Source organism: Abramis brama, assembly GCF_963993115.1.
Source record: "Abramis brama genome assembly, chromosome: 7".
Lineage (NCBI taxonomy): Eukaryota > Metazoa > Chordata > Actinopteri > Cypriniformes > Leuciscidae > Abramis > Abramis brama.
The window spans coordinates 21840972-22129329 of NC_139969.1; the positions used below are offsets into that span (position 1 = coordinate 21840972).

The 288358-nt window shown below is 38.5% G+C and overlaps 4 protein-coding genes across 9 annotated transcripts in view; 1 reads left to right on the forward strand and 3 right to left on the reverse strand.

Annotated features, from left to right (window-relative positions):
- Nucleotides 1–3837: 3837 nt before the first annotated feature.
- Nucleotides 3838–42721, reverse strand: pld1a (phospholipase D1a). Of its 2 annotated transcripts, none has more exons than XM_084121044.1 (26): nt 42548–42721; nt 36289–36466; nt 30514–30683; nt 30290–30432; nt 26991–27102; nt 26139–26204; nt 25750–25808; nt 25191–25283; nt 24644–24796; nt 24400–24549; nt 24031–24114; nt 22768–22849; nt 18788–18898; nt 18517–18708; nt 18143–18338; nt 16186–16314; nt 15911–16029; nt 15624–15737; nt 15327–15437; nt 14660–14748; nt 12582–12695; nt 11191–11240; nt 10504–10638; nt 9314–9467; nt 9111–9228; nt 3838–5957 (listed from the first exon to the last, which is right to left on the reverse strand). In XM_084121044.1, exons 2-26 carry the CDS (start codon nt 36383–36385, stop codon nt 5733–5735), a joined length of 3066 nt encoding a protein of 1021 aa, XP_083977170.1. In that variant the 5' UTR covers nt 36386–36466; nt 42548–42721; the 3' UTR covers nt 3838–5732. The 2 variants fall into 2 exon arrangements, with proteins under 2 accessions (XP_083977170.1, XP_083977171.1); XM_084121045.1 differs by having other exon boundaries at nt 42552–42668.
- Nucleotides 42722–49767: 7046 nt separating this feature from the next.
- ghsra (growth hormone secretagogue receptor a) lies at nt 49768–55122 on the forward strand. Of its 2 annotated transcripts, XR_014607194.1 has the most exons (3): nt 49768–51615; nt 52675–53038; nt 54880–55122. XR_014607194.1 is itself a non-coding variant. In XM_084120503.1 (2 exons), the coding sequence occupies exons 1-2, from the start codon at nt 50838–50840 to the stop codon at nt 52977–52979; spliced, it is 1083 nt and encodes a 360-aa protein (XP_083976629.1). In that variant the 5' UTR covers nt 49770–50837; the 3' UTR covers nt 52980–53802. The 2 variants fall into 2 exon arrangements, 1 of the variants encoding a protein (XP_083976629.1); XM_084120503.1 differs by lacking the exon at nt 54880–55122 and having other exon boundaries at nt 49770–51615; nt 52675–53802.
- Nucleotides 55123–59797: 4675 nt separating this feature from the next.
- Nucleotides 59798–190782, reverse strand: fndc3ba (fibronectin type III domain containing 3Ba). Its single transcript, XM_084119642.1, has 26 exons — nt 190612–190782; nt 154699–154846; nt 152365–152440; nt 108428–108504; nt 105767–105998; nt 104515–104790; nt 91983–92047; nt 88165–88322; nt 86708–86767; nt 85536–85674; nt 82958–83011; nt 82281–82405; nt 80220–80394; nt 79835–79921; nt 77074–77212; nt 75798–75869; nt 75210–75328; nt 74119–74224; nt 73232–73404; nt 71785–71898; nt 71480–71629; nt 69928–70208; nt 66876–67091; nt 64300–64466; nt 64059–64186; nt 59798–60686 (listed from the first exon to the last, which is right to left on the reverse strand). The coding sequence occupies exons 2-26, from the start codon at nt 154816–154818 to the stop codon at nt 60375–60377; spliced, it is 3621 nt and encodes a 1206-aa protein (XP_083975768.1). The 5' UTR covers nt 154819–154846; nt 190612–190782; the 3' UTR covers nt 59798–60374.
- Nucleotides 190783–200685: 9903 nt separating this feature from the next.
- The window catches only part of ppp2r3a (protein phosphatase 2, regulatory subunit B'', alpha), a 92272-nt gene continuing 4599 nt past the window's right edge, over nt 200686–288358 (reverse strand). Inside the window, exons 1-15 of one of the 4 annotated variants that reach the window (XM_084120500.1) lie at nt 276241–276445; nt 271682–271745; nt 233744–236363; nt 209132–209398; nt 208501–208604; nt 208315–208417; nt 207723–207797; nt 205630–205716; nt 205364–205520; nt 205100–205148; nt 204920–205009; nt 203864–204039; nt 203332–203450; nt 203121–203227; nt 200686–202979 (exon numbers count right to left, since the gene is read on the reverse strand). In XM_084120500.1, the coding sequence (XP_083976626.1) occupies nt 202883–202979; nt 203121–203227; nt 203332–203450; nt 203864–204039; nt 204920–205009; nt 205100–205148; nt 205364–205520; nt 205630–205716; nt 207723–207797; nt 208315–208417; nt 208501–208604; nt 209132–209398; nt 233744–235873 (3561 nt within the window). In that variant the 5' untranslated portion in view covers nt 235874–236363; nt 271682–271745; nt 276241–276445 and the 3' untranslated portion in view covers nt 200686–202882. Of the gene's footprint in view, nt 202980–203120; nt 203228–203331; nt 203451–203863; nt 204040–204919; nt 205010–205099; nt 205149–205363; nt 205521–205629; nt 205717–207722; nt 207798–208314; nt 208418–208500; nt 208605–209131; nt 209399–210737; nt 211482–233743; nt 236364–271681; nt 271746–276240; nt 276446–288358 lie in introns of those variants that run through there. The other 3 variants (XM_084120499.1, XM_084120501.1, XM_084120502.1) reach the window with 3 other exon arrangements.

The following is a 288358-nucleotide window of genomic DNA, read 5'->3' on the forward strand; positions in this document are numbered from 1 at the left end:
TGATTTCAAAGAAATTGATGGCAAAATTTTGGAAGAAACCGTACAGCACCTTAAAACATCAACCTGCGCTCTTGACACACTTCCCACATCATTTTTCAAAAGTGTGTTAAACTGTTTAGAAGCAGATCTCCTAGAAGTGGTAAATGCCTCACTTCTCTCTGGGAGTTTTCCAAACTCCCTGAAAACTGCTGTTGTCAAGCCCCTCCTGAAAAAGAGCAATCTGGATAAGACCATATTAAGCAACTATAGACCGATCTCAAATCTTCCTTTCATAGGCAAGATCATTGAAAAAGTTGTCTTCAATCAGCTGAACAAATTCTTATGCTCGAATGGATACTTTGACAATTTTCAATCTGGTTTCCGACCGCACCACAGCACAGAGACAGCGCTCATAAAGATAATAAACGATATTCGCTTAAATACTGATTCAGGCAAAATATCAGTGCTGGTACTACTCGACCTCAGTGCTGCATTTGACACTGTCGATCATAACATACTTCTTGACAGGCTGGAAAACTGGGTGGGGCTTTCTGGGATAGTCCTAAAATGGTTCAGGTCATACTTAGATGGGAGAGGTTATTATGTGAGTATAGGAGACCATAAGTCTGAGTGGACATCCATGACATGCTTGAGTCCCTCAAGGCTCAATTCTTGCGCCACTCCTGTTTAACCTGTATATGCTCCCAATGAGCCAAATAATGAGAAAGAACCAAATTGCTTACCACAGCTATGCAGACGATACACAGCTCTACTTAGCCCTATCGCCTAACGATTACAGCCCCATTGACTGCCTGTGCCGATGCATTGACGAAGTCAACAGTTGGATGTGTCAAAACTTTCTTCAATTAAACAAAGACAAAACTGAAGTCATTGCGTTTGGAAACAAGGATGAAGTTCTCAAGGTGAATGCATACCTTCACTCTAGGGGTCAAACAACTAAACATCAAGTCAGGAATCTTGGTGTGACACTAGAGTCAGACCTTAGTTTCAGTAGTCATGTCAAAGCAATAACTAAATCAGCATACTATCATCTGAAAAATATTGCAAGAATTAGATGCTTTGTTTCCAGACAAGACTTAGAGAAACTTGTTCATGCTTTCATCACCAGCAGGGTGGATTATTGTAATGGACTCCTCACTGGCCTTCCCAAAAAGACCATAAGACAGTTGCAGCTCATACAGAACGCTGCTGCCAGGATTCTGAGCAGAACCAGAAAATATGAACACATCACACCAGTCCTCAGGTCTTTACACTGGCTCCCAGTTAAATTTAGGATTGATTTTAAAGTATTATTACTGGTATATAAATCATTCAATGGCCTAGGACCTCAATACATTGCAGATATGCTCACTGAATATAAACCCAGCAGATCACTTAGATCACTAGGATCATATCAGCTAGAAATACCAAGGGTTCACTCTAAGCATGGCGAGTCCGCTTTTAGCTATTATGCCAGCCGCAGCTGGAACCAGCTTCCAGAGGAGATCAGATGTGCTCCTACAGTAGTCACATTCAAATCCAGACTCAAAACACATCTGTTTAGCTATGCATTTAATGAATGAGCACTGTGCCAATGCTCGTCCGACTATCTGTACTGTACTGTACTGTATTTTATTTTTTATTTTTCTAAACTGTTTTAATTATTCTTATTTCTTTTTATTATTTTAATTTCTTCTATGTAAAGCACTTTGAATTGCCATTGTGTATGAAATGTGCTATATAAATAAACTTGCCTTGCCTTGCCTAAATTAGATGGTGATTAACAATAAACAGTAGAAAATCAGTCCAGTCTCCCCAGCTGTAAATGTCATTGGCTGTTAAAGTCTTGTGTTGCTTATAATAAATTGACATGTTGATAACACCTAATACTTCATAATGCTCTCAATTTCATGTCGATGCATACTGTATGCATTAGTGAGTGTGGTGGTGCTTATGGGGTGACGCTCTGGGATGGGTGAGTATGAGGCGGTATATTACAGTATACTCACTACAAAAAACTAGACTACACCACTGTGCACATCTAATTAATGGGCAAAGTTTTCCGACTTTTTTTCTTACCTTTCTTTCTTTGCCTATTCCACGAGTGGTAGGCTAAAATATTATTTTTCGTCACGTCATCCGCCCGATCCGCGGTTTATCCGCATCTCTTGTGTGTGTGTGTGTGTGTCTGTGAGTTGGCTCGGCCCTCCCTCATCGCGTGTATGATTGACAGGAACAGAATGTAAGGCTGATCAGACAGTCGAAATGAATGTGTGTGCTCCTTTAGGCCTATTATTATTATTTTGTTGTTGTTCTTTGAATTAGTCAATTATTTTAAATAAAATTAAAATTATTCATTATTTCATTATTACATGATTTAATTTCTATAGGCTAGTCTATATTTTTTTAGCAGACTGCTTTTTTTTTTTTTCCTGTCCTGGACTCGGTCTTGACTCGGACTCGAACCTCTTTGGACTCGGTCTTGACTTGGACTCGACTAGTCCTGGTCTTGACTTGTCTTGGACTCGACAAAGGTGGTCTTGACTACAGCCCTACCTGTAGATGTATTTGTTTAGCTGAGAGGAAAGATTAAGTAAAACCTGAGAGAAACCCTATAGCTAGTATGTTAGTTAAATTTAAATTAAATTAAATTTTTTTTTTACACCTTTTAAACAGTGTTATTCTAATAATGATGCTTTAGTTTACAAAAAATAAATCTGACTATAACTCCTTTAAAGCAGGAAAAATAACCACCAGCAGTCTGTTAAAACCATTCAGCAGAGGGGCCAGTCACACAGAACACTTTTTACATTTCAGTGTGCTAAAGACGACATTTTCCGGTGAAAATTCTTATGTTGGTCATACAAAAAGTAGAATCTGTGATTGCGAATGACAGTATCCACCAGCGCAGTGACTGACATTGGACATTGGATTCATCCGCGCTGTGCCATGCCGAGGCACAACCCACGCAAGTTGATAATTCCGCAAATAACTGCAATTGCAGATTTTGAACAGAGATGGCGACAAAGAGGAAAAACTGCGGACTGCAGCTTTAATTAGAAAGCTTTATATTGTATCACCTCAGACTTCAGTAGCAATACTGTATTTGTTTATATTATGAGAATGAGTAGTGCAAAAATGCATAATTATTAACATATGGACTTTGCATACTTGTAAACATCAATGCAAATTTGCCAGAGAATGATTTTCTCATTCCAAATTTTCTCATTTCAGAAGAAGACAATCTGTTTAATGAGCCATTTCACAATGCCAGAGAACTACAGTACACAGTAATTGAGACAATGATCCTGTTTTCAAATGACACATGTGGTTAGTGAGGCATGACAGCTCATGAGCGGATCGCTCTTGAAGAAACCAAACGCTCAAGGTCTGGATGTGTTGAGCAGCTGGAGGCTTTTAGACCATCAACGATAAGAAGCCATTAAGGTCACTGAGATAATCTATCAACTCTTTACACTCTTGATTTCAATACCTCCGAACATGATTCCACTCAGAGGATGTCATTAACATTGGCCACTCTCTATCAGGTGTCTCCTCCAATGAGGCACGTTTGGGGACAAGCCAGTGGCCAGATTTGCATTTAAATTGCTTCATAATGACCGTGTTTCAAGACTTCCAGGTTTGGGCACAGATCAGAGCCGGTTCCACTGCAATATGACAACGTTAAAACTAATGTTCACAAGGATACAACTCATATATTTAAACCTCTGTCCCAGCCGCTGGTGCCTAAAGGGCATGTTTTGATTGGATTTCGGTGTTAAAATGGAAAGAAAGACAACATTAGAATATGATTTAAGATCAGCTATTGCAGTAAAAGACCCCAAGGAAACCATTCTCAAAACTTTTTTCTTAAAAGAGTTTTCGGATTTATTTGCAACTTAAGTCCAAATTTCTGTACAAACGCATTATCGAAATGGAGCCAAGGGGTAAATACACCTTACTATCAAATTCACAATTAATATACCAAGAAACAACATGCCGGTAATGAAATGTGCTAGAAAAGGTGGCACATGAGTTGTTTCTCGCTGAGAAGTCCATGTTATTCATTCAGGCTTAGCTTTGCTGTGAGCAAAGATGCAGATGCAGCAAGCTTGAATCTTTAGAAATAGTGATACATGAAAGAGAGCAAACAACATTCTTATCTCTTTCATTTGAACAGATTTAGAAGTTATGATTAATAATTGAATTGCCAACATGAAACAAAATGGACCCCATTTGCTTTCTCAGTGCATATTCCAGCTATTATTGTGAACAATTCAGCTTAGCATTTTATATTTCACAGAAAAAAAAAATTATTTAGAAATTTTATTTTTTATACGTCACATTATGGCAGTAATATTGGCAGGCCTTAAATGTTGCAAATATTCACACACAACCTTTCAAAAGGAAGGGGTCAATAAGATTTTTATTTTTTATTAATGCTTGTATTCAGCAGGGATGCATTAAATTGATCAAGAGTGACAGTAAAGACACTTATAATGCTACAAAATGTTTTATTTCAAATAAACCTTTTTTTCTTAAAGCCTGAAAAAAGTATCATGGTTTCCACAAAAATATTAAGCAGCACAACTGTTTTCAGCATTGATAATTATAAGAAATGTTTCTTGAGCAGCAAATCAGCATATTAGTGAATGATTTATGAAGGATCATGTGACACTCTAGACTGTTTTGATAGTCATAGTATTGATGCTGAAAATTCAGCTTTGCCATCACAGGAAGTAATTGTTTTAAAATAGCAAACAATTTTAAATTGTAATAATTACAAAATATCACTGTTTGTACTATTTTTGATTCAATAAATTAAGCCTAGATGAGCATAAGAGATTTTAAAAAATCTTACCGACCCCAAACTTTGAAATTGTAGTGTATTCCCATACAGTACTCTTTGTTTGAAAGAAATTAAGAAAATAAAACTAAACATGAAAATACCAACAAAAAAAATTCTGCAATTAAGATTGGGTAATTGCAGAAAATGCCTGACCTGATTATATTCAAACACCAAGGGACAATGTGAAAAATGGCAACAAGTGCAACAAGGATTAGACGCCACACATCGATGTTTGGTGTCGAGAAGCAACAATTTCCCTCAGTTACTCAGCACTTTAATTCACAGACAGATTGTCTGGTCTCCCCAGAGTGCTGGCACTTAGACACGGGCAGTGAAGCTGGACAGTAAAAGCCTCTGCAGACTCGGCCTAAGAGCAGGTTCACCAGACAGAAAACACACATCACTGTTCTCAGTCTGTCATGGATGCGCTTCCACTGGGGACACCGTGCTCAAGAATGGGCCAGTGACAAAATTATTTCTGACAGGGCTTCCACTCTTGATTTTGCCCCTTCATTTTGAGTGGTGCCTCTACAAATGAGCCAGCTCTAACAATAAAAATCAAATGTACATTAGAATTATATTATTTATTTAAAAGCCCTTCTGTTTGGCATCTCAGAAAGGTGACTTTCATTTATACATTTTAGCAAAATCACTAGATAATAATCACTGTGCTTATAAAATATCATTATGTACATTTATAAAATTGATAAAAGATAGAAAAAATACGAAGCTGTCCATTTCTTCCATGACGAAGGACATATTAAGGCAGTTTGTCTTAATATCCTTTGCGCCTTCATATTGGTTGGTGTGGCGTTTCACAACCAAAGTTTCGTCTGCCACAGTGATTTGTTTCCCCTTCATGCTGGAAGCGGATTGTCTTTTCTGTGGTTCTGATTTGGTGCCATCAGGTCCAGATCTCAGTGGGCACCATGGCTTCTTTGGTGCCCACTGAGGGCATGAGGTTCTCCTCACAGAGGAAGTCCAGAGGGAACTGGACCAGGAAGCCCCTAATCTTCTTCAGCAGCTCCTGAGCTTTGACAGGCTCCTCTTTATCAAGACCTGGTTTGGACTGGAAACTCAAGAGCTCCTGTTTGTTTCTCACCAGACTGGATGGCAGACAGCGGAAAACCTGCAACGCCACATCAAAATTGTATTTTGATAAAATTGTAAGCACTGTATTCTTTTTTTTTTTTTATGTTCATGAAATGTTTTTCTTAGGCAAAAGTGGTCCAGCGTTGTTATTGTTAACTAAAACAATTAAAAACATTTGTTACCTGAAATAAAGCTGCAATTTTAAATAAAGTACTAAAATTACTCAAAGCTAAATATTAAAAAAAGAAAAAAAATGTAGGCAAATCTAGGTTACTGATGGTGATGGCATTGTAGAAATACAGAAATATTTGACAAATTAATTTATTCCACAAATAATAATAGGAGGTTATTATGATAAATCGAGCGGTTTGTACTAAACCTTTATATAAAATAAAAATACAATGATTTTTAAATAAAATAATTGTAAAAAGAAACTCAAAATAAATTAAAACACAATCATTAAGTGTGCTTGCTGAAAGCAGCACACTTATTGTTCTTCTTAAGTTTTCTTCTTCTTATTATTATTATTATTCCCGGGAGAAAGATTTTGGCCAGCTCCTGCGCCTAGGCCCTTTGAGACAGAGACACCGTGCCAACTTTAAAACGTACGGTCAGTACCGGTGTAAGTTGCTCGCGAAGATGACATCACGAGTCCATGTCGTTCGTCCGCAATATTGGATTGAACAGAAAGCAAAACTAAATTTTCACAGGTCACAAATTTGGTCCGAACTTCACGAAACTGGACGTACATGATCCTTGGACCAAGCCTCACAAAAGTTACTAGAAGGATTTTTGATTTTCGGAAGCGTTTGCCCGTCACAGCCAAACGAAATCAGCGGCGTAGTCGCCAAACAGGAAGTCGTCCATATCTCAGGAACTCTGTCACGTATCGAAACCAAACTTTGTACATGAACTCGGGACTCCAATGTGAGGATGCACAAGATCTGATTTTTTTATTTTTTTTTTTATTTTTTTTATTTCAGGCTAATTGACAAACCCATTTACCTATGTCTATGCAAAAGTTTCACCTCACACTTTTAATGTTAATGCATTTAGACAGTAGGTGGCACTGTTGTATTACATTTCACAGAGCTGCCAAGTCAGTGTATAGACTGCATTCGTTTTTATTAGGTTTGTCTTAATAAATGCAGGGCCTGAATTTCGTTTTTTGCATTTTTGCTAATTTAATCTTCATTTTAATATATACAGATTTGTATGCATGAATTGTGCATTTCCAGTTCTCAAAACAGTTAATAACAAAAATATTTATACAAAATACATCATGCTCTTCTTCGCTAACCGAACAAACAATTCATTGTCTGTGGCTGTGTTTGTGCGCACGGGGAGAGAAATGCGCAGTCACATGCTCAAACAATCAACAACGTCGCTCTAGAGGTGCGTTGTGGACTGCGAAGTGGACTTCACAGGGTTTTCCGCCATCTTAAGTGAGATTCCAATCCGAAGGGAGCCAACATGTTCAGTTCGAAGGGCACTGCGCACAGCATAGGGAATAAGGGAACATCGATACATCACTTCACAGGAAGTGGAGAGCGATGATCACCCAACTGTCATTTCGCGCACCACGTCATCACCAGTCAGAACGGTCATAACTAACGATTGAGGAGTTTACGTATGTGTGTAAGTATTCATACATTTCGCCATTGTTATACAAATGACAGTATTTTAACGGTTATTGTTGTGAATATTACATATACTACTTTTGATGATTATAATTTACCTCAGTGAATGCAGCCAGCTTAGCTAGTTTGTGAAGTAAAGTGATTTTATTTTAGGTAGTTGTAAAATAGTGCAATATAATTGTAAATATATAATATAATAATAAAAATTAAAATATGAATGTAGTCCTATATATATATTTATGTTATATCATAATCTGCGCGACCCCGTCGTTGACTTTCTTTGATGACGTTTGCAGGCCGTTTCAAATGAGCGGTTATTGTCAGTGAAGTCCACTTCAACTGATATACCGTGCTCAGGGAGTAGGGGAGCAGTGAACACTGCGTATGGACCCTGTCGAATGGAACGCACCTTAGATGTGTAAAAACAAGTGGAAAGCGCGAGCGTGCCGCTCTCTCCTTTCCACAAGCGCTTGCTGTCCCGTGGCGTCTGTCGTTGCTATGCAACCATGAACTGCGCTCTCCATGATGACAAGGAAGTATCAGCAAAAGATTAATTGATTTCTAGCCCTTGCATTAGCTTTACTACTAGATATATTTATGGAGATGAAAAATAATAAGGCGCCCTGTACAGCTATGATCAGCTGTTCGGCCGAGCATTCAATGTTTACGCTGCGAGCTGATCAGTTGGTTCGTTGCTGCCGCGCTCTATCACTCGCACACCATAAAGAGCAAATTGTTTTTTAATGTTTCAATTTCGTGATTAAAATGACATAATTTGGAAGCGGATAATTTCTTCACAAACAGCTCATTATGACTCAATGTTAGAATGCTGCACCTACACTCGATAGTGTGAATAAGATCAGCGCAACGCAGACCACTGCATTGACAGCGTGAAACATATGATCCGTCTACAGCCAGGGCTCAGCGGAAGACAGAAAATGCCGGTCCAGCGCTGATTGAGGAATTAAATTTGAAAATAAAAGACAGTTTGACATCTTTTTTCTCGCATCTCGCATTTTTTCTCGCATCTCGCATCTATTCCACTACCTGCTAACGTTAGTGCACTGCACCCGAGCAAGCACACTTTGCAGTTCCTCCGGAAATGCATTTTTCTAGTTTCTGACAGGGCTTCCACTCTTCATTTTTCAAAACTCTCCAAAACTCAATTTTATTTTATGGAATGGAAACCTTGCACCTTTAAGGAGCGAACTAAAGCTTTCTAATTGTATGGGTGAAACATTTGGTTGTGTGGCTGACGTGTGAGGTATTAACTCACATTGCCAGCCTACAATGGTGGCTCGGAATAAGAATCTCTCCTTCCATTGAGCCTCATTATTACTGGCCTGCCATGAGGCTGCCAAACAGCCAACTGAGTCTGAGAGTTTCAGTGGAGATTGAGTGCAATACCTCAATAATCTGACAAATGACCAAGCAACACCTCTAAATCATAATTCAAATGTTCCATGAAACAGGAAGATGGAAAGTAGCCATTATTAATTCCATTACATGCCCAGGACTGAGTGGAGAAAGACTCAAGGAATCACACACACCTTCTCGTAGATGGTGGCGTTCCGAGCCGAAATGCTCATCCAGACGTCTTTGTAGAATCCGTTACTGATGGGGTCACTGACATCAATGGTTGGATCAGTAAAGGCACCCAGAATGGTTCTGGTTTATGGAAAGACAAAGACTTTTAGCTGTGATTCAGTTGTGTTGGTAACACTAGGATGGTTAACTTTCCATCAGATCTTACTTGAAGCACTCCAGTCTGAGCTGCAGAGCAAACTTGCCAGCTTGGTACTCTTGACCATCCATCACTGATGCTGTTGTTTCAGAGTCCTCAAAAATCACAGCTACCTCGCTGTCCCTCTTCCCCAACATGCTGCGGTCATTGATGTTGGCAGAGCCTGTAAAAAATTTTTTTTTAAAAAATGTAAAATAGACAAGAAAAAGAATAAACAATAACTAGACTTTGCTTATGCTGATGACACTAAAAATAAAGCAGTTTAAAATAAAATAACAATAATAAATATATACAATTTTTAGTTTAATATTTGACAAAATTATTACAACAATTCCTGGTAAAACTATTCTGAGCTGTATCCTAAATTGCAATAACTATGAAGACACTATGTGCTCGACTGCGGGTTTGCTAAAAGGAATCGCACACGGATCATGACTCGCTTGATCGAACGTATCAAGACAAATAATAATCACAGGCAAGAAAACAAGATTTTTTTTAATACTCTGCGATTCAATTTGATTCATTGTTTTATACGTGATTGGATCTCGAGGCATTTAATTCAATAGCACACACATCTTCCACCTACAGAATCAGAGATAACTCAATTTCAGTATGTGGCTAAATGTTCCCGTCTGCCTCCTCCTGATCTATGGCTTTCCTCATTGGATTTCTTATATCTTCTGCAGAAATCTAAAGCTTTATCTAAAATGACAACTCGCTTATCTTTTATGAATTTCTTCCGCTCCTCATACAAAGTATTATTTGAACTTTCAGTCATGTAAGAAAACAGAGGCATGATGACAGGGCTTAGCTTAGCTCTGCCGAGCGAACGTCAATACTGCACATCTGGCAGTGCAGTCATGTGTAAAATACACAGACCACAATATTTTCCTCATTAAAACTCACTTCTTTTGGACACAAAAGTCTGTTGACCTCATTCCAAATTCATTATTTTAGGGAAATGACAAATGAGTGGACAAATGCGAAAACCAGCTATTTAGCTGCCAGAGTAATGATTACATGGGTCTCTCAAGCCTTACCATCTACACTTCAAAATCAAATTATGTACCACAGTGTTCCACAAGGGGGGAGTATAAGGCTCTAGCCATAAAGAAATTATGCACTTGCTCAGTGAGTTGCTCAACACTTGGAGAGAAAAACGCTAAATGTTTCAGCTAACTGTAATAATGTTAGCTTACCAATAATGACAGTGTTGTCATCAGCGATGAGCAGCTTGCTATGAACATAGATGAGTTCAGTCACAAGTCTGCCCTCCAGCTCCGCATGAGTCCTCAGACCACAAATCGAGATGTAGTTCATCCATTGGTCATCCACTGTGGGGGTGTAAAGAGAGAATCGGGTGAAATTCAGACTGTATAACACTGTACACTTGGATTGCCTCGGATACTATTATAAATATTTAAAAAAATGCATGCTTTATAGATTTTTGTTTTTGTTTTTCTCTATGCCGTCACTTGTTTTTGTTCTCTAATGTTGTATTTTTGTTGAAAAAGGCCCTACACAAAAAGGCTGACAGTTTTGCCATTTCAAATCTTAAGCAAGTCATAGAAATACTGGGTGTTCTATGAGTTTAGCACAACAGCTTCATAAATTTCCCCCCCAACTCAATATTGGCACAAGTCCTACTGCTGTCATCCTCTTACTGTATTTATGCAACCATTTGGCACATTTCGAAACATTTGTTCACTAGTCTTACATGTTGCACTGTTGTGGTAAACCACAGAAGAGAACTCCCTGCGACCACAGAGTCAGGTTCACATTAAACTATGTCACAATCACATCATCATATCACTCCTTCTCTAACATCCAACACACAGAAAGAGAAAAAGGAGATGGAGAAGAGCGATGGAAACAATCAGACTTACTTTCTTTCTTCAGTTGAGTGATTATGGAGAACTCTCCTCTGTTCATGGTCCTAAAAAAAAAAAAATAGACATTTAGGCCATGATTAGGTAGAGAACAAATGGTTTCTCAAATGTTATCGTAACATTATAGCAGCTCATTGTGTTCTCTCAATGACTTGACATTATTCTGCCGGTTACCATGGTATCTTCCAAAAACAAAGCTTATAAACCAGTAAGCCTGCCTTCCCATAAGAAACATGTAACAGAGAGCTGAAGCACATGTAAAAAAACCAAAAAAAACAACAACTGTAAATAAACCTTGCAGCAGTTTTCCATGTTTAATACGACTTAGAAACACTGCTTATTTCCATTTATTTTCCAGACGAGTGAAACGAGCATTTTACACTTGTCTGTGTCTTTTACGTGTGTAATGGAATGAATTGGTAAGCTGGCACTGGAAACAAAGGTTGCACTGTCTAACGCGGGTCATTATCCTCACATCAGCGCCATTTACAATTTTCTTTGACAAATGCCTCCTTTCATCCAAATGATATGCAGAGAGCGAGATTGGAAGGTTATCGTGAGATGAGGATGAATATGCCTGACTGCAGGATGAAAGCAGGTTTGTCTCGTAGATCAGTGCTTCCTCTCTGATATAGTTGAAAGAAGCTGTGAAGCCGTTTAGCGTGTTGTCAGACTCATTAAAGTTTAATCAGGGGAGGAGATGAGAAAATGTGTCAGTTCACTAAAGAAGCGTTAACTGCATCACTTGGAAACCAACTACTGCTGTGAACTTATGAATGACACTGCAGAAACTGAAACAGACAGTCAAGTCAGGCTCAGCGTGCATGACACATTTGGTTTTCAAGACAACATCAACCACATGTATTGCTGTAACTCTTAATAAATGTCCATCGTCCGAGAATGAAATTTTATTCAAAACAGAAAAGAAAAAAAACCACATTCTTTCATCAAAATGTAATTTAATAGTATTCTAGGCAGGGAAAATAATATTATAAAATTATAGTATAAGATGTTTCACATCTACATGATCTAATCAAATTCTGATGAAAACAATCAAGTCCCATCCTACATTACTTTTCTTTCTTCAACTATAAAACGCAACACAGTATGAAAATGAAATTTTCAGTTTACAAGTTTCATGTTGTCTTATAGTATAAATTGGAAAAAAAATACAATGTACTGTTCAAAAGTTAATGGACGGTAAAAAATTGTTTCTGTACCATAGATCAGATTCAACGTAGTTGTTTTTCGTCTATCCTTTCCAGATTTTTATGCTGTTATCTTTAATGTGTTTTGAATTTGGACACTGCCCAACATAATGTGATGTAACGTGTGTGTGACCTGTGCTGCCCTTTCTTTGCTCAAAGACACGTGCTGAGCAATCCTACCTGTAGTTGAAATGCATAACAGCCTGGAGTGCATTTCCTCCACCTGTGGTAATGTCTCCCTCAAATCCAGGCACCAGGGGAGTCACCACATACACACGGAACTTTTTATTCTCCCTGTGACAAATTGCAGCAAACATCAATCCCAATACACCCGTTTAAACGCACATATGCTTATTCTTAAATCATATACCCTCACTTCCATTGACATTAATGGTAAAACATCTTTTCCAACCCATTTCTCTTTAGCAGCATATCTTTGAGTTCAATCTGTGTGTTGTCTCCATAATTATACAGTCATTACGAATGGCTCCTCACATGCCAACACTGTTGCAGCACACACAACAGCGCAGTATTTCAGTATTGAGGGCGATGCCTGGAATGACTAAATGAAGAGTGGTGCGCTCACAGCCCGTGTCTGGCTCACATCAGTGCAGTGGCAGGTGCTAGCTTCTCATTAGCCGTCAGAGCGCATTAAAGACAGGCCTGTCACTGCAGCTGAGCCTGCATGCGTGACAGCAGCGGCGAGAGACTTGTGCCTCCTGTAAATCAGATATTTCTCAGGGAACAACAGTTGCCAGGACTCCATTAGCTTTGGAGAAGGTGGTACTTACTGATGATCTCACATGCTTTCATTGAAGAACATAAGCTTTGCTATACTAATATATCTGGGCAATATTGATATATACAGGAAAGATGGGTTTGCTTGCATGTGTTGATATGCATGTGTAGGGGTGTCAAGCACCTATTTTTAAGTGGGGCAAGACCACCTAACATGATAATCTGGTTATACAATTTTTAAGCCTGTAATGGGACCTAAAATTACATACACAATTCAGTTGCAGTTATAGTTGTTCTATTAACCCTTTTGCATCCTTAGGGACATTTTTGTCTTTTTTAGTTTTGTTTTTTTGATCACTTTGCCTGTGTTTATGCTAACTGCATAAAATTTGGCACAGGTGTGTATTTTTATTGGAATTTTACTATTTAACCCCCCCATTTCCTTTAAAAAATTTTTTTTTTTGTACTAGCTACACAAAATATCCGAATTGAAACCCATTAAAACTGCAATTTTTAATCCCAGGGCCATTTAACTATAAAATGATGCGATCTTTGTTAAGAGGCTTTCATTCTGTTGGCAAGGCTTCAAAATTGTCATTTTTACTATTTCTTACCAGATGGTGCCATTTTCTCAGGTTTGGCCTATAAAGAAAATACTTGCTTTATTCCTGTTTTCTGCTTCGGCATATTTTAGAGCTAATTGGATACATTATGCAGTGATAATTGTGTGGGTGTGTTGGTATGGATGTCAGAGTGTGGTTTGTATGCATGTAATAAAAAAAATGTGTGTGTGTTTGTAATATTCGAGAGAAAAAAAACTCTACTGCAAATAACAATTCCAACCACTATGTGCACCAGTGGAGTTTTGCTGGCATCCAATGGGGAAAATGTGGTAAAATCTTACTGAAAGCTAATTTTTTGAGTTATCAGCCTCAAATTTGGAACACAACTTTAGATTTATGGCTTTGATTTTTTAGCCATTTTAGAGTTCAACATGTTTCATAAAATATAAATTTTATATAAAATAATGTTCATAAATAATTTTCATGAACTTGAACCTATATAAACCTTATATACACTTTTTGGGGGTTTTTTTTTAATTAAAATGTCATTACCTTTAAAAAAAAATAACTAATTGCTTCTGGATATCACATCATTATTTTTGTTGTATTGAAACAATTTAAGCAAATGATCTGTAATTTTCTTAAAAGCATAAATCCATAGTTCAGTCAAACTGTCCCAATTGATTCTCCTAAAGCTATTGTAGTAGCCAATCCACCTGTAGAGATCTGCTAGGGGTCCTCTCTAATTTTCTTGCAGTGCCTTGATTCCATGTGCCATGCTAATACATGCTGAGTTGTCATGACTGAAGTAGGCCTATATGCTAAAATGTATACAACACTTTTTAGTTACAATTAATGTGCAAGATTATTACTTTTTTTAAAAACATAAACTCCACTGGTCCTGTGAATGGTGATGAATTACAATCAGTGTTAATGCTTTAGGATTCACACACTTACTTGTAAGCTCTGATAATTCGCTCAATAATGGCATCACCAATCTTGTTGTAAACATGTTTGTTATCGGCACAGCTGATGAAGAACTGGTTCTGAAACAGAACAAGAAAACAGGAACAATCAATCCAGTTTAACAGACATGTTACAGAGTCAGTCGTATAGTTGCATATTTAACTTCTGTTAGGCCGCGACTTGGACAAATAATGGCACATTTCTGTAATCACACAGCCTACATTATTTGTGTCATGAATTTAAGACAGTGGGCCTCCCCTCTGAAAAAACAGACTCCACTAATTGGTCATCATTTTGTCACTACTTTGCTTTGATTGCATAAACTGTGATGGTCTTTTAATAAATGAATAAAGAAACAAGTTATATATATATATTTTATTTTATTTTTTTTACTTTGCTTTGCTTTACTGAATGTGCCATAAACACAACTTTTTTTTACTCTATGAATATCCAAGACATGGTTCTTCTAGAATTTCCACTGAATCATTCTTGGTACCTCCCTTGATATGCTCTGATAACCGCTGCTGTATGCCATTCATCAATAATATGAAGCAACTGAAATGTCAACAGTGTTTTATAACATAACTACAATGGTTGTCAACACATTTGAAGCATATCAGTAAATGCTAACAGACAGCGTGAAAGGGAGATTGTGTACCTCAATGTAGATGAAGTGCTTGCTCTTGGCAATGACCTGAATATAGGCATTATGAATGGACTCCTCATGGTGCTTGATTCCCGCCGACCAGTCTGCTGCCGACCGCAGAACCTAAGAGACCATTTACATTTATGGGCAATTTTATGGCCATTTATGGCAAAGTTACTTAGTGTTCATTCAATGCATCCATTTTCTTTTTATCAGCAGGCATATGCATGTTCACTGGAAATCAAACCCATAATGTTCCTGGCGCCAATGCTCTAAAAGTTACATGTACAGCAAATGATGCTTTCTCACCTGGACTTTGGTCTGGACACAGTCGGGCACTTGGTACTTCAAATCATTGCATGTGCTGTGAGATTTGGGCAGTAGAAATGGGTAGGAGAGTGATCTGTACTTTGGCTTCATTATCTAAATAAGCAAAAAGTCTTTATTGTGACAGAACCGAATAATGCTTCATCAAATGTCAGAGCTTAAAGTTATATTGAAGAAGTTCACAAAGGGAATTCAGAAGCCTGTCAAGCATAAACAAAATTTAAATTGTGCAGGTCATGGCCTAAGCACAGGGGTGGTAAATCTCTCACCTTGGTGAAGTTCCAGCGTTGTATAAAGTGCCTGGCCACATCCCTGGCTGCTTTCCCATGCACCACTGAGGAGATGTCATGCCAGGGCATTCTGGGGGTTGTGTACCTGTCAATAAAATCTATAGTCGAGCACAGTGTTAAAAAGCAAGATCGTAAACATCTGAAATGCATTGAAAGAACTGCGTTTAATAACACAATTAACCTTGGATAACCCAGATTAATGATCAATGAAGTTGAGAAAACAAAAGCCGCCAGGCAGTAAACGTGTGGCTCACCATCAAAAGGCTTGTCTAGCTGAACCCAGTCTTTGTAGACGAAGTTGCAGTAGTCTTTTCCATGCCAGAAGCGTGTGTTTCCCATCAGCTCTCCCACTCCTGTCTGAAGACTGTGCACTGAGCCACTCTCTGCACATACAAGACATACAAAACTCATCAAAACACAAAAGATCTTTTGTAATAAATGACAGTTACTTTTAAATCGACTAATTTTACTCAGCTACAGTACAAAAAGGGTTGTTTTTTTCCATGAAGAGAGAAACCAAAGGCAAACTACACAAATAAACAAAATATGTAAGAGAATGAAGGCTAGAAAATAACTAGAAAATAATATAAATATAAATACAAAAGAGGTTAATATAAAAAATTGTGTCTGAATTTAAACAAAATAGTTCATAAAGAGTTTAAATATAGACAAAAATAATATTTTTTTATGCATTTAGGTTTAAAATAAAAGATTTTGATGCTTATATTTTTTTTATTAGTGTGGTCTCTTTTAAACCCTACTGTATAAGCTGAAATACGTACATGATGCAATTGAAACTGTTACTAAAACAGATTACTGTTACAGATCGGTTTATAAATAAATGACTGACATCTGATTAGACCAAACAAACATCAGATTACTGACACATTTGAGCCATTATTTTCCATGTCAAACATGCAAGACATTAAAATCCACTGCATGTGTGTTAATATTTTAGATTTACAGTAAAAGGATCACTCCATAATTTGAAACTGAATAATTGGTGGGAAACAAAGGATTGGTTATCTTAACGGCAAATGAATGTGACTTTGGTGTAAGAATCATTGACATGAAAATGAAATCTACCCCAAGGTCAAAGTAATTTCATTAAAGCATATCTCTGATGTCTAGTCTTAAGCCAGTCTCAAATACATTTAATCCTCTCTCTGACAGACTGCAAACCGATCTATACGCGTGTATTCTATGGCAGGGAGAACAAACTGAGAGAGCTAAACCAAGAAAGCGATGGGGCACTCACTCGAGCCAGGGCAGGGTGTCTAGAGCAACACCTACAGTATCAGCCAGAGAGGATAAGCATCACTGCACAACCAACAGACAGGGAAAATACAGAGACAAGAACCACAATGACTGACACTGACAAGTAACTGAATTTGGACCTTTTTGCATGATTTACTGATCCAGACAGTCTAGAGATATAACAAAATTTGGACACACACACACAGCCCAAAAAAAAGATATTTTGATTTATATAGGCAAGTATTGCATTGTTATATTATGTTTTATGTTTCTTGCATGCTAAATGTTTGGCAACAGTTCTTCTAACCCTAATTGATGGAGTGCGTAGCTTTTCATATCTTAAACAACCATGTATAAAGACACATCATGGCCATATTCCAGGATGAGAAATGCTCAAATTGTTGGGAGAAAGCATGAAGAATCACTTTCAAACATGAATTGGCACCACTGAATCCACACCTTAAATTCATTGAATATTTTTGGGATGTGCTGGAGTAGACTTTACAGAGTGCTTGACTCTTGCATTGTCAATACAAGATCTTGACCAAAAATGTATGCACCTCTTGATGGAAGTGACATCACAACATTTATTTCCATCAAGAGGTGCATACATTTTTTAAATTCAAACAGCAACTTTTTTTTCCTTTTCTTTTCGGACGTGTAGTGTATTATTATATGATGTACTTTTTCTTTGGTTCCAGAGTAATTAACTAGTTACATGGCATTTACAGCTCAGGTGACTGGTTAAAAAGGATTGGGAGTCCATTCCAGTCCAGTCCAATCCCATGTATTATAACTACTTTAAATGGAAAAAAATATGACCAGTACACAATGACAATTTTCATGTTTCAGTGAACTATCTCTCATTTTCTTGGTTGTTAAGGTCACAAAGGAATTAGTCATTAGCAGACTCGGAGAACATCACTGCAGGTTAGTCGCAGTAAAATATCTTACTGTTCGTGCTGTCAATGCTACTAATGCTGTCAGCATGGTGAAGGCCACGTTGGATGTGATGGTACAGGCTGAAACGTGTCTTGCGAGTGCGACCGATGCCTTTTAGTTTGGGCAGATCTACTGAGTCACCAACCATCGACCGTCTGCTGTTTCCACTGGTGGACACTTTTTTCCTGGGTGTGGATGAATTCAGTCCCTGAGTCCCAAAACAGACATAATTCCACTTCATTATAACTAGCAGAAACCTAATAACAGTCTTTCATTTCAAACTTCAAAGCCAAAAAAGTAAGTTAGGTGTGTCATCCATGGGTGTGGCACAAATAATGCAGCCAAAGAAAGCATGCTTGTATGGACATGATGATGCTGTCCCTAACCTGCTCTATGGCCTGAGCAACAGAACGTGTTACACTACCCACGTCTGTCAGTCGGTGCTCACAGTCATCCCAGCGGCCATACGCCAGGTCAATTCCCCCAACAAAAGCAACTGATTGGTCGATGACTACAATCTTCTCGTGGTGTGCCCATAAGTAGACAGAGGAGGACATGTGATCAGGGTGTCTCATCACCTTTAGGAGGGAGGAAGAGTTATAATCAATAAGATGTAATGAGATATGCAAAAGCAGATAAAAGTCACACACAGCTTACCTTTATGTTTGGGTGAAGGTGCATTAGTGTTCTTTTGCTGTATCCACTATTGATGCCGAGTGCCAGCTCCACTTCCTTATACAGCATAACAAAGATCCTCACTCCTTGTTGCTAAAAGTAAATAAATAAATAATTAAATAAAAAGTAAATTATAGGAGGACTTTAACTTACTGTTTTTGCTTAGTCAATAATATTTTCCCTTAAAACAAATCTTTGATCACCAAAATGGCATATTTAAATGTTTTTTCACGTGAATTTTTTTTTGAATGCCTTTAAATAGCTTGAATGTAACTCTACACACTTGCTTCATTTAGTATACACAGAGCCATGAATATGCAAATGAGCACCACCTCCACTCACTCAGACACATAACGGTAATTAATATGATTAGCCTTTTGTTTGACAGTTATCAAACAGCTAATAATGTGTTGCTAATGTTACACAAATCATGTTCTTCATCTCAGAATCAGACAGCTGCTTTCTAAAAATCAGCATCCTTACAAACGCTTTGAACAACTTAGTGGTGGTTGAGGAGATTCCCCCTCTCTATGTAAAGCGCTTTGAGTGCCGAGAAAAGTGCTATATAAATGTAATGAATTATTATTATTATAATTCTTATTATTAACTTAGAACGTCAGTGGAGAAAGGCACATGGTTCATCATAACATCGTAATGCGTATACAATCACATATATAATTCACCCGCTATATTGCCAAATGTACCCGTTTTTTTATACAAAAACATATACCGGGATAACCTGGCTTCTCTTGAGACTCCCTGCTTCATAGCAGTTAATGATATGCTAAAGCCCGCCCCCTCGTGACATGATTGGTTACAAGGTTGTTTGTGACGCAAGAAACACCGGCAATTTCAAACCACGTTTTTGAGACCATATTTTTTTCACTGCAGTTTTAAGGATCAAATACTCAGCAGGGCTCTACGCTAACTTTTTTCCCAAGGAGTACATGTGCTCCTAAATGAAAAAATTTAGGAGCACACAAAGAAATATAGGAGCACAGTGAAAAAAGTTGATTAAACTGCTCAATTCATATGGATTAGTTTTATGATCTTTTTATGAACGTTTTTCAAAGCATCAAAGTGGTAGTTGTGTAGGCTGTCAATGGAGGGAAAGAAATCTCTCAATTTCATCAAGAAGTTCTTCATTTGTGTTCCGAAGATGAGTGAAAGTCTTACGGGTTTGGAACGACATGATGAAGAGTAATAAATGACAGAATTTTCTATTTTGGGTGAACTAACGTTACCTGTTTAATAATTATGCAATTATTATTTTAACCTACTTCAAAATATATAAAAAGAATGAACACCTCAATAAAGTATAAAGTGCTAAAAACAAAACAAATGCCTGCTTGCTTTTTTCCTTTGCAGTACTTGCAGTAGCCTATACATAGTTCCCACAGGCCAATTAATGTCACGTGACCTCCCCGGAGACGCCATCTTTGAGGGCAAAAGCTGCTGTGTTTACAATGTTTTACCATACTGTCTATGAGTTTTACAAGGAAATTTCGAATATTTCTTTCCATTTATAATGTTACGAAAATCATGAAGAGACAAAGTGACAGAGATTATAAAGAGACTCTATTAACACAAGACAGAGAGAGGTACAATGCGAAAATTTCAGTCATAAATGGTGTGGATCCGTATGCGCTAACAAAGGAAGCACTGAGCACTGATTATGCAGCAGATACAGTATTATCATGTGTATCATTATCTGGTATTGGCTAGGAGTTTTAACACATGTGAGCAATTCCGAGCCTGGAAATATGTGCATGAATATGAATATACACGGTAATATACACGGTATGAAAATAAATAAAACTCGCGTGCAAATTAATTAATGTAATGCGGAACTACTTTATACGCGGGTTCTTTAGGGACATAATCTGAGATTGCCGTGCTGGAATGTGTGTGTGTGAGTGTGTGTGAGAGTGACAGAGTCGCGGGCGCGATCGAACAGTGGAAACAATGTTGTTTTTGTATGTTTTTAATATCTCGTCATTTTGTTCATAGAGGACATAATTCAAACTGCAAAGTGTTAACTTATATTTGTGTACACTCGCAATAAAAAACAACAAATTCTTGCGTGTTTTGAGGGAGTTTCTTTCCTGTTTATCCTCGCCAGCCATAACCTCCGTCGTTGTTCTGACAAAAGCTTAACGTTAGTCTTCTCACATTCATGAAGTCTAATGACGGGTATACTGTAAAATCCAAATTCAACTGAACCTCCGACACGATTTAAACATCCATTGACCCAGCAGGAGATCACCATTTTCACTTTTTATCACGAAATTAACTCGCTTCAGCTTCTTCTACTATTGTTCTGCCCACAGAAATGGCGCCGGGTCGGCAAATGCTAAAAAACTAAATTTAACTGAACCTCCGGCACGATTGGAACATCCATTGACCCAGCAGGAGATGACCATTTTCACTTTTTAATCACACAATTTCCGTTTCAGCTTCTTCTTCTCATGTTCTGCATTGTAAGAATGTTGTGTTCTGCCCTCAGAAATGGCGCCGGGTAGGCAAATGCCCGTATGTTGTGACGTCATGTGGGAACTATGTATATTAAGTTACATCAAAAATGAGTTTTTGTCGTCTTCCTGTCCTCAGTGTCGACTGTTTTGGTCGTAACTTCAGTTTATGCATTTGGTCTTTTGGTGGGACATAATTAAAATAAAATTTGGTTGGTTGTTAATAAATTTTGATACTCATTTGCAAGTAGGCCTATTGATAGTGTGCGGGAGTTCATTATTTAGTTTTTTTTGCACTTGGTCTTTTGAGATAATGACTATAGGCATCATACTGTGTTGCATATCTAGCTCACTAAGTGTTTACTTTACTTTTTTTATGGTGTAGTGGCCTGTTTACACCTGGTCACTGCATACGTTTTTACTGATCAAAACGAGTTCATGCGTTTTTACTGATCAAAACGATTCCATTTACACCTAACGTTAGTCACATTGTGCGTTTTCGCAAAACTAAATCGGATCTTCTATTCCCGCGTTATATGCAGATTTAATGTAGGCCTAGTTCACGTCACCAAAAGCAACAGATATGACCAGCATTTTATTGATCATCATAAGCTCATTTCAAAATCAGCGATAGGAGAGAGCGAAAGCAGCACTGGTAACCGTTAGCCTAATATCATTTCGTTTCTTTACTATTAATGAATATGATTGTGTGATGAGCGTCTACGACTTACTTTCACTTTAATTCGCGGCATTTAGCTTGATGAATGGATCGCTCATCTGTCGTGATGCGTGTTGCAGTAGCGTCATCATATCTGGCTATAACATGACATATAGCCAATAACACGCTCTCACACGTTTATTTTTAGCACTGTTAAACTATTTGACAACTGACTCTCTCACTTAAAATCCAGCAGTTCCCGCACATTCCCACACTATTTCAGTGATTGGCTCAATGGTTGCGAATCGTCGCTCCCATTTGAATAAAGTTAAGCGCGTCATCAAATGTTCACATCACGCAGTTGCGACCCCGTCCTCTTGCTTGCTTTCCATGTGAAATCAATGGTATGCTTCGCTTCATCGCGCTGTTGTCTTCAGTGTATTGAGAACAGCCCGTCACTCGCGCACTGTGCTCGTAAATTATTTTTCAAGTTCGCACATAACTATTTTTAGGCGCAAATGCGAGTGAATTACTCGCACTGTAGAGCCCTGCTCAGCAATGGTGCTGACATATGAATTTGCACATGGTTTGTCTTAAAACATATTAAAAACACTGAATAGACATATAAACAAAAATAAAATAAAAAACTTGATTTTCACCATAGGGGGTCTTTAAAGTAAATAAATAAGCTAATACATAAGTGAATAAGTAAATAAATAAATATAACCTTACTTTGAAACTGGAAACATATTTGTGTTGCATTTCACATACACGTTAAATTGTGAGCATGGCACCAGGGACAAATGCACCAGAGTAATGTCAAGAGGACTTACAGCCTTGCGTTTCAAAATGCAGTCGAGCCTCCAGCGATTTCCTTCCACCACAGGCCTCTTCAGAAAGATCTCAGGGCTCAGCCTGCACATTACAAACACAATCATAGTAGATACAACATACTGCAGCACAAGAACACCTACTTTAAAATCTACATGAAATCAAAATGGACACAGCTTACTTTTTTAATACACATTCCTGGTCTTACCGTGCACATCATTATTTATTTGATTTCTTAAATCATTCATTAAAAAAATATATAATTTAATTTAAAAAGTAAAATAATATGTCTTTAAAATATAATTGCTCTGCTGTTTAAGATACTGTACAACCAAGTGCCAAGGCGTCAAGTGTTTTAGGACGGGAATAGTCATTTAACTGCAAAGGGAATAGTTGTAATAGTCAAAGTCATAATTAATTGCAAACTCATATTTAGATTTGGCTCCATTTTTATAGTGAATGCCAATAAAATTGTTTTCATGCAGACTTAAATCAATGTTTAAATAGTTAACATTCTACATTTAAATAGGCAGCGATTTTTTATATAACCACCCGCTCCCTCACACACACAGAAGATCAGACCATTGAGTCTATTCCAGGAGTGATATTTTTTAAATAAGGAAGACTGAAACTCGACACCAGTAAAGTAAGAGATACCGGTCTTGCTGTATAACACACACCTCCCACTCTGAGCCCCTGATCCACTGCCACAAATTCTGCATGTGGGCACGTAATGTCTATAGTGACGCTACTGCAGAGCATTACCAAACAAAGAAAAATAAACAACATACCATTTTATATCAGATTAAGGAGTGCATTTGTCATTCATGGAAGATCATAATCAGTCCAGTCAATCTTTGACAGTTAACTGTGGCTCTTTTCTTGCATCCCCATTTCACACTAAACAAGAGTATCCTAGTTAACTATCCCAATTCAAACTTATACAAATAACTATGAAGGAGTTTAAAAAAAAATCCTCTGTCCATGATTTGTCTCACTTAAATGAGCATGGACTGCCAATGTGCCCCATTAAACAAATCCAAGTATGTCATGTGCTTTCTCCAATCACACACAACTACACAAACTATTTATAGGTTGATTTCCCAGAAAAATGCAAACACGGTGACTTTGTGAAATTATCAAAACACTGTTCTGTTCGTTGAAGCAATCTGTCCAGTCCGAGATAGCAACATTGGCTCAACAAATAGTGTGATCTGTCTGCCTGAACATGTTTTCTTCTAGAAGGATAAACAGTGAGTACATACCACCAGTCTGTAATGAAGATCTCCTCTTTAGCTTCCTCCAGCGCATTGGCAACATCCTCCATGTAGGTTTTGCCATTCACATACCTGGACAATTGAATTTCTTTTTCTTTAGTTGTCAGATTTCACAGAGTAGAGGGTCAAATAGAAAGCTAAACATGACATTGTTTTTGTCTTAAATGGAAAGTTCATTAAAAAAATCCTCATGACGTTAAAAAGCTGTATGACTGTTCAACTGTATAATAACATTAGACCCCATTGTCTTTCATTGCATGGATAATAAAAAAACTATTCTGACATACAGGTTTGAAACGACATGAGGGTGAGTAAATGATGTGTTTATTTTTGGGCAAACTCTTAGATTAAATATACCATTTAGAGGGTATGTTCTCCTCCTCCCTGGCAAAAGATCCGAAGCGATGGGACCTTAAAAAGGCCTTGCCATGTTTCCGGACAAAGTTTTCAATGGCCTGACCCCACCACCGTGCATGTCTGTAGTTATGAAATTTCAGAACTAGTTTCCTGCACAAGACACACAAACAAACAAACATAAATTGTCTACAAGCTGAGAGAGACATTTATAAGTTACATCAAATTTGAGATTAAGTGAACACACCTGGACAGGTTCTCAATGCTCACTCCATGCTTGGTCTCTGTCTGTTTGGAGTCCATTTTGATGCTGAACTCATTGTCCACCAGCAGGACAAATGAAATGGCACCAGTGTCTGGCTTCATGTACAGCAGAAAAGAGTCCTTCACAACAAGCCACCTAAACAGAGAGCACAAAAGATTTCATCATTAGACTCCATCGCAACCATAAGGTCAAACCTAACCTTAAGTATGCTTCTCTAAAGCATTATTATACTGAGAGCAGTGAAAGTCAGCGAGACAGTGTCAGTTTAATCAGAGAACGAAAGTAGCACGGTATCAGTGGGTGTGGGTGTGGGTGTGTGTGTGTGTGTGTGTGTGTGTGTGTGTGTGGGCGGGTGCCCGCTCTATCTTAATTGTGTATTTTCACAGATAACACTGCTTTTAAAGAGTGTCTCACAAATGTTAAAGCTCAAAGTGAAGAGCACAGCTTCACTGCATGAATGGATTTCATCTTCTCTTGTGATTTCCTTAAAGAATTCAGCAATAGTCTTTTTTGTTTTATGAGTAATTACCTCTTGGACCAGCGGTAGCAGACTTCATTGCGGCCACAGCAGTTCATGCCTGGTATACGGTGACCTCCTGACCTTTTATAAACAATGCCTTCTCTGAAAGATACAGGTTTGTATGAGCGAGTTAAAGGGTGAATATCATGAAATCCATTAAAAACTTTGTGTCATATTTCAGATACTAAATGAGATAATAGATGTTGCAAAAAATTAAACGTATTTTAGGAGCGTCACATATTTTTTCATGGTTACATTTGCATGACAAGCATGTCCACTCCCAAATTCTCATGACTTTTAGTATTTATGCATCATGGAAAAATTTGTGATTTGTCACGCATCCAGAAAAACATCCTGACACATTATGGTAATGTGTTGCACATTAAAGAATGTACGTGCTTAATTGAAACTACTGTCACAATGTAAAAATAAATCAATACAATAAATTCAGAAAGCCTAATTAAATAAAGTTTTGTTTACTTTATGTAATATATTTAAACATAAAATTAAAACATTGATCAGTGTGAGGCAATAATAAAACAGTAAAGCAAAAAGAGTGTGTCCTTACAAGCCTTTAGGGCCCAAGTCCTGAATGAAGGACAACTGGCTTATATCAATAAACTCCATCTGGAAAAGAGAAACAATTCTGCTTAAAACTAGTGAAACAGAGACGCAGCTTCAATTAAAAGAAGTTACACCAAATCCTCAGCTATATTGACCCTCGGAGGGTATTAAAGAGGAAGAGAGGGAATTTGAGAAGAGGGAGAGAGAGAATTCCGTATGTCCTTGATTAAAGCTGTTGGAATAGCACTGAGCTGAGAGAAAGAGCTGCGCATTAACACGCACAGGACACACAGGCTCCATCTGTAATATCGATCCTCACGCTGCTGCTTCATTAAAGATAACTCAACGCGAGTTCCATCAGGGCCTGAACTCTATAATCAAGTGTGAGCTTACGGTGGCATAGTATTTTCGGTACATTTCCATCCTCAGCAGCTTGTTTAGGTAGTCTTCCAGTTGTTTCTGCAAAAAGAAAAACACATTTGTTAGTTGGTTTTAAACGTTTAATTCTGTGGCACCAGTTCTGTACCATGATAGATAATAGTAAATCTCAGAAAGTAAAAATGGAATTCAAAGTTTCCTAAATATATTTTTTGGTGATGACATTTAAACCTGAAATATGAAATCTAGCTTTCAATTATTTTACCAATGTAAATGTACTTTAAATAATCTATATTACCAACATATAGCATAAGAATTACATAATGTGTCTTAATGTTATTAATGAAAGTAGTTATAAAATATTTATAATATATATAAGAATATATTTATATTGGGACCTATATGCTGATTTACAAGTGCTACTAAGCTGAACATCCTGCTTGTAAATATTAATTATGAAAGTGATGTTTGCCTAGTAAGCCTAATGTACTGGCTGAAAGAAAGAGCTGTACACTAATGAGCAGATTAATTATTTATTCATTAGTTTATTAGTAGAATGTCCTTAAATATCTACAAAGAAAAATGAACAGGAAATATACTTCAGAAACTCAGACCATTTAAAAAGTCAGCAATAGTGAGCTTTATTCAACAGCTGGACACTTAAGAATTTCATCAGTAGAATTTTATCACATGACTCACATTTATGATATGACAAGCAGAGTATTGTTATATATGCTCAGATACCATTAAATAATGTCAAGGATGTTGTGTGGGAGAGACCTGACCACAGACTCACACGCCTTGTGATGGTGCAGATTACATCATGTGATCAAGGGTTGGTGATGCAGTAAGCATGTAGTGACTCACCCTCCGACTAGACACTTGCTCCTCTCGTGCCAACTCATCTCTGCCTCCCCGAGGGAGTGCAGGCATCTGCCTCACCTCGCTCCTCTTTATGCTCTTCCTTCTCTCAGTATGGCTAAAAAAGAGATATCATAGTCAGAGAAAAACGAGGAATAACAATAGCAAAGAGTGAATGGTGAGAATGAGTAGCCATGAAATCTGAGAAAGGAGCTAAAGACAACAGGGGAGAACAGAAAGAAAAAGAAAAGAAATTAGATACTTAAAGAAAATCAACAGGAAAAAAATGAGTGTAGAGGAAGTGAGAATAATAGCTTCTATGAGAATGAGAAGAGTATTAACTGATCTGCTGGTATTAAGAGTCGTCTAGGGCCATTGAATCACAAGTGGTCATCTGAGACGCATTACTGCTTTTTCACAAGGAAGGGCTTTTTCACACGGCCGTTAGAATAAGGTAGAAGAAAATAGCTTGCTGATTTATAATCGTGATCCTGAGTGTAGCATTCTTATGACTTAAAATCTGAGGTAGTTAATTTGAGATACTTGGGATTTTAACTAAATTAAACTGGAAGGGAAATATTCTTTACAAATTGACATATTTTCACATTTATGTTATTAAATGCCATATTAACAATCAGTACATAAGCTGAAATAGACTTGAATTAAAGACACAAAGAGACTATATTTGATGCAAAAGTCGACAGCAACAATCTTAACTTTAAACATTATTTTTGCTGCTATGTAGCCCACCTATTAAAAAATAAAGTGTAGAGTGATAAAAAAATAGCCATATGTATACTACCATTCAAACGTGTGGGGTCTGTAAGATTTTTTGTAATGTTTATGAAAGAAGTCTGTCATGCTCACCGAGGCTGCATTTATTTTCTTAAAAAAAAAAAAAATTGAAATATTGTCAAATGTTATTAAAAATTTTAATAACTGTTTTCTATTTAAATATTTTTTTTAAAATGTAATTTATTCCTGTGATGGTAAAGCTGAATTTTCAGCATCATTACTCCAGTCTTTAGTGTCACATGATCCTTCAGAAATCATTCTAATGTTGATTTGCTGCTCAAGAAACATTTCTTATTATTCTCAATGTTGAAAACAGTTGTGCTGCTTAATATGTCCATGGGAAGTCTAAAACATATTTTTCAGTATTGTATTATAAAAGTCTTCACTGTCACTTTTAATCAATTTGACGCAACCATTACATCTGTGTAACAAAAATAGTAAAAAAAAAAAAAAGATATTGCATTTTATTAATTAAAGTAGGTAGGTTCATCAAAAATCATCAAAAGTTTCAAACACTTGTTTTTGCACAACTGATGATTGATAGAGTAATAATAATAATAATAATAATTTGTTACATTTATATAGCTCTTTTCTGGGTACTTAAAGCGCTTCACATATGGAAGGGGAGAATCTCCTCAACCACCACCAATGTGCAGCATCCACCTGGATGATCATAGACAGTATAAGAAATGGACACAACGACCCCATAGACTTCAACGGAGAGTTGGAGATAGGGATGTTAACCGATGACCGTTTGACCGATGGTTGACCGTATCAACGTTAACCGATCAAAGTTGTCGGTAGTCGGTTAAAAAAAAAGTGATCTCTAAATTATAGACAGTGGACTAAACGCTACTACAGTTAGTCATCTCATTCCAAGATCTTTTTGTGTGAAGTGAACAAATCCCTCACACTAAATTTTTCATAACTCGCCTGTTTGTACTTAATAAACCAATAAAAACATTTGGCGCGAGGTCACAGCGTTTGGGTTCGCGCGTTCACAAGGTTTGCGAAAAGTAAAGGCTATAGGCTAAAACACTCGAGGTTAGAGCCAGGGCAGACGACAGGTCTGAAGCATGAAGCGTGCAAAGAAAAGTATTGTGTGGGACCATTTCACCAAAAAGAATGACACAGATGTAAGTTGCAATCATCTTTCTTTATTATTGTTAGCACTACCTCAAACTAAAGCGGAGCTGTAATTCGGAGCTGTCATTTTCTTAAATCAGCCGCGGCAATGTTTCAAATGAACTTCTCTAATGCTAGACAAATGCCTTTATTTTCAACGCGATCACCTTGTACCCAAACCATTTCGAAACTAAGGAGCCATTTGTCCTCCGATTACATACAAGCTCCTCGGTGCCGCGTTTGCAGGACTCAAGTTTCGCGCTGTAGGGGATTTTTAAAAAGTGGCAGAGCGGCAGAGAGATGCGACAGAGTTGCAAAATTGCAGGCGCGGCTTGAAATGGCTGTTATTTCAAATAGCGTAGCATATTTTAAACTAATCGGTTAACCGGTTTCAACCGGCTAATGAGGCTCGGTGGTCGGTCAAGAAATTTTTTAGTTTTCGCCATCCCTAGTCGGAGACCAGTGAAGTCAATTAGAAGCACTCACTTCCTGATGGCTGAGCATACTGCTACTGCGCAGCCTCAAACTGAGCTTGACGACGTAAATGTGACATGAGCAACCTGTCTGACAGTTGTAAGTCTTCTAGTAGCTGTGCCAAGAGAAATCTGAATCATTCCCTTCCGAATCTTGCAGAGACGGAGAGCGTGAGTAGGAGCTGTCCATGAGCTAGGAGCAGGAGCAACTTAATTACTCTCTATGGGCTTCTTCCTTGACTTCATCGGACTTCATACCTCCACGTCCCCCCAATTGCCTGCGAGCTTCTCCTCCTGTCTTTACGGTAATTTCTCTACTGTGCGACAGAGAGTCGTGTGGTTATGACGCAATCGTTAGCCTAGTTTTACAAAAACGTCTTCTACGGGGCCATAGTGTAAGATAAAAGGTAATGGAGCCTTTTATATCGTGTTTCTTTAGAAATAAACAATGGACCAATGGAGTCTTTAAACGCCTCAGATGTAAAGTTATTCGCTGTCAAAGTGACGCCAAAATGAATGGGAGTCAATGGAATGCTAACAGCAGGTAATGGCTTGTTAGCCAATGGATGCCCCCATAGAAGGTACACTTTCCCGGTGCAAGATTACCCCCTTGTGGATGATGCAATGGCAGCCATATTGCACCAGAAGGCCCACCACACACCAGCTTATTGGTGGAGAGGAGACAGAGTGATGAAGCCAATCAGTACATATGGGGATGATTAGGAGGCCATGATGGACAGAGGCCAATGGGCTAATTTGGCCAGAATGCCGGGGTTACACCCCTACTCTTTTTCCAGAGGACATATAGGTGGAGTAGGTGGGGTAGGCCGTCTTTTATGTTGTCCAGTGTGTATGTAGCATTTACACTACAAATGCGTATTAATGAGTATATCTATAGGGCAGGGGTCTGACCTTCTGGTGGGCAGTGGGATCCTCATGAGGGTCTTGTATCGCAGAAGCTCTCTGTGCAGCTCCATGAAGTGCTTTTCTTTTCTCTTGACTATCCAGGTGAAGTTCCCATGTTTGAGCTCTATCTTAAACACCGCTGGCATTGCCTGTGGACACAACGGTGATGTGAGATCTGTGACATAGAACCTTTTAACTAGTTATAACCAGTCAAACTTATAACCACAGACCTTGGACACGCCTCTGTGTTTAGAGATTTTGAAGCGGTCTGGAGCCCTGGTGAAGCGTTCCACATCTAGGATCTTGGCAGTGATGGGGGCAGCGGTCAGGTAGACCTGCGCTTCTGTCTCTTTAAAGCCAACCGTCCTGTACACGGCAGAAAAAGGGATACAGGAAGCTCCTGTAGGAAAACAACAGTGCGGACTGAGGCATGCCTGCAGGGAATGTGAGCTCCAGTGTGTGTGTGTGTGTGTGTGCTGAATACTTCTTGTGACGTGCTACATCATGTTACACAGTTGTCCTCACATCCCTTTCTTTTACACACGTCACACATTGCCCAGATTTTTACACACGTCACACATTGCCCAGATCCCTGATTAGACAGACCTATTGTAACCCTTTTTTACTCCCTGTCTGAAATATTATTGGCAAAAGAACTTGTACTTATACTACTAAACTAAATAAATAGATGTATCCCACACACTTAGGGCTGGGTATCGTTCAAAATCTTTCGATCCGGTGCCATTTTTGATACCTCAGTTTCGATAGCGGTTCCTAACGATACTTTTTTCGATACCAATTTTATGAAATCCATTTTAACAAGATTACATAACACATTACCTCAGAAAATTTTGGTTTTATTTTTTCAGTTTGACTCATGCTCCTTAGCCAGTGCACAAAGGAACAAAAAATCTTATTTGAATATATTTCAAAATGTAATTTATTCCTGTGATGTCAAAGCTGAATTTTCAAAATCATTACTTCAGTGTCACATGATCCTTCAGAAATATGAAAACAGTTTGCTGCTTAATATTTTGGAAACTATGATACATTTTTTTTCATGATTCTTTGATGAATAAAAATGTCAAAAGAACAGCATTTATTTAAAAACGAAATATTTTGTAACATTACACATTTTAATGTCACTTTTGATAACTTTAATGCATCCTTACTGAAAAAAGATTCTGACTGACCAACACATTTTTGAACGGCTGTGTACACTCAGTAGGTTATTATTGCAATATAAACACTGTCAGAGTGATCAACAAGGTACCTCTTCATTTACCAGTCGAAGGCGAAGCAACTTTCTGCTATTATGTTTACTCCGTGGCTGTGCACTGTCAAGGTCTTCATCATATTTGTCGTGGTACCGGTCTTTGAAGCAATTATTTTACCGCAAATACTGCATCGCGCGCTGTTGGCATCGAGCCTGGAGAAATGTAGCCACACTTTTGATCGACTTTTCCACATCTTTAAGGTATTATGTGTGTGTGCTCGCATCTCATGAATATGTGCGCGGAGAGTTTGTGTGTGTGTGCTCGCGTCTCATTGAGTATGTGCGCGAGTTTTGTGTGTGTGCTCGCGTCTCATAAGTATACGCGTGGAGAGTTTGTGCGTGCGCGCGCGCGTCTCATACGAGTATGTGCGCGGAGAGTTCCGCGCTTCTCGTGTGTGTAGAGTTACGCAAACTCTACACATGTATGTGCGTGAGCGACTTTATGTGTGTCGTTCTGCATTTCATATGTATATGTTTGAGCACTGACGTTGACGAGTTAACCCCTTAGGTATCGAAATCTGGTACCGAACAACATGTCATTTTTCGATACTCGATAGTATTGAGGCAATTCGATCGGTACCTAAAAAGTATCGAAACTCGGTACCCAGCCCTACACACACTGATATAGCTTCAAAATAATTTTATTATTCTTCTTAATTTATTACAAAGTTTCATTCATGCGACCTTCATCAGGCATCGTTTTCAAACAGGAAGTTGAATAAACCCAATTTAAAATACAAAGCAGCCAACTGTAACGTTTTGGCTGATGAAGCAGACAGACAAAGCTTGATTCCAAACAATACAGCAAAGTTTTAATGTACACAAGCAGGTGAACAGGACGCATCTTGTGGACTTCACATCAGGACCAACAAGAAAATTACAATCAATAATAGCCAATCACATACCAGGACAGAAAAAGTCACAACCAACTTCAATGGATCAACAATCAAATACAATTAGCCAAAATACAAGCATTACACAATAGACCAACGCTACTTTTGCGTCATCGAAGGGTAACGCCCCTTTTTGGGGGAAAACAAACGGATTCCCCTAAGAACAGAACTCGCTCGCTCTAAACTTTGCAGAAGTTTCTTGATAGCAAAAATCGCACAAACATACACTCTCTTTGGACTATTCAGACATCTACCACTATCTCGTGGAATCACCAAGTAAGTAGCCTATTTTTTTTTTTTTGTCATTAACACACTCACAGTATAACAAACTAGACGATGAGGCCATGTCAAGAGGAGTTGGTGGTTTACTTGGATCATATTTCACTTGATTTAAGCTATTGACATAGTTTTGTTGTCGACTAGCTATAACTTACTAGTTAGAAAGAATTAACGTTAGCTCTCACTAGGCACGCTAAATGTGTATGGGACCTATGTATGGGGCATGTTTTTCATTGTCTCTACCCCACTTAAGGTACGGACTATTTATGTTTTTAGCATCTGACATGATTGTTCTGTACAGTGTTTGAGGGTTTCTTACTAGTATAGCTAGTCGACAACAAAACTGTCAATAGCTTAAATCAAGTGAAATATGATCCAAGTAAACCACCGACTCCTCTTGACATGGCCTCAATCGTCTAGTTTGTCATACTGTGAGTGTGTTAATGACAAAAAAAATAGGCTAACGTTACTTACTTGGTGATTCCACGAGATAGTGGTAGATGTCTGAATAATAGTCCATATTTGGCCACTGCGTGGGGTCATTAATCCAGTTTTCGACCATTTCAAAGGGACACCTCAGTAACTCCCTATCCAGTAGCTTCTTTAAATACCGCTCACGGTCCTCGGCCGGCAAAGAGAGTGTATGTTTGTGCGATTTTTGCTATCAAGAAACTTTGCAGGTCTAGAGCGAGCGAGTTCTGTTCTTAGGGGAATCCGTTTGTTTTCCCCCAAAAAGGGGCGTTACCCTTCGATGACGCAAAAGTAGCGTTGGTCTATACACACTATACTTCTATAACAGACCATCAACAACTAGCCTTCTAGTAGTATCTCCAATTACCCCTGTGAAACAGATAATAATACATAAAATGGATAAAAACCCTTTCGCACGTACGATCACACTGGTGTGATCAGTCTAGGCTGGTCCCTGGAGCATACGATCACACCAGTGTGATTAGAACGATCAGTGCATCACATGATCAACTGCTATATTCAAATGTGCTTTCAAATAGCAAGAGGTAGGCTCATGCTAAGTGTACTGCACGTGTTAATTGTATTATTTACATTGCAATACCCATAAATGGTAAGATGCACGTAAATTGTTGCGTCCAACATTGTTGAAATTTACAACTGTTACCTTACTTCGGTTTCTTTGCGGGGACACCGCCTTCACCTGCCATGTCTATCGGCTCGCTTTCGGGTTAAACTTTCCGCGACTGCGCATCTGGGTTATAGGTTGCCAGGCTGAGGTGACAAACGGGTTGAAAATGTATATGGTGTGTGGATTGTGTGAATATAATGCATTTAATACAAGATCTGGCAACTGTAGGGTGACCATATTCCAGGACATGTCCGGCCGGGATTTCGAGATCGCCCAAAATATCCGGGATACGGCTTTTGCTTTCTCGTCGCCATTCATTTTGTTTACATGCACACCTTTTGATTCAGTAGGACTGAATTAATTCCGATTGGTGAATCTGAATGTAGTGTTTACATGAACGCTAAACAAGTGATCGGTTGATGTGCGTTTTAGCATTGCTAAGAAAATTCCTGTGTTTTCGTCTCGATCGGGATCCATGTGAAGCAGAATGCATGACCTGCAAAGCTGGCACGTACGTGTCAGTGTCAAATAATGTAATAATGTAAACATAATGAATGGTGATTGTAGAACGAATCCCGGGCATTTTGGGCGATCTCGAAATTCTGGCCAGACATGTCCTGGTTAAACAGGACGTATGTTCACCCTAGGCAACTGGTCAACATTAGACAAACATATTGGTCTGATTATTCATAAAGGAGTTTGGGCCATGCAAATTACGGGAGTTTCCCGGGAGAAATAACAAACTGGGAGGGGTCCGGGAGATGGGGCTAAAAAACGGGAGAAACCCGAGTCGAAGTGCTCCCAGGTGCTATTCTGCCATACATTATAGTTATCCTTTTTACCCGCTTAGAAAAGCGCCAAGTTTTATTTTGTGTCACCATATTTGGTCGTGAAACTGTATTTAAATAGGGAAAACGTGGAGGTGTTTGGTCGCTTCTAACTTCATTTCTGTTTGGATCCTAATGAATGAACTGGGCTATGCTAAGTGCTATCAAAGTGTCGCCGCGCGCCAGAGCGATTGATTGCACACACTGAGACGAGAGAGGTAAGTTATGTATCAACTCGTCTTAGTTAAGGGAATAACATAGTTTAATATGAAAAAAACGGTGGAGTGTTCCTTTAAAGTTTACTCTATTCTTCTCCCAGTTCACCAGCCACTTATGGCGCTTTTCCACTGCATGGTACGGCTCGGTTCAGCTCGGTACGGTTCGACTCGGCGTGGAACGGTTCGGCTCGCTTCGCTTTTCCACTGCGTGGTACGACTCGACTCGGTACGGCACGGTTCGGTTCGCTTTAGCTCGGTTGCTTTTCCACTGCAGTTAGTACCACTTCAAAGTGGGTGGGACTGATCGTTATAGTTGCCGTCTCTACTGCCATGATATCATCATATTAAATGTGAATTTTTCATTCCGTGTTTCCCCATCCACTCCTCGGCAACCAACGAGAGGAACGTCTGCACCTCGTCCACTGACCACGATTCAGCCATTTCTTTTTTTGAAGTTTATACTCTTTTTTTTATTTTTAAAGCAAATACTTTTAAAACAGGCGCTACAGCGTGGCTGTTGTCTACTGGCTATTTAAATCTAGCGGGTTTAGGGTCTCGTGTCGTAAATACAATGACGCTGGTAGTGATGATTCTGTCTGACCAATCAGTGATCTGCAGTGTTTTCACGTCACATTTTAGTATCGGTACGGTACGCTTGGAACCTCAACAGAGGTGGTACCATTTAAAGCGAGCCGAAGCGAGCCGTACCGTACCGTACCATGCAGTGGAAATGCGCCATAAGTGAGCCGTACCGAACCGAGCCGTACCGTACCATGCAGTGGAAATGCGCCATAAGTGAGCCGTACCGAACCGAGCCGTACCGTACCATGCAGTGGAAATGCGCCATAAGTGAGCCGTACCGAACCGAGCCGTACCGTACCATGCAGTGGAAATGCGCCATAAGTGAGCCGTACCGAACCGAGCCGTACCGTACCATGCAGTGGAAAAGCGCCATTACTTTCATGTATTTCGGGAGAAGTGGATGAATTCACGTGTTGTAAATCCAACAGATCCGATCCTCTGAACTGCGGCACAAACTAACATGGCGGCGCCAATCGCGCATGCAGCTCAACTAACGCGATCGTTATAAACGTGTTTAAACAACAAAACACTTCCACTTGCATATATTTGACAATCGGAATATCAGATATTTCATGTCATAGCTAACAAATTTATGAATATTTTGAATAAAAAAGGAAAAATGACATAAAAGCAGATCATCCTTCATTCAGCGCTGTTCTTGCTTCGGTGTGTCACGTGACAAGCAATGATGCGTCACCATGGAAACCATAAAGTGACACATTCTAAATAACGGTCGCCTTGTTGAAAAACTCACGCTGGGGGGTCAGCCAGAATATTTTAAACTTACGTGTGAAAGGGTTAAATGTGTATGAAATAATAATAATCACTCACCTGAGGGGTTAAACTCAGAGTCCACCTCTTCAGGTTCATCCTCAGCATCTGAGAACCCCAGTTCCCTGGTGTCCAGGTTCTCCACAGCGTCACTCATGTCTGCTTTTATCCTATTGAGTTCCTTCTTATGGGCTCACTGAAGCATTCAGCACTCTTCAGCCTGAAGGGCCAGCATGGCCTGTTTGAACACACACACGTCCAATCAATAATACCCTAAAGATATGGTTCTCAACTACTGTAGAAAGGGAAAACAATAGCCTACTTAATATCCTCAAACAAACCAAAAAATTGTGCATAATTAGGATTGCAAACTGTTTAGCAACTTCTAAAAAGGAAGGAGAAGGAGAGACAGATTTTGCTGTCAATGTCAAAGTTGTGCATCCAACCAAACTCTAGTTTTGGATCAAACTCATCTGTGACTTTGTAGCTAGTAAAATTTGTTAGATTCCATCACAGACATGCACATGACACGTGTGACATGCACTCATTCTTGAAAATCATGAATATTAAATATCACTAGCAATGAAGATAAATTTGGTTTGTGCCAACAATAATTTGTTTTGTGTAGTGATTCTAGTGAATCATTGCCTGCCAAGTGCATAAAATACTGAAATTCAAGTTCGTATGATAAACAAATCCAGTACTGTGTTGTGTCACCACTTGATGTCCAATTTCAATTCTGGGACCTGAAGCAAAACCAGCTCTAATCTAATTACAATGAATTAGTTGGTATAGCAACCTATACCAAATGTCTTTATCATATTCTTTTTCATTCAGAAATTAACTACGTGTCATGTTTCCATTGTGCTTGGAACATTTGTGTAACATGATAATGTAATTTAATGTTCTTTAGTCATAAAGTCATAAAGTCTTTAGTCATAAAAACCTTTGTAATTATATTATATTATATTATACAGTACAGTCACAGTATTGTGACTGGTGTTGTGACAGTATCGGGTGGTGATGGCGCAGTGGATAAGACGCATGCCTTTGGTGTGAGAGACCCGGGTTCGAATCCACTGTGAGACACCAATGTGTCCCTGAGCAAGACACTTAACCCCTAGTTGCTCCAGAGGCGTGCGACCTCTGACATATAGCAATTGTAAGTCGCTTTGGATAAAAGCGTCAGCTAAATGAATAAATGTAAATGTATTGTATTGTTACAAAAATGTCTATTTAAAACAAGTGCTGTTCTTTTAAATGTTCTATTCCTCAAATAATCCTGAAAAAATGCATGATTTTTTTTAAGCAGTACAATTGTTTCAACATTGATAACAGTGAGAAATGTTTCTGGAGCACAAATCAGCATATTGACACTTAAAGGGTCACGACACCCCCCTCTTTCAGCTCAAGTCTAGCTCACAATCTTTTTGAAAAATGCAACTTAATTGGGCGTGGTGGCTGTGAGAAGAAGGCAGGGGAGTGGGTGTGGTGTGGCCATAGACTGTAAGGGTGTGGCACCACGGCAGGGGAGAGGGGGGACTGTCATCGCCAGTGGCCCATGCATGCATATCGACTGTCACTAAATCAGTGGTAACACGTGAGGAAATGCTAGATTTTTTTATAGCTGGCAAAGTTATAGTCTAATGAAATGCACTGATACCTTATAATTGTATTTAAAACATATAAATGCACATGTATGTATAATTATGTCATTATAAAATATATATTTGTTTATATACACACTATAAATGCATATTTGAAAATAAAAAAAGATTCGCTTAAAAAAAAAAACGTTCCGTACATAGCCTAGATCTACGCGCCCCCTAAACCCACATAATAAATATGGACAGTGACATAGAAATTTGCACAAATAAGCATACGTTCCATACAATTGAGGTATTATCGAAATATCTAAATTTTAATAACGAGTGATTATTTAACAAAAGGCAAGTAAAACGGTCAGGGTTACATTTTAGACACACACACACACACCTCTGAAGCGATAGAAAAGTCCTCGGGACCGCATCACTCGCAAGACGAAACTTGTATTGGTGTACAAGGTCGAAGTCCACCATTCTCCCGTTGAATGGTTGCTACACACACATTAGATGTGTCCGTGGTTGATGGCCAACCAGCCGCCCGCAGTCAGAGTCCAGCCCTGGCAGCATCGCGAGGAAAGATGCACTGGAACTTTTGCACCACGAAAACAAACGCGCGTCCCATCATTGCCTCTCTCATCTACTACGCGATATCATAGATTGACATGTCTGTCATTGGAAAGTTCCACGTGGTGTCATGAATAATTAATAGAAAGTGTCTTCTCATTGGATAAAAAACTCAGTCTCATTAATAATTATGAGACACCGATGAGTCATCAGAGTACTATAGTGCTCTGCCACGTCACAGCCAGTGACGTGGACACGATGAAGATTTTAAACCAGGAAGACGAAAATAGCTTATAAAAACTAAAATTTAACCATTTCCCCCCTACTATTAAATCTAACAGATGCTAACTTTGTCTTCAATGGTGTTCAACACACATACCTCTGTTAAAATCTCAGAAATTTTGGTTTAGGGTGTCGTGACCCTTTAAGACTGGAGTAATGGCTGCTGACAATTCAGCTTTGCAAGCACAGTAAATTACATTAAAAAAAAAATACTGATCCATTCTAACCATCCAAACCTTGACCTCCTAGTTTGCTAATTTCTATTTAAAACATTTCCTCTTTAGATCAGGCCAAAGGCCAGAGGTCAAATGTCTTCTCCTGTGGAGCATGGGGCCCCTTTAGTGAATATTATTCTAATAATACACACAAGATCAGATCAGATCAGTGTCATTCTCTCACAAAAACAGTTATTAAAAAGGAGGCCACATCCTGTTTTCTGTAATACCACTAGGAGCAAAACCAAGAATATTCCCCAAACGCCAAAACAGTTCAGGAAGTGATAATAGCTTTCAGAAATACAAAATCCAAGAAGCTGTTCACTGCTCATTCCTTTACATTTCCTTTAATATTATTCTGCCAGTTAGTAGTATGATTGAGAGGTTGAATATGAATTCAGATTTGAAGGTGACAGGATTGGTGACCCATCTGAAACTATAAATACAGTTAAACTATAGAGTGGGAGGTGAGATGATGCCACAACAGACTGATCATATGTCACTGAAGCCATTAAACAATCAGATAATCACAAAAAAAGTTTGATAATCACAGATGTGGGATCCTTTTTTTTTTTAAGCCTTTCACACAAAAAGTCAGCATTTGTTTTCTTACAAAAAAAAAAAAATTATTAGAGAAAATAAGAGGAAACACAGAGGGCTGCTCTCTTGATTTGTCTCAGAAAGACTATAGTTAATTCCTTTAGACTGCAGTAATTTTGCTGCCAAGCACACATTCTCTCTGTAACTACCCCACAAAACCTTCTATAATGGAACATTTTCTCCTCTCATTGGTTGGTTGCAGTGGTCTGCAGAGTACAGATACTAGCTGGTCTGTTCAGTCTGATCGCATAATGGCCATTTAAAATGTGTGGAAGAGAAATTATGTGTGCTAGAGACTCGAGAGAAGCTGAAACGTTTGAACTTCCCATTTTACATGAGACAAGTTTAACAGTGAGGTGTGGCTTTTTGGCAAATCTGAACTCGATATGACATCACCTTTTCCAGTCCAGCTACCTTTAGAAGCTTCTGTTTAACTCAGAGAAACAAACCCTTCAATCCTTCAATCCTTAGTAGACAAAAAGTCCTGAAATCCATTCACAAACAAAGAGACAACACTGGTATGTTTCAAATCATTCTTCGCTACAATGTCACTGCTCTCCGAAAATATATATATATCAATCTGGACTTTCTTTCAGTCAATGTGAAATTGGAAATCTATGTACTTTCTGAGTGTACGTTGACATTTTTGGTCTTCCTGTGAATGATTTGTCGCTGCAAATGGTTTCAAAGGGGGAAAAAAATTGTCTTTGTAATATCAAATCTAAATATAATAACTTCCTTTTTTCAGCTGACATAATTTTGGCTCTTCAGGTTATACAGTAGGCATTATTTTAGAATGCTCCAATTAAACTCACTCCGTCCCCATTCTGGTATATGAAACTCCAATTTTTCCTGATCAAATAAATTACAGCCATACATTTTACACATAAATACCACACATAAGAGTGGTAAAATAGACTCACCATTTTTTTTTTTGTCTATGGTGACCGTGTTTACTGTAAATCTACAGGACGGTCTAGCTAGTGGGTTGTCTAAACAATAGTGGTACAGGTAGAGAGGTTCCTAGTGGAAGAAAGGACTCATTCACTCTCTCTGTGTGTAGGTGAACATTTATGACTGTGCCGTATCTCATTCGTGTCTCTCACCTGTTCACTGACCTTTAGAGCCAGCTTTAAAGAGATGTGCACAGATCAGAGAGGGGCAGTGAATCAGCTTACTCCGTTGGTACAACATTGCATTTTTATGAGTCTTTAGATATCTTCTTCTAGCCCAACCCTTACAATCTCAGAATGGAGCATTCCTGAGTAAAGGGGCATATATTTACTGTTTCAAGATTTATATACACACGTGTGATTTAACAGACAAACATCTGTTCTGTGTGCTGTACGGCAGAGACAAAAGCTATAGGCTAATTCCTCATATGGCTGATGTGAACATTTAGGAAGCAAACTAAACCTAAAACATACTCAATTTAAAAGCAGCCAAACATACAATAACACTAAGCTATCATTTAAAACTGGGAATTTGAGAAATACAATTTACTTCTACCCAGGGAATAGTTTACCTTCAGTTTGCTCATCAAAATGCAATATGTTTGTCCAGCAGCTCTCTAAGAGACGTGTTATATTGAAGAGGAAACAAAATAAAAGCTCTGATCAAAAGAAAAACATTTGAACATATACGATCATTGGCTCTCTGCGGCTCTTAATAAACAAATCTTGATGTAAATTATCTAAATGAGGACATAGGCCATGCAGTGAACTGTAGAAAATAACTGCAGTACATTGAGAACTTTAAGTGCTCTATCTGTTAGACAAGCCAAGCTAATATAAAATAATAAACACTTTCAACAAGTGTCCCTCACTTTTATTTTCAGTATTTTGTCTTGATTGCCAAAAAAAATAATAGACATTTCTTAAAACAAGAAAAATGTTCTTGAAGCAATATTATATATTCGACACTGATACAGTATATTATACGCAGATATTATATAGTACTATTATATTTTGCGTACTAATCTACAGAAATACACAGATAATGATGGGAGAGGAAAAGTCAGTGAGAACGTTCTGTAGATGGGATATCAGCTGTTGCTTCCTGCCAACAAGTTCCTGCCCATTGTAATTCGACATGGGGACAAGGCTAACGGCTTTTGTGAGGAGAGCAAAAAAAATATTATGCAACCACATAGACCTTTATGAAAAACTGCTACAGACACTGGCGTCACTTGTGTGTGTTGGGGCACGCATGAGGCTAAATAATTGTGAACATGTGACATGAAGCCACAAACAAAAGTTATCCATTCATCTTTCATATTAGGATGGGCTGTGTCATCGAATTACAGTCTCCATGTAAGTTTCAGTTGTCCTTGCCAACATGATGTGCAGTTCAGCAGGACTGTTTCTCCTGTTTTTAGCCTGATTTTTATTACGATCTGTTTTCAGAGCAAATGCACTTCGCACCTGAAGGTAATTTATGACAGGACCAGCACTGTGTCTTTTTACACATGTTTGAGATAGCATAAAGTTCCCAGCAGCTCAGGGTCAGAAGTCTCTTGCATTGTGATTAATGAATGACAAGATTCAAATAGAAGAGATAAGTAAACAACAGACAGGGCCATTTAAAACAAAAGTCAATGAAAACAAAAATTAGCCAAACTGAGAAAGTGTCAGACTAAAGGGTGTAATGCATTTATAGTAAATTGAGTTAAAAGTGTACTATATTAAATTGTAGTGTATTGTATCCTTGCTCTTTAGCACAGTTGAAAAAAACAAGAGATTATTTTGGAGCCTGAGAAAATCCAAGTTGACTTTCCTCTCTCTTGTGCACTGGTCACACATTCCACCATGGATACAAAAGCCTCTCACACTGGGGTGAGACAGGAGTCAAGGCATATTGGTAACTTACCAGAAAGATTTTCACATATCACAGTTATACACACACACACACACACACACACACACACACACACTCATTCATAACCGTTGCTAGATATTTCCAAGTCGTCATTCCTTCTAACTCTTCAAGCTTAGCTGAAAAACAAGTTTGGAGCAGAGCATTGAGCAACAACAAACTGCACAAAGTTTCACTGACCTGCCTTGGTAGACGTGATTCCCACATGATAAATCAGCTGTGCTGTTTGACTCCTACAACAATGAAAGACTAACTCATAATTTCGCAGACAGCGTTAAGAGAGTATCTCTCTCCTTTTCTGTGACTCTACACAGAGACTAAACAAGAGGGCAGTGGAGAGATCAGTCATAGGCCAATGTCTTTGAACGGGGCGGGGCCTTTACTGGATTCTGAAGTGTCAGTCGCAATCGCTCAGCCAATCAAGTTCAGAAAGTCACAATATGCTCCTCCCCTCCACAGCTGTTTTATGCATATACTAACTGATATCTTCTCATAAAAAAGAAGAAATGTTTGTAGCTAATTGTACTGTGGTTTCTCACAGATATCAATGACAATGAAATCAGTGATTTCAAAAAAGAGCAAATAGAGACATTTTTCAAAAAAAAAAAAAAAAAATCTAAATATATAGTAGTAATCTCACATATCTCATAGTCACCTAGAGTTTTAGATGAGCTCTCAACAAAATGAAAAATGCTGGATTATTGTTTTAACCCAAATGCTGGGTTCAGCATGTTGGGTCATTTTATTGGGTTAGTTTTTAATATTGTTCCTGTAACTCAGCTGCTGTGTAATTTTTTTACTGTCAATACAAATGATGAACACCCTCGCATACCTAACCAGAGCTGGCCTGGGTCAATCGTAACCTAATGTTGGCTAGTCTGTACCAAACCAGTTAAAACTGGATACATTTGTCAACGGTCATTTTCAATTCAATTCGCGTTTATTTGTATAGCGCTTTTCACAATACATATCATCATTTAAATTTTCAAAGCAGCTTTACAGAAAGATTCAAGATAATTTTGTGTTCTGTTCTTAGAGAAAACTTCCTGAATGAAATCAAGTTTGTATTACATTGTATTCTATCATAATATTACTCTACAAATAGGAAAACAACTGTAGTCTCACATTTTACCTTTTTTGTTTATATGTAGGCCTACGTCACAGCTAATCTAAAACGCTAGGATCTCAAAGGACGCGCCGGCGCCACCATGGAAGTTTCACCACCCACCATCAAACGAATGCGCGACCAGGCATCGACGACATCGCTGTCATGTAACAAAGTTGCGCTGCGCTCCACTGACTACATTAAATGTAAAATAAAGCTGTTCTTTAATGTAACAAACATGAATATGAGATTGTCATTTAATGTAGTGGAACTGCCTGACAGGATATAGCTACACCTTAAGAAACATGTGTTTTTTACTATTCCCATACTGTGACAGCAGAAAAGATATGCCTACATTTTTTATTAAACATTGATGGAGCAACAGATTTTGTTTGAAAATATATCATAAAATTGGTCTATTTAAAAAAAAAAAATCTTACAAATGTATGAGGTGGCAAGTTGAGCCTTTTGCCATGTTGGGGTAAAAGTCCCAACTTGCCACCTCATACATTTGTATTTATACAAATATTTTAGCTAAAGTAATATGTTTGGAATAATATCTAATAAATACTTGTTCAAAAGTATTATATTTAGATTTTAGATTTTCAGATGTCCACTTGAGTGGACAGTATGCGTTTAGGGTTTTAACTAAAGATACTGTAACACAGCAATACTGTGTGTATTTAATAAACCTTGAATAAAATTATATAAATTCATGTAAAAACTATAAAATATATATTTTTAAAAAACTTTGCATATCTTTGATATCAGAACATGAGGACGTGATTCCATCATAGATCTCTACAACCTGTCAAGGTACAACTGTGGAAACTCAACTGAGATGCTCCCTTCAGTCTTCCAGAGTATGTCGATTTACCCTTATTAGCTGATAATTCTGATTAGGTTAAAGATGGACACATTTCTAACATAGATCTCCTCTGAGAAAACCTAGCAATCACATGTTTTTAATCTCATCTGAAATGAGCAGTGGTGGGGTAACGCATTAACACAAGTAACGTGCTTTACGTAATCAGATTACTTTTTTGATGTAAGGAGTAAAGTAATGCATTAAGGTACCATGCATTACATAATCAGATTACTTTTTGATGTTACGAGTAAAGTAACGCATCACAAGTAACATGCATTATGTAATCAGATTACTTTTTGATGTGAGGAGTAAAGGAACGCATAACAAGTAACATGCATTACGTAATCAGATTACTTTTTGATGTGAGGAGTAAAGTAACGCATCACAAGTAACATGCATTACGTAATCAGATTACTTTTTGATGTGAGGAGTAAAGTAACGCATTACAAGTAACATGCATTACGTAATCAGATTACTTTTTGATGTGAGGAGTAAAGTAACGCATTACAAGTAACATGCATTACGTAATCAGATGACTTTTTAATGCAAGGAGTAAAGTAACGCATTACAAGTAACGTGCATTACATAATCAGATTACTTTTTTGATGTTACAAATAAAGAAATGCATTAAAGTTACATACATTACATAATAAGATTACTTTTTGATGTTATTATGAGTAAAGTAGTGCATTACAAGTAGGATGCATTACATAATCAGATTACTTTTTGACAGAGGTGGACAACAACACAACACAAAGTACACAACTTCCTTACTTGAGTGAAAGTACAGATACTACTACTCCGTTACAAGTAAAAGTTGTAAAGACCAATTTTTACTTAAGTAAAAGTACAGAAGTAGGCCTACTCGTTTTTTAAAAGTACTTAAAGCCACACCGCGGACTTTGTGACCTAAAGAGTTGACGCATACGAGTTATTTTAAATGATTCCTCAGGCCAATATACAGCGTTTGACACTATTAATGCTCCGAGCGGGGCTGCCCTCTTGAAATACCGCCTATGTAAGTTTGGAGAAGACGGACCGTCGTTGGCCAGGTCATGTGACCTGGAGAACGTATCGCTTTACGGCCATCACGTGACCATAGGCTCTGATATACTCATGGAGCAGACTTTTGCGACAGTGCTGCGGCGCTTGTGGCCTCTAGGGGCGCTAGACTTGAAAGTTACAGGTCTAGCGCCCCTAGCGCCCGCAAAAGTTCCGCGGTGTGGCTTTAAGTATCAAAAGTAAAAAGTAAATGTCAATGCATTGTTTTATTATTGTTATATTGTTGTATGTAATACTTACAGTACCTTACACTCTAAAAAATGCTGGGTTGTTTTTTCAACCCAAATACTGGGTTGAGACTGTTGGGTAAGGATGCTGGGTTGATGTAACCCAATTTGGGTTGAAAATCATTCTTAATATGTAACCCAGCGGTGCTGGGTTGGGAACGCGGACGTGAAAGAGAGCACGCACGTCACGCAACAACAACGACACCAGTTGGAGAAGCCGCCATTTTCTTAGCGCCTTCAGGTGGAAGCAAATAAAAGAGAATCTCTGAATCTATGCCTGCCTACCCTCATATCAAATTTATTTCTAGAACACAGTTCCAGTATGGGATTGAATGTGAGATTGAATAAGTGCACTCAATAACGTCCACAATGGTTCCAGACGCCCAAATGGCTGTTCCCTCAAATAGTGCCCTATTTAGTCTCTATGAAAAGTCTCTGTGTTAGCCTTACTGTTCTCTATAAGCTAGTGTGCTCCTAAAAACAATGACAACATTTGCATTTAGAAGACCAAAGCCAACGATGAAAATGAAAATCAGGTTGATGTCAGAATCCAACATCAGATTGACGTTAATCTCCAAGGTTGGACAGACGTTGTATTGTGGTTGAAAATGAAAATTGGGTTGACGTCAGAAACCAACATCAGTCTGGTTCTGACGTCAACCCGACCAAAATCCAAAATCCAATCTTACTACTTTCTACTCAAGGACCTTGACAGAAATGTAGAGGAGTAAAAAGTACGATACTTGTAGTTCAAATGTAGTGAAGTTAAAGTAAAAGGTTTCCAGAAACAATAATACTCAAGTAAAGTACAGATATTCAAAAACTGTACTTAGGTACAGTACTCAAGTAAATGTACTTTGTTATTGTCCACCTCTGCTTTTTGATTATACTTTTTGAATTTAAAGAGTTCTTCCTTGCTAAATAAAAGTATTAATTTCTTAATTCACATTAACTTAATTTACAGCAATCGTAATTTACTGTAACAGCTGTGTAAACTCCTGTTTATGAGGTCTCATGCATGAGCTCTGACGTCGCTGGAGCTACAGTATGTTAAAATGACAAACATCATCCCTGAAACTTGGAGGTTCGAAATGCCAAACCAACTTATCTCTAGGCTGCTCAGCAGTCAGGGCCATAGTTTACCCTTGGAGCAGTTTGTTCTGCTCCTCAAACAAACTGCAAGCATTTTACTGAAGCCCTTCCTATCCAACAATCCATCTATTTTCCATGGTGAGGAGAGTTCCACTCCACTGTGTCTAAATGGATTAATCACTGAAGAACAAGAGCAAGACGCCACACTAAAGGACATTCCAGCGAATCTGATGCTCTGTGGCCGACAACAAAGACAGAGGAGAAGATAGACTTCTGAGCACCATAAATCATTTATATTTTCAATTTTCCGCCTTGTCTGATGCAGGACCTCTGGTCTATGGAGTCTGTAATAATTACCACGGCAGGGTGTGCCAGAGCGGCCATACCTTTGCTCAAATGGCAGGCAATGCCATTTATCACAGCCGCAAGCAAACATCTCTGTCTTTCTCTCACACACAAAACAATATCAGCTGAACCGCAGACCTTCAAGTGCGCAAGAGAGATGGGGAAGGAATATAAAGAGAGACAGATTAAAAGAAAAGTTACAGAGTTTAATGGCTTTGCATATCAGATAGTTTCATTAGTGTCACATGAGCTCATCTACTACTAACAACATTTACTCACAGGGAGCACACTAAATCTAAACCTCTTTGATAACAAACTCAGGGCCATCATACTGTAAGTCAAGTAGACCATTGTGGACAATAGAGGACTATAGTTCCACTATACAAAAAAATATATAGTTTTATAGTTTTTTTTTAAAGACTGTTTTTATAATGTGATATGTGATTTGATATTACACGCATATACATAATACTGAATCATATTTTTTACTGAATCTTAAATGATCAGAATAGTATTACAAATCACAATAGTATTACAAAAGTATTACATACAGCGCTCCTGCCCTCTAGTGGACAGTATTAAAAAAAACTATTTCTCTGCCCCTTTGAAACTTCATTCTAACCACGTATATGTGTGCATACAGGCAAGCAAGCATGGATCCTCATCCTGAAGAAAGGAGGTTTGCCTTCTCAGCCATTTGTGTTCCTCAAATCCTTTCTAAAGAGCAATAGGTAAATAAATAAAACCTGCTGTGTTTATACTGGCCTGAGCTCTACACTTCCTCTCAAGCTGATTGAGGATGTGTTGTTCCCATGTGCTATAAAGATTGTGTGTTTAATGTGATCACTAGATCACAGGGTGCAGTATTACTCCAAATGACAGCTTTTGATTGGGGAAGAAAACGCCAATCAAGACTTTGACCACACCACACCAAACCTTAAAGTAACAACATCACATAACATAACATAACATTACATCACATGTTGAAACACTAAGTTACACATGGCCTAAAAGCACAAACTACAAATAACAATGAATGATGAACAATGAAAGATGAACCTTGCATCTTTAATTTAACAAAAGAGGATAAAATGCTGAGTAAACATGGAAAAAGAAAGAAAGAAAGAAAGAAAGAAAGAAAGAAAGAAAGAAAGAAAGAAAGAAAGAAAGAAAGAAGGTTAGTTGACATTCTGCAGGTTCAGGTTAGTTGACATTCTGCAGGTTCAGGTTAGTTGACATTCTGCAGGTTCAGGTTAGTTGACATTCTGCAGGTTCAGGTTAGTTGACACTGATGATGGCAATTTACAGAAGGGCTCAATATCAGCAGCTCAGCCCTTTCCAGACATAAAACAGGTTAATGATCTATATCTTAATTCACATCTCCACAATATTCAGTCAACATCAAAATCTAATTTGCATGAGATGGATATTTGCTTTAAATTTGTCAAAGTGTACACGTCTTGCCAGCAGAAAACTTGTATGCAATGCTACTTTGCACATTAATTAAAACATTGGATAGGTCTGTCGTATTGCACGATTTTAATACGTGTAATAACATCTTGCTAGAGGTCTATATCCTAATCATTTGACCTGAAACAAAATGGATAGGACCAGCCCTACCATCCCCCAGGCTCAATAAAAAAAATAAAAAAAAAATCAGAATGAATATCTTTATCTTCTAAAGATCTATATTTATTAAAATCTAATATACACATATATATATTCTTTGATGAATAAAAAGTTAAAAAAGAACTGCATTTATTTAAAATAGAAATCTTTTGGAACAATATACACTACCGTTCAAACGTTTGGGGTCAGTAGTTTTTTTCCCCCTTTCTTTAATTGAAAGAAATGAATACTTTTAGTCAGCAAGGATATGTTAAATTGATAAAAAGTGGTGATAGTACAAAGTGATAGTAAAAAGTGATATTGTTAGAAAAGATTTCTATTTTGAATAAATGCAGTTCTTTTTTTACTTTTTATTCATTAATGAATCTTGAAAAAATATCACATGTTCCAAAACAATTATTAAGCAGCACAACTGTTTCCAACATTTATGAAAACTGAATATCAAATCAGCATATTAGAATGATTTCTGAAGGATCATGTGACACTGAAGCTGATGAGAAATTTTGCATCACAGAAATAAATTATTATTTCAACTATATTAAAACAGAAACCCATTATTTTAAATTGTAATATTTCACAATATTACTGTTCTTTCTGTATTTTTGACCAACTAATGCAGGCTTGATGAGCATAAGAGACTTCTCTCAAACATTAGAACAAGACTTCAAAAAACATTCAAAATAGTAATGTTTTAAAATAGTAATATCAATGTTTACATGTATTCAGTTGTCAGCAATGATGTAAAATATTTTTCATATTTGGAAAAAATACCATCAAACAGTAATGAAGTTATCAATAACATTAACTGATTAGACAAAACCTGTTTCATTTTGACTCGCTATATTTAGGTTTATATATAGCTTTAGCCACTGTAAATAGCCTGCTACGTTACACAGATTCTACACATATCGGACGAATCAGCTGAGAGAAAAGTTACACATCTCTGACGCAACAACGTAGCCTATCTCAGGGAAATAATTTTAGAAATCAACAAATCGTCTTTTCATGATAATCCTTTTTTCGAGACTGAGATAGGCCTATAGCTTTTAGTCAAGAGTATTTGAGCCTGTTATAGGTTCCAGCTGAAATGAACTTTACAAGAATGTGTTCCAATGCATTCTATCGTATCATCACACGATGGCACTGTTCAACAAGTATATCCATTCTCAACATGCTCGGTACTTTTTTTCCTTTTAAATAACGTGGATGTATATTTTCGATCCACTTCAGAAACGTTCTACCCGTTCTACCCGTTCAACGATGAATCAATGACATCAGTAATGAAAGAGTCCTTCAGCATTCACAGGTGACGCGCAGCGCGCCTCTCATCCTCGCGAGATGATTTCATCAATCCGACCCGACACTTATCTTTCTTCCTACACCTTAAATAGCTTCAAGACTAACGATTTGCTGTCCGATGTAGACAGATAACTTGGCAGAAAAAGCTGGATTGCCATCCTTAAATCCTCTGAGTTTTCCTATCAGTTGGAACCATTTTTAGATGTGGAACGGATGGAAAGAATGCGTCATGAGGACATTTACTGGACAACTACAAATCTGTAGAATACAACAGGGTGCGAAATAATGAATGACCTTCAGGGAAGTAGTAGACTTTTTAGAGGAAGTTCTGTCAGAGCGCATGTTCGCGCGCAACTAAAATTGCGCCTCTGAAAGTAAGTTAAACTATTGAAAAGACGTTTAAATAAAACAACAAATATATTTGTTAAATCTATATTAAAGTAATAATACAATTTTAGTCGTTTTCACGCGCGATACTGAACGAATGGCTCGAGCAGATTACTGTTGCTATGGTTACTTCCACAGGCTGACGCGACTTCTGTTCGCGAGCTTTTATTTAGCGCACTAATGTGACTTTTGTGGTTTCGGAAACGTTAGGAAACCCTGTTGAAACATATATGTACAGGAACATGTTTTGAAGACTTAGTTTGACTTATTTGATGGGGCTTGAAGCCGTAATTAGGGAGGTAGCCTACTCTCCGAAACCCCCATAATTCGGGTTGTATAAGTTCAATTATAAATGTTGGGCAGCCCTGAGCGCAGCACGATGGGGAGTCAGTGGGGAGACTGTCCTGCCCGAGCTCTCTCTCAGAGGAGGATCTAGACGCTCCATGATCTCTCAGCATGCCTGCCTGGACGAACCGGTCCAACTGTTCCTTCAACTGCAGTTGGGATGATAACGCGACGTACTGGGGCTTCGAGCCCCCGGTCACCATTTTCCCCATTCCAATGCTAACTGGGGTCACGGTTACCTGCGCCCTTTTCTTCTTTGTAGGTGTAACGGGGAATCTGATGACCATTTTGGTGGTGACCAAATACAAGGATATGCGAACCACCACTAACCTGTACCTGTGTAGCATGGCCTTTTCGGATTTACTCATTTTCCTCTGCATGCCTTTGGACTTGTACAGACTCTGGAAGTACCGACCTTGGAATTTCGGCAACATACTTTGTAAACTCTTTCAGTTTGTTAGCGAGTGTTGCACATACGCGACCATTCTGAACATCACCGCTCTCAGTGTGGAGAGATACTTTGCTATTTGTTTTCCTCTTAGGGCAAAGATAGTCGTGACCAAAGGTCGCGTGCGAGGGGTCATTTTGGTCCTCTGGATAGTATCCTTCTTTAGTGCAGGACCTGTATTTGTGCTCGTCGGGGTCGAGCATGAAAATGGGACAAACTCGTGGGAAACTAACGAATGCAAAGCGACGGAATATGCCATTAGGTCTGGGCTCTTAACCATCATGGTTTGGGTCTCCAGCGTCTTTTTCTTCTTGCCTGTGTTCTGCTTAACTGTTTTGTATAGTCTCATCGGGCGAAAGCTCTGGAAGAGAAAGAGGGAAACGATTGGAGAAAACGCTTCGAGTCGCGATAAAAGCAATAGACAGACAGTGAAAATGCTGGGTAAGTGCCCGGTTTCATCACAGTATATCATGTAACCGCGATTAGGTTGTTTATCATTTGCGCACTTTACGCACAAGCGCACCCATTACGCACGGGATGTGCTTGGCACAAAACAGCAGTACAATCCTGCATACACTAAAATGGTTTTGTCAGGGAACCTAAAAATGTACTTTATGTGGTAACACCTAATTTAAACGATCTTATTCAAGTAAAATGGCTCATCCATGTTGAAAAGGTGATTTTCAAATTTCAATCTAATTTATTTTAAGAATTAAAACATTTCTATCCGATCTGTATGAGTGATAATAGGCATATATGTTAAATGTAAGGAATAGATTTTATAAAGGTAACGTTGTGACAGTTTTTCGTTCATTTAGTCATGCAACCTAAAGGTCATTATTGAATAAAATAAAGGTAACTGGGTTGGCTAAAGTTGTGGCTTACACTTTATTTTAAGATTCCATACACGTTTAATTATACATTTAAGTACTGTATAATAATAATTAACTACATGTACTTACAATAGCTTTAGGGTTAGAATAGGGTGTGGTTTATGGTTAGTTGCATGTAATTATGCACAATTTAGTAAATTGTAACTACATCTAACGTGTAACAAAGACACTGTAAAATAAAGTGTTACCAAATTTTCCTTTAAGAACAACTCAAGAAAAATATAAGATTAAGTGATAAAAAGAGGAGACACTTGTTTTTTTTTTGTTTTTTTTTTGTTTAATGAAAATGCTCATCATTTTAATAAGGGGAGATGTAACAGGGTTGACACACAACTTAAAACATTGTCCACTAAAATGTGAAAAAACATGTTTTTGATACTTAAAAAAAACTGTGGAATAAAATTAACCACATTTATTCATTTCTACGTGCTTAGAATAACAGTAAAAACGTGAGCCTTTTTGTTATTGTTAACACATGATTAAGTTTGTGATTCATGGTTAGTTTTTTTTTCTTCTTCTTACTAATAATATTTGCTTTCTGCAACAAAGTGAGGAACAAGGTGCTATTTCAGTGTTCATTTACCTTCATTACCTCTCTCCCTAACAGCTGTGGTGGTGTTTGCCTTCGTGCTCTGCTGGCTTCCCTTTCACGTTGGACGCTACCTGATCTCCAAATCCACAGAGATGGGCTCTCCTGTCATGTCTGTCATCAGCCAGTACTGTAATCTCATCTCCTTTGTACTCTTTTACCTTAGTGCAGCAATCAACCCCATTCTGTACAACATCATGTCCAAGAAGTACAGGATGGCAGCTTGCAAACTTTTCGGACTGCGTAATAACCCACGAAGAAGCACATCAGTGGCCAAAGGAGAGAGTCCACCGTGCTGGACGGAATCCACTGCCAGCGTGTGACTCTCTTTACCATAAACAGCCATTTCAGACCTCATCTAATGCTGCCATCATTTTATAAGGTGATAGTCTCTTAATTAGACAAAAGATTTATATGAAGGTCTCATCAATTTCCAGACAGATCAGGGAGTATTTTAGAAAGATGTCGTTAACAGCCATTTGTCTATCCATGCAAAACATTTCATTAGATACCTTGATGTTTTATAATAAAATGATGCTTGTAAATAGAGAGAGAAAAATGGAGAGAAAAAGATAACTTCAGTTGCCTTAAATCTAAATGAAATCTGGAAGACAAGATGAGCACTGTAGATACAGCAGCATCCTCACGCGCCTGATGACAGGGACTGCAGAGGTGATGCCGTTCATTCGCCTCGTGCATCAATGCATGTCACGCTCTTTTAGCTAGTGTTGTCACTTTCTTCATGTGCGTGTTTTTATCAGGCTCCGCACCCGCCCTGAAGCAATACACAGAATTCAAAAGCTTTTGAGAAAAGTTCATTAAAACAAAGGTATATAAAACAGTCAAAATTGCATTGGTACATTTAAGTACTAGAACATCATAAAAAAGCTTGCTTTCTTCTCAGTGCTTCATGTGCTAAATGTATAAACTATTGTTACGGAATTACCCAATTGTTGAGAAGAGTTTCATTTAAAACCACTGCAATAACCGATGTGACAGTATATGCGTACGTTAACAAGTCCTCTTACATCCATTAATATCTGTTGTGGAAACTGCATGTGTCTTGTGTTCTAAAGCGATGTACAGTACATAAAATGGCATATTTGTACTTTGTAAAATATGTAAATATACCCATGTTTAATTGGACATCTGCTGTGTTGAAGGTTTTCTTTTGTAAGAACAATGACAGTATGACAAACGAATTATGATATATATGAATATACTATAACAATATATATTTTCTTTTTTTAATGGTTGTCCTGTAAGACTGAAATCTATTCATATCCTATTTGAGTAAATAGAAATATGGATGGATGGATGGATAAAACGACAGACAGATAGAACAACAGATAGAATCATAGACAGACAAATGGATTGATAGAACGACAGACAGATAGACAGAATGACAGATAGAATGACAGACAGATACACAGAACGATAGAATGATAGATAGATGGATAGATAAACAGAACAATAGACAGAATGATAGACAAGATTGATAGAATGACAAACAGGTAGACAGAACGATAGATAGATACAGTAGATAAGATAAGATAGATAAATTCAGGACTATGTGGTCATTTACATAACCCCAAAAATAGATGCAGCTGTCTATAATGGGCTTTAAATAAATAATAAGGGGAAATTGATGCAGTTAATTTGAGACACTCTTATTCCTCAGGATCAATGGTTTATCGGTTTCATGATATCTTGTTAGAAATCCTGCTTTCTTATGTCCACATGTGACCCTGGACCACAAAACCAGTCACATGGGTCAATTTTTTTAAATTGAGATTTATACATCATCTGATTAAGCTGAATAAATAAACTTCCCATTGATGTATGGTTTGTTAAGATAGGACAATATTTGGTCGAGATACAACTATTGAAAATCTGAAATCTGAGGGTGCAAAAAAATCGAAACATTGAGAAAATCGCCTTTAAAGTTGTCCATCAATTTTATGTTTGTGATTGTGCTGCCTTCACTCACAAAAATAAGTGTTTTATATCTTTACAGTAGGAAATTTACAAAATATCTAAATGGATCATGATCTTTACTTAACATCCTGATTTTTGGCATAAAGGAAAAATCGATCATTTTGACCCATACAATGTATTATTGGCTATTGCCACAATATACCCGTGCTACTTGTGACTGATTTTGTGATCCAGGGTCACACATGTAAAGTCTGACTGTTGGTGTTTTATTGATGTCAAATCAAGGTCAGAGTGCCCAGACTGCAGAGAAAGAGGATTACAGAGGAGAATGGTTTCATAAATCAGTCAGATCTCCTCATGGGGCAGAAGGTGACGCTGCAAAATGAGATTTTCCACCATTCACACATCCCACTTCTGCCTACCATAACCATAAAATGTATTAAAAAATAAAATACCACAGCCCTGATGGAGAGGGGGAGTGTAAACACTCTTCAAAGTGTCAATTACAGGTCGATTAAAAAAATTATACCTGGACAAAATGTTTGATGTTTTTTTTTATTTAATGTTTGACTTCTTCAACTAAAAGGCTTTATAAAAGTTTTAATTAGTGATTGCAATCAATGTCCACAAACATAACTAAATGTCTTCACCAGTGTTGGGGAAATGCATTAGTAACACAAGTCACCTTACAACACAATATCGGAGTTACTTTTCAAATAAGTAACGCAAGTTACTTTGTTTTCCCATTTGACTGACAGCTCTCCTGTCCCCACGATGAGAGAAATCATGAGCAAGATGCAGAAGTGTTGTGTGCGGTGTGTGAACATGACGGTTATTGTAGCTGTGAGCATTTACTCAACTCGCTTGCACAAAAACAGATTCCTCAAAATGAATAAAAAAGAGAAATGCAAACAGATTACACAAACCTGACATAACTGAATGTTAAATAACACAAATATAGCCTATTTTATTTAATCTCACTTTAACAAATGTCTTTTGTGCTGACCTTCGACGATCCAATTCAACCATACCAATAAGCAAAAATGACTGAAGTTAAACATCACATTTGTTTCATTTTTTTATTGAAGAAAGAGAACTTTCTTCTCCTGCGTCCTAATCTTTTGCGATGCAGAATGTCAGCACAGCTGAAAGGTTTGAGCTGTGGCCTCTACTGTACAGATGTGCAATTGCATTTCTTTCAGCATGAGGCTTTATTCATTTAAATTTGTCAAAAATAGAACTTTAGTTTTTTTCTTATTAAAAAAACAAAGAAGCAGGCCCAGCCCAGGTGAGAAAACGTAAAGCAAAAGTAGCGTAACACATTACCTTTCCATAAAAAATAACTAACACAATTAATTACTTTATTTAGAGATTAATGTAATATTGTAATGCATTACTTTTAAAAGTATCTTTCCCCAACACTGGTAGGTAACACTTCTCTAGGTCACTTCTTCTAGGTCCAACTCTAACTATTAACTAGTTGCGTATTAGCATGCATACTAGGATACTGTCTGTTTATTAGTACTTATAAAGAACATATTAATGCCTTATTTTGCATGACTTTATTATACATCCCTTAATCCTACCCTATACCTAAACTTAAATACTACCTAACTAACCATTAATAAGCAGTAATTAGGAGTTTACTGAGGGAAAAGACATAGTTGATTAGTTATTAGTGAGAATTGGACCCTAATCTAAAGTGTGACCAACTGGTCTTCACTTGGTAAGACAGTCACAGACAGACATCAGTTTAACTGGGCACACATAACTGTCTAGATGTAAGCTGCAAAAGCTTTGATAATACAAATGTAGTGTTACTTACTGGTCATGCCAATAAAGATGACAAAATGGAAAATCCAGACAGTGAAAGACAACTGACATTTTGCAGCTTTGAAGTGTCAAGCAATTACCACAAAAACACAGCAACAGAATGCAACGCGAACACAAAGACAGACTTGAAGCAAAAAATAGAAAGCAGACATCTGTCATTATTGGAAATGGAGAAAAATAAACGCCTTGTTTTTTAGGCATTCTGATGGTGTTTAAGTTACTCAGTATTGATTTTGGATTATTAATATTAATTATTCTTTATAAAGCAATTCATTTCATTCTACAACATGAATCTTTACACGGCTCAACCCTTCTTTATGAATGAGTAAATGCTTCAACAGGTTCATACGAGGTACGTTTGGTGGTGGATGAAATTGGACTAGCAGCTTCAATGAGCAACATCTTTCTACATCAGATACGTCAGCACAATTATAGAACAGCCTTTCAATAATTCCAATTTGGTGGGTTTTTGAGAATTAGGACATAATCTGAAGTTAGAAATGTAAAACAGCCGATACAGTGAAGATATTGTGCTTGATGATCAGTATTTGTACGTCAATATTCATGACATACTGCAATAGAAAAGAACTAGTGAGGGACACTTATGGCTTACTTCAGCCATAAGCTCTATGAATTATTAACGTCTCCAGTACAAAATACAATCGGTCAGAAAAAATTAAAACATTTATTGGGTATAAATATATTACATACACGCTACAGATACAGATAAGTCTTACATACATAGGGTAGTATTTGCAAAAATCTATACATTAACATTGATATGGCAGTTTCTTTTATATATATGCATATGAATTTGTCTAACATTTACAATACGAGAAAATTGTATGACTTTAAAAATTGTAGATCATGACAAGCCTGGAATGTTTTGTATATCTTTCCTTTTCTGTCTATTTTTTATTTTATTTTTTTAACTCTGAGGTAAAAATACACTGTTTTTTTTTTTTGTGGAAAATAGTTGAATACACTTACGGTTCTATACATTTCTCTGGGATGACAGAGCTGACCGATCTCCAAACCATCATTTTCAAATTAATTTTCATATTTAAAACAGAGCACAAACAAAACAGAGATAAAACGGAATAAAATACAATATAAAAATACAAAACTATACTTGGGCCACAAAACTGTTGTGTGTTCTTTTACCAATGAGAAAACAAACAAACAGAAAACAGAAAAATTTGGTTAGGACCAAACACTACTTCCATAATGGGCAAAAAAAACAAAAACAAAAACACTAACAATAAAAGGACCCCAATGTACTTTCAGACTTTTCACTAAATATGTTCAAGCCTGTGTGGGCCAGTTTAACAGACATTTCTTACGGCATGATACTCTCCATGTGAAAGCAATAGCAACATTGACTATGAAATACAGTTTTATCAAGATAAATCTAATAAAGATTAATGTTTCACTTTAAAAAGTGCTTCATTTCTGTTAGTTGTCATACTATATATCTATATATCTCTATATATAATTCCTTAGCAAAAATACTGGAATAAATTCACTATTGCGCTATGACATGTCTGGAAAATAAAAGGAAATGAGAAATGTCACTTGATTGTTTTGCTTTGAAATCACGGCATGATTTCACCTCTGAAGGATTATTCAAATAAATGGCACAATTTTTACCACTAAAAAAAAAGAAAAGAAAAAAAAAGTGTAGTCACAGATGAAGTTTACCTTAAACTTATGTTTTTCCTTTTCAAGAAATGATGTTCTAGTGTCACAAAGGAACCCTTTAAATAACCATAAAAAGCAACATAAAAGTGGACAAGCTTCTGCTTTGGCAAACAGTAAGATAACATAAGCGTCATAACAGTCTTTAGCAATGCCAAATGTAGGTATGTACTGTATGTCCCATTACACACTCACAAATAAAAAATAAACGGTTAAACATTTGCTATGGTTCTCTATGAAAAGACAACTAACTGGAGTTCGGCACTTTGTAATAGGAGATGAACAGACATTTGGTTATATATAAATGTTTCAGCATGGTACATGCTACATGTTCCCAATTAAAGAAAGACATAAACATAACCAGAATTATGAATGAAAGGAATGCTGGCCTTTATCGTTAATCTACAATACATAAAAAATAACTCGAAAAAAAAAAACATGCTACAAGAGAGAAAAAAAAAGAAAAAAAAAATAGTACATAACTACATCTCTTAATTTCTTGAAAAATAAATAAATGAAGATTGCACTTTAATTGCCATTTAAAGTACTGTATGCAATAGATAGTATAAATAACCCTAAAGAAAGATACCTTACTTTCCCATTAACTTTGGCAAAGGTATTCTGAGCTAGTAAACGATTTGCTTACGAACAACTGGAGCAAGGCACAGCTTAGGTGAGAAAACAGATCAAATAAATGCATTTCAGACTGCAGAGGCAGATACAACGGAATGACGCTACTGATGACCGCAATATCACAATCATTCGGCAACGTTTAGTGTTTCGCAGCACCCTCTCAGAAACATAGTATTTACTTCTTCACCTCTGAAAAATCCAGGTCCCTGAGGTACAATACAGGCTGTCAGTTTATTTCTCCCTTTTAGAAACCTAACCGGTTCTGCGCGTGTAATGTGGGAGAAACTCTTTGGATTGATGGGAACTGCTGGTTTGTACCTTTTACTTGGCTAAAGATGCACTGCAAGCACATCAGGCTGTTTTGGCATGAACATCAGGTGCAGCGGGTGGAGGAATTCACTGCTGTAACCTTGGTAAAAGCACCTTAGAACTGTGCAACTGGCTTTCACGGGTTCAAAGAAGATGAAACATTCAACGCGTTGACACAGGCCGCAGACGAAACACTAGGGGGCGAAGTCCTGGGGACGAACGCCATTCACAGAGCGAGGAAACTATTGTGACTCCAGCCGTCGGCTGGTCCACCACACAGAGCCCAGAATCAGTCTGAGAGGGCGACGTTAGCCTAGCCAAGTCATTCGGGGTGGGGGGGCCCGGAAGGCGAGAAGTAGCTCTGTGTCACTGCACCTTAGGACTAGATGGCGGAAACAGGGTGCGTGGTTGCAGAGGACGTCAAACTTCCCTTACCCTCGTCCGCCAACACTACTGACCACAGATAAAGCACCATAGATTGTGAATTGACACGCTCCAAATGAGAGATCTACTTCAAACTCATTGTTACTTATATTACAATAGCTCTATAGAATCTTATAGATTTATATTTGTATCTATATATATATATATTAGATAACTGATTCCATTCGTAGGAAATATAAACACACAATAGCAGCATCACTTAAACCACACTTGCTTTGGCAGCTTAATGCAGGGGGGCTTTACAACAGTCTTACTACGGTAACAGTTTTTTTTCGTGTTTCTGAGAAGGATGCGTACTGTGACGCACAAACAAAATGTGAAGATCATGTATATTAAAAATGGCACTGGGTGGACTGTGATTGTGGGTTTTACACCATGATAAAGCTATGATTCCAACAACTCGTATATGGCTGTGAAACAAATGCTGTGAAGCACACTTGGATAAAACAAAAAGGAAGGCCATGAACGTGGAGAAAATACCGATACATTTTCCACCCAACATATACGTACACTTAAAGGGATACAAAAAAAACGAAGCATGCAAAAACAGGCCGTCGCGCAACTCTTCGTAAGGCTTGATGATGTGGTTTTGCTTCCCCAAGAGTTTAGAGCAAAATCCACACGCTGTAAAAGAGCGAGTGACACAGTGATGCACAGGCAGGCTGGAAGGCATTAGAGAGAGAGAGAGAGAGAGAGAGAGAGAGAGAGAGAGAGAGGATAAAAGACAAGAAGAGAGCCTGTATAAAATTCTCAGCCTACAGTACGTCGCATCGGATGTATACTTTAAGTGTTCGTGCGTTACCCGAAACGTAAATGTTTTCTTTCTTGGCTGGCTGCTGGTTTGGCGTTGCTTTTTAATATCTTCACTTCATGAAGAAGTATTCCACCACAAAAGCGATGAGGAAGGATAGGGCCGCGAAAGCCCCGACTAAGACGGCCGCGAAGCGTTCGTCCGTGGCGAACATGCCGCTGGGCTTCAGGGTCTCGCTGGAGCTGGGCTCTCCAGGCAGCGCGAGCTCTGTACGCCGCAGTGTGAAGAGCGAGGATGGGCTGAGGGGTCCACACAGCTCCTGCGTGTTGTCCTGACACCGCCGACACACGTACACGCGGAAGCGATAGTCTGTGTTGTTTTGCAGGCCCGAGATCTGGAAGGTTGTGTCCTCTCCCTTATATAACTGAAAGAAAGAAAGTAAGTTTGTGAAAAATACAGATGTATATTCTCAAACTGCATAAAACTCACTGCAACCTCCAACTGGTCACCGTCAGGAACTGTTCAGGTTTACAGGTTCAATACAAGTTAAGTTTATTGCATTTGTAGCATAATGTTGATTATCACAGAAAATAATCTTAGTTACACATTTCATAATTTCAGAAAATTTAAGTTATCAATCAATATAATTATTATTAAATATATATAATTAACAATAATACTTAATTATTAATACTATTAAAAATACTAATAATTATTAAATAAAACATGTTATTGTTTTTAAATAATAAACAAAAATTTGCATTATTAAAATAAATATGAAGCTCATTTTTGTTAAAGCATGTACTTTTTAAAATAATAATTCTTTGTAATAATTATTATTAATGTATTTCATAATAATACTTTCATTAAATAATCAGTATTAATTCAAATAAATGTAAATGTTATTAAAAAAAAACAATAAAAAACAGTATAAACGTATGAATAACATTGAACGTTTGGATATAACTAGAGATTCTATCTATCAGGATAAAGTATAATTCACAAAAAGTAATATTAGGAAAAGGAGCTTTCAACATTTATTAAAGAACATAGGGAAGCCTTTCTATGTCAGTATGACAGATAGTGGTCAATATGGTGCATTCCTCACGTGAGCGAGAGTTTTCATATCCTGTAGCTTTTACAATGCCATTATATGCCACAAAAATATATAAGGTATGAAAGAGAGTCTAGATAAGAAACCTAAACTGAAAAGATGATTTTCACCAGGAAAACATATCCTCAAGCTACATGCATGATATGCTGATACTAACATGAAACATTCAAGAAACATTGAAGAAAGTCTGATTAAAATGCAGAATAGGTCATATGTGGCTGCTTTTGGTTGCCAAACAACAGCTGTTCAATTTTACTGGAAAGCCACCCACAATTTGTAACCTTCCTTACTCAGTGTTAAGATTATGGACACATTTTCATTTGTTGACACAAAGGAATGGAGAAACAATCACTACGTGCACATCCCGAGTTTCATGTCACCATGCAGCTCTAATAGCAGAGCAAAGCCATGAGCTAAATATTAAAACCTTCATTGTTTATTCCAGATGTGTGGCACGGCACGAGGCTGTACAAAAACTGGTCAGAGAGGACTAAACATTTGATTTCCAAGAGGAAATGTAGAAGTGCACACCAGACTTTTGAAAACACTAATGTCTCAAAGATATACATAAGCAATGCAAAAATACATTTGGAAACTGTCCCTCTCAGCAGTATAATGCATTGAAAAAGATAAACTTAATAGAAGTTGTTTCTGGCAACCCTTTTTGATAGCTAATATTTCATTTTTCCATTTGCAGGGAGGAATGAAACAGATGCCATTTGAGTTCAGAAGAGCATGAAAAACTGAGGCGGCGATGGCGTCCGTTAATTCGCGATGGCGAAAGTTGACAAAAACAAGCCAATTACTCATGAGCAGACAAAATAAAACTAATAGAACGAATAAAATCAAATACACATGAGTGCTGACATTTCATATAACAGCACAGGAAGATTTCACCATTTGCATCACTAAGCGTCTATGTTTTCAATTCAATACTAGATATAGGGTCAATATTGAATATTGTTCATGCTCATTTCCTCAATTTTTACATTTAGATTACTCTTTACATTATCTGTTGCTCAAATTAATCTATAAAATCACTAAAAAAAGGTAATAAAACTGTTAAATGGAATCTGTATCAAATCTCAAAACGAATATCCATACTGTACATTATAATGTGTTGATTCCTAAACTAACGTGTAGCATTTAAAACACAAGTGTTTTGTGTGTTTTTTAAATTTGATTTATTTTGAGTAAAAAAACAGTGCAGAATTTTATTATCGCCCATTTTTATAGGTTATCGCCCATAACATTAACACATTATAGGCCAAAATTGTAACTAGCTTTAAATGTCAAGATGTCTGTGCGTACATCATTTTAATTCAGTAATGTATAGTGAACATGCATTAGCCGTACAGTTAGCTGGGTGAAAATGATCTGAGATGTAGACGGGATTTGTGCTGGATCCCTGCTGTCTATAACTTTGACATGTTTTATATAGTGGAATAAGCTGGTGAAATTGAGATGCACACTAGTTGCTAGCCACCTTAGCACAGAGTTCACACAGAAACATCAGAACCAGAGCAAACAGAACATCTTCAGCCATTAAACTCTCACTTCTCTTTACAAGCAAACAACCCGCTCCTGAATCGCATCCATTTTAACAGCTGACAGGACAAGGCACACATTAGCACAGTAATAGGAACCATGCCAGCTACATTAGACAGTGCTCTCGGCCCTAGCAGAGAAATAAATGAGAGAAGGAAGGGATCTGATTGGCTTGCTCGGGTCATGACAGAAGCGGTCATGCAGAACTCCATGGAGAGACTTTGTGGCCTTCAGAGCCGCTCAATGCTCAGTGGATTTAGATTCACTAAGGCTGATCTACTAATGTGGCCATTAAATGTAAAATGACAGCGCATTTGTAACAGAATTGACACAAATATGTGCAGAGAATAATAATAATCCTCCCTCTGTGACAAACCAGGGACTCAAACACGACTATCACAAAAGGACAAACAGTTACACTATTACAATAGTCCAATTTAGGCATTCTACTAACTATAAGTACGTTTGCAAACTACATGTCGACTTACTCTGCTGTCTAAATGTGGGCTGTTGTTTCCTTCAATTGTATCAAGAATGATAGATGAGCTGGTTGTTAGTCACTATCAAGCCATCAGCGCCAGCCGCAGAATACTAATAGTCTTAGGCGGAGGACACAGACCTAACATTCTACTCCTATCTCAGACTCAGTCTGTGGGGATGACATATCCCATCACTTTCCCTTTGCTTGAATAACAATGCACTGCAAAGAGTAGCAAGAAACTTTTTACATTTGTCATAGTGTTGGTGTAAGTCATAGCGTTTGTCAAAGCTATGGAGATATTAATAAAAAAAAAAAAAAATGTCAAATTGAATAAATAAAAAATGCTGCAATACAAACTAAATGGATGTCTCAAGCTAAAAGCAATTATACAAAATAATCTAAAAAGGGCTATAAAATTGAATGTGCATTAACACATTTGTCTACTTTAATACAAAAATTCTCCCATCACAGTTTCATAAAAATAATATACCACCTACTTTTTATGCAAATGAGATGAGTAAAGAGAATGTGAAGATGCTTCTGTAGAAATGAACTGAATGTGTTAAAGTGTTACGATAAATTCTAGATGTCATGAGATAAATCACGATAGTCCTAACCTATAGACAATTCAGATTTGAAGAATGGAATCTCACCTGTTTGTATTCGGATTCTCGGGCCACCAGCACCTGTAGGATGTAGATGATGGGGTCTCCTCTCATTGGTGGAATGCTCTCCCAGCTGACCTCACACACATTCCCTTCCAACTGTACCACTTTGGGAGCTAAAGGATATACAAGTTTAGCTATATAAACAGCCAATAAGTATCCATCCAGTACATGAGCACATATGCGGCATGAAGCAATATGTTGATGTTATTGTACGAGGATACTTTACCCTTGAGAGCTGGAGGAACAGATTTGGTGGTATGGAAGGTGTGTATTTCAGAGAAAAGCCCTTCTCCTGCCTCGCTCACAGCTTGAATCCTGAGACAATAGCTGCTCGACTCGCTTAGTCTCTGTACCTTATACGTGTGGCTTGGGCCTCTGTAAATTGTGACAAACCTGAAACACACACATTTAATTAATTTGTAATTTACCAATTTACTTTGTATTATTCAAACGTTTGGGGTTGATAAGATTTTTTAAATGTTTTTAAAAAGTATCTTATGCTCACCAAGGCTGCATTTATTTGATAGAACATGCAGTAAAAAACAGTAAAATTGTGAAATAATGTTACAATTTTAAATAAATGTTTTCTAATATAATACATTTTAAAATGTAATTTATTCCTGTGATGGCAAAGGTGAATTTTCAGCATCATTACTCCAGTCTTCAAATCATGCTAATATGCCGATTTACTGCTCAAGAAACATTTCTTACTATCATCAATGCTGAAAACAGTTGTGGTGTTAATATTTTTGTGGAAATCGTGATACATTTAGTTTCAGGATACTTAAATGAATAGAAAGTTTAAAAAGAACAGCAATAATTTGAAACTTTTTTTTTTTTGTAACAATCTAAAAGTCTTTACTGTCAGTTTTGATCAATTTAATAAGTCCTTGCTGAAAAAAAGTATTACAATAAAATAAATAAATTAACATCCAAACAATTTATTTCATTAACTGCTTTGTGAATATTTTGCTGACAATTGTCACCAGTTTTAACAATGAGCTACATTTGTCTAAAATAAAAACAAAAATGTCAATAAAACCATAAAACAAAATGTTAAACAATGGCCTTTTATGGCCATTTGTGTATTTCTAAGACAAAAAGGACACAATGACATTATATACTAGCCCCAGACATTTAACATTTAATTGAACCTTTTTTGGTTTCAATTACAATAAATTAGGTGAAAATTTCTGGTATTGGCAGAGAGCTCTGGGTATCCTCATGCCATGTCCTGTCCTAGCACAACACCATCCGTCTAATGCACAAACACCTCAGGTCAAAACAGAGAACAAAGCAACAGCTGCTATTTAATGACTGCTTCCAGAGGTATTTTGCCAATGTCAAGATTCCTGCCAGCTTGACGTCGGACTAATTAGATCAAGGTAACAGACCAGTGACCTGCAGTTTATGCTTACTATTCTCATCGAAGCCTTTCAAACGCTCTTCTTCATGCTCTTTTCATCCAAGGCTGGTCTATTTTGGAATTCTACCAAGGACCCTAGGTTCTTTATGTGCATATGAAGGAATAGCACTAAACATCAATCTTGTGCAGATCCAGCTCCAACACGTGGTAACAGATCACCTTCTGAATTATAAAATAAAATCCAAAAGAAAGGATTTTTCAAAAGAAGATTGGTTCATAGAGAAGTGGTCTGATAATATCTGCTATTTTCCATTTGATGGATTGGATAGTACATCTGTGGTTACTATGGTAATCTGAACAGAAATAAAATGTGTAATAGCAGAAGGATTACGAGTCCATTTCGGAGCTGTGCTGAATCGAGGCTCTCCAGATTGCGCAGTTGGCATCTAATTTTGATTAAGCAGCTGAATCAATCATTGTTAACATAGCAAATATTAAAAAAAAAAAAAAAAAAAAAAAAAACACGTTTACCAAACTCTAATGCACACTGATGATGGCAATTGGATCTTAGGCCTTTAGTAAATACGCTTATCACTATAATTCGATCAGGACTAAGACACAAAGTCAAGGGGACATTATGCTACCAATTGATAGTCCTCGGTTTATGACTATGACGTTTCATTTTGCGACTTCCAGTCTCTGCACACAATAAGACACAATAAACAACTGAATGCCGGAAAAGCTCTCAGATTTCATTAAAAAGATCTTCATTTGCATACCGAAGATTAACGAAAATCTTATGGGTTTGGAACGACATGAGGGTGAGTAATTAATGACAATTTTCATTTTAGGGTGAACTATCCCTTTAAATGGTACTGTATATGTAAACCATATAAACTACCCTTGGTGCATTTTTGGTAAAGATAAATGCTTGTATCAGCTCTCCATTTGAAGCAAAACGGTTACTGGCTAAAGAGAATCATTAAAATAATTAGTAAATTAACCAGTCTAACACTAAAAGGATTTTTGACAGTGTTGGTTGGGGAATTCATTATATTTTATATTAAATGCCCATCTGTCAGGCCTGTTGCCCACTCACAAATACTGCCAACATGCCACTCTGCCAAGAAAAAACAATCAACAGTTACAATTAAATTAGGAAGTGAGCCAAACTGAAACTTGGGTAGGTTAAAAATCTAGTGACCTGACCAATCTACAGGTACATCTATAACAGTAAGGCCTAAAAACCTATAATATTTATCAGGAATATAACATCAGCACCAATTTCAAAAAAATTATATTGCTGCCATCTAATGACATTTCACCTTGACTAAATTACTTCAATGTACTCAAAAGTGTGCTCTCAAAATGAAATAAATTTTCCTTTTAGCGGTGCCTTTATTGCCATTTATGAGGTTTGATTGAAATGAACTGACCTCCTGTTCTTGTCCTCCATCTGCAAGTTGTAGACCATCTCTTCTCCAAGCAGGCTCTTGGCATTGCTGCTGTCTCCCCACTTGAGTTTGAGGCTCTGGGGTCCTGCAGCAGTGCACTCCAGTCGGGGAGGGACAGGTGGCAGTGGCCTGGTGCGGGCCAGCAGGGGAGGGCAGAGGGGACCGGCACCAATCTCATTCACTGCTTGAATCTGCAGACTGACAGCACAGAGAGTCTCATTTAAATCATGTACATCAGGTGATCTTTAGGGCCGGGCAATTTTACCTGTACAAACGGTGCAACGGTAGAAATACTGCTAGAGATACACCATTTAAATTTTTGCTGATATCAGTGAGCAGGACTTCCTCATGTTATGTAAAAGTAAATATTTTATCAAACAGACCACCAGGCATTATCACATGGTTATTTTTTGCCGAATTTCCTCCAAAAATAACTAGAGCTAATGTGTGAGTCACTAGACTACACTGATTAATGTGCATGTGTTAAACATTCCCCTCCATTTACAGCTGACATTCATGCAGTAGGCAGGCAGATGACACTCTCAAATGAGCAGCTTCATCTGAATATGCATGGATGGAGGGCAGGGGGTTTCAAAAGGTTAACAGATGTACCCTAGTTTTGCTGTTAACCATGTGTAACACTTCATGGCATTTCCATGGCACAACAAGCATACAAAATCTCCTATTGACACACTTTAATCAGTGCTTGAAGCGGTAGAAATTATATAAATAAAATTTCTTAGTTATTTCTAACTGACTGAATGCACCAAGGACGAAAGGGAAAAAATATACTTTGAGTCATAATACTAAACACAATATTAAAACTTGGCAGACTTCATGAACTGACTGTAGTAAAACCAAAATAATGTTTTAATTTCTCTGTAGCTTCACCTGACTCAAACTTGATATGAAATGAAATGCAGTCGATCTCTTCACACACTGCCACTGTGCCACATCTCGCTCACTTGAGGATGCAAATAACTACCTTAACTCTCCCCTTGCTAAGCTCAATCAAATTTATATTTGTCGGTTGAAAGTGCTTTGGGTAGGATCCCATCATTCAAGGATAATGCCCTGTCATGTTATTAAATCAAATGGAACCAAAATCAATTTCTAGGTTTAAAAAAGAAATTGGAGGGTTGGGGAGTCTGGATTGGACTCTCCCACAACACCGGACTGTTTGGTTGACATTTAACTGAAAACCAAACATACTTTAACCTTTCACAAGATTTCATTAGTCTGTACGCCCCTAATGACAAAAGACAATCGATCTAAGAGCGATCAAATGGCTGTACAGCCTGCTTCACACCAGTTCTGGCTCAAAAAACGGTTCTTGATTCACATACAGTGTGGTTCAATAGTCTTAACTGGAGATTCAAAAACTTATCTTCATTTTTAACCTGGAACTAAATTATGATGACATAAAACGTCTTCAACCCTCCTGGAGATCGACTGCCCTGCAAAGTTTATATCAGCTTGTGATTTTCAAGGGATCCTGAAGACCAGGAGCAGGGTTGAAGACCTCTGAATCAATGAGAATTAATATTTGAGATTCTATATTACTTGAGGTCACTGATCACTTAAGCAAATCTGTTTTAAGCAAAACATTACTACCTTAACCCATTTGTGTTAATACGAGGTATTAAATATACTAAACATTGCCATTTCGTCTGCTCATCCAAAGAAGCTGCGTTTCTCTGAGGTTACACTGCCATTAGGTCAGTCAGAACACTGGAGGAGATTACTGAGATAGCCTGGTATCAGATAATGAAATCTGTGAGTGGATGCCTGCCGTCGTTTTTTTTTTTTTTTTTAATACTCCATAAAGCAAATCAATGACTAAAAAAAAGAAGAATGATAACTGAGAGGAAGTCCAACAGCAGACAAATACAATATTATTGAGAATAAGCTTCATGACAACAAATTTAAGACACCTGGGGAAAAATGGTAATACTGTAACGAGACCTACACTACTGTTCAAAAGTTTGGGGTTGGTAAGATTTTTTAAATGTTTTTGAAAGAAGTCTCTTATTTGATAAAAAAAAAAATCAGTAATATTCTAAAATATTATTACAATTTAAAATACCTGTTTTCTATTTTCATATATTCTAAAATGTAAGCATCAATACTCCAGTCTTCAGTGTCACATGATCCTTCAGAAATTTGCTGATTTCTATCGTTTTCAATGTTGAAATACAAGATTCTTTGATTAATTGAAAGTTCCAATTAATTGGAAGTTTCAAACATTTATTTGAAATAGAAACCTTTTGAATCATTCCAAAAGTTATTATGGTCACACTTGATCAATTTAATGTGATCTTGCTGATTAAAAGTATTAATTTCTTTCTTAAAAAATCTTACTGACCCCAAACTTTTGAACAGTAGTATAAATTGAGAGGGAGTAGGCAGGAAGAAAAGCATTAAGTGGGAAGCAGGTGGACATACAGTCAAAATCTGCAGGACCCAGTGGGATGAAACTGAAAAAATAAAATAATAATCATCATCATCCCCACGCAGAGCTCTAATTTAAAGACTATAATCAAAGCTCTCAGACAAAAACATGGGTTGCATAAGCTGTCTGATGGAGACACTTCAATGTGCACGGTGGTGGCCTCATGCAGGGATAGATGTCCTGTTATGGACACCACTTCCTAGATACACACACAAAATCTGCCCTCCGGCCATCTTCTTTCATTAGCTACCGATTAGCATCATTAACACTCTGCTGTTTACCCACTGTCCTCCTGGGCAGGGGGAGGAAACATGCAGCGGGGTGACGTGGTTGTGGCGTCATGCTTCGCTGAAATGGACAACTTTGCTGAATGCAAATGAGACCCGAGATGAAGCGTAACTACTCCCAGCAGGACACAGATTTGGCTCAGAGGCAATCGGTAAGCTAAGCGGTTATTAGTAAAGACTGCTGTCCCATATCACAAAAGTGCTTATGCAAATCACCAGATAAATGTGATCTAGTGGAGAACCTGAAGGTGTCAGAATGGTTCATGGTTGTGTGTTTAATTGTGTATGTACACACCTGTATTCACTGTCAGGCTGTAGGTTCTGCAGCACATGGCAGGTGCTGGTGCCCATGCTGATGAGCTGATCTCCCAGTTTAAGAGTGTAGGACGTGATCTCCGCTCCATTGTTGCAGGGCTCGTCCCATTTCAAAGCCAGACATGTGGAAGGCGAGTAGATGCTGCTATCTGTGGCGTCGTGCTCAAGTACACACAACACTGAGACCGGGTCGGGAACGGTGGCAGGGGTCTGACAGCTTGTGTGCTCGCTGTACGGTCCTGCACCAGCTTGATTCGCCGCCTTTAAAGAAAGGGACAAGGTTTAACTTGCAGTATAATGTGCTTTTACTAATATATTTGTTTTAGGGCTGTCAATACATTTAATTGATATTTAATAATGTTAAAATTTAGCAGTTAAATGTTTTGAAATTTATTTAATTCAACATTATGACGTTTTATTCACTTCTGTGTGATTTCTAAAAAAAATACAGCAAATGATGACAAATTGCCAAACATAATTACACTTAGGCCTGGTATTTAGATTCCTTTCCCTAAAAATTATTGTATTAATCACAATTAAATAATTAAATCCACTGACAACCCTAATGTGATTTCTTGTGCAGTAAGAATAAATGTCACCTAAAAATGAAGAGTTATTCGTTTTATTCCGTTTCTGTACAGCATTTTGAGCTGCATGACAATATTTCCTAATAAATGAAAATGATTATAGTGATCATTATGCTGTTAATCTTCGCCATATAATATCATCTCGAAATGACTGTCACTAGCTCATTTATTTAAAGCATAATGACAAGAACCTTTTTACAGCCTCAGTGCGCAAGATGATAGAGTTAATGAAGCGGCAACTTTCCTTGTTCTTTTCAACTTTTCCTGTCATACTTTTACTACTCTAGTCATAATTAAATGGGCTAAAATAGCCAAGAACAAATGCCAAATATATTATGTATGGCACAAAAATCTTTCCAAAGTTAATCCAACTTTTCTAATTTTGGTTTGAGTCGTGAGGCTGCAGCAGAGCGTCACACCGCAGCCATGTAAAAGTAATAATAAAACCACATTGTGAGCCAATCAGTTTTTTTTTTTACTTTCCTACTCCTAAGGGCACTGCGCCTTATAGTAATAAAAGATATGGCCATATCATCCATTACAAATCAAGTAAAAATCACAGGACATTTCTAATACAATTAAATGGCATTATGAAAACGTAAGAAAGGTGCACTTTAGAGGCACTGTCTGTAAAACTGGCTCAACAAAACATTTCCCATCAGCAATAAATTGTTCCACACTGTAAAGCAGTGGTTCTCAATTCCAGTCCTCGTGACCCACTGCTCTGCACATTTTGTATGTCTCTCTTATCTGACACACTCAGTTCAGTTCATGGAGTCTCTCCTAATGAGCTGATGATCTGGTTCAGGTGTGTTAAATAAGGGAGACATACAAAATGTGCAGAGCAGTGGGTCACGAGGACTGGAATTGAGATCCACTGCTGTAAAGGAATTGTTGAACAATAAACATGGTGTAAATGAAAAGAACCCTTCAGTCCAGTAATACCTGTAGTCTGCAGTAGTAATGAGTAGCAGGTGTCAGGTCTGAGATCTCACACTGCGTGTCAGGGCCGCAGTAGATCAGCTCCATGGGCTCTTCCTCTCGGCCCCACTCCAGACGGTACTCAGAGATGTCGGCCCCTGAGCTCTCAGGACTCTGAAAGAGAGGAAGTGCATAAACAAATGATTGGCTGATTGTTTGTACTTCAGCTCATCTGACCATCAATACTGACAGTATTTCTTTGTTGAATGTGTTAAATGTATGATCTCTGTCCTATTATTGATGGGCCTGATTTAAAAATGATAAATTACCTCCCAGCTGACCAGCACACAGGTATTGGACAATAAGGTGAGGGATGGGGCCGCACATTGGCTGGGAGGACCAGCTGCGGTTGTTATTTCTGTTGGTTCAGAGAACTGCCCATACTGTGAGCAGAAGAAAAGAGAGAGAGAGAGAGAGAGAGAGAGAGAGAGAGAGAGAGAGAGAGAGAGAGAGAGAGAGAGAGAGAGAGAGAGAGAGAGAGAGAGAGAGAGAGAGAGAGAGAGAGAGAGAGAGAGAGAGAGAGAGAGAGAGAGAGAGAGAGAGAGAGAGAGAGAGAGAGAGAGAGAGAGAGAGAGATTTCTAGTAGTGCAAATTAATATTCAATACATGACATGAAATGTCTCATAGGTGTATTTCTATCAGGATACAATGTGAAAAACAAATAAAACACTTAAGACCGAGCCAATCTTGCATTACACCCTTGTGAAATCAAAGCATGTTTCCAGTACCGCAATCGGATACGAGACGCATCGATTCCTCACTTTTGGGAGTTAGCCTCACACAAACAATGAAAAGTAAACAGAGAAAATGATTAAATTCAGTCTTCTGGCTCTAGAGCTGACTCTGAATGCTGTATTAACACTCCTACAAAAGAAACAGGAAACTACTTAAATCGAACAAAGAAAAAGATAAAGAAAAAAAAAGACAGCCAGAGTTGATCTCTGCCTCCTTGAACACTGCTGGATTGAACATTGAGCATATTGAGAGAAGAATCAAGGAGAAATTCTTGACGTTGTATAGATATCTACAGTATGTAAGTCAACTTCAGCCATAAAAAAAAAAAAAAAAAAAATCATGCTTTGGTAAATCAGAATTATGAGATTAAAAACTCTAAAAGAGACCAAAAAGTCATAATTATTAGATTAAAAATGTTGAAATTCTGACAAATTAGAAACTTTGAAATACAAATATAGTACAATACAAAGTTTAAATTATGACATCAATTTGACAAGTGGAATTGACCAAAAATAGGTCATTATTGACTACTGTAAGTATTGCTTAATTTAGACTTCTTATCTCATAATTTCAACTTTTTGTCATAATTATGACGTCATTTATGACTTAAATCTCAATTTTGACTTTTTATCTCAATAATTATAACTTAGTATCTCACAATTTCAACTTTTTATGTCATAATTATAATTAAGACTGGTTCCTTTAATTCCAAATGGATTCAAATAATGATTGGCTGGTTTAGACGATTCATGCGATAAACAGAAGAACGAGGTGCTGTGATTAACTGAAAACTGAGCCTGAGGTGCATTATGGTAGGGATAGGACAGGATGGTTGTCTAACAACTGACTAGTCAATTAGTGCAGTCGATGAATTTATGTATGTTTTTTCAACAAAAAAAAGTTTTGCATTATTATTAGTGGCGGTGCTTCAGAAAACAAATGAAGAATCACAATTTGCTTATTGAATTGTTGAGCACTCACCCCTGCCTCGTTGGCGGCACGCAGGCGAAAGCTGTAGGTGGCGCCGGGGAGCAGACTGCCCACGGTGCACTCCAGATCAGAGCCGTGATAGACCTCGGTGGGCTCCGACTCTCCCTCCCTCATTTCCAAACTGTACTCATTCACCTCACATGCCCCCTCAGAGGAGGGACAGTCTGAGACGAGGGACAGAGACAAAGCACTTCAGTACCACAGAAATTACAGGTTCAATTCATATTTTATAACAAAAGTAAGGGGTTTAAGTTTTTCTAAGACAAAGCAGATTTGACCACTTCTTTACAACATCAAGCTTTACCAATCTTCACAATTTCAGTGTAAAGTTTCTTGTCCAAAAGCCTGAATCCAAAGTGTTCACTTAGAAAGTCTGGAATCAGCAGCTCCACAGACCCAGAACTTAGCTCGCTCCCGCTACGGCCTTTAGCTATGAATAGCCTTTAGCTATGAACTACCTACCGATAGTTCTTCATTTTTAATGATTCTAGTCTACTACTGGAAAATATGTGCACATATGTGATCTTATGCTGTTTCTGGATATGACAAAAGGGTTTAATTCTGTGGATTGCCACAGAGGGGCTTGGTGAAATGTAATTTCACATCATCACAAATAAATGTGAAACTGCAGAGATCTTGGGACAATGTAAATTACCAACTTAATAATGTTTCTTGATCCCGTAACTGATACAGCATTGTGTTAGTGTGGGTTTAATTCCCAAGGAAATTGTCCTAAAAATGTACCTTGAATACATTGTATGTTGCTTTGTATAAAAGCATAAATGTGAATATGAAATGGAGGCTAAGGAATGAAAAAAAAACTCTCAGAAGTGTGATGTATTGGAAGGACAGAGAGTTTACGTTTCATAGAATCTTACCCCACTGTAAGTGCACTTCTTTGTGCTTGGCTTTACCCACAATTCTGGCAGGCTGGCAACGTCCTGGAGCTACAGATAGTGTACGCACAGGCAGACTCTCAGAGCACTGCAGGGACACATGCATAACAATTAATATATATAACTGTAGCAAAAAGTATGTAATTTATACTTCCGTTCAAAAGTTTGAGGTCAGTACGATTTTTTTTTTAAAGAACGAAATGAATATTATTCAGAAAGGACACATTAAATTGACCAATAATAACAGTAAAGGCTTTTGTTGTTACAAAACAATGTCTATTTCAAAAAAATGCTGCAAAACATTGCACATTGTATTGCACATCACAGAATCCTGGAAAAAATATATTACGGTTTCCACAAAAATATTTTTTAATAACTGTTTTTAACATTGATAATAATAAGAAATGTTTCTTAAGCACTAAATCAGCATATTAGAATGATTTCTGAAGGATCATGTGACACTGAAGACTGGAGTATGCTGAAGACTGCAGCTTTGCCATCACAGGAATAAATGGACAGTTATTTATTTTTATTTTTTTTTATTAAATGACTACAGTCTTTATGGGCATAAGAGACTTCTCTCAAGAATATTAATCTCATCGACCTCAAACTTTTGTACAGTAGTGTATATAGTGCATTTTGGACTGAATTTCTACACAAATTGGTCATAAAATGTAATCCAATCTTTATTTTCAAAAGCCACAACATCAAACAAGCAATGATATATTTTGATTTCGTTTACTGCTAACACAGTTTGAAAATTTCTCCTGAACTTTGTGCACCACAGTTACATTAGAAAAGATTAATGGAGGTTAATTCTGTCAAAGGACGGTTATTAAAATCCATACTTTTCCCACTCAGCACTATGAATATTTAAATTGTGTGTTCAATAAACAGAAAAATGAATGAATAGTCTGTAATCGTCTGTTTCTCTATTATTGCGAATTAAAATCCACATACTTTTTTCCTACAAATGTACAGCTATAGTCTCTCATTCTTTCTAAATGCATTTCTTTCTGACGAGTCCATTTGGACAGATGTGGTGTACAGCTGTTGTAATATATTTGAGTTACCTGGCTGTGGCCGCCCGTGCTGATACTGCAGGTGCGCAGTCTGTACATTGTGCCGGGTTTCAAATCCTCACACTCACACTCTGTGGCAGGCCCGCTGTATGCAATGTCCCACTGATTGGCTACCGAATACAAGGTGTCAAAGAGATCAACATTTGCAGGGAAATTACTCAGTCAATCAGTCAGTTATCCATGTAAACCCTCAACTCTTCCCAAAGTTTAATAAATCCATGGCGAGATAAAACACATAGGATTCAATGAACATTCAAGCATTGCGTATTTTTGGCTATATGAAATTCCTTTTAGAGAAATAGAAGCTCTGATAGCACTAATGGAGTATCTGTGTAAGAATAGAAGTACAGATGGGACAGAGTGAGGACACAAGAAGATTAATTACGAAATTATCGTATGTTCTTCTAAAAAAAATGTTATGTGAAAAAGGAAAAAAAAGCTTTAAAAAAAAGACTGGATTTCTAAATACTTTTTAAATAAAATTGAGATATAATTAACCAAGGACAAAAACATACTTAAACATGCAGGCAGATGGTGAATGACAGTGAAGAACAAAATGATATATACATTAATACATACCATCAGAATTTCCTTCTGAAATCTCTAAGAGGTATTTTAAGATTTCTGAACCTCCGTTGTCTTGTGGAGGATCTGTAGTGTGACATACAGACTGGATATTATAAATATACACACATATATGGAGATGTGCTTACCATAAAATGCATACAAAAGTACCCAAACAACAGTGACTGACTACTAGCTGTTATTTAAGAGTACAATAGAGTACCGTACATAACAGATAAAGCAAGCAATATATACAATTATTTTAAATTTATTTTTCCTGAGATCCACTTAAAATGTTAGTAATGTTGTTTGCACCAAAAAAAACCCCCAAAAAAACTTTTTGGTAATTTACAGATACAGATAAAGATGCTGTTGTATGACTGAGCAAAAACTCTCAAAGTCTAAACTCTCTGAGTCTAAACTAAATTTTAGGCATTTGCCCTTTTGAAGTTTATTGCAGCTGTCAGAAATCTACCGTTTGGTTCATTACTGTGGGGAAATAAAATTGCGATTTATCACGCTGAGAGCACAATACAACCGCAGACCTAGTCCTACTCTCCTTTGCAAACAAAGAACTTAACTGGAAAGTGGCAGAACTCAAGCAGCGCATCACAAAGGAAGACATCAAAATGAGGCGTAGTGTGACTCACACATCAGATAGAGATGAAGCAATACCGGTTCTATTGTTGGTCCAAAATTGTGGAATACTCTATATCTCTAAGACTAGTATCCACAGAGTCTGTTTTTAAATCTAAGTAAAAAAACCTACATCTTTTCATAGGCTTGCAACTGTCCTTGAGTTTAATGTTGAATTTTTCTGATTGGTGTTTTTGATGTAAACTCCCTTTATCATTTGTTTTGCGGTCTTTATTGTTTTTTTTTAGATACAGCAAAATGTACAACTACTGTTGCTTTTATTGTGCTATATAAATAAAAGTTGATTGACTGATAGATAGATAGATAGATAGATAGATAGATAGATAGATAGATAGATAGATAGATAGATAGATAGATAGATAGATAGATAGATAGATAGATAGACAGATAGATAAAGGACATTACATTATATATATATTAACTTTATTTTTTAATATTAATATTAGATATTTCTTCTCAATTTCCAAGATTAAAGCTCAAGCTCATTTGAGACCCAAAGTTTGAGCTCAAATGCAAAACAGATTGCATTTGCCTACATACATAAATTTAATTTCCAATTTCCCTCACAGCCAGAAACCAATTCAGCAAATGCAACAACTCCAACTGAACATTTTTGTTGCACAAACAGCCATACCCCATTTGACACTGAAGCTGTAGGGTCTGATAGGGCCCTTGATGCAGGGTCTGGAGGGGGGTCCAGGTTTGTCTGGACTAGTGTTACACACCAGCACCTCACTGGGACTGCTTCTGCCCTCCAAGTTAGAGGCTATGAGCTGCAAGACACAAAAACAAGACAGAAGAGGCTTAATTCTGAACAGTAATGACTTTTTGCCACCTTTTTTTTGTCCAGTGAACATCATAGTTCTGATCGCTAAGAAAAGAGCAACTAGCTCAAGAACTCTTGTTGAATTTCAAAATTTGAGATATCATTAACTCATTCAAATCTTACTATGAGCAATGGACCCTTTTCACATTTCCAGGGTTCTCCGAAGTGGAAGTCATCATAGTATAGTAAACTTATATAGCAGTGAACGGGAGACGACAGCAAATATCACATCAAAGAAAAAAAATCTGTGATAGAGTTTCCACGACCAAAAAAGTGAAAAAAATATAGAGAGATCAATTGCTGACGTAGGTCAGAAGAGAGAAAGATGTCAAATTTGCTGTCACTCCCTCAGCCGTTGTATTTGAAATATCTTTTTTGTCATTTACTGACAAGGTAATATAGCACAATATATAGCGTTATAAATGTGTATTACATTTTTTAAAGATGAATGAAAAACTTTAGTAGATTTGAGATGTTGATAAATGCATCATCAGTCTGTGAAAAGGGTCTACGCCTACGAAATATGGCTACACTAAATCCCAATAAAAATTCTTTATAACTAGTCCAAAAATGGCAAATCCCAAATTATGCAAATTTCACTCTAGCCACTGGATTTTGATTGGTGTGAAATGTTTAGGAATTGAAATTTTATTAAAAAACATTATTTATTTATTTTTAATAGTTTTTATAAAAAATAAAATAAAATTAGTCACACAATTATTGTATTTTCATGATCGTCGTAATTTTCAAGTACTTAGGTACTTGAATACATCCATCATTTTAACATTGAAAAAAATGAAATGTGTAGGAAGGCAGTGAATCATTACAAAAGATTTACAAGTTTCGAAAAGTGGCAAATATGACATGCATTATGCATATCATCATATAAAATACTGAGAAATCTGACAGGTTTTTTTCTTTTTTTTTATTGATTTAGACTCATCTTCATGCACATAATATGTACGATTATCCCAAAATAGAAACCTTTACCAACAGCCTACTAAAGAGCTTCTGTACGCAAACAATTGATCACAAATGCAGAGGTAATGACATAAACCATCTACACACTCCCATTATTTTCACCTGCCGCTTTAATGGATGCCTTCACTTAAAAAAAGACAAAAACTCACACCCAAGAGGTGTGCGCACCATACAGAGGAATTACTATTAATTATGAAAGCACTTAAGCCAGACCCACTCACTGCATTAGAGCAGCATTTAACGTGGGCTGCAATTCACTCATAATTGGATAGGAGAGTTCTCTACATGAACGTGACAGAAGAAAATATTTGTGATGATAAAAAAAACAACAACTGTGGTATGAGTCAGTGGAGCACAGAGAAAGGTTAAAGCAATTTCTGCCACTGTAATTAACAATGTATGACTCTAGCCTTAATTTGTCAGGTGTCCCTGTAACACAAATACATAGTTACACACCCACACAGTAGAACAAAAACAAACAAAACACTGTGTGCCTGTGAAGAGCATGTGTCAAACACAGCTAATAATAAGTACAAAAGCGCTCGACCAAAACATGATGAGGTCACTACGGCTTGGCAATTAATATTTGACCAGTACTTCTGAGAAAACTTTATTCTCTTCAAAGTAGACAAATGCACCTCTTTGTTATTTTTGAGCATGTCAATATTGCAGCTTTGAAATCTCTTTAAGTCTCTTTAATATTTATTGAGGTTTCCTTTTGACAAAAAATCTTTCATTTCACACATCATACCAAATCAACAAGCTTTAAATATACTAAGTTTACATACTCTGTATATACAAAGATGATGCACTCGTATTACTCATATGGGAGAAAGTGCAACGTGCAATATGGCGGAATAAGTCCCGCCTTCTAAATAATGTTTTACTGCTATTTGATCATAAGAAACATACAGTTCATGTCAATGTTTTTTGCTGATATGAAATGTGTTATTTAATTGTGAGTTCGGCAAGCAGTTCTTGAGATTTTAGGATTCCCCCATTAGTCTTGGATGCCCGAAATAGCTGCCCGTAGGCTGCCGAGTGAACAGAATCTCCTTGAAAGGGACTTTGTCGCAGATTTTGACATTTATTCTCTATATTTTATGTCTTAACCAGGTGAGAGACAAAATTTGACTGCACTCCAAAACTGAAAATGCAACATTATTTGATTTTTAATTTTTAATGTGCACACATTTTGGATCATTGTGATTTCACTGTAGACCTGTTTGCATCGTTTTGTTATACTTGTGTATGACTCCTTGGCTTATTCTGAGCAGTGAAGCAGCTCAATTCCCAGCTCAATTGCTCTGGACATTTCACAGTTCCACAATGATTATGTGATCCAGCTTTGTCCCTCGGCACAAAAGGGACTCAACAGTATTACACAAAATAATTAATTTAAAAAATAAGCAATTTTTATGATTGTTGATTTTTTTTTTTTTTTTTTAAATGACGAGCATCCATCAGATTACAGCTAGGGGTGTGCGAACTTATGAACTTAACTTGAAACTTAACTCTGTTAATCACACACTGTAGTTATTTATGATATTGTGATAAGCTATAAGAAGACAAATATGCATTCACTCACCCTGAATTTATACTGTGTGCTTCTCTTCAGGCCCTCTACAGTACATGTCAAGTTTTCTCCAGTGTACTTTGGGTGAAACTCTGTTCCCTGCAGAAATGAGCACAAAAACAGTGAACTTACGTCACCATTTTACGCAAGTAGTGATGGGAATCCTAAAGATTCAGATTCCAAATAATGATTTGATAACGATAATAAGGACCGTTTCAAAGAAACAGTTGGAGGCCCCACTTGGTGGAACAATGCAAATGTCCAGGAAACAATGGAGTCAAACGTTATAAAAACTATTTGGTTCAAATAGTTTTTGAAAATTTCCAACACAACCAAATGCCATGGGGTTTAAGTATGGACTTGAGTGTGTGGTAGTCATGCCGTCTAAATGACGTACACTGTTCTCTTCCTGGATCTCCAGCTTGTATGTGACGAGCTCCTCTGCGGTACAGCCATCTGGCCGGCTCCACTCCAGCGTGATCCATGTGATGCCGGCACGCACCAGCCGAGGAGCGTGGGGCAAGTGGGGCAGACTTCCAGTCGTGTAGAAGACCACCTCAGGACTAAAGCCACTGACAAACAAGAGAGGAGACAGAAAATGATATATACACACACACTCATATAAATGAAGCTGTAAAACAGCCAGGAATGAGGGTTTTTCATTTTTTGTTTATCCTCCAGGAAGGACGTGTAAATGTGATTTGTATAAACTTCGCAAAAGCCTCAACATCTTATTGCAAAAGCTGTGTTCATTTGCATCCCTCACAGGGTTGACACTTTGATTGAGTTTATTTTTAAACATAGCTCCAATATGTATAACTTGCAGGCTGACGTAATTTGAATAGTTTTCCTCTTCTCTCAATAGCGGCCTTAAATCTAGTTTCTTCCAATTAACTGGTTGTGACAAGTTTACTAGAGCCCTCAGTATTTACTGTGTGAGAGTCTCTATAACTGCCACTGGGAAACAGGAGATGTTAAATGAGCTTCTTTCAGTTAAGGAAGTAATAAAAAAGATCCCTTTAGACTGGGTGAAAGGTGGTTTGCTGGAGGTGGAGTCTCATATTTCAGCAGTGTTGCTTCAGTCTCTGAATGCGTCTATGGTATTAATGTCAGGAGATGGAGGAGACGAGGGATGGTGCTGTATTCAAAGTGATGACCCTTAACATGTCTGCCCACTGGACCAAACATTACTTATTTTATAGATATTCTATAGTTTGGGCGGGGGGCATTGGCTGCCCCCAAAATCATGATTTTATTCTCTTTAAAAAAATGTCTATACATAAAATAAACAATATTATTCAATTAAATCAATATAAATTATTTTAAAATAATTTTTGTTTAAATATTTTTTCTATGTGTTAAAAAATATATATAGAGAGAGGGGGTAAAATGGAGAAATGAAGAAATATAGAGAACGAGAGGGGGAAAGAGAGAGAACGCTCCATTGGCTGTCTGTTCTTCTGCATCAAGGTGACTTTATGGCTCTCCTCCTCCATTATGACTTGAGGGATGGTGATAGGATCATATTACAGAGGGATAATGGGATTGTTTTGTCACACACAAAGAGTTTAATATGCATCCTGTACGACAACTCATATTTCCTTCTAATTCAACCTCAAATCATAGTTGGTCAAACAATGTTTGAATCTTTGCAATCTTCCCAACTTGCACATAATCCATAATAAATACTATAAAAGACTAAAGGTTAATGTGTTTTAGTGTGTAGTGGGAGTACGTAAACTGGAATTTAGCAAAAGTGTGTCTGTGTATGTTTTTAAGGGTGCTTTCACACTTTGTTTGATTTGCCTGGTCCGAACTAGAGTCCAATTGTTCCCCCCTCCCCCTGCACCCACTGGACTGTGTTCAAATTATATTATTTGGGTCTGAACCGAGTGGTACGTTTGCATCATTATAGCAATAGCCGTTTACCCTTGTTTCTTGGTAATAACGATATAAGAGAAGGTGGCAAAATTCTCACTTTTTGGGTTTTTGAGCCTGTGGTTTTGTTTTCAAAGTGTCAGCACATAACGGCATATGAGTCTATCTGCCGCAATATGTACTGCAAAAGTTCTAAAGAACACCAAGGCAAGCAAAAATGAGATAATCAGTCTCTGTGCTTGCAGTGCGTCAGTCAAGCATGTTAGGAAAGTGAGTAAGAACACACATAAACACACCGTTTTATCAAATCATACGTCATAAATAGCAGTTCACTTCCACAGTTTAGTACAATTGCTTTCATATCAGCAGCGAACTATACCAGAGTTCACATGAACCGTACCCCACACCATCATTTTTATGCGGACTTGGGGTATGGTTCACGGGTGCGTATATGATTTTGGAAAACAGCGTTCAAATCATCCAAACGAATCGAACTCTGACGTCAATCGAACCTGGGTGTGCTCCAAAAGTGCTAGTGTAAAAGCAACCTAAGTCCATGCATATGATTATGCAGTGATACCTCATTCCTATGTCGTTGCGTGCCGCCACCCGAAATGTGTAGGCCATAGCTGGACACAGATGAGTGAGTTTGTAGTGCCTTTGGCTTCCGAAGTAACATTCTCTGAAATTGTTGTTCTTTTTGCCCTAATAGAAAAAAGTAGAATAACACATACATTCAGTACATAACTAGTCACTGCATAAAATCACTGAAGCCATTCAGCTTCTCAAAACCACTGTAATCATGGCTGGAGTGAGAAATGTATGAGTGACAACAGTCTGCTGTGGTCTTTGATGAAAATGGGGACATCATTCAGATATGAATCTTTAAACAGAGTGAATGAACAGTGCTCATATCAAAGAGGCGTCATTAGTGCTGAACATGTTGAACTGCAATTCAACAAGGAGGCCCTTTTACCAAAAATCTAAAAAGAAACTGAATGCTAATGATAATAAAAAAAATAATAATAATAATTGTAAAGTCTTTCCTGTGCTCATATCAAAGACATTGCTCATACAGTGCTCATAACAGTGCTCATATCAAAGAGGCGTCATTAGTGCTGAACATGTTGAACTGCAATTCAACAAGGAGGCCCTTTTACCAAAAATCTAAAAAGAAACTGAATGCTAATGATAATAAAAAAAATTAAAAAAAATTGTAAAGTCTTTCCTGTGAACAAAATATATATATATTAATACCTCATCCCACTCTAAAAGGTAACTTGTGATTTTCGATCCATTATCAACTGGTGCCTAAGTGAGGAGAGAAATAAAAAGAAACAAATTAGAAGTACATAAAAAGAAGGAAATCTGGAAGAAAACCTTATTTCATAATAAAATAGGTTATGTAACAGGAAGCACTGTCTGTGTACTGGACCATGAAAATCTAAAAAGTAAGAAGTTTACCCAATCATTTAGTCACACTCATGTTTTTCCAAAACTCTTTTAAGTTTCTTTCTTATTCTGAACACATAAGAGACGGCAGAACGTTGATGCTTCTCTTTGTCGTACAATGAACAAGATTGGTGATTAGACAAGCTCTAAAAACGAGAAGAGAAAAAAAATATAAAAAAAATACGAACAACACTAAAACCATGTCTGTATGAGTTGTGTTATATACTCGCATGCAATCATGATGTAAAAATTGGTCTTAATAAATACACTATTACTTTCAAAAGTTTAGGGTCAGTAAAAAGATCAGAAGTGACATTAGAAACATTTATGTTGTTACAAAAGAATACGGTTTCAAATAAATACTGTTCTTTGTAGTTTTCAACTGTTTAAAACATTGAAAATAATAATAATAATAATAATAATAATAATAATAATAATAAATGCTTCGTGCACAGCAAATAAGCATATTAGAATGATTTCTGAAGGATCATGTGACACTGAAGACTGGAGTAATGATGTTCTAAATTAAGCTTTTCCATCACAGGAATAAATTACATTTTAAAATATATCAAAATAGAAAGCAGTTATTTTAAATTGTAATAATATTTTATAATATTGCTATTTTTACTATATTTTGATCATATAAATGTAGCCTTGCTGAGCACAAGAGACAGTGCACCTTCAGAAAACTTGAAATAGTGCATGAGTCATATGGGATATTTTACAGCGCTTTTTGCCATTTTTTGTGGCCACTGGTCACCATTCACTCTCATTGTATAGAAAAGGGCAGCGTGAACATCTTTCTTCTCCTCCTCATCCTCTTATGCTCCAGAGAAGAAAGTAAGTCATAAAGGTTTGGAACAACATGAGGGTCAGTAAATGATGGCAGAATTTTCATTTCTAGCTGAACTCTCTTTAATAATTCAGGATGATGGAACATCTCCTTTAAAGGGGTCATGAACTGAGAAATCAAAATTTTTCAAAGCTTTTGACATAAGAGGTCATCATACTGAGATGAGGAAGAGAGAAGAAGAATACAAGATGGATTACAAATAGCATTACCTTCCAAAGGATCCTAATGCTAGGAATGTGGTTATTTTTCTTAACAATGTGAATGTCTCAGTTGAGCATTATTTATTTGTATGCAGTACATTTCACTGAGGATTCTTTGGTAAATCAGTCACAATTTCGGTGCAGGCTTTGCAAACAGACTTTTACGATATGGACTCGACAGTAATGCCACAACATGTAAGTAACAGTGTTATTTTTAATGCCTGATCTGAACAGTGATTTCTGATATGTAATGATTCATGTACAGTCAGATGTCTTTTGTCTGTGTCAGTAAATCAAACCAGTGACTAAACAGTCAACTTCACATTATTTAAGCAGTTATTTAAACTGTGATCAAGTTATATACAGAAAGCGAACAAAAAACACTCCCTTTGCACTCGCTGGAGCTGTTAATCAAACAGCGCGAGTTTAACAGTGACTGAGTTCTGGACTCGTGGCAAAACTCCCATAATTATCAATTAATCTCTTATTTACGTTGTGTTTGCACTGTTAGTTATGATGAAAGCATTCGTTAGCGTGCAGAAATCGAGCTACAATTACGAGATCACATTCATGCGCTCAACATGTCTGTGATCGGCTACAATGCACATCACTGCAACCTTTCATGCCACGGTCTAAATATAATGCTTTAGATCTAAATATCAATGCTATAATCAACACTTTTCACAATTAGTTAACCTTGAGAGCTGTAATAGTAAAAACATGCTAAAAGTTTTCGAGAGAGTTAAACATGTAATACTTAGCCTTTTCATATACACAGATGTTAGCCAATCACAGTAGTGGGCGTTTACATTGAAAAAGGCGTTTTATTCCTTAAAAAGGAGCGTTCAAATCAGGGTAGGAAAAATGCCTTTTATTTCTAAATTATGACATTTTTGATGTAACAATCATACTAACATTATGAGTGCGCCACAGGAAACATAATAATAACACAATAAAACAATGCAGTTCATGACCCCTTTAAATCTACCAGACTCATTAGGCCTGAAATCTTTCTCATCTGTAATAAAACTTTACAAACTTTAAAGGTGCAGTCTGTAAGAATGACAGCTAGTGGTCGAAATAGGCACTGCAGTCCAAATTGAAAATATCAGAGATCGTTGTTTCCCCGAGTATGTGAACTTAATATGTTTGCAGATATTTAGGAAACATGCTTTGGTATTTTTATGCTTTAGAAGAGTAAAAAAAGTTACATACAGCACCTTTAAGCTTAAATGTACCTTCATTGAAGAATTAACAAAATTAGTCCTATATGTCTGATGCCTGGGAACAGATAACTTCCATACTAGTATGGGATAAACAGCAGTCTCACCTTCCACTGTAGGGTGAGCGTGCTCTTTGTGCGGTGGGATAGTTTAGGGGGCAGCGGGCAGTCTGGGGTACTGCTGTGGGTGGTGAAGGCCCCCACCTCAGAGCACGAACCCTTCACAGAATTGCACACAGCATTCACTCTGAGAAAGACAAACACAAACACATTTAGAAGACATAGTTCATTCAAAGTGATCTATACTACATTTAAAGCAGGAAGAGTGAGGGGGAAAATAACCTTTTTGTGTTATCCAAAGAAAAAACTTACAGTGAATTCGAGGTGTACATTTTATCAGTAATCAAACACATGACCTTCTAGCACCAGCTGTGCCTTTTTCAATGTATTTTCTGATTGAGTGCACATTGCTTTTACAATTCTATAGAAAATTGCTTTTTTTTTTTAAAGACACGCTAAAAAAGTCTTAAAGCACTTTACTTCAACTCATTGCTTATTCCTGTGCTGGAAAAGGTGGGACAAAATTAATCTGGCCACACGTGCCATTTCCCAACAGGTCGCTCAGCTTTATAAAGAGCAAAAAAATAATCACTCTTAGGGGCAAATGGAACATTCAGGGTCACATCTGACTGCAGAGACAGACAGTCTCCCACTTTCCCTTAATCAGAACATATATTCAGATACTAGTCCCACTGCTACCAGGGTTCAAAGGTCAACCGAAAACGCAACTGACAATTTCAATGCATTTTAATGAGGATCCAGACAAACTGACCCCCAGCACTGGATTCTCCATTAAGAAGAGCTCCTGGTGACAGAACAGACTAGCATTGCCTATCCCTGGCTGCAAAGATTACAGCAGATGTGGGCTTGAAAGGTTCTTTGAGGACCGGTACATGCATCATATTTAAGCTTGACCTTTCCAACGCTGTGATGCACAGCACTTTCGGCTCAATTAATAACAGGTAACAGGCAGACCATTAGAGGGACATTCAGGTAGAGCTGAGGTCATTAAACAAAAGTAGAAGTTAAAAAATATGACTTGTATTCCATTAACGTTAACTTCGATTACGTAAAAAAAGAAAACTGCAGATAACTGGATCTGATCATCAGAAATAGCATGAATTTCTGGGATAATGGACTCGAATAACAGTAATAGTTTAAACTACTCCAAGCACATGTTCTTGCACATGGCAAGAAATAAAGTTGAGAGCTGCACTTACCTTACGTGGTAGTCTGTTGCTGGTCTGAGATCTTTTAAATTGCATTCCAACTCCTCTCCACTGAAAACACACACACACACACACAATGGTTACTGACCTTAATGGATGCCAGCAACAGAATTGTGCTTTTCAAAGTGCAAAACTGACTTTCATTAAGAATGCTGTTCAGATATTATTTAGCACAACTGCTCAATTGTTTAGGGTTTCCTGCAACCATTTTTCCTGCTGATGCGACTATTTTGTGCAACTTCAAAATTGCCCCATTCTTTTAGATTATGTTCTGTCATTTTCTTTTAGTGTGTGGGAAATAAAAGCAAACACTCAAAAGTGGCCTGGAACAGCACTACCCAACTGTGAGGACAAATTGAATGGTGCTGCACAAACCAAATTTAAACGTAGCATGAGTATTTCATCCTACTTGAATACGAAACAATTCTATTACATAAACCTCTATGGGAACAGCAAATTATTTTAATATGAAAGTTGAAACCATATTAAACATCCATGACATTATAAACAGCACTGGTGAAGAAAACAGGAAAAATACCATAAGATCTTTTAATGTTTTTGAAAGAAGTCTTTTATGCTCACCAAAGTTGTTTATTTAATCAAAAATACAGTAAAAGAGTTATATTGTAAAATGCTATAACAATTCATAATAACCGTTTTTCTATTTTAATATATTTTAAAAGGTAATTTAATATTGTGATGGCATAGCTGAATTTTCAGTATCATTACTCCAGTCTTCAGTGTCATATGATTCTTCAGAAATCATATGTTGATTTGCTGCGCAAGATACATTTCTAATTATTATCAATGTTGAAAACAGTTGTGCTGCTTAATATTTTTGTGTAAACCTTGTCAAAAAAAATTTCAGTATTCTGTGATGAATAGAAAGATTATTTATTCAAATAATTTATTTGCATACATTTTTTATTGTTTTGGTAACAATGTAAAAGTCTTTACTTTCACTTTTTATCAGTTTAATGCATCTTTACAGAATAAAAGTATTTAAAGTTTCTTTAAAAAAGAAAAAAAATAATCATACTGAACCCAAACTACTTTTGAACGATAATAATACAATATAATATAATATAATATAATATAATATAATATAATATAATATAATATAATATTCCATATAAATTCCACCAGCACCACTGCTCTCATATGTTAGTCTGGAGTAATGCTTTGAGACTCATGCTTCAAACAGATGATGACAGGGTGTGAGAGGTCTGATTATCTTTCCTGTCTGCTCTCTGGATACTGAATCATACAAGTCCTGGTGAGAGAACAGGCTGCATCCAATAATTCTATCTGCTCGATGGATGATGTATTCATTTCTAACTTGCTCCCTTGTGGTGAACACTGTTAATTTATGAGAACATAAAGACTTCTCAAGGATTCTGAGCAGACTACACAGCTCCTCTGAGATTATATACTCCAGTCTATCTTACCTATAAATGACACGGTACTGGCCGTTACGACCTTTGTCTGAGAGAGTGACCTCATAGCTGCAGGTAAAGGGGTGTCCGTTACTGTGCCTGTCTCTGTTCTGGAGGCCTGCTGGTGGAGCCCAAGAGAGTCGAGCTGTCCGGGCCTGGATATTAAGAACCTGTGAAGCAAACACAGAACAAAGACCATCAACTGTAGAACTGGAAACAATATTATTAAGCATGTCAAGTGTCTTTGAATCTGTGGGTAGGTGATGCTCACAAGTAGATTTTTTATTTATTTTTAAACAGTGAACAAAGATAAAATGTGTAAATGTAAAGCAAGGTGTATATTTTAATTGTCATTACTGGTCATTATTTAAAAAAATTTTTAAAGAAAAAGCTTCTGTCATCATTTATTCCTTTTCATATTCCTACAAGTGCAAATATTCGATTTTGTCTCTCGATTAATATGAGCACAATACTGCAGGACATGCCACTATCAAAAACGACTTCATGTCAACCACCACTGTAATTCTAAGACTATAATCAGCTTTCAAATGTGCTGCAAAGAGCTCCAGTAAAGCAGCCAAATGCGATTTAAGACAAAATTGGAAGGAGCAAGTCATTTTGATAAGAGTTTGTGGGATTGTCATTTCATTATGAGGTTAGCATAACCCAACTTTGAAACTATTCATTTGCTAAACCTACCAGGATTATAGACTTGCAAATAAAAAAAAGGAGTATCAAGCAATAAACAAAAGAAAAAAACATGGCTAGGTAAGAAATGACTCACATGGACTTTAATGTGACAGTGCAATTAATGTTGTACAGACATAAAACAACAACAACAAAAACATTTCCTCAACCTTTAACCACAGACTTTATTTAATCCGTAACACAAAAATTGCTCTTTCAAAAACCCAACCTGGGAACAAATGGGTAATATTAATTACCTTCCGTTTTTAGGCCTGCAATCTGAACCACTCTATAGCTCTGCAAAAACAACTATTTATATGTCAAACACAGAAATGAAGGTATACACGTAAAGAGGCAGAGCGGCTATAACTCCTCCACTATAACAGGTCATTCAGTGTAACCCTGTGTATGAGGGTATAACGCTGACATGAATGAGCTGTAGATGTCCCGCTCTACCTTCAGTCAGGCAGAAGCAAATCTCTCAAACGCAATCTGTCCTGTGGCAAGAGTAACTGCAGGTGAAAGTATGTCTGTGGAAAAGCTATGGTTGTTGCTCTCGGATGTGCACAGCTAGGATTGCCACTGGCACTTCTGAAGCTACACCAATATGTTCTCAACAAAACCGGCTGCCATCAGACCCGGCTTTCTCACTGAGATACTGAAAAGCTCAGAGACCTATACCGGTCAATAGTTTGGGGTTTGTATGATTTTTTAAACGCTTTTTAAAAATGTTTGCTCACCAAGGCTGAATTTATTTGACCAAAACAAATAAGAGCTAAATTACAAATTAAAATAACTATTTTAAAATATAATTTATTACTGTGATGGCAAAGCTGAATATTCTCCAGTCGTCAGTGTCACATGATCCTTCAGAGATCATTCTAATATGCTGATTTGCTGCTCAAGAAACATGTCGTCTTCTGTTTGTTTGTTTTTTCAGACCTGCAATAAAAAGGTAACTAAGAAAAAAGAAAAAAAAAAAGAAAAAAAAAAGAAACATATGTCGTCTTATTATCAATGCTGAAAACAGTTAATGCTTGATATTTTTGTGGACATTTGATTCTTTGGTGAATAGAACAGCTTTTATATAAAATAAGTGTTTTTGGAACATTATAATTTATAATTGTCTTTACTGTCACTTTTGACCAATTTAAAGCATCCTTGGTGAATAAATAAAAAACTTACTGACCCCAAACTTTTGAAAGATAGTGTTTGTATGTATGCATGTATGTATTTTTATTAAAAAAGTGACTCATAGTTCAGAGTAAGGACATCAAACAGGAAGTGATGCTCTGTCTTTGCAAAACTTTTATACACTGTGGGGTAAAGTATGTTTAGGGTGCAGTGCCACCAACTGGTCAAAGTTGTACATTATGATTAAATCTGCTTTTTTTTAATAAAAACTACCATCAATATCTTAGTGCTGTATTTCTTTGGACCATGACTCAACCCTGGGCTGCATCAACTATAATGAGAAGTTGGAGTGCATGAAGTGGGAGAGAGCTTGTGACATTATTTGCCACTAAACTTCAGCAATACAAAGGATTTGGCCCCAGTCTGCAGTATCCAGTGCGTTTCTACTCTGTGACACTCTCAATTTTAGGTTCATGAAGAAACTGAACAAGAAAGGCAGCTCCATTAGAGGATGTTGCAGAGATGAGGATGAGGGCAAATTTAAGTCATTTACTTCCAAACTCGCACATCCTTCCAGATTGCCTCATCTTGGGACACAGATGTTTTCCACACTACCTGCCTGCACCCATCAGGCTATATTCCCTCTGTACTCCATGTTATACGCCAAATTTACTCCCAATTATGGAGCTGCAGGTATATTTTGCAAGTATACATATATCGTTCAAAACTGTGGGGTCAGTACGATTTTTCAATGTTTTTGAAAGAAGTCTCAAAAAGACTGCATTCATTTGATCAAAATTTGTAAAAACAGTACTATTGGGAATGTTATTAAAATTGAAAGTAACGTTTATATTTTAAAATGTAAATTTTTCCTGTGGTGACAAAGCTTTATTTTCTTTGTCACATGATCCATCAGAAATCATTCTAATATGCTGATTTGCTGCTCAAGAAACATTTCTTATTATTATCAATGTTGAAGACTGTTGTGCAATTGAATATGCTTTGTGGAAAGCATGATGTGTTTTCTTCAGGATTTTTTAATCAAAAAATTTTTACATTTTAAATTGCAGTATTTTAACTGTAGCTTTTGATTATTATTTTTTTGCTGAATAAAAGTATTAATTTCTTTTAAAAAACAAAACAACTTACTGATCCCAAATGTTTGAACGGTAGTGTATATAGTGTTATTTTTATGTTCTATAAACATTCTATAGTAGGAGAGGCAAAGTACTGCAGAACGTACAACTATTCAATGTCAAATGTCAGTTTTGTTAGAATGTAATATACAGACAGACAATACTGTAGTTTTCAGACACAGACAGATGCACGTTTGTTATTAAATATAATAATATAATAAAATATGATCTTTCAGTCAGCAGTGTTAACAAACTGATTTGAATTTATTTACTGCCTTAATGCCACTGATTTTATGATAATGAGGGATTAATTTTACGCTGAGGGAGTAAATGAGACAGCTGTTCAAATGTCACACACACACACTAACAAATACATGCAAACTAAAACACAAAACAGAACAGATGATTGATGACTATGGGTTAGTTTCACTTATGGATTATCACTTAAAGTGACAGGGTGTCCTTAGATAGTTCTGAACTAAACAACAGCAAGTGAACAGATGGGGAAAGAACAGAGCAAACACTGGTCAGAAAACATTGTTTTGATGGAAATGTTTACCTAGTCCTCAATTGCTTGACAGTGGAACATAAAAAAATAAATAGAAAAAAAATAAATAAATGCTGCCCCTGTGTGTCTGCAATTGGAACAGTTTGTAATTGTAAACAAATGTGAAAAGATCTTGGTGACTTTTGCTGAATGTCTCCTTATGACATATACATTTAATTAATAATGTCATGTCATGTTTTTATGCCCACTTGTATTTGCAGCCTGTACATTCTGTTGGCCATTAAAGGACATCATGTTTATCTGATAACATTAAAATCATTAGTATTTTTAATTTGTGAGGTTTTTAACTCATATTCCAGACCCACCTGTGGTTTTTCCATTCCCGAAAGAACATCCTGAACTCTCTTTGCTTCTGAATCATGATCTGCAGCTGGGAGAACGAAGAAGAGACAGAAAAATAAAAGGGTGTTATTCCGATATGAATCAGCAGAGGTCAGGCTTAAGTCAGAAACGGAGCAGGAGAAAAACATCAAGTGTTAAAGGGTTAAGTTCACCCAAAAATAAAGAACATTGTGTCATAATTTATTCACACTCATGTAGTTCCAAACCCAAATAACAACTTATTTATTTATTTTTTCACTTTTGGGTGAACTATTGCTGTAACCAATAATCATCTTTTCAGGTAATGGACTTCTCTGAAACAAAGAAATAAACACATTAGAGGAGAAAACAGAATTATGTTTGAAAATAGAATATAAATTTGAGAAAAATTCACCTTCTGTCAATACTTTTTGCACAACAAGGCATTGAAAAATATATATTTCATAACCGCAGACCCCACTGAAAGTGCGCTGGCACAGCGGACACATGATCTGTCGGAAGCTTGCATTTCTACGTCTCTCTACTGTACCACATCCATAACTCGTCTGCAACTCCCATGCCAATTTGAATTCTGCACGTGGAAAAAATGCTCAATTACCTCATGTTCCCAAGGCCGGATTAGCTCACTTAATCTACCAGATCATTAGCGACAGACAGTCTGACAGAATACCTTTAAATCTTTATTGGCCTGTGGCTACACACACATATACCCACAACTGCTCACTAACCCCTAATTTATCATTTCCACTGAAGAACCAAACAGACAGGATCCACATGAGCAGATTATTCTCTTCTGGGGAGTAACCTTTTGCTCGATTTCACTCTCTGGATGTTAGTGTTTGTAAATTAGTTTTTGTGCGTGTGGCCTCCCCTTGGTATCTTGGAATATATATATATATATATATATATATATATATATATATATATATATATATATATATATATATATATATATATATTTTAATATATTAGTCAAACCAAAAATTATTCAGACACCAGATATAATTCTTTACTAATGGGTGCAGGACACTATAGTTCACTTATGTAAGTGAGGATAGCAAAATAAAAAGTTAACTGTGACATATTACACCCAAAAATTCTTCATACAGTGGACTAATAGTGTTTTTTCTTTAATTGCTATGCAACCTTTTTACATCACAGACTGAACAAAATTAAGCATTACTTGGTAATTGGTTGACCTAAATTTGTATTATCTAATTGTGTACTTAAATTTAACAGCTGACAGCTATTCAACCTAATTCATTTGTGAGAAAGTCTAACAGAAGGATGGCCAGTGAAATATCAACTGATTTGATAACTCTTGTCTCTCTTTGAGTTCTTGTCATATTCTATTACCATTAAATGCATTTTGGTTTGACTGTATACCCACACACTGATAAAACATTATGACAATCATAATTAAAATGAAGACAAAAAACACATGCATAGTAAGTATCAGAAAATTGATACTTGCTGTCTTCATATTAATTATGATAGTACACAGAATAATGGCTATAATTTGTCCAGTCATAGAACCAATGAGATAAAATTTCCTATTTACAGTCAGAAACATTAACCCGAAGCTGAAAAAACACATTATTTGTCATCCAACCTAATCCACGACATGTCTATGATTGATGTGTGTATTTATTACTAGAGTAAAGCAAACTGGGAGTTCACAGCACCTCTGGGCCTTCATGAGTCATGGTAACAGTGATGTCATACACAAATCACCTTAACATGACCCCAGGAGGTAGGCACAGGAAGTGCAGGCTTCCCTGAGAGATGGAAACCTTACTAATGCTGTGTGTGTGTGTGTGTGTGTGTGTGTGTGTGTGTGTGTGTGTGTGTGTGTGTGTGTGTGTGACAAATTGAGTTATTACTGAAAAGTGATGAGTAATTGTGCATACATGGAAGAATATAAGGTGGCCTTGCTCTTGGCATAAATAGAGCGCTCATTTAAACCCACCCTAACACGAAAGATGGAGTCATAATTGTAGAGAGACAGTCTATATACTGTAGCAAGATTGGTGTTTTGTAACTTTTAGGGCCTGTTTACACACCTGGTCACTTCATGCGTTTTCTCTGATCAGATAGCCATCCAATTGTGAAAAGACCAGGTGCAAATGCCCTCCAAAATGCTTTCGAGAAAGATTTAAATCTGATCACTCAAACCACTTCAGGATGAAACTGGACAAGTGTAAATGCATCTGGTTGTTGAAACGACATGTAAATTTGACTCCTCCCAAGATATACATATATGTGTGAAAAAATAAACATGTAAGGGTGTATTGTAGGCTTTATGACATAGGGTGGGAATTGAAGATCGAATCTATATTTGTTTTGCGGAAACATGTTTATGTGGCCACGTATAACTGGAACAGGTTTGACAAATCAGATAACTATCTGATCAGTAAAAACACATGAAGTGACCAGGTATAAACAGGCCCTTAGTCCATATGTGTCAACTTTGAGATTATCAATATGCTAAAAGTTGACAAAATTAAGTTTCTTTGAAGATTTATCCCACACTACACAGATTTTTTTTTTGACCGATCTAATGTCTCCTGAATGAGAATGTTGCTCCCCCTAATACAACCTGCAAGTAGCAGCACATGGTGCATGGCTGTAACACAACCAATGCCCATTTATAAAAAAAGAAAAGAAAAAAGGAATAAATCCATTTAAAAATAGACGAGAATGTCGATATGTCCTAATGAAACTTCCTATTTCACAAGGGAATACATCAAGACTGGCCTCATACAGCAGTTTCATGGGGTCTGTAAGTCATCTATGCTGACTCAAACTAGCCATCAAGTCCACTTCCAGTGCGTCCATCCTCTCCTCTCCTTCCGCTTCCACACTCTGAGGAACCTCTTTCTATTGCTGCTTCCAAGCACAACACTTGACTTTCCAAAGCTTCATGTCCGTTTCTCACGCATGTCGTTTCCATAGGGAGCGGACGGTTGAGGCTAACTGCTCACTCTCTGTCTCGCCCTCCTGCCACGTTCTGAATAACCGCTGTTACACTATATATAAATGAAAATAAATAGAGGAAGTGAAGATGATAGAAGAAGAGGGAAAAAACAAACACCTCTCATTTTAAAAGTAGAGCTAAATTATATTCTGCATCATGCTAAAGAAGTTAATTTCCTTCTTTATTTCTTATGTCTTCTCTGGATATCTGGGGTGGAGAGGAGTTTCTGCCTTCAATTATCGGCCAAGGTCAAAGACGGGAGAACGGAAAAGGGGGGGGGATAAGGAATGTGAAAAAAGGGACTGAGTTGAAGTGAATATAACCGGCAACATAGAAGTGACAGAATGAGATGAAAGAGAATGTGATAGAGGGGAAAGAGAAACATTTGATCAAACCCTAACTATAAGTTGTAAACTTTGCTGTGTAGCGCCTGCTTGTTATGAAGAGTTGCTATATTCAGGCGTGCTATAATCAGCTTTTCAACTGTCGGACCAGCTATCCAGACATCTTGAACTCTCACTAAGTAACAAACAACCATAATACCCTAGCAACCAAATAGAAACATGCTAAAAACACTCTGAACACCTTACCAACTGGATAGCATCACCTAGGAACTGTATACATAGTTAATAAGCAAAGTCAAAGGTTTTAAAGGCTACGCTCTGAGTCATGAGAGAGCTCACACTTGACCCTACAACACTCTTTAAATCAATACGAAAATCTGTCTCTGGACTTCAGGAAGCATTTAAAAAAAAAGTTGATAGTGGTCTAGAGCTGCAGTGTGAGTGGAGTGTTTGGGTGTTTAGCTCTATGTGAATGAGTGTGCACGTGTATATAAAGAGGTGCTAGGTAAACATCCAAAACTGAATTTGCAGACTATTGGGGAAAAAAGTCTCCAAGAACACCCACAGAGCTGCAGACGCCAAACGGTCAGGCCAGTAACTACACCCACATGTCTGCGCGTGCGTTTGTGAATGTGTGCGAGTGCTGGAGCACTGTGGAGCCGCTACAGGCACTAAAAACAGGCTCACATCTTCTAGTTAGCATCCTGAATTAAGGCTAAAGATAGAGAAACTAGACTGCAACTATCAGGTGGCCTGATCAGTCAGACATAAACAAGTTTCACAGACCTAAATTCTGTTAGTGGGGTCGATTTGTTTGTTTGCTTTTAGATTAAAACCTCCTGGAATTTTTCATGCACTTCATCCAGAAAATAAAGAGTTCTTTTGTGGAGAGGCACGTACAATCTGCTAATTACTCCCCCCTGGTGGAGTGAGACGAAACAGCACATTCTTGATTAGTTACGGTTGTTAAACACATGCAGCCTACGGGGCCAGAGAGGTTCTGTGAGTCCATACAAAAATGTACAAAATGACAGAGCAATGCTTAGTCAACCAGAAAATCATCAGGAAAGACAAACTGAGGTTGTGGCTATACTAACAGATCGGAGTCAAGATGACTACAGCTAGGAAATCAAACTTGGCATGTTCTTTTTAAGCACTTTGTAACACACACTTCATTATATTAAAACAGATATTGCTTTTAAGGCACAACAGGAAAGAGTATATTGCCAGGTGATCAAATAAAACAAAGAAAAAAATGTCACTAATGACCGGTTGTGAGGGAGGAGGGAGTGTGGGAGTAAGAGTGAGAAAGAGTTGCAGGCTCCCAATCGTTCTCATCTCCGCATAGCACACATTCCATCTGCTCAACAGCTGGCTGTCTAATCCCTCTCTCACACAAACCTGTGCCTCCCTGAGAACCACTGCAACAGTGCACTCGCTCTCACACCCTCACAGACACAGCACAGCTGACACAGCCACTCGCGCTCAAGAGACATAAACATGAACAGACATTCTATCCATCCATCCCATCCATAATCTATCTATCACAGATAGATATCAATCTATAGACATCAGCGTACCTATCTGCGTGCCTGTCTGTCTATCTGTGCACACGTCTAAATAGTCTGTCAGTCAATCTGCATTCCTGTCTGTCTAGAGATCAAGAGTGCCGAGAAAAGTGAAAAGTCCTGAAAAGTGAAGCCAAAACATTTAGATTGCTGGATGCAGTATAGCTCATAAACCCCACCTTCTCATGTAATCGAATGAGACATGAGACAAACTAAACAATCAAATTACACTTCAAATAATTTCTGTCATTTTAGGTATTTTTTTATCACGCTGATGTAAATTCAAGAGTTCGTTTTTTAAATAAGTTTGGGTTTAGTTAGTTATTTGATGCTGTAAAAACGGGGGTTTGACGTCATGACTGACAGCTGAGATTGAAAGCTTCTCTGAATGAAGTTACTTTTACTTACTTTTTTCGGGATTTTCGGAAGGAGATTGGAGCTTTAACTTTAATTTCTACATTTCTGTTATTTCACACCGACATAATGAGTTGTTCTGCAGTAATCTGTACCAACCGATTCTACGGGAGTGAGGGCGGGACCTTGATATCACGGCTCCACTTCATGCTCACTACCACGCAGACTCAGCCTTCGAGTTCCCTATTGCGCAGATTCTGCCTTCGAGTTCACTACCGTGCACACTCAGCCTTCAAGTTCACTACCGCGCAGACTCAGCCTTCGAGTTCACTACCGCGCACACTCATCCTTCGAGTTCACTACCGCGCAGACTCAGCCTTCGAGTTCACTACCGCACACACTCAGCCTTCGAGTTCACTACCGCACACACTCAGCCTTCGAGTTCACTACCGCGCAGACTCAGCCTTCGAGTTCCCTATTGTGCAGACCCTGCCTTCGAGTTCACTACCGCGCACACTCAGCCTTCAAGTTCACTACCGCGCAGACTCAGCCTTCAAGTTCACTACCGCGCACACTCATCCTTCGAGTTCACTACCGCGCAGACTCATCCTTCGAGTTCACTACCGCACACACTCAGCCTTCAAGTTCACTACCGCGCAGACTCAGCCTTCGAGTTCACTACCGCGCACACTCATCCTTCGAGTTCACTACCGCGCACACTCAGCCTTCAAGTTCACTACCGCACAGACTCAGCCTTCGAGTTCACTACCGCGCAGACTCATCCTTCGAGTTCACTACCGCGCACACTCATCCTTCGAGTTCACTACCGCGCAGACTCAGCCTTCGAGTTCACTACCGCGCACACTCAGCCTTCAAGTTCACTACCGCGCAGACTCATCCTTCGAGTTCACTACCGCGCACACTCATCCTTCGAGTTCACTACCGCGCACACTCAGCCTTCAAGTTCACTACCGCGCACACTCAGCCTTCGAGTTCACTACCGCGCACACTCAGCCTTCGAGTTCACTACCGCGCAGACTCAGCCTTCAAGTTCACTACCGCGCAGACTCAGCCTTCAAGTTCACTACCACGCACACTCATCCTTCGAGTTCACTACCGCGCAGACTCAGCCTTCGAGTTCACTACCGCACACACTCAGCCTTCGAGTTCACTACCGCGCAGACTCAGCCTTCGAGTTCACTACCGCGCACACTCATCCTTCGAGTTCACTACCGCGCACACTCAGCCTTCAAGTTCACTACCGCGCAGACTCAGCCTTCGAGTTCACTACCGCGCACACTCATCCTTCGAGTTCACTACCGCGCACACTCATCCTTCGAGTTCACTACAGCGCAGACTCAGCCTTCGAGTTCACTACCGCGCACACTCAGCCTTCGAGTTCACTACCGCGCAGACTCATCCTTCGAGTTCACTACCGCGCACACTCATCCTTCGAGTTCACTACCGCGCACACTCAGCCTTCGAGTTCACTACGCGCACACTCAGCCTTCGAGTTCACTACCGCGCACACTCAGCCTTCGAGTTCACTACCGCGCAGACTCAGCCTTCGAGTTCACTACCGCACACACTCAGCCTTTGAGTTCCCTACCACGTAGACTCGGGCTCCAAGATGTCAGTGCAATATTTGGACATTGGTGGCTTCACTTTTCTACAATGGTAGAGAGTGAAGGTGTTTCGTCAATCTTTTTTAAAAGTCTATGGTCTAGAATCTAGACAGTCAATCTGCGTCTGTCTGTCTGTCTAAGTATACCTATCTGTTCTTGATAGTCTATCAGTCAGTTTATCTACAGTATTTGCATTTCAGTCTGTCAAAACCATACTGTAGAATTAAAATATTGATTTTAAACATCAGCAGTACACTGCCTCTTCCACTTGAAGGGGGTGGATTGGAATCCACTGCTGCTTCAATGTATATGTAATGAGTGATTATAATCAAGGTATTAATCAATATTTTTCCTTCTAAATATCAAATGAGTTGAATGACTTCTCTGGAGATTTTACTTTGTTATAGAAGTTACCAGTGTGATTACTGAAATGTTCTTTTCATGTATTCTTTAATGTCTGTATTTGATATTTGAATGCAGTAACATTGCTTGCCTATTTATCCCAGCTTCCAGAAATTAAATAGGGACTGGTTTTAGGGACTGGTTTTGTGTTTGAGAAAGGTCTTCAACATGTTAAAACACATAGGGGTCATTGAAGCCAATAGTTTAAGGGACCATTTCTTTGTTAAAGCCAGACTAAAATGTAGCCTTCCTTGAGAAAGAACGCATTATCTTGATGTTTTGAGACGAGACTCCTGTTTATAGTTAGAGCCTGGCCAAATCCAACCTTGGAAAAGATGTGTGTCGGTGTGTGTGTTAGTCTTATTGATTACAGGTTAAGGAACCACTGGCATTGTTGGAGATTGACTGAGTTGTTCGAGACAGCAACCCAAATCTGTGACCTGGAAGGTCACGACGTGCCTAGCTTCAGGGTCCGAGTGTCAGCGGTATAATCTATGGAGATATGCTTCTGTCTATCTGTATATGTGTGGAAAATTACTATGTTTATCAATTTCTTAGCCAATCAGAATCATTCAGCCTGTAAGCAATGACGTAGCTTAGACCTTGGAAATGGTATAACTGCTGTGATCTTTGTAACTGTAAGCAGGGCGGCCTACGAACTCCTGTATGAGTCTTGAAGCTGACTTCTGCTGATGAAACTGCAAACTATCTTTAGTAAAACTTTTCTTCAATTTTTTATAATTCTGACTCCAGGTCTTCTTTCAAACATCTGGTCCTTGGGTCCTAAACTGTTAACCGCTAACACACTATACATCATTTAGCAGACTAAACTGGTCAGCCTACCTTGGAGAGGTTGAAATGAGGACAAGACAGCTCAAGACGTTAGCATTGCCCATATCTCCTCTTTAATTTTCTACAAAAAGCGTACTGTATATGTGTGTAAACGTCTGATAAACTATTGTTTGCTTTCATTTTAGCCCCATCAGCAGAATGGATGCTTGTTTTTCAACAACTGCCAAGCTGGCATCAGTCTTTTGCCTTTAGTGTGCTAGCTCCATGTCTCTAGCTATCTCCAGAGGGACTCTCAGTGGCACTCGCTCACAGCAGAGATGCATGGCCTCCCTACTGCCAAGGGACACAAGGATACGCCAGCGCTTCCTGGAAGGGAACTGGAAAGAATGGAGAAAGTTGGCAGAGGCTAGATAGTAGGGATAGAGGGAAAAGGAGGGAGGCGGAGGGAACGAGACTGCTGAGAGCTGCAGAGCGACTGAACCGGGGTGACCTGCTCTGGATGCCCAGTGCCACAATCTCCACAGAGATTTTTGCGTTTACTTTGTGCCTCCTGAATGTGAATAAGAAGTATATGGAGCTGGGGAAAAAGAATACTAAATCTCATAATTTACATTACTCCAGCTTTTTATTTAGTCAGTAATTTGGACATTTTATATTACATATTAATGTCTCCAATGCGTTTGCTCTTTTATTTTTTTTTATTTTCATCATGTGTAACAGGGCTCAACAATAAGGATGACTCACTGACTTTGGTTTGGACCATGTGAGTTTTGGGTTAGTTGTCAAACTTGCCCATTTGAGTCACTGTTGCTTTGTCCCGGAATCTTGTATATCCATTTGAAAAAAATTATAATAATCTGTGTGTGTACATAATGGATTAATGATAAGTTTATTTGATTTGACTGGTACAGTAAAACTCCAGCTATCTCGGAGGTGTCTTAACAGGCAGGTTTTTTCAAAAGACACCACTAATAATCCTGCCACAGACAAACACTTCCATTGAAACAGACAGAGTTTGTGCATTGTGTTACTGTAAGAGCTGTAAGAAGTACTTCCCAGAAAAACACACACATGTTGATTTTGGCCCAGTTCTCAGTGCCTTCTATGGCAACTTCTTGAAAAGCAACCTACCCAGAATCGTAAGAATCTCTTGATAGGTGAGAGTTCTGGCATGCCAACTGTAAATGACAGAATAAGCACCGGCAGATAATAGAAAGGTCATGTTTAATTAGTTGAAGAGCTGGCATCCGGTTACTAGGTCTTGGCAGCCCTCGACCTTCTCATCTTATTCAGTTTCCCCAAGTTGCGTCACCCCTCATTGCTCAATCACATGCTGTTATCGAAGTGACCTTGGGGCATAACCTTTCTCAGTGTTGTGAAACAGTGAATGTGGGAAACTGTTACCATTGTGGCAAAGACACAAAGCCAAGATTAACTAACATCTGTTGCTTCTGGTCAATAATGACGGAGTGAAAGCACGTGGCTGGAGGAAATGCACAGTGCCAAAGAGGATCAGAAGTGAACATCTGTTTCTGCTTGAGTCCATGCAAACACACAAGGAGAACTGGAGATAGAGAGGAGTTAAGGTTGAAGTGCTGCAAGCCTGAGACTATGAGAAGGTTAATCTAGTGGCCAGTATTCCTCTGCACACAGGCTTAACCCCAGCCTAATCTAGGTAATGAAGGTGGAGCGCTAAAAAGCGCAAATATCCTTGCAGCTTAGGAACTAAGGAGCTGATGGGCCCCGGGATGTGGTTTCCTGCCTTATGTAATCGAGCTTCATGAGTGGAGGTGAGTGTGTTTGTGCCCATGGGGTGATCTGAGCAAAGACCATCCAGGCGAGGTGCTGAGAGAGAACAAGTCGAGTTGTTTTCACAGCTCCAGTCATGTCTGGTAGCCAGGCCTGGATCTTCAAGCTGCTATGCCAACAACGTATTTTCGACAGCTGGAATGTCTGCCCTTTTGTTGTCCGTCTCCTCTCACATTCCCTCCATTTCTCTTTTTTGTTCTTCTTTAGTCTTGAGAGTTTGATCATATTATTGCAGCTTCCTCTCAAAAAGAAAAAAAAATCTTAACCTGATCTCCGGCGTGATCTAGGGAGCCAAGTAGTCTGCATATGTGGTCATGATGATTTATGCCTAAGAGCAAGGCTGCAGTGAGGCCCAGATGGCCGTAGCCCTCAGTAAGTGACGTGAGCTAGAAGCCTCAAGTTTGTTTTCTATACTTCAACCATTCAGTCGACTCCACAGGGCTGCGGTATCTTGAGACTTGACCCTAGCGCCTTGCTTCTGGTGATCTCCACAAAACTCATCTGCTTGGCCTATGCTGAGTGCATTTAAGTGCATTTATGCTCGATAACTCAATAATGTTATGTAAGGTCTTTTGCATGCTTTAAAGGGATAGTTCACCCAAAAATAAGAAGTTGAGCATAATTTTCCAAAAAAAGAAATACATTTAGTCCTGGTTCACTTAATACAAAAGATACAAAACAAGCGTTTTTATGACGTATATTTTGCGACCGAACTTTTCGAACATCCAAAACAATGCTGTGTGCTGGGCAAAATGTGCTCCCTGTATGCGAGTACTGTACATGATGGTACATGATGGAGCTGACAAATCGTTAAGACCTTATAAAATGTGTAAAGGCCTCAAGGTCTTATCTGCTGGGAATTCTGCCAGTCAGCATTCGCCTTTGATTCTGAAGATACTCTAAGTGTGAGTAACAGATACACCATATGGATGTATAAGCACTTCCTTAGCTTGTTAACTGCGAAGGTCTATCGTGAGCTGATCAAAGGATGGGCGGCTTGCAGCAGACAAATGACATTTCCATGATGTCAGTGCGCAATGAGTCAAGTCTTACAACACCTGCGTATAATGCTAAATGTTCTGCCTTTAACATAATACACACACAGACAAATCATTGAATAGGGAATGTTTTTTTTTTTGAGGGCCAAAACTGCCTTTTTGGCAGATCAAAAAAATGAATGGGGTCATTCCTTTTGCCCCACTTGTCAGCACTTGCAAATGTCCATGCATTGACGAAACACCTGGGATCAGAGGCACATACATAATTTAAAGCTAAAACTTCAAGGACACTAAAGGCTGAGAACAAAAAAGAAAAAATTGGCAGAAGACAGTGCAGAAAAAAAAGCAATGACCTTCTGGAGTGCAGGCATGTGTTTAAATAATTTAAAACAGTTATGAATGTATGCTCTGAAAAATGTTTATATTAAGAAATGTTCTTGAGAGCAGAAAAACAGCATGTGAACACATCTTAAATGGAGCTCTTCTGCAATCGGCACTGCAGGGGGCCTGATAAGGCACATGTGGAATTGGTGAGGATCGGTGGCCATGCTCAAAGGACCCCTTCATTGGTAGAATGTGATTCCACAGGTATGTGGGCTGCCTTTCAGCAGAGGCCCAACCTGAGATACAAGGGCCACATTGTGGGTGCTGGAAAAATGATAGCACCTTGGCGATTCCCAGCTATGCAGTTTCCGCGGCATGACGACCCCCTTTACCTCTATTGATACACTTATCTCTCTTTTTTTTAAGAGGAGAGAGAAAAAGTTTGTGGATACACTGAGGGAAACATGCATTACAGATGTCTAATGGAAGCCGTGAAACATCAGAGGTTAAATATTCTAGCCATGTACAAGATGATTTAATGTAACCACAATAACATCTATAATGTCTTGTGTAAACGTTGCTGAGAATATTTGGCACAAAGCAGAACGTATCCATCTCCCTCTGCTCCGACTCTTAAAATTCCATGTAACTTATTTGCTTTGCATTATGAAAGAACAAGAGTTTACATTGATGTATTTTTTTATTAAATTAATAATATTAAAATAACATTTGTAAGTTTAATTTTTTTTATATATATATATATATATATATATATATTATTTTTTTATATTATTTATTGTATACACAAAAGTTTGGGGTCAGCTAAATATTTTATCAACAATACAGTAAAAACAGTAATACTGTGAAATATTATTACAATTCAAAATAACTGTTGTATATTTCAATATATTTTAAAATGCAATTTATTCTTGTGATGGCAAAGCTGAATATTCAGCCGCCATTACTTCAGTCTTCATTGTCACATGATCCTTCAGAAATTATTCTAATATGCTGATTTGGTGCTCAGGAAACATTTCTTATTATTATCATAAGAAATTTGCTTTATTTGCTTAATATTTTCATGGAAACTGTTGCATTTATTTTTTTCATGATTTTTTATTCTTTGATGAATAGAAAGTTCAAAAGGACTTTATAAATGTCTTTACGGTCAATTTCAATAAATTTTTCAATTATAAACAAAAAAATATTACTGATCGCAAACTTTCGAATGGTGCTGTACATAAATAAAAATATTATTTCCAAAAAAGCGAAGAGATGAACTTACAAATAGACCTGTTGACTAGACTACTGCAAAAAACTTACCTTGTAAGTCTGGCTCGCTGGATCTGGGGCTACTCCGAGCTCCACGGGTTGTTTTTTTAGCTCCGGGACTGCTTCCCCCTCCTCCACCACCCCCAAGATTTCCGTGGACCTTGCCGTAGCCATTGTACATGTTGTTGCAGCCCACATTGCTCTTATAGATGGAGGGAGGGCTGTTGAGACGATTCTGACGCTCCAGTCTGTCCTTCATCTTCTTTGGTTGCGGTTTGTATGGCTCATCCCGCCCAAGGTAGTTCATCCCGTACACAGGAATTATCTCTGCGCCAACAAAACAATCATTCAACCATGAAACTCCCATATAATTTAGGAATAGGAAAAATTATGGTGCGTTCCATTTGTCCTCGGAAATGGGACATTCCTAGTCCCCAGTAAGAACTTTTAACTGGAATGCCCTTCAAGTCAGAGTTGTAAATGGGAAACTCAACAACACTGACTTCAGAATTCAATATGGCTTCTCAGCATATCAACAGTAGTAATATAGTTTATTAGTACCTCTGTTTGTCTGTGTCTCAAACTGTGTCTGCACACAGTATTATGCAACCTCTATTTGTGGACATGATACTTTGGCTTTATCTGTGCAAAATACCACTTTTTTGTGTGTTTTTATTCCGAAAAAGCAAGGACAACAAAGGTTTGCATCCATCTTAGATTTCTGATTTTTGTACTGGATTGTGGTCAACTCAGGTGTGACATCATTCTCAGGTCCGACATAAATGGAATGCAGCATTACACTTACAAATACACTGACAAGTTACAGAGCCCCTAAGGGGATATGGTGATGGGGAAAAATATGAGATTGGAGGAAAAATTATATTTATACACTGAGTGCAAAGGTTTTGCGTGAGAGTGGAAAACTTTTGTGAGAAAACGCAAAGCACTGAAATATAATTTCCATCCCATTTCATTCTTTTTACAATCACATGTCTCTTTAAGGCAGGGGTTCTCAACTCAGCTCCAACCCTAATCAAACACTTGAAAAAGCTAATCAAGGTCTTCAGGATTACTAAAAGGTTATAGGCAGATCAGGGTTGGAGCTGAACTCTACAGGAAAGTGGACCTAGAGGGCCAGAGTTGAGAACCACTGCTTTAGGCGCTTCATAAGGTAACAAACAGCATTATTTTTTTTAGTGTTGGTCAAAAGCTTATCAGTTTTGGCAGTGGAACTGAAATATCATGATATTTCACTTGGTATCGTGACAATACCAGAATAAGCTGTGATCATATGCACTCCTACCTTCATTGTACATAGGCGGGATATGATGATGGTAGTACTGGTGGGGGGAAATGTCCCCAGGGCTGACGGGTGGGTAGAAGGCCGTGTGTGAGTTGGGAATAAAGGGTGGTGGGGCCATGTATGGAGGTAAGTGATGAGTTGGAGAGATGGCTGGAGAATAGCTGGGAGGATAGCATTCTGGAGACTGAGGGGTGACTACCACTCTCCGGACCCCTGTGTTGTCCTCCAGCACCTTTAGATGATAAACAAACAAGATTTTTTTTTTTTGTTAATGAATTTCCCAGAGCTGAAAATCAGATTTTTTAAATTCCCTGACATTTCCAACTTTTCAAGGACTGTGGTAAATTTAAAATATCATGCAATATCATGAAATATTAATAACAAGCATTATTATTTCATAATACTAAGTGTCAGGAAAATACTGCATTATATTGTGGAATCCTCTTCAATACTCTACTCCTTCTGTCTGACCTGCTGACCCAGAGAGTGTGTTTGCGTGTGTGTGTATATGACAGCCTGTTTGACAGGCCTATCAATAAGCAGACAGCAATGTCAAGAGTGATCAGCGAAGCTTAGATCAAGTTCAGGCTTGCTGTGCATTCAGATGTTGTGCACACGGTTTGAGACATTGTTTCATTATGCATGTCTATGAGAGACATCAGGCTGACTGTGGACGAGGAATGTGAGCTGAGAGTGGGTCAGTGTTATTTTACAAATGTCCTCATTAACATGTTGGTTCTTACAAAACAACTGTCCAGCCCCACTGCAGTAGGCAACTAGAAACACAATGATGGAGACAATATGGAGGAGAATGCAATGACACTGCCAGATGCAACAAGGTCATGGGTGACAATATGAGTGCTAAATATCAGAGGTTGTTATGATTTCATATTGCTCAACACAGGTGTTCTCAGCTGGCCCTCAAGTTTGGAGAGCTGTACTGTACAATAAAAATGAATTAGTCTGAAAAAGAAAAGCTGTGATTAAATGTCTGTCTAGTTTCTGGTCTCCTTTTGGTAGATGCCCACAGCTCTGACCGCGCTTCCCGCTCCTAGTTGGCACTGGGCTAAAATAAACACAGATACAATGACCTTTGGACAATTAGCAGATTCCTTCAACGGCCACAGGAGGGGTGAAGAGTCAGGCCCATTTAAACTAAGAGGGCATGATTTTTAAGTGGGTTTTAAGTTAGAAAAAAGATCCAAACTGACAATTCTTATTTTTTTATGGAATATCGCAATATTTATTATAAATGATTTATCCGTGCACATCTTTTTTTTGATCATCTTTTTTTTTCATCACATCTTTTTTTATGTGTCCTTGTAATAGTTAATCAAAATAACTTCCCCTCCCACTTGCAGAAACATCTCTTCTCTTTTCTGATGAAGTGTTTACTGTAATGTTTGTCCCTTTGGTCCTGTCTTATCTCACCTAGCCGACTAAGTGAGCCAGGATTGCCACTGGCACCCCCTCAAAAAGAAAATAGGTGCATGACTACTTTGTTTTCCTACTCAGAGTGCAGAGTACAGAAAAATTAGGAAACCCACTATAAGTAAACAGAAGCCTAATCTGTTTGTGTTCTAATCTGCCTTTCTTGCAAACAGCATCACCAGATAACAACCTTTACTCATCATTGGTTACAGGGTCAGGTGGGGAATATCTCCTCAACTTTGCTAGACTATCCATGACATTTCAACATGTATTTACTCTCTGCTTGGTGCTCCATGACATTCTAGCTGGCATTTGCATCTTTTACATTAGTGCCATGAGCAATTACCATTGTGCCCTTGAGGAATAATCTCCTTGTAATAAGCGCATCAATAGAAACACTGCGTGAAAGTCACGAAAACAAGACCACCTACAACCCATTTTTGATTCTTCTTAACATAGAGGTTAAGAACAACAGGTCTAAATAAATAATCTTGTGAATAAGGAAATCAACTTTTCTTAAATCGCAATCTATTCAAAGCAAATATTCTTAATAGTCCTTTCTAACACCAGCATAGAGTCAGAAATGGCGTTTGTCAGCTTGTGGATAGATGTTGAGGTGAGGTCTGTTGAACTATAAATGAAGACGTAATGTAACCACTAGGCTTCAGGCCCAGAGCCGTTGTCGTGCTGATTGTATCTCTCCAACTGCTACTGGTCAGGGGTCTGCTTTCATGTCTGGCCGATCATGAGCGAGATAAGAATTACGGTTTGGGGAGCTCATTCCAGATCAGCACTCGCTACATATTGATTACTCCTCTCATCTGTCAGAGTTTGGAACGATGACAGATTCTTGTATAATGTCTAATGGATCATAATAGAGAAGTAAGAACCCTGGAAAGACCACAGGTCTCATTTACAGAGGTAAGAGGATGGGAGGTGGTCGGTCCAGTCGGCATTATTGGATTTTTTTCTTTCCCAAAAATATGGAAGCTGTCCCACAAGCACACTTGCAAGCACATGCTCAAGTAACAACTAATTTATAATGTGTAGTGTCATTTAAAAAAGTATGGACTTGTGGCATGTTGTTCCTGGCTTCCATTGTGAGTCTATTAGGGTTTTCTTTATTCCTTCTTTTTAGATACTGAGGGAATAGTAAAAATAATAAAATACAATTATTCCCTTTCCAAAGACATATTAATTAATGATATTATCTTGAAATGTAGCACTCACCTGGGAGATGTAGCCAGGAGGTACATGAATGGGTGGGATGGATCCATTGGGTGACATCATCGGAACCTCTGCAGGCCCTGTGCACATAGAAGAAACAAATGGTCAAATATTCAAATTCACCTCAGTTTGTTATAAAGTATGCTAAACATTTCTATTTTACAAACACTTGAGGAAAAAAAGGTGTAAATAAGAAATGCACAACTTGATAAGTTGACATGGTTGGCTAAATTAATCTGTGAATAATTGTTGTTTTGGTCAGCTGTGTTGCTTTTGGTTAAAGAAATATTTATAAGTTTGGCATCTGATCAGCAGGCCCAGACTTCCTCAGAAAACTCCACAGAATTGAAATGAAAGTTAATTATTACATTCCGTGAATGTTCTGGCCATTGCGTGTTCAGTTATAAAATATTTTGGCTGAGCCGATCTATGCTTTTAGAGTGCAGCATTCTTAATTCCATTGAACACTTTCTACCATGTTTAAATCCAAAAATTTGCAGATTCTGAATGGGCCTGCTGATAAGCACCCAACAATGCACTGCTGAAAATGATTATAAATATAGATATCATTCCATCCTCACTGGCAACCAGCCTAACTACTAGATACCAACCAGCAAGGGATAGAACATACAAACAAACAAACAAAGCAAACAGGCCAATAAAGGCCACCCCCACTTTGCATGGCACAGAGGGCTGTGGGTGATGGAACTAGAGCAGTCCAGACAGAGCGTTGTGGAGGACTGGAAAGGACTCAAGCAACATGGAAACTGTCCCGTTGCTCTGAGTGCCTCTCATCAGGCCTGATTTACTGCACACTCATTCTCCAGATCCCTTGCTCACTTTGATTGTATGACTGATGGGATCACCGTTCATGTCAAGTCACCCACCTGTCTTTATACTTGCAACAAACAAGCCCAACTGTGAGACTTTACTCTAAATAAACATTCACTTTATTTGCTCAGAAACATTAACTAGGTTGATTTGTTTACACCCTAAAGGTGTTAAGATTGATAGAGAAGAAATGGATGGGGAAATGTATCATTTTAACAGCATAATGGAATTATAAAAATTATGATGTTTCCAAATATACTATACAGAGTCAGCAGTTTGAACTTAAAATTCTAGGATAAAAGCATCCACTATTTAGTCTAAAGTAAACTAGACACAAATCCCCATTAGCCATTTTTAGATTCACTGGAACAAATATATTCAAATCCAAGGCAAAACCAAATTGTGTTGTTGACTTTTCCACTGCGGTCTCTCTCTCTGCTCACAGTAGCGGAGGTCTGGCAAAAATCTGGTAAAGACATCGTCCCCCCCTCTGAGACAGCAGCAGTCAGCTCTGCAATGCTTTGGCCAGTATAAATCACGGGATGGACTGTAATGAATTCTACAGTTCATTCTTCATTAGCTGCCAAAGCCTGTTCACAACAACATTGCTAGTCACTACTATGTCATATCCTGAAGGAACATTCCAGAACTGCTCAACTGGAACGTTTTTCATAAAATAGGCACTAGAATAGGAGAGAAAGGAGGGATGAATCTTTCTCAGAAGTTGTTACACATGAACAATGTGAACATTTTCCCTCTTAACAATATAATGGGTGTAACACATTCAGATCTTTAAGCTGGAACTCATTTAGTAAAGCAGTGAGAAATCAGTGGATCAGTTCTTTGGATGTGCTAGAGACCTAGCCATACTCAGTCTTACAATAGAGTGCAACAGTTGTAGCCTGACGTCGTCATACTCAGATTCTAGTCAGAATATGACTCTGATACTGCTCCGTTGGGCTGTGATTAAGGGGCGAGTTTCAACCGAACCAGGAAAGAAAATTCCTCTGTACTCAATTGGATAGACCTACAACCAATCAGAGCAACTGAGTAAGTGACGTATGTTCTTCATTCATCTTTCCGATCGACAAATGCCTTGATTGCGGTTCTCTATTCCTCTTTTAAAATTGATGTGCTGTCGATATCTTCTATAACAGATGCGATGGCGGAATCTACACATCTCAATTCTACAGCGGCAGTCATCTTTGTTGTAAATGAATTCAACCCAAGCTCTTTGGTGACGTGGATGATTACGTTACTGTTCATCATCTGTCCATCATCGTATAAAGCCCGCCCTGATAATTTGATTGGTCCGAACAGCTCTGGTTCGAGCATAGTTGCTCCACAACGGATCAAGTCCAGACCGAACTTCCCGACCTCAAATGTTGTGGGCGGGGCTAAGTTCGGCTGGCATCCAGGCTACAACAGTTGGGTTTCGCAAGTAAAAATCACATTCAAGGAATTATAAGAATTGATAAAATCAAGGAATAATATTTTATATTTTTATATATATATATATATATATATATATATATATATATATATATATATATATATATATATATATATATATATATATATATATATATCAAATTAGTCTTTTAACCCTCTGGGCTTCTTCGTAAATGGGTCACACTTAGCTTCCTCCTGGTCAAAAACGGACAAAGCCTTAAAATTTAACTTTAGGGATAACCAATAAAAAATATTTTTGTTCTATAATATGATACTTTGCATTAATTATATCATTTTTATGAGCTATTTTTTCCATTAGAATTAATATATATATTTTTATTTTATATGTATTTTTATTTTTTTTCAATAAATTCAACATTTCACATCAAAATAGAGTGCAGGCCTAAAAAAAAAAAAAATTCAAGTGAGAAGAGCGCCATCTAGTGGCTTCAAAATATATAAATATGTGTCATGTCCTATAACCGCCTATAGGCTGCCTATAGCTTTTTTATTTATTTATTTTATTTATTTATTTTTATTCCCATTCGGAAAGAAAAAAATGAATTACTAAGCAACCACTGAATGGAACAACACAAATTATATATCATTTTAAAGCTTAGGATCTCAGCTTTCTACAGGATCTACATTTATTAACTCCTAACAAGTGCTGAGTAATCCCTCTAAAACCGAGTGTACTGCCAGCAGGCGCCACCTAGCTGCAAAAATATTCATTACCATATTTTTCAAAAATCTTGCCTTGATTAACACAAAGTTGATGTCATTTGAAAGCTTAGAGTCTGAACTTTACAGTGAATGTATCCACTTTGAAAAACTCTTAAGTATTGCTGAGTTATTTGCTGATAAATATAATTTTTTTTTTTCATAATCTATAAAATAATGTACTGCAATGTGTCAAAAACATCATACAGCTCATGAAACATTCACAGATCATTAAAAATGGCACTTCATTTTTTACACATATTATTACAATTAAAATGAGCCCAAAATTAACATAATCTATTGCTTTTATGACAAGATATTCTTCATGGAGAAAAAAATGCCCATGAGGGGGTGTCAAAGACTGTACAAAAAGGCTATCTCTTTTCCAAATGCTGTAACTTTTGATTCCTTTATCCAAAAATTATTATTTTTTTATCCAGATGCAGCTAACATGTAGGGGGACTTCACTAAAAAAGAATTTCCCTCCTACCTTATTTCCTTCCTGAGTTATTCCATGACAAATAAGAAAGATATGCAAAATCATAATAAAAATTATATATATATTTTTGTCTTTTATCAGCCGTTTCTCGGCAGGACAATGTCCAAATGTAATCTAATTTATATTTTCAAAAAATTTAAAAAGAGTTCTTTCAAATGATACCTACCTTTTGACTCTCCTTGCTACAGTTTTGGAGTTATGATTAAATCGTTTTTATATAGTTTGGAGCATAATTTGTTGTGTGTTTGTGTGTGTGTGTGTGTGTGGGGGGGGGGGGGTCATATTTGCACTCTTGATGTTTTAGAGTGTCACCCCTTTATTGCTGTGCACTTTTTTTCTGCACAGTGGCTGATTTGTAGTTTGTACCACCAAAAGTTTCTCTGAGTTTTCGTATTTTTTCGTATTTCCCATTAATTTCCTATGTCGGTCATTTTTGACCGGGAGGAAGCTAAGTGTGACTATTTTTTTTACGACCCTTTAACATATCCGAATCATGTCCATGATTTTTTTGTGTGTTCACATAGCTAATACAACAAAAGTTACCAAGTGTCATCCCATTCTGATTTCGGTCATTTTCGGACGAAGAAGCCCAGAGGGTTAAAACAGTAGCCTGACTGCAGCTAGCCACTTATCGCTAGTCGTTTGCAGCCAACTACATTTTTAAATGAGTAGAGATTAGAGAATGACTGTAGTTTAAAACCAGTAGTTTATAGTTTAGAAAGCTACAGTTTCAAAGTGTGAGATGATTTGAAGACTTGGTGAGGCAAAGCTAGTGAACATAATTAACACAAAAACTCACAAAGCAACAGGAGGGGTAAAGACTTTTTCAGAAGCTGTTTTTCCAGTAACAGCTAGACTCCAGCTGACATCAAAGGGCCTTTTTTGGTTAACTGGTGAGAACAGAGGAGGAGTCCTTACTGGAAGTGTGTGTGTGCACATGTAAGAGTGCTACACAACAGAGACCCTGTGTGAGTGGCCCGAGACAGTGACCTTGCTAGCAGAACAAATCCTTGTAGAACAAATTAGTCTGATGATAAACACAAACAGCTTGTCAGTCAGAGCAAAGTCGAATGAGTGGGTGTTTGCCAGTCAGGGTGTATGTGAGTAAATTAAAGTGTGCAAGTGGGTGGGTTTACAGTAGATGCAAGTTGTTTGTTTAACCATCTTTACTTAAATAGTACAAGAAATCAAGGTCTGTCCTGTGTACACCCACCCACATTAGTATTTACACAAACACAGCTGACACAAATGTACTAGGATCATCATAGTAAGTGAAATAACTAACTCAGCAGACAGGCAGGGAGAACTTTGGCTTTTTCAGAGTATTCTTGCTGATGTAAAGGAAACACATTTTGCGCTCAATCCAACTCTGTGTGGCGATCTTGAACATCTTGAACCAAGAAATAAATGATCTCTGTGAAAGTTGTAATAAATGATATTATTTTCTTTATTTGTAAGCCATGGCAAAGGAAAATTAGGCAAGTGGTCGTGGAAAAAAATATCAAGTAGTGCTGAGGAGGGTTTATTTCTCCAGGCTTGGCTATAAACCTTACCAGAAGTGGGAATGCCAAAACTGTCAAAAGATGAGATAGTCACCAATCGACATGAGAACCGTATGAGCTGTGGTGTCACCACAGAAAATCTATCACCATAAATGCATCACCACACAGACACACATAGCTATTAATAAAAAAGTACCAAGGAATTCTTTGAAGTACCTTGAAGTACCATGGTACAAGAATATACTTATCAAGTACTATGCTATTACCAATTTCACATAAAGGAAGATTGTTTCTGTGAGCATTTGACAACAGTGCATTCATCATACATTTTGTATTTTATACTCCTGACATGACATGGTCCTCTAGTACAGCCGGAATAATTTTTCTTTGCACTGGTGTGTCAGAAGCACAGACTGGAAACAGGAAGTATGTATAATATGAAGGACCTATACTCTGGAGAGTCCATGAGTGTCCGGCACATGACTATGCAGAGAGGAAGAGAAAGGCTCTATGTGAAATACATTATTCATCCCTTCTTTCTTCTACAGTTGAGCACGGGGAACACATGTGGGCCTAGGGGAGTCGGTACGCTTTAATGAAGCGTTCAGTTTGAGGCTGGAGCTGCCTGGAACCACGGTCAGGCCTGGTGGAGTGCGAGTTGGTGTGCATGCCGAGCACACAGAGGATACCTTTTCAGCCCTGCTCTCCCTGATGGCGTACTGTACATAGAGAGAGCACTCATGAGTCTACACTGAGCCCACACTGGCAGCTTTCTTTCAGCCACTCCACAGCAATGCAACAAAACTCATCTCCTCTCCAACATGAGTGTCCAGAAGCATGCCAAAGATCTGAACCATACTCTCTGTATATATTATCATAGCTAAAACATTCTGTGCCTTTGAAGCACACTCCATGTCAGAAGTACACTCCAGTGCTGGTCAAGTATTGCTTGCTTGAGCGGATGGATGAATGATGGTTGTCACATTAGGTTTTCATATGGGATCTTCAAAAGGATACAAGGACCCGTCAAACTGGCCTAAGTAACTATATAGGGCTTTTAATACGGCCCTTACACCAATGCAGCCTTGGGCCTTTCTTGCTAATTTCTAACAAAAAAATATTATGTTAAAGGGATAGTTCACCCAAAAATGAAAATCATCATTTACTCACCCTCAAGTTGTTCCAAACCTGTATGAGTTTCTTTGTTCTGCTGAACACAAAGGAAGATATTTGGAAGAATGTTTGTAATCAAACAGATCTCGGTCCCCATTGACTACCATAGTAGGAAAAAATATATACTATGGTAGTCAATGGGGACCGAGATCTGTTTGGTTACAAACATTCTTCCAAATATCTTCCTTTGTGTTCAGCAGAACAAAGAAACTCATACAGGTTTGGAACAACTTGAGGGTGAGTAAATGATGACAGAATTTTCATTTTTGGGTGAACTATCCCTTTAACAATGTGAAGCATTTGGAAAATCCAATTCATTCACTGTAAATTAATTTACTCTTTTTTTTTTTTTTTTTTTTTTTTTGGCTCAATAAACAACTGTAATGTTCTAATAACTATAAAATAAATATAAATCACCTGGTTTCATCTGATATGGTCCCTTACAAAAAACTATAAATAAATGTAAGCTAAGAAGAAAACAAATAAAAATAATATGTAATATAGAGAATCAATAAAAGACATCAAAAAGACATGCAAGACTGTAAATAGCTACTGAAAATAAATAAATAACTGATAAATAATTTTAAATTGTAATAAAATTTCACAATATTACGTTTTAACCATTTATTGATCAAATAAATACAGCCTTGGCAGACATAAGATACTACTTTCAAAAGCATAAAAAAAAAAAAAAAAAAACATATTCCAAACTTTTGACCGATAGTATCACATACCAGCAAATTTATCCACTGGGCAAGTAGCAAAAGGTCTTAAAGTATTGTACAATAACCTGTATAACCTGGATACTGTGCAGAAACAAATATGCTGTTTTTTTTCAAAACATGTATATCAGGATGGGACAATATTTTACAGACTGCATAAGGCAGGGATATGGGTACATAAAGCAGGTGATTTGAAATGTGATTAGAAATTCAAAGACGTCTTAATCTGGAAAGGAATGCCTTTAAAGGTAAGCCAATACATCATACCATCCAATTTATCGTGCCCGCTAGAGATGGGAACAGCAGAGTATCCTCATTCTAAAACAGATAACAATAACCCAACGTGACAAATCTACATTAATATGAGCAGCACTGGAAGGCTGCAGCACAGATAACAGTTTTCTAGGTTTCAAACGGGGTAACAGTGTCGTCTTGTAGCATTTCCAGAATACTGGAGTGGGCAGTGGCACTAAGCGTTGTCGTCTTCCAATCTCAGTGGCCAGCTCTCCTCTCTCTCCGCACAAGAGGCTCCATTCAGGGGCCCGCCACTGAGGCTCCCAGCACAGAGACAGCAATATGTTCCCAGTTGGCAAACAGACGTGTGTTTGGACAGTCTCTGTAGTTCTCTCCACTTAGCAAACACCAGCATTCCTGCAGCTCTGCAGCCAGCAGACACACACACACATAGCGCAACAAGAACCCAATGAGGCCAAGTCTAAGTCCCTCAGCCTGACCTCCATGGCAGCACCAGGCCCTTTTCTCCTGTCCTAAGGGGGCATCAGCATCAGGCCTTCACAGGACATTATGATCTGCTGGATGTATACCCTCAGACAAGCCTTTATCAATACATAGCCTAGGTCACGCTGCACACATGCATAGGGTACAACACTCCAATTTAAAATTATAGTTCAGCAAAAAAAAAAAAAAAAAAAAGTAGTCCTCACACAAGAACAGCTTGTAGGGGCTGTCAAGCTTCAAAAAGCACAAAAATATAAAAACACCTTAAAAGTGTGGTCCATATGAATGCGCTATATTCCAGTGTTCTAATGTCATTTACATTAGTGTTGTGAAGTTCACAGTAGATTTTGTTTGAGGAAAAGATCACAGGCTAGAGGTAAATATTACTGTTGTACTGACATTATAATATTCTGTAAAGTTACCACATTAAAAAGTTTGGGGTCACTAAGTTTGTTTTTATGTTTTCAAAGAAGTCTCTTATGTCCACAGATGCTGTATTTAGTTGCTCAAAAATACAGTAAAAACAGCAATATTGTGAAATAGTTTTACAATTTAAAATAATTGTTTTCCATTTTAATATTATTTTTAAATGTTATTTATTCATGTGGCATGATGGCAAAAACATTACTCCAGTCTTCAGTGACACATGATCCTTCAGAAATCCTTTTAATATGCTGATTTGCTGGTCAAGAAACATTTCTTATTATTATCAATGTTGAAAACAGTTGTGGTGTTAATATTTTTTGTTGAAAACATTATACTTTTTTCAGGATTCTTTAATGAATACAAAGTTGAAAAGAACAGCATTTATTTTAAATAGAAATCATTTATAACAATATAAAAGTCTTTACTGACACTTCTGACCAATAAAAGTATTAATTTTAAAGTAATTATACATTTCAGACATTCTACTTTCCAGTGATTTTCCAATGAAATCAAGACCTTGATTATAATTATTAAAATGTATATGCTTGTTTTATAGCAACATGGAACAATTCACTATGTATTGCAATATTTTAATTAATTCAGTCATACCAGACTATAATTAGACAGAGAGAGAGAGAGAGAGAGAAAGAGAGAGAGAGAGAGAGAGAGAGAGAGAGAGAGAGAGAGAGAGAGAGAGAGAGAGAGAGAGAGAGAGAGAGGGGAAAACTGTCAACTTTCTTCCTTATATCTGGAGTGAGAATATTTTCCATCCTAGACCTTCACCCAGCCAATAAAATCCTTGAACATTCATTATTTATTGAGTGAATGCATCAATTTTCCAACAATAAAGAGATTTGGTGGATATTTGTTTACTTTCACAGCAGCCCTGAGGACATCAATGTCATTTTATGACATTTCAATGGGCCCCTGTTGGAGGTAGAATGTATAAAACCATATTTGATTTGGCATAGAAAACACTGAAATTCCATCCACAGACATCCAGCCTAGTCAAGAGGCTGTAGAAATCCACGCAGGAGCACAGCCTATCCTAAACCATCCATCCCGCTAGGAGGAATTTGGGGCCTGAATTATGCTAGTATGTCACTCAGCAGGCCTAAATTAGTCAGAAATGTATCCCCCAGCCAGCAATATTTCAATCAATCAGTTGATGGGTCACTGCTAAATTCAGTCAGTCAGTGAGTATTATATTTGGTTAGTCAGTCAGTTAATCGGTCATCAGTGTATTCAGTCTTTCAGTAAGTCATCAGTGCTATATTTATAGTCAGTTAGTCAGACCAATGAGTCTATTATGCAGAAGATTCAAAGGGGTTTATGATGATGAGGAGAAGGCGAAAACCTTAAGAACCTCGCCCAAAAAAAACTGATATTTTAATCTTGGCATTTGACTTCCTAAAAAGCCAAATGACCTAATCTTAACGTGGAAGATCAATTTGAAGCGTGCCAATAACCACAAATAAGGTTAGCGCAGTCTGACAGTGTTTGTTATGATTGGATAAGAATTGAATGTGCTTGACCAACTACAATAGGCCAACAGTCACTGACAAGTTTTTATACAGCAGAGACCAATTAATGCAGTTTGTGTTCCAGTCTGGACATAACGTTTACACTTATTATGAGGGTGTAAGTGACAGACAATCTCATGTAATAATCATGTCTGATTATTAAACACATGTAGGTTCCCTGAGGCGTCTATGGAAAAAACATACATCCTTAAAATCTGACATATTGTCAATGAAAAACATATTTCAGATGGATTTGCAACATACGTGTGCTAACAGAGCAGGGTACAGTTTATCATGCTGCTTTGGTCGAGTTTTGCTGAGGCATGTTTAGCCTGACAGACAGATGAATGTCAGAGTTTAACGCTGGGTTCGCATGTCTGGATTATCGCAATTGCAAGATGTCAACTCGCAGATTGTACTCTGACCTGCTCACGCCCTTCTCTGAAACGATTTGTTCTATGGAAACATTCATTACACTAAAATGGATCCATGTGAAGCTTTGTTCTTGGCAGCAAAATACAGTACTATATCATATTAACGCACTTTTCTTTGTTCAACCAGAAAAGCGCCAAGGTTCCCAACAAACTTTAGTTGCTAACACTCCCGCTATTTGTTTTGAGCTAATGAATAAATACAATATAGCTTCCATACTTCCACAGTTCATATTGTCATCAAAATATTAATGTACTACTCAAAAACAGGTCATTTCAATAAATCCGACATGATGCACGTTAGCTTGTTTTCTTCGGCAGCAGAGTTGTTAGCAAAGCAGCTACGGTGGATGTAACTTGCTAAATATTCATATTACAGAGCCTATAGGGATTATATTGATTAGAGAGATTAGAGATCGACCAATGTGTTTTCATTAGGTTGTTCTAAAATTATTATTTGGTTTGCTAATGCTAAAAAAGTATGCATGAGACTGAATGTATTAGCATGATGTTGCTTTAATCAACGACATGCATTTGCTGTTGCACAATGCAGATGGAGAGCGTCAGACACGCTCACAGTGTCGTGTTTACTGCTGCGGTTGACTGTAAAGAGAGATGAAGACATGCTTCAGCACAGCTGCAGTCTGTAGGGAACATCCTCTCTCTCACACACACACACACATTAACACACACTTTTACTTACACCATCATTAGAAAACTCCATTCACATACCATATGGTGCTTTAAAAGCTGCTCATCTGTCACATTAGAGGAGTACAAATGTAGCCAGGCCCTTTAAGGAGAGAAATGGGCCCATAAAAGAGTGTGATTTAGAAGTCCAGTAAAGAGCTGCGCTCATCATCTCTTCCTGGAAGGATCTCGGACTCGATTCATCACCAGCTCCATTAGAATCTCATCAAGTGTATTATTAGACCAATTGATGAGTATCTGGTCCTAACTAAACTAAACTAAGCATGACTTGGGATTAGGCAGTGTCACTCAAACATTTTCCTAAGAGATTTCTGGAACCAATCAGAGCAATGTATAACAATATCCCAGTGTCTCTTGCAGATTCAGCTGGATTTGAAGCCTTATCTAACCAGGCTACTTTATGAAAACATGAGAGAAAGCGCAGGAACAAAAAACCTCTCATGATTTATAAATAAATTATGTGTTTTTGAGGTTTGGAGGCTTTATAACAAAAAATGAAGTAGCAAATAGGTTGAAACGGAGGTGAAAGCTGCACGGCCAGACTGCACACATAATGAATGGCAGACATGCGCACCGCCACAGGCAGGGCAGGGTTGAGACACAGACCGCATGGTATCAGTCACATCTGACTCTGCACGCCTAAGCTTGCTCAAGACACTTCCCTTCTTACAAACACTTAAAACATCAAACAAGCCCAAATAAAGAACAGATATATCAATCCACCAAATACAAAAGGGTTTGACCTTCGACCTAGAGGTCATGGGACGATATCACTTAACAACCCCAAGGCTTTTTTGTTACCTGTTAAAGTAAGGACATCCAGTCTGTCACAATCTATATGTGAGAATTTTATCAGGTGTGTCTGAAAAACAGAGACTGCACTAAAATTAGGGATGGGAGACGATGGTCAAATAGTTGGTTGTTGGATGAGAGATTTTGACCAGTTTATCTTTTTCTTTTTTTAATTTAGGAGCAGTACTTTAAGTAAATTTAGAGATGCCACTTCAGATGGGGTTTTAGTGTGCTGATGGTCTAAAAAGCGACATTTAGATCTGCAATACTAAAGGGGTTTTGACTCTATGCAAATCAGCAGTGATGTAATTTTGTTTGTATTTTGATGCGTCCTAACCATGATTCCAGCAATGCGACATAATTCAAGCAACAGGCCCTGCCGCTCATTGCTTGCGGTTGTGGCTAGTTAGGAACAAAAACTTAGGTTAGTATGAAAGCAATAGCTTTTATTGCTTGTCACTTTATCATTGCATCTGGTCTGGCGACGTTGTGATACAGCCAGATAAAGCAAACAAGTAACTAGTAACTTATAGTAACATAAATATTAAATCGTGATATGGCTTAGTGTGATTATCAAATCTCAAAGGCTGCGATTTAATCAACTTAAATAAATTTAGGCCCGGTTTCACAGACAGGGCTTAGATTAAGCCAGTATTAGGCCTTAGTTCAATTAGGCCATTTAAGTAGCTTTTAAAAATGTGCCTTAGAAAAAAAACATTACTGGTGTGCATCTTGAGACGGAATAATGGCACTGACATATTTTAAAATATGTCAGAGCAAGTTACTTTAAGCTAAAACAGCTCAAACATGCATTTTAGTCTGGAACTAGGCTTAAGCCTTGTCTGTGAAACCAGTGTCTCAGAGCAGCTCACTTATAATGTGCATTTGGGGATGCAACATGTGCTAACTATCTTCACAGACTTATAATGAGAAGTGCTAATAAAACAACTGTGGTCAATAGAGAAGCTTGAAGGTCACTCTGCAGTTTTCTGACAAAATAAAAGCTCAATGGTTTAACGTTTGAAAAATAAATTAAGCCAAACATATTAGTATTGTAATTTTACAGTTGCACTGCAAAATAAAATTATTATTATTATATTTTTATTATATACTCTGTAACACTTTACAATAAGGTTCATTAGTTAACCTGCATGTATATTAGTTAAACGTGCCTTTCGCGTTTTTACACTCAGTGGGACCGTGACGAATGCGAGGGGGAGATTACTCGCGACTGCCGGCAGATTTGAAATAATACGGCCACCGTAGGAGTTAAAACGCCCTCGGAATGGGAGGGGCTAGAAAGTAATATTCAGTTGGTAGTCATAAACAATTTCACCGCTGGATGGGAGAAAATCCTATACAGTGTAGCTTTAACAAAGATGAACAAATACTGTAACAAATGTATTGTTCATTGTTAGTTCATGTTAGTTAATACATTAACTAATGTTAACTAATGAACCTTATTGTAAAGTTTCACTTTTGCAGTGAAATATTACAATAGCAATTCTTCATTATTTTGTTTAATATTTTTATATATTATTATTATTTTTTCATATTTATATATAAATAACAAAAAAGTACAAATATTTCCCCGAATTGTGTAGGCCTAATACTTACTTACCAACACTACAGAGACAATAACAGATGTATGACAGGATCCCAGTGAACATTTAAACATTTAAAAGTCAACATAAACATGCCTACACCACAGTACATTTATAGGGCCATAATGAGATGACATACTCTCTGCCCCCTAGATATATATTCGTCAAATTTTCTTCTTCTCTAAGTTGTTCTCACTCAAACGCACACATGCCCTGCAGGAGAAGACGCTGAGCAGCTGCTTGCTCCTGCTTTGGAAACAGGCAAATTCTATGTTTCCTAAAAAGTTAACACTGTCAAACATGGCTCCCAGTCATGAAGAGTGTGTGCAGTGTGGGACGTGCGCTGGGTGTGCTCCTACACGTCTGTCCTTTTAAACTCTGGCAGCTCCAGCTGAATGCTGCACGTCTCCACCCAACTCAGTAGCCAAGTATCTAATACTCTAATGAGGACACTTATTATTCTCGCTTACATGTTTGCTAAAGCTTTTACTTGTATTTTTCTTGTTCATAAAATACTGTAAGACAAGCATCGCTTTGAGTGGAAATTAAGTAAACATTCTTTTAATGAAGCTCAAAAGAGACTCGCTTATGGTAAAGACAAATAGTTTTGCATAATGAAAATGTACACTTAATTTTATATTCTAGAAAACTGAACCAGGGAAATAGTCTGAAAACACAGTTTCTATTTTTTCCCCCATACTTATCCAGTCCTGGAAATCACTCAAATCAAATTCCATACTTTTCCAAACTGCGTACAAACCCTTTCACCCTCATGTCGTTCTCGCCTGGCAAGCATGTACGTTTGAATGTCCGTGTTTACTACAGTGTGTGCTGGTCAGTAAATCTATTCATCATACAAAGAGCTTGTGTCTCTTCAGAAGACTTTAATTAAACCACTCAATTGATTATTTCTACGAGACCTTTATGACCTTTTAAGTTTCAAGGGAATGGACTTGGAGGGACAGGAATCTCTCATAAAAAAATATCTTCATTTGTGTTTGGAAGATGAAGAAAAATCTGAGGGTCAGTATATGATTTTCAGACAGAATTTTCATATTTGGGTGAACTATACCTTATAAATACATTAACCTGAGTCTTGGATAAAACTAACTCTATATAGTGATTCATTTAGTTCACATCACAGATACATACCGTTGCATTTTATATCACATTATATCGATATAACGATATAATGTTACACCCACTGTCACTTAGCAATTTAATGCATGCTTGCTGGAAAAAAATTATTACTATCAAATAAAACTGGAATTTAGAATGGAAATTAAAACGACTAATATTAAATGGAGGAATGCAGCTTCAATGATGTCTGTCCATACCTGCCCGTATCCTCTACAACGACCTCATCAACACAGAACCCTGCCCCTACTAAAAAAGATGCCCCATCCTTGCCTCCACCCTATGAAAGAGCATATGCACACCCATCCTCACTCACAGGCAGGTCAAACAGCTGTAGAGGTATAAGGCCTCGTAAAGTTGAAACCTTGGGAGCATGTAAACCTTTGAAAGCACAGTGCCCTGAGGAGGACTTGTTCTCTCAGTGAGGCCCAACCCGGCTCTTCCCTGCCAGCTCAGTTTTCTCTTCCCCTTCCCCTGGGATCGCTCCCCTGTATAGTAGGCCTTTGTGGGAAAGGAAAGCCCCTGAACCGAGACTGATCCCCCCCTGAGAACACACGCCCCTCCTGACTTACTCGGGCTTTCTCTATATTTACATAGACAGTTCACGCTTTATTCCCCCAAAAACTGCTCCATGGAAGAAAAAAAAAGCAAAGCACGTGCACGTGGACAAAACAGTGATGTGTGCGCTAATGTGTTTTATGAATTGATGTTAAGTGAAATCATGAAATGATGGCCTCTTCACTGGGCATACAATATCACAGCAATGCAAAAAAATAAGTCTCCAAAGTTTTGACCACCAATTACAGTAGTCAACATTTGAAGTGGATAAAAAAAAAGTTCATCAAAGTTGTACTAAGACAAGAACGGGTATTGTTCAAAATTCATGTATAACTCTGATGAAAGGTTTTGATCCACTTCAAATGTTGACTACTGTACATATATCTGACCAATGCTAGCAGCAGCAACAACCTTATTCTGAATATTTTATGAATAATAATAATTTCTTGCATGAATAACTGCATTAACAACAGTTATTAATATAATAATATGTAACATTTACAATGTTACAAAATATTTCTGTTTCAAATAAATGCCGTTTTTATGAACTTTCTATTCATCAACACTGTAAAAAGTGATCAGTTGACTTAACTTCAAAAAAGTTAACAAAACCTGAAAAAAAGAAAACAAAACCTGTTTTAAACATAATAATAATAATGAGAAATGTTTCTTGAGCAAATCAGCATATTAGATGTTAGAGTAGGATCATGTGACACTAATATTTCATGATAACATTATTTTATCATCAAATAAATGCAGCCTTGGTGAGCATCAGAGACTCCTATAAAAAAAAAAAAAATTATATATATATATATATATATATATATATATATATATATATATATATATATATATTTATATATTTATTTATTTATTTATTTTTTCTTTTCTTTTTTTTTCTTACATACCTTCAAACTTTTGAACAAATGTGCTCGCTAAATACTGACATTGCCATCAGCTGTTGAAAAACCCATATCCATCAAGCACTAGTCAAAAGAGTAGAGTGTCGCTTATGAACTTTCCCCATTAAACGGATGTGTTGCTTGCTTGTCTCTGAAATGTTTCCTGAATGGTGTATATACATGCAGGTGCCTTGACAATACAGCTCTGTAAACCTACTAATCTTAAATCGCACGCGTGTACACTCCACGCTGTTTAGATGTTGTATGTGCGTGTGAAGGGTTTTGAGCCCAGAGACCCAGGATCTCTCTGGGATGCCTGTGTGAAGCTGGAGTCTGTGTATATTCCTGTCCATGAGCAGATGAGCAGGGAGGACCGAAAGAGAGAGGCCAGCACATGGGTGGTCCATCACCCTTCCAATACAACTCCAACACAACGTAAACCAACAGGACCTCCAGGGCCATGCTCGTCCTGCATCCATCAGCCTGGTAACATGCACCACACCAAAAGCGAAAGATCTCCCAGAGCGCGTTAGGGGTGATATATGGACCTCAGCAGGGCCACAGAGACACACACTTCATGTCCTGTAAACACTGCAGAAGCAGCAGGCAGTCCAGCTGAGGCAGACACCCAAATCAAGAGCAATTTACAGATTTATATCAACCGCCGGGAAAAACAGACACTCAGAGGGGAGAAACATTCATCTCTAGGAGCCTTAATATCTCTCACCCTCTATCTGTCTCTTAAACGACGCTCAGTGGCAACTCCCCGCTGAAAGGTCCAGCGTACACCAGCATGAATTTCCATGCTGCTCCAGACTTGTTAATGCTGGTCAAACGTGCTAAAGAATGAACATGTTGTTCAGCAGCTAAAATAAATTAAATAAAAAAAAATCGATTTTATAAATAATAAAAAGAAGTAGGTTTCTAGAGTGTGCTGTAATTAAATATATGAAATAAATATAGGGATGGGGTTCTATCATTAAATTATATAAATGCAAAACCTAATAATATAAAATATATACCCTAATTTGAACAATCACTTTCCACTGGCAGAGTATCAGTACATTTTGTAATTGATTTAAGGTGTAATGACCACTAATTGGACAAGTGGGTACAGTTGTCAGCCAATGAGAATCTAAAAATTGATTGATTAAGTAACGGAGGCTAACGGGGGGAGGGAGAGGGAGAGAGGGAGAGAGAGAGAGGGAGAGAGAGAGAGAGAGAGAGAGAGAGAGAGAGAGAGAGAGAGAGAGAGAGAGAGAGAGAGAGAGAGAGAGAGAGAGAGAGAGAGAGAGAGAGAGAGAGAGAGAGAGAGAGAGAGAGAGAGAGAGTCTGTGAGTCAGTCTGTGAGTCTCCCAACAGTGTTCGGCAGCAGGATCTCTACTAGTAGCAAATCTGTACGTTTATCTGCTCCAAGAACAGAGCCGTTATTACATCGCTAGTGAGAAATGTCTTGTAGCCTGTAAGTTGTTAAACTATTTTACTGATAAAAACAAGAGCAGCTCAGTCAGAGCAGCTCTACCAACACGTTTCTGTGTGAGTGTGTGTTCGTACTGTGTGTGTGTGTGCGTGTTTAAGTGGAGAGAGCGTGGGAGAAAGAGAGTATGTGCTTTTCATACATAATAAAAAATGATGTGTCATTTTTATCCTATTGTTTACTATATTTATTTGCTTGGTCAGTGTCATTGTGGGTTTTGGTTCTTATGCTGTTGTAATCTGTAAAGAACTTTGAACTAACTGAAATCATTTGGCGAAGTGATATTGGACTGTAATGCGGTCAAAACCTGCCTGGAACTACTTTAGCCATGCATTTCCCTGAAAATAATTGCACACCTTAGAACGTTCGTCAACCAATCATATTCAAGCATTCAACAGCCCCGTAGTATAATCTGAAATGATCCATAACTGAAACAATCTATCACTACTGTTGACCAGCTGATGATCTTTTCAGCAGTGCTGAAATACGTTTCTCTCACAACATCCTGTCAATCGCACCTTCTCCTTCCGAAAGACGTCCATGTGACCATCTCTCAGGGAGGCCCCATGTACGGATCGGATGTCTAATCCATCACTAGAGTTACATTTCCATGTCCTCTCCATGCCTGCAGTCCCAATCGGTCATCTTTCCCACAATAATTGCGTCTCAGAGCCTCTCCCCACAACAGAGAGTATGACATGCTGAGCTGTGTCATGTTCTCTGATGAAACTTGAGTGGGAGCTCTGGAAACCCACCTCTTTTTGTTGTCATTCTTTTAGGGTGGGGATAAAGATGCTTCTGAAAGGACAGACAAACCTAGTTATAATAAGAAAACAACAGCCTGAGAACTGCATGTGGATTTAACACTTGCATGAAGCCGCTCTCGCTCCCTCTCCTTTGCCAAAAAAAAAAAAAAACAGCACATGTGGTGACCACATTGAGAGGAAACGGCAAAGCTCCGGTGCGGTGGAGCTATATCACATCACTGGTGCTTTGTTGTGGGTGCTGACCTACATACAGGGGTACCGGAGAGAGGAAAACACCTTAGTCGCCATTAGGAGAGAGGAGAATGGTTCAAGTTGGGTCTAAACTGGTGCTCGACCTATCAGACACCACTTTTTAAACAAAATTGTATCTGTTATTGTGCCAGAACCGGAGCTTGTTTCCACGGTCTTGAAAGTCAAATGATGACATAACTGACTGTTACAAGACCACACATAAACACCACATTGTGGTCTTTGTTTACGAGTGTTATGAGCTTTTAGAGCCATTAGAAGCAACTTTTGAATATAGTTAGTAGTAATAGTAGTAGTACTTGCAGTAGTATTAAAAAAATTATTTTATAATAATGACATTTTCTGATTAATTTGAGCCTCAAGAATTAAGTAAATATTTTTTTGAGTGTGATATAAACATGCAGAACCGATCCAGATTGGGAACCTATTATTATTAGTTGCAGTAGTATTACAATTAGATAAAATATTTAATTATATGATCATAAAAAAAATGTCCCACAATTTGATTAATTAATTAATTAATTAATTATAGTGGGTGACTGAGACGGACAGAGAGAGGGAAGGAACGAAGTGGACATCAAAAGTGTGGTGAACAAGATGCAGATGTGTACTGTACTCAGGTCTGTTATTGTTGATAGCCTGTTGTTGCTGCTATTGCTTGCCAGCGGTATTCCATATGAGAACACCGTAAAAGAGAGAGGGAGAGCAGGAACTAACTGAGACAGGACGCACCACTGAAATAGCGGCTAGGCAGACAGAGTAAATCCTGATCCAGATTTACTGCTGCTCACAGCAACACAGACATACAAGCACAAAATGCACATCATCAACTGCCAACCCAATTTGGGTTTCTTGAATGTTTCTGGCAAAGCAGACATGAGTGATCTATAAATGTTTCCTCAAAGAAAGAGGAGAAGAAAAAAAACAAGCAGCAGCAGACAACTGGAGCAGGACTGAGTTCTGTTCACTCTCAGTGATACCGCCTGGTTTGTTGGTCCGTTGGGTCGGATTGCTTTCTCACCTCAACCAAACCGCCCCAGAGTTTGTTTTTAATTGGGCCGAGACCACCTTGTTCAAGCGATCTCGGAACGATTGTTTTGGTGTGGATCCGAGCGCGATTGTGTTGTTCATAAATGAACCGAACTAAAGGAGAGAAAACGCACCAGGTTCCGAAACAAATGCTCCAAACAAGCCAGGGGTGAAAATGGTGGACATACAGTAAAACGGCAAGAAGATTTTGATATGGAAAAAAAAAAAAAAAAGAAAAAGAAAAAATATTTGACTTTGAGATCTTGGCAAGTTTGAGACATCATTGAGAGCTCTTCTGATAACCTAATAGGGAGATAAAAGAACGCAGAAGCATTTTTCCTTAGGAAAAATATGAGCAAAGATCTTCAGCAAATGGAAGGACTATTGAGAAATGAAATGTGCCTTTTTGTCTACAGATAAACAAACCAGCCCTGAGCAGAGTTTTGGGTCACTGTGTTCCCTTTCCTTCTGATAAAGCCATCACAAAAGACCAAAAACCAAACAGGCTTTAGTTCAGTATTCTGAAGATGTGCTACAGTATATTGTGGCTCTGTGGTTCTGGACTGAACACTGAATTTGTCCTAGTTCCAGACGCTGCAAAAGTTCACCCTCACCTTCCCATTCCACTGATCAAACTCCCAGTCATCCGGTTCTGGTCCTGCGCTCAGACCTCTGGGACATTTGGTCACCGCCACTCTGGCTCTGTTATGCCTGGCCCTGCCGTTCATATCTGCATTAGCCTGCATCCAAACAATTCACACTGATCCATCTGGTACCTTAGTTTTAAAAAATATTTTCCTTAGAAATTTCAGGACAAAACATCTGAGAAAATGGTGGTACTTTAACAAAACAAACAGTAACTGTCCGTTCAAACCTCCTCAGCTATGAAAAATCAACATCTGAGCAATTACAATATTACTCTTGGAGAACACAATTTTCATATTAAAGCATTCGGAAGTATTTCTTTATGTAGATATGGCATCCTCCTTCAAACTTGTGATTGACATTCCTGAGCAAATGATCAGTGTTTGTCCATAATTACAGCTCATCTCTTCTCCAGCAGACCACATGGAGCTGAAGGGCTGTGAGAGAAGCTTTTAAGAGACTGAATAAGTGTGTCAGGAGTTGTCTCTGCTAAACGCTGTCTTTTTTATTTGTAACCACAGTTGCATGGCAACGGTTCATGCCCTTATCTTGTTCCGTCTCAGTCCGATAAGCTACTGTGACTCCGAGGTGGATGGAGGTGTTTTGTAATGGAGAGCGATTTCACAGCACTGAGAAAATCATGCGAGAGGATGGAGATGGATCCATAAAAACAGTCTAGAAATGAAGGGATGGAGGTAAGAACAAAAAAAAGAATGTGTTGGCTCAACAACAACAAAATTAACGCAACAGTTTGCATCAATCTTTCGGAGTAACGGCAACATTGAAAGAATTATGTTCAATCAACAAACTAAATTGATTTAGAGGAACTTAACATTTTGTAATATTTTGAAGTCCAACTTGATTTGTTGGACTGTAAACAATTAGTCTTAACTTTTTCAGTTAAAACCCACAGATTTCATAGCACATGCTAAATGTAACTTAGGGCCCTATCTTGCACCCAGCGCAATTGACTTTGTACACCGACGCATGTTTCATTCCTATTTTGCACCCGCGCAAAGCGCGCTTTTCCCTCCACAAAAGCACGTCGCTAAACTAGGGAATGAACTTGCGCTCCCTGGGTGGTTCAGCGCAAAAAAGGAGGCGTGTACCGGCGCAAACAATCCCTGGTGCTATTTTACTGTTCCATAAAACAATTGCGCCACTGGCCAGAAAAAACCTAGTCTAAAGTCAGTGGCGCGTCGCGCGTTGTTCATTATGCTATTTTAAGGGCGCATGCTTGACCATAATGTATAGCGTGCACAACGCGCATACACTTTGATTCTCTAATCTACACAGAAGCAGCAGTTTTCATTTTTGCAAATCATATTATTACAAACGATAGATAGATAGATAGATAGATAGATAGATAGATAGATAGATAGATAGATAGATAGATAGATAGATAGATAGATAATTTATTATAAAAGCATACATCTAGCTTACACATTTACCCACATTATTATATGCCTGTTTAATTTGGGTGTGTTTCTCCATCCCCAATGTCACTTCTCTCTCTTTTACGGCCGTGACGAGAGCGCTTCTCTCCCTTTTAGATTTGCGCCGGGCGCAAGAGCCATTTATCCCGCCGGGAAAATAGCAACAGCGCCGAGACCCGCCCACAAAGTTACTTGCGCTTTGCGCTTTGACACTGGCGTTTCAGATCGTTAAAATAGGGCCCTTAGTGTCAATGTAGTGTTTACCTTCATGTTGTCTATTCTTCAGCACAATGAGAGTCACAAAAACTTTAACATTATATACAGAAACTATTTTAAAATGTCAAACTTAACAGCATTATACACTAACAGGTCTTTCCTTTCACTAAAAAACAAATCAAATACTAACACTTAATTCCAACATTTATTTTCCTTATCCAGTCTTATAAAAAATCAATTAACGCAGATATTTGAAATTTAATTACTCACAATTTTACGTCAATGTAATGATCCACATTATAATGTCAACAGAACTAAAAAAGATAATGTTTGCATTATTTAGTTTAACTTGCAACATTTAAGTTGTGGTAACAGGTCTCATGAATTACTTTTTAGATGATAATTAAATTAAAAAAATTAGATTTAAAATAAAATAAAACAATTCAGATGCAGACACATAAGAAGAAATAAGATCTCTTCAATATCTCATTTCTTTCCATTTTGCTCTCTATTAATGCAGAAATTACAGTAAACAAAGAGAAAATAGAGACTTCCATAAGAATGGAGTAAAATTAACAATTAAATACAAATTAGATCTCATTATCAAAATTGTCTCTTGGGCAGCAATGATGGTAAATGGAGAGTAAATAGAAACTTTCATAGGAAAAAGAGGTAAAAATCAATCAATAAATGAACAAACAAACAACTGAGATCTCAATTGAGATTTTTAGAAAACAAGAAAAAGAAGAGCTAATTAAGACTTTCATAAGAAAAGGGGACAATAATAAAAAAAATAAAAAATCTTTAAAATAGTTTCTTCCAGGTTTCTTCTTACATTTGCTTTTCTTGCATCTCAGATTTGTCGTCTCTTGATATTCACAGTACAAATCAAGCTAGATATTTCTTAAATATTTATCATCAAATTCTTCAGCGACTTATCCAAGTTATCTAAGCTATGCCATCCACGTTGATCGAATAGTGTACAATACTGTACTCTTATACTGTAGGACAACAATCTAATATGTTTCCATTTTTATTTCTCCAAAGGAATTTTGAAGAAACATCTACAACAAACTTGACACTTCAATGGAACTCAAGTGTGAACATCATGAAGCCTTCTGTGAAATGTTCATATCCTCTGAGAATAATGAAAGGAGAGGAGGGGAAAACAATGCTGAGTCAAGATTTTTCTTCTGACCTCAATATTTATATTCTCACTTGATGGGGGAATAGGGTGCAGGGTGCAAATTGACTGTGTAAATGTGTTTCTGTGTAGTTATCAGGAGGAAATAGCCTTATCTGCCTCAGTAAACAATACATACATTTCCGAGAGGAAAGTTGTGGACTTCTTAACAGACATTTTCTAAGAACAGTCACAATAATTAGGAAGTGCTCCAGAGGTGCCTCCACAGTCTGAGGACCAAAAGGAAAAGCCATCACCTTGATGCCCATTCAAGTACGTTTGAACTTTGCAGAGGGTTTAGTAGGGCCAGTGGACATTGAGAAACAAAAGCACCGTGGAGCAGTGAGAGTTATTAGATGACCCTCCCGTGTTAGGCCCTATTTTTACTAACCTGACCTATTTCTGAGCCTGGAGGAGCTCCGGCGAGCCAGGGCTAACGTCATGTCTCCTGTGCCGGCAGGCCTGCCTTTGTTCCCCACTCACCCAGTTGAAGGGTGGAGAGTGGAAAGAGGCACACAAACAACAATCACATAGCTGCTAAAAGTAAATCAGCAAAATGACAGTGTGAGATGTGTGTGTATCCAGTGTCTGGGCTCTGAAGGAACCCAACACATCTGCTCTTTCACAGCTCTGGAGACTGAATGGAGGTCTCAGTTTAATATAAGTATCAACTTTGCCTCAGATGCTTCTTCTGCAACCCTGCTGGAAAATCCAGCTTAAGGTGGCAACTGTTTTGGAATAAGGCAGCTGGTTTATAGCAGGTCCAAGCTGGTCTTTAGTTTGCAGACTAGCTATTTCTAGCTAGCTTAAAAAAAACTATGCATTGTCATATGTTGTGTTTGAATAAAGATGTGCGACTAATATTTCACAAAAAACAAACAAAAACGTGGCAGAAAGGCATCATGTGTATACTGTTTACACATGCGTTGGTGCTGTTTTTCAATAGAAATACTTGGTATAGTTTGGTCTCTAACTGAATCAAATTTGCTTGTTGTATTTTTCTAATTGAGACATTTTCTACGATATTTGACAAGTCTATCTGTTATGTACGATGATTTGACATATCACAATTTCATTATCTGAGTTCTTTAAGCCTGCTCTGGTATTTTCATGATGATAAAGTATATTTATAATGCAGTGCTAATCGACATAGCCTTTATTAGTGTTGCACGGTGTACCGATACTTCAAAAGTATCGCGATACTCGGAAATTAAAAACGTCACGATACCTAAATTTATCAGTATCGATACTTAAAAAAAAAAAAAAAACGCCTCCCTATGTACGTCTGTGTTTTTTTCCTGACGCACGCAGCAAAGAACCTGTCGCTGTCAGTGTGACAAAACACTACAGCGAGATGGCTGCATGTGCGAGCACAAGTGGCCCACGACTCGTAGAAAAAGATGACGCGAGGAGTGACCTATGGAAGTACGTTGCCTACCTTGCTCTGTTGCACGGTGCACCGATACTTCAAAAGTAAATCGGAAATTAAAAACGTCACGATTCCTTAATTTATTAGTATCGATACTTCTAAGAATGACCATGTTCCAGATTTGTAAGGCCGGCGACACACTGGCTGCGTGTCGTGTCCGTTTTCATTTCGGCTCCCATGTTAACTGCCTGCGTGACACGCGTCTGGGCGCAGCTCGAGACGCGCGGAAAACGCGTGCATGCTAGAAATAGAACCGACGCCTATTTTTCACGCGACACGCAAGCGTGTTGGAAGCGTTTCCAGGCAAAATAGAATAGGAAAAGATGTTTCTATGTCATTTTGACACGAATACATATTAATAAATGACATTTTGATGTTTGAAAGTTTTGACATAAATACAATATAAATGTAATTAAAAAAAATATTATCGATTTTCAAATATTGCACCTCTCAATACAGAACGAATTATTCTGTAGCCTATTTTGCCGTCAACACTGCCGACATTGTCTTTGCTGCTATATATTTATGTTTAACATGAAGTATAGGCCTTCCACAACTCTCTCCCCACATGTCAAATATATCACCAATGAGGCTTATCATATGTTACCAATATTTTATACAATAAACATTGTTTAATATAATCGCTGTTCATATTTTTATTCAAAGTTCAGAATCAAGATAAAGCTCTTATGTTTCTTATGATAAATGAGATAATGCTGCTAAATTTATAAAAAATTTTACCTTGAATGTCATTGCTCTAATATATTTTTTATATTTTGATATTTCATATTTTGTTCAAATGTTTAATATATCTGCTGTTCATATGTTCATTTATTAGTGTGTTATATGATTAGAATGTTGTCCCGGTTTTAAAATAAAGCACAGCAATGATATTTGAGAGTGTTTCTCCCTTTTCAGGAAAAGTATCGGAAAAGTATCGAAATCGCAATACTTGACTTGGTATCGGTATCGAAACAATAATTTTGGTATCGTGACAACACTAGCCTTTATAGAATACTATGAAATAATATATTGTCTGCCTCATTCTATGATAAGAAGCCACATCAGCTCAGTTATTTCAAACACTTGATTGATGTTATGAAGTGAGTTTGGAGTAAAAACATGTTATTAAATGTTGTCTTTTGTTGGATAAGAGGTTCCTAAATGCTTCTGTTGCATGTTTGGAAAGATGTTTGACACGTGTTGCTTTTTCAAATGCACGTTATAAGCAACTCAAACTAGCAGTGCTTTTAGATGGAGCAGCATTTACTGCTGATCACAGAGCCGTGCTTCACTGACAAGCTACAAAAAAATAAAATAAATAAATAAATAAAATAATTTGCAGCCTTTGCGATTTCATTATCACACTAAGATCGGTTTAAGTGCGATTTAGGGTTAATTGTGATTAATCCTGCAGCCCTTTTAAAACAACTTATTTTGTGTTGGTTAAGCAAGTGGTTATGTAACACGATAACTTAGTAGTTTAATATTGTGTGTGTGAACAGATGTAGACACAAACACACACCTTTGGAAGGAGAGACTGGGAGATTTTAGGCATAGCATGATTTGTTTTAATTATGGCAAGGCATTTTGTTGCGGTCTATTAACCCTGAACCTGGTGACTCATTGTTCCCAGCAGCCACACACACACACACATTCACTCTCTCATATAGAGGTGTCACCACTGGGAGTGTGTAAACAGGCCTGTGGAAATGAAAAATAAGGCCGGAGAGCAGACGACTTCCTGTTTTAAAGTGAAAGTGAGGCTAGTCTACAATCTGGAGTTTATTGCTGAGGCCAAACCACACACACACACACACACACACACACACACTTTTCAACTGATGCTTACATCAACACCTGGATTAACTCATCCAGAGCTCAAGAACAGCTCAGCAACAAGGCTTTGGATCTCAGAAGTGATGTTTACACCTGCTATTAATCCAATCACAAATGCCCATCATTAAATACAGGTGTAAACACACTGACATAGCGAGTAAAAATGTCACATACGCATTTGAGACATATTAATACCAGACATAAACAACTCGTCTCGACCAGAGACGCATCTTAATTCCAGGTGAAAAACAGGCTTAATACTCTTTTCTCTCCTTGTGTTTGGCAGACCCTTTAAGAAACAAACTCAAGGCCTCTATCATCAAGTGGCAAAGAGAGGGAAAGAGCAGTTTCTCTTATAATTCTCTTCATCTATGTAATCATGACTCTGCACCCTTTCATCATTTAGAGTTTACATAAACATTCTTTTTCTTTCTTTGTTTAAAATTCTTTGTTGTTATTGGCTGTAGTCTCACCAACAAAGGTTTTCCGAAAGAGAGGAAAGAAAAAGAGAGTTGGCTTAGAACTAGAAGTAATTTATGTGAGTGTACACGTGTACACAGCAGGGATGCAGATCTTTATTTATTTATGTATTTATTTATTTTAATATCAAACCTGTGTCTAGTTAGGCAGATATAAAAAAGTTATTTTCCAATTAGAACAATATAATCCTTTTTTCCCCTAATGCCTATTTTTAGAAAATTACTAAACCTTTTATGTCTGAATTTAAACAAAACAGACAAGCTAATGTGGTCAACATTTCCAGTTGCTTTCCTTTCGTTCATTATATTTTGTAAGAATATTGCAGTTCAATGTTTCCACTGTGATTTTAAAGGCTTTGTCAAACATGACATTGATGACAACATGCTGTTCTATTCTATTTATTTTTACTTAAATTCTATTATGCATAACACCTGGACTCAGTAAGCGCCTGAAAGCTTTTTGTAATACCGTCATCCTTTACAGTCACGCCAATAATGCTTTGCTGATTCAGACACTCTTAGAGAAAGGAAAAAGAGGGCTGTAGAAAGAGGGAACTGTGTAAAAGGGATCGAATGCAGGTGTTACTGGGTGAGGGCAGTCATGCATCTGTCATAGAAAGAAATATATTTATACACACCCTCAGAAAATAACAGCAGCTCTCAACTTCACTAACAAAACAAGAAAATAAGGTAAAGCCAAGCAAAATGATAAAATAAAAATATTAAATAAAATGACTATGGTTGTATATAGAGAATGAACAAATTAGTCAAGAATGTTAGGGACCTTTAAAACAAATTTCACTTATTTTTGTGTGTGTATTGATGCTTTGGCAACACTATATATGCAAAACCATCCTATAAACCAAAATAAATGAGAGAAAGGAAGGAAGAGAGAGAGCATGAACAAGAATCTGAACTCTTTGACTCCTGGGATCAAGGAAGAGAGACAGACAGCGCATGTAAACAGCCTCTAACGACGAGCGACTCGCACCTCATTGCGATACACAAGACCCCGCTTTAACCTTTACCTGTGAGCTGACTTCCTGTAAACTGTTGGCAGCGCCTTCAAACCCTCGTTCACTGCGGCAAATATTTAACATACCAGAAAAAAAGATCAGGACAGGGTGAGCAGATAACAGCTAATAAAGTGAGCCCACGATAGCACAAAGTTTTACATACAACTCTTCATGAGTCAAAGAAAACAAAGCAAAGAACTTCACACCAAATCTCTCAAGCGGACGACAAATTCTTGAACTCAAGCGCCACTTTCGAACAGACCTAAACGTGGCAGACAGAAACCCATCCACTTTAATCTAGGTCAACCTGAGGAAGGTTTCCAGCATTGCAAGTCTCTGTTTTACTAACACATTCCCTGTGAGAGAGGGAGGACGGCTGCCACATCGTGCCCACCAATGGAGACAGGAAGAAAGAGAGAGCAATTTCATCTCTCTTCAATGTGTGTATGTATATTTCTTTTAAGCCAATACTCTACAATCACCATTGTCTGTCCTTGACAAGTTGAGTCCAGATAAATGGTTTTCCCTCTTTCCTTCCTTCCTTCCTCACTGCAGCCTTTCATCCCTCCTATCAAAGGGAGGTGGAAGGAAAATGGTCTATTCAAGCATTGGGAAGTCCATCTCTGTAGTAAAATGAAGTAAACCTGAGAAAAGCTAACAAGAAAATTTAACAGTTGACTTTTAAAAACTAGAATCGTTTAATAAAATGTAATTTTTAGCAAATCTCAAAATGAATATCCATTTTTAATATTGTAAAATATAATACTGTATTGAGGGGGAAAAAACACCTACAAATGAAATAATGTTTTTTTTAAAGAAATATTAGATTAAAATTTCAACGAAAATTTGAAATTTCATTTAAAAAAAAAATTGCGTTTTTGTCAAAGACTTGGATTCAGAACAATCATCAAAATAGGGGTTGTGGGTTCAACATTTCATTCGGTAATGTCAGGCAGTTTTGATTTATATGCTGTTTAATGTTTGATGATCAGTTATTTTACATGAATAAGCAATGTTTCTATCCCTTGTTTCTGCTTCTTCTTCGCCTGTGTTTTGATCCGGAGATTCTGTACTCTTTCAGAAGATACGTAATAGCGCCCCCTACCATATAACACTGAAAACATGAATTGCCAGAAAATTCCGTCAATGGGGGGGAAACAAAAGCTAATATTCAAAATATTAACAAATATAAATAATACTAAAATAACACTTGTGGAGGAGCCAGTGGGTATGAAAATCATAACCGTTGAGCCCTGTACAGGAACATGTCATGGTGACTAACCACCAGATGACTAGTTCATCATCTGAGCAGATCACTGCAGCTACACTTTAAAAGCCAAACTGTGTTTTTACAAGTCAAGTTCAGAGGAGAACACGCGTCAAAGTTGAAGAGGGAGCACTTGTTTAAAACGTCTTTCAAAGCATCCTTTGGGGATCATTTTAGCAAGTGTAATGTTTTTATAAGCTCATAACTCTGAGTAGGAGGATGAGGACTGGGGTGATGAGCGGGAGGAGGCCATGGCATGCATATGGGTGTGTGATGGCGTGTTTGGCAGCTTTGATGTGCTTCAAAGAGAAGCTACTCACGAGAACATGACTTCACCCTCATCTGCACATCTGTAAACATTACCTGCTCCACAGGTGTGAATGTGTGTGGCTCAGATGGTATACAGATGACTGGAGCATACAGCCAGCTCTTCAGGCCAGTATTGTACTACTCCACTGGCACTCTGCAAGATGTATGCTCTCTATAAACAACACACACTACGCCTCTCATTACCGGAAAGGGCTCCAGACTTGCAAGAATATAAAACTCAGTAACCTTCTATTCTAATGCTTGGAAACACACAGTCAAACAGTTGAAATGGTAGGATTATCAGCTCATTTCTTACACCTGCACTAGTGTTGAATGGCATGGACAGACAAATGAACCAAAACTATTTGTATATTTAAGGAGAAAACGTCAATTCTAGAAACGTAGATGGTTAACCAACTAATCAAACACCAGTTAACAATTTGAGTGATGGTATTGGTTAAATTGATATTATTTATTATTAACAAGAATGACAACTAACAATTACGAACAATAATAATAATATCATTATTATAATTATTATTGTTATTAGGATTATTTCTTATTAGAAAAAAAAAAAGATCATTGTTCACCAACTACGCACACCATTTAATAATTTGTTCAATACTGTTAAAATGTTGTACAAAAAAACTAATTAATTGAGCAAAATTGATGAGCTTATGTATAGAAACGTACACACGTGGAGGCATTAAGTCATACATTCGTCTTCCTATTAATCTGTTAAAGAAAATATGAAGCGGAAAACTAAAAAACACTGTGTGGGACAGTTAGCTATGTGAAGATGACATTACACGTCTTATGTCTCATGTAAAGAAAACGAATATAATCTATATTCGTGTCTAAATAAATTCAAAAAACTAAAATCGGTCGTTTAAAATGTTACAAGTGATACTTTAGAATGTACAGTATGAATAGAAAAATAGATAAATATCTAATATCAACTAATACAAATAAAGTCAAATTGCTAGAGGGACTAAAAGTGAAAGTGTATTGTGATCACGTACAACTGATATTCTGCTGCTTGCAGATGAAGCCCAGGGGGGATTGAGTGTAACTTCAAGCTGTAATCATGATTAATGATGCCACTTATGTTTTGAAAACTGCTGCTAAAGATCAATAAACGCAATCTGTAATAATTTTTTATTCTCCCCAAAATAATCAATAAAAGAACCATTAAGGTTCACTAAGAAACCGGATTCATTGAACCGAAAGGGTAACGATTCCCAATCCTACGGTCAGGAGAGGCACTGTAAACTAGTCTTATAAAGATCTATGTCTGGGATAGCGAGAACTGGACTGTGGGAAGGGAAGGCCAACTAGCGCTGTGTGTTTCAACAGCTGTGTTTACAGCAGCTGTCTCACTCTCATCGCCCCAGTTACACACCTGGAGCCAGTGATGACGTTTAAACATCACACACACATAAGCTGCATCCTCTCGGTGTCTCCTGTAAGTGTGTGCAGTAATGCCGGGTGTTCGGAGGCAGAGGACGCGGTCCTGAGATCATGTGACAGGAATGCAGGGGTTGAGACTACACCATGTCCTGCTCTGCCCTTCAGATAAGCTCTCTGAAAATAGTTCGCTCTCACACTTCTCCTCGTTAGTTCCCTTGGAGACTGTTCCTCCCCCAATATCCTGTAAACAAAACAAAACTACGGTGTCCAGGAAGGTTTTTGTCCATTTTGGCCTAGCTAACTGGCCTTTAAAAATGTAGCCAATAGTGAAAACGAGCTCAAGTGCTCTTGCAGCCAGAGAACTCTTGGTGTCTGATGCTGAAATAAAGCCAGAATGGCAGTGGACCAGTGGATTACTGCTTTCAATGCAGGCCTAACGACTAGCACATTTGCTTAATCTGTGGTGATAACGCAGGAACTGTGGGTTTGAATACGGCCTGCGTTGTTTACGTTCATTCTTGTGTAAAATGGAAACAAGAATACATCTGTGATAGAGACATTTCTCAAAATATCTTCTATAGAAAGAAAATCACACAGGTTTGGAACAACATGAGGATGAGTAAATTGTGACAGAATTTTTATTTTTGGGTGAACCATTACTTTAATTCAGCCCCTTTAAAGCTCTGATAGGTTCACAAACCAACTGCCATTGGTGCTCACGGCAGGACGTACAACAGATGCACTAAACCTGCACAACTTTCCCCAGACCCCTTCACAGAAATACTGCTACAACATCTCACTCTATCTGAAGGCAAATCGTATTGTAACCGTAACACTGGATAGATATTTTCATCTCGGCTGAGTGATTGCAATACTTATATGAAAGCTGAACTCCCATAAGCCCAAGTGCTGAAGAATCCGGCCCCTCGCATCAGAATGCAACATTTCGGCTGGAATAAATGAGCACCATGTGCTCTGCCGCTATCACTTCCTTCATCTTCCCACCTTCATCCTCTTCTCACCATGTGTAAAGCAGTTCAGCCCCAGGGATGCACGTCTGGCGAAGGGCTTTTGTGGAAACTCACACAAGCTCCTTATCCTTCAAATCTCAGAGAGTCATGCATCCAGCTCTGTTTCCCCCACAGCACCCTCACCTCACTCAGCCTTTTACATCAGCCAAGCCCCGCCAGCTCTCCGAACTCAGACATTTGTGAACGAACAGCAAAGAATCAGGCCAGGAGCTCCATCCAGCCATTCCTGAGCACCTAAAAAAAAGGATTCAAGCCTCAACGAGAAAACAGAAGAAAATGGTGGAGTATGTCTGTGTGAAAGAAGAAAGACATGAGAAAAACACAACTATGCTTTCCTCTTTCATCTCGACGCTGGTATGAAAGACGCCTGATTGACAGGCTTGTGATGGTGGATGCTACATTAGTCTCAAATTAGGGATAAGCAAAACAGAGTAGTAGTCTATGTAGCGGAATGATCTAATGGAACGCATTAAAATAAAAATTAAAATAAAATATTATGACTGACAGTATATAACGTCAATAACACCACACAAATTGCAGTTGACAGTGCTGAAGACTCAAGACCAAACGTGTGTGCAGCATATATATCCTGAGCCTGGCCTCATTAGGCTCAAGGTCTAGCTGAACTTTCTCTGAAAGGACAAAGGAAAGAATGCCTGAATGCCTTCCAGGCTTAAGAGTGAGGATAAGCCCATGCCTCCCATAGCTGAAATTCACAGTCTCTCATGGTGCTATCAGACTCAGGCCTCACATTCTTCTCCCTAATCTGCTATCTCTAGTCAGAAGAACCAGATAAAAGAAACAAACCCTTTAGCAAAGCAGAGCTTGCTGGAACATTCAATCTGTGACCATTTTATACTACTAAACTGAAAAGTATCAAAATCAGTTCCATTTTATTAAAAACTGACCATTTCAATATTTGTGTGTTTGCTAACTATGTTTTAATCTTGGAAGAATATTATATTATTATCTTAGAAACCCAGGTCAGACATCAGACTCTGGAATCAATTGTGTTTAGCCTTCTCATTTTGGGCATTTGTGTGGCACGCATGCAGAAAGTTTCAATTCAGTCAATGTCGCAATGCATTCTGGGATGACGAGGCTCCATTTCAGTTAGCAAGTACAGCTGAAAGACTACAGCTCGCCAGGGTTTAAAACTTTTAAAAAACTTTGGACACCTTTAAAAGATAATACAGACTTTTCCTCCCTTCATTTGAAAACTCCCTGGAAAGAAGACATAGGGATTCAGATTTCGCAGACTGATTGGGACAAATGCCTTTTATCTGTTTATTCATGTTCCATATATACAAGGCACCAACTTATTCAGTACAATTCCACTGCCTGGTATTCAAGGTATTACATAGACTTCACTATTCTAAAATAAAGCTCAGAAAATTCTATCCTTCTGTCTCCCCTATATGTGATAAGTGTAAAGCTGCCGACGGTACTCTGGCACATCTTTTTTGGTTCTGTGCTCAAATTCAGATTCTTTGGCTAGAAATTTTCAAGTTTTTTGCCAAGGTCTATAACTGTGTTTTACTTCCTGACCCAATGATAGCAATTCTTGGTTGGTCAGACTCACTGGAGTCTCTCATTCCAAAGGTACGATTACCTGTTCAATATGGTATGACTGTAGCTAAGAAAGCTATCCTGCTTTTGTGGAAGAAAAATACTACGCCCCTCTTTTCTGACTGGCTATCCGGACTCATTTCTACATTAGATAATGTAGTAACTGGAAAGAATTAGATACACCATTTTTGGGAATTCTGCAAAATTCGACAAAATGTGGGAACCAGTTTTTACTTTTTTGTCCAGCCACAAGGACTACTGATTGATTTATTATTTCTTTCAGATTTGTAACATTCACTTTTTGTAATTATTGTGATTATACTTTGTAAAAGAGGTTGGCCTTGTATATCGTCATCCTCCCCTTTTGTTTTATTTTTGTTTCATTTTGCACAGATTTTTGTTATATGAAGGGTGTCTTTGTCTGTTTTTGATGTTTGAAAACAATAATAATAAAAAAAAAAAAAAATTATTATATATATATATATATATATATATATATATATATATATATATATATATATATATATTTAAAAGCTTTGGACACTGACGCCTACTTTTATATTCCAGTATACTTATTTTTGCTATACTAAAAACAGCCATTCCTTTAACGCAAGACACGTATGCACACACACACATACACAGTGGTTATGAGGATGTTACTGACTCCAGCAACTAAGTTAATGGATTCCATTAACATGAGAGGAACCGTTAGGTTGGAGCCTGTGGCTCCTAGGGAACTATTAGAGGGGATATTTCAGGGTGGAGGCTGCATATGAACATGGTGTGTGCTATGCCTTGGGCATCCTCTTCTGTTTTATGTGCTTTTGGCCTCATTAAATGCAATAGTATTTGACATAAGGTATGTGTTGAAATTAGATGCATAAAAGACATTTCACTCTTCAATAGAGAACAGAGAGGTTCATATGAAGTGCTCAGCCACAGATCATCACAGACACACTGGGACAGTGTAAAGTGTGTAAACAGCTCTTGTTCTATTCTGACCTGCCCACATTCTATGGAGGATACAAGGAGATAATGTCCCACTCTCGAACCGCAGATTACCTTTAGCTGAAGAACTACAAGAGGAAGTCCTAAACCTAGAGGAAAAGCTCCTGCTGAGCTCTCGTCCTCTTTTACCATATCCACAAGGTGGGAGGTGGGAGCCTATAAAGCTGCTTAAAGGGATAGTTCACCTAAAAAGTCAATCGAAATCTCGCCTTCAACTGTGGCTCTAACAATAAAGTATTGCATGTTCAAAATATTGTGAACGCTCAAAAGAGAGCAAGGGTAAAAAGTGAGACATCACACTCAGTGTCTCAGGATAACTTTTAAGCTATAAGAAGCACTTCTGCACCACTAATATCACCGAAAGAAATTGCTAGAATAAAATTTAAAAAAGGTTTCCAAAAAACACTTGTCCTGTCAGCCACACAGTCTCAGCCTTTTCATGTCATTGGCTGAGCCAGGCTTGTCAGGATGCTCCAAATAGGGATGCACCGATATTTAAATAAAGGCCAATACTGATCATTATTTTTATGTTAAGGCTGATAAATGATAAATGGAAAATATTAAAGTTAAAAACAGTAAAGTTATATTTAAATAATAATAAATAAAAAAACGAATTCAGTTGATTTAGATGCTGCAGTGAATACAAGCATGACATTTTAATGCACTTTTTATGGCTGATACTGATAATAATTATTTTCACAATAAGGCTGCTAAATGGCCAATATTAAAATAAAACGTAAAAAACAAAATTATTAACATTTATTGAAAATAAAAATAAAATCAATTGATTTAGATGCTACAAGTGAATTTAGGCATCACAACATTAAAATGTAGCGTATGAAAAATACTATTTTTGAGATTTTGTTTAGATTACATTTAACAGTGTTATTAAGTTTTTAAAGATTATCTTTAACTAGGTATTAGATGAGAGCAAATGTAATCTAAATGTAAAAATAGGTAAAATGCACAAAAAGGATCCAATATTCACGAATACCGATAAATTAAAAGATATTGTAATAATAGCCAAATAACCGTTATTTCACCATGCACATTGAGCATCCCCAATATAAAAGTCATGCAGTACTCAATTTGTGCTAAATAACTCAATTTCTGAGGAAACAAAAACACGACGAGAATGAGCAGATTATGTGAGAATTTTCATTTTTGGGTGAACTGTCCCTTTAAACTGCCTGTCTCCACGCAGAAGACTCCACATCAGCAGAATGTTTCGGAGAGCAGTGTCTATGGTTGGCTCCGGCACAGACCACAGACTCCTCAGCTGGAGCAGAGCGGGACAGACATGGCACAGCACCACACCATCCATACTCAACTCATATACGCCACCAAGGAGGAACGAACGAGATCCAAATGAACCCTACTGATCAGTAATAAAGGCCTGTGGGACTTTTTTTTGTGAGAGTACAGCACAGACTGATAGCCACTGAAGCAGGAAGTAAATGAGATGGGGGGAGGTAGACAGAGAGGGAGAGGGATTTCAGCAGCCCTGATACAGCAGAGCCACGTCAGCAGGAAACAAAACTGCTGCCAGGTCGCACTCAAGCTGTCTGGAGCAGACTGCCTACGGAGAGAGAGAGAGAGAGAGAGAGAGATGAGTGAGCAGAGGAATATTACTGTAGAAGGAGGACTAGACTCCCAGTGAGACAGTGAGAATGCAGAAAAGCGTGAGGAGAGATTAAAAACAGAAGACGGGACGCAAGCGTCTGGCTGAGGGGAAGCTGAGGGGAGGAGAGAGCGGAGGAAAAGGTGGGACATGTAGCTGGTAGATAGAGTTGCTGACATACTCGAGAAGTTCAGTTCAGTTTGAGAACAGCCAACCCAGTTCCATTTAAAACCCCTTTATTTCAGAGGAACATTAGCAATCATTCTTGGAAGAGCCACATCTGGCCTCCAAAAAAGAAAAACACAAGGTTTTGCGCAAATTATGCACTGTCACACGACCACAAGTTGAGAAAAAAGTAACTGTTGCTGCAACTCCATCTGAAATAGGCATCCATTGACAAATGAGAACTACAAAAGAAAAGAAAAGTGCATTATGCTAATAATAAAACAAACTGAAGCAAGCAGGGCTGGGGGCCGTGAGAAGGGATCTCTCACAGAGGAGCTACGGAAGCATAAAAGGAGGAGCGATGGCAGTGAAGGACGAGAGAGGACCAGGCCTGGACAATTTTACGTTGTGTTTTGTTTATGTGTGTGTGGCAGTCGTCCGTGAGGGGCTGCCGCTTTACTTTTATTTTATGTTTGTTTGTTTAAGTTGTTGAACGTTCGCCGGTTCCCGCCTCCTCCTTCCCTTATCAACAAACCATGTTACAACTAACTATATGGCTAAAAGAAAAAGAGGGGGAAAAAAGAGATCTTACAAACTCCTACCCATCAAATGGGCCTTCCTGAAAGGACCTAAAAGTTCAGGTCACAAGCATAGGAAGGCACTTCCAGATGTGCAATCCTTCCTTCCTGCATTCTGACCCTAATCACACCAACTACCCTGATGCCATACCAAGACGCACAGCTAAAAACTCACTGGACCTCACATTCTTTCCTGATGAAATCTAGTTTCCATGTAGGGTTTGGTCCTGGACTTCTGTAATCCAATATTTGGTTATGATATTGGAATGGTCTGCAAGGAACATTTTTATGTTACATGGTACTGAAACTGCAAAAATCTAAAGAGGCCATGGACCTGATGTGTTTGCAATCTTTCCCTTCTTCTCGCTCACTAAGCTCTGAGAGGGTGTGTCTGAGGAATGGCCAGCAGAGCTTTAATCTTCTGCCAAGCCTGTGAGGCACATCTGGAATAAGCCGGGCAAATCGTCTCGGGCCGTGCCTCTCTGGCCACAGTCAACGGGCCCTGTCCAAATGAACCCTCTCACCCCACACTGTCCTCCTCGCTTGAGCTTGGGTCAGTAGACAGGAGGAATTCTCTCAATTCGCCTGCCACTGATCTTTCTCAGGGAATCTGCTTTTCTCCATGAGCCACCACTGAGTCACACAGACCTTTTTGGTCAGAAGTTATCAAATACACGTGCCAAAAGTGTGTCCGTGTTCATTCTGAATCTTTAACACACCTAAGAAAATAAGATCTGAGATGATGTTCTTCAGATGACAAACCTGACCTTGTGCACCTTGTAGACCGGGAGGCATATCTTTTTCTTTCTAGGATTGAACACTTTACAAAACTGTTCAATTAATTTATTAGGTATCATGAGATAACAATAAACAACTTCTTTAGAGCATTTATTATTCTAAGTCAATGCTAAATTTTAAAATGTACTCATGTCCATTCATAATTCATGAAATAATGTTAATTTTCACTTCAAATTTTAAATTTAACTTAATGTTAAAATGTATATGTAGAAATTAACATTACACTGTAAAAAGTGATCAGTTGAAAAAAAGTGAGGAAACCCCTTGCCTTAAAGTAAATAAACTTTCAATTAAATTCACATTTATTTGTATAGCGCTTTTCACAATACATATTGTTTCAAAGCAGCTTTACAGAAAATGCATGAGTCCACATTACAATTTAGAGTGATCTGTTATCAGATCAGATGTGACTGTGTCCAGGTTATGTATTTCATACATGTACATATACAAATCACACAGTTAGCTAATAATGTATTAATTGAAACAATGTATTAATTTAAGGCAGAAACAATGAGCTGTCAAGAACTTCATTTTTTTCAATTACGCATGAAGTTAATTACTCTTTTTTTAAGTTAAGTCAACTGATCACTTTTTACAGTGAACAAATTAATTATTGATGCTTGCACTTGCAGTAACTAATTTTAACATAAACATTGAACTTTATTGTAAAATGTTGAATTGTGCATGTACTCCAGGTCTCTGGGATCTGGTGGAGCTCTGGTGGTCACCATCCAGCAAAGCAAACTCGCACATTCTGACAAATATGCACATTTGCCTTTTGGAAAACAAAACATTCACATATTTCACAGCTCCTACTGAGATGAGTAATTTCTCACTCACCTCAAGATCTTTTAATGTTTTTAAATGTAGGCCTACTTTTTAAAACCATTCAACAGCTCAGGTCTGGTAACTAAAAGGTAGCTGTTTCGATATCCACAAGGAACGAACATCATTGTGCCCTACAGCAAAGCACTTCACCCAAGTTGCTCCGAGGGGGATTCACCCTTTAGTAACCTGTAAGTATAAGATGCCTTTGAAAAAGTGCTTGCTTAAATGACTACTTACTGACTTGCTTCCATCTCCTTTAGAAGGATTGTTCTGTGTTCAACTTGGATTGTTCTGGGTTCGACTTGTCCCTCAGTTCTTTTCTAAGATGTGGTTACAGTAACACACTTAAAATGGAAGTAAACTGAACAATATACTACATATTGTTAATAAATGTACATTTGTCTTCATAAAACTTAACAGCTCAAAAAAATATAATGATAATAATATAGCCACAAATCCTGTTCATAGGGCTTGCATTATTAATTTTAATAATCAGAATCGCCTCTTCTTCTGGGTTCCTTCATCAACATGAAGTTATACTTCATCAACACATGCACATCACCTGAGTGTCTTCTCCAGCTGACCTATTATCTAATGCTAGACCTGTCTCTCAGGCAACAAGGCTGCAAAACATAAATAGAAGCCCAGCTGCTTTGTGGACATAGATAAATAAACCCTAAAGGAGAAACTGTAACACTTTCACCTCTGTAAAAGGACAGGAAAGCTGCCTTTCAGGGCTACAGTATGGATTCTGTATTACATCTGCCCCATTACTCTCCGATTTGCTTTAGCAGTGTGCAATTGTAAGTTAAGTCAAGTCACCTCTATTTATATATAGCGCTTTATACAATACAGATTGTTTCAGATCAGCTTTACAGTGATAACAGGAAAATTATGCATTTCGGCTGAAGTCAGTTCAGTTTTAATTCAGTTCTGTTGTAAAAATCATAAATTATTAAATTAGTTAATTTCATCTTTAAAGCAGTTCTGCAAAAAATTATGTCGAATATTAAGTGTCCACATCTAAGCAAGCCATAGGCGAGAGTGGCAAGGAACTCAAACTCCATCAGGTGACAGAATGGAGAAAAAACCTTGGGAGAAACCAGGCTCAGTCGGGGGGGCACATATAAGCACATGGACTTATGACAAGGAAGATCATTAATCAGTTATGAAATGACTGCTGTTGGTGAAGTAAGCGGGAAAAGCGATTGCTCAAATGGGATGTGTCTCTTAGACATGCACAAGGTGGAGACCTAAAGGGATGTGTATTTTACGAATTTCTACTATATGAGTACTTAACAGACACTGAAAATAACCACACTGCTGTTACCCAGGTGCTCAAGTCCAATGCTGTTACCCAGGTGCTCAAGTCCATTCCTACTCAGTGGAGCCTGTGGAATGAAATGTCTGCCTCTCTGTCTCTGTGCTTTGTGGGAGTATGGTAAGCTGAGAAAGTCACTCACTTCATGCCACAATAGCCATTCATGGGGCTTTTCTAAAGATAGCTAATGACCTTCAGTCACTGTAGATACAGTCCGATGGCAAGGACAAGAACACTTTTGTCCTCTTTCGGTCAGAGAATGCATCATGTCTTTCCTGCTCATTATTGTTTTTGTTTTTCTGGACAATATTGACTACCATTGGCTCCTGACAAATTCATTCAGCATGTTTAATTTTGATATGCTTTCCGAGGCATAAATGAAATCTTTTTTGGTGTTTGTTGTGCAGAAAATCAGATTCAGCGCTTGCTGACTACAACGCTTTTGCTGTGCATCATTGCTAAATTACGGTGTGCAGATGAGAATAATGTGCTCTCAGCAAAAGCTGTAATTACACCAGAGAAGCATTTCTCCATGGCTCCTCAGAGCAGAAACAATAAAACATTTAATTACACAAACATACTCATAGTACAGACACAGAAACGGGGTCTTTTTATGTAATTTCATCAAGTTGGACTGGAGATGAATTACAAGCTTATTCAACTGTGAAATCTTAATTCAATTGCCAAGAAAGCACTACAAAATCTATGTATACTATTGATTTTATGTTCATATTTAATGAGATGCATTATGTCCCCAATTTACTATCACTGTGTATTATAAGTACAGTGTAGTCCCATCTACAACAATATGGAAATCTGGTTATGGAAAAGGTTGTTTTGGTGACAAGCAAACAACATGTACAACTTTCTATACCTATGAAACATTAACCTATAAAACATTAACATACTCCAAACAGACTCAACTATGGTAATGATAACAGAATTTATAGGAAAAATTCTTTCTCATGCCTCCTACAAGAGACTAAAGAGTATGAATCCTGTGGTGCACGTTGCATGTTTAAGGGTTAACGTCCAAATCAGTCAAATCATGTAATGTGACTGTCGTAAAATCCAATCTACTGTGGGACATGTCGTATAAATCAGATTGTGGACGTCTTCAAGATCAATCACGATATAAAATCATCAGATCGCCCACGTAAAGGCCAAGTATGGTAATCCATCCTCGGAATTTGTCCTCTGCATTTAACCCATCCAAGTTAGTGCACACACATTAGGAGAAGTGAAGTAAGTAGTGAACACACACACACACACACACACACACACAGCAAACCGTGAACACACACACACGGAGCAGTGGGCAGCCATTTTGCTGCAGCGCCCGGCGCAAACTGTTTGCTGAAAATGTCCACAACTTAACAACATTGAAATAGGAATGTGGAGTTTATCTGTCAATTATTTGCGTGTGAAAGCTTAAAGTTGCGTTCATTAATATAACAATAGGTGTGTTTGCACATCAGCCCCCCCAACTCTCTGACAACCTAGAAGGCCATTGTGTAATTCGCTGGTTACGGGAAAAAAAACTGCCCTTAAATACCCAAACAGTTAGTGCCTTATCAGCAGATACTGAGAAAAGATGGAAAACAAATGAAAATGGTAAATGTCTGTCCAAAAGCATAAAAGTGGCTTGCTAATCAGGCCTGGTCCTTGAATAAATGACAAACAGGAAGTGCTCACAGATGTATGATGGATCACCACTTCAAAGAGAACCAGTGTCCCCAGTTAACCCCAAAACTCTCGCTTTATCTACCCATGGCCCACTAGGCCTTCATAAACACCACATCTCTCAGCTAGGTTAGTCAAAACACAACTGAGCTCTTCCTCAGTGGGGAAATGCTGTAGATAACACATTTACACTGCCCTGACCTCGGAACAAACCAAAAACGGGGGGGGGGGTGGGCATGGGTGGCGCAAACACAAACACAAACACAAACACAAAACAGACAACGACCAACCCAGGACAGACTGAACTCAAACAACAGGACAGCCCTCAATTTGCAAAAGTGTGGGAAAGCAGCACAAAGCAGCCTTACTGCCGAGAAAGGACTTGTTAAGCGGTCCCCTGGAAAAAGAAAAAGGTCACCCTGTTTAAACAAGACAAAGATTACAGTTCAACCTCTTCCACTCTAATTAGCAGCGATAAGAGTGGGTTGAAACTCCAGTAAACATATGACTCTGAGCGCCGTAATGACCTGCCACTCAGCCAAAAAACTTAAAGACACTAGCGCTTGCAAGACCAACAATGGCACCTGGCAGGCAAAGGGTTAAGATTAAGAAAGTTGGGTTAAAAAGTTGAGGCTTAGCATGCTAAAAATACTCGCACAACATTCATCTAAGTGAGTCAAAAATAGGAGATGAGTGGGATCTCCACGTGGGAAGAGTAAAATGTACTGTTTTTGCGAAAGATGATTATGAGGGAGGACAGAAAGCGACCAATAAGAACGGAGAATCCTTGATTATAAAATTCTTACCCAATATCCTCCTCTTTCCACTTTTCCACTATCCTACTTCAATTTTTCAGAGGCCTAGAGTCAAATTACGTGACTGAATTTTCAAATTCTTCTTTTGTGTGCCGCTGAAGAAAGTCATAGAGGCTTAGAATGACATGAGGGTGAGTAAATTATGACAAAATGATCATGATTGTTGGGTGAACTACCCCTTTAAATTAAATCTTGATTCCAAATGTGATTTTGGCCCGAGCTTTTTCAAAACGTTTTCTCTGTGCGTTCTATGTTGCCAGCGGTCCACGGGCTAAACAGTGGTTACTTTATATAAAATCCTAAATCTAGGCTTCTGCTCTGAGGTTTGCATAATGACAAAGAAGCCTCTCTGTAAAAAGCAGCTACTTCAGAGCCTCTGCTTCAGTCGACACTTCTAATTAAACCCAGTGACCTTTTCTGTAAACATGTGTGTTTGAAATGCCCCTCTCCTCCGTGCACCACACCTTGTCCTCGTTGTTTAGCTGGGTTGCTTTTTACAACGCCGTGATGCCATAAGCCGTGGCTTTTCACTAAGCGTCGGATGTGCCTGTGTGCTTCTGTCCAACACAATGGCACGACCTGAAAGGCTTGACCTAAGTACTTCCTTCTTGTTTTTAACCTTTTACAGGGAGAGGTTAAAGTCAAGTACAGACATTAGTTACAGCATTGATACTTTTCTTATAGGAGGAACTGGTTTGACAAAAATGCAGCAACAGGGACACTCTCAATTTGGCTGAGACTACAATGGATGAAAGTTAATGCATTGATGCCACAAGAAAGAGCTATTAGGGAATCACAGGTGAAGACATATAGTTGATGAACACACAAAGGCACATTGTGGAAGCGAGCAGGACCGGTGCTATGGCCTGTGACCTGTTGTTTTATTCTTGTGTCAACACATGTTGCTGCCAAGCCCTGCAGAGCCCCGTTTCTGTCCCTTATCACAACAGTGTGCCATTCACGGCCAAAAAACAACGGCCCATCCACCCTGTTCTCCACTCATCCATGCCTCCGCAACCTGAAGATCACTTCTGAGCAAGGAAATCGATGTTAAGTGACAGTGTTTTCTTATGGGACTGTGATTTTGCCTGCAGCGAGAAGCAGGTTGTTGAAAGTCAGAGTGGGTGTTTTCAGGTTTAACTGAATCTCCGGAGTGGATTTCTGTGTTTCTTGGTGACATTTGATGTTATGGCTTCTTCTGAAACTATTTTAGGAAAGGAAAACATGAAACATTTTCAGCAGTCATTACCAGTCCTCAGTCTCACATGATCCTTCAGAAATCATTAAAATATGCTGATTTGGTGTTCAAGAAACATTTCTTATTATCAGTGTTGAAAACAGTTGTGCTGCTTAACATTTTTGTGGAAACAGTGTTGCATTTTTTTCACGATTCTTTGAATAGTTTAAATGTTTTTACTCTCACTTATAATCAATTTAATACATCCTTGCTGAAGTTTGAATTAATGAATTACTATTAAAGAAAAATCTGTTGATGAAGGTATATTTCAGGCGTACTGATGGGGCTTATTCATGCCTTTTTAACAGAAAATTTTACTGCAAATTTCCTTTGGGTATTTTAAGGCAGCAAGACACAAGAACATTATGAAACTTCTTAAACTAATGTTCCCCAGTGAGAGCGGTCCTTATCTGCACAGCTGTTCAGAGAACCCAACCGCAGCGTGTGCAAACAATCCATCTTGTCCATCAATAATTAGCTACAAAGACATTGAATGTTAAAGAAGAGGGGTAATGAGACAAAGAGGCTTTGTAATCTGCCATTGTATACTCCTCAGAAGCATGCCAGTCGTGGCCCTGCGCCCGGCCTCTCATCGGTTTACACCAGCTCCAAATCCAATAACACACCAGTCATGGTTTCGATTAGCTAGAAGAACACCACACAAACAGAAATACAGGGAACAGCGGCACCATCCCACATTTCGCACCATCCTCAAACGCACAACATATATGCAAACTCGGAACAATTCCAGAAACTAGTTCCAGAGATGGCGGGACAGAGGAACCTGTTGCATGAGACAGGAAGCACAACATACCTTGAATGCATTGCAGGGATCCATCCTCTGCTCTGATGGTGAAGGTCTCTCCAGGGTTGACTTGCACAAGGATCACCTGCGAAAACAAGTGGAAATCAGACAGGCGTGTAACTCAAAACTTCTGACACAAGGTTGTGTTCTGCAAACACAATCCGAGAGAGAGAGAAAAAAAATTGCAAATCCTTAAAATGCATCAGTCCATAACATTAAAATGATCCATGGAACATTTAGCGAACTACAGTCAGTCAACGCAACTGCCAAGAAAGCAAATATGACGCAACCAGATGTTGTGAAACCAGTTGTGAAACCCTCTCGAAACGGTCCGGTCATCATGCCATCTTTTGCTCCAGGCTGCTTACCATCATGTTGTCAGTGCACAGGTTGTTGAGATTGCAAACGTGCCTGTAGATGTGAAAAAGTAGGCCCGCCATGTCGCATGAGCCCCGGGTTTCCTCACAGCCCTGATGGTGGAGTGTCAGGCGGATCTCCCATCTCCCCGTTCCAGCCCTGGAGATCTGGGCACCTACTTCCTACCTCCACACACACATACACACACTGTCTGCTGCTGCTGCTGCTGTTGCTATGGGAACGACGGCATGCACTGAAGAGTCAAGCCGGCTTTCCAGAGGAAAACCTTGTTCAAACCCCCTCCCGTTCCCAGCACACACCTAATGCAGATAAATGACTCTCCTGATGCGCAACGTCACCAGAATGCAAATGAACACTCGCACGACCTTACGAAAACATTGCAACTTTGCATATCAGGCTGACATCGGATCATGTTGGCAGTCTAATGTTACAATTAATCAAGGGTGCCGGGTACATACTGACAACTTCGTCATTGTGCCATCTTTTTTCTTTACAGTGATGCAGAGAAACAGGACGTGGCTGAATCCAAAGCATTTAACCTTCACTATCTGCTGCAGACGCCCTTTTCCTTATCTCTCAAGGGTCTGATTCTCTTTCCGCTCTGGTCGGAGGAAACACGGCCGGGGCGCTGTATCTGCAGCACCTGGAGAAGAGATCAGAACACACTGATCCGCTCTGATAGCCCAGATCTACAGAGAGATGTGTGAGGAAAATGTGAAGCATGCCTGAGGGCACGCTGCACTCCTTGAATGTCTAATTTAAGATGACAACAACATTCCTCATGGACCAAAATACAGATCTAGTTCAGAATGGATGTATCTGGCTTTGTTTTACATCAGGAATTAGTGAGAAAGAATTCATTTAGGGAGACCAGCAGCTACAAAGAAAGTCAACTTTTCACTTTCAACTCTCAAACTACTTATGAACTTTTCCATCAGCACAGCATAAAACCACAGAAAACTGAAAAAAAGACTTTTACTTTTGCAATGATTCTCTTTAAAAGGTGAAGAGTGTATTTTATGTGCCAGCGACACCAAACAGAACTGAAAATATAAGACAGGTTTCTTCAAACAGGTTTCCTGAACACTGCTGGATGTCTGCTATTGGTCAGATAATCCTGTCCCAAACTCAAGCCATTGGTTAAGTCAGCGTTGTTATATTAAATCATCTGCAGAATGCAAAATTAAATAAATAGGTTTAAATAGTCATTGTAAAGCCAAATGTGACTGAAATGTATTACATGGAAAAATTATTTTCTGTAATGAATTATAACTTAAATCATTAAATTAATCAATTGATTAACCAATTTTAACAGTAACAAACAAAACATGCCTGCATATAGTTTTGTAAAAAGATGCTTTGTTATTTATTTATTTATAACTGTTTTATAAAAAATTATATATATTTTGGAAATTGTTTGCAATTGTTTCTTCTCAGTACCATCATCTTTAACGTGATCAATTTCTAAAGTTGCTTTGAAACAATATTTGAAATATTTCAACAATACATGAAAATATTTTGAATATTTGAATGGGAAAAGCACTTTACAAATAAATAGAATTTAAAATGTTTCACTTCAGGGTTATACGTTTACAATTACTCTAATAGTGGATAGAGAAGGGACACTCCATTAACATAATAAAAATTTCCAGATTATATTTATTTTGGTTCTAGTGCAATGAAAATATAAAATTCAGTTATTTAATACTGCAAATTGTTTGATACTGTTTTCAAATTGTGTCTTTCTACATGCACACTTTTTACATGGTTGAAATGGGATCATCTTATTTAGAGGTCCATCACGATATCGACAACTTTAGAAATCCCTGGTCTATGAATGTGTAGCAGCTTACATTTGCATTTATATGTATGCACCTGGCAGAGGCATTTATGCAAAGTGACCTTGCATAAATTGCATTCCAGGTATACATTAACAATTCAAGCATCATCCGGAGTAAAGCTCACCTGTTGCGATCCATCCCCATTAACATTAATCATGTGCGGCATCATAGCCACCTCCCCGTTCAATAGTGGTGGCGGCAGGTCCAGTGGAATCTGGTCTGTCATCATCATTGTGACGTACATTCATGGAGAACTTTCCTGGACTGCCTTTCTGTGAGAAGAGTGAGAGAAACAAACTGTCATGAAACTGAAAAATAAAGAGTAAGATCTGCAAAATAATGTCATATGATCTCAAACTTGCAAAAACACCCTCTTTGGCTGCCCTGGTTTTGTGCAGTGAGGAAGATGGACGTGTTCATTTATTTGAGATGATTTCACAATCTTTGGTTGGTTTGTGACGTTTGAGTGACTGGGCTAAAGCATAAATGGATGGAAGATGCTCTGCTGTGACTCAGCAGGCAACTGAAGCCAACTGTGGAGCACAGCAGTATCATTGTGAGTTGGATGGCCCGAGGGAAGATCTCCTAAACGAGAAGAGCGTGTAACCGACACAAAAGTGGACTCCCACCCCCTAGAGTTTAAGTTTTGAAATGTGTATAGCATTATGGAGTGATTTCACCACTAACAATAAACTTGGTTTTGATAACATAGCATTTGCGCAAGTCTGTAATGATCCAACGGTTTAGTACAGCGACAGCGTGACTGTGGTCTAATGGAGGAGAGATGAAAGAGTTTGGGGAATAAAAAGGTGACCAAGTCATCAATGAAGGATGCACAATTTCTTTATTTTGGATGGAAGGTCACACCCATTTGCAACATAAACACACGACACAACATGTGGCAGAGCCCACAGGACCAGAATGCAACCCCCTCAGTGTCTCCATCCCTCCCTCCCTCGATCCCTCACTCGTAAAGAAGCCAGAGAGAGAGAGAGAGAGAGAGAGAGAGAGAGAGAGAGAGAGAGAGAGAGAGAGAGAGAGAGAGAGAGAGAGAGAGAGAGAGAGAGAGAGAGAGAGAGAGAGATCCTAATGTTTAATCAAAATGCCATAACTTGATCTTCTGGTGAAACGATAAAACTTCTCTCTGGTTACGTATACCAGATTTGAACCAATCATTTAGTATGTAACGCTGTTGCTGATTATTTAAGATAACTAATGGATAAACTCATGCCCTGAATGGACTCATTTATTTAATTATTTAAGAGAGAAAGAGAACATTCCTGACTTCATCAGACCCATGCACATGATTCACCGGAAGGCAAAAAAACACTACGCCTCATAAGGACTGAAAATAGAGAAAGGGATAGTTCAACCAAAAATGTCGACAGAATTGATAATTTACTGAGCCTCATGTCATTCTAGGGGTGGGCGATATACCGGTAGAAATTGGTCAACAGGTAGAGATTTATGCTCCTCATGCTACAAAAGATTTCCACTTCAAATAAATGTTGTTCTCAAATCCTGAAAAAACTGTATCAACTTTAATAATGGCAGCAAATCAGCATATTATAATGATTTCTGAAGACTAAAATAATGGCTGCTCAAAATTCAGCTTTGCCATCACAGGAATCAATTACATTTTAAAATGTATTATTAAAATAGAAAACCACTATTTTAAAAATGTTAATAATTTCACAATATTACTGATTTAACTATTTCTGATCAAACAAATGCAGCCTTGGCAAGAGACTTTGTTCAAAAAAAAAAAAAAAAAACCTTACAACCCCAAACTTTTTAACGGTAGTGTGTATATATGTATATATATAACAAAAATTAAAAAACACGGAATAATGACTCCGCCAATAGCCTTAGCAAGAACCAATAAAATGTCCTTCTTGGATACAGATAGCACACCATGTACCATTTTACCATGCATTTTGTTCCTTCCATTGATGTTAAATGGTTAGTTTTGTGTGATCCACAAAAGCAGACATAAATCTACAGTTATTTGGCAGCAATTGGTTCAATTTACATGAGAGGTGCAAACCCATCCGAAGACATTATAAATGTTTGTGGACACCAGGACAGCATAAATCTGAATATTTCTCTGTGTAATAATGTGGTCCATCCACATGCTCATTGCATCTCCGTTCTTCTCTCTATTCTGTTTGACTTTCCATCCATCCTTCATTACCTTTTGCCCACTCCTCATGCTCTGTGTTTATGCAGTACATCAGGTGAGATTGGCATGGCAAAACAAGAGTAAACAGATTAAACAGATGGTGACCTCCTTTAGGCCCAGTCACAATCCCAGCCTTTCCTGATGATGATGCACATTCTGTGTCTGTACTGGAAATGCAGGAAGATCAACCTGGAATGAACCCTCTTGCATCTGGTATTTTAGCAGAGTGGGGACTAGATCCATATCACTGATCACACAGTGGTTTGTTTAGAAGTCTTTTAATCATGATTTCACTAGTGCTATGTGCTCTTAGCATTTATTCCAGCGAGTGGAGTTTTTGGCTAAAGTTTAAAATTGTCAATTTTGTTACCGTCAAACTCGGTTACCAAGGTGGAGTAACAATGGTGACAGTACGTAACAGAATTGACAGTAACAGAGTTGACAAAAAATAATATAAAGAAATCCGTTTTTTTGTTAAAAGTAAAAAATCTTGTGTTTGGCAAGCACTGAATTATTCAAATTGATTATGAATTGACTAAGATACTGAAAAGAATTTCTGTTAGTGAAACAGTTTTTTTCCTTAACTTTTTGAAATGCAAAATGTATCTCCAATTATAGAATCACTCATGATTCACAGATTAGATATAAGTTAATATTGTCAACAGAGAAGGAACTGCTGTGCAGATTAAGGGTTTAGCATAAAACAGAAATTGACAATAAGAAATAAAAAAAGATGCTATTGTTGGAGACAGCAGGTTAGAATGGATGGATAGGAAAGTTGGCACCTGAATGTGTCAAAACTATAAACAGACAGAATCGCTGTGAAATACACCATAGTGTACATGAAATAGAGGAAGGAGGAGAGAGACCGACAGACAGGCCAACAGACGGCCACACACAGCGAAAAAACCCTACAGCTAACCAGAAATAATTAACGACCTTTTAAGAGCCGCCAAGCCACAGTCCCAGAGAGCTGAGGGGAGGACTCTGAGAGAGAGCGATGGATGAAAAACAGCAAGAAAGAGATAGCAAAAAGAGAGAGAAAGAAATGGAAATGAGTTGAAATGACTAAACAAAGGCCATCGGAGTTAATTCAGTCAGCTGTCGGGCTGTGAAGAGTGGTCCTGATGCAGTCGTGGTCTCAGGCGACAGGTTAAAGTGCTGGATGGTTAGGCTGAGATTAGTTCAGTTGAGCGGCCCATGCTGAGCTGCTTTGATGCCTGGATCCCTCCTGCTTTAGCAGCTAATGGGGCCTATGCTAAGCCTCGGCCTCTCACCCATAATTAGGATTTCCATTGAAACTGAAGCCTGCATTTATTTTAGGATTTGTACAACTTACAGTGGAAACTTACAATGAGATGGATATTGGTTGTGATAGCTTAATGGCTGTGTTTACAGAAATTCCGGACTAATATTTCATAAACTTTGTAGCCTTTTTATCTCTTTGTTTGAAATATCTTGTTTTGTTCTCCGGCTGGTATGATTGCGGTTACGGCCATGGATTTTCAATGTGAGGGTTGTTCCGACAGTAAAATCCTTGAAGTTTCCTCCTCTTTGAAAGAATGTCTGATTAATAAGGTGTCGATTCCAAAAGACGATAAAAAGTTAAATTGAAAAATTCCTTCAAGGATAGGCTGCAACAATCAGGCGCTTGTTCGCTGGGGCTGAGGGAAGTGGTGGGATAAGAGACAGCCTTGTGTGAAGAAGCCAGGCTTTCTGCTGGAAGCGAAAACTGAGGACTGCCTTTCAAATCTAACAGAGGACGTAAAAGACGATAATTCACTGAGGTGTCACCTCATCTGCCAGTCGGGACCAAAGAGGCCCAGCTGAGCTTAAACCCAGAGCCCCGAGTTTGTGAAACTGTTCCATTCAGCAATTTGACCTCCACCACTTTCACATACCTAGAAGTCAACAGTTGTACATGCAAAAATAAAGCAGAGTGATCAAATAAAATAAAAAAAATAAAATAAAATACACAAAGTCTGTGTGTAGACAGACAAAGGAGTGTCATGATTGGATATTTGAATGAGACCCTGGCTTTCTGTCTACTCTCTGTTCATTACCTCATTTTCACAGTAATTTCCCTCTACAATTTGAGAAACAAAAAGCAGCTCTGTTTGCAGTACTCACTTTCTTGTGCAGTCTGCCACCTTCTCTTTCGCTCAAGGTTTTTTTTTTTTTTTTTTTAATAAATGAATCAAGCCAGTTTGAGTAACAAAAAACCCTATTAAACTTGAAAAACAAGGGCTGATTGAATCCATAAGCATGTACGTTTGTTTAATCTGCTTCCTCTGCAGCTTTCACAACACACAGCTCTCTAATTGGCATTTAGATTAGGGGTACTGTAGATGGAAACAGGCTGAGTATGCCTCAGAGCAAAAGATGCAAGCGTACCTTTCACACTCATAATGACTGGGAACTTGAATCTTAAAACAGCAGAGACAGTTTGAGATAAATATGTATGAAAATGTAACTCAAAAATGGAAGTCCCACCTTTTATTCCCACCAGTTAAAAGAGCCAATCATCTATCTGAAATGTATCTAAGTGTCAAAATGTCACAAAGTGTCAAGTGTCAAATGTATCTGAGTCATCACCCACTTTATTTAGCCTTGAAGACATTAACTGGATGTGTGCCTGAACAATACATTGGTTTATACTGATGGAGGATCTATATCAACACCTTATCGGTTATTGCAGATGCTGAAGTGAACTGTTGGGTATATGTAATGATGCAGAGCTGTGCAAACAAAAATTTTAGTCTTTTTAATATTTTTTAATAAAGAAGTTTAGATCATTTCAGTTAATGCACATGAAAACTAACAGCGTATCAGTTTCAGCTAGAATTTAAATGATCAGTAAATCATTTAAGCTAAAAAGATGCCAAATTTATGATATGACTGTTGTGATAGAAACATAATTGTGACAAAAATCCTCCTCAAATCCATCAAGAGTCCTCAGTAAGGTGTGTGTAACAGCTTAGTGCTGTTGCTAAGGGCTTCACTGGACTGTTGTGTTGTGTTTTGCTATGTCTACCAATGCCTTTCCTTCCCTGCTGGAGTCTCCCCTGTGGTGCAAAGACTAGTTCTCCAGATCTTGTGCTGAATTGCACAGGTCTGGGGAAAAACAAAAGGAAAGGCGTTTTTGAATGAAGGCGCAGGGGATTTTTGAATGACGGGTCGTGCTTTGCCTAACCGGAGATGAATATCACTGTCACCCATTGAGAACAAAACACACTGAGCCACTTCCTGTTCTACAGCCTGCTTGGTGCAGACTTATTTAACATTGTGCAGGACAATAAGGGAAGTACAGTATGGTGCTCAGCCAATTCAGATGGTGGGTGATTTGCCACAGCGCCTCAGTCCAGATCTTGCACTGCAAAAAAATAAATAAAAAATTGGTCATGCACACTTTCCTGTTTCCTGACAGCCTGGCGGAAAGGACCAGCTGTGGGTCATGATTGCACAACCACGCTAACACAACTCATCTGGAACCTAATAAAGTTAGTCTTTCACAAACAACTCACACTCTTAATTCATGTACCATGCATTTTGCCAAGACGATACATCCAAATGTTATCCCGGGACAACAACAACTCACTAACACCCTCATCACATGACACGAGATGTGGGCTAGCCACATCCACAACATTCCTCTCCCACAGCACGACGCAAGCATAGAAATTAAGACAAAAACGGAAAGTTCCTGATGGCATCAATGGAACGCAAAGCTGTGGTTTAGAACTTCAGGAATACGTCACAGGTGACAAAGAAGTCCCTGGCGACTTTCAATGGTCTAGGTTTGCAACACAGCTGTATGTCTGTGGCTTTAGGAAGGCCGTCACAAGGCAAGAGATTTGTGGGCTGCAAGATTGAGCAAATATGGCAGCTCCCACTTTTATTTATGCATAAATATCACACAGACTAATTAAATCCAGGGCAGTCTGGGCAGCGAGGCGTGCAGTACAGCCAGTCTCTGTCTGCCTGTCTCTCTCATTCTTGTCCAGTACCTCCTGTCACATGCCAGCCAGCTTCCGTAGTCTACATTGGCACAAAAAAAAGGAACAAAAGAGAAAACTAACGCTGAGGGAACAGGTCAGACGGACGGCAAGCAACAAAATGCCCCTGCCTTGTCCAGCACACTGACCCTTTGAAACCTCAGGGGCTGCATCCAAATTCCTCTACTTTTAGAGTATGTAGTAGTGAATTTAATGAGGAACTTGCTTCTTGATAGATGAGGAAGAGAATTCAGAAGCTATGCAGGTGTGTGGTGTTGATACATTCCTGGATATACTAATCTGATCTGCCATCTTGTGACCCCTGTGCTCCTCATCTCTTTTTGGAAAGATTATGGCTTTGCATCCAATTATAACCTTTTGGGAAAAGAGAAACAAACGCCTATCATCATTTTTTCAGAGAAGAAGACTCCGTTGTGAATCACAGGACTTCCATCACCAAGAATTGGCTGACAGTTACAGCTATTGACAGAGGCACCAGGACACTTTGAACACTTTCAAATAGATTATTTGAAAGTCCTTCCCATCCATCGGTGGTGGGAGTCCCTCAACCTTGCAATGGTCTTGTACAAATACACAGAGAAGTAGCACAGGGGCTCCACAGGGATTGGATCTCTTTTCCTCTTCATGCCCAACACTTCAGTGTTGAAGTACTTCTGTACAAGAAGTTATGCCACCCGCAGAAGTTCTCAAATGACTCGATTATGGCGACTGTTGAATAAAGATGGAAGAAATAATACGATTGACAATTAGCATATAGTTAAGATTGGAGGTATGGTTCTGTTCTGGGCAAGAACTCCCTGTGCATCCATGCAGCCTAGCATGGATAAGAGCATGGAGAGCACAATAACCCCCCTTAGGGTAAACAGAACAGAACCAACATGAATGTATTGCAGATATCATTAATTAATTATAATGTACAACATAATTAGAGAATTTTAGTCTGATTCAGGGTGAATCAGAATGGCAATCCTGACTGACGAGATGAGGAGCTGGGGATGGAGGAGGGTAATTATCTCCTGAGAAACGCGATAGCTGCTGATAATACTAAGATAAGGAGCTTATGTATACAGTGATAAGCGTCGTATTCCTATAGGTAGACGTGGATCAGCTGAGAGTCAGCTGATGCGAGTTGATTAACGTGACCTGCCAGATCTGATGCTACAGAAAAATTTGACTGGCCTATAATGACGATCATCACATTTTTCTATGTTTAGTGGCGGACAAACATGAAAACCCTGCGAGTAAAGTGGAATAAGTGTGCTCAATAGCTATGTTTTAACTCAAGTTGAAACTGTAGATCTTTCATTAAATGTAATAAATTACAAAACGCTCTGAAGAACTGAGCGGTACCTCCATCCAGCATTTTTATGCAATATCCCAAAATTTGCATAGAAATATAATGGAAATTGTCCATTTACTACTGAGTGAACAAACTGAAGTGAATTTCCTGAAAAAGCTCTCAGCATTATATTTTTTAAGTAGTCTGCTATGCCAGGTTTCTGGGCCTGGCTGCAACAAACCCCTCGAGCTAAGACGACCCTTAGTTATATTTGTAAGGGAATTTTCACTGAGGGTTTTCTTAACTAAAAGGGTTTTTTTTGTCACCAGCTGTTGGGAGTCAGGGATGCTAACAGACTGAAAATGCTCATTAAAGGCATGTTCTGTCATTGGGTCTGACTGAAACTCTCTGGAGGGTGTGGGTGAAATAATGAACAATGTCTGTCATCCCCTCATGCTCAGCATGCTTGTTGAAGAAAACATTCAGCAACAAGATGATTCAACCATTAGCTAAAGATGGTCCTTCTGTGCGCACAGGCAGGAGAACACAGACTTACTGTGAATCCTCTGCCTAGAACTGCCTCTGCATAGAGTGGTGCGTGCTGGTATGACGTCAGAACCTGGAATACTAATTCACCGCCGGTTCCTTCAAGATTTTCCTATGGGGTATGTTTATTTATGTGTAAAACAGAAGTTTTTGTTCTACAACGTAAATTACACACACGTAATTGAAAATGTGAATTTTGAAGCGGTTATGTTCATTTTTGAAAACGTACATTTTTAATAAATAACTAGATAAGACAGCTTGGGGTGTGAGTGTGTGCAGTCAGTGTACGTTGTAGAACAAAATGTCAAAGTATCATAAAGTTAGGTTTACCACAGGCTTTATTTTACTCATAAGTAATAATAAAAAAGGCCCATTATAAAACCCCATAGGAAAATCCCAAAGGAACCAGCCACGTATTAGACTTCCAGGTTAGGCATACTCTAAATCAGGGGTGCCCAACCCTGCACCTGCCGATCGACTGTCCTGCACAGTTCATCTCCAACCCTAATCAAACACACCTGCCTTTAATTTTCAAGTGATCCTGAAGACGTTAATTGGTTGCTTCAGGTGTGTTTGATTAGGGTTGGAGATAAACTGTGCAGGACAGTCGATCGGCAGGAGCAGGGTTGGGCACCCCTGCTCTAAATAGACAGGACAATTAAATACAGTATTATTCAGTGCGCTGTATAGGCTATTCTGGGTAGTTAGTGCTCTATTCAATTACCTCTTGAAGGGATAGTTCATCCAAAAAAAGAAAATTCTGTCATCATTCACTCACCCTTCATGTCGTTTCAAACTTGTATGACTTTCTTTCTTCTGCAGAACACAAAAGTAGCAGCCTAGAAATCTAGACGCACCCTAGCGGCAGCAAAATTTATTTTGCAGCCAGTGTAGTCTAGCAACTCTCCGTTGACTTTCGAGCTGGAAAAACCAAACTCTAGTCAGGCCAATCACATCGTGTATAGAGTCGGTGGGCGGGCTTTACATAATGATGAAAGAGTTGTGACGGTTCCGCGTGAATTCCCTGCTACTTGAAAACAAAGAAGAGCTGTCTCTCGGAGCGGTCTCTCGAATCGGCTTTGTCCGTGACTCTGGAGGACTTGGAGTTAAGCTTTTCTTTGAGAAAATAACAAAGAACAGCACTTAAAGCAGCACTAACTTTTCAACCTTCATAATATATTTCCAAGACTCTTGTGATGGTACATCGACTTACAATAAGTTGAATGACACGTCTGCCATAGCCTGACGGGGTCTGTATCGTTTTTAATCGTACTTTTAAACTCCGGGTTTCGGGTAGTAACCCGAGAACAAAAAGAACTACAAAATTCGACTGCTTTACGGCATAGGCTACCTCACTTCCCTCAACACGTCCTCACATGCTGTTGGACTTGTAAGTAACGTTATATTGCTTATATTGTATATCACTCGGACAAGATTTCACTCGTTGGTGTGAGCTAAAAAAAATTATTACCTAGTGGGGCTTTAAGTCATTCTTAAAACAGGAAGATGTGCTTGTAGTTTTGCCGGCCGGATACGGCAAAAGTTTAATCTATCAACTTTTTGTGTATCTATTCAATATTATGACATAAGACAACTTGAGTATAGTGCATAAATACATACAACCATCTCTAACCTCCAAGTAAAAAAAAATAAAAAATCATATCGGCGGCATATCTGCGTCATACGCCGATACCGATATATCTGCGACAGGCTTATATCGGCCGATAAAATCGGGCTCAAACTAACAACTATAATGAACAAATCAAATACGTTTTTATAAATTATTTTAATAGATTTTGTCACATTATAACGTAATAGTACGATGAAAGACCACCTCTGCAGAAACAGATCAACGCCTACTTTTACATCATTGCATCTTTGGCCCTGCCCACTGGTGTGTTAGTAAGATGACCTAAAAATAAAAATAACAAGTTACTAAAAATACTAAATACTTACTAAAGTTACTAAAAATAACCTTAATAAAATTAAAATTAAATTACCTTTTAAAGTATCCTAATGCTAGGAAAGTGGTTATTTTCAACTATATGAATGTTGGTATATTTCACTGTGGATTTGGTAAATCAGTTGAAATTTTGGTGCAGGCTTTGCTAAAATACTTTTACTGTAATATATGGACCCGACAGTAAAGAAACCACATGAAGTAATCTTGTTCATTCTGATTCCTGATCTGTGATCAGTAATTTCTGATAATGATTCATGTACAGTCAGAGGTTCTTCGTCTCAAAATCATTTATTGCCATTTATGAGTCAGTAAATCAAGCCAGTGACTAAACGGTCAACTTTACATTGTTTCTCTTAGTAGCATGAAAATAATTGGTTGTTTAAATTGTGATTAAATTATATACAGAAAGCGAATGCTCCCTTTATCATCACTGGAGCTGTCAATCAAACAGTGCGAGTTTATCAGTGTCTGAGTTCTGGACTCTTGTCCAGGTTAGCGGTTAGCGTCTGGATGTACGGACAACCTTAAGACGCAATATGCGTCATTTCCGATTCTTCTTCCTGTATCCAAAGACAACAACAACAGCAGCAGCACGCGGATAATGAATAGTTCAGGGCAGATAGCGATCGCCTTTGTTTGCGCTTTCCTCCTCGCTCCAAAAGTGTGGTGCTGTGCTGAGTCTCGCCATGTTTACCTCTACTTCTTGTTTACTTCCGGTATACTGCACGCAGGTTTTTGTATGCGCCGTCTCTACTCAAAAGACCAAGATTCCTTGCGAATAGAACATGCGCAGAACACAAATCAATGTTCCTTTTGATGGGGATATGCTGATACGCGTTTACATGACCAAATATTCGGGTTAGAAAAGGGGTACCCCAGGGATCATATCCGGGTTTTTAAAAACCGGGATATGAGCATATTCGGGTTTTTGCCAGTGTTTACATGGCCGTGCGCGACCGGGTTATTGCTAATATTCCAGTTTTGAACGGGTTATTGGCTGCATGTAAACGTAGTCAATGATGCTGTCTACACTGCACAATGAATCTCGTATTTACATTGTGTTTGCATTGTTAGTTCACTGACGAGATCACTGCATTCATGTGCTCAACAGACACGTCTGTCATCTGCTACAATGCAACCATTTGCCACCGGAGTAGATCTAAAAACAACGCTATTTATCAAAACACTTTGCACGTTTTGTTAATCTCAGAAGCTGTATAGTAAAAAATATTTTGAGAGAGTTCCACATGTAATACTTATTTCAAATGCACAGATGTAAGCCAATCATAGCAGTGGGCGTTTACATTGAAGTCTCACTGCAGACACACCCCTTCAAACAGAGCGTTCAAATAAAAGGGCTAAAATCAGGGTAGAAAAATTGCCTTTTATTTCTTATGACAAATTTTGATGTAAAAATCATACTAACGTTATAAGTGCACCTCAGGAATCATTATAAAATAAAATAAATGACTTCATGACCCCTTTATATATTGTTACAGTGGTATTTTATATATTGTTGGTAGTCTCACAGCAGTATGCAAACAACACTTGTCTTGTCACTTGTCTGAAGGACAACAATGCAAAGCTGAACAGACAGAGGGGAGCAAACAGCGCTGAAATGGTGTTTTGTGACATTTGAAATCCCTGCTGTAATGCAATCTCATGCGTAATGCAGCGAAGTGATTGGATTAAAAGAGTTCATTCTCATGAATAATAAAAGCTCAGAAACTGATGATGTAGACGCATACTCTCTAGCCATGGCAGCCAATCATCACTTCAGATTAACACATATACCTCACATTTCGTGACGTTGGCTGAACTCCGCTTTTTTAACCAGAAGAATGAAATGGCTCTGAAAAATGAAAAAATAACCACTTTTCCCTTAATAATAAACATAATGAGTGCTGTTTTCACTGATGTACAACCTGTACATATCCGTTAACATTTCAAAAAATGTGTTTTAGGGTTTCATGACCCTTTAAGAGTGTGTAAAAAGTGTAGTGGCTGCAGCCGGTACAGACTCAGATTAGGGCAAATCTTAACATGCAGAGCAGAAACATGAGAGAGCCCATAGGCACGGAAACTTGGGTTGTTTTGTTAGTTTCAGCACTATGGTAAACAGAGAAGCAATGGCCTCTTTTTCCACTACCTTGTTTCTACTCTTCTGTTAAACTGTCCACAAGATATGTCCCAAAACCAGCTCACAAGAAAACTAGATCATCTCAACAATACACCACAAAAAGATCCTACTAAATGAAGAAACCGACACAGTCAGCCAATAACCCAACAGAGTGCATCCAAAGGAGGAGGAGAGGAAAATTAGGACAGATAGAAACAAGAAGGGGAAAAAATGAAAATGAGCCACAGGGAGACATGAGCTCTACCTGTAGGTATGCGCCCCGCTGGCTGCAGATAGGAGCGTTTGCCAGGGCTGTCTGATATCTGCTTATTAGCTCTGTTTAATCACAGACTGCACAAAGCCACGTCGGACCCACAGCTTCAGAGAACACCAATTACACTTTCAGGCACACACAAGCAATTAATAAGATCCTCAGTAGCTGTCTGGCTCCTGCAGGCAGAAGAACCCGCAGGGACAGAAGACAGGCAGAAGTGAGAGGAATGCTGATGCTGCAAAGCAACAGAATAGACGGAAGTCAATGACAAAACTCTTACCAAAAAAGCACCATGGAAATACTGGTTTTATTTTTTAAATCGGAATTCAATACTATATTCAATACTGTATTACCATTTGTGTGTGTTTTTCTATTAAATATATTAACTAATAAATATTTACACAAAAATTATACATGTTTATTTGGCCCCCCTAAATTTCAATCCAGCTCCCCTAAAGATTTTAGAATAAATCCGTAATATGTCCACTAATTCGTGATTGGCTCAGTCCCCTAATTCGTGATCACCTCAGTCCCTTTTAAAAATCAAATGAAACTGGTGGCAGGCTTCGGGTCATCCCCGTATTTTAGCATGCATTATTCAGCGCCAGTGTCAAAAGCAGAGGACAATGTGTGTGCATTTATTGATAGATTGTTATGATATCTGCACTGTGTAGTTCTTTATGATGCAGGAGCAATTCAAGACAGTTTCCCATCCACTGTCAAATTTTATGAAAATCCTTTCATCTAAATTGTATGAGACTTTGTGACTTTTCCTACTCTTGCTATACTTCATACTTCAGTCCAATAAAATTGCTAAAATTTGTTATGATATTAATTTTATAATATATCCAAAAACAAAACACGTGAAAAGAGCTTGTTTTCCCACCAGGTGACAGAAATCCACTGAAGCATTATATTATTATAATTATAAACTTATTTGAAGTTAATTTTTACTGCACAAATGTAGTTAAAAAAAAAAAAAAAAAAAAGTTTAAAACATTACATGGGTTGAATTTATTTTATTTTTTACCACATATTGCCAGTCTAGACAATTGCAGTAATGTAAAAGGTTGTCTATTCTTAATGAATATTAGCTGGTTATTTAAAATGATTAGAAATTATTTAAATATTCAGGGAGTTTCTTGACAGGTAGTGCAGAACCTACTGTATTGTTCATGCCTACCCTAGTATACAAACAATATATTTTTTTATTAATTGTTTTTTTTTTTAAATCATACCCTCACTGGAGGCAAAGCCCATACCTGTTCAATGTTTGATCAATGTTTCTTTTCATTAAAACGAAATGCTTTTTTTTTTAAAAGCAAGACAGCAAAATCTTGTAAATAAAGAGGTTTAAATGCAAACAAGAGTTCTTTTATAAACAGAAATAGATGAAAAGCAACCATGAAGATGATTCATACCATCTCTTTAACCATGAAACTCTTCATAAATAAAAGCAGGAGAGAGTGTAGTGTTCCCTCTAATGGGCTGCTTGGGTTGAAATCTGCATAATGGGAGAGAAAGACCTATAATTTGACCTGGAATGAGTATAAGATGTACTCAGAGGTTCAGCGTCCAGCTGCGCTGTGTATGAGTGTTCTGGAGAATTATGCATTTGGCCTGTTGTGGTTCAAAGTATCATTTCCAATGGCTCCATCCATTTTGAAACACCCATTTTCAAAAACAACTGAGGAAAGACTGAAAGAGAGAGCAAAAATAAGTTGATATTGGACTAAGGGTGATATTGAAAGATGAACTGAGGTCTAATATGATGAAAAATATTGAGTTTGCCCATTTTGGAGCCCAAAGTCACACTTTGTCACGGTTGGACGATTGGACGATGATAACAACTCACTCAATCATAGTACCAAAACAGGCTGCGAGATGTTTGCCAACCAATCAAAAATGTCACTATATCAAGGGACCCCCACACATATGAATAAATACACAGCTCACCATGCAGACCGAAATAATAAACTACCAAGACCAATAATAAGACAAATGTGTAACCTAGCAGCTAGTGGTTGCTGTGTAGACAAATCATAAAAATCCAAAATGCATAGCTGTTTTTTACAGGTGGGATGCTTCCATAGGAGTGCGTATTTTATATAGGTTTATGCTGAAAGGAATTTTCTAGCAAGACTCTCCACAGCCTGTACACCACAGGTAATCGGGTTCACAACTGATGTTTTCAGAAAACCGAAAAGCGACGCCATGGAAACAGCCGTCTCTCATAGCAACAGCATCTCTTTAAGCATCAACTTACCAGTCGTAGAGAAAATTGTCGACCAGAATATCCCGTTCACCCCTAGTTTGTTTATTTTGGGGGACCCCTCTGCATTAAGTGATCTGACCCCTCCACTCTCTAACTGGACCCAGACTGTCCTTATGTTAGGCCGTAAACTTCTGGTCAAAGAATGGAAAGCCCCCCCTCTGCACCTGCACTGGATTTGTGGCACACTGCTCTGGGTCAGCTGGCTGCCCTTGAACAACTGTCCTACAGGTTGCTTGATAAAGTGGAGGAGTATAACTTGAAATGGGGGAAGTATCATTCGTACACATTGGGCGTTTAATGGCGTTCTGGCTCATAAACATAGCATTTAACTAGAAAACATGATTGACGGACACTTTTTGATACAAAACTGTACCTACACATAGGCAAGGTTGTAAATTCAAGGGCTCTGTGCATCACTGTCTTCTGTGTTTTTTTATGTAATTTGTTTTCTTTAATAGGTACTCTTAGTATAGTTTTTTGTCTATGGTCGTGTTATGTCTTTCCTTTTATTCTATTGTGTTGTGTGTGTTTAAATGTTTTGAAAAACCAATAAACTGTTAATCATAAAAAAAAAAAAGCATCAACTTACCTTTTTCCAGGTCACACTGAACTTTAATGCTCAGCTTTCTGCTTGAAAGTTGTCATGGAGCAACATGACAAGGTGACAAACAAGTGTTTTGATTTTATAATATTGAGACCCATTAAATTAGGAAAGAAAATCTTAACGATAAGCACATCACGAAAATCACAGGCCATGGTGGTGCTTTTTAAGGCTCAAGAAAAGGAAGAGGGCACTACACAAACAGGAAGTTCAGCCGCTGACTACAAGCATGTTTGGGGTGCACATATATTCTTGAAGTGACCATATGCACATCACATACTGGAATCCAGAGAGAGTCCACAGTTCTCACTGTACCCTAAAGCACAGAGCTGCATCTCATTAACAAACTACCTGCCCCATACTTGACCCATAGATAAAGAGAGAGGTGACAGTTAGCATGAAATGCTGTAGACACAGCCTGGGGTCCTTTAAAATATTCACATTTAATCATTTATCAGATGCTTTTGTCCAAACTGACTAACAAATGAGAAATGCAAGCTGCATTTTCAACACTTTCAGCTGTAAAGTGCCTAAGATTGTGATATCTGCATTTCATTGGCCTACTAAATGGTTTTATGCAGTCGCTATTGTGAAATGGTTTCTGTCCTTACAGAGGTTCACAACATCCATACAGGAATGTTCTCAGGTGTCACCATACAATGAAAGCTGGACCTTGGGGAATATTCTGTAGAGGCATTGAAATCAGAATAGGTATTGAATGACTACACTTGCTGTATAATGTGGGCCAGCAAAAAGAGGAGTAAGAGCTTACTTTGAAGGACAAAATTACAGAATAATACTCCTCTTTTTTTAATTTTTGACCACTTTTAAGCAGAGACAGTCAAAAGTGAAAGGAAATCATAGAGGAGAAAGCTAAAAAGGAATTAGGGCACGTTGCAGGGCATACTCGAACCTGCATCATCCACATGAGCACCACAGCTCAACGATGTGGATGAATATATTATAAAAAATAAAGGCTAAAAGCCATTAAAAGTCTTTTAAAAGACAAAATGCATGTGCACATTAAATGTTCGGTAAGTCACTTTTGGACAACTGTAAACTAGTCAACCAACCATCACGTCCTAAAATGGCCAATAGCTTAATGACGGGGGCACCTGAGAGAACCTTCCCCCAGCTCAACCTAGCCTGACCACGTCTCTTCTGGCAGTCAGGAGGGTACTCGAATTTGGTGGGAAACCGGCTCTCGCACGTCTCCCATTAAGCTCCCTGCACCCAACAATAGGTATTGAAAAGGGGGGAGCAGAAAGCCTGGCCCCAGAGTAGAGCACCTTTGTGCAGGCAGCTCTGGATGAGGTGGGGCAAGGGCGGGTGTAGGGGGTTGGGAGGAATGCAGGAGAGTTCTGTTAGCTTTTACACAGAGGCTCAGTTGAGAAGCGATGGAGATGTGTAATAAGGTCTCTCCGGAGCAGGGCTGAGCTAAATGAGTGCGCCCATTCAGACCGAGCCAGGGAGTTCAACAGGTTCAGACGCTGAGGGCGGACACGTGCATACCTGCATAATGCACCGAGGTACGCGTTCAGCGTGCCTACCTGCCCACTTAAACTGCACAGCATGGATGCAGTCCACGTACCACACACAGAAGAACAGTTTACTTCATATGAGAGAGAAAGAGAGAGTGACTATGAGAGACTATGCAAGGGTTTATTTTAGGGCGGCCCACACCGAGCGGAGTGAAGTGGAGTCGACTCGCTCCCTGTAATTGAAGTAATGACATGCCGTTTATGCAGAGGAGTCTTGGCAGCACAGGAATTTCTCTGTGCTAAAGCTCCTCTCCACTAAAGAAAAAAAAGGACCTCCCCCCGCTGCGAAGTCATGTCTCGACTGGTCTCCCTGCAGCCCCAGGACAAGGTTTTGCTAGAAATGGGATGCGTGGGGAAGGAGAGGTGAGGCAGGGAGGATGTAGTGGATTTTTATATCCACACTTGAAAGAGGGGGGGTCCAAGGACACTCACTGTCCACATTCATCCTCACTATTTTATTGCCAGGGCGGGACAAAAAGAAGCTTTTCATCTGATGGCGAAAGAACGGAAAGCTTCCTATGAGTAGGACCCTCAACTACCTGCAAGTGGGTCAATTCCACTCCTTTTCCAAGTTAATCTATTATTTATTTTGTTCATTTTATGCCATTGACCCAACTGCATGTATCACTAAGTTGAGAGCCCCTCACAGACATCCATGCAGTGAGAGTTCATACAGCCTCAAGCGTTATCTGACTTGCTCTCTACGATTTGGCAAACATTTTAATGTCCTATCTCTAAGGCTAATCAAACACCCATTGAAGTTGTGTTCTGTCAATAATTACAAGAGAGCTGTCAATAATTACCAGAGACCTCATCTCACTATGTTTTGACAGTGTTAGCAACACGTATGCCACTTCAGATAAACAAGACTGAGGGACACTTGACTCGTAAACCTGAAGAGAGGAGGCCTGTCTGACAGACTCAGCTTGTTGCACTGGGGAGTTGTCAAGAACAAAGGCTTCCCTGTGCATGGAGCCAGCCTGGGACACAAGCATTTTTATAAGGCTGATTGAACATAAGAGCACCTCAAGAGCCTTTAAAAAGAACAAAGAGTGCAGCAGCACCAGCAGCATGCAAGCGAAATGGCAATCATGGATGCTATTGACATTTCAGTGACAATTTCAATGTAAGACCTTCTTATTCCACAGCAATACCTTACAGTCCCTCACCTGGCTTCCAGCAAATACCAGTCATTTGCAGAAAATGATCCAGAGTTCTGACATGTCCAGACCTGGCCTTGACAGATGTCAGCCTCAGTATTTTTCTTTCATTTTTTTCTTCTAAATCTACCCCCATGAGGGCACTGTTCAGAGTCATTGTTGTCTTTCTTCTACTCTGTTAAAAAATCTCAGACCCTGTCAGTCTTTTAGCCCTAATCAAAAACATTCACATTCCAAATCAACCACACTGAAGCAGTAGAAAAATTCCTCCATCCTCATAAAGGCAACCAAGCCAATGTTCCCAAAAGTTTTCAAAGGCATATTTTTGGAGAGAACGGGCTTTCCTTCAAACTGCTGGAACATCAGCTGGCACCACCTTCCGCCTAAGCAAGTGGTCCATGAAAACAACACCAAAGAAGCTGTGGCTTGTTCCGAGTATGTGGATCTACATTTCTAGAGGTCCACTGACTTACATCCATTAAATAGGCCAAAATGATGACAGCTGTGGTTCGCTTATGAGAAGAAGAAGAAAAGTTGTCAGAGGACCCAGTCTCAAGTACGAGAAGCCAATATCCCAAGTAATACTCAACAGTCAGTTTTTCCAACAGTGCTTCCAGGACCAGTGCAGAGAGGCAGAGAGAGAGGCAGAGAGAGAGAGAGGCAGAGAGAGAGAGAGAGAGAGAGAGAGAGAGAGAGAGAGAGAGAGAGAGAGAGAGAGAGAGAGAGAGAGAGAGAGAGAGAGAGAGAGAGAGAGAGAGAGAGAGATCCTAATGTTTAATCAAAATGCCATAACTTGATCTTCTGGTGAAACGATAAGACTGCTCTCTGGTTATGTATACCGGATTTCAACCAATCATTTAGTATGTAACGCTGTTGTTGATTATTTAAAATAACTAATGGATAAACTCATGCCTTGAATGGACTCATTTATTTAATAACGAGCTGTCAATCATTGAAAAACTTCACGGTTTTATGGACACTATGGTTACCGCTATGGTTCGTTCCTTATCTTTCGTCATAAATAATATCATTAGGTAAAAGTTCATACATAGATTAGTTACAGTTATTATTTATTGGTAAATTAACCATTGACTATTCCGAAAATAAACAATAGGTAAACTTGGAAAAATATTGTTAGATTATTTGATTAATGGAAAAATATGGTTACTGGTGAGATGATGTAAATGATGTTGTAAATGACTTAACTTCTATTGACCCCGGAATATTCCGTTAAGTAAGGTGAGTGAGAGAGGAGTTTTTCATGTGTTGAAGGGTGAGGTTGGCACAATACAGTGAATGAGAGCATTCGGCAGCTGCTTTGAAAGTCATTACGGAATTGAGACAGCGCCAGGGCATTATTTACACCCTGTCAGCGAAGCACACAACACTTCCATGCATAATCACCCAGCCACAACGTCCAATGGGGCAACAGGGCATCTGAGATCAAGCCGTTGAACGTCAGCTTTGTGGGAAAGTGATCAAGTTGGCTTGACCTGCATCATTTCCCATGTGATAGAGGAGTCAGTGTGTCTGGACCCGGCCGCATCGTTGCAAAGGTCTCGTAGGAGCTCAGCTCGCTCCCATGGCAGTGGTTGGTAAAGTGAGCTTGCAACAAGTCTGGGCACTGATTCAGACTCAAATTAGAGAAACCAGGAAAACTATACATGATCCTTTTGGGCATTCGAGGTGCAGCAATTCCAGATACACACACACACACACACACACACACACACACACACACACACACACACTAAACACTGAGATTTAATGCCGTTTTTGTTGGGAGGGCCAATACAGCCAGCTGTTTTGGAACATCAGCAGAGAAGGTTCCACTCCACATTTCTTCTGGTAAACAAGCGGAGCAGATGCTGTGCACAGAATCCCAAAGCACGGACCTGGTCTCACACCCCATCTGACAGAACCCTCCGCCCCACCACCCTATTCTCATTACGTCTGACTTCAATGACAGACAATGTTACGGGCTGGATGAGAACCAGCTTAGGGGTCTGCTTTTACAGTAACACAAAGCCAGAATGGCTTTCCCCCTTACACATCTGGAGTCTGCAGATGTTAGTAGAATGTGTCAACTGCCATTACACCTCATTCACACACACACCTTTAAAAACATTAGGATTCAGGTCTAGTTTGGCCATCTATTTTGTCAGCTGTAAAGCAATACGTTCTCAAACAGAGCATTTACCCTCACTTACTCAAGTAGTGCAGCATGCTGTTCTAGCAGTGGGTCAGATCCAACTTTAAAGAGTGATACATCAACCTTACAGGATTCTGTTAGATTAGCAGTGAGACAGGTCACTCCTGCTTACACAACATCACTCCTGACAGTTGTATGAAAACACTATGACAGGTTGCTCCAGGGCTTACTGACACACGCTGGTTAATCATACAATCCTTAAACAACTTTGAACTCTATGTGGCACAGTACATTGGCATTGTTAGGGGCAGGTGTCTCTGTTCCGGCTCACTGCTGTATGTGCTTCATATAACCAATGAAGAATTGCTTCACTTCTGCAGGATTTTACAGTGATGATTTCTTAAGTTTAAATTTCCTGACACTGATTATTGCATTTGTTCTTTTGTGAGAATTTAGTGTAGGTAAATTATTACAGTATTATTCTGTTTTCAGCAGTGTGCATGTAAACTGAATGCAGGCACTCTAAAGACTCTAAAGTGGATTAAAAAGTTTTGCATCAACATTAAAGTCCAGGTACACAGTGCAAGTTTTTTTGTTCGTTTGTTTTTTACAATCATACAAAAAAAAACAAAAAAACATCTGTCACAGATGCACTGTATTAAGGATCAGGTTTGAAAAGACAAGCTGTCAACTGTCCAGTCAGATGTTTCCTCTACAGGTGCAGTTCAAGATTGGCTAGTCAAATTAACCTGGTTCATGTTGAGAATCTGTGAGATAGAAATCTAGGTGGAAACCTAAGGAGAAAAAAGGATGCTGTTACACCAGCCACATAGGTTATCATAATAATCAACATGTATAGAAGCACACAGTGGTCTTTATGGGCAGTACAGACGGCAGCAACACTGCTCTCTCTGTTTCAGACAGTTGAGGAGAGGACTCGCTCCACACCACGTCATTCAGGAGTTTCCCCCACCCCCGACATCTCCCTTTTGCCTCCAAACAGTCCCTTGTTCAGGGAATTTCTTCAGATAGAGTTTTGCCTAGTGCTGGCACACAGCAATACAAATGATTTCAAATGTGCAGCTTGTGAAGTAATGATTGGAGCTGTACACAACGCCTCTTTAACATTTACCAATGTTCATGTGTAGGAACTTGTTCATGTTTATACATTCCTCTGAGGTCATGAAAACCCAAGGCTCTTGCATAGATCTTAGACTGCTGTTCAATATCACCAGGCTGATCATGTTTTATGCCAATGCTATTTCTTCACCATATTACATTTTATCCCAGTAATCGTGCAAATTAGCCCACTGGATGCTAGACGGGATTGCTTTTGGGGTATCACAACAGTGCAAGGCCATATCACAGCCACCTGAGATATTGCAGAGGAGTCTATGTCAGACATAAATGTTAATAGATTTCTGATCAACATCTGATCAAGGAGCCTCACACATTTGATATTAATGAAGCCCACCGAGTCCAGCATCCACACACAATGAAGCTCGGCCAAACAAACCCACATCATAGTTTATAGTTTCTGCCCCAGGCAACTCGCCTTTATGGGGAAGGAAAAATCTCCTCTAGAAAACTCTGGCCTATAGCCATTATATGAAAATGAGGCAATGGCTGCCCTGAACAATACCATTCTTTCAGAGGGAAATCAGACAGGTCTTGGGAACAGCAGCCTAACTATTCTTTGAGGCAATGTTGGCAGGAAGACAGGCATGGACCAATTGTACACGTTCTTTCTCATTCTTTCTGCCAACCATACAGCATCATTATCACCAATGGTTACCTCAGACTATTTCAGACTAAACTAAACAGGCTCCCGAAAACCACAGGGGTGAAAAGTAGCTCTAGTCTCTAATTAGACAGATAGACGTAGATGGAGAAATTTATCCTTTAGGTCCATTTATTGCTCAAGTATCTTCAATTGCCAACATATTCTAACTAATCAAGCAGAAAACTACTTCACCTTGAGTTTTAAGTAGAGCTCCACACCAGTGTTGTGTACTCGAGACTCAGGGTGTATTCACACCAGGAAAGTCCGATAGTTCACTTGCTTTGGTCCGGACCAAATAGAATGTTGATTTTTTTTGTTTGGTACGGTTCGCTTTCACACTGCTCTTTATACAAGTGAACCAAAATGTGTAAACAAAACCACACGTGTGCTAAGGTCGTCCATTCATTGGACAGGAATTCTCAAGCAGGGAAAAGCAGGAAGTGCACAAACAGGCTCAGCATGCAGATATTTCGTAATGTAATATTTGTTATTTTACTGATTTGGTGTTATTCTCTACAAACGCAATATGAAGAAACTATGGTAGTATAGATAAAAGCCCGCCCGCACTGACAATTGATTGCTTGGGTCCTTACATGCGCTTCGTGAGGCACACTAGCTGGCGCACACACGCAAGGTCTCTCGCTCCCTCTCTCTGCCGTGCGCGCGCTCTTGCTCGCTCGCTCTAGATTCCCGGAGATTTTAACTGATTTGCGGGCATCAGGGAGCCGCTATCGACATGCGGGAGACTCCCGGAACTTCCGGGAGACTTGGGATGTCTGTATAATAAGACACCATTATGCCAAAACGTCCTTTTTGTTAAGTATCCTCATAAGAGCAGTCAAATAAAAAGACGCAGTTTTCTGCAGTTGGGTCGGTTCATGTTCACACCGTAAACGAACCGTACCAGAGTTCGTTTGGAACCGTACCGAGACCACCTCTTCAGCTGGGTCTCGGTTCGATTGTTTGGTCCGCACCCGAGTTCGATTGCTGTATTCACACCTGCCCAAAAGGTCCGCACCAAGGGGGGAAACGAACTAGAGTTCGATTCAATCGAACCAAACAAGGCAGGTGTGAATACACCCTTAGACTCGGTCTCGGACTCGGTCTCGAGACCATATTTTAATGGTCTCGGTCTTGTCATGGACTCATGTGCATTTTGACTCGGAATTGACTCGTACTCGAACATATTAGGACTCGGACTTATTCCCGAGTCCACTCGAGTCCCATTCAAAATATTTCATGATTGTTACTGTATGTTAATATTTCTTTAAATTGTTGTTTGATTGAAACGTCCAATGATTGCTGACTTTCTTGTGCGCAACTGCGCATGACTTGAGACTAACGTTCGCGCCACGCAAATGCAGCAGGAGCCTGGTCAGATGTGATGTGGAGCCTCTAGCTCAACTGGTAAACGTTATGTGGTCTTACTGTATAGAGTGGTACAACAATGTTTTGTGGACAAGAGCACATAAGTTTAAAGGCTAAAAGTTTTGTTACAGTTGAACATACAGGTATAGTGGTACAGTAATGTTATTTGTACTAGAAAATGTTATGTGGTCTTACTGTATAGAGTGATACAACAATGTTATGTGGACAAGAGCACTTACTGATTGTAATAATTGTAAGTAATAATTGTAATAAAATGACCTTTACACCACCTACTATGTGGCCTTTTTTACCATTACAGTGTACATGATTCCATGGTATATTTGATTTACTGTTTGAGTATGGTGCCAATTTTATTGTTACCACCAAAATATTTTACATATTCTTGAAGATATCTTTAGGTCTGGTTTTTAGACCCAACCTTAGGTTATCCAACCTCTCTGGTGTCGGTCTCGACTCGACTCGGACTCGACTCTCTCTGGTCTCGGTCTCGACTCGGACTCGACTCTCTTTGGTCTCGGTCTCGACTCGGACTCGACCCTCTCTGGTCTCGACTCGGACTCGAGTGAGCTGGTCTCGACTACAACACTGCTCCACACAGTATCGTTATTTCTGTCTTATAAATATTTAAATTATCACAGAAGGACTGGGATAAAAGTTTATAGTTTGAAAGTAAACGGTATGCACCAATATGAAAAATTTGGCCAATACTGATAATCGATAATTATTTATATTTGAAAGCCAATAACTGGTATATTGGCCGATATATCTATATTCAAATTTTTATATATTTTATATATCTCACCATTAAAAGCCATGTCCCAAGCACGCAATTATAATGTTCTCATTATAATTTAATATAGCCTATATGACAGACTTGCGTTGCAGCGGTTGCACTTAACTGTATTTTCTTTTTTGAAGTTCATATTTCAAGCCCTTCAAAACCATCAAGATGAACGGTCTACATCTGAAGTGTCTCAGCCTGAAGGTAATAATCCATTATTTATTGGCTTTAATATATCGGCTAAATTTTCTTATCGGGCCGATAATGATAACATTAAAAATGAACATGGTGGCCGATATATCGTGCATCGCTAATATAAACTGATGCCATTTATTAAGATCAAGTGGATTTTGATTGGCTGCTAATGCTTTTATCATTCATTAGCTGGAAAAAATAATAATTCTGAAAGTGATTCCAATTATTTAATTCCTCTATTTTGTTATTTTTATAGTCATGGTGTGGATCTCCCTATTCTCATAAAATTAGAACGATTTTAAAACTTGGTACTTATTGTTATAGTTATCGTCCTTGGTGTGAACAGGACTTTAGGTTCGAACAGACCTGAATTAAATGTATATGTGCGCAAAACCCACATTAAGTAATTTAATGCATAATCAAGATTAAAAACTTTGTTTATCCACTTTACCATATGTATTCAATTAACTTTAAAAGATTCTGGCCCGTCACTTTTAGCAAGCTACCACTGAAAAAAAAAAAAAACTTGTCTGATTTATTAATATTTTAATTTTTTGTGTCTCAAGTGCTGTTACTCAAAGACAAGTTGCCAAGTTTAAACCATTTTCAAAAGCAATAAAATACCAAGTTAAAGCCACAAGAAGAGGAACTAGTACTAGAAAAGTCCCATATGATCCAGAGGTCACTGGTCAGATTTATGTAAGCGAAGGTTTCCGAGTCAGGAAGGACAGGAACTCTATAGAGATATTTTAATAGAAAATGGTTCAAAAGATGAAACATCAGTCTATCTTTCAGCAGCAATGAAAGCAAAGCAGCTTGACACTGCCAAAGAGAGCAGGAGAAAAAGAGAAAACTCATCCAACCATCTGGATGTGGACTAGGCAGAAGTCCAGGAGGCATTAAAACTCATTCCAAGTCCCTGACCGACGTATGACTGCCACGTAGCTGTTAGCACAGGAGGACAGAGAGGAGGAGAGAGCCCGCCTTATTCCTGCAGAAACACTTTCCCACAGAGCAACATAAGCACATCTGCCTGTCTGCCTACACAGCACACTGATATTGAACTGCAATATCACAGTTTTGATGTAATACGACAATGTAATAATGATCACTTGGAGAGGTTCATAATAATAGAATGTGGTTATGGGCGTCAGACGTTTTCAAAAGTCTCTGACGTGGAGTTTAAGTCTCACATCTTTGAGGTGGGGATTTATATATACATTTATATACATTTTATAAAAATTGTCAAAGATTCATGCTGTTATTTATTTACAAGTAAATTGTTTACAGTGTTGTTATTGTTAACTAAAACATTTAAATATTAATATTAGACGATTAAATTAAAATAGGAAATGTTGCCTTAGCAACTAACTGAAATAAAATAAATGTAAGCTTTAAGTGCTAAAATGGTGACTAAAACAAAAAAAATAGCTAAATAGAACTATAAAAAAAGAAAATTGACATAAATCACATTATAAAATAATAATTTAATAAAAATATTTTTTTAATAACTGAAAATCACTATTAATAAAACATACTAAAATAAAATAAAAATAAGATAAAATTAATACGATAAAAATAAATAAAAATATTAATAAGTCCTTAATATAAATGCTTTGCAACTTAAAGGGATAGTTCACCTAAATATGAAAGTTCTGTCATCATTTACTCACCCTTATGTTGTTCCAAACCTACACAAAAGATGATATTCTGAAAAAAATGTTTGTAAATACAATGAAAGCAAAAGAGGTCCATTGTTACTTTGTTTTGGACCACATTGACTTTCATTGTATGGACAAAAACAGTCTTCAAAATATCCTCTTTTGTTTTCCAAAGACAACTAAAAGACATTCAAGGTTTGGAGCAACATGAGGGTGAGACAGAAGTGATGACAGAAATGTAATTTTCAGCTGAACTATCCCTTTAAGTGTGACGTTTCAGACTCAAGTTTCCATTAATGCTGCTCTGAAGGAATAACCCCTTATAACACATTTAAAGTGAAGAATACCGTTCAGTGTGTGACATTAAAGAATGAAGTTTGAATGATTTCTACAGTGGCTCTTGTAGTGGGTTGGTCTAGACTTGTGGGTGACTCAGTCTATCCACAAACAGGAAAAAACAGTAATGTCTAAAATACCTTCAATATGCACCTCGCTACTAAGAGAGCGGTCACCAGGTCACCACACAGCACGCAGATCTCAGCTCTCCTGAGCTTTTTTTTTGGCACACTGAACTTGTGTTTAGACCAAGCTGAGAGGAAGCAGCCTAACTCCCACAAACACATGAAAATGACTCACTCCACACACATGGCTGTGTTTCAAGATTTTTCCTTGGTACTTAGAAAAAGAGTTCAGATCAGTGAGGAGGATCAGTGCATGCATCCACAGCTGTCAGAACATTCACATATGCAGTTATAATCGAGCTACATAGTCGGGCAACAGTCTTCCTCTGTCTGTCCAAGTATACGACCAAATGTGTTATTGAATATTCAAAATAATATGCTGTGCGTCACTTCAGTTTTTCATAGAAAGGAAATCTGTACCCATTGACAGCTAGCAAAGGTACTAAGGGTGAAATGCTTCTACAAAGGTTGGGATTGCATTCGCACATTTGATTTGATTAACTTTATTAATCCCCAAGGGGAAATTTTTATGTCACAGCAGCACATACCACACGATAATAATAATAAATAAAAGACATTCCAACAACAACCATTATTTACCAGTATCAGCTCAAGGCATTATGATTATATACCAAATGGTTCTATAATATAATCTATCACCTTGTTAGCACTGATTGTACAGTCTAATAGCAGTTGGTAAAAAGGACTTTCTAAATCATTCCTTGTGAGAGCGGGGATGAATCAGTCTTGTGCTAAATGTACTCAACAAGGGCTCAAATTATTTCATGAAGGGGGTGACAATTATGATTCATTACATAGACCAATTTATCAATCCTTCTATGGTGCCCAATCTTTTCAATTGTGGGTAACACACTGCCTACAACAGAACCTGCCTTCTTTATGAGCTCGTTTCATTTGTTCTTCTCCTTTTCCAACAATCCCCCTCTCCAACAAGTGACAGCATACAAGATCACAGATGATAGTGATACCACAGTGTCACAGAAGGTCTTTAAGTAGTACCCGACATACTCTGAAGGATCTCAGTCATCTTAACAGATAAATACGACTTTGACCCTTCATATAGGCTTGTATCATATTATCAGACCAATCGAGCTTGTTTTTCAAGTATACACCCATGTACTTATATGATGTTACAGTCTCAATTTTTGACCCCCGTATGTTTACTGATACAACTTGCTGAGGATATCTACTAAAATCAACCACAATTTCCTTAGTATTACTAGCATTTAGCCTAAGACCGTTTATCTCACACCAACCCACAAAACTTTTTAATAGCTCCCTATATTCACCCTCATCATGGTCTGTTATACATCCAACAACTGCTGAGTCATCAGAAAATGTCTTAAGGTGACAGGTTTCAAAATTGTACTGCAAGTCTGATGTATAAATAGTAAAAACAAATGGGCCTAAAACCGTTCCTTGAGGTACTCCAGTACTGCACTTCACTACTTGAGTGCCTTCTGCGTGAACGCAAACACGTCCCGGGATTGATGCCGGGATGGGGATCTAGTAACATTGCCGGGATCAGTCCCGGAACGCGCCCTGTGTGAACAAAAGTCAGGACCAATGCCGTAAGGGGTGTGTCGTAGTGATGGCGCACGTGAAAGTTTGTGTTCGTCATCAACAAAGAAAGAACAAAAAAAAATTTGCAAACTGGAATGAAGCAGAGACCAGGGAGCTCCTTACTATCCGTGCTGAAGCTGAGATCGTTCGCCAGCTTTGTGGAACGGTACGCGATGCGTTAGTGTAGTGTAGTGTTAGTTAGTGATGTATGTCTTGAGACCGGTCTTGGCTATATCTCCGTTAAACATTAGGCCTAATCCAAGTTTATAATTGTGTATCTTTAATTTGATGTTATACGATTTCACCTACACATTAAGCATAATTTCAATTGGTTACATATTTCTCATTCTTTAGACAGTTGTTGGAGGAGCAAGATGGTGTTGGAGGTGTTTGATGTTTTGTCAGATGAACCAGTCAGTACCAGTCATGTCAGTCCTCAACAGTACACAAAAGTTAAGGGAGTCTCAATCCTCTAATAGTGCAGTAACAGCCGTCATGCAATTGCTACACATAGTTGATGAAGTAATACCATCTAATATGTATTGAATGTAAACTGCGGCTGAACCCTAGTATGCTGCTGTTCTTGAATTCATACAAGTTATAGCTTAGCTTCAACACTAGTCTGTTTTTTTTCAAGTTATAGCTTAGCTTCAACACTAGTCTGTTTTTTTCCCCTCCGGTCTCGACTTGGTCTCGGTCTTGGTCTCGACTTGGTCTTGGTCTTGACTTGGTCTGTCTTGGTCTTGGTCTTGTCTTGGTCTCGATACCCTCTGGTCTTGGTAGTGTCTTGGTCTCGGTTTAGGCAGTCTTGACTACAAGTCTAGTGTTAGTGTACATGTTGTCAATGCGAACGTGTTCATGTGTCTTTACAGAATCTTTACGTGATGTGTGTGAACGCACTCTCAGATTCCGTAAAATCACTGGCAGTGTTCCAAAATCAAACGATCCCGGGACAAATTATCCGTGTATTTTCCGGAATCTCTGTGTGAAAGGGGATTAAATGATTTAGTGATTTGTGTAAGAGATAAATAATTGCATCATCTACCCAACACCATTTAGTTAATCCTCAGCAGCACACATTCCCTGCTTAACATGTTTTCCTCTCTCACATTCTTTTGTTGAAATTTTTGCTCCAGTTTATATAGCACTTATAGCACTCTTTGCGCTTTCTAATTTTAACATGTGCCATTTTTAAGCAGCTCTTTCCTCAAGGAAACACAGTCATCTATCGCTTCCCGGTAAACAAAAATAAAACTCTGGGAATCAAACATATTAGAACATGGGGTAGATGTTTTACCATTACAGTAAAGGATTTTCAAAACAGCAACTCATAAACCTCAAGTTTCCCCACACAATCCTCCAGACAAGGTTGCATTTCAATGCGGAAGTGGTCAGTTTCGTCCCAGAGTCCAGATTTGGATGGACATTTTATAGTCCTGGAATGCTGAATGAGTCAACACTTTGGTATGGCTGAATCTTATGCCCAAGCCAACATTCAGGGCTCCCCCAACCCCCAGCCGAATGGGGTGTGATAAATTCAGTCGGAGGAAGACACAGGGAATGGGGTGGGGGGTGTTGAAATTGGGGGACAGATTTTGCTCATTTGTCCCACATGGCTGAGCGTGCTCAAAGGGGGCAGCTCAGTTTAAACAAACATAACCACTTCCTCCTCGCTGCACACAAAGCCTTTAAACAGAAACCCGTCCGTCGCTCCTCACCGGGTCATTTGGGGGAAAGAACAGCTAGCCGCCAAAACACAGCCAGCTCTGTGTGGCTCAGCGTCTGCAGACACCCTGGAAAAGCACAAACATGGTCCTGCTTCTCAACTCCACCTCTCACACAAGACTGTTACAGTAGACTCAGCATCTGTACAGGGAATATATCTGGTCATTTGCTTACAGACAAGAGTATACAATAGTACACTCATCATACTGTAATTTTATTACCAATGTGCAATATATCAATAAGCAATATAATATTTAGAAAGAACCAAAATATATTTAAAAAAAAAATCTTAATCTTAAACATATCTTACATATTTATTTATTTTTTTAAGTGCAATGTTCCAAGTAAAAATTATGTATTTTTAACTATATTTAATATTAAGCAATAAATATGTTTATGTAAATACAGCTCATTTTACTGTTTTAATTTAATATATTTAGACAATACAGAATTTTAATATCAGTCATTTATCGGTTAATTATCAGCTATAACATCACAATTATCGGACATAATTTTAATATCTGCACGATAATGAGTGAATATACCAAACAAGCAAACATATATTTAGCAATAAATAAATAATAACATTTACTTAATGTGAGAAATGCAAGAAACAGGAACCGAAAAATAAATCAGTCCCTAACAGGAATGTTAAAGGAGAACTCCGGTCAATTTTAACATTGAGCAAATTTTTTTGTACATTTGGAGTGCTGTCAATACAGAGAACAACGACAAAAATCGGTGTTACCTACACCGTGTTATCCTCTTTTTAAAATTTGCACCCTGTTGACTTAAATGGGGCAAGATATGTGAAAGATATGAATAAAAATGATGTTATTTCAGCCAGCGCACATACCTGTATTTACATCCTGTTTTCGGTCGAAGTCCATAGTAATCGATTGTCGAGTTCACGCGCGTGATCTTAGGTAACTAAACCTATGCGCGTGAACTCGACAATCGATTACTATGGACTTCGACCGAAAACAGGATGTAAATACAGGTATGTGCGCTGGCTGAAATAACATCATTTTTATTCATATCTTTCACATCTACTGCAGTCAGATTCACCCGTGTTCACTCTGAAGGAATCACTTACATGACCTGTGCACTTGCAATGACACATCAAGGATGTTAAGAGGCTAAAAGCAGGTTTAAAACTTGCCCCATTGAAGTCAACAGGGTGCAAATTTTAAAAAGAGGATAACACGGTGTAGGCAATACCGATTTTTGTCGTTGTTCTCTGTATTGACAGCACTCCAAATTTACAAAAAAATGAGCTCAATGTTAAAATTGACCGGAGTTCTCCTTTAAGGAGCAGCCTTTTCACCCTATGTTCTCTCTGGAATGCTGTAGAAAGTGAAAATTGAACATTGACACATTCCTCCAGTGCCACCTGGGATGCCACTGCCCTCGCAGCAACGGCTGCCATTTCCCATGACCTCTCGGTTTGCTTTATTTTCGTATTTTGGTAACTTCACACATCCAAAAACATGGCTATTGAACAAAGAGAGATGAGTGGTACTAATCCAAAAGAAAATATGAATTAGTTGGAAAAATTCACCAGGCTGAAACAAATCTGGCCAGTAAGAATGGATAGCCCCCGTCCACCCCTCCTTACTCTCAGAGGTCAAAGGGTGAAATTCCTCATCTTCCATCAGGCCTCCAGATTTCACACACTATAAAGGGGAGTGCTTGAGGAGGGGGATGGGTTAACAAGACCTGGTGAGATGGAGGGATTGTGGAAGGTGTTGGTCTAAGGTCCTGCTGGTAGGGGGGTGAGCATAGGAAAACAGGAAGTCTGGGACTACAAATATATGCACAGTGACACTGCTAACATGTGTTTGAGCAGGGTAGCTTGAAAGGGGATCGGATAGACTAGAGCATACGTACACTGTATCCAATGTGTGAATTACAACAGATTTAAGGGGCAATAAATGCACCAATATAAATGCAGCATCTGATGCCAGGCTCTCATTGCTCATGCACGGCGGCTAAAACAGTCTCCAAATGAGCTGCAGTCGCATCTGAAGTTTCCATCGTCCAGCTAACAACGGCAGTCTCTGCACTCTGAATGCTAATGCAAGCACGAACATACACCATTGGCCATCTGACCAAACACTTAGTGTTTTTCCGCTCTGCTTTTAGCTAAATGTGCAGGCCTGGCCATTTGAATAATGCATTGGCATGACAGAGGATGCATGTCAGGAACCAGAGTGACATGGAGTGAGTAGCAGCATCTCACTCTCTCCACCAACTGCAAAAAAAAAGAGATCCACAAAGCTACATTCCTGCATTCCGAAACAGCTAAAAGTAGTGCAATGGAATGAAGCAGTTTCAATGCCCTTTTACAACTAAAAAAGCTTCTTTTCTTTCTTTTTTTTTTAGTGATTTTTTATGTTATCGTATCTGCCTGATTATGAAAATAGGTCAATGTATTTAAGTATATAAAACATGTTTTGTAATCAGTATTGCAAAATTGATCTAACTTCAGTCAACTGATCAGTAATTGCCTTAAAAATATAAATATTATAATAATTCATATACATATTAATATTTATCATTATTTATAATTTTATCACCATTCCTATAAAAATGCTGTCAATTACTCATGCTAATGTCATTTCAAATGTCTAACCGTTTAGTGTGGTCACATTAGCGAAATTTCAGCTCGCACAAAACTTTCAAAACAAGCAGCTTTTTGTCGATCAGTGTGGCGAATTCATGAGACCAACTTGAAAATGATCAAAATCTGCATGGGGAACTTTTTCACTCTCGCACGAAACTCACGATCACACGGATTTCTATTGGAATGTCTGGATTGTGCCTGCGAAATTTCACAAAGCAATAGAAAACCTGACGGCACCTTAAGGCCTTGTCTTTAGCCAGCTGAAAACAACAGCGCTCTTGTAAAAAAGCCTTGCTGCGGGGGGGGGTTTCAGTTGAGACGCTATGTGTGCTATGATACAGAGTATCAGAGGAACTGTTACTAGTATCTGATTTCGCAAATAGTTTGTTTCTGAATATAATTTTTTTTGACAATTTAATGTACTTGCTCTGCCACTCATTTTGGATGAAGACGTGCTTGTTGTCGTTTGTTATCGTTGTACAAGCAGAATGTGACGGTTGGTCGCTGTGGTATTTGTCCCACCCCTCCTCCGCAATGATTGGACGGCTGGGTAAAAAGTGGCAGTGATGACGTTTAACCCAAAATTGAACATTCTTCAATTCTCGGCGACCAGAAAAAAACAACAACGTGACGCTCCCATTGAAAACAATTGAAAAAAACAACAACAAAAAAGCACTATACTGGACAGATGGCCTAAGGGTCCAAAATAGCATAATGGATAAAGTCATACAGGTTTGGTAAAACATGAGGGTGAGTAAATGAATGACATTTTTCTCTTTTGGGTGAACAATTTAAAAGTGCAACAGTAAAACTAAAGCAAACTAAAGCACAAGAGGCTGTCACCATGTCAGACTAAAGATATCAAATTTAAAATTTACATGAACTAGTCAACTCTTTTCAACTCTAGTTGGTTGTTGCATGAGATCCAAAATAAAGCAGCGTAAGAAGGTATGTTCTGGCATCCAGCAGCTTGTCGCTTGCAATGTTGGTAAAGTGATGGGTGTGCAGTTAGGTGGAGGAGAGGCGACTGTCTCGAGAGACGGTGGGAAAGGGAGTTGAAAGGCCTCTTTTATCTTCATCTAAATCAACTGTCAACAAGTGTAAATCACCAAGAAGACATAAAAGCCTTCCATGCAAACATTGCAGCACTGTGCCAAACAAACATGCATCACATTCACCAGGAGAAGATGCTAGAGTGCAAATGAGACGTGTGAAAAGAAACCCTATAGTGATTACTGTTATGCAGAACACTACTTTTAGCTCCTCTGAATGCCACTATATGTGGCCGTGGTGGGCTGATTCAAGATGAGCAGCATGATCCTGATTCACGGACCAGCTGACAGCCACATCATCGCTGCATGCATATTTCCCATGCACTATGGTTAAAGCACAGATACAAACTTGCTCTGTCTTGCTTAACAGTTGGAGAGACGCTGGATTTCTCTGCCTAACGGGGTCAAGGGAAAAAGAGTCAAATGAAAAGATGTGACTTTGCTGACCAAATCCATTACTGCATTTCTACTCATCATTTACTCTTTTTTTTTTCCAAAACAATACAGATGAATGCCATTGAATTCAATGGATGTTACAGAGACAAAAGATTAAAATAATGAGGCATTGCTAGAACCATCGAAACCCACACAAGATGGAATAAATCGATTTTTACAACATCTACTGAGCACTAAGTGTGACTAAGAGATGTTAAGTTGTTTCAAAGGGCACCATTTAGAGAAAATCAGGAAATGTCCTCAATAAGGTGGACTCTCCGCTGCAATTAGGAACAATCACAACAGATTTTTATCACGCTGCACTGCGTAACATCAGCACACATCAAAGCTCGGAGCTGGGGGAGGGGATGTGTAGTATTTGACTTGCCCCTGGGGAAACAGCCCTCCAGCTCACCAGGTACAACCCCATGACCTCAAAGGAAGAGCACATTCCTGAAGCTATGCCCAATCAGGAAGTTGAACTCCCCATGCCAGCTCTCTCAGCGCAGCACCTAGACTGACCAAACAAAGGCTGCTGAAGCCAATCCATCAGACATCAACCAAAAAATGAATAAAGCTACTTTATTTTGAAAGCATCTCAATGATATGCTGCGCGCTGGGTGCATGAAAAACTACAGCTCTACTGTTATTTTCTCTGCACATTTTCCTAGTTCGTGCATGCATTGGAAAAATGATTCCTTTGAGAACCTTGAAAACCTTGAAAAATATTGAGCATTGTGTGCATTTGACAAAATGTCCAATGGGGAAAAAGGAAATAAAATGAATGATTGCAAGTAGCAGGACCTAAAACAAGCAGGTGGGAACATATTCATTGCAAGTAGGGATTGTGTGCATCATTCTATGGGAAGAAAGTGGGGGGAGGGGGGTCAGTCCACTATGCTGCAATAAACAGAGAAAGTGACAAATATAATGCATATAGTATATTTTACCCATATTTAATTGTTTTGTATAACTTATTTCCCTTGGAAGTTTGACGACTGGTCCTGGGCCCCTAGGTTGAGAACCACTGGTTTGTAGACAGTCAAGTAATAAGGAGCTGAGGAATGCAACATCTTGTTTTCCTGCAGATATTTAGTTTTCATGATCCAGTGCAAAAATTAGAATTTTCAAAAGTTATGAAATCCCTCACTCAGCTGGAGAATGCAAACCTGACGTCATTTTCTGCAGATCACATTTCTCCTCTCACAGATAGTGTGCTTCTTTCTCTCCAATAAGCCCTCTGGATCCAGGCAGGGGTAGAAACTCATGGTACAAACTATCTTGAAGCGTCATTTCAGTTCCCAACAAAATTATCCAAGAGGTTAAAAGCGACCGTCTATTTTTTCCAGAGCTGCTAATTAGTGCGCTTTAATTCCCAGCATGAAAGAGCAACTAGTATCCTATTTCTGACGTTTGGACAAACGATGCACGGCGTTGCATTAAACCAAACCAATAAAAGAAAGAAAAACAGAAACAAGTATCGAGAAGTCGAGATACTTTCTGCACAATATATGACAGGGACAAGGACAACAGCAGCTAATGTTTTCCTCCATATAAACAGACACAGCTGTTGAAGAATAGGCTGTCTGGAATACTAGGGCATGATGGAGTTGACCACCTTCACTTCATCCATCATTCATCATTCATTTTCCTCAAATCTTTGCCAGATATTATACGACATCATTCCAGCAACTGGCTGTTTTGCAACACTGTAATCGCTACGGAAAGACACCTGGAAAGACAGCGAAATTCAGCATCCCTACTCTATTTTACCTAAATATTTGATATCACTCCAAAACTCACGGATATAACAAAATACTTTTTAATAAAGCGAAAGTGTAACTTTTTTTGTAGCGTTTAAGTAACAGTAGGCTACGCGCTAAAAATAAAAAAAAAATAAAAAAAAAATCCAAAGTTGGAATTCAACGACGAAGACGTCAAACTACGAATTTTCTCGTAAATTTCGCGAATCATTACAAAGTTGCACGACGAGTTTTGAGCATCTTCGGGTAAATAACAGAGAATCCAAGCAATACAGCCTGTTTTCTTGTGGAATAATGAAGTTTTCCGTCGCATCTCCTTGTTGGCCAACTAACCCAGACTCCCGGCGTCACCGCCATCCAGACACAAAAATGCACGCAACTTTCCGTTATAAACAATTTTTCATCGTTTAATTTGGGGAAAAGCACACAAAATGTAGCCAAAGACAGAGCTAGTAAGCGATAAGAAAAACTTACCTCGCTGCAATAAAATGATGTTGAAAGAAACTCCAGAGCTCCACTTTCACCCCAGACACAACTTTGGCAATCCTTGCTCCCTCCAGTCTGCTCCACCAGCGCAGCGTTCAGTCAGGGGGAGATTCCGCGTCCATGTCAGTTATGTCCCACAGCACATGTGAGCTTAATCCTGCCCCCTTTACCGTAAGCAACCATATAAACGAACTTCAGAGCCGAAGGGAACAATTCAAAGACCACCACACACATGCACAGAATCACTAATGCTTTAGTTCATATTTGGTTCAATAGTCCAAAACAGATTATAGGTGTTTTTTATGGATTTTTACAAGATTACATATTGATCAATAGGCTATGGCAACAAATTGGTTCATTTTTTGATTTACATTTTAAAATACATAGCACTGTAAAAACAATTTTTAAAAAATGTTGTTTTAACTTTAAAAACTAACCTGGTTGCCTTAAAATTTTGAGTTCATTGAAATTAATAATTTGAGTTAATATAATGAAGGATATTTGTTTATTCAACAGAAACTAGAAATATTATGTTATCTGAACCACATAAATTATCTAAGCTTATTTGAAATCATGCAAATATATATATATATTTCTTACAGTGATAGGATGAATAACTTTCAAGGAGACACATGGACAATAACTTTGCAACTCAGAATTGAGTTGCAAATTGAGTACATTAAAGTCATTGTAAAAGATTAAAATGGACTACTTAGCTAGAAAACTATAGCATTATAGTCTATTTTGTGTGTTCATGGATACTTAATAAAATTACTGATTCGATTTTTTATAAAAACATGTAAAGAAACACTTTACAGTTTTGCTGTCAAAATAATACAAGATTATTCTTATGTGTGTGACTGTGATTATAATATCTTACTGATTTTTTTTCTTGTAATTCGTAAAAAAAAAAAGTAATCCAACACTGAGTAAGGTATAGTTGTCTGTTTTTAATCTTAGTTCATGTTAATTTCAACATTTGCTAATGCATTATTAAAATCAAAAGATGTATCAGTTAATATTATTTAATGGACCTGAACTACAATAGACAGTTATTTCTATGAACTAACAATAACAACAACAAAAAATACTGTAAAAAATGTATTGCTCAATGTTAATTGATGTTAGTTAATGCATTAACTAATGTTAACCTTATTTTAAAAAGGGTCATTGATCAAAATGTTTACCAGTTGTTGAGTCTTTAAATATTACCGTTAGACCCCCTTAAATGTGAATAAGTGGTTACATCCTTGCAGTTCTCTGAATGTTATTATATTGTGGGTCACTGTTTGCTGCACCATCCTGTGTTTGTGTCGTTTTGCAGGCTTGTCATCACAAGACAAATTTAGATAATTAGATGGATCATTAAACTGTCATTCATGTCTCCAAACTATTTTAAGTTCACTGCATGTCCGTGACTCATGGCATAATTATGCAGCCTAGGTAGCTGAAAATACTTTTTAAATCTCAAAATCAGAAGAGCACAGCTGAACAAACTCAATGCCCCTTGTCCTACATTTTTTACTTCGCTGACAGTGGCAGGTAAGTCACGCGGTGTAGAAGTGTCTGCTGCCACCAGCAGGACAGTTAAAGGTAGGACAGGAGAGCACTGACGATCACAACTAACCTACTGATGTCGCATTTAGGCTACTGTACCTTTATTTATTTTTATATAACGATTTTTACAATACAGATTGTTTCAAATCAGCTTTACAGTGATAACAGGAAAAAGATGCAACAGAGTTTGTTTCGGCTGTACAGCAGCTCTAGAAGAAAAGTGTCATTGTCCAGTAAGTTCCGTGTTGATACATTTCTGTTGTAAAAAAAAAAAGTTATTAATTTAGGCTAGTTCATTTAGGAGAAGCAATGAACTGTAGCATACTCACACTATAACGTGTTATGATTATTGTTACGAAAAAAATCTTACTGACCCCAAACTTTAAAACTTAAAAAGTTATCCGAGGTTTGCCGTTCTTTTAACATTAACACGATCACATACAATGACAAATTTGGTTAAGTGAATTCTTGGACATTTCTTTCATGGGAATAAAGTGAAATGACCTCACTACAAAAAATCCTTTGCATCAACCTCGAGCCTGCAAATGTCTGATAAGTGGAAAATGACTGGAGAGAGTGATTTCATATAGGCATTTTTAACAAGCAGAACTACAGCAGGTCCGTGATAATATTTTCCCTGAATTGCTGTAGGCCCATGTGTCTTATAAATCAACACTCAAGTTTAAGTTCACGTTTGAAAATGTTTGATTGATATTATTATTATTGTTCATTCTGTCATTATTTAGCCTATACTAAATAATGAACCTAAAAAACCTAAAATGAGTTAGGTTTTACCACATAGATGAATTGCTTTGAGCCTGAATGGTAATCATATTGATGACAAAAGCAGAGAATGAGGTTAAGCACACATAAGTGCATGTGGATAATGTCAGTGCAGTGTCCAGGTGTTCTGTGACTGTGTGAAATAATGTTGGTGTCATGGAGACTGAATGGTCTGGGGATTTCCTGGAGATGGAGATTTTGAGTCAATAAGGGCAGTGATCATCTTCTAACGGATATGTGCAGCTCTTAATCACAGACGGCTTCTGGCTGATACAGGATAGGGTGTTCCCTTCTATTGAAGTTCCCTTGTGTCAGAGGTGTCAGTCTGGAACAGGAAGAGCTGGCTGTCTGTACACGGATTCTAACATGAAAGCACTTTCCAGGGTGTGCAGCACAACTCTCTCTCTCTCTCTCTCTGCCTTCTTCAGCTCAGGTCTGATAATGCAGTCTTTATAGATGAAAAGTTAAACATAAGAAGGCAGATATCTAGCAGCTACCACAGCAATGTCACGATCCACACATACAGGAAAGGGAGAGAAACAGGTGGATCCAAAAACAGCAATTTTATTAGTAGGGCAATCCAATTCGTCGTCATCCATGCAGGGGTCAAAATCCATATTAGCAGCCTAAAGATACAAAATAAACAAACAAGGAACAGAACAAGAACAGCCGAGGAACAGACTTGCGAAGTGTCAGTGACATATAACAAGGACTCCATAACACATACTAAAACAGACAGGGTATAAATACACAGGTAAATGACAATACTAATGGGGAATAGGCTGAGTGTAATAATGAGTGACAAGGGACAGCTGAGTGCAATGAAGAGACAAGGATCGTGGGGAATGTAGTTCAAATGTGACATACACCGTGGGGAAGGGGGACATCTAGTGGTGACCCAGGGAACACAACCCAGACACTGTGACAAGCAAACCATGACGACTGCTGCATATTTCGTCATTAAAATATTTGTAGAAGCAGCACAAACACCTCACACACCATGCCCGTATAAACAATCAGAGTTCATGTGTAACATATGTTGTTAGGTTATCAAAACACCAAAAGATTAAACTCTCTGTGTCCAGTCAAAGTGTCAGGGTTTGGGTGGTGGATGCACCATTTTGACTTTTCTGCGGATAATCTTTCTGTAATTAGTCCTTTCAAGCAAGTTGGTAGGCCTACTTACATTACTTACTGTACAGCTACATACTGTAAGTTAGTATATACTAGTGTTTTAGAATGTCCATTGTGAGGGTTCCTTCAGAACAGAGGACACATCAACAGTAGATCCGTGAAGCCAAAGGTCAAGCTGAGCCAGGCATCTTAGCATCTTGGCTTTTTTTTATTTGTATTTTTTTTTATCGACAATTGACTGCATATTTAATTGAGAGGCTGACATAATTTGGCCAAATTGGTGGCTCATTCATATAATTTCACACAATCTCATGTGTACGTTTTCGTACAATCTGCTGGTTAGGTTTAGTGGTGGACCTTCATGATTTTTTTCTACAAATCATAGGTTTTTGATTGACATCATGCAAATTCACATGAAATCGCCATCTAGCGAAATACTTAGGCCTTCGTTTTCTCATGAGATCGGGTTGGCCAGTATGGAAACCTTTAGCATTTTCTATTGAATCAAACTGAAAACATTCCCATCAACAGCTAGAACATGTGTTTCTACTCTGCATTTACACCAGGGTAATGCAGTCTCCTCATGTCTGCCAGAAAATAGGCGGATGGAAAGTGATGATAATTCATGACACAAGTACAAAAAGAGACAGACACAAGTGTTTGGCTGTATTGATCAGATAAAGTATTTCCCACTGTAGTTTGTCATTAACAGGACAAACATGAACTTTTTCCTATATGGACACCTGGAAGAGCGTTTTGCAGATGGAATGAAAACCGAAGACATTCTTCAGTAAGAGACTCCTCTCTGGAGACCAAAATAGCGGAAAAAATGAATTGCGCACACAGTGAAAAACAGAGATGGCCTGGATTTACAGGAGTTCACTGCTTGAGTTCCTGCCCAGAATTCAGAAATCATTCTGAAATGCTGCTTAATTTTTTCCTCAGAGACTCAGATGAATACATCAGATGAAAAGAATTTGCCGGAAGGTTTATGTTCAAAAAGACACATTAGATACACATTACTCTTTTAATGCCCACAACCGAAGGAGATTATTTTACTTTTTACTAATTATTATTATTATTATTATTATTTTTTAGGGGAACATTTTAATCTTGCAAGGCAATTTGTCCATTTCCATTTGAGGGAATTTCATGTCTTAAAATGGATTTCAAAAGCGCAGCTGAAAAATTGAACTGTCTGGCCAATTTCATGAAAATGTGTAAGACGTGTTGTGTTTCTTACATGGATCTAGGATCCCATTTCCTGATGGGCTTATGGGCAACACGTACCAAAACACAAAGCAGTCGCTATGTGCATATAAAGTGCATGATACGATATATGGCTAGAACCCACTGTATTTGATAACAGATAGGAAAAGGGGTTTCTTCATTGTCATGGTCTAGGTAGGACGTTCATTCTTAAAGCAGCAATATCCCACAGTAGAGAATGGGATGAAGAGAGCTATCAAAATGCAGTCTGACCCATATTTAATTCATTTATTTTTAATTAGAGTTTTTGCATAATTATAATGTTTTATATATAACAATTTAATTTAAACTATTAAATATAAAAATATAATATTTTATTATAATTTATTTAAAATGTAATCACATCACTAATGATATTTCAATGGTGATGCAATGGAGCAGCTATGCAATGTGAATATATACAGTAGTGGCCAAAAGTGATGTCTGGAAGGGATACTTATTTTTAAACACCCTACAAGTTCGATTAAACCATCAAAATATGAGGAAAATATATATATTTTTTTTAAATATTTTAAATATAAGGCGAAAATCAAAACACAACTTAAGGTATTTATCTGAAAGAAAACAGCAGCTACAGGATTTATTGTACTATGCAAAATTAAACAAATAAAACAATTAATTTATTGTTATAGGGTACTAGGGTCAAAGAAACTTTCTGGTGTGCAATCATTTTGATTGGCCTCTTGTGCACCACAGCAACACCCTGGGTAACAGTCTATACATGGACGTGGAGTGCCTGGATGGGATGCACCACATCTAATTTTGGGGTTTATCATAAGAGAATAAGAAAGGACTGTCGGCAGTTAAAGGGATAGTTCACTCAAAAAAGACATTTCTGTCATTAAAATGACAGATGTCGTTCCAAACTCTTAAGACTTTATTTCATCATTCCTGTGAGCTTCCGCAAGAACCAATGAGGTTCATTCTCATGTTACGCAGTCAGCAAGAACCAATGAGGTTCTTTCTTGTGTTACGCAGCACGTTTGAGCTTCCGCAAGAACCAATGAGGTTCATTCTCGTGTTACGCAGTCAGCAAGAACCAATGAGGTTCTTTCTTGTGTTACGCAGCACGTTTGAGCTTCCGCAAGAACCAATGAGGTTCATTCTCGTGTTACGCAGTCAGCAAGAACCAATGAGGTCCATTCTCGTGTTACACAGCACGTTTGAGCTTCCGCAAGAACCAATGAGGTTCATTCTCGTGTTACGCAGTCAGCAAGAACCAATGAGGTTCTTTCTCGTGTTACGCAGCACGTTTGAGCTTCCGCAAGAACCAATGAGGTTCATTCTCATGTTACGCAGTCAGCAAGAACCAATGAGGTTCATTCTCGTGTTACGCAGCACGTTTGAGCTTCCGCAAGAACCAATGAGGTTAATTCTCGTGTTACGCAGCACGTTTGAGCTTCCGCAAGATCCAATGAGGTTCATTCTCACGTTACGCAGCACATTTGAGCTTCCACAGGAACCAATGAGGTTCATTCTCATGTTACGCAGTCAGCAAGAACCAATGAGGGTCTTTCTTGTGTTACGCAGCACGTTTGAGCTTCCACAAGAACCAATGAGGTTCATTCTCGTGTTACGCAGCACGTTTGAGCTTCCACAAGAACCAATGAGGTTCATTCTCGTGTTACGCAGCACGTTTGAGCTTCTGCAAGATCTAATGAGGTTAATTCTCGTGTGTTACGCAGCATGTTTGAGCTTCCACAAGAACCAATGATGTTCATTCTCGTGTTACGCAGCACGTTTGAGCTTCCGCAAGATCTAATGAGGTTCATTCTCGTGTGTTATGCAGCAAGTTTGAGCTTCCGCAAGAACAAATGAGGTTCATTCTCGTGTTACGCAGCATGTTTGAGCTTCCACAAGAACCAATGATGTTCATTCTCGTGTTACACAGCACGTTTGAGCTTCCACAAGAACCAATGAGGTTCATTCTCGTGTTACGCAGCACGTTTGAGCTTCCACAAGAACCAATGAGGTTCATTCTCGTGTTACGCAGCACGTTTGAGCTTCCGCAAGAACCAATGATGTTCATTCTCGTGTTACACAGCACGTTTGAGCTTCCACAAGAACCAATGAGGTTCATTCTCGTGTTACGCAGCACGTTTGAGCTTCCACAGGAACCAATGAGGTTCATTCTCATGTTACGCAGCACGTTTGAGCTTCCGCAAGAACCAATGAGGTTAATTCTTGTGTTACGCAGCACGTTTGAGCTTCCACAAGAACCAATGAGGTTCATTCTCGTGTTACGCAGCACGTTTGAGCTTCCGCAAGAACCAATGAGGTTAATTCTTGTGTTACGCAGCACGTTTGAGCTTCCGCAAGATCCAATGAGGTTCATTCTCGCGTTACGCAGCACATTTGAGCTTCCACAGGAACCAATGAGGTTCATTCTCATGTTACGCAGTCAGCAAGAACCAATGAGGTTCTTTCTTGTGTTACGCAGAACCAATGAGGTTCATTCTCGTGTTACGCAGCACGTTTGAGCTTCTGCAAGATCTAATGAGGTTAATTCTCGTGTGTTATGCAGCAAGTTTGAGCTTCCGCAAGAACCAATGATGTTCATTCTCGTGTTACGCAGCACGTTTGAGCTTCCGCAAGATCTAATGAGGTTCATTCTCGTGTGTTTCGCAGCACGTTTGAGCTTCCACAAGAACCAATGAGGTTCATTCTCGTGTTACGCAGCACGTTTGAGCTTCCGCAAGAACCAATGAGGTTAATTCTTGTGTTACGCAGCACGTTTGAGCTTCCGCAAGAACCAATGAGGTTCATTCTCGTGTTACGCAGTCAGCAAGAACCAATGAGGTTCTTTCTTGTGTTACGCAGCACGTTTGAGCTTCCACAAGAACCAATGAGGTTCATTCTCGTGTTACGCAGCACGTTTGAGCTTCCACAAGAACCAATGAGGTTCATTCTCGTGTTACGCAGCACGTTTGAGCTTCTGCAAGATCTAATGAGGTTAATTCTCGTGTGTTATGCAGCAAGTTTGAGCTTCCGCAAGAACAAATGAGGTTCATTCTCATGTTACGCAGCATGTTTGAGCTTCCACAAGAACCAATGATGTTCATTCTCGTGTTACGCAGCACGTTTGAGCTTCCGCAAGAACCAATGAGGTTCATTCTCGTGTTACGCAGCACGTTTGAGCTTCCACAAGAACCAATGAGGTTCATTCTCGTGTTACGCAGCACGTTTGAGCTTCCGCAAGAACCAATGAGGTTCATTCTCGTGTTACGCAGCACGTTTGAGCTTCCGCAAGATCTAATGAGGTTCATTCTCGTGTGTTTCGCAGCACGTTTGAGCTTCCACAAGAACCAATGAGGTTCATTCTCGTGTTACGCAGCACGTTTGAGCTTCCGCAAGAACCAATGAGGTTAATTCTTGTGTTACGCAGCACGTTTGAGCTTCCGCAAGATCCAATGAGGTTCATTCTCGCGTTACGCAGCACATTTGAGCTTCCACAGGAACCAATGAGGTTCATTCTCATGTTACGCAGTCAGCAAGAACCAATGAGGTTCTTTCTTGTGTTACGCAGAACCAATGAGGTTCATTCTCGTGTTACGCAGCACGTTTGAGCTTCTGCAAGATCTAATGAGGTTAATTCTCGTGTGTTATGCAGCAAGTTTGAGCTTCCGCAAGAACAAATGAGGTTCATTCTCGTGTTACGCAGCATGTTTGAGCTTCCACAAGAACCAATGATGTTCATTCTCGTGTTACGCAGCACGTTTGAGCTTCCGCAAGAACCAATGAGGTTCATTCTCGTGTTACGCAGCACGTTTGAGCTTCCGCAAGAACCAATGAGGTTCATTCTCGTGTTACCCAGCACGTTTGAGCTTCCGCAAGAACCAATGAGGTTCATTCTCGTGTTACGCAGCACGTTTGAGCTTCCACAAGAACCAATGAGGTTCATTCTCGTGTTACGCAGCACGTTTGAGCTTCTGCAAGATCTAATGAGGTTAATTCTCGTGTGTTATGCAGCAAGTTTGAGCTTCCGCAAGAACAAATGAGGTTCATTCTCGTGTTACGCAGCATGTTTGAGCTTCCACAAGAACCAATGATGTTCATTCTCGTGTTACGCAGCACGTTTGAGCTTCCGCAAGAACCAATGAGGTTCATTCTCGTGTTATGCAGCACGTTTGAGCTTCCACAAGAACCAATGAGGTTCATTCTCGTGTTACGCAGCACGTTTGAGCTTCCGCAAGAACCAATGAGGTTCATTCTCGTGTTACGCAGCACGTTTGAGCTTCCGCAAGATCTAATGAGGTTCATTCTCGTGTGTTTCGCAGCACGTTTGAGCTTCCACAAGAACCAATGAGGTTCATTCTCGTGTTACGCAGCACGTTTGAGCTTCCGCAAGAACCAATGAGGTTAATTCTTGTGTTACGCAGCACGTTTGAGCTTCCGCAAGATCCAATGAGGTTCATTCTCGCGTTACGCAGCACATTTGAGCTTCCACAGGAACCAATGAGGTTCATTCTCATGTTACGCAGTCAGCAAGAACCAATGAGGTTCTTTCTTGTGTTACGCAGCACGTTTGAGCTTCCACAAGAACCAATGAGGTTCATTCTCGTGTTACGCAGCACGTTTGAGCTTCCACAAGAACCAATGAGGTTCATTCTCGTGTTACGCAGCACGTTTGAGCTTCTGCAAGATCTAATGAGGTTAATTCTCGTGTGTTATGCAGCAAGTTTGAGCTTCCACAAGAACAAATGAGGTTCATTCTCGTGTTACGCAGCATGTTTGAGCTTCCACAAGAACCAATGATGTTCATTCTCGTGTTACGCAGCATGTTTGAGCTTCCGCAAGAACCAATGAGGTTCATTCTCGTGTTACGCAGCACGTTTGAGCTTCCACAAGAACCAATGAGGTTCATTCTCGTGTTACGCAGCACGTTTGAGCTTCCGCAAGAACCAATGAGGTTCATTCTCGTGTTACGCAGCACGTTTGAGCTTCCGCAAGATCTAATGAGGTTCATTCTCGTGTGTTTCGCAGCACGTTTGAGATTCTGCAAGTAGTTTGATCTTGCGCATCAATCAGGTTCAGTTGTTCTATTTATGTTCGCCAATCAATGTTTATATGTGATTAAAAGCCTAAATTCAATCAGTTCATCATATAAAGTGACCGAGTCTCTTCAGAAAAATTGGACTAAACCGCACTATTCGTATGGCTTAGTTTTACGATCTCTTTATGAACTTTTTGAGTGAGTAATTTTAGGGTGAGTAATTAATGACAGAATTGTTTTTTTGGGGTGAACTATCCCTTTAAGTAAGACCAGCTTTGGCACATACACCTTCCTACTGTCATGAATGAAAAGCCTGTAGGCATTGCATGAATTAACATTTTTATTTATTTTCATAATTTTCCAAAAGAAAAAAAAAGAGGGAAAATTCATGCGAACACCAGAGCCATCTCATCAGAGCACTTAAGAGATCAAGCTACTCAAGTCCCGTCTTTCACCATCTACAAGCAAGGCATATCAGATCCAAAAGAAAAAAGAACACGTGGAAAGATATAAAACTCAAAAAAGATAAAAAGAAGAAAAAAGTTGCACACTAACAAGTTTTGTTGTTTACAGCTTCTGTAGCTGCCAATAGCTGTCCAGAAGATCAGATTTGCATAGCGCTCAATGTGCTAGTGATAAAAATGATGAACCAGGATTGTAGCGTTAGTCAAGTTTACTTTCAGCTTTGTGTTTTAATGTCTAATAGTCCTGATAAAAGTGTAACACTACAGCAGTTGTATTGCTCTGTTTTTTTTCTAAGTGCTACTTGCATGTCATTAATGGCAGAAACATGTCCAGTTGATTGTCACCTGTCAGCAATTTCATATTGAATTCCTTCATAAAGCCCCTGTCCACTCAGCTTAATGCACATTATATAACACTGGCAGTTAGAGATATATCATAATTTAAATGTCCCCTACCACTCAGTGGCAGAGTAAATCACATGGGAAAAATAAAATACAAAGACATTTACAGTGGCTATATAAAATAAATGTCCTAGGTCAAAAAAGAGCTAGACTACAGTACAAGGAAAAGCTATTGGTAAACCATAAAATGGCTGGCCAAACAAAAACAAACAAACAAACAAACAAAACCACTTCACATATATAAATATATTACACTAATTACATAAACCAAAGAGTGTGATCGAGTGGAGGGAGGTTTGGCCATCAAGCACACAGAGAGACATTTGTAAATCACTGATCTGGCTGGCCAGCACTAAGAGACATTCTATCAGTAAAGCTGAAGTCTGTCATTTTGGATAAAAAAACAATTTCTCCAATCCCTCCAATTTAATGTGCAGAGAACTATAAGCAAGCGTAGGTTGATTTCCCTGTAAACATTGTGGCTCTGTGGCGCTTTCAACCCAATGGCGTGCGTTCGGGGTGGGACTACCTGTTTGACCAACCAATGGAAGACCACTATGAGATGGTTATTTTTGCAATTCCAATTCATTGCACATTATATGATTGACTTTAAATGTGGAAACTCTAGTTAATAGCACTGAATTTTGGTGACTTGATTGAGTGGTCAACCAAGGGGTCAGGGGTCAAAGGGACTGTGAGTTAATGTCCACGCCAAATAAATAGTATGTTACAGCTCTCTTTACATGATTACAGGTGAAATTAAATACATACACAAAATGCTATAGGACAAATGTCTCTGTACACTGAGGATGAAAAGTATGATGAATTTATATATATATAGTATATATATATTTCACGTTTTACATTTCTTGAAAAAGATGTGACCATTTCAACCCCAGATAAAAACATCATATAGCTGAGAAAGGACATTTCCAAAAAGCACTTTCAAGTCTAAGATTGTCCTGGTCAGTTCATCTGGAAATATGTAAAAGGAGGTTTTATGTCTGTAATTAAGTTCAAACACTTAAAAAGTCTTTTCTTTAAGCAACAACATGCAATACCATCAGTGACCACTGGGAGCAACACGTTTGCACCGTTGCCACGTCCCTTAAACATAATGTGCAACACAGCATAGCACAAGATATGTGCTGATCTCATGACTTAAATGTCTGGTTTAATCTGAGAGGACTAGTTTCCGTGAATTACGGGCCACACAAGTATAAAGTCTCTCTAGTATTTCCCTCCCCACCCTGCAAAAATATATGGCAGCATTACATATAGTTTCACTCACATTAAAGCACATTCTAAACTCATTCTTAAGTTACTAAAAAGTCCCACATTTTTTCACATCAAAGTCTTTGTGAAGGGTGGATGGAACCAGCCGGCAGTTTAGTTTGGGAGTGGATGTAATTATCAGTATGAGAGTGAAAAACATTGAGTTTACATTTACATGTTAAGACATATTGCACATAAAGCCTTTTTGTGGGTGTCTGAAGCCTTTTGGTTTTAGATGTGGTTCTATTGCACACATGCACACACACACACAAATGTCCTTAATGAAATGTAGAAAAACATTTTTCCCTTTTTGACACGTCAGGGAAAATATGGCGTGGTGGTTCTCCATTTAACGTCATGGTGTGTAGACAAAAACGGCAACTTATGCCGATAAATCAGATATGACCAGCTTATCCATTTTACTTCCAATGTCTGAGGAGACCGTGAGCTCATCGGACTCGTAATCGTCGTCGAAAGATCTGCAAAAGCAAGCATGCAACAGTTAAGCTTCATACTCCTCTGCTATATGAAGTTCAACCACATATAGTTAGTATCTCATCTCTATGCAATGTAATGAACTCTGTAGCGAATTCATTCCATTACAGAGCGCATTGACTCACCCCTCTCGTAGCTGTTCATTGGCCGTCTCCTCTGCCACAAGAATCTCATACTCTTCGGAAGCATACTTGTCCCAGTCTGAGGGCTCTGGACCGTCACTATCCAAATCCTGATACACACACACACTTACAGTTACAGAATGCTCAGAGTACTAACATGGATAACATCCAGCACAGTGGATCTGGACATAAATGCAACCCATTAAACTCGTACCTTCTGCACTGCAAAGGGATCTCTCTGCTCATGGTCCAGGTACTTCTCCAGATTGAAGAATGTGTCGTAGAATATATGTGCCATCCTGCAGCGCTTCAAATCTCGAAGAGTGATTTTACCTGCCAAGAGACATCATCAGTTGTTTACATTACATGCACTGTACATTTACTGTATTCATTTGACAGGCAAATTCCTGAGCATTCAAGGTATACAATTTATCAATATCTTACATTGACATTTTTACATTTGGCAGACACTTTTATTTAAAGCTACTTTCAGTAAATTCATGGTGGTGCTTTTTATTGTCATTTATGGGCTTTTAACTGACATGAAACTCTAGAATGACAGGAAATTTAGTGAGAAAGAGAAAGGAATGGGATCAGAACATGGGATTAAAGCATGTATACTACACACTAAGACTATGTGTGTTATTTCTACTTTAGAGGTAGCCTCATGTTCTTCCTGTTTTGACTGAATATAATATGGGTGAGATGGAGCTATGAGTTTGAGAGGATCAGAATGGGTGTGTTACCTGGGCATTCTGGTTTAACTAAGTCCAGCATCTGGCACAGGAGATCCTGGAAGGGCAGTGGTTCAATGCCCATCCCCTCCATGCGTTCACACTGCTCCTCATAGAAAAACTCCAGTTCAAACATGGACAGAACACCATCTCCATCCATATCCATACAGCGGAACCAGTACTCTATACTGAACAGAGAGAGAGAGTTATCGTTATTTTAGTAGGCCCCAAAAAGTATTTGGACACTTTTAGGCATTTTTACACTTCAAACAGTGTTTGTACTACCCTTCTGTTAAAAATGCATATTTGTTTGATATTTTGTCATAACTTAGGCTTCAATGTCTAAATACCTTTTAGGCCATCAATCTCTATTTATGTTCCAGAAAAGATAGACTGGATTCTAAATTTATATGGGCCTAGTTAATTTATCAATCAATCATAACACCTTTTTAAAAACAAAAGTTTTAGTATTATTTACATACTATTATCATATTTATTAATATTTTGAATTAGCTTTTATTTTTATATGATCAGTTTTCTTTTTAATTTTAGTTTAAGCAATTTTGTAATGTTCTTTAATCATTTTTTATTAGTTATTTACTTTTATTTATTTTATTTTATTATAATTTACTTATTTCAGCTAGTTGCCAAGGCAACATTTCTAATTTTTATTGTTTATGTTTAAAGGTTTGGTCACATTAGTGATATTTCAGTGAAATTTGTCCTTGTTTTTCGAAGTCATTGTCCATTGTTAATGTAGTGATGTATAAAGCACAGCTCACACATAAGTCCCTTTCGAACCAAACAGCTTTTTCTCATGAGCGAAATCTGCCTGGGGAACTTGATCACCCTCACGTGAAACTCCTGATCAAGCCGATTTCTTTTAAAATTATTGGATTTCATCAGCAAAAGTTCGCTCAGCAACAGTAAATGGTCACCGCACCTCAAGTTTTTTATTTAAAATTTATATTTTATTTCAGAGTTATTTAAAATACCAAAAACTATAACACGTTCTCAAAACTGACCTAGAATTTGCAATCATATTTGTGATATCTCATCTGTTGTTACCTCGTGGGGTTCTTTTTGTCCTCTTCTGAAATGAGGAACCAAACAAACTCAGCGTAGCTCATTCTTCCTTCTCTCTGCACTGAGTTTCCCCTAGAAGAAAGAACAAACTTGTATCATAAGCTACATGTGCCACCCAAGTAAATCTCAGATACTACTTTATTTCTCCCCAGCAGGTCCTACCTTGTAACAGATCCTGAGAACAGCCTCTCAATGATTCTGCTTGATGAAGCTTTGCAAAGAAGAACAGAGTAGAGACACATCAAAAGCCGTTTCTCAGTACCACACAGTGAATGACACTCACAAGTTCATGGAAGGGATAGTTTACCCAGAAATTAGTAAATGATAACAGAACTTTCATTTTTGGGTAAATTCTCCTTTTAAATAGTGATAAAAGCTAACAAATGACACTCGTCTAGAGCAAAACCAGGTTCACTGTGTACTTACCATGGTCATTGTACCTGGCCAGGTCCTTGGGGTCAATGAAGAGGTCATGGTCAGTGTCCAGCTCCCAGAACTTACAGTAAATGACATAGAAGTGCTCATAAGAGAAATAATCTGTAATTTGATTGATGTCGTCCTCTTCTTCCAGCAGGGCGAGAGTCTAGTGAGACGGTAAGAGTGGCTTATGATGAAAAAGTCCCTTCGAGTTTGGAAAATTGAATTCAACACATTGAAGGCCTAGAGTTATGGTGGCATTTAATAGTGTTTACCTGGAGGAAGTTGCTTCTTCTGAGCTCTGTCATGTTGATCTTGCCTGTCCAGGAGCGATTAACCGTATAAAATATTCTCTGAATCACCTGGAGAGTAGAGAAAGGACATCATGGAGTTAAGGATGTCAAAAAGTTCTAAAGAAAAGTTTAAAAGACCTAGACTAAAGTGCTTGCTTAATCTCCAAAACACTCCATCTAGGAACAATCGATAATAAAAGAATTTACTACTTTGGACATAATCCAAAAAGAGTCTTTGAAGCGGTTACTTTAAGATGTTCTCTACATGTTCTACATCATAATAATCATGAAACCCAAATACATAAAGCCTAGGGGCCAGATTTACTAACTCTGCTGGCATTAAAAAACTATTGTCAGGATTTACTAAAGACATACAGTGAAAAATTAGCGCTGAAGAGGCGTGGACAGGGTTATTTTTGCGGCTGACCTTATTGAATATGCATTTGTAGAAATTTCCCTTTCAGACGCAAAATTTATGGGAGGAGAGTATTTAAATGAATCATGCAAGGTGATTTCCTAAGATTTGCGCTAGTCAATTTACTGGTATTGGTGCTATTATTTAAAGCCCACAAAAAGCATGTTTTAAACCAGACGCTAATTTGCGTTGCTCTTGGTAGATTGCGTTGGTCATTATGGAAATTATCCGGCTGTGTCTGTGTTCTTTAATGTGCGCGTCGTCAGTAGATCACACACAGAACTTTCCACTCCCATCTGCGCTTTTTTGGAAATGCGCTCTCATGCTAATTTGCCCTGTTTAGTAAATCTGGCCCAAAATGTTTAAACAAGTTCCAGAACCCATAATCTCTCTACATAATGGCCTCTAGTCAAAGCCTAACTGAGAAATGATACTCTGGATTTCAGTGATGCCACATTTGATAAGAAGTGATATTTTGCAGAGCAAATATGTTTATCAGGGGTGTCGATGGGTGTGTTGATGATAACAGTGTTCTTCAATAAAAATAAAAAAAAAACACAAAAATGATATCCTAAATAATTCAGGTTGACACTCCAACATAGTAAGTGGCGGTATTGCAGCTTAATGCTGGTTAGCACTCATCATAAAGCAGAAAAATATGACGATGATGACGCAGTTTGTAGCTACTACTGTTGCCCAAAACTGTTGGAGATGACAGACAATAGTGAGACACTCTACATATGAAAGACTGATAGCATTATTTATTTATTCACAATTTCAATAGATAACGCAATAATATCACTAATGTGACTATTTTGGCCACGATAATCGTGTAGTGGAAATCTGATACTCTAAAAATAACAGCCCAAGTGCACATTGAAACCAGAGAGAAATGGGACATCTTAATTAAGCTTATACAACTGTTGGATTCTACTTCTTCCATCCATCACAGCTCTGAAATATCAAGTCATACAGGTTTGGAGTAAATGATGACAGAATTTTCAATTTGAATTAAAATATTACTGAACATTCCATCCAGAAGTTCTTTCTGCCTGTAGGTACAGATGTCTAGCGGCTGGTCGTATGGAGACATACTGGGTTATATCTAGCCCTGTGGTGACAAAGGCCCCATGCTTCAGGCTCCAAGAGAAACAGTGACATCAGTGTGGATTAACATTTCATGGTAGATCAGTCCTCATAGGAGAAATTGGTACTGGGGTGTGTCAGCCAGTGCACCAGTGCAAGGAAGTGTCTAAATATGGGGTTGTGCAAGACCTTTGGTGGCATCCGTGTTTCCGTGATGTCAGGCCACTTTGACGCCATTGCCCTTCCCACCCCCTCCATCTCCCTTCGCAGCACGTGTTGCAGCTGTCCCACAGACAGAAAGACAGACATACAGGCGCACTCCAGGTTTCACTGTTTCGACGCTTCACCAGCTCAGATCGCTGGATCTGATTTACTGTAAACACCTAAATAAGCTAACAAGGCTTTCAAACTCAGTTGACAGACGCTGACACTCCAAAAGTTGTGAAACGATGTAAAAAAAAAAAAAAAAAAATTTAGCAGCATATTCCAAAGACAAGAAAATCACCATTCCTGTAATCTTATCCCCATGAGAAACTTCTGTCTGTGTGATTGAGCCCTTCATAAAGATGCTTACTGTTGTGATGTACCGGGAATGGAATTCAGGAGCATCTTTCAAAAATGTCAGGCCTGGATGAGTGTCTACAATGTCCTAATCAAAAAACAAAACAAAAACAAGACTGAGTTTAAGTCTACAAAGCTCCTTTAGACTGCCTATGTAATGAATTTATTAAATGTAACATTATTTATAACACAAAAATAAATAAAACAACTATTACAAACTATAATAAAAATATAGCCTCTAATATCCAACACGAGACAGTCAGTTTGGAAAGATTATAATATAATATAATATAATATAATATAATATAATATAATATAATATAATATAATATAATATAATATAATATAATATAAAGCAGGAAAACAAATCATTTTGTTTTTTCACAATTTTAACAAAACAAAACAAATTGTGTACCATTTAGATCCACTGGTCGCATATTTTTTTATTTTACATTTACCCAAGACTTCTTTTATTCATTATCATATGTTCATATCTACTTTTAGTAATCACTGATGCAGAAATACAGGTGGTTCCAAAAGGTTTATTTTTCACAGCTATATGCACTGTAAAAAAAAACAATGAATCACAAGAGCAATGTTCCAACCTGTAATAGAGGGATGAAATCTTCTTGTTCCAGGTAATTGCAGCCTGGTTTGGCCAGCAAGTAAACAAACTTGGATGCATCATCGTAGCAGCTGTGTAATAACCTGTACAGAAGAATAAAGGCAGAAAGTCTCAATCCAATGCCACACAAGATGTATAAAGATGTGATGTGTGTGCTGACACTTACTTTCTAAATGTTGCAATGAATGAGTGAACAGAAACAAAACCTGTTCTCTCTCCACCAGCGCAAATGAACATTGGTGATTTCCAATAGAGGGGACATCCGCATGCCTGTGAAATGCAATGAGTGAATTTTCTGTTTTCGTTGCATTTTAAATGGCATTGACATTGAATTATAATATTAATTAATTAATATGAATTAATACATAATTATAATCATGTACTGTCAAAGAAAGTAATAAAAGCCGATAACACATTTTTATTAAATCTCGATATTACTTAAATTATGAAAAAACAAAAAATTATTTATGTAAATAAATAAGATTGATCCTCTTTAAGGGTCCAAATATCTGATTCTCATAGTGTAAATGTGAGGATGGATTATTCTGTTAATATTTCTTCATTATATGCTAATTTTCAAATATTATTAAAAATGTGAGAAAATAAAATAGAATGTTGTTTGGAGACGGCATCCATCGTAATGCTGTGGCAATACAATTTGGCAAGCAGATCTGCTGGCAAAGACTTCGAAAAACAAGTGTCAGCTTGCATGTTCAAAGCTGTCAATCTAAGGCCAATGAGAATGGTTCAGACTATGAATCTCATTTCAGGCAAAACAGTTCTCATTTCATATGCACCTTTGCTATCTTCCCCATTTCATAAATGTCAGCTTTCTCCTCCTCAAACTCTGTGAAGGCTGCCTCAATTTTGGCAATGGCCTCGTCATAGTTGGCTGCACAGTTTGGAAGGCCTTTGGGGAAGTAGAAGCGTGGAATGTTTATGGAGGAGGGTGGGGGCGTGGCCACCACTTTGGCTGGCGGAGGACTGGGTGACCGTGGGATTGGCGAGGAGGGTGCAGGTGCAAGAGTTGGAGGAGGTGTTCCAGGTTTCTTCTCAGGCTGGATCTATTGAGATACAGAGAAAGAAACAATAAGAGAAAGAATAAGGGTCTCCATGGGTGTGACAACCTTTTAGGCCAAGTTCTACATTTGCTTCACAAGGCCTGAATATGAATGTCATTCCACAACAGATCGAAGAAGCCAAGCTAAAAAGTTCAGCTGAAGATGTGCATGAAGCAAACAGTAGATATGAAAAAATGGTGTTTACAGTGGTTGTTTAATATAAATATACCATGTTCGCCATTGCGTGACAAGATGTACAAGTAATACAAAGAAAATTTCAGGAATGACTTCAATATTGAGAAGACATCAAGGCAGCACATATTTTGTATATTTAGTGCACATCTTCTCATAAGCATTTGCTTCAGCATCATGTCCAATCTCTACAAAAGTTTTTAGAGTAATATGCGGTATCAAATTAACAAGTAAACAATGCCTTTAAAGTAGTCTGTGACATTAAAAATGCCTACTTAATCGCAAGCGATCTTTATGATAACTTTTCTCCCGGTACTTGCTGTGCGAGGATGTTGGCTCTCGTTCCGCATATTCACGTTGATCAATCAACTTCGGTCTCATCAACTTTCCTGCCGATGTGATGACAGGAACTCCTCAGCAAAAAATATGACAGATATTTTCCACCTAATCTTCTCGCCCTCACCAAAACAAGCCAAATACTTCATTTCAAGGGGGTTTGTTTACTTTTATTTCCACCTGCATTTTTTGCTCATTGATATAATGGTGAAGTAGAGTGATTTGGGCTCAACTCTTTGTGGACTGGATAAATGATTGGGACATGTTGCATGGTGCTTCAAAACACTGCATGCTTACTGTCTAATTCACAGGCCCGACACTAACAGCTGATGTCAGTTTACTTCATTCTTTTCAGACAGGACATTGCGGCACCAAGGTTAAACTTCTAATAACAAGCTGTGGAAATGTCCAACACATTCTATACATAGTCTTGACATACTGTTCTTATTCTGGTCTCCGGGTAAAACCCTCGAGTCATAGCGTGCACCTCAGGCCGCTTATTTCTAAACGGCACAGTCTTACTGTTAATCAAACAGAAACATTTTGAAGAAATCTACTGAAGGCAGGACAGGACCAAATGGACGTATTGAAGAGAACAGCTGTGGCTCAAACCCGGCCCGGCCCGTCCGCTCCCTCCCCCCTCCTCGAAGCTCCTGTACGCAACACTTGGACACTGTATTCCTGTCCTGCCTCACCCCCTTACACTATCCTATTAATAAACACGTTGGTATCTGCCTGTGAATAGTTTGTCTTGTCTGGCATGTGAGAGTTAGCTATGGCATTCTTTACTGAACTACAGAGGTTGGCTACTGACCTGGGCTTGCTGGAAAGACTTGAGCCTTTTCTTGAACCGTGACGGAAGGACAAAGTCACAGCCTCGGGCCAAAAAGGCCAGTTCGCCCCGCAAGTCAGGATCCTCCCTTAACGAGGCCTCCTTGATCATCATATTGGCAATGTCAAAAGATTCAAAAAGTGAGAAATGAGGAAAAACCCTCCAAATAAGGAAATTGGACAAGCTACTCCAACGGTAGGTCCTCAGGAGGATCAGCTTCCGTTCAGGAACTTGCAGAGAATTCCGTTCTAGCCAGTGTCACTCGTACGCTCTTGTTCCACTCACTTCAAAACTCTCATTTGCCAGGCTTTGTCCAGGGATGTAAGGTGGATGTGTCTTGGCGCACGGAACAATTCCTAGAATCGTGCCTGCTACTGTAACAGCTGGAATCCAGGAGCATTGTACCAAAGAGGCCAGGCCGCCAGCCTCCTGATTGCCTTTCGAAACTACAAAACACAAAATCTCAACTCAAGTCCATAGCCAACGGGTTCCCAGCCCTGCGAAACATGAGCCGCTCTGGGTTCTGCCCCCCGGACCAGTCCCCTCTCTCTCTCTTAGCCTGTTCTGTCCTGATGAGCAAGGGGCTGAACGCAGCGATATGGAGGGGAGGGGGATCAGCTGTGTCAAATGTCCGTAGGGGTGAGCAAGTTGTATTATGGGAATGGAAGCCCCCTCCCACCCCCAAACAGAAAGGCTAAAGTTAGCCAGAGCACTGATGAAGTTCAAATTGCTCGACCAAGACTTTGTTTATGTGCAGAGGAAGGCAGAGAGAGAGGGGAGATTGCTTGGAGGGCCAGGCCCCTGTGATAAATGGCTCCCGAGAGTTCATGGGGTGCACTTCGGGAGTGAAGTAATAGGGCAGCGTTTTAGGGCACTGCACCCAGAGCATAACAACACTGATGTCTGGAGTGCACAAAGCTTCCTCTCTGCTCTAGAAAGTTTCAAACTAACCGATACTCAACTTGATACTGAACTTGATACTCAAGGCAGACATAACCCAACTGGTGCACTACAAGAACATTCGAAGGCCCCATGACTTTTCTAGCTGTGATTTACTGGATAAGGAGAAACAATAGGGATTTTTAAATATTATTTTGACTCAATTTCTACCTGACAAGACTTTCCAGGGCTTTGCATAACTAGAAAAATGTATATTTAACTTAAAAAGACTCCCATGGAGTCATACAATTTTTATTAATTTATATGACTTTTCCAGGTCTAAAAATCACACTTTTAAAATTAGACTAAAAAATATACAGGTTTTTATTCTTCTACACACACACACACACACACACACACACACACACACACACACACACACACACACACACACACACACACACATACACTTGTTGAGGAGGTGAATCAAAAGCTAAAACAACAACAACAAAATATTTCTTATATAAATCATCTTTAGGCCCCCTTGGAAGTTTGCTGAGGCCCAATTCTTCATACAGTTATCCGTTGACAATTTGACCCAACCCTGGACTGTTCCATTCTTTGAAGCTGGTCACAGAGTTGTCATAGCAAAAGGTTCATTATCTCAAACTTCCTCGGGAGTAGATTTAACAAAACCAGGATTACATCATAGCTTTATGAGTAGAGAGGATACCAGAAGTCAGTCCTAGACACTGATCCTTTGTTACGAGAGCATTTTCTTGATCCAGGAAAAAATATTTAATATTATTATCAATTATTATTATTAATTTAAAATATGATATTCTATTTATTATTATTATTATTATTATTGATATCCACAATAAACAAATGTCTACTTCAAGGACAATGATCATGAGAAACAATATCACACTCATTATTTCCCACATTGCCTGGGATCAAGTCCATGTTTGTGTAAACATTTTAACTGCTAGTCTACCATACCCTATACCTGTGTGAACAACAAAACAGAGAACTAAATAAGTATAGTGACACCTAGTGTCTGTGTTTATAAATTATGCAACAGCTATCTTTCCATAAATTTACACATGGTGGTGTGTGGGTTATATTGACAGACAGCTGCGTTAATCAGTGCCATGTTTACATTTTATCTGCACAAATAAACCAACCAACTTTTTAAGAAGAAAAAAAAGCAGAGGTAATGGAGCTGATTTCTTTGCGTAACTAAGCTCTAACACCCAGCAGATCTTCTCCGCTTTCCTTTAAGCCTTATAAATAACACCCTCTGTACAGGAGGCCTCCTGACATTTTCACTTGTACATAGCAATCCCAGCATTCCCCGTTCTGTCTCCGGCAGCTGTTAGGAGAATATCAAACGCATCAAGATTCCTCTGTGGGCAGAGAGACATAAAGAGGCCTGCCTGCCTGCTGCTAACACCATTAGCCATTGGAGGAAAAGAAGAGATGCATGCACAGTTCCAAGTGCATGTAATGAAATACTTATTCTTGTGTTGGCCAATTCTTAGTCCGAAAAACAAACCTGCTGTAAATAGAACATTAATGAAGTTATCTTCCATGAAACAAGTAACCTCAGAACCAGATTATAGTTAGCATGCTTCTGACTCACACTGTATTCTAGCACACGATAGGGATCTACTACGGCAAAATGACACAGAACCTGCATCCCCACGGGAGCACTATGAGCACTTAACCACTATTAAGGCGCATGTGAACATGTGCGCTATGGCTACACTACGGACAGGGCTGGAGCTAGAAATTCTAGTCCTCCATTTCTTTTTTAAGTGAAGTTCAGGCAGGGACAAGGCCTGATGGATGCTTCACGTGTGCCAACACGTTGCATGATGGTGCTTTTGTGCGGACGACCCAAATTCAGATCCCGCTCGAGTCATTTTCCAGTCTCACCATTATTATAATATTACAAAACAACGTTCTCTGGATCAAATATCTATGATCATTATTACCTCTTAATTTTGTTGCATGTTTGTTCTTAGCTCATTTTTTTCTGTTCTTCATTCTTATTACAGTTTTTTTCGAATGCTAAACGACAGTGGGCACAACTGGAGTCACGTGCAAAACTCTAACTACAGTCTGCACAGCAGAAGTTCATGTGGACCAAACTCTAGTTCGTTTTTCATTGCTTGAACACAGTTTTTTTCTTTTTTCCCCAGTCCCCTGACAAACTGATGTACTGTATCAAATGTATACAGTAAACTTTCAGTCGCACAAATTAGAAAAACAATACATTTACCTGTTCTCTTCTGTGAATGTCCTGATTATGGTTGCCACAGAGAATCTGCTCAAATTGGGTTGTACTCTTTGTCCTGCTTCCCTCATTGTCATCCCATGAACAAGAACATGGTCTATCACAGTTGCCCGAATTTGATCTGAAATTACTATTCTTGGTCTTGGTCTTGCTCTTCGTTGTCCTTGTACTCTTCCTCCTCGTCCACCACCTCTTACACAAACTCTTCCTCCTCTGCCTCTCACATTGTTTCCATCCATTGTTGGAATCAACATTCAACGTACCTGGGCCCCATGTGTACTCTGAACTGGCTTATATTCTAGACAACTGATTTGATCACATCATTAGAAACAAGTGTGAACAATTTTGAGTTGTTGTGTGTAAACAATGACAGCGGTGTTGTAGTTGTGTTTAACTTTTGCCACATGTATTTACCATTTTGCAACACAGTGCAAAATGTGTTTTAGTGAGTGAGAATGTGTTTAGAGTTTTGCAAAAAGAGTGGATGAAATTTGCAAACAGTGTCTTAACTACCTGAACTACCTGAAGGTTTTGCCTACAGAGTGACTGATTCGACAAATGGGTTTAGGCCACTGAGCATTGGGTTCAGAGAATACTGTACTACAGACTATTGAAGCAAACTGCTAATTTTCATTTACCTTAAAGAATTATGTTCTAAAAATTTAAATAAATCATGTGAAAGAATGTCACTCTTTTCTTTGAAGAAAATATTACTTTGTATGAAGTCACTGAAATTGTTCAAACTGTAAAGATGAAAAGTTTGTATTTTCTGTATTGGTGTTTGATGCTAGTGTTTTTACTCTCAGTGTGTTCTGAGTGACAGTGTGTGTTATCTCAGTGAGGGTTGTGCATAGTGTTTGGCTGCACTGAGCCTGTTTTGAGCCATGTGTTAAGAGTTGTGTTGCTTGGAATGAGTTTTGCAGGTGATCAGGTGATCAGGTAGCTCAGGTGACTGTTGGTAGTGCAGACTGTAGTTAGAGTTTTGCACATGTAGCTCCAGTTGTGCTCACTGTCGTTTAGCAATCGAAAAAAACTGTATTATCCTTTTATATTTCATTTCTGTTTTTTTATCTTTGATCTCACTTCTTTTAACTCTATTGTAGCTGAATTACATAAACTGGTGTGCTCTTTGTGTGCTCATGCTTCATTATGTTCAGCTTGCTGGTGACAGAGTGCACTGTAATATCTCTTCAGTCAAAGCAAAAAGTTAATTTTTAAGTGATCGCATTCATACGCAGGTCTTGTACCATCCAATTTTTACGATTTCTAACATTTGAGGTAAATTTACTTTTTTGTTAAAATGAAAGCAAACCAGAAAGTATTTGATAAACTTTTTGGTTCCTCACACCAAGCTAACGTATGGTATCCAACCATTCAATTATTTACGCAACTGACCTTTAACGCTAATAATAAACTATTTATTCTTAGATTAATGCATTTATTATTATATAATAAAATTCTAAATGTGAGATCAAAATTGGGTAACACTATTTTAAAGTGTCATTGTTACAGTGTAATATATTTAAGTTCTGAGTAATATTAATTAACAATTAATTAATGTACTTACTGTAGGTTTAGGGTAGGATTAGGATTTGGTTGAGGGTAGTTGCATGTAATTATGTATAATGTACTGTTTTACTATGGTAAGTACATGTAACTTATGTAACAAGGACACTGTAAAATAAAGTGTCACCAAGAAGTGTCATAAATGACCACAGAAGTGTTCCAGCAGATGTTCTACATAACAGGCCAAACTTACGATGTGACTTACAACATGAGGATCAAGCACACATTGTATTAGCAATCTTATGGGTTTGTGTAATTTATTTGATTACATTTCTTGATTACAAGTCACAATGCCTGACAAATTATGGCAGAATTCCTAGAAACACTAGGGCAGGCCAGGACTTTCCTGTCCTCAGTTGCAGAACAATATAAATACAAGAGTGTCACCTTGCCTAGTGGGTGCCTGTGGAACCAGCGGCACTCACTCTGGATCCAAGGTTACATTCTAAAGACCTTAAGTGTGTTTCCCCCTCCACTGTTGGCAGAACTAATTATTATATTGCAGTCTCTTTGACTTCAAGCCTTGTGCATGCAACTGTAGCTGAGAATTAATACTATCATACTATCAGAACAGCTAGAATATTTCAGCTGGAGTGAGGAACATTCAACTTTAGTTTAGTTGGTCTTTCCCAGACTACAGATAATAAGGCTGCAATTATAATAATTCAAATAAGCATAATTTACTTAAATATAAACAATATAAGTAAATTATAAAATAATATTATTAATATAAACAAAATATAACAGCATATAGCAGGTAAATATTTACCACAGGTAAATAGTCATGGCCTATATTTGGATTATGAAACAGTTTATGGGTGCTAAAGGAGAGATGGGCTTGTCAGTGCTAGCATATGAGTGGATTCGCTGAGACAGGCAGAGCTGTGCAATGCTGGGAAATCCTATGAGCAAGGAGTTAATACTTCTACGGCCCTCCGCTTCAACTTCAGAGTCACACCTGTCTGCCTGCTTATGCCAGCCAGCTTGCTCTAGGACGTGCTGTAACAGTGCCCGGGCCTCTCGATGGCTCTGCAGGTGCTGAGTATGTTCTTGCACTGACAGGAGCCGGACTCATCACACCTGTCTCCTTCCCATCATCCCAGACACTCCAGCACCACGCTGAGTCTTTAATTCACAGCAAATCAGTTCTGTGGGATTCCATAGGTATCGGAGTGATGTACGGGTGTCACCCGTCCACAGCCATGACCTATCAAAATGATCTTCTTAACCTTTAGAAGATAGATTTCCACTACAAGTGCACTGGCTTTATACTCATGGTGTATTGGTCTTATTGGATGCACATTTCGTCGAATTACCAGAGAATCCAGCTAAATTTGTTGCATTTGTGGGAATAATAATGTTTTCATTCCATCAATTTTCAGCAGGTCTCAGTTGCACAGTGTTGGGATGCCATTGCCAGCTGAAGCGCAATACACCCCTCTACCCCTGCACCCCACTAACATTATAACATCACAATGTGCGTTTGGTATTGGCTGCGTGACAGTGATGGGTACCTCTGTGCAATCAGAAGGTGCTCTTCGCTCCAAATGCTTAGAAAAATTGCATAGCTGCCTGAAAGCAATTATTCAGAGATTAATTTCAGCTTTCAAAGCTATGCTTAGTGCTTTGATTTATGGCACAGCAAGTGCAGCACAGAACTCTGAGACTGGAGGAGGATGGGGCACCAAGGAGGCGCACAGTTATATTAGATCCTTCCTGAAAGTGAGGAGACAAGACAACAGTAAGAAGAGGACAGGACAAATGTGCCTGCATTTCAGAGATGGATAGATGGATAGAGACTGAGAGATAAAGCAATAGATGGATAGATAGAAAAATAAATAACCAGCATGTTATCTTTAAAGTCATTGTGAAATCAAAATAGTCAGTTCTTATTTTTAATGGAATATTGCAGTAATAGTAATTACTCACCCTCATGTTGTTCCAACCCCCTAAGACTTTCGTTCATCTTCGGAACACAAATTAATTTTTATGAAATCTGAGAGCTGTCTCACTCCTTCATAGGCTGCTAGGTAATTTTTATCTGCCATCCCAGAAATGTTAGTAAAGACATCGTTAAAATAGTCCAAGTGACTACAGTGGCTCAACCTTAAGTTTATCAAGTGACAAGAATACTTTTTGTGCAAAAAAAAAAAAGACTTTATTCAACTATTAATTTTCTTCTGTGTGGGCCTCTGAGTGAGTACACGTAGTGTAACAGCGCAGCGCTTCTGGGTTGTACATCAGAACGAAGGCTCACTATTGGCCGACGCTGGTCATGCGTGTGATGCTGGCAAATAGTGAGCCTACGTTCTGACGTACAACCACTGAAGTCATTTGGAATATTTTAAACATTGTCTTTACTCACTTTCTGGACCGGCAAGTTTCGATAACATAGAAGCCTATGGAGAAGTGAGCCAGCTCTCAGATTTAATCAAAAATATGTTAATTTGTGTTCCGAAGATGAACGAAAGTCTTACGGGGTTGGAACAACATGAGGGTGAGTGATTACTGACAGAATTTTCATTTTTGGGTGAACTAACCCTTTAATAAATTATTTATCCGTGCACATATTTTTTTCAAATGTGCCCTCATAATCTTAAATCAAAATGTTTTCCCCTCCCTCATGCAGCAACATCTCTTCTCTTCTCTGATGACAGGTTTACTGGCGCGAGGGCGTGACAACCTGTCACTCACATGACATCACAGCAACAGCAAATCAAAACCATCCAATCAATTCCTGATGGACAAAATCAAGTCCCGCTGTACTTTTTTTTTTTCTTGTTCGAGAAGCTTTTTTACTTCAATATACGTCACAACAGGGATGAAAAGACTATTGCAATTTACGTTACATGACGACATTAAACACCAGAACACTGTCTAAGAAATGTTAGGATCATGGCACCATACAATGCATTGCTATAAGGTCCTGCCAACTGATTAAAATGTTTTATCAAATTAAATGCATATGTTGATTAATTAATCAATTTAAACAATTAAATCTAATTGTGTCAACATTTGCTGAGAAAAAAAAAATCCAAAATGCCCTAGATGAAGATAATACAACATCATTATGTTAGTTTTAAAGAAGTCAATATTGCATGTTGTAATTCTATATCACTTATCATAAGCCATTTTCTGGCTAATCACTTTTATTCCATCATGGATTTGTTCATTTCTATATACACTGATGTGTTACGCATTTTGGGCGTGGATTAAAAAAAATACTTTTTCTTTTTTTATTAATAGCACTGAATTAGCACTAAACATGATCAATATTTTCCAAAAACTTATTTTTTCTTAAGCAAACACAAGATGCTAGGAAAATCTGACGAAACCCAAATACAAGATGCTGCAAGTTCGTATAGACAGGCACTGATTGCAATATATGATTCTGAATTTCAGGTGAGGCCTGTTCATAGAGACTTACGAAACACATTGATTGGTGTGAGGCCAATATTTCATGCATTAGGTATTAAATAATGCAGTTCTAATTTCTTTAACCAGATTTATTAAAATAACTATACTAAAAAGTATCCTGATCTATTCTGAGTTATATAATAATAACACAACCATCCTGTTAATATCAACACCATCCTTTTAGCCTTACACACAGTATTAAAGCAAACTGGTGTTCATAGCACATAAGCCTGTCTCTACACATATAACTCTGTTATATCATGTTGAACCCAAACAGTTGGAGTGACTGGGGGCAGATGGCAGAGGCCGTCTATCTCTCTCCATTGCAGTGCAGAAAGAGAGCACCAGGACTGGACAGCCCATCTCGTCCTCACCCCCACCTCCCCTCGCTCCCTCTGACGCAGGAGCGACTGCCATGTGTGTAAAACGATCCCCAAAGATAAAGCTTCTAATTTGCAGTTTATTTCTGCAGCAGGCACTGGGCAGACTTTAGAAACACATACAAATACCATACCTCCACCACACACACACACACACACTCACACCACTGTTTGAATCTGAGCGCTTGAAAATAGAAGTGCCAAATGCCATTACCATAGCGATAACCCTTTACCTGGACTTCTGAGTCCCTCTGAGGAATGTGGGGGCATGAAAGGGGCCTTATTTCCTCACGCACACTCGGCAGAGAGTTGAATTGAGGAAGTGGATTTTATGAGGGCCTATTCTATTCCAAGCTGGATTTCCTCTATGAAAAGCCACACAGTGGGAGCACTGAAAGAAGTGCCATTAAAATGACAGCTCACAAAGGCTGGGCCCATGGAGGATGGGACAGCTTTTCAAAAGCCAGAACATTCTAAATGAACTTAATTTAGAGAGACACGACTTTGGGTATTTACACACTCAGTGCCAGACAGGACATGTTAAATCAACCCCTCAAGTTGTGGAAGTGGAATTACAAGGAGTACTTTAAATAAGGAAAAAGTAGAACATTTATTTTGAAAAGAAAAAATGACCATTAGTACATAAATAATGTATTTTTATTGTTTGTTTGTTTTTTAAAATAAAGGAATGACATAAGAAAAAATAAATGCATTTGAAATAGAATCTTAAATAATTAACTTATTAAATATCAAATGGATTTATTACACTTAAATGTTATTCCTCTATTTAAAAAACAAACAAACTTATAATGTTCATTTATCTAACTTAGTAAAAGTAAAAGTTGGGATTTCTTTTTCAAACTTAAAAATGTTTTCCTTTTAAGGCCAGAATTAAAATTGTGCATACAGCCATTTCACCAGTGTTTGATTACTGTGATGTAATTTATATGCATGCACTTATCTATAAAAAAAAGCCTTTCTACGATTTGTGATTAATACCGGCTCTTGTACTCACCATTGTATTTTATATAATTCTTTAGGATGGTCATCGTTATAAGTGAAAAGGAAAACACATTTACTTGTTTCATAATGAAGATGTTGTTAGGTAAATGACTACATATATATATATATATTTTTTTTTTTTGATCTAATACTTACAGTACTAGATCAGAAACAAAAATTAATCTAATTGCCCGGGTACGGTCGGAGTTTGGCAAATCAGCTTTTTCCTATTTTGCAACTAAAGAATGGAATGAGCTTCAAAGAATCCCTAATTTAAAAAACTCTTCCTACAGTAAATGCTTTTAAATCGTTATTGGAAACTGTTTTGAAGGAGTTTTGTGATTTTTTTTTTTTTTTAAAGAACTGTTGTATTATATTTATTTATTTATACTTAACTTTGTTGCTGATAAGAGTTGGTAATGAAAAATGTATCAAATAAGAAGCACTGTAAAAAAAAATGCTGTAGATTTGCAGCTGTTTGCCAGTAACTTACTGTAGATTTAAATTGATGTTATTTACTGGCAACAGTTTGTTCAAAGTTAAATGAACATTAAACATTAACAAGTCTTTGTCTTTACAGAATAAAACTATAAAATAACAACCTAATGCAAAGCATTCTGGGAACCAGAAATCTTCATCAACCTTTTTCTGTTTTTTTTTTCCTTCAGATTTTGGTTCCCAGAATGCTTTGCATGAGGCTGTTATTTTAGTTTTATTCTGTAAAGATAAAGACTTGTTAATGTTTAATGTTCATTTAACTTTGAACAAACTGTTGCCAGTAAATAACATCAATTTAAATCTACAGTAAGTTACTGGCAAGCAGCTTCCAGTAATACTGTAATTTCTACAGATTTTTTTTACAGTGAGCATAGAAGCATTTTCAGTAGTGGCCTCTGAATGTTCATTTCATTGCATCAATTATTAGTCATTATAATACTCCATCACTTGATTTATTTGGATACATTATCAAAGACTGTTCATTGGAAAGTAGTAAACAATGCAGGAATGTGGGGTAGGAATGTGAATAATCTGTCAGGACAGATTAACGAGTGATTTGGAAGCTCCAAGCTTAGATGAATTCTTGGTAATTGACTGAGGTGACGAACATGCAGTATTGTTGCAACTGATTTGTGGTGGCCTTGTGTTTGTGGCTCTTGCTCAATGTATTCTCCACATGCTGTTGTTTACCACTTGGCTGCCATCTATTTCAGGGCAGGTCAGAGCAGCCTGAAGGTTCTGGCCAAAGGCCCTGCTCACGTTTTTACAACCAAATAAGCAGAGAGCCTGAAAACAAAATGCAGGGGAGCAGTGAAACTGTTAGGGTCTTTATATTCCTGAGTTAATAAGGTTCTGATCTTGAAAACCTTTTGGCAAAAATGCAAATAAAGCCATACTAAAATAAGAAGGTTCTATTGAGGCAGCTTTGTTTCTGCACTGTAAAAAATCTTAAAAAAGTAATTTACAGGGTATTTACAGGGTAAAGAGTATTAATTGCTGTAGTCAGAAATTTACAGTGAAATGACTGCATGCTGGGTCATTTTATTACAAATTACTGTTAATCAACAGCAAAATTATGCTGACATCACAGTGCACTGCTCTTTACTGTGAATTCACATTATAAAGTTGTCTGTAACCATGCCACTGTAAGAAATTATATTGTTCATTACTGTAATTGTTTTGAAGTCACCATACTGGTGATTAGTGTTCCATTTGCTTGGGATTTTGGACCTTGTATATTCATATTAAAATTTCTGATCTAACCAAGCCAGAAGTGGGACAAATGAAAACATTTGTTAAAACAATGACAATCTAGAATATAAAATAGGCTAGGCTAATTGGCTTATTCTAAACTGGTCAAACTATACTATTATTAGCGTTATTTCAGCATAAAGATTTACCAATATCTTATTGCAAATTCATAATTGTTTGTAGATGGATATTTCACAATGGTAAAGCAGCTGCTCAGATTTATCTTTGAAAGGTGTGACATCATCTTGCAACACAAGATTTTGTGTTTTGACATCAATACTCGACATACAAAACACAACAATGGTGACACTCAACAAATAATAATAATAAAAAAGAGAAATCCGGAACATTACAAAATAAACAAACAACACAAACTGCTAAAAGTGAACCAAAAATAAGTTCAGGAGCAGAGATAAAACCAACAAAAATCAAGAAACTCCACAGCATAATCTATTCATGCTGCACTGCATGTTAGGTCCCTTCATAGTACACATGCTCTGTAGAAATATAGTATGATATTGTAGATTTTACAGAGGAAATTTCCAAGAGTGCCGTAGGATACAAGAAAAGTCCTACTGTGGAATTACTGTAAAAGTAATGCAATTATCAACCTGGAATATACTGTAATTTCACACTAAAATAGTGTGTATTGATGAACTGCAGCATGAGCCACCACAAATTTTACTGTTGTCATGAAAAACATTACATATCTTAACTATGTCAGAATTCCTGTACTTTCATTGCATGTACACGACCATTAAAGTAGTATGTTCTGTAGCTATCCCGGACATATCACGTCTACCACGTTAGTATCCTCCTTTGACCTATACATTTATGATGTTGTAGAGAAAAAAGTGAGGTACTAACAACAGCAAAACAATCTACTTGGATTTAGCTAAACAAATACAATTAAACAATGGAGAACAACTTGTTTGATACCTATCACTTACTGTTGTACTAATGTACATTGTTTCTCATGACTTTGATTCCTGTATAAATAAACACATCAGACTGTCTGTGTTTAGCATAAATATAGGTAGCTGCATTTTTTCAAAGTTTTGTGTCTTTCAAATCAGCAGGTGCAACTGGAAGTATCACAGCCTGTCTTCTAAAACTAATTTACCAGTGGCAATAAACAGGAAAGATACACAATTAAAAACAGGCATATGTTTATCATAACTGTAAGGTACATGAGAACTGCTATGAGCCGAGGCCTGCTGCACTTATAGTCCTCACCAGCAGATGGGGGAATGAGCTTATATGTACTGTATCTGTGTGCTAAAGTTAAAGGGTAGTTCAGTCATTTACTCACCCTTGTGTCATTGCAAACCTGTATGACTTTCTTTCATCTTCAAAAACTGAGAAATTCTTTAAATATGGTGTTACAAGTTTGGAAGAACATGAGGGTGAGGTAATTGATGACAATTAAAAAATTTGGGTTAACTAACCCTTTCAAAAAATGACATATTGATTCATATCCATAGGAACATTTCTAAAATTCATAATTTGAACAAATGCACAAAAATTTCATACAGGTTGATACAGAGAACAAATAATGTGACCATAGTTCAACCAAGATATTCCTATATCAATCAAATTATGTGAATGTCAAGCATAATACCTGGAGTGAACAAAGAGGCTTTGAAATATGATGTGTCTCTCTCAACTCATACAGTCATAGTCATTAGTGCCACATTTAAAGCGGTTGTTAGACTTGTTAAAACTATTTTAAGCTATGCCATTTACCACCCAGGAGACACAAGGTCACGAACCCTGGGATTCCGAAATGTCTCATCCGCCCGCGCACCCTGTCCATTTATCATTTCACTGTATTTGCCAACTCCTATAAAACAGTTCAGGAACTTTACGCACCTCATTTTCTGTGGATAAAAGATTAGAGAGTTCCAACATAAAATGCATTGTCACATCTCTAGACAGGGGATACAGTCTGGTTAGGGCAATTTAGCCTTTGAAGAGTGAGTCTGTGGGGAGATGGAATCTCTGACGAGGATAAAGCTTTCATTGGCCAACACCTCCCAAATTCCATGGACTACACTGAATTACAGGTGGAAAATACAGTCAGGAGTGAGTAACCGCAACAAATGCGGCTTTGTTTTTGGAAAAACACCTTGTGATGCAAGCCGGCAAACATTTGTCTTTTTCCATTCATGACATGCTGTGCACAAGCTATGTTCATGTTGCGAACTCTCTCTACAACACTAGATGGCAGACTATGATTCTTGAATAAAAATCCATAAACACCAGAATGGTTTCACCTAGTCTATTTGAAGTGAACTTAATGCCTGTAGACCATACAAACGACTCAGATTTACAGAAAAATAATGTGGTTACTGGAGGCCATGAACACACACACACAAGCTCAATTTCCAAAGCTGAGTCAGAGTAAATGAATATTTCACTCACTCTCTTCAGGTCTGGCTAGTCATTATCTGAGGATTAAAAGCATGGGAACGTAAGTCCTTGTGTCTGTTGTGGCCACCTCATTGCAAGCACTCTCTGGTCAGATTATCTTGTAGTGCTTACTGAGACCTTACTTTCCATTCGCCTTTTGTCTTGAGCTCTTTTCTTCCCCTCTACTCACTCCCACCAGCAACACCAGCTGGAAAAATACCCACCAACGTCAGAACTCAGTGACATGGATCCTGCTAAAACACTGTGACAAAACACTAATCACAGAGACAAACCGCTGCCAAAATCAAAGGCTTTCCTCTAATTCAAACATATTCCTTTTTTTGGATAGCCGTCGACGTTTCAGGTGCCGTGATTTGGAGATCTCTAGCACAAACTGTAGAAGATATTTTTTTTAATTGTTCTAAAGATACACAGACTAATTTCAAATAAATATAGCTTGTTGTTTACCACCGATTTTATGTATCGCAACAAACTCTGCAAGCATCTGAGTAGGTTAATGTGACCGTCGCTACGACAAGACAAGGTTCATTATGATGAGATGAGAATCCATTAAAACGCTGCTCCCTCTCAGTGAGCTGATAAAATCAGCCATTAACACTGTTCAATGACAACTGCATTTTTTTAATTCAGCATGCCTGTATTCATTGTCTCTTAAGTACTTGTGCTGAGCTTCGGGCATTAAAAGTGACATTGCTCTTGATTACTCAAATGCAAGGCACATGAGTAGTCTGGAAGGTTTCGAAACTGCATTATAAATTAGATTTTTGTCTTTCACACAGTTCACAGGATAATGGGTAATCTCTTGGAAAACAACTTCCAGACAGCATGTTAAAGTGAAGAGCATTGCTTATACTGGACACCCCCCATGACATTCTGCCAGAACAATAAAGGCATATATGTAACTGTATACAGTGTGTGTGTGTCCATGTCCGTTTGTGTGTGTGTGTGTGTGTGTGTGTGTGTGTGTGTGTGTGTGTTTGTGTGTGTGTGTGTGTGTGTGTGTGTGTGTGTGTGTGTGTGTGTGTGTGTGTGTGTGTGTGTGAATCAGAGAGAACTTCATTGCCAAGTATGTGCACACAAGGAATTTGTTTTGGTGACAGAAGAAGCTTCCAGTACACAGTGACAACAACAGTACACAGATAGTAAAATAAAAAATAAAGATATATGAAAAAGACACATATGTATATATAATATATAAATAAACAAAAATAGGCATTTGTATGTACAGGTCTGCTATATACAGCAGAGTAGAAGAGAATTCACAGGGAATGGAATAAAAGAGGTAGGTTATTGTCAAATAAAAAGTGGTATTGCACATATTTATCATTGCACATGGGGAGATCATTTAACTGTTCATAAGGCAGATTGCCTGGGGGAATCTGTGTGTGTGTGTATTTGATCAATTTAATGTGTCCATGCTGAATAAAAGTATTAATTTCTTTCAATAAAAAAATAACACCACCAAACTTTCTTTTGCATATACATATTTTATAGTTTTGATCACATCCATGAGTTAATTAAGTGTAGGCTAGTTTTGCTAAGCATTGATTTGATAATAATAATGCCTCACAAAGATTTTTTGTAGCATTTATAAAAATAATTATTCTGTAAAATAAAAATGCAATATTCTGAATTGAAATAGTGTATTTGTCTGAAATATTTCTGAAGAATTTCACAACAATTCACCATCCAATTTCCAGAGGTATTTCAGAGTGCAGTTAGAACTATAAATTACTCTGAGGGTTTAGGTTCGTAGATTCACAGAAAAGCTGTTTAAGATGTCTGAAGATTCAATTAAATTCTCTGACAAAAGCAATCTCATTTAAATGAACTCAATACATAATTCAACAAACACGAAAGAAACCACTAGTGTCTTGATATTTTTAAACTGATAGTGATGTAAACACTCACAAAACCACACACAGAACTGTAAAAGATCTTACAAAACTATCACTCTGACAAATAAATAGCTGTAAAAATCACATAAAACTTGGTCATCTCACAAGAAATCTGGTTAACTCAAATCCATCCCATCAGACTCTTCACCTAACCATTAGAAAATAAATAGTTTGAGAGTATGAATGAGCAACAGTTTCATAGTTGAAAAATAGGAAGCCACTGTTCAGTGCTGATGGTCATGCTACAGGAAGATACACAGAGCTCCTGTTTTTCTTTTGTCAAATCCCCATGCCAGCTTAAGGACTTAAGCAGCCCCCAACACAAATGGAGGCTTAAGTACCATATTAGCAGCTCAGACATCCTAAACCCTGGGAAAAAGTTTACATCACTTGGGGGTCTCTATCAATGCTAAGACTGATACAAACTGTTATTTTGAGGAGGCTGTTGTCTTGTTGCCATGTACTTGTATGTTGTTTCGTACCAGAGCTATAGCCTCTTCTGTTACTCTTTTTGTATTGGAAACTCTTCACAAATAGCAACAGGCAGTGATTCACATGAGGATGTTGCACATAAAGGGGTTTCTTGGCTCAAACCTCAGCTGTGATTTCATTTCCTCTCAGTGCAGGGCAGCCATGCCGGTGATGTAATTCCCTGCTGACCCTAAGCAAACAATTTGAGCAAATAAGAAGGTGGACACAAAAGACATACAGACACCCTCACTCACTCAGAATTTTTTATTCTGTCCTTGAGGGAGTGAGCAAAAAAACACTGTCACTTGTGATCAAAACTTGAGTGATTCTGACTGTGAAAGACCGAAATGTACTTTGGAAATGTATTTGACTGCCAGGTGTACAAACCTAGTTTAGAGGTGTACAAAGTGAACTGTGTGAAAAATTCTAATCCTGTCATTATCATTAACATACTCAGCTGTGCCTCACCAAAGTGTTGCTCTATGGTCATTTTAACCTCGTTTAGGAGAATTCATAGTCTCAGTTATCTGCAGATGTTAGTATGTGTTTGAATGAGGTTGACTATTTAATATGGGTTTTAATGATGCAAAATACTGAGATGGCTACACCAGCAACATGTTATTTTTAATTACAGTACAGTAAGAAATAGAGTTTGTATGACTGTGTCCTTGGCATGGTTGGAAATAGCATAATATAATGCATAATACAATGCATAATTATTATAGTATATTTAGAATTACTGTGAAAAGCCAGAACTGTCAAAGACATCTGAACAAAACCAGAACCTCACACGATGCTCATAAAGCAGGGTATAAAGTGAGATAATCAATGTGTGTGCGAGTGTGTGTGTGTGTGTGTGTGTGTGTGTGTTAGATGACAAACTTACAAACTAACAAAGTAGAACACTAAAATGACTAAAACTAAAATAAATGACAAAAGCACAAAAGTACTAAAACTTCCCTAAAAAACTGAAAATATAAAAACAAAAGCTAATGTAAAATAGTAATAAATACTACAATAGGATATAAATAAATAAATGCATCAGAACAATGTTTCGGTGATGCCTGGATTAACCTTACTCACACACTCTCACACACATTCTAAATGCTAAACTCCAATAAAACACGAGGGCACTCTGTAGTTTCTCTTCACTTCATATAACAGAGGTGTCATGTCGACTCGCTCTCAAATGCGGCCTGGCCAATGGTGACCCAATGTGGTGTGTCTGTGGCTCTAAGCATGACTAGTTGGCCTGAGCCCCTGGAAGAGATCCTTCTGATTTATATTGACTGTAACACTCTTATTGCCAAGCAGGGTGTTCCCTGTCACCATGGAGATTAACAGCACTTCCTGACAGGTGCAGTGAAGGACATATTGCCTTGTCTGCACCATGCGGTCAAACCAACAGGGCAAGGTCTCCAGTCCAACATGGAGAGAGAGCTGTCTCTAGGCTTACAGAAGGAAGGTTTTACATGCAGGCCTCAAATCTGAGGGGTGAATGCACTAAACAGTTGCACCACTTTTTCACATGGAATTTCAGTGCAAAACCCTGCACAAACCATATGCGATTAGGTTAAACTAGGCACTAATTGTGCTGTAATAGCACTGCACCGTGAATATTTCAATTCATTCATTGTTATTGTCACACAACCATGCCTGATACTGATCATTATTTTGTCTTAATAAAACTAAAACGCTACAAACTAAAAATCAACTATTTCAAATGCAACAAGTGGGAAGCACAACATTATAATGTATAGTATGAAAAAAGTTTAACAGGAAGAAATTCACTTTAATTTTAAGAACAGTATAATATATATATATATATATATATATATATATATATATATATATATATATATATATATATATTTACCTTAGAGATTAATCTAAATGTAAAAAATAGATACAAAACAATATATAAATTATACTTTATTTTTTAAATCACAGAATGTTTCCTGATTTGCATAATTCTTAACCCTTGTGCATCCTTAGGGACATTTTTGTCTTTTTCAGTTTTGTTTTTTGATCACTTTGCCTGTGTTAATGCTAACTGCAAAAAAATTGGCACAGGTGTGTATTTTTATTGGATTTTTACTATTTCACCGCCATTTCCTTTAAAAAAATCTTTTTTGCACTAGTTAAACAAAATACTTCCTCTCAGCGTCTTTTGGACAAAAATGTCCCCATTGAAACCCTTTAAAACTGCAATTTTTAATTCCAGGGCCATTTAACTATAAAATGATGCAATCTTTGTTAAGAGGCTTTCATTCTGTTGGCAAGGCTTCAAAATTTAAATTTTTTACCAGATGGTGCCATTTTTTCAGGTTTGGCCTATAAAGCAAATACTCGCTTTATTCCTGTTTTCTGCTTCGGCATATTATAGAGCCATTTGGATAAATTATGCAACGATAATTGTGTGGGTGTGTTGGTATGGATGTCAGAGTGTGGTTGGTATGTGTGTGTGTGCATGTGTGTGTTTGTAATATTGAGAGAGAAAAACTCAACTGCAAATCTAAAATCCAATCACTGTGTGCACCAGTGGAGTTTTGCTGACATCCAATGGGGAAAACAAAACAAAATCTTACCAAAAGTTAATTTTTTGAGATATCAACCTCAGATTTGGAACACAACTTATATAGACTTATGGCTTTGATTTTCTAGCCGTTTTAGAGTTCAACTTGTTTCATAAAATATATATTTTATATAAAATAATGTTCATAAATAATTTTCATAAACTTAAACCTATATAACTTTTTTTGGATTTACTTCTTATTATTTTTATACTTCAGCAATAATCTGCCAAGGGTCTTCTTTAAAATGAGACTAAACTTAAGTCTGTGCTCCCAAGCTTCACATTTTTATGACAGTTTTGACAGACATTTTTGTCCACTATGTACCTACGTGTAACTTTTTTTAATTGATGCACAAGGGTTAAAGGCTTATGGTCACTAAACACAACATAAGTTTGTGCAAATAAATGCTAGTGGCCACAACTCATTTCATAAGCCATTGAAAACTCATTTTAATTATCTTCACAATCGCCTACAGTACATGAAGTATTTAGTTCATAGGTTTCACAATGACGCACATGTGAAACCAAGAAAGACAGGGAAGCAGTAAATAAGCAATCTCAGGAGAGAAGTACTAGCCCCAGCATCCGGAGCAACAGATTACCCTGTCAGCTCTGAGACAGAGGCAAGGAGGCCCAAACCCGTTGAGCGTCCACTTTCAGCCTCACCTGTTGTTTGGTCTAGCAATGAGCCATGAGACGGAAAAAGACACACAAACAAAAAGACCACACTCAGGTCCTGTAGCAATGCACAACAGCAACTGTTAGATCTGGAGCTGGTTCCCTAGATGATGAGATGCTGACAGATGACAGATGGGCCACATCTTGATCCACTCAATACTTTTGTGTTCGTGATGACACATGCATGAACAAAATGAGATGAAACGAGAAAAGCACTGCAGGTGCACCGTGTTAAAAACAAGACCCTAGATTCCCATCGTAAACAGCAAACAGGTATGACACAATTGCTCAGAGGGAGAACGCATGGGTCTAATGTTTCCGCAGCCTTGTTGATCTCTGTGATTGGCAGCTTTGTGTTTAAATGGGGCAGTGGGCAGGGCTCCTGGCGTAGCGCGCTTATTTTTATTGCTCCCTCGGGTGTCAGAGAGGTGATCAGGTTAGCAGAAAGCTATTCCCAAACTTAGCCGTGACCCCCACGGCAACACTGGGTCCGTTTTCCTTCTGGCGACAGCCAGTCTCTTAGCGGAATGAAATAGTAGGCGGGGAGAAAGCTGATTTAGTCTTCCTGACACCTTTGTCTGTGGATGACAAGGAGGAGGAGAAGTGCCCTAGGCAAATCAACACCATTAACAGTGTCTGTGCCAAAACCCCTGCTGCCTGCTCTTGCTATGAACTACCAGCGCTCTCGAAAAAGGACTGTGTGTCCTCCACACCAACTGCATGGCTACAGCATCACAACTCAATCCCAAAATAACATGTGGACCAATGAGAGACAGTTACTGGGGGACGTGCATTTTATGAAAACAACTTTCTAACTAAACATCTCACACTCATATCTTTAAAATGAACCTAATGTTCAAAGGATGACTTGCATACTTTAAACGTGAACTAATTCAACCTTGTTCGAGATAAAACCTCTAGTATTTGGTGTCTTGGGGAAGCATAAATGTGCTAATTTATCTGACATGTCTACAAAACCCAAATAATCAGCCATCAGGGCATTTTTAGGGGTGTGTACGTGTGTGTTCGTGCACAAGTATGCGGCTCATCCAACCTTAAGTGTTCTTAGTTATGCGCTGAGCAAGTACAGAAATAGGATTGGAGGAGGAGCCCCATTATTAAGGGGGTTCCACTCTTGACAGATGTCATGGCAACGTCATAAATAGCAGGCCCGAGATAGAACCTGAGCTGGTATTGGTTTACAAAGCCAGGAAAATAAACAAGAGAGGATTTAACAGAGACAGAAAAGATAAAAAGGGTGGGAGAGAGGTAGAACACAGGACACATAAAGAGCGAGGGTTAAATGTGCTTGGACGACTGACAAAGGACATAAACAGCTTGACAACACTTCAGAGAGCTGAGAGTTAGTAAAAATGGGTCATGAAACACTAAAACATATTTCTCGAGACTTGCATTAAATGATGACTTAGGTTTTTTTTTTTGGAGAATTGAGAGTTGTTGTGCCCATCTATGCAGCTTTCAGACCTTTTTACACATTTCATGTACATGTAAACAAGTACGTCCAGTACGTGCCAGAGTCTCACCCAAGAACCCTGAATTAGAGTATAACAAACTGTGCTTTCTTCTCCCCAACATGATGGATGTGCAGATAAAAAAGACTAAAGGTGACAGCCAGCTCCAAAAGACACATGATACTGACCCCACAGTTAACTGCAACAAGCTTTTATGCAACCCGCTTTATTTCTCAGGGGTAAGATGTTAAGGCTATTAGATACTTTTAACAAAAATCAACCTGGAAAATTACAACGGTTTTAAATGAAAATCATCAAGTAAACTACAAAAAAACACATAATCAACTGACTAAATTGCATCTATTTGAAATCAAACCAAAAGACCAGTTAGCAGTGACAAATACAGACTTTTAAAATACAAAAATGGTTACTAGGGGTAACTGATATGTGATTTTCGGGGCCGATGCCAATACCGATTAGATCATGTAGACCGATAACCGATATTTTAGTGTAGAAATGTAAATTAATGTCAAAATTAAGAATAACAAAGGGTTTTGACAAATACTTTCTTTAAATGCTTTTAAACATATCTTTAAATCTAAGAACTGTTAATAATAACAACATTAATAATAATAATAATAACTTAAAAAGGGCAGGGAGCACTAAGCAGCATTCTGTAAACATTTTGTAAAACTTAAATTTTCTATTTTAATGGTTAAATAAAATTTTAGTAATCAAAAAGCATTTCTAATTAATTGAAATCATCAAACTTATTCAATTTATTTACAGTTGAACAAAAATAAAATTTTAGGGTTTGCGGTTTGAAATTCGATTTGATTTGTACTGACCTGCTTTTTGATACATCAAAAAGTTGACAAATTCCGTTTTTATGACTGGATTCCGCGATTCCGTCCGTGTTTTCTGCATCGCGGAAATCACAGGGCCCTATTACATTGAGGTGTTTTGCAACTTCAGTGTAGTGATTTATTGCAACTTCAGCAAAGTCTGCTGCTGCCTTAACTTTGAGAGACAACTGATGCGTGATCAGTGAAGAAGCTCCAGTCAGCAAGTGCTTTCGGTGTGAGAGTGCAAAACTTTTAGTGCCTTCAGCTTTCCGCGTTGATTGGCTGGACTCGTGACAATCAGTGGACTTCACGATCAGTGAAGAAGCTCCAGTCAGCAAGTGCTTTCGGTGTGAGAGTGCAAAACTTTTAGTGCCTTCAGCTTTCCGCGTTGATTGGCTGGACTCGTGACTCCCAACAAATCAGATGGGCGGGGACATTGGTCTAGTCTACAGAGTGGTGAGTTCCGACAGAGGTGGCTGCGTCAGAGCCAAACATAGCGCATTTCAAAATTAAATTATTTTATCGGCAAATCGGTTTTGAAAATGGCCGATACCGATAACCATAAAAATGCTTAATATCGACCAGGCCGATAATCGGTCGACCTCTAATGGTAACCCCTTCACTGCTTATATTGATGATAAAGTTTTCACTTCCCCTAAAGAAAAGCCTTTTCCCAGTTTGTGCACATGCCACAGTATTTCAGAGAGGAAATTTGATTTATGAAGGCTATAATTTTGTGCTTCAGCTAATGGTAAAATGGATTTTCCACCTCCATTATATCTGTAAGCTATACAAAGTTCTGCTCGCTGGTTATATAATAAATACTCCTTGGAGAATCTGAAAGATATTTTTATATCTTCTACAAGACAAAATAACTGAATTTACTAAAATTATCCTGTACAACTATACATGTCATTGGTTCTTAATATTATAATATTATGTTTTGCCTCCTTGAGTATCAGACTGTTTGTAGTAGTTTGTTATACTTATGTATGAGTCTCTGGTTTGCCTTGAAGCTGCTTACTGAAAGTCCTATGCTCAATGATGTTGAAATCCAGCTTTACCACAAAGGACAATGGAACGACTCATGCACACATTCATAAACGGCTGCAAACACCCATTGATGCTCAAACAGGCAACATCAATGGTACATAAAAATTGAAACATGAAAATTTAAGTTATTACTGTTATTTCTTCTAATTTTTAACATTTTGCCACTTTTATTTTATTTTTTTAAATGGCACACTGCACAGATTCGGCAAGAGCTACAGGTATGTCAACTTACGAAAACCTTACATAGATCTAGTTTAGCTGAACTCACCCTGATGACTTCGGGCGTCTGTTGAATGAGAAGTGTTGAACCTGTGTCCCTCACAGTAGAAACAGGTGTTTGTATGGCAGCAGGTGCACTTGAGGGTGTTGGTGTAGGTGTAGGTGCAGTCTCAGACGAAGGCACAGGAAGTGGGAGTGGAGCCACCTCTGCTTTAGTGCTGGCCAGCGTGTCCTGGAGAAGACGCATGACCTCTCGTTCCTTAGACTGAGTTCCTCTTCCAGCTCCACTCTCCACCAGCTCCTGAGCAAAGCTCTCAATGCTCTCAAGAATCCTGAGCAGCAGAGCTCCATCATCCTCTTCAGCAGCCTCAACCCCTGGCTCGGGTGGCTTGGCCACCGAGGGTCTAGACAAACACACCACGGGTAGATCTTTAGCCACTGAGTTACCAATTAAATGCTGGGGGGAACCTGTCTGCTGGGCACAGTTTTTAAGTTTAGGGGGCAGTGGAGGCTCCTTTTGCATGTTTTGGGAAAGACACTCCAGGTCCATCAAAAGTTTATCAATGTCATCTGCTCCCCCTTTATTAATGTGTGAGATTGACCTTGAGAATAGTCTGGAATCTGTGCTTTTTGGCAAGTACATCTGGTTGACAGTTGAGTCGTTTTTAGGCTTGAACACAGTTCCGTTTCTGCTAAGCTCATGGAGTTTATCTGAAACACCACCACTAAGCTCAGAGTAGCCAGTGGTTCTTTTGGAGTAAGGTCTGGGCTCTGAAAGACTACAGCTGTGCTTCCCATCCCCTTTAACTGCCCTGTCAGGCACCCTTCCCACATTTGAATCCTCCTCCTCGATATACAGAGTCTCCATGGCATCCTTACAGAGACTTTCGCTACTGCTAGACAAAAGAGAGTTTGTGGAAGAGAATGTGTCCGGTCGGCTGGTTGAAACCGTGTGATGGCAGTTGAAAGGTGTTGAACTGCTACTGGAAGCTGAAGTTAAACTGCCATGTGGGAACCCATTAGTTGATGAAGGTGTACGTGCTGACAAACCAGGGAGGCTCTGAATGGCTTTCATGTTGCATGCAAGATCCCTAGAGCTATCTGGAGGTTCAGGCTGGGAGGGTTTAGTCCGAGGCTTTGTGGGCGGAGGAGACTGAACAACGTCCTCGTATCGTGGAGGTTGCTCATTGCCAAAGATAGGGGAGAAGGGAATTTGTTGCAGCCCGTGTATACTGTTAACTAGTTCGGCAAGCTCACTGTGCTCCTGCCTCACACTTTGCCCCTGTTCCAGCTCAAGAGGAAGCCTCTTCAAATAGTTGGAAAGACGAGCCATCACATTTTTATAAATGGCTTCAGGATTCCCCGAGTCATCGCTGCTTCCCCCCATTGACTTTCTTTTGATGCACTGTTTGATGATGTCCGTGCACTTCTTCAGATCTTCAGAGCACTTGAGGAGAATGTCCAGACAGGCTTTAATGTCTTCTCCTGATGCACTGCTGTCAGCCTTGGTCTTCTCAAGTATGCGGGTAATTAGGTTCTCCTCTGTGAGGCTATTCAGGTAGAGCGTGGCTACATTGTTTAGGTTCTGCTCCAGGGATGCGCTGCGACTTAGCTTATGCTCTTCGAGTACAGATTTCTGAAACAGGCCAAATGGAGGACAGTTCTCGTCATTGCCTGTGAACTGGCCATAGATTATGTCTAGATCAGTGGATCTCCTGCTGAAGGAGTCTGGCCGAACCTTACGGCCCTTTCTGAAAGTCACATGACTGGCGGAGTACTTGATCTTCTCAAACGAAAATTCCTTGATTTTCCCGCTGGCCAGGTTAATGGCTTCCCCTGTAATATCCTTGAGGCTTGCTGAGCTTTGGATGGCAGATCCTTTCTTGACTCTGGGGACGACCTGGTGGTAGTCGTCACAGAAGGCCCCAGACACGGTGTTGCTGTTCTCCAATGTTTTAGACTCAAGAATAGTGATGGGCTGATCAGAACAGTTTCTGGATATGGGGGTATCAAGAACTTCAGCACAAGTGCTGCGGTGAGCCACTGTGCAGTTCAGTCCGTGTTTTAGTGCACCACAGGGTCCATTACAGTAGTGTACAGTGTGTTGGACACGACGGTCTATTACAACGCTGTTGTAACAGTTTATGCTACTGACGACTATGCGATAGGTAGCCGCCATGGTCTCTGTTTATTCATAAATCTTGCTAGCCAACTAAAAACAATAAATGCTTTGAAGACACGTTTATATAAAAATGTCAAAGTACATCAATCCTAAAAATAAAATAAAATGTGCTTTTCTTAGCCTTAACTGCTGCTTGAGCTGATTCCAAGGAAAAAAAGGATTTCCATACCAATCCTTCACCGGTGCCCCATAGTTAAAGGGAAGTTGCACTATAACATTTAGCAGCAAAACTATCCATTCCTTAGCATGGGCCCCAATGGCCTAATGATAGGCCTGTGTGCAGTGCTCCAGATCATCCCCCCTGTGAACAGCCGAAGCCTGTGGGCATGAAGAAGTCCTCTGACTTCCTCTCCAAAGCCACAGCATACAGCCCACCTGGTGACAGCCTTCCGCTGATGTGTTCAGCAGATGTTCAGCCCTCTTTCTCTTTTTTTATCTTGCTTTACCGGCCTGAATCAGATGTTTAAGAGTCCAATGTTAAAGCCACCTGTGAGTAAAAAGACAAAAGTGGGTTAGGGGGAGAGAGAAGGCACTTATTTAGATCAATCGAAATACAGAAAGTCAATGAGACCCTAGGTTATGCTACCGCATGTTTGGGCTGACTGCATAAGCTATAAACAACACTGAACTAACGGCCTCTAAGCAAGTAGTCTACAACCACATACATGTTGCTCTTCTTCAGAGAACACAAGGGGAATGCTAGAAGGTTGTTTCTGCTTCAGGGTGAAGTATATTATATTTATATAGTATATAGTATATAAATATATAAAATTATATTTACATTTATGGATTTGGCAGATACTTTTATCCAAAGCGACTTACATTCCATTCAAGCTATACATTTTTTCAATTCATGCATTCCTTGGGAATCGAATCAATGAACTTGGCACTGCTAAAGCCATGCTCTACTGATTGATTTGGAAACCGAGTATTTTGTAAGACAAAACAGTAACAACAACAACAACAACAACAACAACAAACAGTTAATTGGAAGAATTGTTCTATCACTGAAGACGTCACAAAAGAAAAAGAATGATGTACAGTTTTGACAGCAAAATTGAGGCAGTATCTTTAATGGTGGTTAAAAGCGATCACTGATCAGATTTAATTGTTCTTGGTTAATCTGTTTAACATATCTCTTATTAGTTTATGAGCATGTTACCCTTTTAACTTCTCTTTGGTACAGCTAAACCACATGAAATTTTGAAAACTACAAAATGCATAAAAGAGTCTTTAAGCCAGCAGTAAACCACAAACTATCAAACAAATACGAACCGAAAAATAAAATGAAGTGCTGTAATGCCTAATGCTGGTATGCAGTTATAAAAAATACCTAAGCTTCAGGCATTTTAGGTCTCCTGTGTAATCAAATTTAGTTCTTAAGCCATCTTCAAAGGGGCCACATCACTGGAAGCTGTTAAAGAGCTTGTGATGAAAGTACACAGACACTCTATTAGCATTCTTTGACAACACACTGCGCTCTGCCTCTCTTCCCTATAAAGTGTGTTTACTCAAGAGAGAGCTGTTCAAATACACAGATTCCATAATTGAACAGTTGTACTTATAGCTTAGGTTTAATACTGAATCATTCCCTAGGAAAGGAACTAACTTTCCCTTATTGCTCTGATGACAGATTTTTGAAAGTCTATTATTGGAGACCAACACTAACTAACAACAATCTTTCTGCCTCTATGAGCTACTAAAATCTTGTAAACTTAACTGTACTAAAGCACTTTTTTTTTACACAAACATTTAGTTCTCAAAAGTTTCAGTCCATAGAAAAATGACATCATATGTATTTGGAGTGGCATGAATAAATAATCATTTAATGTCTCTATTGCTTACTCTCCCTCTCTTTAATGATAATTATGTCAACAGACGAGTCATTATGAGGCTGGACTGGAGAAATATAAAAAAAAATTATACTTGAGCTCATTATTAGCATGTCTCAACCAAATCTGTTCTCCACGACCAAAGCAATACGCTCCTTTATTCTCCAATTCGTTTTATTATTCCTTTGCCATGAACCAAGTTATAGAAGGCGTTTCAGTACACAAATCACCAACATTCACCAAGATTTAATGCAGTAACGCTAACTGTATTTTTTACATTATTCATCTCAAGGTTCGTTCAGCCTTTTGAGAGTGAAATTCAGCCTTTTGAGAGTGAAATTCAAGCACTTTTCAAGGGCTTTCATGTGCTTCACACTTTTTCCAGCACTTCAAACCTCTAAATGTTATCCAATTTTCATGATATTTTTAATGTGATGATTTGTAAAACTAAAAGCTCAAAGATAGGATTTGAATTTATTTCTCACTCCTTCTGGCCCTTTTGTTTTTCTTCCATTTTTTCTTTCTCTCACAGCAGCCTTAAAGCCTTGTCTTCTCTGTGTCTCAGCAGAGTAACAACAGAGAACGAGTCTCCAGGATGTCCACCACAACCTCACCTCACATAAACTCTGACTATGGCCACGCATGACATTTAAAGCAGTATAATCTGTGTCCACAATATAGCCTCGTAAATGCATTACACTTCTGTATTTCCTCACAATATCAGAACAATGGTCTCTGGTTAATGCTTTTCAGCATGGATTCATTACAGATGGGCACTAGAGAGGTGGCACCTGGAAAAACATTCAGAGAGTGAGATTTACAGGGACAACCCACACCGTTTACAATGGACTGGTCCTGCTTGCCCAGCCAGTTACTCAAAAAGCTGTTGTTGGGTGTGAGAAGAGAACATTACAATGACAGTCACTGCCTTTTACAAAAATACAAAGAAGTACAGTGTGTGAAATGCATAAACAACAGTCAGCCAGCTTCAGGATGCCAGGATTTACTTCTGGAAGTCATGAAACTTACATGAAACGTACCTGCACAGTTTTCCCTTTTTAGTAATATATACTTATTTTAGAGGAAATTACATTTCCTTGCTGTCCCTTATCTGTCATAATAAGTTGAGACACTGTGGTATGAAATACAATAATCAATGGAAATCTCCAACAGTTCACAAAGCTAAATTAATACTTAATACTAATAAAAATAAAATAAATGAATCAGTTCTGAATCAGTGGTTCTCAACCAGGGAGCCTGGGCCCACTGTGAAGGGGGCCTCAATATTATTTAATTACAAATCAAAATGACAAATGATCAAAATTATTTAATTATTGTAGTACACTACTGTTAAAATGTTTGAAGTCACTGTGATTTTTTAAAAATTAATGCTTTTATTCAGCAAGGATGCATTCAATTGAGAAAGAAATATATTATGGTACAAAAGATTTCTATTTAAAATAAATGTTTCTTTTGAACTAACTAATCATCAAAAAATCCTGGAAACAGATATAGATATATCTCGGTTTCAACACTTCTTTAAGAAGCACAAGTGTTTTCAACATTTCAACAAAATATTTCTTGAGCACAAAATCAGCATATTAGAATGACTCTGATAGATGTGACATTGAAGACTGGAGTAATCATAACCTAATGACGTCTGAAAATTCAGCTTTGTCATCACAGGAATAAATTACATTTTAAAATATATTAACATAGAAATTTTTTATTTTAAATTGTAATAAGATTTCACAACTTTACTGTTAGAATTTTTGAAAGCGTTTAAATTCGCCACAACATTAATAACATCGCAGCAAGATCTATTGGGAAGCATTCAAATTCGGTATTCTGAAGAAGAATTCTGTTATAAACCACACATATCAGATCAAACGGCGCTGATGTGGAAACCAGGAGAAACATTTGGGGCTTTCGCAAAGGGTAGTTATAGGAACTTAGTTATAGGAATAGCCACCAGGGTGGTTCCCTGAGAGCTGAATGTTCCCCTAGGGCCATTTTCCCATTTTCCTGGTTGCATTCGCACTGCCAGCAGGTGTGCCATGAACCAAGTTATAGAAGGCGTTTCAGTACACAAATCACCAACATTCACCAAGATTTAATGCAGTAACGCTAACTGTAACCATGGCATTGTGTCAGAAATAGTAGAATTTCTTCTTCTTTTTTTTTCTTTTTTTTACATTATTCATCTCAAGGTTCGTTCAGCCTTTTGAGAGTGAAATTCAAGCACTTTTCAAGGGCTTTCATGTGCTTCACACTTTTTCCAGCACTTCAAACCTCTAAATGTTATCCAATTTTCATGATATTTTTAATGTGATGATTTGTAAAACTAAAAGCTCAAAGATAGGAAAACTAACTCTTTGTGGAAAACAAGCACTTTTATTTCAAAAAAGGGTAACACTTTATTTTACAGTGTCCTTGTTACATATTACATGTACTTACCATAGTAATAACAGTAAATTATGCATAATTACATGCAACTAACTCTCAACCAAATCCTAATCCTACCCTAACCCTATAGTAAGTACATAGTAGTTGCTTAATATTACTAAGTACTTAAATATATAATTACACTGTAACAATGACACCTTAAAATAAAGTATAACCTAAAAAAAGACATGAAATTACCACTATATCCAGTAGATGAAAACACACAAAAACACAACATTCCTAATGTAAACTGAGATTCCCCCAGAGATTCATGGGCACTGTTGACTTTCCATGGCCAAAGCCCAGTACAGACACACTGAAGTTGTTTATCGTAGAGGGTAACACTGTTGAGCTTCAGTGTCCCCAAACAGAGCCTCTCAATAACACAGTCTCCTTTCGAGCTTTGACGTAGCTGGTTGTCAAGTCGGACTGAACTGAATATGACAGGAAGAGTGTGGACCGTAGCAAAGAGACGGCTTTTTAATGACAATTTAATAGGCTGATAAACACATGATCCTGCTCTCTATAATTTGCCAGCCGTTTCTATTTCCAGGCCGGTGGGGGTTAAAGCAGAAGCCTTCACACCTTCACATCACTCAGTCAGTGCGGACGCCCATACAAACATCTTATATGTCTGATGGGAGTCTTCTTACAGCATAGGACCTCCCTGGTTAGCTGGTATGGGTTGGCTAATGTTGTTTAAAAATTGAGATGAATGTTCCTAGAAGATTATGTTTTAATTGTCAGGCAACAGTCTTTATCTCAGCTTAATGTTGTAATTAGCATGCAGTGATTGTTATGGAGAAAGCAGCGCATGAAACGCAAACACACACTGTTTGGAGAGCAAGACAACATCCACCCACATTTTTGAGACTCGCTCTACTGGCAGGAGCAGGAGGAACGAGGATGCAGCAGCCTCATTATCTTTCTCCTCTCTGTGCTTTAATGGCATGCATTCGTTCCATGTTTAATTACACTGTAGCAGTCACGCTGAGAAGTCGCACCCGTGTCCCGTCACATATGACAGTGCTTTTCAGTTTAGTGTCAAGACTCTGGGCTATACGATGTTGTCAGCTTTAAAAAATCTGCCTAGAAATAACACCCCCAACATACTATCCTCAAAAAGAAAACAGATTTTCTTGTTATTTTTGCCAGGTAGAGCAATAAATCAAGACATGCTGGTCTGCTTTTGTTTGGCCCAATTAAGAGTTGAGGGATGAAGAATAGATATACAGTACAGCTCATTAAGGAATCCCTGAAACCGAAAAAGTTTCCCTTTGGAAGGTAAATTGGGAGTTTGTGTGAGCCCTCCCTTGTTAGTGGTCAGGCTCAGTCTTGTCATTCTGCACGAGCTGCCAAAGGGAGGCCTGCCATGAGCTTTGTTTGTCTCAGCTTGAGTAATGACTTTCAAAAGCTGTCGCTGCAAGAGAGAACCTGACCCCAGTGACAACAATACATTAATAAAGGAAGGATTACACGCTCACTGGCTACTAACTCCTTCACACGGTGACCAGGATGCACATTTAACCTTTCAGAGCCACAAGCCATAACAATTCAGTGAAATGTTGCAAAATAGACATGAAATGGTTCATTAATATTCAGAGTGAGAGATTGGGAATGAAAGGGAGTGCAGCATACAATTATTAAAGAAGAGAAACAAAGCCTGAATCAATTTCATTATCACGATGACTATTATACAAATTGCCTGGTTTCCTTTTTTAAACTACCACACACATATAAATGTACTGTACAACAACAACAAAAAAACAACAACAATAAAAAGCAAGCCAAGCTACAAAGCATATTTATATGGAAGCTTTACTATGATTTAAGTAAGACATCAAATCATACCTGGATCCTAGTTGGTCCTTGAACAACATGCTTATCAATAATTCGATTTTAGGGTTAGTCATTATCAGACATTCTTATTAACCTACCATTTCCCTCTGATTTTAAGTGTCGTTAAGGTTGACGAATAATGCTCCTGGACCAAAAAAAAAAACTAATTATGAAACAGGGTTGTGTGCTATTTAGAATTGAATCGAGAATGTCTTTTAAAATAAAATTAATTTCCTGAATTGAATTAAGGTAGCAAAGAGGATGCAGAATTTGAATGATGCGGAATTACCTTTTTTCAAAACTAGAAGACAATTTTGAATACTGGTTTGAAGCCTTGTTTAAAATTTTGAAGTTTAAAGGTTTATAGATCCTATGGATATACAGTATAGAATGGCAGACATATATAGAATGATAGAAACACTACCATTCAAAAGTTTGGGGTCAAAATATTTGTTTTATGATTTTGAAAGAAGTCTCTTATGCTCACAAAGGCTGCATTTACATGCAAATACACAAAAAACTGTAATATTGTTGAATATTACTAAAATTTAAATAAACATTTTCTATTGTAATACATTTTAAAATGTAATTTATTTCTGTGATGGCAAAGCTGGAATTTCAGCATCATTACTCCAGTCTTCAGTGTCACATGATCCTTCAGAAATCATTCTAATATGATGATTTGCTGCTCAAGAAACATTTCTTATTAGGGGCCAAGCACCGAAGTTACGGAGGCACCTATTGTAATCGTTAGTGTTCTTATTAGGGACCAAGCACCGAAGGTGCGTAGGCACCTATTGTATCTGTTCCCGTTCCTATTATTAGGGGCCAAGCACCGAAGGTGCGGAGGCACCTATTGTATCTGTTCCCGTTCTTATTATTCTTCCGACTGGGAGTCTATGGCAGCCCATAGAACCGCTTGCGGGAAAGTTATGAAATTTGGCACACTGATAGATGACGGTCTGAAAAGTCACCATAGCAAATTTGGTGTCTTAAAACCAATCCCTCTAGCGCCACCAATTGTCCAAATTTTCACTTTTATTATGCTAATAACTTTTGAACCGTGAGGCCAATCAACTACATTCTTTTTTCCTCTGATTCCTGAGCTCATGACGATTCGATTGCACCCTATGACGTCATTTTCCATCATAAAAATATGGCCGTCATTTTGAATTTTTCGAAAAACCTACTTTTTCGAACTCGTTCTAGACGGTTTGTCCGATTTGCACGAAAATTGAACCAGATCATCTTCAGGCAGTGCTGACCAAAAGTTATGGAATTCAAATTGATTCGTCAAACCGTTTTCGATAAACGCTCGAACAAATTTTACGTATCGCCTGCAAAAACAGACATAAGGCTGTATCTCCTCAACACTTTATCATATTCAGACCAAACTTGGTCCATATCATCACAAGCATGACCTGAGGCTACATGCTGCGTTTCGTCGCTGCGCCACCTACTGGTCCGGAGATATGAAAAATGTCTTGTTAGATTCAGGGCAACATGCCGAGTCGACTGATATCCAATTTTACCATATCGGCCATTTTGACTGTCGGCCATTTTGAATTTTGTGCTAAAATGCTGTATTTTAAGAACGCATTAACGGATTGTTACGAAACTTGGTATGGGTCATCAGCACAATGTCCTGAAGGAGCATGAGAAGTTTTGAAACAGCGCCACCTAGTGGTGAATTTTTTTTCCCAAATGTTTATAACTTTGGGTGTGGTCGACTTATTTTCACGAGACTAATCTAATTAGACTCCTGAATCCCTGCCAAGTCCTACGATATCAAACATGAAGGTACCCAAAATATTTCGAGACAGCGCCACCTAGTGGTCAAAAGTTATAACAATGTTTCCAAAAAGGCTAATAACTTTTGAATAAATCTGGCTATTGAAATGCCACTGGTCTTAATAGATTCCCTGGGTCAAGCCGAAAACATAGATACCAAGTTTTCCTTATTTGGCCGAACTTCCTGTCCGCCATCTTGATTTTCAGTCAAAACCTACTTTTTCGAACTCCTCCTACACCGTTTGTCCGATTTTCACCAAAATCGAATCGTATCATCTTCAGACCGTGCCGACTAAAATTTATGGATTTCATGTCGATAGACAAAACCGTTTTCGTATAACGCAGCAGCAAAGTTGAGACATGATGCCAAAAGCACTATTCAGGCTTTATCTCTGCAATGCCTTGACATATTGACACCAAACTTTGTATCATTGTCACTTCACTCTGACCACATCACATCAGTTTTGTAACCGAGCCACCTATTGGTCGAAAGTGATAATCCATTAAATCATATTTTTATTTACTGTTTCTATGATTTTTCAGGCATTTTGCATAAAATCCTCTTTAAATGTCTTTAATTGCTCATTGTTGCAGTTGGTCCGACACTTTCAGCCATGTCTTGTCGTCTTATTCTGCTTGGCCCCGGTAATTGCTGCTTGCAGCAATATTTATTATTAATGTTGAAAACAGTTGTGCTGCTTAATATGTTTGTGGAAAATATTTTCACAATTCTTTGAAATATTTTGAAATGTCTTTACTGTCACTTTTGATCATTTTAATTAATCATTGCTAATTCTTTTACCATTTTTTTAATATATTTTTTTATTAATGGTAGTGTAAATACAAAGGACAGAACAATAGAACACCTCCTACTTGGTAATATTAAAAATCACACTTAATAACAAAATGTCACACTTGTTATTTTTCATTTCTTACAATTAGTCTAAAGAAACCAATACTGACCTAATTCTACAGTCCAGTTTTTCCTCCAGAATGTTTTCCAAAGCTCTCTTTGGGAGCATGAATACACCCCAAAAGAGAGACAGAGAGATTATAGATTGTACTCCAAATTTTTGTTGCAGCAGGAGGAAACCAAAAGTTAGTAATTAAATCTTAATTAGAGTTTATTGTTTTGAAACCGCAGCAATAAGACGGAACAACGAAGCGAACTATTCACACTCATATGAAGACGTCACACAGCATGAATGCCTACCGACAAAAAACAGCTAATCAGCAAAGGCCCTCTGATACAACAAAGAAGCCTCTGGGAGAAAAAAAAACACTGCATTGATAATCATGATTCAGTGCAACAGCTGCTGCACTAACAGAAATGACTGCATCCACTGTGCATTACTTTCTAATGATTGAAGATCACAAACGACAAAGTAAAGTCAAAGGAGAAGAGATAGAGATATACGTGTCCATTTTGTGCAAACTAAAAAATCCATGATATTTTTAAATTTACAAGTAAAGGGACCCGGATGACCCCGGCCTCACTCTCTACAGCAGATGTATCATATTGCTTGTTCATCTTTTCATTGTATTCCATTCCTCCTCTTTTGCACTTACTCTCTTTCTTCACTCAACCTCCTTGGGCACTCCAACAGAATTTAGAAATGTTGAGCAGAAGCTTTTGACAGGGATCCCAGACAGCATGGGAACAGAGCCACTAACCCAAGCAGACAATTACATTATGCATTTGGTGACTTAATGTGCATTTAAGGCACCCATGGTACTTTACAGCAGAGAGAGGGGAAAAGAACCAAAGCTTCAAACAGAGAGGAGACACATGGGAGAGAGGCACCAAACAAAAAGTGAGTGACAGTACAGTGAATGCAAGACACAATAACAAGAAAAAGGCAGCAGAGGAAAGGGTGCTTTGTAACTTTTACAGGGCCCTATCCAGTGACGACTTGATAAGAAAACCCAGGATAGAACATTTTGTCAACTCCTTGGTTAAAATAATACTTTTATTCAGCATAGATGCATTAAATTAATCAAAAGAGCAAAAGCAAAACTTTTACATGTTACAAAAGGTCTCCAATTCAAATAAATTGTTTTTTTTAATTAACTTTCAATTAATCAAAGAATGTATCAGTTTCCACAAAAATATTAAGCAGCACAAATGTTTTCTACATTGTTAAATGTTTCTTGAGCATCAAATCATCATATTAGAATGATTTCTGAAGGATCATGTGACACTGAAGACTGGAGCGATGAAGCTGGAAATTCAGGTTTGCCATCACAGGAATAGGAAACAGTTATTTAAAATTGTAATATTTAAAACTATTACTGTTTTTACTGTATTTTTAATCAAATAAATGCAGCCTTAGTGAGCATAAGAGACTTCTTTCAAAAACAATAAAAAAAAATTACTGACCCCCAAATACAGTAGTGTTTCAATCATTCTAAATATCTTTCACACTGCTAATAGCTAATGAATACAGTCATGGTGTGCATAATGCCTGATTAGGACCCAATGTTAGAGAAATACTCAGAATGCCCTCTGCTACCATGCAGGCATGAGCTAGACAGGTATATTTTTCATAGTAAAGTCCAGAGCAGAATAATTCAAGTCTGCAGATCAAACATTCTTCACCTCTGAGCCCTGGTGAGCACATTATAAATGTAAAAATCCTTCAGAGCTTATGAAGTCAAAACTAGTGCTGATATATCTCCACATTTTCAACGTGAGTGGACTGTAAATGAAGTCTATAGTTCACTCTTACAAAGCTCCATCCGACGCCATCAATAAACTGCATTAGTTGCATGAGCTGTTTTATATCTAGAGATTTTTAACACATGCTAGCTCATTGCAGCATTCTCATTTGGAGCTCTGCAGTACTTGTACACAGTGGCCCCAAAAAGTATTTGAACACTTAAGCCACAGTTGAAACTGTATGAAGCTCATTGCATCATCACTGCATTGCAAAATATCGAAACCAAGTATAGCATTTATTTTAAGACTGCGCAAGAACACCATTAAAAAAAAACATTTAATAAAAAAATAGTTTTTTGTTACATTTTAATCAAAAAAACAAATTAAGACCAATTACATATTGTTCAAAATTTAGGGATCTATATTTCCTTTTTTATGAAATAAGTATCTTATGCTCACCAAATCTGTATTTATTTGACCAATAATACAGTAAAACAGTAATATTGTGACATTTAATTACAATCTAAAATAACCAATTTATATCTTTATATATTTTACATTTCAATTTATTTCTGTGATTTCTTTTCTTATTATTATCAATGTTAAAAACTGTTTTAAATTATATAGTTTAATATTTTTGTGGAAACAGTGAACTTTTTTCAGGATTCTTTGATAAATAAAAGTTCAAAAGAACAGCCTTTATTTAATATAGATATCATTTGGGCACTTGTGGCCTTGTAACCCGAAGGTCGTGGGTTTCGATTCTCTAATTTTCGATTTTTAAAAACCACTGCAGCAAAAATGACTGAGCTAAGCAAGGCACCTAACCCCCATATTTGCTGCAGTGGTTGTGCAAATCCAATGATAAATTGGAAATGTATTTGTCCACGCTCATTTCCTCTAGTTTTTCACATTTAGATTGCCATTGCCATCACCTAACCTAACATTTAAAGCCCAATCTTCAAAAACACTAATAATTTAATAACACAGTTAAAACTTAAATACTATTAAGTGTTAAACACTGTTAAATCTTTAGCAAATCTCAAAATGAATATCCATTCTTTTATGCTGTGCATTATAATGTATACTGATGCATAAATTAACTTGTAGCTTTTAACATACAGAAATTAATTTGCGTTTGTAAAAAATAAACATTTTAATAATCGAACATAACATGCATTATATTTTCATGTTATGGCCGATTACTACAATTTTGTAAAAATGTATCATAATTAATTATTGGCTTATTGCATCGGCCAGAATTTTTATACAAGTGCATCCCTACGTCATGCATCTGCTAAAAATCACTTTGGAGGTCAGTTCCTTAAAAGTCAATGCATAATGACACAAAAAAGTTAGTTTTGAGAAAAGCTCTATGATGGCACATAATTTCCTTCCCTTAAAACACATGTAATGACATTCTTTAGACATTTTAAGTGCAGCTTAACTTTCCAGATGCAATTTGGGCACACTGTGTATTCACATATGTAATACACAATTGGATGGGGGTGGAAGAGAAGATCCTGACAGAGACTGGCGCCCCGAAGGAAGTAACTCGAGCCTGGCTCCTTGTACCGCAGCGCCTCGCCACTTTGGTGACAGTGTAGTATGGCCATCCAACAGAGATGATAGACAGCCACAGGAGAACAGCATACTGATGACACGGTCAACCAGGATAGACACATCAGTGTCCGGTCCGGGAACGCAGAGCAATGCTGACTAACACTCAAGCTCATACCACATAGGTGCTTTCTGCCGGTCACCACAACCACACCCCTTACTAAGCAGACGATGAGGCACCCTACAGCAGAGGGGTTTGAAGGAAGAGCACTGCTGGTTTTCCCACAGGCTGGAGGGTGAGAAGCAGCGATTGCGGGCAGGTGTTAGTTCTCCAGCTGTCCAGAGACTTTCACAATTTTTCACGGTGACTCAACTCCTGATGAGAAAAAGGGCCACTTCATTGCATGTACAGCGCATGTCATTTTCTACATCCTGCACTTTCCAATTTAATTCTCAAGTTTCAACTTTAAAGATTAACTGAGGGATCCTTAAAGGGATAATTTAAGCAAAAATTACATTTCTGCCATCATTTACTCAACCTCATGTCATTCCAAATCAATGAGACTTTGGTTGATCTTCAAAACACAAATTAAGATATTTTTAATGACACCTGAGAGGTTTCTGTCCCTCCACTGAATGTCAAGGTAACCAACACTTAAAAGATCCCAAAAATTCATAAAGGCAACGTAAAACAAATCCATATGTATCAAGCAATCCATGTCTTGTGAATGGATCCGATCACTTTATAGTTAATTCAGGCTTTTATTCACATATAAACACACATAGAGTGCATTACATATGGTAAACAAGTAAAAACAAAGATGAGTAAATGATTTTCATTTTTGTGTGAACTAACCCTTTAAGGACCAATTAATAATTCAGAAATAGATTTTCAAGTTGAGTTTATTTTTATTCCACATTAGCTATCCTCCAAAGGAAGATGTTGTGGCTGACATCACATTGTATTCTCCCTGTAACTTCTAGAGCGATTTAAAAGAACATTTCAAAAGATGAGATGAACGCCGAAAGGAGACCCATTTCAACATGACAGCTCCTAAAAACCACTATCAGGTACAAACCCTCAGCTGGAGGAAAAACAAGGAATAAAAGAAAAGCCTATTTCCCACTGAATAAAAACCGTGAAACTCTCTGAAACCTCAAGCTTTGGGAAAAAGTTCTTCCACATGTGTCATGTGGTTTCACATGGTTAGCAAAAGAGAAAAGAATAAGAATTGTGCCTCATAAATATCTGTTTCACAAAACCACTTTCTTTATTACATAAAGGACATGGAGTGTTCATTGATAACATGGAGTGTTCATTGATCTCGATATAAATTAAAGTCTAAGGGTGGTCGAGCATTTTCGGTCTAAGCACCACGTCTATGGAATGCTCTACCATCGGGAATTGGAGACTGTTTTAAGAATTCTTTAAAGACACACCTTTTTAGAGCTGCTTATTGTAATTGAATTGTGTTTGTTTTATTGTATCTTATTGTTGTTATTCTCTTTTTGTGTATTGTAGCGCTTTGAATCTAAGAAAAGCGCATTAGAAATAAAATGTATTATTATTATTATTATTATTATCACAATTATGTACACCGACCAAACCAGAGATAATACATTATCAATGAGAGTTTCAATTTTCATTCATTCATGAAGGCCAAACCCACTGCATAATGGTAGTTTTTATTTTTATTTTTTGCAGAGAACATATTTAATAAGTCCTTAATAACGTCATCATGGAATTCCATGTGCAATGTTGTATACATTAATCCATTAACCTGTTCAAAAAGAGTCAAGAAAGGCACTAAAATTATAAAATTGTAAAACTAGCAGTAGCCAATGGTCATGAAACAAAACAGGCATCCGCCAGCCTAATTAAAACGATATATTATAAAAACTATTTTTCAGCAGACTTTGGTCTGAACTATAATATTTTATAGGTTAAGATAAGGTAAAGAAGTTTTCACATGAAGTTGTCTTGGAGAACTTCTCACAGTTAACAGCATGACTACAAATCAGCCAGAGGTCATACAGCTGAAAGCTATGTTTTAGAATATAACAGTTCAATGGACTGATCTGCTGAAATCCCAACATCTAATGAATAAACGATGATGTGATTAAACACCTGACAATGAGACTGAGAGCTAATGAGGGAATAGGAGATAACGAGAAACATAACCTCAAAGGTAAACTCTCAATTTTATAACTAAGGGAATGGCACAGTACAAGAAAGAAGTCTCTTATGCTCTCTTATTTTTATCAAACAGTAATATTGTGAAATATTATTGCAATAAAAAATGAATCTTAAAATATAACATTTCTGTGATGGTAAAGCTACATTTTCAGCAGCCATTACTCTAGTCTTCAGTAACATGATCCATGATCATTCTAATATGCTGATTTGGTGGCGGGCTCAAGAAGCATTTCTTATTAACAAACTGTTGTGTTGCTAAATATTTAGTGGAAACCGGGATTCTTTGATGAATAGAAAGTTCAAAAGAACAGCATTTATTTGAAATAGAAAACGTTTTTACATTATATAAATGTAGTCACTTTTGATCAATTGAATGTGTCCTTGCTAAATAAAAGTATTAGTTTCTTTAAAAAAATAGATATAAAAATCTTCCTCACCCCAAATGTTTGAACAGTAGTAGATATGAAAGTAAACTTTGAGTCCTGACCCTGGTGACAGCCGTGTTTGATTCTCATCTGACGTCTCTATATCTCAGTGACAGGCACGTCAGCTCAGCAGCAGTCAAGCCAATGCTGGTCGACACTGGTGTGTTTGCACTTGAAAAGGGATTAGATAGAGGTGAGAGAGATAGAGAGAATGAGAGTGTAAACTGAAAAAGGAATCTTAAAAATTAAGATGGAAGCAAAGGAGCAAAAGCCTTGGTGCTGTCAGGATGTATTTCACATCCAATGAAAAGAGGCTTAATATAAGTTTTTGATTACATAACTTTCATATTCCAGACCAACATCCCTCTCTGGGCCCAAAACCCTAATGGTGTACTGATCTTTATTTAACTATTCAAGAGTTTCCTGATTCATCTATGCTGTCTGACAGTCCATTTAACATCATGGTGCAGAGGTGCATTATATGAGGCATGGTTGGAAAGAATTGCTCCTGACCAACATTTCTTCTCACTGGCAATCAAGCACTTTTTTGCCCTCAGTCTGAGTCAGACTCTATTTCTTTAATCTAGCTACAAAAAACACAGAAATAGGTTTGTGGAAAGTTTGTGAAAAAGCAGGAGTAGGATGACAGAAGTTAAAAGCCACTTGACCAAGACCAACTGCTGCAAATGGTCCATTAACAATTCTTTGAATTTTTAATGAACTTTCCATGTCTTTTTTCCAAGTCTTTTTTTTTTTTTTTTTAATGATGTCACTGGTTTGAGTAAGAAAGCATCCACAGGCTATATTTTGATACTGATTCACTCATCACTCATATTTCAACTCATTACGTGAAGCAGAGGCATATATTTGGAGACAAATATATATATCCAACTCAGCCAATTCAGCCCTACACTATTTTAAGGACCTAACTGTGTGGTATGGTAAAACACAAAAGGGAAAGGCAATCACACAACATGATTGGAATTAATGAGAGGGAAAGAACGCACTAAGCAGCCAAAAAAAGAGAGAGGACAAATGAGATGACACCGCAAAGACGAAATGTGTTAAACGGAGCTGAGAGTACTATACACTCTCAGAAAAAAAAAAGGCACACAATGGTACAGATAATGTTCCTTGAAGAACAGATTTGAACCTTTTCAATAATTGTACATTTAATGCTACAGGAAAGACCTCTGATGATACTGTTTATAATTGAAATGAAGGTACATAATTGTTCTCACTTCAAGGGTACAGTAAGTGATAGGCCTATTTACTCTTATTGGTAACTGACAGCACTATTAAATTGGCCAAAATACATTTAATAAATGAAGGGGCAGGGGATATGAAAAACACACAGATTTAGTGTGGACCTGCTCATTAACCAGATAAAAGAAATAGACAACAGGCTAAAGAAGCATTAAATACTCCATCCGCTAAGAACAATATAAAAAATAAAGGGACATTTTCTTTGGCATGTTCAAAACGAAAAAGAATGAGTCATGCCTTTTCTTATCCAGCACTTCCTGACGTTTTAAAAGAGCTGGGCCTTATAAGGCTGTGAAGGCTTCTTTTCCTTTCTCCACCAAGCACAGCCTTAATAAATAATCACTCTCTTTGGGGTCGTGTCAACACAGGCCTTACTTCAGTTTGTGTCAGTGCAGAAAGACTGCCTGACACTTCAAAGCAGCTTTGTTCAGCAATCCAAATGTTTTTGCTAAAATAACAAAGACGCCAAAATTCAGCTAGGTCAAGTTACAAGCCGCAGTTACAATAAACACAGTTCAGAACGGTTAAACTGCACCATCAACTTCCAACTACAGAAGATTGCACTATTGTGATCTGATGTGCCAATGTGAGAATTACACTCAATTGGGAACCTAAATAGAAAATGTACACATTATACATTAAAAATTTGTTTAAAATAAAACAGTTACAGTCCCATGTGGAAATAGATTATATAATTTTATAAATAGAAATTAATATAATATAATATAATATAATATAATATAATATAATATAATATAATATAATATAATAATATAACATAACATAACATAACATAACATAACATAACATAATATAATATAATATACAAACATACGATGTACATCAATTTATGAACTTTCGTTTGTGTAACACGCAGAGAGGTGCTAGTTCAAAAAGGGATGAATTTTTATGTAATTCACCATAATTTGATTTGCTCATGCGACGGCACTTACATCAGTGTTCAAATGACCCAGTGGAGAATTGTTCTACCACATCAAACTAATGAGAATCAGCCAGTTTTGTTCAAGTCATTCTTTTGGTTAAGACAACAGTGCATGAGCTAAATCTGTCCATTCACATGAACACTATGACCCATTCTTTCAGGTCACTGGTCCCATAAATGAAACGGAGGTACTTTATTCTTTAATAAGAGACTGTTTTCACATCAGCAGATGTTACAGCTCAGTGCTTACTTGCACCAGAATAATAAAGTGACCTAAAGACTGTCCCTCCCAGCCATATCCTGACTTTATGAAACAGAGAGGAGCAACAATAAAAGAGATGATAGAAATACCACACTACATTAATACACAGACACATATTCCTGTATACAGATGTAAACAAAATACAGCACTCGCCCACCTTGGTATTTTAAATAAAAAATACAATAAAAAGGGCAAAAAACTAATTTCCTGATTTGTTGTCATCTACCGGTATCAACAATAAAATAAAATAAAAAACATTCACAAAAAAAAATCTCATTATGGATTCTGAATTCTATAAAAAATAAAATAATATAAATCAGTTGACTATCACTGATTTTAACTATAAACCACCCTACTTTTGATGTTTACTGCAATATAGATCAAATATGTAAAGATGAATAACTTATTCTTATTATACTTTAACTTGTAAAGATAAATGTGTAAACTCACTCGAATACATTATATGCAACAATTTATGGGAGAATATGGCCTTTTGTGAGCAGTTTTTCTGCAATTCCTGTTTCCACGGTAACATTGATGGAACTTCAGCATTACTGGTAGTTATTCTACCCTGGCAACTCAGCAATTAAACTTTTTTTTTAAATGGAAATTGCACAGACTTGTGGATTCTGCAAAATTTAAAAACCACAAAGTGTATAAACCTGTCTTAAAAAGGTACTTTATATTGTAAAAAAAAAAAAATCAATTCCTCTATGGAGAAAAATCTATGGATTTTTTTTACTTCTGAAACCTGGCTGAGCTCTGTAACAAGAAAGCATTGGGGGAGGAATGTTGGCCAGACACTTGATGGGGTGAGTAAGGGGCGGTGTGACAGTGAGTAAAAGCAAGAGAGAGAGAGAGAGAGAGAGAGAAGAAAGCTATGCAAGTGTGTGTAAGCAGAGAGCAGAAATTCTCTGCATCCTGGATCCCTTTTCCACTCTAAATAGTAATCATGTCCGACAGCTGACCTGAATTTGTCTGCATCGCTCCATAGCTGTAGCAAATGTGCAACCATCGACCTCTTCATTACCTGCCCACTTCAGCCATTATAAACCTTACCTATTTTCCAGAAAACATGTCTCTTTAGACACAACACTTTGCCTAAGCACGCTACTCATTGTATGTTTATACAAGAAAACTGGGGTTATTACCAGGCTTTACTCTCTCGTGTACTAGTTCTAGTCAGAACAGTTGACTATTTGAATATTCGATCAATAATAACTGTTCAAAAAATTTAAATACAATTCTGTCTCTGGGCTCAGCAAAGTTTGGAATTACTTAGATCAAAAGGATTTTACTAAATGACCTTACTAAACGATCTTTTGATCAAATGAATCAACATGCCGTGTGCAAACATTGTCAGGTGAAACTGAGTTTTCATAATATCACCAATACTAGAAATCCAAACACCCGCACCAAAGTTATTGACCAGTGAGGAAAGACAGCTGTCCATCACTGCATTTACGGCTGCAGGCAAGCACAGCTGTACCCCCGAGCGAGCCGAGAAGATTACTTATCTGATAGCAAAATGATTTTGAGACATATGCTTCCTTCAAGTTTCAGTGAGGGAGACAGATTAAGGACTGAAAACACAAAGTGCTGTGAGAAATGCTTAGCGCACCTTTAGTCCAGTCATTTTAAGCCAAAATGGGGGTCAACCTTGAACAAATTGCAGAAGCAAACTCAACTGATTTTGTATCCTCAGTATGTCCTGAAACAGTCCCACGGACCCAGCCCCAAACCCCATCTCTGCAATAAAAATGAATAAAGGCTGGTTTCTAAAGTACTTCTTCCTGCCTCTATGTATTCATGCTCATGGGTAGCCTAAATGGGTTCCATTCAGACCTTAACATTAAGTATTTTACTGTTATGTGTCAACAAGATTTAACAAGACATTTTCACCTGGCTATACCCAATATTTAGATCTGTTGTGGTATTTATGCAAATTAGCACATACGTAATTAGATTATGCATCGTTTGTCCATGTTAACAAACCATTTCAAAAAACTTGTAATACATTTTTTGTTTGTCTTAATGCAAGTAATCAACTCAGTAATTTTCATGGTGATATCTAAAGGTTAAAATTTTTACCCTATTCACGTAAGAAAAAGAATGAATAGGCGTATGAATAGGCTATATTTGGGTCTTTTTCAAAACTTTCCCCTAATGGGATTCTTCTGGGCTTTTTTTTTCCTTACTCAGGACATATTGAAGATACAAAATCAGTTGAGTTTGCTTCTGTTCCAATTTGTTCAACCTTTTTTCATAAAATGACTGGACTACTTTACCTTTGTGTCCCTGCAACATCTGTGTTGGCAGGGCATGTTTTCTCTGCAGCCGGCCTTATAGTTTTCAGACTGAGGAGGCAACTTTCACACAAGCACGTGAATATTCTTGTTTTTCTCAACATGAGCATGTGAAACAATATAAACATGATAACCATATGCAGACTCGAGTGTATACTGTATATTGGGGTGGGAATGTTTAGGCACCTCACGATCTGATCCGATTACGATTCTGGGAGTCACAGTCCGATTCCAAAACGATTCTTGATCTACTTTTTTTCCTCATTATTTAGTTTACTAACTTGAAAATCTTTTAAAAAAATATTATTACATTCTCCCACCCCTAATATGTGCGTTCTATATGATAATTGGCACAGTCTGCTTTATAAGCTTTTGTTCTGTATATCTGTTGTCTACACACATTGGTGACAAAAACTTAATGAATAAAAAATCTCTCGTTAAACTTTATTTAAATGAATAATTGAATATAAAAAAAATGTATGAGCTCAAATATTCAAATACAATATATTTGGAAAATTCCCATAAGTGTGCTTATATGGAGAAAGTTTTATATCACAAAACTTTTTTTTATAATTGCACGAGATGTCCTTCATCTATGAACTGAAAACCTCTGCAGTTGTTTCACCAGAGGTTTAGACTGATAAAGTGCTGTGAAGTAGGCAAGCTTTGAGAGACAAAATTAAAGACAGGTGGCTGAGACTGTGTAAGCTGATCTTCTCTTCCTCATCCTCCTCTGCACAGTCTGTAGATGCTGGATCAGCGACAGGAGCTCATGGCGTTTCTCTGTAACCTGCGTCTGACCTGAGCCTCCCCTCAGAATGCCTGAAACTCCCAAGACTAACAAGAGACTGCCCTCACTTAGTCTTAAAGTTGCTACGAAAGTTTAAGCACAATGTGCAATGTGTCTATCGGTTAGAGCTCATGCTCCAATGCATTGAACTTTCCCAACATTGTTTCCTGATTTTTTGTTATCTATCTTCCACCCCATGAATAAAGATGGGTCAAAAACAAGGAGGTCTATATTAAAACCCTCAGGTGGTTTACGGGGTCTTTTTGACCCCAAATGACTTTTGCTCAAATTAAAAAAAATGTTCCCTTTGTCCAAATGGTATGAAACCTTCTACGGCTCTTCACACTTTCTAGATCTACAAAAAAAAAATTAAATTGGAATGATATCTGTTTTTATGTTAGCGTGACAAAAATTGTGACACTCGTGGTCTTCGGGGTCTCTGGAGACCCCGCAATCAAAATAGACAAAATTCATCATCAAAATCAGAAACAACGCAGAACACATCGACAGAAATGGCACAAATAAAGTGGCACACTTCCACCAATGCAAAAAACATCCACAATGCTAAATTATTTTGCTCACAACACGCGTACACACACACACACACACACACACATATAGAGGAATACATTTTTGAGACTATAAAAACTGTTCTCTTATCATTTGTCAAATAAAATCATCCAAAATGCAGTACCACCACAAAAATAAATTGGTGACACTGACACATTGAAAATGTGCACACTCACACACACACGCACACACACACACACATGCACACACACACACAGGAACATTTGTAGGGCTATAATTTGTCAAAATTATGGGGGGGGGGGGGGGTGAGGGTTCAGTACAAAAAAATGCTAAACTTTGACAAAAATATTTTATTTTTGTTATAATTGTGATTTTATAATATTTAGATATGAATCCAACTGAATCCAACTTGTGAAAAGATATCTTTCAGGTAGTCAAATAGCAAATAGCATATAGTGGAGCTCTATGGCCAACTAGTGGTTAAAGTGATTTTTTTTTTTTTTTTTTACTGCATTTTCCAAAAATGTTACATTAAACCATTTAAAATGATCCATGTTATCCCCATGAATGAAAGTTAGAAATCTGGGTCTTTTATAAAGTGAATTTTACATCAAATGCTGTTTTTTTGTAAAAAGCTTATTTAAATAAATATTTATTTATTTATTTATAGAAATTTAAAAGATATCATAAATTCTCCAAAAACTGCACAAATGTTGAGTAAAAACATTAACAAACAGAATAAAATTACATTTGTAAAAAAAAAAACTATTATCTTGTTACAAAATTAAATGTTATTGTCTGGGGTCTCTGGAGACCCCAAAAAACACGAGTGTAGACATAAATAAAGAGCATCAGAGGGTTAACTGCAGAGAGCTATCTATTACCATGTTCGTTCATCTCAGCAGCAATTGCTCGACTGGTGCAAAACTGGCATCTTTGCTCATAGATACTCAGTTCTGGACACAATAGAGTGCTACAGGTTTGATGTCATTTCAAAGGCCAACCTGGAAATTTGCATAACTCTGGTTCCCTTCACAAAAAGTCAATAGGATTTTTCCAATAACTTTTGGATTATTGCAGAAAATAAGCTCTGTGACCAAGAACAGATCTTGATTCTTACACATCATGTTCATCAAGACAATCTACACAAATCAATACAACTTTTACGATTTTTCAAGCCTAAACACAATAGGCTATAAATGAACTAGGCCTGGTCGCATGACTTAGATGCCACCATCACTAAGCTTCCGACAACTCGGCTCCAGGTTTTAGGACACTGACTGCAGCACTATATTGTTTTAGAGCAAATTACCTGAGCTTTATAACATAAGGAGTCAAAACCGGTCCAGGAATTCCTTCGTCACACACACAAATGAAGATCTGCTGCAAGAATGCGGCGGTTCTGATGCCTGTACCGAACTGTAATGGGCAACGTAGCTTCTATGACGAAAAAAAAACAGTTATCCTTGAGCATTCTATCCTTTTTAGAGTCGCATCTTGCGACATTATGTCCTGTTTTTGGTTTGTTTAGATCTCTTTGGTCCAGTCATTTAGATGTCTTTCAGTCAAACCACACTAGAGTTTGTTTGGAAACCTGAAACCTGAAAAGGTGGGTCTCAGTCTGCTTGTTTGTGGCGCACTAGGGTTCCAATGGCACCTAGAGTTCACACGTATTTAAATGAACCACACTAACAGAACAATCACACTAAAGTTTGTTAAAAAAAAATATGCCAACATGTACCAGCATGGTGCTAACCTGACCAAGCCAAACCTGACCTCTTATTTTGAAAAAATAAATAAATAAATAAATAAATAAATAAAACATACAACATAAAGTGCAGTAAATGTTGTCCAGCATAAATTATCATTTTTGAGCAAGTGTGTAGTGTACAGTCCACTGAACCTAGCTGTCTCTCTGAAAATATCATGCAGTTAAAGAAGATCTGTCCTTAAATGGCCATTAGTGGTGTTTTTTGGTTTTAAGTGATGTCGATAAAATCCATGATTCTTTGCGCTAGATCTTGAGGAGAAGCGGGCAAATTTACAGGAAGAGCAGAGACAACACTCTAAAAATAATCTCATAGAGACTGCTTTATTTATGGCAACATAAGTGTGTGACCGTGAGAGCTATTAGAGATCAATTATCGCCACAGCCCCAGGAATTCTGGGCAAAGCTGGACAGCCATTATTCCACACTGCATTTCTCTGGGAGCTGGGAACATTTCCTGATAGATCTTAACAGCTTGATATACTAGCATCAGAACTGTAAAAATACACATGAAAAGTCAGTATCCGGCATCTTGCTCTGATAAGCCTTATCACACTGCCCAATTGCTCTCAACCGACACACATTGGCATGTCAACACCATCTACATAAGAACTGAAATTTAGCCAACACTTTCCAGTGTTTTCCCAGGCTGGTTATCAGTTTATTTAATGAGGTCATCCTAAAATCAGAAAACAAACAGTTTTGACACAGCAGGAGACTCCACCCTGGCTTTAACTCATCTGAAAACAACATGACAGCAATTGAGATATGAAGAGTAAGTAATGCATCCTAACATTTATCTGACTGATTGTAGTCACACATTAATTTGCCAGGTCTGAAATAAATAAATAGTGTGTGAGGGGCGCGCGCTCCTCTACCAGTCAAAAGTTCGGAATAATTTTGCTTTTTAAATGTTTTTGAAAGAGGTCTCTTATGTTTATCAAGACTGCATTTATTTGACAAAAAAAAAATCAATTGGTGTGATTTGATGCTCAATAAATATTCTTATTATTATCAATGTTGAAAATAGTTATGCTGCGTTATAATTTTGTTGAAACCGCAATACATTATCATTCAAAAGTTTGCAGAGGCGCTTGTTTGTGTTAAGTGAGTTTGTTGTGTGCTTGTTTGAGTGTGAGGTTAATTTAGGGCTACACGATTAACCGAAATTCAACCAAAATAGTGATTTGTCTAATTAAATACATATCTGCGCAGCGTGTTTCTTCGTGAAGCGCAGCACTGTGATCAGAGCGCCTCGGTGGTTCGCAGGAAATGCTGCTCCATCTCTGCAAGCGCTGTGAGTTTGAGTCACTTATAAAGTGCATTTTAAAAAGCAACACGCGGCAAACATCTTTCAAAAACTTGTAATGAGAAACGTTTACAAACCTGTTGTCCAACAAAAGAGGACATATAATGGCAAGTTTTTACTCCAAACTCACTTTATAACATCAGTGGAATGTTTGAAATAACTTCCTTTTGTGAGCTGATGAGGCTTCACATTACAGAATGATGCAGAAACTATATTGTATAGTATTCCTTACAGTGATAAAGGCTATGTCGATTAGAATTGCATTATAAATATACTTTATTCTTATGAAAATACCTAAAATAAATCATGTGTTTATTGTCTTCATGTTTCATCAGTCAATACGTCTCTATCTGCGTTTTATTCTGCTAAAATCAAAGCTGGATGCCTTTGTCCATATAAAGGATTTCCTGAAACATCATTTGTTTTATGACAAGGGCGCCCTCCGGCTAGGAGTATAAATGAAACAGACATTACATTTTATGTGTGTACTCACTAATGTTCAGAGCAACCTATTTTGGGTAAAAATAGGAAAAATAATACTTCTCTTTCAAGAAAGTTGAAGTAAACATATGCAAATCTATAACTTTTACTGCAGTGTAGAGAAGTGTACAGAAGTTTCTCTCAGTGCATGTGATTGTGATTTCCTGACAAAAATTAAGAAATTACCATCACAAATTTTTATCATAATAATTTCATATTTTATAGTAAAACTTTAGACCTCATTGGTTCTCGCACGTCAAGCAAACATGCTTGAACTTCTGTTTATCGTAACTGATGTGAGTTGATGAATGAATGAATATGCAAGTAAAAGCCTAAATTTAATCTGCTCATCATATAAAATGATCGTGTCTCTTCAGAAATTACAATCTCTTTATGAAGAAGCTTCATAGTTGCGTAGCTGTCGACGGAAGGACAGAAAGCTCTCAGATTTCATCAAAAAGATCTTCATTTTTGTTCCGAAGATGAACGAAAATCTGTCTTAGGCCCCGATCAGTTGAACAGTTGCTTTGAATGTCCAGAGACTGCGATGATGGAGGAGAAACTTGTGGTGGCTGTCGCGGGTTCCCCGGAGCTGTATGACTTTGGCAAACCAAAGATTCTAGAGCGCTTGCGCTACAATCCTTGATTAGACTGACAGGACAGCTGATTCGGATGGTTGCCTAGCAACAACAACAACAAAAAAAACACAGCGCACTGCTCTTTTTAAAACAAGTCAACATAAAAAACTTGCATTTTCTAACCTGAAAAACGCGTTCTGTGTGATCGAGGCCTTATAATTAATGACAGAATTGTCATTTCTGGGTGAACTATGTTTCTGTGGCAAATAAAGAAGATATATCAGATATATACAAGATATATAAGATGTATAAAATATAGAAAATGTTCTTCTTATGGTTTGTATTGTGTGTGCCCTGAATGGATCAGTAATGTCCTTTGTCAGTCACGTGCCTGTTTAAGTGATGGACTACACTACTTGTGGTTGTTTTCAGAGATGGTAACAGATGCTTTATTCTTGTGCTACAATTGTGTGGCCTGTGCTACAAAACGTTCAACCTCTGTAGCACCAGTGCTATGTGCAAAAAGAGTTAACATACACCCCTGTATTTATATTAGATGAGCTAATACCACAATAATAGATCTATGTTATGTTTTTTTTTTTGTACATTTCAAGATTTATTGAAAAAAATGCAACTAACGTTAGTGGTTGCTAGGTGGCTGCTTAAAGTGATAGTTCACCCAAAAATGAAAATTCCGTCATCATTTACTCGCCCCCAACCCTGTACCCTCATGTCTCAGTTGTATTCTGGTCCCATTCATTGCCAACTAGGCACAAACACCTTCTCCTCAACAAGCTATTAACCCTAGGTATGATTATGAGCAATGAGTTTCCATTATGGGCAAAACACAAAAGTATTTTGCCCATGTGCTTCTCCAGAAGGAGGGGCTGGTATAGAAGCCAGGAAAAACCTGCTCTAAAACCCACTGATGGGTCAGCCATGACATCCCATACATCTGCTTTATTTTCTCTTGCTGACCTGGATCTCTGCAAACAGTGAATTAGCACATTTCCACAGATGTCATGTCTCACAGCCATTCATCTTCTGTAGACCGGGCAGTCATTTCCTTACATCTGCCATCTGATGAATATGTTATGGGCGTACTGCATAATCCAAATATTATTGCACCAACCAGGAACGCTTTGCCCAGATGCTACAAATGTGAGTAATGAGACACGGTTCTCTCATATGTCTTGTGTCTGATCCACAGCTGAGGTTCAGTTAAAGAAGGCGTCTATTTTGCTAACCTCAGCAATATGATTAGCCCAGCTCATGCTTCATAAACTTTCATAAATAAAACACAGGTGCAACTCAAAACATCATGAGACTTTAGGCAGACTTACAGGAGGACAGCGTCTTTATGGCAATCATCTTAATCTAATCTGCCTATATTGCAATGACTGAGAAGCGGGTAGGTGTAATTAGAAGATAATCATCTCTTGTGGTTAAGATGAGCGGATTTTGTGGAAGGGAGAGTGTAAGACCAGGCTGGATGTGCGAGACAGCTGTGTTTGCTCCAGATCAGCTGAGCCCCAGAGTCCCTGCTGCGCTACAGCTGGGGTGACATAAGACAAGACCAGCCATAAATTGGCCCAGCATCTATGTTAATGTATCAAAAACACATACTCACATACAGTAAACAAAAGAAATCCAGTTGAAAAACGTTTCCAAAATGTGGGAAAGTGGGGTCTTTAGTCCAGTCTGCATCTGGAACAGGCCAGACATACAGTAAACAACAATGCTGGACAGGATGTCCTGTACTAAGATGCTCCATTAAGGGCCATGGTGCTCCCTAAAAATGAATAAACCATCTGAGCGTCAGTGATCTGACAGCCCCAGCTGTATTTGCAGAAAGCTGCTATGGGATGGGATACATCTTGGTAGTCTGTGCTGTGAGGTTGGCCATTTAATGAGATAATGCCAGATAGAGGGGTTACCATGTGCTGCACTTATGCCTAAAACACTTATTTCATTAGCACCTCTAATTATCACTGCAAACCAAACCAGGAAGTGTGACAGAAGAAGAGCTGTGCTGATAATGGGTGTGCTAAAATAGTAAGCGGGGTGACGCTGACAAAATCATGGGTACTTCACTAGTGAAGTACATCTATTTTTCCCCCACTACAAATTATATATTTAGAAAAACAATTTGAGTAAAAAGTTGACTTAAAAAAAAATCAGTTTGTGTAAAACTTGATGAACATGCATCAATCAATCAATCCGGGACAGAATTTAGAGATACTTAAAAAACAGTTCAATCAAACAGTAACACGGCTAACCACCCCGATCTCTTCAGTTATTTATTAAATATTTTAGTTTTATTTGTATACTATTAAAATATTTAATAATATTTTTAATTAGCGTTTATTTTTATATATTTTTCATTTTAATCTCATTTTAAATTTTTACTCATTTTGTTGTGCTTTTATTATTATTTTTGTTTATATGCCTATTTAGCTTTCATTTATTTTTATAAGTTTTAGTTTTAACACTTTTAGTACTTCAGCTTATTGTACTACAGTTATTTGCCAAAGGAAACATTTATTTTTATTTTAAGTTTATTTTTAAGTTTGAGTTATGCGTGAAACACATAACAGTTTCAATAAATAAGCTAAAGTAAACCTAAAGAAAAGTATTGTATTTACTTTTTGTGATACCCAAAAGTATAAGACCATAATAAATAAAACCCTGATAATTTACAGCTGTGTACAACTATTTTCCTTGGAACTAATATATGAATTATACAAGCTCATAGCTATTGGTAAAAATTATTTTATTTATAATTATTATAGGCTTAAATTAAAATATTCTGACAGTGAGACTGACTTGGTAACCAGAGGTAAGACCATGCGTGGTTACTTACTACCACTGTCAAATGATATTATGATTCTATATGTTATATTTAAAAAAAAAAAACGCCTAAGCACAGGTAAAAACTATTGTAGGATTGAAAATAATCCAAGATATTTGAAATGAACCAAGACATTTCTTTCTACCACAAGGACCATTTGGAGTTCCTAAAGGCACAGAGGGGCTGATAGCGATCAAGGCCTGTAGGCCAAGATGTGTGTGCTTTGGGGGTCAATGAATTGTCACACCTTTAGTACAATGGGGGAAGTTGTAATTATCTGATTGGTCATCTTGAATGTCTCACATTTGGGTTTTAGTCTCTGGCTCTCTTATTCTCTGGGTCCCTTTCTTGGGGCTCTCTCTCTTTACCTCCTCTTTCCCTCTACACTCTCTCTCTCTCTCTCTCTCTCTGGTAACATTTTACATGCTGGGTAAGATTAATGGTATAAGTTATCATCATCTCATACATCTATTTTGTAACTATTTTAAGTGTAACCATAACCATATTTTGTCATTAAACCTTTTCAATTACAAATAATGTGCTAATTAGTTTTGATTTGGTATTGACTTTGAAGTGCTACATATTGCAATACAATATGGTCACTCTCTATAGCAACGCTCTACCACATATTAAGCTATTGTAACTGTGTTTATTTCTGTATAAGTAGCAGTGGGTGGTAATAGACAAGAAATGTACAGTTTATACCATCTTGCTAATAACATTTCTTTAGTCATTCGGCAGTCTTGCAGCTTGAACCCCTGCAGGAAATCCACCCTTACACTATACACACACCTTCACAAAGAAACTGCCATCATTTCATACCAAAAATTAATTATATTCCCCTACTCACCTAATAAATCTAATGCAATATAAATGACTATAACATAGTATTCAATATAAATATTCCAAATTTCTGCCCAAATCATAGTAAATACTAGCCTGACGTCATCATACTCAGATTCTAGTCAGAATGTGAGTCTGATACTGCTCCATTGGGCTGTGATTATGGGGCGTGTTTCAACCGAACCAGGAAGGAAAATGCCTCTGCACTCAATTGGATAGACCTACAACCAATCAGAGCAACGGAGTAAGTGACGCATGTTATTCATTCATCTTTCCGATCGACAAATGCCTTGATCGTGGTTCTCTGTTCCTCTTTTCAAATTAATGTGCTGTCGATATATTCTGTAACAGACGCGATGGCGGAATCTACACATGATGTTTCATAAGCAAAGTTCGGGAGGAGCACGTTCAAATAATCAATCCAATCAACTTGTCATCAAACAATTACCATGTCTACTATCAGCATGAGAGGAAGCATATATATATTCACTCTGTCAACTCACCTAACATTCCTTGACAGTTTTCAGCATCCCTCCACTCACTCTTGGCGTGTTCTTCCACAGCCTGGAATATGGAGGGAGTACTTTGGGTTCGGGCCGAATACCGAGCCCGAAGCCTCTCCTCGGACAGTACGCCAAATATGCATTTATTCTATCTGACTTATTTGTAAGTGTGAAATCTCAATTCTCCAGCGGCAGTCATCTTTGTTGTAAACGAATTCAACCCAAGCGCTCGTTGGTGACGTGGATGATAACGTTACAGTTGATCATCTGTCCATCATTGTATAAAGCCCGCCCTGACAATTTGATTGGTCCGAACAGCTTTTGTTCGAGCATAATAGCTCCACAACGGATCAAGTCCAGACCAAACTTCCCGACCTAAAAATGTTGTGGGCGGGGCTAAGTTCGCTGGCATCCAGGCTAAGTAAATACAGTCAGTGTTACAACAGTAGCCCTACAATTCATGGTGTTTGGGGATTTGAAAGTCTTCTAACTTCTAAAAAAAATTCTCCTGTTTTCCCCATCAGTCTTGATGGAAATGTTGAGGCTGTTTCATCCGATTTAAAACTAGTTTAAACATCGAGTGATTTGTGGTTTGAAGCAGAGAGGTGTGTGTCGAATTGAAATGCTTCACACTGGATGTCGCAGCACTGTTTAATAATGATGTTCGGGGACCGGGAGTAAAAGCAACTCCTTTAAGCTTGCAATCCGTTCTCCACTTTACCGTGCTGTGTAGTTCAAAATAGTGAAACAACTGATAAACATTCTCTCTGTTTACTGACCAAGAAACCGCTTCAGATGATTCAGTGACGGAGCGGTCAGTACGAATCCGAATCGTTTCAGACCTTTATCCAAGTATGTTTGGCCAATTCACGGAAAAGAAAGAATAGTCACTCAAAAGAATGATTAAGAGCGCTTTCACACTTGGTTCGATTGCCTGTTCCGAACCTGAGTTCGATTGCTCCCCCTGCCCCCTGCCCCCTGCGTTCACATTATATTATTTGTATCCGAACCACGGTACGCTTGCATCATCAAGCTGCAGCTGGCGCGTAATCGTGTTGCTTGGTAACCGCAATAAATGAAAATGTCAGCATTTTTATGTGTTTTCCAGTTGCTTTTTTTATGTTTTCGTCAGCCCAAACATCTAACAAGGTTTCAGTTTCTTCTGATGACCAATGTAAACCCTTTCCGCTCATCTTGAAAGTGACGCGTGTGCGACTGACGACTGTCCTGTCGACCACATTATACGTCATCAATAGCGGTTCACTTCCGCGAATTGGTACGATTGCGAACCGTACTGGAGTTCACATGAACCGTACCCCAGACCACCCTTTTTAAGCGGACTCGAGTACGGTTTGCGGGTGCGCACCCGAGTTCGGAAGACAGCGTTCACATCATCCAAACGAACCAAACTCTGACTTCATTCGAAACTGGGTGCGCACCAAAAGTGCTAGTGTGAAAGTCAAAAATGATTGGAATCACTGATTCAGTCGACAGAAATACAGGACGGAAAACGCTTCTTAGGTCAGTCGGAGAGCGCATTGCGTAAAGCTGCAGGCACCACTGCAGCCACGTATCTAACCGAATTTAGCCACACCACCAGGAAAAGAGGGGGAGGGTGATAACTGGCGGGCCGGATTTGGACTGCAGGCGGCCAACTGAATAGCCCTGGTCTATACTCAAATTCAGTTCAACAGGGCTGAAAAAATCACTATGATGTGAGCAGACAGTATGTGAAGTGTCTTGTGAGAGCACTCAGAAACTCATCATAATATTCATATTTTAATTCAGGCATAATTGTGTGACAGTCTCTCAAACGGACTGGAAAAGAGTAAAAACCTCATATGTCTGTTGAAGGCAGCTGGCTGATTATAATTTTCTTCTTGGGTTCTCCGAAGAGATCTCGGGTGCCCAAGTATTCACTGATACTTTAATTCTGATGGCGCCATAAACTGTTCTATTCCTGGAAAGCACTTCCCTGATTTTATGAGAGACATATGTCTTCATCACAGGACTCATTACTGTCAAGTCCCTGTTAAGCTCCTTTCACCTAATGAGAATATATCATCATCTAAACCATTTAGCCATTATCAAATATACAGTTAGTATATTTAATCAGATTGTTTGCCCTTTGAAAGAAAGTTGCATCCTCATCATCAGACTGAACAGAAGCTGTGATAAAACTTTTGTACATGTAAGGTTGTGCTGAGTGATGGATGATTTTTAAATATGGGCTTGGGTGGGTTTCCCTTGGTTGCTGTGTGCTGAGGGTCCTAATGAAGTGAGGAAAATAATCATAAATGGCAACATATGTGGGCCACAGCACTCTCACACAGGGGCTGCGATGTGGAGCCGGTGTTATGTTTTATTATGAAACTCGACACTGCTGGAATGTGTGCCCAACAGTTCTCTAATGCTGACGATATTGGGTGGAGCTTCTTTTTACAAGCTTGTCTGCACGTCGAACAACCACTTTTTAACTATAAAGCCAAATCTGAAAAGGCTGTTATATACTGTTTCTTTGTTAATACAGGCTCCTCAGGTCTGCCCAGAGGAAAGAAAAATTAAAAATTAGATCTCTTTAACATCTCAAATGTTTCTCCTAGGCAAAAATGAAGTTACTTTAACATCAAATGGAAACTTTTGCTTAAATCTCCTGCTCCTCACACTTTTCTCCCAAAAACAAAATTTCTAACACTCTCTCAATAGTCTCCTCTAAAGTTTAGAAGAGATCTCAACAACATTCTCCTAAACTAAAGACTCCGGTGGTCTCATATTTGTCTCCTTCAAAGTTTAAGACATGATTTCAAGAACATCACAAACTATGCTTAGCTATTTGTACCCTCTAGAAGAGATTTTAACAACTTAACCAATCAAATGCCTCAGTATACTGAGACATTTGATTGGTTAAGTTGTTAAAGTCTCTTTGATTATTAATACATATTATATGGTTCAAATGTTTGAGTTTATAATAAACTCAAACATTTGAACCATATAATATGTATTAATAATCAAATTAGTCAAGGATTGAGTCATAAGCCATTTAATATGCCTTCCAGCAAAGAAAGCTCAAGGGTTAAGACTCCTGTAAGTCAGTTTTGATAAAGGCATCGGGTACATTACTATTTCCAAGAACAAATGATGTGCACTATGCACATAAATTCTCTTATTGTGTGTCAGTGTCAGCAACTAAGAGTAACTTTAACCTTATTTCTGCATAACTTCACTCTTAATATAGGCTTAAACTCTGACTAAACTTAAACTTTTTTACTTTAGTGCCTTTTAAATACTTGACTTGGTGCATAATTTGTAAAGTTGTTGAGATTTTCTAGCTAAGGAGAAAAATATGAGCCTAGTGTGTAATGTTGTTGGTACAAATTTCGATCCGGGGAGCACCGCAATACGACCAAAAAGGGCACTTTCATTTTAACGATTAAGGGGGCAGGGGCTTATACCGTGGGCCACCAGAGAAAAAAAAACAGGGAATACTAACCACTGCCAGACCAATTTGGTCCACTAGCTCCACCCTTGATGAAACTACTTAATGAAAGGCGAAATGTTTGTAATCTATTCTTAGTTTTGTCTTGGTGCATGTGATCCTCAGATCAGGTCTGGAGAGCCGAGGTCATGCCATGAAGGAGAGAGCACACAGGCTTCACCCATCCATCCTCAGCTGTCTGACAGAGACAGGGTGGCTCCACTTCCCTAACGTCACAAGCCACTCTTGGAGAAGACAGCTCAGTTTTAAAGTGCACTTTGTAACAGAGAAGTGTGGTTTGCCTTCAGTAAATCCAAGAGCTGCCACTGCTCAAACCTCAAAGTCAAATGAGGAACTGGCAGAGCTACAGTTAGTGTCAACGTAAATTGGGAAAGCAACTTAGAATAATGTTCAAGTACTTTCTGCTTTATATTTGCAATCCCACCCATTTTAAGCAACCGTTTAAAAGCAAATAAAGTCCAATTCATACAACACAGACAGATGCTAATCAACTGCAACAGACAAGTTTGTCAGGTTTCAGATCAGTGTGTTTTCCCATCTATATATTCTTCGATCCATCTACCCATTAAACATTAAACAATAGTTTTCGTTTTCGTCTTCTTGCGCTAGAATGGTTTAAAATCACTTGAATGTTTAAACTGACAGGACCTAAAACACGTACAAATTATAAACATTAGCTCTATGATGGTTAAACTTTGCAATTAATCCCGAGAATCATGTGTGATTTGAACCATGGTGCCTGATCTGCTCCGGATCAACTACAATCCCTATACTTGACATCACACATTCTGCAATGTGACTATCACTGATGCATACATTGCAATATCGATGCTAAAACAATATATCGTGCATCCCTACTAAGGTCATTAAACTAAAAATGTAATGTCACTACTTTTAGCAAGTAATTTCCCAACAATGAATAAGACTCAAAAATAGTGAGGGCCGGTCAAATCTGGAGAACCGGGACAGTCTGCACTTGGCTGGCTAAGAGCATCTGGAGTTGGAGAATATATTTGTTCTGGGGTTGATTTAGGGAGAGGGGAAATGAAGCAGAGAATGACGTGCACACCCCCAACACCTCCGTTACATATATGCTCTTGATAAATTAAAAACATAATTAGCAGTAATAAATGCAATAATGTGGGAAAAATCTAAATAGACAAATTAATGGGCTTGTGTCATGTGTCATTTTCCATGCAACAAAAATGATGCTAATTGGCCTTAGCAAAGGTTAAAACCATTAAATGCAAAAACAATGTAGTCCGCCAACTATCCCACAAAACCCATGGGGCCACAGGGAGACGTGCCTTAGGCACATCACTGCGGGCTGCTCATACTCGACTCAATCACAAATGACAGACATTGTCATAGTCTCCAAGCACACGCTTGTGTTTTCACTCAAGCTTCACAAACTCAATCCTTACATTGGGTTTACTCCCATCATGCATGATTGCACAATATATTACACAGAGCAGAGACCTCGGGACTTACTTTTGTTAATAAACACGTATTGAGACAGGTACATACAATATGTAATATCGGCAAAGTCTTTCATTAAAAGAAAAGTGTTGTCTTTCAGCTGGCACTATTTTCACATGATCCATGTTCTCAATATTTCAAGAAAAGTATCCCTACCCAACAAGAAAGCAGTGTAATGAAAACAACTTCCCATGTGGTTTATCAAAGCCACTAGTCGTGATTTATGACAAATGGTTCACATTTTGCAATAAAATAATGCCATTAAGAGATTTCTTAGCTTGCAAAGGGATAAATTCTGTCATTATCTGACATTCAATGTCTTTTGATGATACTCATTTGACCAGGGAATAACTGATAATTATGGACTTCCACCGGAAAAAAAAAAATAGTCACAGATACGAGATACAATGGTATTTTTATATACTCTGAAGCAGGAACAGGCTTTCATAGACAAGAGCAGATGAAAAATCTGTGTGTGTGACAAATCATACAAATATTTAAGAATTTATTTATAAATCAGTTAAAGCAGAATCTGCCTGATACTGCAGGATAAGAAAGCCAGTAAGAGGATCCCTTGGCTTAAATACTTGCTGACCAGATAATGAAGATTCCACACATCAACTGACTTGTGCCGTAAAATGCTAAGGGAAAGACATTTCTACTTTGAATCACACATCTTAAATATATAAATAATAAAACATGTCAGCAAGCCTGAGGTCTTTCCTGTTCATAACAAAAAAAGACAACACGGTCTGTCTATACATCCGATGTCAATCTATCCATCTTTATCTCTAACTCCATCCATATCGGTCTGTCTGTCTGTCTGTCTGTCTGTCTGTCTGTCTATCCATCCATCCATCTCACAGATATATATTTCTATCTATGTGTATCTAAAGATATCTATCCATCTATATCATTTTCAGAGGTTGTGTGCAGACACATTAGTCTGAATTTTATTTAGTACTTTCTCTGGATCTTTTCTTTTAAAGGGAACAACACAAAAAGGGAATGGTGACAGTATTTTCCCATAGAGAGAAATCAAGTCAAAGAATAAAATGCTGGGAGGTTTCCTGGGTCGGTCTTACCTCACTCCTTAAGAATGTCCCGTGAGACTGAGGCCAGATTGTGAGGTTGTTATACCGCCGCAGTAAGTGTGACTCATGTATGTTTCTGAGCAATGGTCTACATTAAAATGGACCACGCAGAGGTTTCTACAAAGCTGCCTTGATTTACAGGTTATGGCTGCAATTCAACGTCTTCGGAGAGTTTCTCTTTTCATCTGACTGGAATATGCTTCCTGGAGCGAGAGCAACAAGCTGTGTCATTACTGCCATGTTTCAGTTTACTCAATGGCATGTAAAAAGCCCCCTGTCAGAAATGTTACACTCACCAACTTATAAAACAGAAAAAAAATACAAATACTCAGTCCGAGCCGACACACAGGTGCTTGGTATGGTGCCTTTGGGGCTCAGTGGTGCAGAGGTAATAGCTACACTTTCTCCAGGCATTACGTTTGCAGATCTCCAGTAAAATAAAAATAAAATAAAAGTACCACACACTTCTGAGTTATATTAGGCAGGAAAACAAACAAGCACCATCTGTCAACAATCACATGGGTTTAGTTTTAGCTACCTGCTCCTTGGATTCATTACCTGTTTTATTTTGAGTCCAGCTCTAGCACAGCTCTCGCAGTCCAGAGAGGATTCATACTCCTACCTGTGGAATAAAGAGCACAAAACTGAATAAGTTCAACAGGTGTTTTTAATGTTCAACCTAACATTGACATTTTCACAAGAGAGAAAAAGAAGGCTTTTTTAAATAAAAGACAGACATACTGTGCACCACTTTCCCCTCCCCTGACTGTCTGGTCCTTTTTAAGAGAATAATCAAATGGTACACTTAAAACCGTGTGAAGACTACTTTTCCCTTGAAAATGACTAATTCAACCCACAGTGCAGTGCTACATGACACCATGAAACAGCAGAGCACAAACCACTCTATTGCATTAAAGTCTTAAGTGAATCACTGAAACCAGTTTGCGATGTAATCACTGGACCAGAGACCTACTTAGCCCAGAATGTTTCAAACATCATGGAAAAACGGTTCAAACGCGTTCCAGTGTTAGCGTTCCTTTAAAATCTTACAATCTGCCATCCTTTCTTACTCAGCAAATATTGGGATTCCAAATGGCTATGTAATTAAAAAGCAATTTCAGATGCTATCGGCCGAGGAGTCGTAAACGTTGAGCAATGTTGGATTAGTTCAACTGCGGTTTTGACGTGACCAGTTCCATCATTACAGAGCTTCACTCGCTGTAACACTGAGGGATAAATCACTTCACAAAATAATCATTACGACACACGTCACATGAAATCACAATTGCTGATTCATTCTTTCTGCTCACCCAGACTGGGTGGATGTGTGTTTATAAAAATAGTTTTAAAAAAGTAATCAGTGGCGTTTGGAAGAACTCACTCCATACTCCAGAACTCAACAGAGTGACATAAGCACTTGCTTATGCCACACTGATATATTTAGCTGTTTGCGTATACTGACTTCCCAAACTTAGCAAGTTTCAATCACATACGTATGCAGAAACCACAAAGGCCACAGCTCGCCCCTTGAATCAGTGCCACAAAAAGGGGTGATTGAGTGGGTGCAAACTTCTGTGTGTGGACCATGATATATTTTTCTTGTCAGAGGCATAAATCCCAGAAATGGGAAGGATTATTTTTCTTGGCATTTGGTCCTTCGGTTTGTATATCTCTGTTAACAGACTGACCAGATCTACATCTTTTCCTAGACATTTAACAAAAGGAATTCAACAACATGAAAATATTTTTTGCATTGTGGTATTAATTCGATGACAATTAAACAAATTTCACCACAATTTCTCAATTATGTCCAGTTAAGTAAAAACAAAAAATATATATGACAAGGTTTATATATATATATATATATATATATATATATATATATATATATATATATATATACAGTGGATACGGAAAGTATTCATACCCCCGGTAAATATGATCAAAAATGGCTGTAAAAAATAAATCTTTCGTTCAAAAAATTTGATCTTTCGTTAAAAAAACGAAACCTTTTTCAGCACACCAGGGTGACTAGGAACATGAAATTGTCCAGCCATGACTTCTTGTTTCACAGGATTTTAAATATGAGGAAACACAAAGGCCAAATTCCCTTAATCATCCATCACAATGTGTAAAACCAAATAAAACAGTTCTGATTTGCAGCAAAAGATTGTTGAGCGTCACAAAATAGAAAGTGGCTGTAAGAAAATAGCGAAATAATTGAAAATACCCATTTTGACCATCAGGGCAATAATTAAGAAGTTATAATCAAGTAAAAATGTTACAAATCTGCAAGGAAGAGGGCGTGTGTCTATATTATCTTAATGCACGGTGAGGAGGATGGTTTGAGTGGCCAAAGACTCTTCAAGGATCAAAGATGGAGAATTGCAGAGATTAGTTGAGTCTTGGGGTCAGAAAGCCTATAAAAAAAAATAATAATAAAGCAACCCCTACATCCCCACATGTTGTTTGGGAGGGTTTCAAGAAAAATGCTCCTCGCTCATCCAAAAACAAACTCCAGCATATTCAGTGGTCAGACACGACTGGAACTTCAAACAACACAGGGTTCTGTGGTCAGATGAAACTAAAAAAATCAACACAAAAGTGTGTTAGGGAGCACAAAATTAAGCTTCTGCCATGACCGTCCCAGTTCCCTGACCTGATGAGTGGAGTGAACTGAAGAGAAGAAGCACCAACATGGATCTGGGAATCTGAAGGATCTGGAGAGATTCTGTATGGAGGAATGGTCTCTGATCTCTTGTCAGTTATTCTCCAAACTCATCAGGCATTATAGGAGAAAACTCAGATCTGTTATCTTGGCAAAAGGAGATTGCAAAAAGGTATTTACTAAAAGGGTATGAATAATTGTGGCCAACGTGTTTTGGAGAAAAACATTTATTTCATAATGTGATTTCCCCCCCAATTTGAATTCTTGTACTTAAATGAAAGGTTAGAATTTTGCCAATTTTTTTTTTTGCCAATTACAGCCATTTTTGATCATATTTACCGGGGGTATGAATACTTTCCGTATCCACTGTATATACACTGTAAAAAAAATCTGTAGAAATTACAGTATTACTGGCAGCTGCTTGCCAGTAACTTACTGTAGATTTAAATTGATGTTATTTACTGGCAACAGTTTGTTCAAAGTTAAATGAACATTAAACATTAACAAGTCTTTATCTTTACAGAATAAAACTAAAATAACAGCCTCATGCAAAGCATTCTGGGAACCAAAATCTGAAGGAAAAAAAAAACAGAAAAAGGTTGATGAAGATTTCTGGTTCCCAGAATGCTTTGCATTAGGTTGTAGTTTTATTCTGTAAAGACAAAGACTTGTTAATGTTTAATGTTCATTTAACTTTGAGCAAACTGTTGCCAGTAAATAACATCAATTTAAATCTACAGTAAGTTACTGGCAAACAGCTGCAAAACTACAGCAAATTGTTTACAGTGTATATATATATATATATATATATATATATTTAAATCTGCCTAAATTTATGGCTGTAAAAGAAATTAAATTATGATGAATCATATGCATTATAATTACTTTAAATTTTGCTTTTTTTTCACATTACAGACATGAAAATTCAGGGGGTTTACATGTGCTTAATTGTCATGAAAACAATGTCAACACTGTGGTCTATTTTTAAGATCTGAAAATAGGCAAAATATAATTTCTTTGATTTGAGGGTGAAATATAATCCTGACATATTTTTGACAGTTTTCACAAGATTCAACCAAATGTTTACTAAACATTTCTGATAAACAATCTATATGAGCAGCTACTGAACTTGTAACCTCAGAGAGGTTAGGGCTATTTCAGGTCTGTATTTTTGGAAACCTTCAGATGAGCTCAGTGCTGACCTGACCTCAAGGTAAAGATGCAAATATAAATACTTTCCCATTTTAAACACTGTGTGATAGGACCTAGTTTGGCAGATACATGTGATTTAATAGCTAACAGTAAAAACATGTCAAAACAAGGAAGAAAAGCAAATGCTGAAGCAAATGCAGAGGTTATTTTGCCCATGTCAAGCTTGACTCACACACAAGTCATCATAACATTTAGAGACTCACCTGCCATGTTCAATAATAGATAAATAAAAGGATCATGTGTCCCAGTCCTACACCCTTCAAAACAAGCACTTACAGGAAAGTTCCTTTAACGTCCTGAAAGAATGGTTACAAAACAATTACAATTTACAGCCATTAGTGACCCACCCAGGGAGGAACCATATGAGCACTGACTGTATCATTCATTTTAAAGATTGGGTGTGAATCAGTAACAAACTCTGCATATTTAGATGTCTGAAGTGAAATAAGCCCATTGGGTTTTGCAGCATCAAAGACAGAATGACTCATATAGACTATTTTTATATTGCAAATTTGTCGTTTTTGGAGTTTGACTGCAAAGTGTTTGTCCCGCTATTTTTGACCAATGCATATACCCGAGAGGTTTCAATGATTTTTTCCCATGACATTTCAAGTCGTTTGTGATTACTGGATAAGGATTTTTCATTTTAGAGAGATTACTAGCCTGGGCTGTTTTCTATTTGTATGTGAGGCGTCAATCTTTTGAATGAACATACTTAAAATGGTTATATTTTGTAGTTTACAAACAGAACAAGAGCAGAAATGTACATGACTTTAAGATTTTACTCTTTTCCATATTTGTCAGGCCTGGAGAAAAAAACTTTATTAATTTAATTAAAAACAATTCTCAGATTTTTTTCTTTAGAAAAAGCAGAGATTCAGAGCACAGAGGTTTTTCAAACTATATAGATCAAAATATCACTTTTGTGTCTCACATAAGAAAATAAAGGGTTTAGAAAGACAAAGGAAAATTATGAAAAAATGTTCATTTTAAAATGTCTAGTGTCTACTGTCTACTAAAAGGATACAATAAGGTCAGTCTTAAACACTTCTCTTTATCCTTTTACTTATTACAAATTGAAGCTTCACATTTCAAACCAGTGAATACAGGCGCTCCATTACTTTGTTCTTCTCTCCTCACATCCAAATCTCATTCTCAAATGTTCAGCCTAAAAGAATGTCTCTGTTGTTTCATGACGATTCTTTAGTGTAAGATGAAATGTGGAGCGAATACATACCTTGCCTTGTCAAACGAATGCGACAGGCGCTTGATTTACCAAAGGCTTTCCGACCAAAGCTCCACCTGGGAATCTTCCAACTGAGATCTTTTCTCCCAACATCTCTACCTGGCTCCCAATTGCACCCTATGCTCGTAGATGGGTTTCTATCTATTCATCTCCTCACATCAGCTCTTCCATTCTGCTCCAGTTAGGCCACACCTGTGATGGGGTGCAACATCTGTGCAATCAAACTTCCTCTACTCTTAACTACAGCATAAACCTCCCGAAAATCCCTCCCTACTGTGCCAAAACAAGACCTTTAGGGAGCGAGTGGAGAAAGAGTGAAGGAGGGGTGTTTGGAAGAACATTACCGTCCATGCTCTCTGCTCATTTTGCCCATCCAGCTGCAAGAGCAATTGTAGCCATGGAAACTACTTAAACGCAGCCTGAAGGAAGTGTGCCATTGTGTTTTAGTAATGCACCAGAATAAATAGGGTGAAAATAAGAACACAAGCAGCTAAATACTAATCAGGTTTGGCCACATGTAGCCCAAAGGTCTTTTGAATAATGCACATTTTGAATCATTTCCACAAAAGCCTTAGGATTTGATAGTGCAAGACATAAGGTATATAAACACAGCCTTATATATGAAATCAGGCATGTTTAGCATAGTACTTTCCCCTCATTAGCAGCCCAGCATTAAGATTACAGTCATGTCGACATGTTGCAACCTTCGCTATGTTACATTGTGTTCCTTACCCGGGAACCCACCCATAATCAGGGCGTTTTCCAAGAAACAATCATGAAGATCTTTCCAAAAAAAGAAGCCTGAGCGCAAAGTTTATTGCCTGCAGACAAACAAACGTCAGCTTTCTGCTCAATCGTCTCACAGTAATGAGGTAGTATTTTGCATTTATGTTTCAAGAAAACACAGCATTGACTTTCACAGGAAACAAATCAGCGTTCGACGGCAGTCCTCTAGGTATAGCTGATCCCTGATGAATTTTATAAATAGCTGTTTTGGGCAAAGAATGTGACCACCTCTTCCATAAAGCTACATGTTCATCTGAAAAATTAGCCACAAGGTCTTAAGCATGAAGTCTTTCATACTAAATGTAAATCTACATAAGCAAAATACACAAATATGTAAATAAAAAAAATCCAGCAGCTGCCGAATTAACATTCACAATTCCAATTGCAAAGACATTTGTAATGTTTTTATCCTGTTCATTACTTTTCCATAACATTCCAGCTTCTGAGACCTGGAATGTCAGAGCAAGGCTACAAGCACTTATTATTTTTCTCATTTTACCTGTCGCTCTCCTATAGTCCACAGGGGTGTTATTACTGCTTGTACATGCACTGGAATTGTGTGTACCAGCCTGCAAGCCAGAACAGATAACAGCCACCCTGAGCTCCATCTCAACGCCCACGGACCACCTCAGAATGGCCTTAGTCTGAGAGCTAACATCCATCCTTATTCAGCAATCAATAAACCACAACTGACTAGAAGCCATCATGGTATCAGACCCATCAGAGTCTGAGGGAGGTAGCGTTCATAAACAACATCAGCAGCCGACACGGCCCACATTTATGGAACGTGATGAACATTTTCATGCTGGTTTCCGTCCTCTCACTTTCCCCTAGGGACAAATCTGATTTATGATCTCTGTTTCCCCCCACAGAGCGATGGAGCCATAAGGGTGGAGAAAGAGCAAACGAATTCATGGAGAGCACTTTCCCACTGACATGATGAGGAGGGGCGACCGTTACGACCCCTGTCCATTCCACAGCTGCTGGAAGGCTCTAAACAACAACACTTTCACATGTCTTCTCCTCTTTCCAGGTGGGCCAATGACGCTATGGGGATGTACAGAAAAAATTAAATCCCATATGATTTGAGAAATCCTAGGATTTACTTCCAAAGTATTGTGGTTGACGAGGTGATAGAAAAGATCATATTCTGCAGAATGAGCAAGCAATCTCCCCGTTATTTATATTTTACTACCGTTGTATTACTAACAATGTTTTTTTTTTTAAATGCTGATATATGTTTTCTTAATTTTTATTTTAGTTTTAGTCGACTAAATGAATATGAGTCAAATATAAAATAAGCTGTGAAATAAAATAAGTTTCAGTTTTAGTACATTTCTTTTATTTCAAGTAAATAAAATGTTTTAGTTAACTATAATAACCCTGCAATCTCACGCATGTGCTAAAAAGCTCAGTATCAACCGGTCATTGTGTTTTATTGTGGTTGCGACCATAAAGAAAATAAACAAGGAAATGGGGCTGCAACCCTCTGTTATTACTATTCCACATGCTTGCTGTTTACATGGACTCACCCCAAAGCAGGTTTTTTCCATAATATAAAAAGAAAAATAACATTTAAATGGCACTCTATCAGTTCGCAAAGTCATTGTAAAGTTCAAAAATCCCAAATTAGCATCCGAACCACAACAAGATTGCGCCAGAGGAGAATGATTCCCACTGTTAGAGGCAACGCCTTCCATAAAACATTTAACACAGCCTTACGAATAAAAAACTATAAGGTTCTCTGCCATTCAAGTAGAGCAATAAGAGAGGCATGTAACTAAAGCCACACAATAGCTTTGTTCTTGTTCTCTTTCCATTTGCCCTCCTTCCTTTCTAATTTTCCTGTGGAACTCTTGGCAGCGCTCCTGGCACTAGAAGAATGTCTTTGCCTCCATGGCTGAGTGGAGCACACACAAGAGTGCAGTGTTAGAGTGGCGGACAATGATTGGCCGCTAGGCACACGGACATTTACTCATCCCGCTGCATTCCACACGCTACAGGCCTGCAATGACACCAGAGCTGCCCCGAGGAAACACATCCCGCTGTGAGCGTGAGGGAGCTCAGGCAATAGGCTCCGCTCCAGAAATCTGCATAATGTAGCGTTTATGAGAAAGACCTGTCGCTGGGAACCCTGTAAACACGCCACAAGCCCTTGTTTGGTATTGTTTTAGAACTAAACCAGGCTGACGATTAAATTCCTGTGAAAGTCATTGAGAGGAATACAAATTTCTGAGTTTCAAAGGATTTTGTCATTTGCATCAAACAAGGGTTAGTGGCATGGCCTTGTGGAACTGGCCACCCAGCGCACTGTGCATCCTGATTGCAGCATGAGGGATAATTCAGCCCAGAAACTACACTGACAAAACAGTGATCTCCACTGTCTGATTGACCATTGAGTAAATCTGAGATAAGACAAATCCTGATTCCATTATGTCATAATCATCTATTGTGGTTGAGATTTCTGAGCAAAGATGCATGATAGGTCCATTCTAAAATCTAGTGTGCTGCCTTCGACCAATGTCCTTTCAGATATGGAACCTCATAAGTAACCACTTTAGAAAACTCTTAATGGGCAGCAACTCTGTGTGCCACACAAATTTCAGGGTTTCAGGGTCCAACACTCAATCAGAAGCCAGAAACAAAAAACAAAAGTGCTAATATACATTCATGGTGTGCAGTAATACTACCAAACAACCCTCCAAACCTTTATCTTGATACTGAAATCTCAAATGGACAGACAATTATTCATCTTTTATAAATCGTTAAAAAATATTGGTATCCGGGACTTCGGTGAGTCCGGAGACTGTAGTGTACACACCATGAGTTTTTAAAAGCTTAGCTTAAATGTGTAATATAAATACATAGTACTCATAGACTGCATAAATAAATTTTTCCTAAATGAAATGAGTAGAGGCTTGGACACAGAAAAAGGATAGAGTCTGATATTAACATATTGCTAAGGTAATGACCAACCTGAATTTATTCATTCAGGGCATGGGTATTTCCCAGCAGCTGCTAGCCGTTGAGTGTACATCAGTTGTACACTTGTTATTGCGGTGCATTATGGGATTGAATAAGAGCACTCGATAAAGCATTTGGTTGCGACCGAAATCGCAGACTCTCTAAATACAGTGGGGAGAACAAGTATTTGATACACTGCCGATTTTGAGTCTGTAATTTTTATCATAGGTACTCTTCAACTGTGAGTGACGGAATCTAAAACAAAAATCCAGAAAATCACATTGATGATTTTTAAGTAATTAATTTGCATTTTATTGCATGACATAAGTATTTGATACATCAGAAAAGCAGAACTTAATATTTGGTACAGAAACCTTTGTTTGCAATTACAGGGATCATACATTTCCTGTAGTTCTTGACCAGGTTTGCACACACTGCAGCAGGGATTTTGGCCCACTCCACCATACAGACCTTCTCCAGATCCTTCAGGTTTCGGGGCTGTCGCTGGGCAATACGGACTTTCAGCTCCCTCCAAAGATTTTCTATTGAATTCAGGTCTGGAGACTGGCTAGGCCACTCCAGGACCCTGAGATGCTTCTTACAGAGCCACTCCTTAGTTGCCCTGGCTGTGTGTTTCGGGTCGTTGTCATGCTGGAAGACCCAGCCACGACCCATCTTCAATGCTCTTACTGAGGGAAGGAGGTTGTTGGCCAAGATCTCGCGATACATGGCCCCATCCATCCTACCCTCAATACGGTGCAGTCGTCCTGTCCCCTTTGCAGAAAAGCATCCCCAAAGAATGATGTTTCCACCTCCATGCTTCACGGTTGGGATGGTGCTCTTGGGGTTGTACTCATCCTTCTTCTTCCTCCAAACATGGCGAGTGGAGTTTAGACCAAAAAGCTCTATTTTTGTCTCATCAGACCACATGACCTTCTCCCATTCCTCCTCTGGATCATCCAGATGGTCATTGGCGAACTTCAGACGGGCCTGGACATGCGCTGGCTTGAGCAGGGGGACCTTGCGTGCGCTGCAGGATTTTAATCCATGACGGTGTAGTGTGTTACTAATGGTTTTCTTTGAGACTGTGGTCCCAGCTCTCTTCAGGTCATTGACCAGGTCCTGCCGTGTAGTTCTAGGCTGATCCCTCACCTTCCTCATGATCATTGAGGCCCCACGAGGTGAGATCTTGCATGGTGCCCCAGACCGAGGAAGATTGACCGTCATCTTGAACTTCTTCCAGTTTCTAATAATTGCACCAACAGTTGTTGCCTTCTCACCAAGCTGCTTGCCCATTGTCCTGTAGCCCATCCCAGCCTTGTGCAGGTCTACAATTTTATCCCTGATGTCCTTACACAGCTCTCTGGTCTTGGCCATTGTGGAGAGGTTGGAGTCTGTTTGATTGAGTGTGTGGATAGGTGTCTTTTATACAGGTAACAAGTTCAAACAGGTGCAGTTAATACAGGTAATGAGTGGAGAACAGGAGGGCTTCTTAAAGAAAAACTAACAGGTGTGTGAGAGCCGGAATTCTTACTGGTTGGTAGGTGATCAAATACTTATGTCATGCAATAAAATGCAAATTAATTATTTAAAAATCATACAATGTGATTTTCTGGATTTTTGATTTTAGATTTTAGATTCCGTCTCTGACAGTTGAAGTGTACCTATGATAAAAATTACAGACACCTGGTAGAAAGTAACATGATTAAGGTACAGCAATAAAATCCAGCAAGATAAAGTTGTTTTATGCGAAACCATAGACCTTTATCTACAGATCAAGTATAATAATAGTAACATTGAATCATCTTGGAGAGAGTTTCATCGTGTTAACGGTCGTAACCGAACGCGACGAGCTGTTTGAGTGCTGAATGAAGAATGACAGCCGAGGGAAACGTTTACGTGAGCTTGAATTTAACGACTTAAATATTAATTTCTATCTCACATTATACTATATAAAGGCTTCAGAACACTAATAATATTATGCACGAAAACTTATGGTGCTTTATAATGTTTGTATGCCTTTTGTGGGGCTTAACAATAACACTGAATAGTATACCACAATATCAGATTTGGATCGGCCTCGTCTGACCGGTAGCCTACCCGATCCGGCAAAAATGGCAGTATCGGAGCCGATACCGATACTGACGGTGCGTGTCCACTGGCACGGTGCGAGCGAGCGTTTTCAATTCATTCCTATGGAAGTCGAGCTTCACGCTCGCGCAATGCATTTTGGGATTGACAGCGGACCGGAGAAAGCGTTGAGAACGACCGTCAAAAGGTTGGGCAGTTCTCGACTTTATGCAGATATCAAGCGAAAAACGCGGTCGGCAGCCAATTGCTGTGAGGTTCGGGATGTGACGTCTGTTTTGAGAGTTTAAAAATATGCAAATTGTGACGGAGTTTATGCTGGATTTAGTGTGTAAATCATTTTGTTTACAAATTAGACGCTTTGCAGTTGTTATATGTTAAATGTTTTATTTTGGATGTGTTCATTGTGATTATATTGGCTGGGTTTATAAAAGTTTATAAAATTGAAAGGATCTTTGCTTGGTGCATTTGGAAACAAAGCTTGTCTATTTCTAAATGTAATCGCGTGCATCGCTGATGATTATACTGTCCATGTGTTGAAAAAACTTAGATTAAACACACTCGCAACAGACACACCCCAAAGCGGAGACGTTACAGCATTGCCAGCGGCACTGAGCTGAGTTTTGCCGCTGTAGTGGACACGCACCGTGATCGGATTGGCGCATCCCTAGATCAAACTAATGTGATCATATCTTAAAAAATGCCAGTGCCATTGTTTGTCTCAAGATTAAACGCAATAAACAGGCATGTAAACACCTTAATCGCATTATTACCACTGACCAAAGTGCGCATGTGCGCAAACATACACACGGATGTGTTGTTCACACAACTTCACAAAAGAACGCCTCGGTTACGACTGTAACCTCGGTTCCCTGAAGAGGGAACGAGCGTTGCGTCGAGAATGGCGCTATGGCGAACGCTTTGCGTGATGACGTCTTGAAGCACATGTAAAATCAGTCCAATGGTGTGGCGGAACGTCAGAGGCGGGTGACGTCACGTACCAGGAAGCTATAAAAGCCGGCCTGAAACAGAAAACGAAAGCTTCGTATAGTCTGAAGTCAGGCTGACAGGCATGAAGGAGATATGGCAGGGCGACGCAACGCTCGTTCCCTTTCAAGGGAACTCGCGTTGCGTCGAGAATGACGCTATGGGGAACGTCTATACCAACGCCTCCATAGCTACAAGTGTCTGTCCCGTGTGAAATCTGGTGAGCAGCACTAGGAAGACAAAACATGAGACCCTGGAGCAGAGTCTAGATCCAGAGAGTAGAACCTGACGAAAGTGTGCGGTGAGGACCAGCCTGCCGCATCACAGACGTCCTGTAACGATACTCCTGATATAAGGGCCTTAGAGGCCGCCATACTCCTTGTAGAATGGGACCGGACAGCCAAAGGAGAAGGCTGCCCAGCCGCCTCATAAGCAAGTGAGATAGCCTCGACCACCCACTTGCTCATCCTCTGTTTAGACACTGGACCTCCCTTGTTAGGAGACCCAAAGCACACAAATAATTGATCACTTTTACGCCACAGGGCAGCTCTGTGGACATAAGCGTCTAACGCCCGAACAGGGCAAAGCAAATTATTAGCCTCCTGGTCCGCATTCTGAAAAGGAGGAGGACAAAAGGCCTGCAGAACAATAGGTCTGGCCACATTAGTGGGGACCTTGGGGATATAACCCGGTCTCGGATGTAGAAAAGCTTTAACCATACCCGGTGCAAACTCTAAGCATGACGGAGCAACCGACAATGCTTGCAGATCCCCTATTCTCTTGAGAGAAGAAATAGCAAGAAGGAAAAGAGCTTTCAGAGTTAGAAACTTCTCAGGAACCTCCTCAATGGGCTCAAAGGGGGCCAGGGACAAGCCTTGTAATGCAATGGACAAGTCCCATGGTGGCACCCTAGAGCGAACTGCAGGCCTCAGCCTCCAAGTGCCACGAAGGAAACGAGATACCAAAGGGTCTTTCCCCACAGACATTCCACCCAAAGGAATGTGGTAAGCACCTATGGCCGCCACATAAACCTTTAAGGTGGACGGGGTCAGACCTGCAGTGAACCGCTCTTGCAGGAACTCCAGCACTGTACCAACTGGGCAGTTAACTGGGTCCAACCGACGGTCACTACACCAAGAAGTGAATACTCTCCACTTCAGGGCATAAAGTTTCCTCGTGGAGGGAGCTCTGGACTGTAGAATGGTCTCAACAACCTCAGTTGAGAGACCTGACTCTATGAGCTGGGCCCCCTCAGAGGCCAAGCCCACAGGTTCCACAGTTCTGGGCGGGGGTGAAATATTGAGCCCCCTGCTTGGGACAGAAGGTCCCCCCTGACAGGAAGCTCCAGAGGATGCCCGTCGAGGAGGGACACAAGATCGGGAAACCATACTCTGCCCGGCCTGCGCGGGGCTATAAGAAGCAGGCAAACCCGGTCCCTGCGAACTCTCTCCAGAACTCCCGGGAGCAGAGCAACTGGGGGAAAGGCGTACAGACGTAGCCTCGGCCACGCCTGTACCATAGCATCCAGTCCCAGAGGAGCTGGATGCGTGAGGGAGAACCAAAGTGGACAGTGAGACGTCTCTCGAGACGCAAACAGATCCACTTGAGCTTGGCCAAACTCCCTCCATATCAGCTCCACCACCTCGGGGTGGAGCCTCCATTCCCCGGGCCTCGGCCCCTGTCTCGACAGAGTGTCTGCTCCTATATTCTGGACCCCGGGGATGTAAGCTGCCCTGAGTGACAGTAACTTCCCCTGGGACCACAAGAGGATATGGCGTGCCAAGTTGGATAACGGGCGCGAGCGCAAACCCCCTTGGTGGTTGATATAGGCGACTACCGACGTGTTGTCCGTGTGTACTAACACATGGTGCCCCCTGAGATCTGTGATAAAGCTCCTCAGAGCCCGGAAGACAGCTAACATCTCTAGGCGATTGATATGCCAGGAACGATGATGGTCTTCCCACAGACCTTGAGATGAGCGACCCTCCAGGATCGCTCCCCAACCCGTGAGGGAAGCATCCGTCGTTAGCAGTTTGCGACGACAAGGAGCTCCCAACACTGGGCCCTGGGACAGGAACCAAGGTTTCTTCCACATAACCAGGGCACGTAAGCATCGCCGCGTGACCTTGATTGTGCGAAATGGGTTGCCCCTCGGGGAAAACCCCCTGGTCCTGAGCCACCACTGCAGGGGCCTCATGTGCAGTAGTCCAAAAGGTATCACGTTGGAAGCTGCTGCCATGAGACCCAACAGTCTCTGGAACTGTTTGACAGTGAGTAGCTGGCCTAGCTTTACACTTTTCACAGCTGCAAGGATGGATTCTATACGTGGCGGTGACAGGCGCGCCTGCATCGACACAGAATCCCAAACCACGCCTAAGAAAGTGGTCCTCTGTAGTGGAGAAAGCACACTCTTCTTGGTGTTCAACCGTAACCCCAACTCTTTCATGTGGGCGAGAACGACATCTCGATGTCGAACCGCCAACTGATGTGACTGAGCTAAAATCAACCAATCGTCGATGTAGTTCATTATGCGAATGCCCTGGAGGCGCAGAGGCGCCAGAGCTGCATCCACGCATTTCGTGAAAGTGCGGGGTGATAAAGCTAGGCCGAATGGAAGAACTCGATATTGGTATGCTTTGCCCCCGAAAGCAAACCTCAGGAACTTCCAGTGACATGGACGGATGGAAATGTGGAAATATGCGTCCTTGAGATCTATCGTGACAAACCAGTCCTCGGACCTGATCTGTGGCACGATCTGTCTCAATGTTAACATTTTGAACTTGAGCTGCATGACTGACTCGTTCAGAACTCGAGATCTAAAATGGGACGCAATCCCCCGTCCTTCTTTGGAACTATGAAGTACCGGCTGTAAAACCCGGTTTCCCTGCTGGAGGGAGGTACATATTCTATGGCCCCTTTCTCTAACAGAGTGTTTACTTCCTGTTCCATAACCAGAACCTGCTCGGGGCCCACCACTGTGGGCAGGACCCCCATAAACCGAGGTGGGCATTTCTTGAATTGTATCTGATACCCTTTTTCTACGGTCTGCAGGACCCAACGAGAAAGATTTGACAGTAGCTTCCACGCTGTCAAAGATTCTACTAGAGGTACCAGCCTCTCGAGACTGGTTTCTGGATTTTGTTGTTGCTGAGTAGTCGGTTCGTCGCCCTGTAACGGCGCACCGGCAGGGAACGACTGAACAGACTGCTCTAACACCCTCCTCAGAGGGGGCGGGCATCCCGAGGCCACTACGTTTCCGGGTGGTCCTTGAGATATGTGCTCACCGGAGACCGCTGCGCCCTGTAACACCGGAGGCGGCAGGGTTAGCAGAACGGTCCCCTGAGGGTACCGAAGAGAGACGGGCAACGTAAAAAGAGGTGTTAACCGCTCTGCTTCGGGGGGGACTACCCTCATTCGTCCTGAGCCCACGGACATCAGGACTTTTTCCCAGCAGCCTTCTTGGCGGTAATAACGGTCCGCAGATCCGTTTTACCCCTCGAAGACTGCTGGGTTTGAGAGCGCCCTCCGTGTCCCCGTGATTTTTGTGGGGGAGCACGAGAGGACACACTCTGTTTTTGAGTGGCACGATATTCAGCGCTCTTTTTAGAGGAGTGAGGCTGCTCCCGCTCAGCAGCCTCAACGAAAGAACGGCGGGGGAGAATTTTCTGAAGTGCAGCTGTCTGTTTTGCAGCTTCTTGTGACTTAGCTACAGCACTGTTTACAGCATCACCAAATAACCCAACAGTGGAGACCGGAGCATCTAAGAGGACATGTTTCTCTTTATCTTTTATGTCGCTTAGATTGAGCCACAGATGCCTCTCAGTGGCCACCAGGGCTGCCATAGACCGCCCGATTGATATAGCGGTCTCCTTGGTGGCCCTGAGAGACAGATCTGTGGCTCTGCGCAGTTCGGCTACTGTGTCAGGGCCAATTCCCCCGCCCTCCTCTAAATCACCCAGTAATTCGGCCTGATATGCCTGCATAAGGGACATCGTATGCAGACACGCTGCAGCTTGACCAGCGGCTGCATACGATTTATGAACCAGGGCAGAAGTAAACTTAACTGGCTTAGAGGGAAGTGTAGAAGCCTTCAGGGAAGATGCCGTTGCTGGAGAAAGATAGCTCGTAAGCGTCTCCTCCACCTTCGGCATCTCCCCATAACCATAATCTTTATATTTATAAATGGAAGAGTAGTGAGATGTTTGTGGTGTGTATACTCTGTAAGACATGGGTTTCCCCCACGATCTCGACACCTCGGTGTGGAGATCAGGGAAAAACGGAAGGCTTCTGCGCTGAGGCTGTGTACGAGATGGCAGGAAGCGTTCGTCGAGCTTACTTTTCGAACGAACGTCCTGCCTATCTTCTGGCCACTCAATAGATAATCGCTCAACGGCTCTTGTAACCACGTCGAGCAATTCTTCAAACGCATGAGACTGAGGTGGCGAATCCTCAGACTCAGCGGCAACACTAACAACGTCCAACTCCTCAGAGCTGGACAATTGCAGTGTTGGTGCCTCCATCGGGGGGGAAGAAACCGCAACGCGTGCTTCCACACCCTGATGAGAGGCACTGGATCTGTCAGAAGGAGGCTGAGATAAGGCAGAGCCCGTCTCAACATCCACTGACAGATCCATTTGCGAACCCCAGGTCTGAGATCGACGCCGAGCCTCAGCAGCGGCGGGACCCGAGCCCTGGGGAACGTAATCCTGACTAAATCGAGCCAGGCGGGATCGGAGCGTACGCAATGGAAGCGCGTCGCAATGCACACAGTCACCACCCTCGAGTGCTGACTGGGCATGCTCCTCTCCCAAACAAACAACACAAAGAGTGTGTGTGTCACCTCCCGTTAAATAACGCGGGCAGGGATGAACACACACTCTAAACTGCTGATTGCTCGCCATACTGAATATATATGTAATATAGACAGACAACACCAAATAACAAGGACAGATTTCAACACAGAGCGCGACTGAAGACTCAGAAAGCTTTCGTTTTCTGTTTCAGGCCGGCTTTTATAGCTTCCTGGTACGTGACGTCACCCGCCTCTGACGTTCCGCCACACCATTGGACTGATTTTACATGTGCTTCAAGACGTCATCACGCAAAGCGTTCCCCATAGCGTCATTCTCGACGCAACGCGAGTTCCCTTGAAAGGGAACTCAATGACATATTCTGAAGTTTTCTCTTCTTCAACACAACTCATTGCGCAGTCTCTGCTCCATATATCTTCATCCAGACGGCACAGAAAACACGACGGCAGAGTAGGCAAACCCAGCATGCGATG

Excerpts from the sequence above, each read along its gene's own strand:
- fndc3ba (XM_084119642.1), bottom strand. The coding sequence starts at position 154,818 with ATGTACGTCACAATGATGATGACAGACCAGATTCCACTGGACCTGCCG. Across the intron at positions 105,999-108,427 it reads CTCCTGGCTACATCTCCCAG|GTGCTGGAGGACAACACAGG; the intron begins GTGAGTGCTACA and ends TATCATCTAAAG. Across the intron at positions 82,406-82,957 it reads ACCTTTTAGAGTGGGATGAG|GGCAAAAAGAACAACAATTT; the intron begins GTATTAATATAT and ends TTTTTCTATTAG.
- ghsra (XM_084120503.1), top strand. The coding sequence starts at position 50,838 with ATGCCTGCCTGGACGAACCGGTCCAACTGTTCCTTCAACTGCAGTTGG. Across the intron at positions 51,616-52,674 it reads ACAGACAGTGAAAATGCTGG|CTGTGGTGGTGTTTGCCTTC; the intron begins GTAAGTGCCCGG and ends TCTCCCTAACAG.
- pld1a (XM_084121044.1), bottom strand. The coding sequence starts at position 36,385 with ATGAGTGACGCTGTGGAGAACCTGGACACCAGGGAACTGGGGTTCTCA. Across the intron at positions 30,684-36,288 it reads CTCTGAGTTTAACCCCTCAG|GAGCTTCCTGTATCCCTTTT; the intron begins GTGAGTGATTAT and ends GTTTTCCTACAG. Across the intron at positions 27,103-30,289 it reads ATCCCACTGCCCACCAGAAG|CCATACTGAGAGAAGGAAGA; the intron begins GTCAGACCCCTG and ends TCTCTTTTTTAG.